The following is a 288,358-nucleotide window of genomic DNA, read 5'->3' on the forward strand; positions in this document are numbered from 1 at the left end:
AGGATCAGGGGGGCGGGTAGACATGATTACTTGAAATGCAGGGTACCTGGAGCGCATGCATGTGCTCCCAGGTTTCTCAACATGCTTAGATGGATTGGGGGAGTGCAGCAGACAGTGGGTCTTGCATTGAGCTTGTGCACAGCATGGACTGCCGAGGAATCTGAGACGCATCCCACCTGTGGGCTCCTGGCTTCAAGATAGGGCAGCTGTGTGAGAAGGTATCTTTCAAGGCCGGGGTTTACCTGGACCCCAATGGCAGGGTTTGGGATGATTTGATGAAAGCGTATGCATGGCAACTGTATGGATTGCTTCTAGTATGTGACTGGATAAATCCCGCGCCTGCTGCTCTTTCCTAGCCCTTCCCGTGCCCCACACCTGCCCCTTAGCTCTAGAAGATCCTTATAGGGAAGGACATCAAAGCTTCCGCGGAGCAGAGCGGTCTACTTATGAGTAGAGGCCGCAATCAGTAGATGTTGCACTACTCTGTCCGCATGGTTTACACGTTGCCCTATTTTCGGAAGTGTGTGCATTTAGACTGTTATATTGTATTTGAGCCAATAAAAATCGTTACATACGAAAGAAAGGGTCCTCGTTTTTTCCGTCAGTCAAAACACTGCTCCTCCGTACACATCTGTTTATTTGGCATATATATTATATATTTTTTTGGGTGAATGAAAATGATCTCTTCACTGCAGCTCTACAGTAAATGGTAATCAAGCACATTTCAAACAAAAGGTACCCCAGTTGTATTGGCCTCCAAGTCGTCAAAAATGTACGAATTAAGTACCCACAAGAGGCCCCCTTAACAATATGAGAGAAATTGGAACACTTCAACGATGATGAATTCCTGGGTGACAAGGGCTAACGACATACAATAAGTATATTTTAAATTTGATTTTAAAGATGGTTGATGTTTTATTGAGTTTACATTAGAGCATTATGTGATCTATTAATATTTTTAAGGACTTAAAAGTGTAGGTACTTTCAATGTTAATGCGGAGACCCTCAGTTGATGAGAAAAAGACCGATATGAGCTAATATGTATTTTGCACCTTTCAAAAACACTTCCCAATGTCCCATTTTCTTAAATATTGGCAAATATGTACGATACTCTTGCACTGAATGAAAATGATGCTGCTTATGCACAGTTGCACTTTGGCCAAATGATGCTGCTAATGCACAGTTCAACTTGGCCAAATGATGCTGCTAATGCACAGTTGCACTTTGGCCAAGTTTTCCTAAATGATGCTGCTAATGCACAGTTGCACTTTGCCCCAATGATGCTGCTACTGCACAGTTGCACTTTGGCCAAATTTTCTTAAATGAAGCTGCTAATGCACAGTTGCGCTTTGCCCCAATGATGCTGCTACTCCACAGTTGCACTTTGGCCAAATTTTCCTAAATGAAGCTGCTAATGCACAGTTGCACTTTGCCCCAATGATGCTGCTACTGCACAGTTGCACTTTGGCCAAGTGTTCCTAAATGAGGCTGCTAATGCACAGTTGCACTTTACCCGAATGATGGTATATGTATGGGACGCAACGGCGCTGGCTTTTAATGATTACCAATATGAAGGTACACTATTTTTGAGATATATTTTATTTCTCTATGCAGTTGAAAGTAGAGAGATGTAGATGATACATAAAATACAGGCACTGGTCTAGAATATGTTGCTTATGCACAGCTGCACTTTAACATACATATTATTTTAATATGCTATGAATTGTATATGATGTATGTTTATTGACCTTAATGGAGCTGCTACTGCACAAGTGCACTTTTCTTGAGAATGTAAGGACATGCTGCTAAATCATGCTGCTATTGCGCAGCTGCACTTTACTAGAGACATTGGGGGTCATTACGAATCGGGCGGTAGGGGATACCGGGCACCGGTAAGGAGATCGGTGCCGGTAACCCCCTACCACCCGATAGCGAGGTCCCCTAACGGGAACCGGAAGGGAAGTGTTCTTGGACCACACCTCCCTTACGGGTCCCGTTAGGGGACCAGGCCGCTAATTACGGGCCTGCCATCAGCAGGCCCAAAAATAGCGCCTTCCCCATTCCCATTGAGACCTATCGGGGCTCAAATGGGAATGGGGAATGGTTGGTGCAATGGGGACTTACCGGTCCCACCAGGGTCGGACTAGACCGGTAAGTCCCCATTGCACCACACCGGACTCGGTCCCGTTATTAAAGGCAGTCATTGTGCAAATAGTGCCATGACTACCTCCAATCTCGGAATGAGGCCCATTGTCTCAATATGTTGTGAAATACATATGTTACATTCACATTGACTTTAATATGTATGATATCAGTATTAACTTTAAGGGAATTGTTAATGCACGAGAGCCCTTTAATAACGAACCGAAGGTTACATCACAAGTCATATTAATGCTCCGCTCTGAAACACATTATCGTATACATGGTCGACTCAAGGAGGCAACAGGTGACATTTTAGCAATAGATTACACAACAATAGATTACAAAACGATGTCCCAGAGTGACCCTACGTGGTACAACTTATGCATATAAGCACCAAACGGAAGATACATCAACTTACTGCACAATGCATCTCAATGATATCTGTCCAGCATTGGGCCATATGCACAAGATATGTGTACACATTCACATGGCAACGGCCATTAGAGGCCCAATACACACTCATGATTCAACAACAGAATTTAATAACGGAACTAAGAAAACCCTATATCAATGCAAATCCATAACAGCCTAATATGGGCACATATGCCCGCTGTCGGGTATGAGGCAACTAAGAAAGATATGGCAATAACCTGACCAAAATTAAACACTGTGATGCCAATTGGAACTGTGTAGGCAAACGTTACACACTTACCAGGGACACGAGTCAAATATTATAGTAAAAACTATTTTTAACCAATAGTTCCTGGTGAAATATTATAGTAAAAACAATTGTTAACCAGTAGTTCCAGGGTAAATTTTATAGTAAAAACTTTTGTTAACCAATATGAGTTCCTGGTGAAATATTATGGTAAAAACAATTGTTAACCAATATGAGTTCCTGGTGAAATGGCATGTGGTCATAATCGCAGGATAATTCATAGAATTCAGCGCACAAGTGGCGCACGCGGCTGGCCCACAGTGTGCGCGTGTGAATCTCTGCGCCAGCCGCGTGTGCTAAAATCCATTTCCACGCACAGCGTATTCATGGATTTTAGCTAACAAAACCAGACGTGGCACACAGTGGCGCAGCGACCCTGCAGCAGCGCCAGTTACGCCCCCAAGAACGCCCCTCGTGCAAGGAAAAGCCATCAAAATCCCCAATCCAGCGCAATGGGCTGCAATAACCCTGGACCAGTATACAGGGCCGCCACACAGCACACGGCAAGTGGGGAACGTGTATTACTGGGGTTTGCGGGAAGTTTTAGACACGAAAGGGCCCTGTGCGAGTGGGTACGTGTATTCCTGGGGTGCGCGGGAAGTTTCACACGCGAAAGGGCCTGTGCGAGTGGGGTACGTGTATTCCTGAGGTGCGCGGTAAGTTTCACAAGTGATTGGCCCTGTACGAGTGGGGAACGTGTATTCCTGGGGTGCGCGGGAAGTTTCACACGCGATTAGCCCTGTGCGAGTGGGGTACGTGTATTCCTGTGGTGTGCGGGAAGTTTCACACGCGATTGGCCCTGTGCGAGTGGGGTACGTGTATTTCTGGGGTGCGCGAGAAGTTTCACACGCGATTGGCCCTGTGCGAGTGGGGTACGTGTATTCTTGGGGTTCGCGGGAAGTTTCACACGCGAAAGAGCCTGTGCGAGTGGGCTACGTGTATTCCTGCGGTGCGCGGGAAGTTTCACATGCGATTGGCCCTGTGCGAGTGGGGTATGTGTATTCCTGTGGTGCGCGGGAAGTTTCACACGGGAAAGGGCCTGTGCAAGTGGGGTACGTGTATTCCTGGGGTTCGCGGGAAGTTTCACACGCGAAAGGGCCTGTGCGAGTGGGGTACGTGTATTCCTGGGGTGCGCGGGAAGTTTCAAACACGATTGGCCCTGTGCGAGTGGGGTACGTGTATTCCTGTGGTGCGCAGGAATTTTCACACGCGAAAGGGCCTGTGCGAGTGGGGTACGTGTATTACTGGGGTTTGCGGGAAGTATCACACGCGATTGACCCTGTGCGAGTGGGGTAAGTGTATTCCTGGGGTGTGCGGGAAGTTTCACACGCAATTGGCCCTGTGCGAGTGGGGTACGTGTATTCCCTGGGTGCGCGGGAAGTTTCACACGTGATTGGCCCTGTGCGAGTGGGGTACGTGTATTCCTGGTGTGCGCGGGAAGTTTCACACGCGATTTTGCTGTCAGAGCGAGTACGTGAATTTCGGGGGTGCGCTGGGAGTCCAACACGTGATTTGGCAATGTGGGTCCTCCGAGGTGTTCACTCTACACCCTCCATGGCCCCTACAGGCAGCCCACACCACAGGGGACTACCCTGCACCCCTGGTCATGTCCCACAGGCAGCCCATCCACCATGGGCATGCCCCCCAGCCAAGCCACATGTCAGCTTGCACTACCGATCACCAACTCATGTCCCCTTGCACCCCCACCCCCCAGCAGTCAGGGGCACCTGTCAGCAGGCCCCCACTCATGTCCCCCTGCACCCCCACCACCCAGCAGTCAGGGGGACCTGACAGCAGGCCCCCACTCATGTCCCCCTGCACCCCCACCCCCCAGCAGTCAGGGGCACCTGCCAGCAGGCCCCCACTCATGTCCCCCTGCACCCCCACCCCCCAGCAGTCAGGGGCACCTGCCAGCAGGCCCCCACTCATGTCCCCCAGCACCCCCACCCCCCACCAGACAGGGTCACCTTCCAGCAGGCCCCCACTCATGTCCCCCAACACCCCCACCAGTTAGGGGAACCTTCCAGCAGGCCCCCACTCATGTCCCCCTCCACCCCCACCAGTTAGGGGAACCTTCCAGCAGGCCCCCACTCATGTCCCACACATGTCCCCCAGCATCCCCACCCCCCACCAGTCAGGGGCACCTGCCAGCAGGCCCCCACTCACGTCCCACTCATGTCCCCCCTACACGAAATAAAAATGCACAATCATGACCCACTTCTATACCAAAAAACCACATCACGTCACCCCATTCTTGAGACGCAATGATTTCCTAATCCACCCACACTGACATGCCTATCTCAAGACACAAACCAAAACTCAACTAGGTACATCAACACATGTCCATCACACACATACACTGGTTGGCATTGCTTGTGTAAACCCACATTTTCATATGCATCAACCCAATGAGCGAATCCCACACATGGAACTAAAATATGAAAATGTATTATGTAGATAAATAAATAAATGAAATGAAAGCATACCAAAATATCAAACATGAAATGAAAAGCATGTGAAAAAGAACAGTGAATGAAAATGATAACCAATCCAAAAAAACTTGAAAGAAAAACAGTCCAAACTCTCCCTCCACCAACGCAAATCCCTCCACCAACGCAAATCCAAAGGAAAGGTAAAAAAAAGATATCCATTGTTTCATGTTCATAATGAAAAATAAAAAAGAGAAATCAATCCATAGTCCAACTATTTACAATACATTGGCCCTCATTACGACCCTGGCGTTGGACCATGGTGCTAATAGCACCATGGTCCATGCCGGTAACTTACCAACTCCGCCATGGCGGAATGGGGAATTACCGCAGGCGTTAAAATCTCCAACCCGCAAAGGGACCTCGTAATCAGGCGTTAAGGGGTTAACGGCGCTGCCACCTTTTACGGCGCCGTTATCCCCTTAACGCCAGGGTTGTAATGAGGGCCATTGTCCTGAAAAAAAAATTCATTAATCCATGTCCATAATGAAAAAAAAATCAAAATTAATCCATGAACTGATTATATACAATCCATTGTCCAAAATAAAAATCCATTAATCCATGTGCAAAATTACAAAAAAGAAACCAATCCATTGTCCAACGATGTAAAGGGTCCATGAGCCCAACCAAACAAATGAAACCTACCTGAGAAACTACCTAAAAATAAAACTATATACAAATGTGTGTGGCATTGTCCATTGACCACAAAAAAAAGGAAAAGGAAAAGGAAACCTAACTCTAAAAACTATTTACAATGGCAGCGGGCTAGTCCGACAGCTCACTTTTGGATGTCCCGGTCCAGGGCATCATCAAACTCCTGCTCAATGTCCTGGAGGCGGTCCTCTTCCATGGCCCCGAGGGTTCGCAGGGACGACGACATGTTCTCCTCCACTCCCTGCGAAATGCCTCGAGGCACTCGGCCCGCCTCAGAGCCTTACGCATGGAGTTCTCCGCCCTGACCATCGTGAGCCGTGCCTCTTCTGCCAACTGCCGCTCCACCTCTATAGCATGGCCTAACCGCACATGACACTTCCAGTCCTGGGTCCTTCTGCCCTCTGGCCGATGCCTGCCCCTCCGATGTCGAAGGCCCCGAGCCATCATGGATCCCACCTTGTTGCTGCTGCTGCTGTGCCTCTGCCTGTGCCCTGGCTCTTGCTGCCTGCACATCCTCCTCCGGCTAGGGTGCAGTTGTTGAGGTGGCCACCCCTGCTGGATGTCCGACTCCCGACTGTGGCAGGGATGTGTCCTCCACCAGCCTGGCCGCAGGGTCAGAGGTAGCTCCACAGGGTACCCAGTTGATACATGGGTGGGAAGATGGCATGGAGGACGACTGGCGCGTAGAGGGTTCAAGTGAGTAGGGGGTCACAAGGAGGTCCAGCACACGGAGGAATCCAGCACTGGTGACCCGTCCCAGCAGGTCAACCTGGTCAAAGAGGCACCCGAGATGACGTGCAGTCTCTTCACGAAAAGACCACACGTCAACTCTCATGCCCCGTTGACGCAACGCTATCCCGGCTGGACAGGCTCAACATGGTCGCGGATAGCCACTTCTGCAGGGAGAGGAAGGCCAGTTGTGCTCTCATCCCCTCTCTGAAAACCGGCCTGGACGTAGGCATCTTTGCTGGACGCCAGATGATGCAGTGACAGGATCAGGGACAGGATTGCACACAGGCACCTCCGCGGCGGCCTGTGCTGCCTCCTGTCCCTGGTCCTGCACTGCACCACTAGCACCAGTGGAATCCCCACCTCCCCCCACATCCCTTCCATGGCCTCCTCCTCCACCAAACCCCCCACCAACCTGGATGACTCCATGTCATCTTCCTCTGTCGGACCCCGACGAGATGACAATCTGGGCGGGGAGCCGGGCCTTGCGTCTCCAGCTGGCGGTGCGATCCCTGCCGCTGTGCTCCACAGCACCCTCTCCGCCCTCTTCATCAGTCGACGCTGCAGACAGGGAGAGATAAAACACAGGCATCAGGGCACAGTACATTGGACTGATACACACATGACAGTTGTACATGAGTGGCATTGTCAAACTTCAGACACGGCATCACACTCCACGACACACATGTCATTTTAACTCACACACATGAGTATTACCACAGCAATATTGCACCAGGCAGCACCATCCATACACATACAACAGCATGTACAGCCAAAGGTGAGCCTGACATCACATGAAACATTGGGAGTGCACTAGACATGCACACACGCCACCACACTTACATGCATGTGTACATCTCCTCCAACTGTCGCAGTGATGAGATCGCCAAACATGTCACATCTGACATTCAGCCTTCTACATATCAGTGTCATGTGTATCCATGTTGCATCACAGTTGCACACTTGTCAAATCCACATACATGCACATGTATAGAGTGCAGATACATGCATTATGAACCACCATCCATGCCACAACCATGCCAATGTACATACACAGAAATTCAAACATGTGTGCTCCCACACCTGCATTTGCCCAGCATGCTTACCAACACATGCACCATCAATGTGTCTCACACCTGAGAGGACTCACATGTGGCAGCCTCACGCCCATGTTCATACACATCCCTACATGGCCCTACAAAAACACATGTGCAACCTGCACACTACTGGCACACCACGACATGCACAGCGTCTAATCACCATGCATGTACACTTACCGCTCGACTCCAGATGGGTCTGCCTCTCAAGGATCTGGACGTAGAGAGCTGGGCATATGCGTTCCAGGACCCTCATTTGGTGGTCCGACAGCTGGCCCCGGTGCCCCTTTGGCATCTGCTGCCTTAGCGAGGGTCCTGGACCTGAAGTCCTCCCAGCGCTTCTTGACATGATGTAAGTCGCGGACTGCCACCCCCTCCGCGTTGATGGCAGTCCCAATGTCCATCCAGATTCTGGTCCTTCCTTCATTGTCGGCGCATGAACTTCCAAAGAGGGCATCATACTGCCCCAGGACTTGCTCCACTAGGACACCAACTTCCCTGGCACTGAAGCTGGTGGCCCTCTGCCTCTCTGGCTGGGGATTGCCAGTGCTGCCAGATGGTGTTGTGCTCGACATGGCAACCCCAGAGGCAGGAGTGGGTGGGCAACTGGGTCCTGGGGCTGGGCTGTGGAGCGATGGAATCCCAGTCGGGAGTCTTTGGTTCCAGCAGGGATGGTCACAGCAACTGCACCCCTGGCTGATGTGCAGGAAGCAAATGGCAGGGCACGTGGGCTGCAGGCAGTCAGGCAGCAGGAGATGGCAGGTGGGAGCGTGCTCGGAGCTCTGGGGGGCAGTAATTGGGCCTTCAGGGCAGGAGCGTGGTCTTCTGTGTGTTTTAGCATGGCAAGCTTGATACGGAGTGATTTGGCACGTGAAAAAATTGCACGTCAGCGTGTAATTCGAGGAAAGGGCCTTAGCGCGTAAGCGCGTCAGCACACGTACGTGCGATTTCATTGGACCAAAGGCCCTTAGCGCGTAAGCACATAAATTATATTACGCGCACGGGCGTTTCCCTCATAGCACGTGATGACAGAGCACACGTGGAAAAACTGCATGTCCGAGTGTCATCGCGTGTAATTGGAGGAAAGGGCCCGCGTACACACATATGTGATGTGTACGTGTGGGCCGGTTTAAAAGCTATATGTGGGATGCCATTTCCTTGAACGTGCTTTTCGTGGAGAGCGAGTGGGTGAAATCTGTACTTCTTGTCGATTCACACGCGATTACTGCACAGCGTTTCTAGTTCATACTCCCTGTTACCTCTGACAGCTTTTTTCTGATTTTCTGTTGGGCCTGTTTCCTCAAACAGTGTTCACTTCTTCTTTTGTCCTGTCTCCTCAGACAGCGTACAGTTCTTCTTTTGGTGGGGGTGTTACCAACGCACGCACGTGCGTATTTTTCACGTTCTTTTTCCAGGCAGACGGTGAGCCGCGCACGTATTTAACAACTGTGCTTGCTCCGTGTGTCGCGTACCCCTTCAGAGGTCATTGTAGGCTGCGTGTATTACGCGTACGCTTATTTTTGTGTTTCTGGGTGCCACAGCGTAGTGCGGGTTCATTTTCTCACGCACGTGATCTACGAGGGGTTGCGTGCACGTTATTTTTTGATTTTGGGTTGCGTGTGCGTTGCGTGACCCGTCATCTTCCCCCAGGGGTCACAGACAGCCTTGTTAGAGCACTAGGGTATGAATTCCATCTAGTACCCTACCCCTTTAACCCCCAATTGCCCAGGACAATTGTTTACTGCAACTCCCATACGCACAACAACATCAGTGCCATGGTTGGGAGGCGACCAAGCGGTAAGGGAGGCAAAGGTGGCAGACCTTCAAAAGGTGGCCGTGGTGGGTGTGGTAGGGGATGTGGCTGGGATTTGCAGGGTGCCCCTATACCCCCATGTGTGGAGGACCAATCAGGGACACCCATGCCCCCCCATGGTTGAGGGAAACGTGGCTGACACCATCCCAGCTCAGCCCTTGTTGGACCAGCCTATTGTGGCACCTGACCTGGCACAGGATGACTCCCAGGCTGACTTCCAGGTCAGCAAGTCTAGGCCATGTGTGGCTGTGCAAGTTGTTGTCACCAAGACACGTGGATCTGGGGCAGCTATGTCATCTGCTGCCCCAAGTAGGCAGGGTGGGGAGGCTGCAGGGGCAGCTGCAGCTCCATCCGCCCCAGCTCTGACTCTCCCAGCCAGGACAGTGTCGGTCCAGGTCCATCAAACTGACGTTCCCCCTGCCAGCATCACCCTGCAACCAATGCCTACACCAAGACCTATGGTCATTGTGCATTCGCACACTCCCAGTACCCAGTCCACCTGCGCTTCTGCCCCTACTGACCAGAGCGGCGTAAGCCACTCAGGCTCCGCTCCACCTTTGAAGAAGAGGAAGAAGGGTGCTCTGGCACAACAGGCTGAGACCCCAGACACGGCTACACACTCCGGCACGTCAAGGAAGCCTAGCTTTAATGACCCGGAACTTGATGCACTTGTGACCTATGTGTCGGCACATAGCCACGAAATGTTGGTCCCTGCAGGGTGCAAGACCACACCTGGTCAAAGTATGGCACACTGGCAGTCCATCGCGGACCGCATAAGTGTCCTTGGATTTGTGAGGCGCACAGCTGATGATTGCTACAAGCAGTGGAATGACCTGAAACGCAGAGCAAAGAACAAGCTGGCCTCAAATCATGCCGCTACTCTGGTGACTGGCGGTGGGTCTCCACAAGAGGACAACGAACTCACTGAACATGAGTCTGTTGCTGGGACCTTCGTCACAGAGGAACCGATCTAAGGTGTGGGAGATCTACCTGATTACGAAGCATTGTCCAGTGAGTGGCCATGCGTGTGTGTGTAATCCATGTGTATGTTGTTTGGGTGACGGGTTCTGATTCAGTGCCAGGTGAGGGTGTGTACTCCTGAGTGTTATGGGTCACCCATTTGCTTCCTCCCATACATTCATGTGCCTTGGATTTGGGTATGACTGTATCCCTTCTGCCCACAGTTGCAAATTAGGCACACATTAGTGCACTTTACCTTGAACTGTAATCTTGCAACTACATAGTTCACATTTTGTAAGTGTTCATTCAGGCTGATGGTTTCCACTCTCCCCTTTTTGCTAGACATTTTTCTGCACTATTGCGACATATGTGCTATGTTTCGGTCATTGTTCACAGCCCACACTGGGGCACTATTTTCACATGGTTATGTTAGTGATTAGACCATTCAGACCGATGGAGTCTTGGCCTGCAGAACATTTTCATAAGGGCCTGTTTGCATGTGGAAGATGACAGGTGTTTCCTGTGATGTCAAAGGGACCAACCATTGATCGGCCCAAAATGACTGTGTTATTGGACACTGGATGTGTTTCAGTGTGTGGCAAATGCATATGTTGCAACATTATTCAGCATCAATCTTCGCATCATGTTGATGTGACATGGATGTGTGACATTACTCATTCACTGACATATTGCTGTAGTTTTATGCTAAATGACATCTGTGTGGTGGCATGTGTCATGTATGTGTATTGGACATGCCAGTCACAGCCTGATGTGTGATGCCAGTGCTACCCAACATGCTGCAAATGTGTTGCATATCCATATTGCTCTCCCCAGTGTCTGCCTTTTTGACTCCACTTCCAACTCTTTGACAGCGCATGCATGGCAGGGTTATAGTCATATGGGACATGTGTAATTCATGTACTGGATCTCTGGCTTGTCACGGCCTATGTGTGTGCTATGGTGCTCATGCCTGTTTCCATTTGTTGTCTTTCATGTTTTTGCAGATGATGACGCACTTGGTGCTGTTGAGGTTGAGGAGATGTGCAGACCCAGGAGGAATCTCAGGCACGACCAGGCACCAGTGGGGGACGTGGTGTGGTGGTGGGTGAAAACCCAATGTTACTGCAGCCCATACTGTCCAGGGGTGCCTCTGGGTGCACCTCCCCTGACCTCTATTCAGGTGCTGAGTCGGATGATGAGACTTATGTGCAGTCACAGGTAAGTGTTTCTGGCAGGGATTCTGTTCTGTCCAACCCACCTGGACCAGGGGTAGAACCCTCTATGGGGATGTCAGTGTTGGTAGGTCCGCCTTTGGCGGTTACGGATGCAGGGTCACACTCCACAGCATCTGATCCTGTTCCTGGGCCAGCAGATCAGAGGGGGAATGCAGTCCTGCAGCCTCAGGCAGTGCCAGCACAGCAAGGTGCAGATCGCCTTGCCCCAAACAGGTGTGGTGCCCGTCGACGCGGTGGCCGTGTGCCACCAGGCAATACTGTATGGGAAAACTCCATGTATGGTATTGCAACCCAACAGGCAGCATCAGTAGAAATTATGGCTCAGGCAATGGAGAGGGTGGCCACTTCCATTCTACCCCAGATGGAGCAACAACAGCAGGCAACAGACTCCATTTGCCAATCACACAGGGAAGACATGTTGGTGTCCAACAGGGACCGACGGGCGGCACTGGAGACTCTGCGCCAATCGATATCAATAGAGTCCAAGGCCCACAGGGAAGCCCTGAGGGAAGAACTACATACCCTCAGGCAGACTCTGGTTGACCTTGAGGCTTCCACTAATTTTAGGGCAGAACAGCAGCTGGAGCAGCTCACACGTTCACTCTCAGCTGAGATGCAGGCAACACGTGAGGAGATCCGGGCATCACGCGAGGCCATGCATGCAGAAATGCAGGCAACCCGTGAGGTGCTGCATGGGGATCTCCGCACATTAATCCTCCAGAATGAGACCTTCCAGACCTGCATGCTTGCTGCCATGGAGGACCATACCAGGGCTTTGTGTGGGCTGCCTCCCATAGTGCCACCACCTCCTGATGCAGCGGCAGAGGGCGAGGAGAGCGACAGCAGTTCTCCCACAATGGCATAGCCGTGCAGGCCATGAGCCCAAGGAGGTCTCTTTTTATAGCAACATCCACGCAGGTTGGTGTTGGTGTACTCCCTGTCCTCGAACCTCCTGGGTGGCCGCCCCCAACCCCCTGTCCCCCACATGGCCATTTTTGATCATTTTTCTTTTTTTTTTTTTTACAGTGTGTTGCCTTGTGTGGGTCCCGTGGGCATCCACTGTATTCCGGCTGGGCACATGCAGGCTTGTCCTGAGTTTGGGTTAGATGCTTGGGTTCGTAAGACACACACCCCTCCTGCTTCCCGTTTCCATGGGCTTGCAAAGGGTGTGACCAAGTGACAGTGAATTACACAGTGACGTTGGGCTCCCATGAGCTGTGTGGGCAGTCTGTAGTCAATACTGTGTAGACATTCCTAGTGGATATTGTTGTTTTGTACACTGCATGGTGTATTGATATGTGCTTGTGCATCCATGTCTTCCTCCTAATTTGCAGGTTCCTTCCTCATGTCTTCACAAGGCCATCTACTTTGCAGATGGAGTTCATGTTGTATGCAGTACACTGAGACATTTGCGTGGCAGTAACACTGTACAGTTGGAAGGGGTCGATGTGCTGGCGTATTCAGGTTGTAAAACTTGCACTGCTTTGATTTTGTACTGTCATATTTTGCCACTGTTTCATCCTGTGTTTCTGTATTGTGTTGCTGGTAAGTATTTGTTCATGTGTGCTGTTTCTTATTGATTACTGGGAGCATATTGTCTGTGGCCTGTTTCCATTTCGGACAGTGCACTTTGTTACACTTGTGTCATGTGTTGTGCATTCATTTGGTTGCTTTCACATTGCATGACACGCCATGGTGTGTTGGGTAGCTGAGATGGGGAGGGGTTGCGTGACATGGTACTAGTTTCATGTTGTATTTTGCAAGGGGGTAGTCATTCATGCAGCATGAATATGTGTGTCTTTTTATCACACATCATTGGTTGTCTTTAAGTAGGTAGGGATGCACACAATGTAGCGCTTCCAGGTGACCAATCTCAGTGACAGTTGAGTGTCCCTTATGTCATCATCATTGATTGTCAGCTGGTATGTGCCAGGGCTGTGTGTACTCCCCAGGGGTGTGATTTTAGGTGAAGTAATTAGCCACCAGCTGCGTACGGGCTGCCTCACCACGTGCCCTTTCCCCTCCCATGCGTGCATGTGGTTGGGGTTTGGGGGCACCACCATGTCCACCGGCAGGCCCCAGCGTGTTGCAACGTTGTGCAGGACATATGCTGCCACTATGATCCTGCACACTACTGGGGGAGTGTATAGTAGCTGCCCACCAGAACGGTCAACGGAGCGAAAGCGTGACTTGAGCACTCCGAATGTGCGCTCCACTATGCCCCGGGTTGCAATATGGGCTGTGTTGTATCTTACCTCGGTTGGCGTGGTGGGGTTCTGAATTGGCGTCATCATGTGGGTGCTCAGAGGGTATGCACTGTCCCCTGGAGAGGTGATGATGGGTATCATTAGTGGGGTTGTGACATTACTCAGTATGTGACATGCATGCATGTGCAGAGGCATTTATACTCACCAAGCAGCCATTTATCGCCATGCCGCCCAGCTTCTAGGTCCCGGTTTAGGGTTGACATTCTGTAAATGAAACTGTCGTGGGTGGACCCTGTATAGTTGGCATATACTGAGGTGATGATTCCCTTGGCATCACATACTACCTGGTTGTTGATGGAATGCCAGTGCTTGCGGTTTCTGTAGATGTCCTCAGATGCCCTGGGGGACGTAGAGCCACATGGGTGCAATCAATGGCACCTAGCTCTTTGGGGAATTGTGCCACCCCATAAAAATCCTGGACGGCATCCTGCCATTCTGCAGGTGTTCTGGGCAGGTATATGTGCCTGCGGACTGATGGACGTGCAGTCATGATGGCCAACACCTGGTGTAGGCAGCGTGACTACGTGGCCTGTGACACCCCTCCCACTATAGCACTTGTCCGCTGAAATGATCCAGTGGCCAAGAAGTGCAGTACATTGAGGACCTTCTCCAGGGGGCTGAGTGCCTGGGAGCACAGGGTAGGTGATGTGAGGTCATCCTCCCACTCACTGACCAGGTTGATTATTATGTGAGGTGGAAACCTGTACCTCCCATACACCTGGTCATCAGGCATCCCAAAAAGGCTGGTTCTGGGTGTAAAAATTCTGGGCCTGACTATCCTCCTCCTCCTCCTGCAGTATCCCACGACCACTGCTGCTAGGAACAGTATATTCATCCTGGCGTCTGAGCTTGTTTCTTCTTTGCGTGCACTTTTATGCTGCGCGGGTCCACGTACGCCTGCTTTCTGCTGGCATACGTGTTTCTGGATTATCGAGTCTTCTTTGGCGCACGCGTTAGCCCCATTTGATTCCATGAATACGTGTTTTGAATGTGCGTGTGGGCGTTCCGTGCATTTGCCTCCTGTACTTCCCCCGTGACACCCACATTTTCACGTGTTGTTCCCCATTCCGTGTGTCACGTCCCCTGTTCCACCTACGTTTGTTGTGTGCGCCGCGCTATGTGCGATTTCGCTGTGGGCGTAGCACACGCTGTTTGGAGACATGTGCGCCAGCGTGCGTCATGCTGAATTTTGGCGCACATCCTGGGATTTACACGCGCACAGACTTCCATGAATCGCTGTGCGTGGGTTTCGATGTCATTTTTGCACTTGCGCTGCGATTTGCACGCTTTCGCCAAAAAAATTTCAGCGCGCATTAGTTCCATGAATCGGCCTGACAGTGTGAATACATGACGGTTCACTAAGATGTTCTGACTTAGGTGCATAGAACATAAACAAAGAAAATACACTAGGTTAAGATGACACCCATCGTTAGGCAACTTAAACACTTGAATGTGCTGGGAAGGATACTGGAAATTGTGAAAGGACAACAATCCACTATAAAAAAAAATGGTATAAACAAATGGACGTGCTCACACCATCAACTCTGATGAAGCCTTGACGGCGAAACACGTTGGTTGACTCACCCAAGTCCTTTTTATGTCATCTCACTGGTGCTAGATATTTTTGTGAGTTTGCTGATTAAAGAAGAAAAACATTTTTGGGAATCCACTATGTTTTTTGAGATTTTTTTCAATTCTTTGCCGTGGAGACTTTCAAATGGATTAGAGAAGGGGAATATGTGAGTGTGGAGGGAGTCGACCCTGTAGTGTTTTGAAATATATTACATGTAGTTATGGTTAAGTTGCTGTTTCCATAGGAAGAGCACTTTTTGGGCGGCTTATAACCTCGCTCTCCCTGGACGGATCCTCACCAAACTTTGCAAAAAGAGTATATGGGTCACTCTGAATTGTTCTGCAAAGTTTGGTGAGGATTCGTCCAAGGGGGGCAAAGTTATAGGGGGGGTCCCAAAACTTTTTTTTTCCCATAGACTGAATGGGAAAAAACTTTGCGCACGGCCACAGGCCAAACCGCTGGACGGATTTACACCAAATTTGCGGCAGGAGCGTGGGCTTGGTCCCGAAGGCGTGCTTTTGCAAATTTGGTGTAAATCCATCCAGTAGTTTTTTATAAAATGACCAAAACGTAAGGCAAAAAATTAGTGATATCTGTGTTCGCTTCACGGACGGACTTCCCTGTTCGCTCCGCGGACAGCACCCCGATTGGCCCATGGCCTTGCGTCATGTCCGCGGACATGCGACGTGTTCGCTGATTGGACGGCGAGGGGCGTGGAGCGCGTCAGATTTTCTGTGGTGCCCGCCATCTTGTATTCGCCGTCGACCGCGTACAGCGCGGTTAAACGTGGATAAAAAATTGTATTTAGTGCCATGTGTTGGTGTGTAAGAGTGTTTGGGGAGGGTGGGGGAGTATGAGATAGGTTCAATGTTTTGTTTTTTTTATGTGCTAGACGTTTTTGTTGCATTCGATTTGTCCGCGGAGAACACGGCTGTTCTGACATTTTGTAAATAAACTAAATGGCGGGGTGTTTAGAGGACGGAGTATGTGTCATTTTTGTTCGCAAGGAAGGTAAAAATGAGCTATGAACACTCACGGTGTACTTAATTGTTCGTAAATACACAAACTGGGGGTGCCCTCAGGACACTGTCCGTATTGTAATCTGTCTAGTTGAATGTGTTCTAAGAACACTCGCAGTGTCCCGAAATGATTGCAATTACACAAAATGGGGTTGTTCTGAGAACGTTGTTTGTATTGTTCGTTGTCAGGGTGAAAGTGTTTTAAGACCACTCCTTTTGTCCGCTAATAGTACAATTTCCTATGGGCGTCAACTGACTTTTTGTCCACTAAAGAAATGATAAATCCGGCTGGTGTGCGCCGACATTATGTGATAATCCTATGACTGGCGCTATTGACCTGGCTGACTTGCTTTTGCGACACTAAATCATATCTCCCGCCCCTAAGCCTGATATTATCAAAGCATTCATATTCCCCGCCTCTCTCCGTGACGTTACAGGGTGCGTCATCAAACGCGCCCAGTCCTCTGCAGTCCTAAGTGACTTTACATAGAACCCGGAAGACAACACATATTACGTCACAACACAGCACGCCACAATTCGGAATATGAAACAGTGATTTAAAAGCAAACAGCAAGATTGTAAATTTTGTAAAGTACATTTATTTGACATCAAATGTTTAGAGAATATTCTGCAATTTGCATTTGTCTTTGTTGTTGATCCGCAAAAGTTCATGTTGAGGCACGCGATGTTCCTTTGCGGTACAGAGGGTGTTAGATCAGCTTACAACTAAGTGCACCACAATTCGGAATATGAAACTGTGGTTTAAAAGTAAACAGCAGGATTGTACATTTGGTAAAGTACATTTATTTCACATGAAATGTTTAGTGAATATTCAGCGATTTGCTATTGTCTCTGCTGTCGATCAGCAAAAGTTTATTTTGAGCCACGCGTTGTTCCTTTGCGGTAGATAGGCTGTTGGTTTATGATAAAAGCAGTAAATGGTCGCTCTGATAATCGGAAGCTTGCTCAAACAACGAGCCATTAGACCACCCTATTGGTTGGCATGTTGTTTGTAGCCGCTAGTACTGCGTAAGGGCATATTGGTCCTTGGCAATTGTCCCATAAAATGGTGAGGGTCATGAAGTTGCATATTTGGACCTGCACCTGGCAGTTGAAGACCCCATCCGCTGGAGTCTGTAAATCGTGCCATAGGCAAAATGGGGCCACATACCTGTTTTAAAAAACATAAATTAGTCTCACCAGCCGATCTTCATTAAAAATCATCATTTTATTTATTAGGGCGTGAAACTATTTGCTATCGAAGATAGTGCAACGGAGTATGTTAATAATAAAATAATAATATTTTCCCATTCATATAGCGCTAAGAACCATGAGGTATCTAAGCGGTGCTTATTATTAACCACGGTGTGTGGTGCTCATTTATCGACCACGGAAGGATGAAAGGCTGAGTTTGGCCTTGCCGGGATTCGAACTGTGCACGGATGTCAAAGCAAGCGTTGTACTCGCTGTGCCACTTGACAGGCTACAGTGAAGTGGCACAGCGAGTAGAGCGCTTGACCGCCTATAGACCGGTTAAATTATTTCTATTAACCCACCCTGTGTCGTCTGCCTTTTTCAGAGCCCTCTAAACGACAGGGGATCAATTCGGCGGTGATAGTGCGCGGTAAAAAACATTATGCCACTTTCAACGAACAAGTTCAACTTGAGCGGTCTTTAATGCTACGCTATTGGAATTATATTTGGTATAAAATAATCTAAAGGGTTACTTACAGTACAATTGCAATTTCCATTGTCTACGAGTAGTGCAGTCCCAAAATACGACTCCGCGTGTGCGAACGATCTTTCGCATAGTAATATAATATATAAAAGTGGTTTCGTTTCAGAAATTTCATCCTTATCTTCTCTTATGTTTTAGCAACACTCCTTCAAGAGAAGTCTTTCATCACAATCTCTGTCTGTCAAGGTCAAATCACAATACAACCTTATAGTCCGCTTCGTGAGCCTCTCCAGGGCCCGAGAAAGAAATTGAAGCAGCTGACCTTCACTGTGAACGAGCATAAATTCTTACTTTGCAACATTCTGTGTAAAGCCATCTTTGAGAAGTTGGTTTTTGCACGCCATGTTTGTATATTGTTTGCGTGATATTAAAAAAAGTTTGTTTAAGGGACGTTATGGTTCTAAGTACAGCCGAAAGACCCCTGAAAATCGCAAGTTATGGTAAGCTATGAAAAATAACTCACGCCACCACCGTGCACTGCTAAGACTAACACCCAGGACATCAAAGATGACATCGCAAATGTCATTGATGAAATCACTGATGACATCACATGTGTATGCACTTTTCATGGAATTTGTGTACTAGGGATTTTTATCATAATGTTGCGAAAAAAGTGTCAAGGATATTGCAATAAATATCATACCGTTATTAGTGCTTTGAACGATGCATTGATATAAATAGCATTGTATTATGGGATTCTATCTAGTATACTGAGCTACTAATGGAGAAACATAGCATTGTGTGCAGAGTACAAGATGAAAGTATAATATTTGTAATGTTAATATGTTGAATAATGAAATGATAATTGTCCTGAAATGTTCGAAAATTCACAAAATGGGGGTGTTCTGGGGACGTTATTTGTATTGTGTGATTGCTTAGCTGTATGCAATGAGGGAATGGCACAGAGAGTAAATTGGACGCCGTCCGCGGACACCGCGGCTGTTCGTGGACAGGGCGTGCTACATCCGGGTTTTTCCAGGAAATCCAACATGGAAAGAAGACTGTACGGATCAGCCAATCAGATGTCGAGGTTGTGGATTTGTGTTGAAAGAGACTGTGTGTAGTGAAGATGGCAGAAGTGGAGAAAGTCAGGGTGTTGGTGCTCGGAGATATGTTTGTGCATGGTTTACAACAGTACGCTCAATGCAGGCATGTTGCAAAGAACTTTGATGTGAAAGGAGTGGAGGTGGTGTGGAGCACTGTGCCTGATTGCAATGTACAGGGAATTGTACAAGTTTGTGAGGATATGGCCACGATGAACAGTCCACATGTGGTAGTTTTGCACTATGGTGCTTTCCATTTGGGCAACGTCAGTGCCCCTACTTTGTTGGCTGATTTGAAATGCTTGGTTCAAGCCGTAATGAAGATCCTTCCAAATGCGAAAGTAATTTTTTCTGGATTACTACCTAGGGCAATATGGGACAATAGTTCAGTTTTTTGTCCTCAGCAAAACATTGCTAGGTGTGTCATCAACCGAGGCATGTGTGTCTTCATGCTTAGAGCTGGTATGTTCTTCTGTAATAATGAGAATATTGATGCCAGTAATGCTGTAATTTTTAAAGAAGATGGCATTTCTTTATCTTTTACGGGAAATGCCTTTCTATTTTGGAATGTAAGGGTTGCTTTGGAGAAGGTTATGTGAAGATTTTAGGGGTAAAGTAAGAAAAAAAAACAAGAAAAAAAATACAAAATAACAGGTGTCTGTCAAGCATCTGTAAAAAAAACAAAAAAAAAGGCTCTTTTCAGAGCCAACTTCAAAGGGGAAATGGGGCACACTATTTAAATTTACATTCACCACGCTCAGATTTTCGATATGTCCGCGGACATGGCGGTAGTCCGCGGACATGAAAATCACTACGAGGGGGTTAGTATGTTCTATGTTACATGTATATGAAGTCAGGGATATTATGGTTAAGTTGTGCTACTAAAAACCTATGAAATTCAGTGAAAAAACTTTGTTAAAGGGACGTTATGGTTAAGTTGCGCTACTAAAAACCTATGAAATTCAGTAAAAAACTTTGTTAAAGGGACGTTATGGTTAAGTTGCGCTACTAAAAACCTATGAAATTCAGTGAAAAACCTTTGTTAAAGGGACGTTATGGTTCTAAGTAAAACCGAAAAACCCCTGAAATTCGGCAGTTATGGTAACATAAGCAACCATAACTCACGCCACCGTGCACTGCTAACACTAACACCCAGGCCATCAAAGATGACATCACAAATGTCATTGATGACATCACTGATGACATCACATGGCTGGCTCTCCCTTCTTATCCTTTACTGACATATCGAAGCCACATAGTTTTCTTCAGTAACAGTCAGGAAGTAAAAATTGAAAAGGTACTATATTTGTAGACTTAGGGTCAAGTCACATCATATGAAACATATACATAGCGGAAGACACAGGCTTGAAAGAGAGCAATCCTTTCTGTGCATGAAGATAATCATTAGGGTTATCAGCACTTTCTCATAGTTTTATTTTTATTACTCTACCTTCCCTGTATATGCTCATATTTGTATACATTATACTCACTCTCCTTTCCTTTGGGTGCAGTCACATCATGTGATACACATACATATGGTAAGTAGCAGCTTTGAAACAGAGCAATAGTTTCTCTGCATAAAGACAATCAGTTAGGTTATGAACTCTTTCTGCTACTATTTCTGCTTTTTTGTTTACTTCACTGTCCCTGTATATACTCATATTTGTATGTGTTGTTGCCTCTTTGTGTTTTGTCTGTAATAATTATGTATTAAGTGGGTTTTATTATCTACTTATTACATGTTTCACAGTACGCAAAACTCTAATAATAAAGCAGTTATCATTTCAGTATTCAACATGGCAAGATTATGAATATGGCACCTTCATCATGTATGCTGCACACACTGCCTATGTTTCTGCATGAGTAGCTTAGTATACTGGATAGAACTTCATAATAGAATGCTATTTATATCAATGCATTGCTTAATGCACTAATTAGCTCATGATATTTATCTGAATGATCCTTGACAGTTTTTGGTCAGCATTATAAGAATCCCTTGTACAGAGTTTTTATGAAAAGTAAATGCACATGTGATGTCATCAGTGATGTCATCAATGACATTTGTGATGTCATCTTTGATGTCCTGGGTGTTAGTGTTAGCAGTGCATGGTGGCGCGAGTTATGGTTGCTTATGTTACCATAACTGCCGAATTTCAGGGGTTTTTCGGTTTTACTTTGAACCATAACATCCCTTTAACAAAGTTTTTTCACTGAATTTCATAGGTTTTTAGTAGCGCAACTTAACCATAACGTCCCTTTAACAAAGTTTTTTTACTGAATATATATATATATATATATATATATATATATATATATATATATATATATATAATAGGGTGGTGGTCGCCGCCCTATAGTTAAAGTCAGTCAGAAACACATAGGAACCCCTCAAAAATTCTATTGTTAATAACGTTTGATTTGAGCAACAGATTTTGACGAAATGTCAAAAGTGATTTAAAGTCTGCACCCCCCCCCCAGACTGCAAAGTTTCATAAAGATTTGTTAAAGAATAAAAAAGTTATTAAGAGTAAAAATACATTTTCCGAAAGTGCGGCCTATTTCACATTCATTTTCCCATAGACAAAAAAGGTCAATTTTTGCCAAAGCACACAGCCCAAACCACTGGACGTATTTGGACTAGGTCCTAAACAACCTGGGCACGGGGTGTTCAAAATCGTGCTGTTTGTAGTTTGGGGTTATTCCGTGCAGTAGTTATTTAAATATTTGACAGAGAAGGGGATAGCTATATCTCAGGGATTTACCCAAAACTGGGATGTTTCTAGAAATTAAACAGCCGCCATCTTGTTTTTCTCTCGATGGGAGGGATGTTTGAGGTTATAGCCGAAGTTATGGGAAAATGAAACGTAGGAAAAAAGCCATTTGCAGGTAAACAAAATATGCAAATGGCATAGAGGTGAGGGGATGGCTAGACGGCCCAAGTGAAATTTGGGAGTTGGATGTGGTCTAGGCACTGAGTTTGCAACAGATTCGAATAGCCGACATCTCAAAGCAAACTGTGTCACAGAAGCAGTGTGTGTTGTGGAGGAAAGGGAGAGGTGAGAAGGCCATCTGGGGAGTGTGAAGAGCTGGCACAGATGAGGGTCTGGGGGTCAGGAAAGCTTTCCCTGATATTCGCAGCTATGTTTTCGATATTCGAGGCTATAAAGGACTAAGGATAGTCGAGGGTATGTGTAGTTCCATACGGTTGTAGGTCAACTGGTCGAAAACTAAATGATCGAATGACCATTTGATCGAAGTTTAATGGTCGAAAAAAAAGGTCATTTTTTAATTTATTTTTTTATTTATAACCCCCCTTTTTCTTTATTAAAAATATTTTTAACCAACCAAAACTAAAAATATATATAAATAAATAAATAAAAAAATTCAACCTTTTTTTTTTCAACCATTTGACTTCGATCAAATGGTCATTCGATCTTTTATTTTTGACCATTTGACCGGACAGCGTTCCATACCTGTGGTTGCAGTTTTAAAAGATAGTTTTATAGCTATAGTGGCCAGTGACACAATAGCCATCCATGTCTCCCATCCATGTAGTAACCGTGACAGACCCTGCTTATCTTCAAAGTGAAGAAGGGGCCTGCCCCATCAGGCCATGTTGCCTGATAAATGAAACAAAGTTACAAGACCACTTAGAGAAATGGGCAGGCTCTTTCCTTGCATTGAAGCTAAGCACGGTCAGTCCTGGTTAGTGCATGGATGGGCGACTGAATGGGCATCCAATTTCTTTTTTTTTCAAACCATGCTACTGTCAGTCTTTGAAAGATTGCACTCAGAGACACTTTTTTTTGCCTTTTGCTAAATTGCGTTCTGGTATTTGTAGTCTCCCAGTCAATAGTTTAAAAAAAACATTTTTACAGCTGCATTGGGTTTCCCATCCATGCAATAACCCTTAGCTTCAAATCGAGGAAGGGGCTAGCCCCCTTAGGCCATGTTGCCTAATAAATTAGCCCATGTTACAGGACCACTTTGATCAGCATGGCCTAAGGGGGCCGGATCCTTCCTTGCTTTGAAAATAAGCAAGTTCGGTCATGGTTACTGCATGGATGGGAGACAGTCCACAGTCCCAAATGCATTGCTTTTTCTTAGTTTTAAATATTTCATAACACATTTGCATTATTTGTTTTTCAATCCGTGCTACTGTAGGTCCATGAAAGGTTTGCAAGAAAGTCATGAGTATGTGCCCACGATGTGGCAAGAGAATTAGCAATCCGGAAAACTAGTGACATTATTTTTCCCTGATTGGGTCTGATTTTCGGGGCACAAGTAAAGGACACGTGGGTGGACAGCGCATCTTTTTTTCAGAGGTTGGATGCAACACCTTGGTTTTGTTTGAGGTTGGCAAGCTTGCTCAAGTATTTGGCTACCAGGATTTTACTCATGTTCCCAATGCAGATGCTTACCCACAAAACCACAAGCACTTGTTTCGTATTAGTATTTTTTTTTCCAGGGAATATTTCAAGACAGATTGCTGGGCTTAAAAGGGGAGCACCTTTTACACTTTACCAGTATTTTTATTGGAAGATTTCCTCTTTCAGGTTATTTTTCTGGTGTTCATTACTTATTTTAAAAGTCCAATGCTATTTTGTCTTGCGCACTTTCTTCTAAGAAGAAGGTCAATTTAACTACATTTGTATATTTCAGTTGAAAATATATGTTCACTTACTGTGCATATATTCATGGGTGCTAGCTTTTGATTTTCGCTATGAGGCAAAAGTACCTTGGCATATGTGATTCTTTCAGCTGGTCATTTTTTTTCCTTATCTGTGCTGCTTAAATGCGCTTAGTTGGAGTCGTGCGATGTATCACAACAGTCACCAAGACACTAGCCATAAAACAAGGGGCTTGTATCACGCTGCCTAACCAAAGTGTGTGCTCCTCGGGAAAATCATTTAATCTCTCTACGCATTGACTAAAAACATTCTGAGTTCTCAAAGCCTTCAATCTTTTGTACATAATAAAATGTAAAAAAAATGATTTTTTGATAGCTACCATGGGTTTCCCATCCATGCAGTAACCGGGAACAACCTCACTTAGGTCCCAAGCGAGGAAGAGTCCTACACCCCCATGCCATGTTGCTTAATAAATGAGCTCACTATACAAGACAACTTAGAGCAACATGGCCTGAAAGGGCCAGATCCTTCCTCACTTTGAAGCTAAGCAGAGTCGTTCAGTTAATGCATGGATTGGAGACAGTCCACAGTGCTGAATGTTGTTTGTTTGTGTGTTTGTTTCTTTTATTATTTATAATGCGCAACATACCCGAGGGTAACAGGGTGCAGCAGTTACAAATATATGCAAAGCTTAGTTACAACAGCAAGGTATAAAATCTACATACAATTATTAATTACATGAGGGTATATACAGATGGTGCTTATTTACAGGTGGATGGTACAAGAGTGGTATATACAAATGAAACAGACATCTTACATCAGCAATGTATACAAGGTTTAAGGTGTTTGTAGAGTACAAGTATACAGGCAGTGGGTAGGGTAGGTATAGTTACCACAAGGGTGTCAGGTTGAAAGAAGCAAGAAGCGGGGGGTGTAATCCATACAGGCAGAGGGTACTGCAGCAATGAGTCCTAGCTGCTTGCTAGCATGAGTTATCATTTAATGATCATTAGATTTCAGCCACATAATGATGTTGGATCTGAAGTTTTGGTAGGATTGGTCAATTCTCAGTGTGGGAGGTAAGGAATTCCACAATTTGGCTGCTTTCACAGGGAAGCTGTTACCTCCGATTGTAGATCGTTTGAAGCTAGGAATGGAGAGGCCATCTCTGTAAGCTGTTCTAGGTAGTCTCAGGGAGATCTGTTTATGGAATCTTTCGGCCAGGTGGATGGGAGCACCATTGTTGAGAGATTTGTGGATGAGCGACAACGTTTTAGAAGGATTTTGTCATTGGTTCGGAGCCAATTATTCTGTCGGCTGCTCTCATAGATGTGATCTCTTCTAGAAATGCCTAATGCCGCTCTGAGGGCATTGTTTTGTAATTTTTGGATTTTTATGATAGTAGCTTTAGTTGATCCTAAATAGAGGGCATTGCAGTAGTCCAGGCGAGACAGGATGAGGGCTCTGGCCAGGATGGTGCAGCTAGTGTCAGAGAGAAACGGCTTGCTTGTGCGGATGAGTTTGCACGTGTAAGCTGTGGAAAATGCTAAAGAATTGACCTGTTTGGCAAATGACAGGTTTGAGTCAAGATAAAAGCCTAGTGTTTTTACCTCGTGTTCTACTTTGATACTATTTCCATCAATTATGAATGAGGAATAGTCAGATCCTATTTTTTTTAGGCTAAAGGGGGTGACCAGGATGATGAGTTCAGTTTTATCATCATTCAGGCATAGTCCATGCGTGCCATCCATGCCTGGATGATGATGTACGCTCTATTCACCAAGGCCAAATCCGTTTCATAATCCCCTGAAAGCAGGAGGAGGATCTGGGTATCATCTGCATAGTTAGTGTAGGTGATATCGAGATGATCCAGATCATCGAAAAGGGACTTAGTAAAAATGTTGTACAATGTGGGCGAGACTCAAGATCCCTGAGGCACACCACGGGTAATGGGTATAGGGTCAGAAGCTGCTATGGGCGAGAAGACCCTCATGGTTCTACCATTTAAGAAGGATCTAATCCAGGTGACAGCTTTGTCAGAGAAGTGTGCTGCTGTATTAAGGTGGTTGCATAGAATAGTGTGATCAACCAGGTCGAACGCAGCCGAGTGATCTAGGAGGAGGAGTAGGGCTGATTTGCCATTATCTCTAAGCTCATCAACTTGGGTCTTAAAGGTCGATGAGGATTGTCTCCGTTCCGTTTTGGGGACGGAAGCCTGATTGTCTGGCTCCTAGTAAGTGGTGTACTTCCAGGTGCTTTTGGATTTGTACATAAGCTACCTTGTCCACAATTTTTAGGAGGAAGGGCACTGTTGTGATTGGCCTATAATTGGTAGGTGTAGATGGGTCAAGAGTAGGTGTTTTTAAGAGTGGGTGTACCCAGGATTGTTTGAGGTTAGTAGGGATGGTATCAGTAGAGAAGGACGCGTTGATGAGCTTTGTTATGAAAGGTGATAGGTCTCGGGCTGCATCCTTAATGAGCTGCACGGGGCAGAGAACACCCTGACAATTAGAGGGTTTAATGGACAGAAAAAATCTTTCCACTTCAGGAATAGAAACTTTGGTGAAGTTGAATCGGGTGGATTCATCAACAGTGGTATTCCCAGTTATTTTGGATGGGGAGGGTCATTTAGGGAAGCTCTTTTACTGGAAATTTTGTTTTGTAAGGTAGATATTTTATTGGCTAGAGCATGTTGGATCTCTGAGCACCATTTTTTATCTTTAATGCAAGTGTCAGGTAATGCTATAGGGGTCTCTATTTCTTTGAGAATGGTGAATAGTTCCTTCATATTGGACATGGCTTGGGATATGCGCGTGTCGAAGGATATTCGTTTGGCTAGACATATTTCTTTTTTGCAGAGGCAGGATAGTTTTTGAGTTTAAGTTTGTTGGCTACTGAAGGTAGTTTCTTCCAGCCAGCCTTGCAATTTCTTTTTTGTTGCCTTAGTTTTTTTAGGAAGGGTGTAAACCATTTATTCAAGTGAGTTTTAGGCTTGCTTGGTCTAAGTTTGAGGGGGGCTATCAGGTCCAAGGAGGTGGTCATAATTTTGTGGTATTCCTCGACCAGGCTCTCAGGATCTGTATTGTCTGGGAGCAGGTTGAGGGTGGGAAGGAAGCCTGGGATAAGCCTATCCACAGTAATACTCTTTTTGTTTTTGGTTAGTGTGGGTGGAGCCCTGAGGACGGGTGTGTGGTGGGGGTCTATTAGTAGAGAGCATTAATGACACAAGGTGGTGGTCAGTCCAAGCTAGTGGTGAGATGGAGAGGATATTGGCTTGACAGTTATGGTCTGCCACCCAGTCGAGTATTCTACCTTTGTTGTGGGTAGGTGTTTTACTTCTTTGGGTGAAACCAAGTTCTGAGAGGATGTTAGCTGTAGTTAGAGCAAGCTGGTCTGATGGGTCACTAAAGCCCATATTAAAGTCCCCAAGTAAAAGTACTTGTGTAGAGCTTTTGAGATTATTAGACAGGATGGTGTTAATATCCTCCTCAAATGTTCCGGGAGGGCCCAGGGGGCGGTAAATCAGGTGGATATTAAGGGTTTGGATATTGGTGAGTGGTACTTTAACTGATACAAGTTCACATGAGTGGACGTCGATAGTGGTGGCTAATCTCATAGAGAGGCTACATTTGGAAATGATAGCGATGCCTCCTCCTATAGATTTAAGTCTGTCTTGCCTCAGTATAGAATAGCCGTCTGGGACTGCTAACATGAGCATAGGACCTGCAGCGGGGTGTAGCCCTGTCTCAGTGATGGCGAGGAAATCTAAGTCCTCTCTTTGGATCAGGTCGGCAATTTCCGTAGCATGTGCTATTAAGGATCTGGCGTTAATTAGAGCTCCCTTAATCTGAGGGCTCATGGCGATTGTAGTTATCAGTTGGGGGCTTGCGAGGGTTTGGGTTTGCCATACTTGACTGTGCTATTTATTGACCTAGGGCCAATGTTGCGAGCTAGGTTCGTGCTTATATTTGTTCGGCTAGGGAGAGTTAACAGAGTCCTTATTCCTATTGTGGTAGGGATAGAGCTGATAGGAGACTGGTATATTTTGGCTAACCTAGCTCTAAGGCGTAGGTTCCTAGCAGTGGATGAGCAGGGATTGCTTGGTAAGGGATTTTTAAAGTCTTTCATGTCTTTGAATAATCTAGTAGTAGTATTATTCGGGTTAGTGGAGGGCATCAGGGTGGGTGGATGGAATAGCATAATGTAGAACGTATTGCTTTGTATAAGGGCTATAATGTAGACAGTCTGGATGGTGGATGAAGGAAGCATGCTAGTATATGGTGGCAATGCACTTTCTAATGAATTTGTAATTGAGGTAAGTGGCGCCAGGTTCTGAGGTGCAGGTTAGGGCGTCAATATGGTACATTTGCAAGTTAGAATAGGGCCACAATGTGAGAGTTTAAGCCAACAATCAGTCTTAAATCAATCATCAATATATGACGCTAGCTGCGTTCTATAAAGCAAATTAGGGCATTGGCAGGCAAACAATCAACAGGAGGCACTAGCCACGTTCTGTAAAGCAAATTAGGGCATTGGCAGGCAAACAATCAACAGGAGGCACTAGCCACGTTCTGCAAATCAAATTATGGCAATGGCAGACAAGCAATCAACAGGAGGCACTAGCCACGTTCTGCAAATCAAATTATGGCAATGGCAGGCAAGCAATCAATAGGAGGCACTAGCCACGTTCTACAAAGCAAATGGCCATAGGCAGCCGAACAATCAGTAAGTGGCACTAATCATGTTTGTAATCATGTTTTGAATCTCGCATAACACACAAGATCAGCATTATTTTTTTTAACTGTGCTTCTGGCAGTCCTTGAACATTTTGCACTCTGAGACCATTTCTTTGCCTTTTGCTGAATTGCATTCTGTTATTTGTAGTCTCCCAGTCAAGATGGGGGGAATAATGCCACAATTGTACACTTTTTGCCTAACATAGTTCTATAAGGATTTATATATTTAGTGACACTATGGTATGTGTACTTTTCAAGTTATCTTTATAAAGCATAGTATAAAGCAGAGTGTTGTTGAGAGCCCGACATGAGGGTGAGGAGGCGAAATTATGAAAATGCAAGTAAGTCATGAGTATTTGCCCATGATGAGGCAAGAGAGTTTGCTATCCTGGATATTGGTGCAGTTATTTTTGCCTGATGGCTGAGTTTCATGGCACAAGTAGCGGACACATGTGGGTGGACAGTGTAACTTTATTTCAGAGGGCAGACACCACAAATTGCTTTTTTTGAGGTTGGCCAGCTTGTTCAAGTATTTGGCTACCAATATTTTATTCAAGTTGTCATGTTCCGGGTGCAGACGCCTACTCACAAGACCTCAAGCACTTGTTTTTAAAATGGACAGTGGCCATGGCCGAAAGGTTCTAAAATATATAGTTGGCACGCCCGTAGGCCATGGTCATTGGCCATGTGAAGAAAACATTGATGGAATAACGAAACCTTGGAAATTCAAGGAAAAACCTTTAGTTGCAGGGACGTTAAGGTGAGTAATACATTGTAAAAAAAATAAAACTTGAAATTCAAGGCTGTTGCGAAGCCTATGACCAAAATGATGACAACACAGATGACATCACTGATGACATCACTAATTACATGACAACAGTATCCAGCACTAAACATGGCCTTCAGCCATGGTCAGTGTGCATGGCTAAATATATTTTAATACATTAATGGGCACTAATCATGGCCTTCAGTCCTGGACACTGGCCACAAACCTCAGCCATGTGCACTGTATATTTTGAAACACTAACAGACCACAAACCATAGACTTTGTCCTTCACCAGTGTCTACAGTCTACAGCCGTGTCCACTGCATATTAAATATATTAAGCAGCCTCAAGCCATGGGCTTTAGCCCAATACTAGCCATTGCTAACAGTTTTGGTTTTGCCCACTACATATTCTAACAGGTGGTCAGTCATAATGTAGAAAGCAATAATGTAGAAAGTCAAAATGTCGAAAAAATTTTTTAGAAAACAATAATGTCGAAAAAAATAAAATAAATAGATATATAATTAAAATGTGTTGAGTATGAGGGGTGAGAGGGTGGTGGAGGGGTGGGGGGTGTGGCCGGGGGGTGTTGGGTGAGGGTTGGGGGACGCCGCCTAGTAAATGATACTCTTCTTGTTTATTTATTTAGTGATAGTGCTAATTGACATTTTTTTTCGACATTTTTTTTCTAAAAATTGACTCTTTTCATTATATGTATAGGTTTTCGACATTATTGTTTTCTACATTTCTACATTTTTTTTTCTACATTTTTGTAAGTCGACATTTTTTTTTCTACATTATGACTATAAACCATTCTAACATATAAATGGGCCACGAGACATGGCTTTTGAGCATGAGCAGTTTGTACATCTTTTGCACTTTCTCTGTTTTATTCTATCGCCATAGGGCATCTGTTGGAGACATTGTACATCCTCTTTTAACCCACAACTACTTTTCCTTCTGGGGTGCAGCTCATTGTAAATCTATAATCTGTGCTTCTGGCAGTAAATTGACCATTATTTTAGTACAATGTTCCTTGGGCACTCTCGATCATGTGATGCTGTCTCCATTTCTAATAGCTCTCCAAAATATGCTGTGCATTTTGCTTCAAAGTCTGCTGCTTTGTTCCCCCTTGGCACTTCACTATGGCTATACATGCTGGGCAAATGATCACTTCGATCAGTTTGCCCAATAAAAGTGCATGTTGTACTGGTGTCCCATCTGCCCTTCTGAATCCTCTCCTGACCCACCGTGCCGGTCCTGCGTGTACTGTTGAGGTCACATAAGCGGAGCCAGAGTATACTGTCACTCGCTTGTCTCTACTGTGCTCTAATGCTAATATCAGGGCTACTAGTTCTTTAGCTTGTGCCGAGTCATGTGATGGTAATCGCATACTGGCTACTACCTCACTCATCCGGTCCTCATTCAGCCTCTCTACTGCAGTTCCTGTATCTGACCCCATCTGTCTGGTCAATAGTTGAAGACCCGTCAATGTACAACACATCCCCCCCTCAAGTGTATCCCCGTCTACCTTGTGACTGTTACTGAATGCCTGTATGTTTTCTGCGCAGTTGTGTACATAGTCACCCTCTTGTAGGACATCTGCTAGGAAAATTGCTGGGTTGACAATTATGTATCTCACTATTTTCAGAGAAGTGTTTGATAGTATCACTTCGTATCCTGATGCTCTCTGTGTGATCAGTGTGGTCTTTGGCCTCTGCAGTATAGCAAAGAGGGCATGCTCCACGTAAAGAGTGGTAGTGCACCCCATGGTTATTGCTGCTGACTACTCCACTGCAAATGTGGCAGCTGCCAAAGCTTGTTCACACTGATAGTGTCCTCTCATTACTGGGTCAAGCTTCCCACTGTAGTAAGCTATTGGCTTATGTCCCATGCTTTTCTTCCGTGTCAATACTGCCTCCATCACTACACCGTCAGTGCGTGAGAACAGGAGAAAATCATTTTTGTAATCTGGGATCCCTAGCACTGCTGCTGTGCATATTTCCTCCTTCAAAATTTCAAATGCATCATTCATCTCGGTTGTCCATGTCAGTGTCTTGTGGTCCTTTTGTGCTTCCTTCAGAGTGCCCAATAGGGGCCTTGTGTATGTGCTGTAGTCAAAGACCCATGCTCTGCAGTAGTAACATAACCCTAAGATTTGTTGCATTTCTCTCACTATCGTGGGCTTAGGTGTGTGTGCTTGTCTCTGGGGTGATCTGTCGACCATGCTGTGAAATTGTCTGTCCAATTTAAAGCACTTCCTTCTGACCATATTATAACTTGGCCTTGTCCACCTTGTATCTCTTTTTGGCTAATACAGTCAGCAAGTGCACTGAGTCCTGTCCACACGGATCTTCTGTCTTGCTGCAAATCAAAATGTCATCTACGTATTGCAAAACTGTGCACTCCATCTGTATGTTGCTCAAGTCCATCTGTATCACTCTGTTAAAGACATATGGTGACTCGGAGTACCCTTGAGGAAGTCGTGTATGTTTCCACCTCTGGTTTCTATACATAAAGCTGGTAAATTCTTTTGAGTATGGGGGAAGTGGTACTGAGAAGAACTCATTCTTCAAATGATAGACAGTGAAGCAGGCAGCTGCTGCCAGAATGATGCACAAAATTGTTGCTGGGTTTGCAACTAAAGGATATTCTGCTTCTACAATGTGGTTAAGAGGCCTTAAATCCTGTATGAAACGCCATGACCCCCACTTTGCCTTCCTCACTGGGTACACCGCAGGATTTCATGGGGACTCTGATGGTTCAAGAATGCCTCTCTCTGATTGTCTCATAAATGCCCCATCTTAGTTAGTGGGTATTGTTTCACTCTTGATAAGATTGCACCTTGCTTCAGCTTAATTTTTACTCCCCCTTGGCTCTTTATGTAACCCACATCACAGGGACTTGTTGCCAATAGGGTGCTGGGATCTGTGGCCAGATCCTCCTCACAGAATGGGGGTGGCGCCTCCAGCGCCATTGCCATCCTCTCTGGTAACTACCTGTAGTGTACCCTTAACCAGCAAATGAAAAACATCTAAAACACCATCTCTACTTCTAATCTCTCTTCTGCTGAATAGCTCTTAGTCTGTTAATGTGGTCAACCTGCACCCTTCTGCTACCGCAATCACTGCTCTCCATACCTGTCCTGAGTCATCCATCCCATGTACCGTTATCCAGCCCTCTCTCGCGACCTCTGCTACTATTTCTATTGGCACTATGGTTCCTTCTTCCTCGTCTAATGGTAGCTCTGGCCTGAATAGGTTTTCGTTTGGAACGCCACACCTTCCCTGCAATTCCTGGAAGCCATGCAATAGCAATGTCGGTCCCATACTGGGACATTTCTGTGTCCAATGGCAACACCCTGTGTACCTTGCGTCCACAATAAGCTTGAACAATCTGTCTTACATTGAGCATGAGCATGTGTAGTCCCGGTGTAGAGCACACTATTCCCTTGTCTGTGAATGAAATGGTCATGTTCAGTCTGCTTATAAAGTCTCGTCCCAGTATGTTTACAGATGTCTGTCGAGAGTAAAGTAAAGGCAGTGATAGATCGTGATCTCCTCTAGAAAGTGAAAGGTTTCTACAAGGTTTTACAAGGGAAAAGGCCCTGTTCCTCCCCAGTGAGCCTCACTCTGCGGTATCTGCTCACTGAAAGGGTGAGAGGGCTGCAACCCCCCCCCTGTCCCCACGAGCAGCCAACTCCAGAAGCACCAAGCCACTGAATTCACTCGTGCTGCCTGACCTTCCAGATGCAGCAATAACGGATTCCTCAGCAGTGGTGAGCTGTTCATCTGCCCAAACAGGCCACTTTCACCTCCACTTGGCCCACCATCCGTGCCCTGCTGGCCTCCATAGCCCCACCGGTGCAGTTGCACTGATCTGTGGTGGCGGTCCACCATCTTGTCTCGACCATGTAGCCTGACCCCAAAATGGCGGGCGCAGCGCAGCCCGAAAACGAGGCTGCATACCGTAACTAAGCAACCTGATTTCCTTTTGCCCAATCCCCGGCACCGGAAGGCGGGAGCCGGCATTCGGGAGAAGGCCCAAGTGAAAAGGCCCTGTTCCTCCCCTGTTCGCCCCGGGACGCTGCGGCTAGGCGACGCCATGATGCCCGACACCTTCATCCTCAAACACTAACGCAGTTACAACTGGCACTGCCTGTACTTTGATCCAGACCTGCAAAGCCGTCCGCCTGGACCCCTGCCCGTCTCCTATGCAGTGCTAGCACCGCCTTGCAGAACACCACAGGTACTATTTCTTCTGACCTATTCGCCACACTGGTGACAGACACTCTGTAGATTACCGCATTGCGCAGCCTCACTGGCCCCGGCGCCCTGACATTTGCTTGATCACACCGCAGGAAACGCAATTACCTCACTTTTGTTACTAGCTTATGCAAACTGCAAGCACTATCTGTGTTTATGTGCCCCGTTAACCAGTTCATTTTGTATTTTGTATATAGCATGCTTTCGCTATGACGGTGCTGCCCATGCCAGTTAACCTGAACTGCCTACTGAATAGCATGGTCACTGCGCTACTTTGGCCGGCTGCCACTCTATGTATGCCGCATTTGTGCCCTGTCAGCCATATTGAACTGTATTGACTGTGCCACTACTGGTCGCTTGCCATCCCCTTGCCTGCAGCATAATGCTTATACTAGTCAATTAGCATATCTGAATTGCCTTTTGTTTTGCCTGGTCCCCAGGACTCCTGTTCGGTCAATATTCTAGGCCTGTTGCCCATGTGCCCGCCCAACCAAACTGATCTGTATCTACTGTGACCTACGAATCATCTGATTCGGACACTGCATAGCCTACTAACTGCACATCTACTGGCCGCCTCTTTATGCTGGCACTTGTACCTACCTGCCAGCCTATCTTACCTCTTACTGCTCTCCTGCCCAATTGGTACTGACCCACCGTCTAGGTAGATAACTTCGGTTCCTCCCCTACCTCACTTCACCTTGATCTAGCCCGTAAAATGCATTGCACCTTTGACACTCACCACTACCACTTACACTCGCTTGCTAATGCACCAAAGCATGCACCCCAGTCCACTCGACATCTGTTCACGTACTTATTGTTCACCTTTCAGATCCTAATCTGGTCACCCCTTCTCACCTGCACCACACAGCTCTACGCCTCGCCCACTTCCACAATCAGCATAACATCATCTCCTGAACTACCTCTCACTCTCATCATGACAGGTCCTAATCCCTATTTAAACGCGCCAGCCCTCTTGCTACTACATTTTGCCACCAAACCGACCCCTAATCAACCATGTCCTACTATCATTAGAAATTCCAGGCTCGGCTCGCGCCTGCGCCACCTACCTCACCACCATCCCACAACCATCAACAACTTGATTACATCCGCCAGACACCACACTAGGCCTGACATAGGCACAGTCAATCCGGTGGCGAATTCCTCTCTATCACAGGAACACACTGTTGCCAATTGTCCACCATTGCCTCATCATGCCATATCGACCTTACCCAACCATTCCAGTCAACCATGTGCCTCATCAGTTAGAAACCAAAGATTAGCTTCCAGATGTCTCCACTGGTCCTACCACTGGTCTCCTCTGGTCCTGAACAATCCCACGCTTGTCAATATCTCAAACTCCAGCGATAACAAAACCACGGCCCACTCGGCACCCAAAATTGACTCTCCTCCTCCTGTTCACATTGCCATCACTGCCCCTAAACTCAAAGGTGCGCTCATTAACGCACGCTCCATCCCTGCACACGCCCTAGATATTGCAGATTTCATAGTCACAGAAAACCTTTATTTTCTCGCAATCACGGAAACTTGGCTGCATGCAGCATCCGGTCCTTCTCTGACCCTGGCCATCCCAGACAACTATTTCATTATCAGGTGTGACAGGGACACCAATCAAACTAAGCTGGGTGGACTAGCCTTCATATTTAAGAGTTCACTTAACCTCAGAGCTGCCAACAGCCTGCAGCTACCATCAGCAGAACTACTGTCTATTAAACTGCCGATCTCTCCTAATCACACGGCCACTATACATCTCATTTACAGGCCCCCTGGCCCGACCTCTTCTTTCGCAGAGGACATTTCATCTATCCTAGCTACTAGTACTAAGCCCAACTCGCAAATCATTATATTGGGAGACTTCAATCTAGGCTACCAAGATACGAATGACACCAAAGCCTTTGACCTAGAAAGAGTCCTGGCCGACTTTGGTCTCATCCAACATGTCAATGAGCCCACCCACATCAAGGGTCGCACTCTTGACTGGGTCTCTGACTTGAACTGTGCGCTTAACGTCACCTCTGTGTTGCCATGTGCATGGTCTGATCACCACAAAATATAATTCTCCATTAACTCCACTCCACCCACAGATAAACCCAACCTTGCTCCTCCCACTTCCACACGCAACAAAAAGGATATTACGGTTGAGAAATTACTCCCACTTATCCTTCCTCTTTTGAACTCGGCGTCCACCACGTGCTCGGACCCCACAGTGCTAGTAGACACCTACAACCGCGTCATGCTAAAAGCCCTCAATACCATTGCCCCCCTCAAACTGCGCAAACAAAAACCGCGGCTCCACCTTAATTCCTGGTTTACCCCGCACTTACGCGACCTGCGCAAAGAAAAAAGAAAAAACGGAGGTCCTTTGGAAAAGCTCACCTTCCCTAGTCAACAAAAACAACCTCACCACAGCCTCCCTTATCTACAAAGAAGCCATCCTAGCTGCTAAAAAGGAAGTATATAACAAAAGGATCACTCAAGCCCAATCAAATACCAAGGAACTCTTCAAGATCCTTAAGGAATTGGAGTCCCCTGTTGCCCCACTTGATACATGCACCCCGGACACTGAATGGTGCTCCAATATTCAAAAGGCACTGCTTGATAAAATTGCTTTGCTCCAAGACAAGATTAACACTAAAAAAAGCCACCTCGCCGACTCAACGGGTATCCCCCCATCATACAAAACCGTTTCTCCCAAACACTCCGTCCAACCTTTCAGCTTCTCACCCCTCACCATTAAGGAAGTCGAAAATGTCATAACGAAGCTTAAGCCTTCCAATTGCCAAGGTGACGCCTGGCCTGCACCAGTCATAAAGGAAGCTGCTCATGATCTTGCCCCTTTCATTACCTCTTTCATTAATGCCTCTTTCAAATCGGGCTTTGTACCTGACAACCTTAAGGATGCTTGGGTCATCCCATTAATCAAAAAACCTAATCTTGATCCCAGTAATCCTTCTAACTACAGGCCCATCACCACGGTGCCTTACCTTCTCAAAATTCTGGACCGCGCAGCCTATCTCCAAATCCAAGACTATCTTGAAACCAACAATCTTCTAGGGCTTAGACAATCTGGCTTCCGTCCTAGACACGGTACTGAGACAGCCTTAATCGACTTGAAAACCCAAATTGAGGAGCTGAAAGACAAGGGCAAACTGGCACTCCTGCTCCTCCTTGATCTTTCAGCTGCCTTTGATTTGGTTGATCACCAAATCCTCTGCCACCACCTCAAAATTGCGGCCCACTTCTCCGACGCAGCCACATCTTGGATTAGCTCTTTTCTGGCAAACAGAACCATGAGGGTTTTCTCTCCCATAGCCGCAGCTGATCCAGCCCACGTCCTGTGCGGAATTCCACAAGGATCTTGTGTATCTCCCACACTTTACAACGTGTTTACTAAACCGCTCTTTGATATACTTGACTATCTGGGTGTCTCCTACACTAATTATGCGGATGACACCCAAATACTCATCCCTATCACTGGCGATTATGTAACAGATGCCAAAGCTCTCAATACAGTCTACACTGTCATTCAAGCCTGGATGGCTCATCATGGGCTTTGCCTTAATGATGGAAAGACGGAATTAATCATTCTTGGATCTCAATACAAACTCTCTAAACTTGACCCCAAGTTCAATTCCTTCATTATTGATGGGAACGATATTAAAGTCTCCAACGTCACTAAAACACTTGGAATATATCTCGACTCGACTCTATCCCTCAATCGACAAACCAACGCAGTTGTCTCAGCATCATCCTATACTTGCAAATTGATTACAGCATGTCGCCCATTCTTGACTGCGGAGAACTGTCTGATTCTCGCCAGAACCCTCATCATGTCCAAAATCGATTACTGCAACGCCCTCTACCTAGGAACTAGTCAAAGAAACATTGATAAACTCCAGGTCATGCAGACAAACGCCATAAGGGCAGCTCTCAACGTTCCTAGGCGTTCCCACATATCTAACACGAGACGCAACTTGCACTGTCTACCCATTACTCACTGCATATCCCTCAAAGCACTTGTCCTAACACACAAGGCCCAGAACAGCGCAGCCCCGGCTTACCTTTCCTCGCGCTTCATACAACACACATCAACTAGACCACTAAGATCTTCTCAGGCTCATACGCTGACTATTCCCAGCTTCAAGCTACAGACAGCCGGAGGCTCTAGCTTCCCTGTCCTCGCGGCTAAGCTCTGGAACACTCTTCCCAATGCTCTCAGAAACGTTCCTCACATCTATGCCTTCAAAGCTAAAACTAAACTGTGGTTACATGAACGGGATGCCATAGCCTCCTCTTTATAAGCCTTACACCTGTCAATTCCATTACCGACTGCTCATTGTACATAGACTGTTTTTTTACTGCATTCTTGATTCGCTCCTCTCCTCTCTGTTGATGCTCTGAACTCTATGTAAATATGTGTAAAAATGTTTAGTGTATCTATTTGCTGTAACTTGTAACCGCCTCCTTAAACATGCGCCCAGATGCCCCGGGGCAAGGTGCGCACTATAAATAAACAAAATACAAATACAAAATACAAATTGTCTGTGAAAGGAGCCACTTCCCGAGCCCCAGAGAATCCTTGAGTGTTCATGGCATTGCCTGACAATTTAAATGCTCCTTACCTAATGCAGGACCTGGTCGCCCCTGTGTCAACAATAAAGGAAAAAATGTTGTCTCCCATCACCACCCCTATGCAAGGTTCCTCCGTAGGGTTGGGTGTGATTGTGAATCATAAGTCCTTCATCTTCCATAACAGCGCCTCGATGCCTTATGGGCTGCAAGCACGCTTTACAAATGCAAGTAAATAAAATAAATAAATTGAAAGGATGGGACACATCAAGTTTGTCTGTGGGCTGTCCTATTGAGGGTATAAGGACATCCCATTTCCTGTAAAGGGGTTGTTCCCCACCATGGTAACTCCTCCCGGTTGGCTATCGGGAACCGTTGCCATACAGTCCACGTGTGCTGCTGCATCATTGCTCTGTATCTGTGACAATTGCTGCATGTTTCCACAAGCCCGCGGTGCTCGTAAATATTGTGGTACTGGTGCTTGCATATGTGGTATTTACGTTTGCACTTGTACTTGTGGCATCTGCTGGTGTGTGCCCTGCATCTGTCCTTGCTGTTGCAGTCTGGCATGTATATTCATCGTCCTGGTCCCCTTGATAGGACTGCTGGCCCTGTGCTCTCCAATTCTGCTGCATCCCCTCCTCCTACACACTCTTGAAATGTGTCCTTTTTCCCAACATGTCCAATACTGTGGTGATCCCTCCCTTGACCTTGGAAACCCCTTGGGAAATCCCCTTGGCCCTGATGCACCTGCTGCCCATATCCCCGAAACCCTCCTAGAATGTCCCCTTGGTTATGATGCACCTGTGGTCCGGACCTGCACCTTCTCGGTTGTCCCGCCTTCCAAAAAACCCTTGTGGAGCGTTACCCCTCCTCATGAACGCTTCCCCCATGTGCAGTGCCAACAGCTGTGGTTGTAGCTGCTGCTGCGGTCCTGTGGGATGGGGCAGGTTAATACCACCCCTTCAAGTACATACTTCAATAGTTTTTTCTGCACTAATTTCGCTTTGTCTATCTTCCTGTCCTCCGCCTTTTTTTAAACTTCTCCTGCCATCGCCTACAATGGTGAACTATTGTGAGTTGTATTTCTGGCCATCCCCTTGCTTCCATTCCTACCAACTTTTTTAGATATTTCTGGACGGGCTCCGGCAGACCCTGCACTAGTATGTGATAGAATATTGCTACTGTTTTGTCCCACAGTTGTCGAGTTTCAAGGAGTCAAAGCGCTTGAATCTCCTGAATATACTGCAAGGTATCTTCGCCTTCCCTCATTTTCTGGGACATAATTGCCCCAATGTCCAAGGTGTCAGGGTATTGTGTCTTTAATGCTTGCCATATGGCAGCTTTGCAGTTTGCAAATGGCAAACCATTGAGCGCCGTGTTTTGTGTTGTAACACCAGGGAACCCCACCCTTTTTCCATACGTCATCAGCAGTGTCTCTGAGAATCACCACTAGTAGTCTCTTTACATCTCCCACCACTAACTTGTTTCCTGCTGTCATCCTTTCCATCTCATAAATCAATTTCCCAGCCCCTGCACTTAATGAGGGTAGTCTGCACTTCACATTCTCCTTGTCAGCATGTTTCCATGGTATATACTGAGGTATTAGCCCTCCCCTTTCCAGTAAGGGCATCTGTGTGAATCCCTCCTCCCCATGCATGCCTCTAATCAGTCTGACCTGCATGTCCCCTCTCTCACTCTCAATGCATGTGCATACATCTATCGGGTCTAATATGGGTAACCTGACCCTTTGCCGTACCTCCTTGTTAACCTTCCCCTAGAGCAAGCAATGGCTCTTTACCCCTTCCTTCATCCTGGGAGGTCTCTAAGCCTATCCACATATGTAGTGGCGTCATGTAGGGTGTGTAAGTCGTTCATCAGCCGTGCCTGCTTATCTGAACTGCCCCCTCATTCTCTCTCTGTATGCATCCTAAACTCCCATGACTTCCGCTTGTCTGTCCCCGTTGACTGGGATCGATACTGCTCACACCTCTTGTCCCCACTGTTCCTGTCTTCATTGTCAGACCCTGAACCCATGTTACTGCAGAAATCATCTGCAAAACTCTGTCTCCTATATGTCAAGTCTGTGTTAGGTTTCATGCTGAGGTCAATGTCCCTTAAGTCGTACCTACTTCCTCCCCCCAGGCCCCTATGCCTGATCCATCTCTTTCTGCTGTGCTCCTGCCCCGTGACCTTTTCCTATCTGGTTCTATTTGTCTGTCCTCCTCAAGTCTGTCATTTCCCCTGTCTATGGCTCCTTGTGTCTTTACCACCCTTATTGCTCGCTCATCCTATTCCTGCACGCTTGCTCCAATGACAGCGTGTCCAACTGTAACGTTCTCTCTACCCTCTCAGCCAACTTGCATTTTCCTGCTCTGCTATTTCCCTTCACCTCTCTATCTCTTCCACTTCCCTTGTCCTTCTGTCCCACCACTCCCATTCCATTCCTTTCCTCTCCTTGTGGTTCCTCATGATCCTCTCCTCCCTTTCCCTTTACATGCACTCCCTCTCCTCTCCAACTTCTGTTCTCTCCCTGTCCTCTCCTTCTAACTTCTCCTCCCATTCCTTCCATCTCCTATCTGCCTCGTCTATTATCTTAGCCCAGTTTGATGGTTTTCTGCTTTCCTTCAGACCTTCCACTGCCTTAGTTGCCCCCTCTGCCTTCCCATTCGCTTTCCCATCCAGTTTCAGGAGCATCTGTCCACCTATCCACTCCTTAGTGGCTATACTCCTTAGACCCTCTTTTGCACCCTTCTGCGGATCGCTGCTCGTCTCTCGTTCAGTAGCTGGCTGCCCTGCACCCCTCTGCCCATCCTCCTTCGTAAACAGTGGTGGCTTATGTCAATTTGAATATCCCTCTGCTGCTCTCGATTTCCGTTTTGGGTACATCCCCTGCTCATCGTCTGTGTCATCGGATAATATGCTCGGAGGGACATGGAGAGGAGTGGAGGGGCGAGCCCCTGGCTCCTTCACCTCCTGCTCGCTCATCATCCACTGATGCCTCGCTACATCCTCCTTGACCTCCTGGAACATGCACCACAATTCGAATAAGGATAAGCGTTTTGCTAACTTCTTCCCCTTGTATATGTGTCAGTAGTAGACCTTGGAGGAACTTCGACACGGTGGCCACGGTTTAGTTAACTTTCCCTCAGTACTTTTGGACCATTCTATGTTATATTTACAAATCTTCTCCCTATAGGGCGTGACTGTCTTCAACAAGTGCTGAAGGGGCGTGTTTCCCCCGCAGTTTCCTTGATACATTTTTCCATGCCTTTACCTGATCTCAAGTTGAGGGTCTCAATAATCCACTGTTCTAGTTTATTCACCAGAACCATTTACCTCTAAAACCGAATGTGCCCTAAACATACAAAAGGGACTTCTACCTCCGCTCCTGTCCCTAGTCACTCCAACAAAGCTAGACAATATTTTGACAATACTCAATGATACTAAACAATAATCCACAATATTCAATACCCTCCCTCACACCTACAGTTGAATTGAATTGATATTTTATTTATATCACGCTCGTACACAAGTGTACACAGTTGCAATTCGACGGGGTCAATACTTACACTCTGTGGTCTGCTGGTGCTGCTCAGCTGCTGTCTCCTCCTGAAAGTGACCACTTTCCCGTCCTGGTCTGCCTTGACTCCTCACTGACTTCGGGCAGGATGATTTCCAAAGGGGCTCCTGACGGCCTTTCCACTGGTACGGGTTCCCTGTATTCTCAAAATATGCGAGAGTCCTGCAGCCTTTCGGATTCTGCAGCAGAGGAGACCTGGTGCCAGGCTGGTACAGCCAACCATCGACTCTGCTACCAACTTGTTGGGGAGAACACCCAGGTATGCCAGAGCGATACTGGAAGGTCACGGACTCGACTCGGAGGGCCCAACACCCTCCCCCAGTATGCACGGAGGACGCAGTCAATGGCAATTTCAAACTACGGTTTACTACAGCCAAAACCACCAGGGATCTACACAAGAACTCAAAAAGATTCCAGCATGTCACACAGTAAATTGTCTTGGAAGCCCGTCACTGATCCGTCACTGATCCGTCATACTTGGGTCTCTCTCCAGAAACCCTATTGCAGCGTGGGATTGGCCATCAGGAGGATAATAACCTATATTGGTACCTATACATGTTATTCTACTGGCTCTTCCATGCCAGATGGCTGGCCTGTTCCATCCTCAATTCACTAACTATAACATTGTTGCAGTGTTATGGACTTAGCATTGGTTCTTGCCCGTTGCTACACACCCCTAGGGTGCTAAACTGTGATTGGCTAGAGCTGACATTCCCAGGCCTGGGACCTGAAATAGTTCTTAGCTCACTGTGCACTTTTTCAAGGTGATGAGAATGATTATGTGTCTGCATTGTAACTTGTGTGCACCACCTTTGCCTTATGAGAATATTCTCCTGCTCAGCGCAACACTTGTTGCATACTTTTTGTAGTCTGTGTATGTATGCCTGGGATCGGCTCTCGTTTCTCACCACTGATCACTGTCCATTGTCTGCTTCAGCTGCATCACGTGTTTGGAGACCACAGAATTAAGCTCTGCAGCTCAGAATTATGAGGATGTATTCCCTTTTTCTGCAGCTGGTCCCTGTGTCGTCGGGGATTGGAATGTCTTCCGTACCTCTTGAACTTGCTGCAGGTACTGTCTCACACTTCTTGCTCTCTGTCCAGCCTGAATCAGCTCAGCTTGTCCCTTGCTCAGTGGTCAGAGGAGTGGTGTAATTTTCCTAAACCTTATAATATGGTTTCTACATTGTCCACGCTATACTATATTCTCCATAGGTTAGTCACACTTTGCAGTGTCAGGTACCATAGGTCCTCCAGCATTTCTGCAGGGTTATTCGTGTTTAAGCATTTGGAGGACAGGACAGGACATTATGGCATGGCCAGTTAGGTGCACGCCATTATGGTGTGACTGTTTCACCGCAGGTCCTGTTGGAGTGCATCCAGTTAGACGCAGCCAGTTGGGGCAGGGACCTCTCGTGCAAGGATGTTTTGGTGTAAGAGATCGCAATTGGCATGGTATGAACCTGCAGGCACTTTGCATTTTGGACCTCTCTGCGAAGGATAATTTGGCATGAGTGGTCGAATTTGGCATGGACCTGCGGGCACTTTGCATTTTGTAATATGGATTAAACATGAAAAAGATATATTTATTCCAACATTATAAAACAGGATGAGACATGTATTACACTGTCGGTGCAGAATTGAACATGTATGAAACATGAAACACATTTATTTATTGCAGCATTATAAACTGCATGCAACTATCCCTCACAAACAACTTTACACCATGTACACACACAAGCTCACATCAAACACACACACATTGCATGCACATCCTCTCAGATGACATGCCCACCCTCACGCCGAAAAGGGGTATACCGCTTGGATAGCGCTGCTTAACCAAAATGTGGCAAATAATTTAATCTCACTGCGCATTGCCTAAAACATTGTTTGTTCTCAAAGCCTACAATCCGAAGGCCCTGGGTACTGGTCTGGTAGTGTTTTAAAATGGACAGTGAGCACGGCAAAATGCCATGCCCACTGACCATGGCCGAAGACCATGCTAGTGGTCTGGAAGTGTTCTAAAATCTATGGAATAACAAAACCCTTGAAATTCAAGGAAAAAACTATAGTTGCAGGGACGATAAGGTGAGCAATACATTGTAACAAAACCTTTGAAATTCAAGGAAAAAACTTTAGTTGCACAGACTTTAAGGTGAGCAATACATTGTAACAAAACCCTGGAAATTCAAGGAAAAAACTTTAGTTGCAGGGACATTAAGGTGAGAACTTAATGCAATAAAATCCTGGAAAATTCAGCTAAAGCCACCCTAACTTTCCGCCCCCTGTTGCGCAGCCTATGACCACAATGATGACTTCACAGATCACATCACTGATGACATCACTGATTACATTAGAATAGTAACTGGTGTTAAGCATGGCCTTCAGCCATGGTCATGGCCAAATATATTTTAGCACATTGATGGGTACTAGTTACGGCCTTCAGTCATGGACACTGGCCACAGTCTGCACCCATGTGCACTGTGCATTCTAAAACACTAATAGGCCACCAACCATAGATTTTGGCCTTCACCGGTGGATACAGCTTTCAACCATTTGCACTGTATATTATATACACTGGTCAGGAACATGTGGCTGTGCCTACTATATATTCAAATATTTAAATGGGCCTCACTAGCCATGGCCTTTGACCTTGAGCAGTTTGTACATCTTTTGCCCATGTCCACTGTATATTTTACAATAATAAAATGAAATAAGTGATGGCCGTGCCCACTGTGTATTATACAATACTAACCAGCCACTAGCTGTGGCCTTCAGCCATGCCCACTGTTTATTATATACACTAACCAGCCACTAGCCATGGTCTTTAACACAATACTAGCCAGTGGCCACAGTTTTGGACTATGCTGACGATATATTCTAACATATTAATGGGCACTAGCAATGGCCTTTAGCCATTGCCACTGACTACAGCTTTCCATTTTTGTCCTGCTCTGGCCGACTTCTGTAACCATTCCTTCACCACTGGAGTCTTCCCTTCCCCCTGAAGCAATCCCTGTGCACCCACTTCTTAAGAAACCCTCAGCCGACCCGTCCTGCCGGGCTAACTATCGCTCTATCTCTAACACTCCTTTCCTGGGCAAACTCCTGGAGAAGCTAACCATCTCTCAGCTTAATCATCACAATGAATCTGTTGGTAGTCTCCATGACCATCAGTCTGGCTTCAGAGCGGCCAGAAGCACAGAAACTGCTCTCCTGAACATCTGTGAAGACCTGCTCTCCAACGTCGATTCCAACACCCCCTGTGTCCTCATCTTACTTGATCTCTGTTGTGCCTTTGACATGGTCAACCATGCCATTCTGCTTAACTGTCTCCGCATCACCGATCAGTCCCTGGCTTGGCTGACTTCTTTCCTCTCTAATCGACCCCCCCAGGTCCAACTTGGGTCCTTCTTCTCCTCCATCTTTATCTCTACCTGTGGTGTTCCCAAGGGGTCTAACCTCTCTCCCTGGCTGTTCAACCAATGCCTGGCACTTCTTGCCCACTACATTGCCGCTCTCTGCCCCAACTTTCAGTGCTATGCGGATGACGCTCAACTCATTTTCAGGCTCCCTTCCACCACTTCTTCTCCTTCTCTCATCTCTGACTGTCTTTCTGCTATCCAGGAGTGGTGTGCCGCCAATGATCTCTGCCTTAATGCCAGCACTGGTGTAACAGGGGCCCCTGCAGCCCCCGCGGTGCAGGGGGCCCCGCCAGCACATGTCCTGGGAGGGGCTCCCACTTGTAGAAAAAATATATCTTATTTTTTTGAAAAAAAAAATGTTTTTTTCTTTTTGAATTCCCTCTGCATTTATAAAGAAATTATTTCTGTAACAGAAATAATTTCTTTATGACGTCAGAGTGACTTCAAAAAGAAACGATGGGCCTCATTATGGGTTTGGCGGCAACCGTGCCATTGCTACCAGCAGGTTCCCGCCAGACCTGTAATAATTTACCGGCGCCCGACTTCCCGGTAACACCGGGGGATTACAACCCTGGTGGTCTGGGAAGTCAGGCGCCGGCAAATGGTAAGTCCCCATTTCCATAAAGTCCTATCGGACTCTATAGGAATGGGGACCATAGAAGCACCGGCACCTTTAATAACAGTGCCAGTGCTTCTGTGAAAACTATGCGGGTGGGTGCCGTTCTGCCCGGCAGGTCTGACCTGCCGGGCAGGCCGGCAACCGCCCGCAGAGCTGTAATATGCCAGCCCGGAAACAACGGTGCCGGTGAGCTTACTAGCACCGTTGTTTACAGTCCGGCATAGTTGTAATGAAGCCCAATTTCTTTTTTAAGTGTTAGGGCTCCCCTCAACCCCATGATGTGTGCGTGTGTGAGTGTATGTTGAAAGGGTTCACACTTAAATGTATAGGTGGCTGCCTGTGCGAGTGTATGGTGAAAGGGTGCACACTTTAATATACGGGTGGCTGCCTGGTTGTGCCTGTATGGTGAAAGGGTGCACACTTAAATGTATAGGTGGCTGCCTGTGTGAGTGTATGGTGAAAGGGTGCACACTTAAATGTATGGGTGGGTGCCTGGGTGTGTGTGCCTGTATGGTGAAAGGGTGCACACGTAATTTTATGGGTGGCTGCCTGGGTGTGTTTGTATGGTGAAAGGGTGCACACTTAAATGTATGGATGGCTGCCTGGGTGTGCCAGTATGGTGAAAGAATGCACACTTAAATGTATGGATGGCTGGATGTGCGTGTGTGTATATGGTGAATGGTGTGTGTGCTTGCGTTCAGGGGCGCAACAAAACCTACATTTCGGCGGCTAACCCTTCAAATGTTGGGAGGGGTGCCACCTTCATGGGTGGTGGGGGAGGGGCAAACTTATTTTTTTGGGTCCTCTAATTTCTTTATGCATTTTTATGAGACTATTCTAGTGCAGCTTCAATGTTACAAGCAGTTAACTCTCTCCTTTAAGGTTTAAAGCACCCACTTATGGACTGATGTGAGAATGAGTGGTCTCCTGTTCCCTCTCTAACATTCCACCACTCCCCTAGCATGCAAATATTAAACCCACATCACGATTTCAATTGCCTAAAAAATTTGGCATTTGAATGCAGGTACTAACAGTGAATTGCTTTATGTTAGTAATTGGTGGGTTCTTGTTAACAGAGAAACCCAGGTGCCGTTTAACATCTTTTCTGTCTGGCAACTGCTCTGAAGGTCAGCCAGGTCTGGTCAACATAGCCCAACATTTCAGGGGGGGGAGTTCTGAATCCCAGTCAACTGAATGGTGTTGCACCAATACTTGTGTTTAATGCCTGGATTACTTATTGTTAATCTTCATTACTCCTAGCCCTATTCTTCCTCGTCCCTGTATGTATGAGACAGTACTTGTGTATAAGGCACTCTGCCTCATACACAAGTACTCGGATGAGGTAGAGGTACATGGAAGTAATGCTTGATTTAGCTACCTGTAATCTTCATTACTCCTAGTCCCACTCTTCCTCATCTGAGTACTTACCTATGAGGCAAGGAGCCTCAACCGCAAACTCTGGGGCAAGGAAGAGGGACGTGGAGGTAATTCTGGGCCAAGGAGCTGATTTTGGTGGTTGGGGTGGGAGGGAGAGGGGATGTGTGGGGGGGGAAGGATTATACGACAAATTATAATGGCTGTCCATGTCCAGGCTAAGCAGGCATGATATGTGGTATTAGTGGCTAGAGGGGCATTTTGGTGCAGCCAGTCTAGTCATTCCTCACTTTGGTATGACTTTTTTTTAATGGGGCATTTATGATAAAGCAGTCCTGCTAAGTGAATTACCTGGCTAGACTGCCATTTGGGTGCTGCCAGTCAGCCGTTTCTTACTGCAGCATTGTATATTTTTCTGGGCATCTGTGATCAAATGATATGATATAAGTAATTTATAACGCACCTGCACACAAGTGTTTCTAGGCGCGACAAGACAAGGGATGGAAGATAGAGGGAGGACAAGACAAACAATCTTATTGGCCTTGTGTCATTCAGATCGTGCAAGTGCGATAACGAGAAGCACAAGGGGAAAGGGACAGGGGAAGTGCAAGGGAGAGGGGAGGGGAAAAACAGGGCAGCAATGCTCTGAGTAAGTGCTGTCAGGGCAGCACAGCTCTGGGTAGTGCAATGAGAACAAGGGACTGTAGGGTTACAGTTACAACCCCTAAGTGCATGGTAGGACCAGAGGTAGTGCAAGGGTGACTGATCAAGAAAGGGTCTCGACTCAGTGAGACTCTGAGGGTAGCCAAGCAACCAGTCGGTACAGCAGACAGGTAGGTCAGGTAGGCCAGCAGGGGAGGGAGAGAGAGAAAGCAGAGGAGAAGGGGAAAGTTTTGAGCTGCTTCCAGAACTTCAGGTGCTCTGCTAAAGCTTGAGAGGGGCAGGGAGGCTATTACAGAGGGAGGCACCGGTAGAGGAGAGAGATCTACCCCCCACTCTCTTCCTGAAGAAGCTTCTAACCTTTAGAGAGTTGTAGGTAGCTGAGCGAAGGGCTTGAGAAGGAAGATATTTTGGAAGAGAGTGTGGATGTAGTGCGGGCCACGGCCCAGAAAGCCTTGTGGACAATGCAAAGGGTTTTGAACTTGATACTTGCAGCAACTGGGAGCCAGTGGAGAGATTTCAGGGCTGGGGAGTATGATCCCTGTGCGTGAGGCCAAGGATAAGTCTTGCAGTCCTTTTCTGGATTAGTTGCAGGGGCTGGATAGTAGAGGAAGGCAGATTGAGAAAGAGGCTGTTGCAGTAGTCCAGCCTAGAGAGAACCCAGGCTCTGCAGACAGTGAGCTTCTGGGGGAAAGTGAGAAAGGGAAGAGTCCCTTTGAGGAGGAGCAGATGGTAATGGGACTTCTTGGCAACGTCTGAGATGTGAGGAGAGAAAGAGAGTGTAGTCAAAGATGACACCAGTGTTGTTTGCCTCACAGGAAGGCGAAGGAAGAGGGCCCAAGGCAGGCGGCCAGAGTGAGAGAGGGAAAGCAGGGGCAGGAGTCCAAATGAAAAGGATCTCCATCTTACTGACATTAAGGCAGAGATAGTTGGAGGCACACCAATCCTGAATCGTGGATAGACAGTCGGGAATGAGCGATGAGAGGAGTCTGAGGGGAGCCTGAAGGAAAGCGGAGTGTCATCCGCATAACACTGAAGGTTAGAGGAGAATGTAGAGATCAGGTGGGTCAAAGGGGCCACATAGAGGTTGAAAAACCAGAGTGAGAGGATGAAGCGGGGAGAAACGGACCAAGTTGGACCTGGGAGGGGCAGTCCAAGAGGAAGGAGGTCAGCCACTCAAGGGCCTGATCCGTGATGCCCAGGTTCTCATGGAGTCGATTGATCAGGATTGATCAGAATGGCATGGTTGACCATGTCGAAAGCACAGGAAAGATCAAGGAGGATGAGGAAAGAATGAATGCTGGAATCAAGGTTAGAGAGCAGAATTTCACAGGTGTTCAGGACAGCAGTTTCCATGTCTCTGGCAGCTCTGAAGCCAGATTGATGGTCATGGAGACAACCTACAGATTCCGTGTGGAGAGTAACCTGGGAGATGGCCAGCTTTTCCAACAGTTTTCCCAGGAAAGGGGTGATGGAGATTGGGCGATAGTTTGCTGGGCAGGCAGGATCGGCAGAAAGCTTCTTGAGGAGTGGGTGCATAAGGGAGTGCTTAACGGGAAAGGGGAAAGAGTGATTACAGAAATCGGTCAAGCTGGAGCGAGGGTGTCAATATGGTTCTTGATGGTTCTGGTGGAGCAGGAGAGCACCTGTTTGGATGACACTTTCATAGATCGGACTTGTCTAGAAACCTCGTCAGGTGTCAGAGAGAAAGAGGAGAAAGGAGGAAGAGAGGTAGAGATGGCCAAAGGGGGGCCCATAGAGGAAGAGGTAGAGGAAGAGGAGATGGAGGACAGGATGTCCTGAGTTTTAGCGTATAAGTGAGATGACAGAGCCATACAGAGGGCCTCGGAGGGAACAGGAGATGTTAAGACCTCAACAGGATTGACCAGTTCTTTTCAGATTTTAAAGAGTTTGGCCGTGTTGTTAGAGGCCACAGAGACACAGGCTTGAATGTGTGTTCTATTCTTGATGAGTGTTATTGCTTCAACAGCCATTTTGGTGCAACCAGTCTAGATATGTCTAAATGTGGCCTGGCAAGCTTTACTATTGTTATTACATGTCGACACTGGTCTACCTTGTGCAGCCAGTTGGACATGTTTTCATTGTGGCATGGCATTTTTAATAGAAAAGCTTTAATGTTCCTGTGCACTGTTGGTGACTTGCATCTATTGGATTGGTGTTACCCTACAAAACAATTGCAAACACTCTGGCTTTTTAGGCAATTTTTCTCAGACAGTGTGCTGTATGTTATATTAAAACACATATTTATATCTTTCTCCTAGTGCAGTGTGTGGCATATCCGTTCAGCAGCACGTTTGTGCGTATTGCGCAAGTGTGATAATCTAGGCCGGTCCAGAGTGTGGCGCGAACCTTGATTTGTTACTGAGTTGGGGGGCCCCCTCAGCATGGCTCGCAGGGGGGCCCCCGCATCTTGTGTTACGCCACTGAATGCCAGTAAGACTGAGATTTTCCTCATCGGTTCACCCGCTCCCTCCTTTCCTGTCACTCTCTGGCCGGCCTCTCTTGGCCCTCTTCCTGCTCACACCTGGGAGGCTAAAAACCTTAGGGTCATCTTTGACTCAACACTCTCCTTCCTCCCTCACATCTCTGATGTCTCTAACAAGTCACACTACCAGCTGCACCTCCTCAGAGGTATTCTTCATTTCCCCTCCTTCCCCCAGAAGCTCACTATCTCCAGAGCTCTGGTTCTCTCTAGGCTGGACTACTGCAACAGCCTCTTTCTAAATCTGCCTGCCTCTACTCTACGCCCTTTGCAACTCATCCAAAACAGAACTGCAAGACTTGTTCTTGGCCTCAAGCCCAGGGATTGTATCTCTCCAGGATGGCAATCTCTGCCCTGGCTCCCAGTTGCATCGAGGATTAAGTTCAAAACCCTCTGCATTGTCCACAATGCTTCTGGGGCCTAAGGCCTCAATACCTTCAACTCTCTCTTCCCAAATTTCTTCCTTCTCGAGCTCTTCGCTCATCTGCCTCCAACTCCCTCAGGGTCAGTCGCTTCTCCAAGCAATGAGTTGGTGGTAGATGGAACAAGTTACTTACCTGTAACTGTTGTTCTCCAGCATGGGTCTGGCATAGATTCACATGCTCATGAATATTCCCCGTCGTCAGGCTGGGAATCCTCGGTAAAGAAAAAATCAGTATCAGTTTCGTTTCTGATCTGTCTTTCTCAGTAGTAACCAATCACTGGTCTCTGGATCATACTGCCCCCAGCCAATGACTGCCCTCTCCCTAAGCCCCGCCTCTGGCAGCCATCTTCAGATTTGGTAGCACGCAAAGTGGCAGTATGACCAAGTGAAGTGCCGCAGAGGGGCAGGAGGGAGGATTCGCATGTGAATCCATGTCAGACCCATGCTGGAGAACAACAGTTACAGGTAAGTAACTTGTTCCTTCTCCAGCATGGGGTCTGGCATGGAGTCACATGCTCATGAATATAAGAATACATAGCAGTACACATGCAGAACCACGGGAGGTGGCAAGGCTCAACATTAAGCATTACATAAAACTCAACATTAAGCATCTCTTACCTCCCCACCAGGCTCACCTTAAGCGAACATGTTGCGCAGCACTGCCTGGCCGACTCTGGACTCCTCCCTGGAATCCCGGTCGATGCAGTAGAATCTCGTGAAGGTGTGCGTCGACCTCCACGTAGCAGCCCTGCAGATGTCCACCAGGGGCACACCAGACAGGAACGCTGTGGTAGCAGCGACCGCTCTGGTCTAGTGGGCTCTCGGACTGCCGGGCAACGGTCAGTTTGCCAACCGATGACAATGCATGATGCAGCCGGAGAGCCATCTGGAAATGGAAGCCTTCGAGAGAGCCTTCCCTTTGTTCACAGGTCCAAAGTTCACAAACAGCTGTGATGTCTTCCGAAAACTCGTTCGGTCCACATAGAACTTCAGCGCTCTAGCCAAATCCAGCGAGTGCAAAGTCCTCTCGGCCAGAGATAAAGGCGACGGGAAGAAAACAGTTAACACCAAGGGCTCGTTGAGGTGGAAGTCCGACGGCACCTTGGGCATAAACGAGGGGTGCGTCCTGAGCACCACCCTCGCATCGTGAAAAGTTAAGTATGGAGGCTTGCAGGATAGGGCCTGGATCTCTCCCACTCGCTGTGCGGAGGTGATGGCCACAAGAAACCCAGTTTTCCACGACAGGAATTTCAGCGGCGTCAAATGCAGGAGCTCGAATGGTGCCCCCATGAGCCTGGTCAGCACCATGTTGAGTTCCCACGCCGGGGCAGGGGCCTTCACCGGCGGGAATGATAGGAACAGTCCCTTCATAAATTCCTCCACCAGGCGATGGGACCACAAGGACACCCGTCCTTTGGTTCTGGTGTATCGGGAGATCGCAGCCAGATGTATCTTGATGGAGGCCGTAATCCGCAGAGGGTTAATCTTTTGTGCACGGCACCAGACAGAGAACCTCTTCCACTTATGTCCGTAGCACTTGAGAGTTAAGGACGCCCTGGCTTTTGCAAGGACCTCTCTGCAGTCAGCCGGGATATCGTACCCTCCAAACTCTAGCGCTGCAGGAGCCAGGCCTGCAAGTTCAGCGACTCCGGGTCATGATGAAGTATGGCGCCTCCTTCTCTGGAGAGAAGATCCGCGTCCGTCGGCAGCTTGACTGGTGGGGACGCTGACAAGTCCAGAAGGTCCGGGAACCAGATCTGTCTCGGGCACGCCGATGCGACCAGGATCATCCTGCACCGGGAACTCTTGAGCTGGTTGACGAGTCGGAGAAGCAACAGCAACGGAGGGAACGCATAAAGGAGCAGGCCTTCCCAGTGGAACGAGGAAGCATCGCCCATGCTCCTCGGCTGGGGAAACCTGCTGGTGAACCTCTGGCACTTGGAGTTCATCGCCGTTGCGAACAGGTCGTTCTGGGGTTTTCCCCATCGTCGGAAGAGTCGATCCACTTGATCCTGAAGTAGTTCCCACTCGTGGCACGAGTGCAGCTCCCTGCTGAGTGAGTCGGCAATGGTGTTTTTTATCCCTGCCAGATGAAAGGGCACCAGAAACATCCCTTGGGCGACGGCCCAATGCCACAGATCCTGGGCTTCCTTGCAGAGGGCTGGGGATCTGGTTCCTCCCTGCTTCCAGATGTAGAACATTGTGGTGGTGTTGTCAGTGAAAATTCTCACCACCTTGCCCTTGAGAGACGGGAGAAAGGACCTGAGGGCCCAGAAAACTGCACGGGGCTCCAGGATGTTGATGTGGAGCTTCTTCTCCTCCAGGAGCCAAAGGCCTCTTGCGTGAAGATCTCCGGTGTGTGCTCCCCACCATTCCAGGGAGGCATCCGTCGTCACCATTATCTGGTGGGATGGGGTCTGAAAGTCTGTGCCCGCCGTCAGATGAGCGCGGGTGCCCCACCACCGGATCGCTCGTCGGAAGGTCTCGTTGAGCGGAATCCCGTCCTCAAAGCTGCCCGTCGCTTGGATCCAGCGCGAGTCGAGGAACTCTTGCGGAGGGCACATCCGAAGCCTGCACAGGCGCACGAGAAATATGCAGGAGGACATCATCCCGAGGAGGGACTTGATGGACCTCACCCTGGCCATGTCCGTGGCCAGCAGGCGCTGCACCTTGCCCAGGATGGCCTTCGTCCTTTCTTCCGAGGGTGAGGCCAGGTGCGCCACTGTGTCGAGCTTTGCTCCCAGAAACAGTGCAACTTGTGATGGGACCAGGTGGGATTTGGGAAAGTTGATGGAGAATCCCAGGTCCGAGAGCAGCTGGACAGTCTTTGCTGTGTGATCAACGGCAAGCTCCCTTGTCCCTGCTCGGATGAGGCAGTCGTCCAGGTAGGGTTAGACGTGGATCCGGAGCCCCGGAGCCTCTTCGGGACGAGCTCGATGGCACCTTTTCTGAGCAACGCCCTCACCTCCAAAAGTAGTTGAGGGACGTGATTTTCCTTCCTGACCATGGGTAGAATGCGGGGGCACTTTTTTTGAAATTCGAGGGCGTGCCACTGGCCCAGGGCGTCCAGCACCCAACGGTCAGTGGAGATGGACTCCCACATGCTGACGAACTTCGCCAGCCGGCCTCCCACCAGGGTGCTTCGGTGGGGGCCCGACCCCGCTGTCGGTTCAATCCTGCTTGGCGGACGGCTTGCCGCCTTGGCCTTCCTGGCGATGACAGTGGGGCCCCCTCGACTTGCCTCGTCCTCTATAGGCTTCCTGTGATGAGGAGCGGGCCGCTTGGCGGTACGTAGAGGATCCACCGCCGAATCCCTTGGAGGCCCCCTGCTTGCCTCCGGCGCTCCGAAAGGACAGCCTCCATTGCCGGAGAACGCCTAGGGCCCTAGCAGTCTCTGTGTCCGCCTTGATGGCTTGGAGGGACTCATCCACCTTTTTCCCAAACAGGTTGTTCCCGTCAGATCAGAAACGAAACTGATACTGATTTTTTCTTTACCGAGGATTCCCAGCCTGACGACGGGGAATATTCATGAGCATGTGAATCCATGCCAGACCCCATGCTGGAGAACTCTTTGTTCTGCTGGGGCCTCCCTCTGGAACAGCCTCCCTACCTCTCTGAAACTTGAGGATAACCATCTCAGGTTCCGGAAGCACCTCAAGACCTTACTCTTTGCTTCTGCTTTCTCTCCTCCTCTCCCCTGATGATCTCCTGGCTGAAACTGAAACTGCACTGGTTACCTGGCTACCCTCTGATCTCGGTCCCAGGTCCCCTCCCCGCCAGTTGCACACCTGCACTGCCCTCCTGGCAACCTTTGCAATCAGGTACTGTTCTGTATCCCTGTATCCCTGCAGCCCCCTACCAGCACTTGACACCTGGGGCCAGATTACAGAAATGGTGCACCGGTGCAAGTGCAAAGTTTGCACGGTAATAGCACTAGTGCAAAGTTTGCCCTATTTTTAAAAACACTGGGACACATTAAAAAATCAGTGCACCTCGGCAAGTGCAGTTTGGCTTATTACAAGCACCAGGGCAAAAATTGCCCTAGTGCAAAAAAGATGCATTTTCACTACATATTTGCACCAGGGCGAAGTTTGCTCTGGTGCTAATACAGAATCGTATTAGCATTAGGGCAAACTTTGCCCTGATGCAAAAAGGCATCACAATGTATCTTTTTAGCACGAGGGCAATTTTAGCCCTGGTACTTTTAATATGCCAAACTGGACTTGCCGAGGTGCAATGGTTTTTTAATGTGTCCCAGTGTTTTTAAAAATAGGGCAAACTTTGCCCTGGTGCTAATATGTAGTGAAAATGCATCTTTTTTGTTTCTGCCCCCTGATGTCTGCACTTACCCTTGCACTTGCCACAAGCTGGCCACACTTTTATTTTTTGTCTTTATTTATTACTAAAACCACTAGGGGGCGCATGAGCATGGCTGCCTGAGCCGGCGTCTCCTCATTAAGGCTGAATCATTTTTATACTAAAACAGTTTAAACTGCAATTCTACAGTTTTCCTTTCTCCGTTCCTGCTACTCACCTTCTGGGGCCCCTCTGGCTGCATTTTTGGCAAAAATCGGATCCGCCTTGTACGACATCGACTCCAGTCTCCGGACGGCCTCCACCAGTCTCGAGACGGCCTCCTCCCGCTCTTTCATCGGTCCGATCCTTCGGGAGCCTTCCTGCCCTGCTGACATCTTCTACCGCCTTGCGCCCAAAAGCCAGCGGCGGCCCCTGGATCCTCCGCCCGCCCTGTAAAGCCCCCGGACCCCCTCTCCTGGTTCGGGTCGGGATGCAGCTTGGGCCGCCCACAGGGCCTGCGTCGGGCCGGCGCTGGAGTCTCCTGGCTGCGGCCTAGACGGGCTCCTCCCGCTCTACCTTCGTGCCGGCTCTGCGGGATCCTTCCCGCCTTGCTGTCATCTCGGGCAGCAGTCGTCCCCTCCTGCCACTACACACCCGGCCTTGGCGGTGGCCCCTGGATCCCCTGCCCGCCCTGCGCAGCCACCGGACCCCCTGGTTCGGGGTCTGAGTGCGGCTGCGGCCGCCCATGATACCAGCATCTCAGCGTCGTTGGAGCCTCTCCTGGCTGCCAGTCCCTGTGCAGCCAGCCAACCTGTGCAGCCTCCTGACCCCGTCTCCTGGTGCAGGATCTGGGTGTGGCTGCAGCCGTCCACGGAGCCTGCATCGGACCAGCGTTGGAGTCTCTCCCAGCTAACAGACCCCGCGCTGCACCTGGAGCCCGCCTTCTTCGCACGCCTTCTTCAGATCCGGACCTCCTCTTTCTCATATGGGATCCTGGTGTGCATTGAAGATTGGACCCGAAACCTCCGTGCACCTGATTCAGCCCCCGGAGCCCCTCTCCTTGGATCGGGGTCTGGATGCAGCTGCAGCCATCCACATGACCTGCAACCATTGACCAGCTTTATGATCTCTCATGACCACCGTGCTCCACTCAGCCTCTGGAGCCCCTCTTCGCCACACGGGATCTGGACCCTCCTTTTCCACACACGGGGTCCCGGAGTACCTGCATTGCTGCTGAGCCCCCACTGCACTAAGCAGGGTCCGACCTGGCCTGGACAGCTCTGTGTGTCCACTCTGCGGCTCATCTACCAACCCCTTCCCCACTCTATGGGGTCCTGGTGAGCCTTCTGTCACTTACAGACCCAGAGTCGGACCCTCCTGGAGCCTCTATTTATCTCCCGCTCTCACTGTGCCCCGGTGGAGCCGGGGTGGTATTGAGTGTCCCCTTTTGCAGCCCTAATGTGTTCCGCTTCTTGCTGATCCCTCCCCCCTTTTCACTTCCCCAATCCTAAAAAGCCTGCGGCAGTGCCCAGATCAGTCAGCGGATCTCCTGGGTCCTCCTCCTTCCGTGTCCGGGCTGTGTCAGGCCTGCACTGTGAGTCCCCTCCGTGGTTCTGAGGTGCCCCAGCCTCCTGAACGGCCCCCTTCCCCACTACGCAGAACCTTGGTGGTGCTCCACCCACTGCTGGAACCAGCTTTAGGACCTCCTGAGTAACCACCTTACCAACGACTGATCTTTGGCCCCTGCGTTGTGGTCAGCTCTCTTTACTCTACTCTGATTCTACTACCTACAGCGGTCCTCTGGTCTCCCCCAGCCATCACCTGGAGTACCTACTCCTTTGACTTTCTGAGCTCCTGCTGATCGTCTCTCTGCACTAGATCTGTAACCACCTTGTAACCTGTTTGCTCACTTACAGGCGCATCGGCCCGTATCAGCTACTCTTTTTCTTACCTCAGGCGCCTCTTCTCCTCCAGCCACAACCTGAGTGCCTACTCCCTCTGACCCTATTGTTTCCTGCCGATCATCCCTCTGCTCTGAGCCCGTGACCTCCTTGCTACAATTCAGAAATACCACCTCATTTCTGGCCTCAAGCACCTGGACTCCTCCAACCACAATCTTGAGAACCTACACCCTCAGACTTGTTTGACTCCTCCAAGCTGTCTCTCACCACTGTCTTTAGTCCACCTTGAATGCCATCCCCAATTTGGACTTCCCAACTTGAATCCCCTACACCTGCTCCCACTGACCCTATGCGATCTGCAATATCTCCCTTCCACCTCTCCTCCCCCCACCCCCCTCTGCTCCCCCTCCTCCTCTCCCTTCTACTCTCCTCTGTCCTCCTTATGCCTAGTCCCCTTCACTATCCTCTCCCCCACCCCCCCAGCCACTCCCCTTCCCCTTCTCACCATCCTTACCTTCTCTACCCCCCCACTGCCAACCACGCTGCCCTCATGAACATTGCTCTCTGGAACGCCAGATCCATCTGTAACAAAACTGCGGCTACCACCCTTAAACTATTCTTCCGTCTCAACCTTCATTTCCTCTTCCTTACTGAAACCTGGATTCCTCCTCATAACACCTCTGTCCCTGCTTCCTTAACGAGCTCCTCTTCCTCTTTCCCCCATAACCCCCGCCCCTCTGGCCGTGGTGGTGGCATTGGTCTCCTGTACCATTCCAAATACATCTCCTCCTCTTCTTCCCCAACTCTCCCCTCTTTCCCTTCCTTCGAATTCCTATACAAGTCATTCTCCTCTCCCCACCCTATTTCCTTCCCGATCCTCTATCGCCCCCCTGGTCCTCTCTCCTCCTTCTTTGATGACCTAGATCACCTCCTCTCACTTATTTCTCCCTCCCCCTCTCCTCTAAATGTACTTGGTGACTTTAACATTCATCTTCCCTCTCCCCCCAATCTTCTCCCCTCCTCTCCATCCTTGATTCCTACCTCCTCTCCCCCCTTCCTTCATCCCCGATTCACTCTTCTGGTTCCACTCTTGATCTCATCTTTAACTCCTCCTATCCCTCCTCCTCAGTCTCTTCTCTTCCTGTTTATCTCTCTGACCATGCCTTACTCTCGTTCTCCCTTTCTCCTCTCTCACCCCCCACTAAGTCTAATCCCTTCCCTCCGATCTACTCACGTAGTGACCTGCGTGATTTCGACACTACCTTCTTCTCTGACACTTGCTCTTCTTCTCTTCCATCTCTCCGATACTTTGCACTACTCTCTCCCGATGACGCTCTCTCTTCCCTCTCATCCTCTATCACCGCTACCCTTTACCATTTCTACCCCCTTTCTCTCTTCCGCCCTACTCAGAAACCTTCTCAACCCTGGCTTACTTCACATCTCCGCTCTATGCGATGCCTTCTCAGACGATTAGAGAGATTCTGGCTCAAAGCTCCCTCGCTTTCAAATCAATCCTCTTACTTCTCCTACCACGCACTTTGCAATTCTTGCCTTGCAACGGCCAAATCCTCCTACTACTCTACCCTTTTTCAGTCTCAAGCCTCCCATCCTCGTCGGATTTTTCAAACTCTTTCCCGCCTTCTATCTCCTCCCACTCCTGATCCCTCATCCAATTCCACACTTTCTCCCTCTGATTTTGCCAACTACTTTTCCTCCAAAATCATCACACTCAGGCAAAAAATGAACCCCCTCTCCGACTCCCTCCCTCACTCCTCCTCCCCCCTCTCCTCCCTCTTCCATCATGTCTGTTTTCTCAGCTGTTTCCCATTCTGATGTCTCCTCTCTTCTTTCCAAAGCCCACCCCACGTCCGCCCCCTCTGACCCTCTGCTCTCCGCTCTCATCGCTAAGATTTATCCTCTCATTATCCCTTACCTTACCACTTTCTTCAACTCCTGCCTCTCCTCATCTACCTTTCCCTCTGCCTTCAAACATGCAACGATTATTCCTATTCTTAAGAAACCCTCTGCTGATCCACTGCTCACTGCTAACTACAGACCTATCTCTCTTCTGCCTTTCCTTTCTAAACTCCTTGAACGCCTTGCCTACTTGCAACTCTCTTCCTTTGTCTCTACTTCCTCTCTCCTTCCTCCTTTCCAATCTGGCTTCCGTCCCAAACATTCCACTGAAACTGCTTTCACCTATATTCTCAACTCACTCTGCTCGTCATGCTAAGCAATCCTCTATTCATATTATCCTTGATCTCTCTGCCGCTTTTGACACTGTCGATCACCTACTCCTGCTCCTCACACTCCTCTCCTTTGGGTTCAATGGCCCTGTTCTAAAATAGCTATCCTCTTACCTTTCTGCCCGTTCCTTTGCTGTTTCATGGGGAGGCCAGACCTCTCCTTCCTTCCCTCTAAATTACGGTGTTTCTCAAGGCTCTGTACTTGGTCCATTCCTCTTCTCTCTTTACACCTCCCTCATCGCCCCTATTATCTCCTCCTTTGGCATCTCCCATCATTTCTATGCTGATGATACTCAACTCTTTCTCTCTTTCTCCTCCTTCACACCTGACCTCCATCTTAAACTCTCCTCTTGTCTCACAGCCATCAAGAATTGGATGTCCTCCTGCTTTCTTTCCCTCAACAACGATAAAACCGAAGTCCTTTTCTTCCCCTCTAATACTCTTCCCCCTTTCTTCTCCTCCCCCTTTTATCCACTTTCCTCCCTCGATCTACCTATCTCCACACATGCTCGCAATCTAGGCATTCTATTTGACTCCTCTCTCTCCTTCTCGCAACACATTTCACCTACCTCCCGCACCTGCCGATACCACCTCTACAATATTCGCAAAATCTGCCCCTCTCTCACATTCCACGCTACCAAACTCTTAATCTCCTCGCTCATTTTTTCCCGCCTCTTCTACTGCTCCTCTCTAATCTTGGGAATTCCCTCTTCTCAGCTTGCCTCTCTTAAATCCATATACCACTCTGCCATTCGTATCCTTTGTCTCCTTACCTCCCGTGACTCCATCTCCTCTTCGCTCTCTCACCTTGGCTGGCTACCTTTCCACCTACAACTAAAATTCCACTTTCTCTGCCTTGTTTTTAAATCCCTCCATGGTCTTGCTCCTCCTTATCTCTCCTCCCTTCTCTCCTTCTACTCCCCCTCTCGCTCCCTTCCTTCCGCTGACCACTTCCTTCTCACTGTACCTCCTTCCCCCTGCGCTTCCTCCCGGTTCCGCTCCTTCCACCTTCTTGCTCCTCTGCACTGGAACTCTCGCCCCCTCCCAATCCGCTCTTCCTCTACCCTCACTTCATTTCGCACACTTCCCTTAAATCCCTCCTTCTCCATTTCCCACCTTGATGCCCCCCCTACCCTCTCTATTCCCCCCCTGTTTCTCTCCTCTTTTAATTCCTCTCTCCCCTCTCCCATTACATTCTTTCTCCCTTGCTTCTACACTTATTCTATCCTTCTCCTGCCCCCCTCAACACTCCTATTCCCACTCCTTTCCCCCCCTCTCAGTTAATTGCTCTTTGCACTGTTTTGTAGAATGATTCAAGTTGTAATCTGGCTCACAATGTTAATTGTTATTATTTCTCTGTATTTGTTGTTCCATTGTACAGCGCCTTGGTGTAAGGCGCTCAATAAATAAATAAATAAATAAATAAATAAATAAATAAATACATTTTACTGTTATCCTATTCACTTCACTGTTCCCTTTGCCTTCCCCCTGCACTTTTCCCTTCCACCGTCCTCTGCACTTGCACAATCTCAATCTCACCTGGCCTTGTAAGATCGTTGTCTCTGTCTTCCCTCTGTTCCCCCTCCCGTGCCTCATCGTGCCTTGAAACACTTGTGCATAGGCACGTTATAACGGCCTTATCATATCATATCATATCAATGTTGCCTGCTGTATATTTGAAAACAGTGATGGGCTACTAGGCATGGCTTTTAACCATGCACGTTGGTATTTTTTAACAGTAACCAACCCCTAGCTACGGCCTTTGGTACTGGCTGCGGCCCCAGCCTTTGTCATGGCCAAGTCTACGGCCTAAATTGTTATTAAGGTAATCAAACTTTTCATGAGCTTACTTATATATGATGTTATGACTAATTCCATTATTGATTTAATCAGTTATATTCAATGTAATTAGTGTTGTCACCAGTGATGGCATCAGTGATGTGATTTGTAATTACATCAGTGTTCTCATACAACATGTAATCAATGATGTGATCTGTGATGTCATCATTGTGGTCATAGACTGCACAAAAGGGGGAGCGAAGATAAAGTGGCTTTAGCTGAATTTCCAGGGTTTAGTTGCATTAAGTGCTCACCTTAAATCCCTGCAACTAAAGTTTTTTCGCCCCCCATGGACGAATCCTCACCAAACTTTGCAAAAATGGTATATGGCCCTCTTGGGATGATTCTGCAAAGTTTGGTGCGTGCGGTTTTGTCAAGGGTGGGAAAGTTATAGGGCAGTCCCAAAATGTGTGGATATCTTCATAGAAGCAATGGAAAAAATATTGCTCACGCCTACAGCCCAAACCGAAGAACAGATGTTCACCAAATTGGTCCTGAAAGCGTGCTTTTGTAAATTTGGTGTAAATCCATCCAGTAGTTTATAAAAACAGCCAAAAAGTAGGTTGAAAAAAAATTGTGATATATGGGTCCGGTTCACAGACTGTCATCCCTATTTGCTCCACGGACACCCCTCTGGACAAATCAGGGTGTAACGTCATGTCCACGGACATCAGAGGTGCCCGTTGATTGGATGGTGAAAAGCGTGAGGTGCGACACATTTTTTTAAACAGTCCTCATGTTGGAACCGCAGACAGCGGCCATTGTCCGTGGATAGCATGGTGGGGAAAATGTCTGGAAACCACATTTGGGGTTATTTGGTGGTTGAAAGAGGTGCTGGAATAAAGATAATATGGGGCTGTTTGTATAGGTGAGAAAAGGGGGTGCAGGTGCCGCGATAGTCCACGGACATCGCAGTTGTCTGCGGACAGCGGTGTGAACAAACAATTTGGAAAATGCAATTGTGGTTATTTAATGGCTGAAAGAGGGCATGGAAAGAGTAGAGGAGTGGAATAGAGATGTTATGGAGCTGTTGTAATAGGTGAACAAAAGGGTTAGCAGATGCCGCTGAATCTGTGGTCAATTTTAGTGTCCGTGGACATCATTTCAATTGCAGGGGGGTCAGGGCAAGCTTTGTTATTTGAAGGTTTATTCTGCTCACTTGTTATATGGTTTAATTAGATTGTGGTGGATGTCGCCAGTGCCCAGATTCTTAGGGGCAGGCCATGCCCCTAAGAATCTTGGCACTGGCCACACATACTATAGTAATATGTTAATAGAAATTATAGGTATTTTAGGGGGATTATACAGTGTTTGAAATATGGTGTAATGATATAATTGAAGTGTATAGGGTATTTATGATTGTAATACAATTGAGGATGTGCTTATGGAATATATATATGTTTATACTTGGTATAGTTACTTAGTTGCATACAGCAACAAAGCTGTAATCTCTGGTTTCTGTGAGAAAAAACCCAGTATAATTTGTTAAGCAGGATAATTTAAAAGCACAGTCACATACAATTTTTTTACATATACATTGACTTTGTTTGACCCTCATAAACAATACATTCTATATACTTTAGTGTGTGCTACACCGTTGTTGTATTGACATTAAAAAATCAATGGAAAAAAATACATAGAAGATTAAAAAACACTATTATAATTATGTGACTGTAAGTTCGATAGTATGTTTGTTTGAAGTGTGTTGTAATTAAGGGACGTTTAAAGTAGATACCTGTTGGCGTATTCTAACTATATAGGATGTTAGAAGACATTTTGTAGTATCAAGAACTGTAATGGTGTATATAAAGTGTATTGCAATGAAGGGTATTTTGAAGTAGTTAGATACCTTTTGCTGTATTTTACCTGTTTATTGTCCTACAGTTTTGCTGTATTTTACCTGTTTATTGTCCTACAACCCTGGCTTACTTCACATCTACGCTCTATGCGACACCTTCTCAGACGATTAGATAGACTCTGGCTCAAAGCTCCCTCACTTTCAAATCAATCCTCTTACTTTTCCTACCACGCACTTTGCAATTCTTGCCTTGCAACAGCCAAATTCTCCGACTACTCTAACCTTTTTCAGTCTCAAGCTTCCCATCCTCGTCGGAATTTTCAAACTCTTTCCTGCCTTCTATCTCCTCCCACTCCTGATCCCTCATCCAATTCCACACTTTCTCCCTCTGATTTTGCCAACTACTTTTCCTCCAAAATCATCACACTCAGGCAAAAAATTAACCCCCTCTCTGACTCCCTCCCTCACTCCTCTTCCCCCCTCTCCTCCCTCTTCCATCATGTCTGTTTTCTCAGCTGTTTCCCATTCTGATGTCTCCTCTCTTCTTTCCAAAGCCCACCTCACGTCCGCCCCCTCTGACCCTCTGCCCTCCGCTCTCATCGCTAAGATTTATCCTCTCATTATCCCTTACCTTACCACTTTCTTCAACTCCTGCCTCTCCTCATCTATCTTTCCCTCTGCCTTCAAACATGTAACGATTATTCCTATTCTTAAGAAACCCCCTGCTGATCCACTGCTAACTACAGACCTATCTCTCTTCTGCCTTTCCTTTCTAAACTCCTTGAACGCCTTGCCTACTTGCAACTCTCTTCGTTTGTCTCTACTTTCTCTCTCCTTCCTCCTTTCCAATCTGGCTTCCGTCCCAAACATTCCACTGAAACTGCTCTCACCTATATTCTCAACTCACTCTGCTCGTCATGCTAAGCAATCCTCTATTCTTATTCTCCTTGATCTCTCTGCCGCTTTGACACTGTCGATCACCTACTCCTGCTCCTCACTCTCTTCTCCTTTGGGTTCAATGGCCCTGTTCTAAAATGGCTATCCTCTTACCTTTCTGCCCGTTCCTTTGCTGTTTCATGGGGAGGCCAGACCTCTCCTTCCTTCCCTCTAAATTACGGTGTTCCTCAAGGCTCTGTACTTGGTCCATTCCTCTTCTCTCTTTACACCTCCCTCATCGCCCCTATTATCTCCTCCTTTGGCATCTCCCATCATTTCTATGCTGATGATACTCAACTCTTTCTCTCTTTCTCCTCCTTCACACCCGACCTCCATCTTAAACTCTCCTCTTGTCTCACAGCCATCAAGAATTGGATGTCCTCCTGCTTTCTTTCCCTCAACAACGATAAAACCGAAGTCCTTTTCTTCCCCTCTAATACTCTTCCCCCTTTCTTCTCCTCCCCCTTTTATCCACTTTCCTCCCTCGATCTACCTATCTCCACACATGCTCGCAATCTAGGCATTCTATTTGACTCCTCTCTCTCCTTCTCGCAACACATTTCACCTACCTCCCGCACCTGCCGATACCACCTCTACAATATTCGCAAAATCTGCCCCTCTCTCACATTCCACGCTACCAAACTCTTAATCTCCTCGCTCATTTTTTCCCGCCTCTTCTATTGCTCCTCTCTAATCTTGGGAATTTCCTCTTCTCAGCTTGCCTCTCTTAAATCCATATACCACTCTGCCATTCGTATCCTTTGTCTCCTTACCTCCCGTGACTCCATCTCCTCTTCGCTCTCTCACCTTGGCTGGCTACCTTTCCACCTACAACTAAAATTCCACTTTCTCTGCCTTGTTTTTAAATCCCTCCATGGTCTTGCTCCTCCTTATCTCTCCTCCCTTCTCTCCTTCTACTCCCCCTCTCGCTCCCTTCCTTCCGCTGACCACTTCCTTCTCACTGTACCTCCTTCCCCCTGCGCTTCCTCCCGGTTCCGCTCCTTCCACCTTCTTGCTCCTCTGCACTGGAACTCTCGCCCCCTCCCAATCCGCTCTTCCTCTACCCTCACTTCATTTCGCACACTTCCCTTAAATCCCTCCTTCTCCATTTCCCACCTTGATGCCCCCCCTACCTTCTCTATTCCCCCCCTGTTTCTCTCCTCTTTTAATTCCTCTCTCCTCTCTCCCATTACATTCTTTCTCCCTTCCTTCTACACTTATTCTATCCTTCTCCTGCCCCCCTCAACACTCCTATTCCCACTCCTTTCCCCCCCTCTCAGTTAATTGCTCTTTGCACTGTTTTGTAGAATGATTCAAGTTGTAATCTGGCTCACAATGTTAATTGTTATTATTTCTCTGTATTTGTTGTTCCATTATACAGCGCCTTGGTGTAAGGCGCTCAATAAATAAATAAATAAATAAATAAATAAATAAATACATTTTACTGTTATCCTATTCACTTCACTGTTCCCTTTGCCTTCCCCCTGCACTTTTCCCTTCCACCGTCCTCTGCACTTGCACAATCTCAATCTCACCTGGCCTTGTAAGATCGTTGTCTCTGTCTTCCCTCTGTTCCCCCTCCCGTGCCTCATCGTGCCTTGAAACACTTGTGCATAGGCACGTTATAACGGCCTTATCATATCATATCATATCAATGTTGCCTGCTGTATATTTGAAAACAGTGATGGGCTACTAGGCATGGCTTTTAACCATGCACGTTGGTATTTTTTAACAGTAACCAACCCCTAGCTACGGCCTTTGGTACTGGCTGCGGCCCCAGCCTTTGTCATGGCCAAGTCCACGGCCTAAATTGTTATTAAGGTAATCAAACTTTTCATGAGCTTACTTATATATGATGTTATGACTAATTCCATTATTGATTTAATCAGTTATATTCAATGTAATTAGTGTTGTCACCAGTGATGGCATCAGTGATGTGATTTGTAATTACATCAGTGTTCTCATACAACATGTAATCAATGATGTGATCTGTGATGTCATCATTGTGGTCATAGACTGCACAAAAGGGGGAGCGAAGATAAAGTGGCTTTAGCTGAATTTCCAGGGTTTAGTTGCATTAAGTGCTCACCTTAAATCCCTGCAACTAAAGTTTTTTCGCCCCCCATGGACGAATCCTCACCAAACTTTGCAAAAATGGTATATGGCCCTCTTGGGATGATTCTGCAAAGTTTGGTGCGTGCGGTTTTGTCAAGGGTTGGAAAGTTATAGGGCAGTCCCAAAATGTGTGGATATCTTCATAGAAGCAATGGAAAAAAATATTGCTCACGCCTACAGCCCAAACCGAAGAACAGATGTTCACCAAATTGGTCCTGAAAGCGTGCTTTTGTAAATTTGGTGTAAATCCATCCAGTAGTTTATAAAAACAGCCAAAAAGTAGGTTGAAAAAAAATTGTGATATATGGGTCCGGTTCACAGACTGTCATCCCTATTTGCTCCACGGACACCCCTCTGGACAAATCAGGGTGTAACGTCATATCCACGGACATCAGAGGGGCCCGTTGATTGGATGGTGAAAAGCGTGAGGTGCGACACATTTTTTTAAACAGTCCTCATGTTGGAACCGCAGACAGCGGCCATTGTCCGTGGATAGCATGGTGGGGAAAATGTCTGGAAACCACATTTGGGGTTATTTGGTGGTTGAAAGAGGTGCTGGAATAAAGATAATATGGGGCTGTTTGTATAGGTGAGAAAAGGGGGTGCAGGTGCCGCGATAGTCCACGGACATCGCAGTTGTCTGCGGACAGCGGTGTGAACAAACAATTTGGAAAATGCAATTGTGGTTATTTAATGGCTGAAAGAGGGCATGGAAAGAGTAGAGGAGTGGAATAGAGATGTTATGGAGCTGTTGTAATAGGTGAACAAAAGGGTTAGCAGATGCCGCTGAATCTGTGGTCAATTTTAGTGTCCGTGGACATCATTTCAATTGCAGGGGGGTCAGGGCAAGCTTTGTTATTTGAAGGTTTATTCTGCTCACTTGTTATATGGTTTAATTAGATTGTGGTGGATGTCGCCAGTGCCCAGATTCTTAGGGGCAGGCCATGCCCCTAAGAATCTTGGCACTGGCCACACATACTATAGTAATATGTTAATAGAAATTATAGGTATTTTAGGGGGATTATACAGTGTTTGAAATATGGTGTAATGATATAATTGAAGTGTATAGGGTATTTATGATTGTAATACAATTGAGGATGTGCTTATGGAATATATATATGTTTATACTTGGTATAGTTACTTAGTTGCATACAGCAACAAAGCTGTAATCTCTGGTTTCTGTGAGAAAAAACCCAGTATAATTTGTTAAGCAGGATAATTTAAAAGCACAGTCACATACAATTTTTTTACATATACATTGACTTTGTTTGACCCTCATAAACAATACATTCTATATACTTTAGTGTGTGCTACACCGTTGTTGTATTGACATTAAAAAATCAATGGAAAAAAATACATAGAAGATTAAAAAACACTATTATAATTATGTGACTGTAAGTTCGATAGTATGTTTGTTTGAAGTGTGTTGTAATTAAGGGACGTTTAAAGTAGATACCTGTTGGCGTATTCTAACTATATAGGATGTTAGAAGACAATTTGTAGTATCAAGAACTGTAATGGTGTATATAAAGTGTATTGCAATGAAGGGTATTTTGAAGTAGTTAGATACCTTTTGCTGTATTTTACCTGTTTATTGTCCTACAGTTTTGCTGTATTTTACCTGTTTATTGTCCTACAACCCTGGCTTACTTCACATCTACGCTCTATGCGACGCCTTCTCAGACGATTAGATAGACTCTGGTTCAAAGCTCCCTCACTTTCAAATCAATCCTCTTACTTTTCCTACCACGCACTTTGCAATTCTTGCCTTGCAACAGCCAAATTCTCCGACTACTCTAACCTTTTTCAGTCTCAAGCTTCCCATCCTCGTCGGAATTTTCAAACTCTTTCCTGCCTTCTATCTCCTCCAACTCCTGATCCCTCATCCAATTCCACACTTTCTCCCTCTGATTTGGCCAACTACTTTTCCTCCAAAATCATCACACTCAGGCAAAAAATTAACCCCCTCTCTGACTCCCTCCCTCACTCCTCTTCCCCCCTCTCCTCCCTCTTCCATCATGTCTGTTTTCTCAGCTGTTTCCCATTCTGATGTCTCCTCTCTTCTTTCCAAAGCCCACCTCACGTCCGCCCCCTCTGACCCTCTGCCCTCCGCTCTCATCGCTAAGATTTATCCTCTCATTATCCCTTACCTTACCACTTTCTTCAACTCCTGCCTCTCCTCATCTATCTTTCCCTCTGCCTTCAAACATGTAACGATTATTCCTATTCTTAAGAAACCCCCTGCTGATCCACTGCTAACTACAGACCTATCTCTCTTCTGCCTTTCCTTTCTAAACTCCTTGAACGCCTTGCCTACTTGCAACTCTCTTCGTTTGTCTCTACTTTCTCTCTCCTTCCTCCTTTCCAATCTGGCTTCCGTCCCAAACATTCCACTGAAACTGCTCTCACCTATATTCTCAACTCACTCTGCTCGTCATGCTAAGCAATCCTCTATTCTTATTCTCCTTGATCTCTCTGCCGCTTTGACACTGTCGATCACCTACTCCTGCTCCTCACTCTCTTCTCCTTTGGGTTCAATGGCCCTGTTCTAAAATGGCTATCCTCTTACCTTTCTGCCCGTTCCTTTGCTGTTTCATGGGGAGGCCAGACCTCTCCTTCCTTCCATCTAAATTACGGTGTTCCTCAAGGCTCTGTACTTGGTCCATTCCTCTTCTCTCTTTACACCTCCCTCATCGCCCCTATTATCTCCTCCTTTGGCATCTCCCATCATTTCTATGCTGATGATACTCAACTCTTTCTCTCTTTCTCCTCCTTCACACCCGACCTCCATCTTAAACTCTCCTCTTGTCTCACAGCCATCAAGAATTGGATGTCCTCCTGCTTTCTTTCCCTCAAAACCGATAAAACCGAAGTCCTTTTCTTCCCCTCTAATACACTTCCCCCTTTCTTCTCCTCCCCCTTTTATCCACTTTCCTCCCTCCGATCTACCTCCCATGCCCGCAATCTAGGGATTCTATTTGACTCCTCTCTCTCCTTCTCGCAACACATTTCACTCACCTACCGCACCTGCCGATACCACCTCTACAATATTCGCAAAATCCGCCCCTCTCTCACATTCCACGCTACCAAACTACTAATCTCCTCGCTCATTTTTTCCCGCCTCTTCTACTGCTCCTCTCTAATCTCGGGACTTCCCTCTTCTCAGCTTGCCCCTCTTAAATCCATATACCACTCTGCCATTCGTATCCTTTGTCTCCTTACCTCCCGTGACTCCATCTCCTCTTCGCTCTCTCACCTTGGCTGGCTACCTTTCCACCTACAACTAAAATTCCACTTTCTCAGCCTTGTTTTCAAATCCCTCCATGGTCTTGCTCCTCCTTATCTCTCCTCCTTTCTCTCCTTCTACTCCCCCTCTCGCTCCCTTCCTTCCGCTGACCACTTCCTTCTCACTGTACCTCCTTCCCCCTGCGCTTCCTCCCGGTTCCGCTCCTTCCACCTTCTTGCTCCTCTGAACTGGAACTCTCTCCCCCTCCCAATCCGCTCTTCCTCTACCCTCACTTCATTTTGCACACTTCCCTTAAATCCCTCCTTCTCCATTCCCCTCCTTGATGCCCCCCCTACCCTCTCTATTCCCCCCCCTGTTTCTCCCCTCTTTTAATTCCTCTCTCCCCTCTCCCATTACATTCTTTCTCCCTTCCTTCTACACTTATTCTATCCTTCTCCTGCCTCCCTCAACACTCCTATTCCCACTCCTTTCCCCCTTCTCAGTTAATTGCTCTTTGCACTGTTTTGTATAATGATTCAAGTTGTAATCTGACTCACAATGTTAATTGTTATTATTTCTCTGTATTTGTTGTTCCATTGTACAGCGCCTTGGTCTAAGGCGCTCAATAAATAAATAAATAAATAAATAAATCAATTTTACTGTTATCCTATTCACTGTACTGCTCCCTTTGCCGTCCCCCTGCACGTTTTCCCCTCCCCCGTCCTCTGCACTTGCACAATCTCAATATCACCTGGCCTTGTAATGATTGCTGTCTTTGTCTTCCCTCTGTTCCCCCTCCTGTGACTCATCGTGCTTTGAAACACTTGTGTATAGGCACGTTATAAAGACCTTATCATATCATATCAATGTTGCCCGCTGTATATTTGAAAACAGTGATGGGCTACTTGGCATGGCTTTTAACCATGCACGTTGGTATTTTTTAACAGTAACCAACCCCTAGCTACGGCCTTTGGTACTGGCTGTGGCCCCAGCCTTTGTCATGGCCAAGTCCACGCCCTAAATTGTTATTAAGGTAATCAAACTTTTCATGAGCTTACTTATATATGATGTTATGACTAATTCCATTATTGATTTAATCAGTTATATTCAATGTAATTAGTGTTGTCACCAGTGATGGCATCAGTGATGTGATTTGTAATGTCATCAGTGTTCTCATACAACATGTAATCAGTGATGTGATCTGTGATGTCATCATTGTGGTCATAGACTGCACAAAAGGGGAAGCGAAGATAAAGTGGCTTTAGCTGAATTTCCAGGGTTTAGTTACATTAAGTGCTCACCTTAAATCCCTGCAACTAAAGTTTTTTTGCCCCCCATGGACGAATCCTCACCAAACTTTGCAAAAATGGTACATGGCCCTCTTGGGATGATTCTGCAAAGTTTGGTGCGTGCGGTTTTGTCAAGGGTGGGAAAGTTATAAGGCAGTCCCAAAATGTGTGGATATCTTCATAGAAGCAATGGAAAAAAATATTGCTCACGCCTACAGCCCAAACCAAAGAACAGATTTTCACCAAATTGGTCCTGAAAGCGTGCTTTTGTAAATTTGTTGTAAATACATCCAGTAGTTTATAAAAACAGCCAAAAAGTAGGTTGAAAAAAAATTGTGATATATGGGTCCGGTTCACAGACTTTCATCCCTATTTGCTCCACGGACACCCCTCTGGACAAATCAGGGTGCAACGTCATGTCCACGGACATCAGAGGTGCCCGTTGATTGGATGGTGAAAAGCGTGAGGTGCGTCACATTTTTTTAAACAGTCCTCATGTTGGAACCGCAGACAACGTCCATTGTCCGTGGATAGCACACTGGGGAAAATGTCTGGAAACCACATTTGGGGTTATTTGGTGGTTAAAAGAGGTGCTGGAATAAAGATAATATGGGGCTGTTTGTATAGGTGAGAAAAGGGGGTGCAGGTGCCGCGATAGTCCACGGATATCGCAGTTGTCTGCGGACAGCGGTGTGAACAAACAATTTGGAAAATGCAATTGTGGTTATTTAATGGCTAAAAGAGGGCATGGAAAGAGTAGAGGAGTGGAATAGAGATGTTATGGAGCTGTTGTAATAGGTGAACAAAAGGGTTAGCAGATGCCGCTGAATCTGTGGTTAATTTTAGTGTCCGTGGACATCATTTCAATTGCAGGGGGGTCAGGGCAAGCTTTGTTATTTGAAGGTTTATTCTGCTCACTTGTTATATGGTTTAATTAGATTGTGGTGGATGTCGCCAGTGCCCAGATTCTTAGGGGCAGGCCATGCCCCTAAGAATCTTGGCACTGGCCACACATACTATAGTAATAGGTTAATAGAAATTATAGGTAATTTAGGGGGATTATACAGTGTTTGAAATATGGTGTAATGATATAATTGAAGTGTATAGGGTATTTATGATTGTAATACAATTGAGGATGTGCTTATGGAATATGTATATGTTTATACTTGGTATGGTTAATTAGTTGCATACAGCAATAAAGCTGTAATCTCTGGTTTCTGTGAGAAAAAACCCAGTATAATTTGTTAAGCAGGATAATTGAAAAGCTTTAGTCACATACAATTTTTTTACATATACATTGACTTTGTTTGACCCTCATAAACAGTACATTTTATATACTTTAGTGTTAGTGTGTGCTACACCGTTGTTGTATTGACATTAAAAAATCAATGGAAAAAATACATAGAAGATTAAAAAACACTATTATAATTATGTGACTGTAAGTTCGATAGTATGTCTGTTTAAAGTGTGTTGTAATTAAGGGACGTTTAAAGTAGATACCTGTTGGCGTATTCTAACTATATAGGACGTTAGAAGACATTTTGTAGTAACAAGAACTGTAATGGTGTTTATAAAGTGTATTGCAAATAAGGGTATTTTGAAGTAGTTAGATACCTTTTGCTGTATTTTACCTGTTTATTGTCCTACAGTTTAGCGAGTAAATGTGGTTGAAGGAATATTAAGTAGGCAGTTGTTAGATATGCTGGTAACCTATGTTTTGGAGTAACGGGGGTAAAGTTACATTCAAACCAACCACTTCTTTTTTTGAGATATGCAGTATAGTGACCTGAAGTTGTGGTGCCATCAGTGTGGTATATTATGCCTACTGTTGTGAAGGTTTTCTTGCCAAGAGATACTTGGCTGTGTGTAAAGCTAGTGAGTTTACAGTTATGTTTGATACCATCTGCATTGTACCTTAGAAGCATTAGTATGACATATTGGTTAAGTGAGTTTATGTGAATTCTGGAATGATTTTCTGAATTGTAACAAGGGTATATAATATGCCATGATTAGCAATCCACAGAAGCTGGTGAAATGGAATGGATTCACAATGTGGCATGGCTACATACTCAAATCGTTCATTAGGCATGTGCTCTTGTGAAACATGGTTGCAGAGAGTGTATGTACATTTCCACCGGTATGACATCTGGAAGATTTAATTCATAGGGATGTTTTTTTGCTTGTAGTAAGTACATTAGGAATTCTTGTTGATCTTCTGACGTTTTAATGTCAAATTATACCATTCCAGCAGAGTATTGCAATTTGTGCCTTATACCTGAGAAACTAAGTGGTGTGAGGCTTATTTGTGGCATTTCTATAAAGGATAGGCATTTGCAAACACAACTGGTCCGAGCCGTTTAAGTAAATGTTGTGAACAATCAGTGGCAATTGGAAGAGATTGTTACATTTACATGGCAATTTAATCCAGTTGTGTTGCTGAATTTAAATGGACCATAGCGTTGTGCCTCTGCATTGTTTGATGGACCTGCAGATCTTTTTTGAAAAGAGATATTTGACTGTCTTCTGATGGACATGCAGTTGAGTTTGTAGTAGACAGTTTTGTGGTTTTATTATTTGATGGAGAAGCAGTTGGTTGCTGTTTCTTTAAGGTTATTGTTGGGAGATCTGTTATGGGTTCTGTTTGTATTAGTTTTCATTTTAAAGGTTTTATTTTATGAGGTACAGGGCAGATATCTATAGTATTCTATGATGCAAGGAATGTCAGCATTGACCTTGTTTGCATCAAAGTTAACTAGGAATATACCATTGAGTGTACGGAGACGTGAAAGTGCTACGTAACTCATACCTTCTTTAAAGACTGTGCTGCCAATGTCAATCAATGCGTGATCTAAGGTTAGACCTTGCGATTTGTGAATAGTGACAGCATATGCAAGACATAGAGAGAACTGTTCTCTGTGTACGTACATGTCTTTGAAAAGAAGAAAACGTGCTATTGTACGACCAATTTCTTCAACTTCTGCAAGTTTGTCAAAGTGGCTGTTGACAATCTGAATGTTGTTGTCATGATGATATGTTCGGAAGCAATCAACTGTACAAATTGCACCATTGATTAAACCTTGTTCTACGTCAAGGTTACGTTTAAGAATGACTCTGCAGTTTAAACACAAAGTACATATATTTCCAATCCGGCTGTGTTGGAGATACATTTTTCTAAGCTATTTAGTCGTGCTGTTGCTTGTTGACACATAGAGAGTGTCATGCCATGCACTTCTAGTTTGTCTGTGGAGCTGATATGCATTATGAGTTTCTTTTTTTTTTACTTTGCCTCATTGAATTCGCCACAGCTTGCAAGGTTTGGCCTTAAAGACATGCATTTTATATTTTGTTGAGTTATTTATTCCATGACATCTGTAGCAGATATGTTTCGACCATATAGCTGATGGATTAGTCTAGTATTTAAGATGGATTTTGCATCTTTAGTAGGCAGACCAGTTCTAATGGTTTTTAAAATGTTAGCATAGGTGAGGTCTGCAGACTGATGCATGTTTTGAATTAGTTCTCTGTAGTGAAAAAGTTTGCCAGAGGATTACATTTCTAATGCTGCCAAGTGAGCTGTGTGACATTGTTAGGGGTCTAAATAATTTGAAAATAGGCTGACCTTTAACTGGTGTTAACTGTAGGAAGTCCTTGAAAACAATAACGTGTTTTCCGCCAAACAGTTCTTTATTGTCGGTTTTCAGGACTTCTTGCACTCTGAGGTGAATTAAAGCCAACATGAGGTTGGAAACCATTCTTACTTCCTCTATTAGGAACACTTTCATTTGTTTCAGAATTCTGCAAACTACAGTAGCAGCTTCTCCTGATAATTTGTAGTATCCTAATTTGTTTTGGTGTTCTACTGGTTGGAGCAGTAGTCGGTGTAAAGTTACACCTCCTATGTTGTAGGCAGCTAAACCTGTTGGGGCGGTTACAACAGCCAAAAGGTTGTTGTTTGTTATGTTTATTAGGAATTTGCGGTTTGTTTTAACTAAGAACGCTTTACCAGCACCAGCCTCACCACTTACATATAGGAGCAGATGTTTATAATTTTTGAAGCTATAAGTTTTTGTTTCGTATTTAAAACCATGTTCAATGTCTTCGGTGACTTCCTGATAAATGGTGAGTTGTTAATCATTTAGCTGTGAATTTAGCACTGACAAGTCTTCTTCAGATTGTTTAGATTGATTGATGGTATTTTCTACCTCAGTCATAGCTATTTCTGCTTCATTTAGAGTGGTTCTCCAAATGTTTATTGGCTTCCTGTAAGGGAAAGTTGACTTCACTCAGGAGTGTCTTTATTCAGTTGAGCTTCAATTTATTCATCTTGTTGGCGTTCATTGTCCAACATTTCTTTGTATTGTTTGAAATTGACATTTGTTATACTACTTTCATTTTCTTTGAATGTCGCTTCAAATGGATCATAGTCACCTAATAATTATTTTTCTTTTCTCCAAGGTTTTAATTAGGCTGGGTTTGGTAAGTTTCACTAGGCTTCCTTCACAAGCTGAGACTGAATATTTGCAAGTTGTCTCATCTGGTGTGGCATTGTTTTTGTAGGAGTATGTTGTATGTTGTACAGGCACATGTTTTCCAAAGCAACGCTTCTGTTTGAGTAGTATGTGTCAATTAATTTTTTTTTAAAATGTCTTTGCTGTTGGGATCATTTGTGGCTATTGTTTCTATCTCTTGGTAGGATTTTAGTACTCTTTTTCGGGATGAAGATGGACCAAGATTTAGCCATACTATGTGTTCAGATTTGCCATATAAGGCTGTACATGTTAAACTGTCTGCAATTTGCAGGACCCGCATTCTCTATGGGACAGCTTTTTCATACCAAAGCTGTACAATTTTTGAGACAGTGTTCCGTAAGATGATATGCCATCCCAGTTGTCTTTTAGCTCTGTTTTCTCTGCTTTTGTGAGATACACTGTGACATAGCTTGCAAATGCAGTGGAATTGTCTGCAATGTATTGTATGTCTCTGTTTGCATTCCACAAGAGGGCAATGATTGCATTGTTATCATTGATGTATTTGGATGGTGCATCCCTATGAACTTTTCTTTTTTAGGGGCTTTGCCTTTTACGCTGTGTCTAACATTAGACATCAAGCTATTTACTTGTCCTTTATAGCAAACTGGTCTATGGAAGCAAAGCGACATTTGGTATAGTAGTTACCTTTGTTTTTATATCTAGGTCAGCTGCATTTGCCACAGTTATATTTTTGGAAGCAAAAGATTTGTATATGTAGCTCACTATGGGCCTCATTACGACCCAGGCGGTAAGGGGTTTACGGCAGCGTAAACAGCGCCGACCCTTACCGCCTGAGTATGAGGTCCCTTAGCGCCATGGAGGTTTTAACACCTGCTTTTAGCAGGTGTTAAAATCCATGGCGCTAAGGGACCTTGATGTTAATTACGCCACCGTAATTTACGGTGGCGTAATTAACGCCTTCCCCACTCCCATTATGCCCTATGGGGCAAAAATGGGAATGGGGAAGGGTAAATGGGGATTGGGGACTTACCGCCCCGCCAACCTCGGAATGGGGCGGTAAGTCCGCCAACCACCATGGCGTAAACATAGTTTACGCCATGGTGGTAAAGGTACGACCCAGGCGGTAACTTACCGCCTGGGTCGTAATGAGGCCCAATGTGTGGTTTCTGAAGGGATGTCACAGGTATTGCATTTTTCAATGCACTGTAAAACCATGGCACCATTGTCATGGACAAATTTAGGAGCATATTTTATCCACAGAAGCATGTGGCTGTGTGGTGCTCCTCTGGACTGATATTCTTTTCTCCAAAAGAAGTGTTGCACTTTTTCGAGAAGAGGGTTAGTTTTATTACAGATGAAGTGCAGCATGGCAATGAAGCGATGGTGAAAATACCTTGATATAATGACTAGGTCAAGAAAACAGAGTTCTCCTGGTGTTTTTATATCTATTCCATCTTTATTTTGGTTTGCAGTGCGTAAGAAATTGTGCAAGTCATCCCATGCATACTCTGCACAACTTAAAGTAACAAACCATGTGGGTGGGACTAGATTCCTTAGCATACAACGCACATCAGCGTGACGTCAGAACCAGTATTCTTTTGCACCACGCATGTTTGCCAAGAGATGTGTGATACTTGACTGCAACACTTCATCTTTGTCTTTTATCTTTTGAAGCAATTGGGGAGCAAATTTCAACTATTGGTTGCATTTCTTTTTTCAACATTGTTTCATTGAATTGTGCACAGCTTGCAAGAGTTGGCATCAAGGACATACAGTTTACATTTTTGTGTGCCAATTGTTCCATGACATCAGTAGCACATGAGATATGGCCATAGAGTGAATGGATGTGCCTGGTATTTAATATAGATTGTGCTTCTTGAGACAGTACACCAATTCTAATACTTTTTAAAATGTTGGCATACATGAGGTCTGCAGACTGATGCATGTTTTCAGTTAATTCTTTGTATTGGAAATGCTGCCGAAAGTTCACATTTCCTATGCTGCAAAGAGTTTTACGGCATAGCTTGTGCCCTGAGGTTTTAAAAATAGGTTCACCTTTACCTGCTGTTAATTGAAGAAGATCTCCAAAAACTTTAATGTGTTTTCCTCCAAAGAGTTCTTCGTAGTCTGTTTTCAGGACCTCTTTAATCTGAGGTGAATCAAGGCTAACATTAGGTTTGAAACCATGCTCACCTCATCTATTAGCAGCATTTTCATTTGCTTCAAAACTCTGCGTAGTTCCATTGCAGCTTCGGGAGAAAGTTTGTAGTAGTTTCATTTGTTTTGGTGTTCTACTGGAAGGAGTACTAATCGGTGTAAAGTGACACCACCTATGTTGTAGGCGGCTAAACCTGTGGGGGCAGTTACAACAGCTGACAGTTTGTTGTTTGTCAATTGTTGGAGGAACTTCCTGATGATTTTTATTAAGAATGTTTTGCCTGAGCCAGCTTGACCACTCACATATAGTAGTACAGGTTTGTATTCTTAACGGGTACAATTTTTAGTTTCGTGCTGCATACCATGTTCAATTTTGTTATTTCTAGAAAAATGCTACGCTGCTCATTGTTTCATTGTGATTTCAGTAGAGCAAAGTCTTCTGTAGATTAGATTGCTCAGACTGACACATGGTGTTTTCGACTTCAGTCATGGCTAATTCTGCTTCATTTGCTATGAGTGGCTGTCCAAGTGGTTCTTGGCTTCCTGTTACAGAAGTTTGACTGTTGTCGGGAGTGTCTACATTTAGTCGCGCCTGGTGTTCTTCTTGTTGCTGTTCATTGTGTAACATTGTTTTGTACTGCGTAAAGTGTATGTCTGTTATAGTGCTTTTATTTGCTTTGAAAGCATCTTCATCTAGATATATTATCAGTTTGCCAACTTAAGTGTAGATTTGTCAAATGGCACCTCATTTATAAGCCTTTACATTATTTTGGGACCCCCCTCTAATTTTTCCCCCCTCTTGGCAGAATCCCACCAAACTTTGCAAACTCATTCGATATCAAGTCAAAAATATGATTGCAAAATTTCATGCAGTTGTTTCATCAAAGGGCGCCAAAGTTATAAGCCATCCAGGAACTGCTTTTCACCAACCCTGTAATGCAGAGGTGTCTGCAAACTTCACAAGACTGATCGCGAACATCCGGACTTTTTGTGGACTTTTATGGTGAAAAACACCTTTTTTTTGCTTCTTGCAGCCACATCCCATTCCATCCTCATCACCCTTCGCCTCCCCAGCGATTCTTTGATAAGTTTGACAAGTATCTATATCTTCATATAGATATATTATCAATATGCCAACTTGTAGATTTGTCAAATGCACCTCATTTATAAGCCTTTACATTATTTTGGGACCCCCCTCTAATTATGCCCCCCTCTTGGCAGAATCCCACCAAACTTTGCAAACTCATTCGATATCGAGTCAAGAATATGATTGCAAAATTTCATGGAGTTGTTTCATCAAAGGGCGCCAAAGTTATAAGCCATCTAACAACTGCTTTTCACCAACCCTAGATACATGGGTATCTAGTAAATCATCTTTTCTCCATGGTTTAAAAAGTTGTAGTATGGACATCTAATATATTTCTTTATGTTGAGGGGTTACTATGGACAATTTCATATGATTAATAAAGCTTTGTTTGGTAAGTTTCACTAGGCTGCCTTAACAATCTTCGACTCTGTATCTACCTTTATTCTCATCTGGTTTAATATTATTTTGTATGTGAGGTTTTGGGCTACGTGGTATAGACACATGGTTTCTAAAGTGCTACTCCTTTTTTGGATAGTATGTGTCTAGTAAGTTGTTTTTCAAAATGTCTTCGCTGTTGGGATAATTTTTTGCTATTGTTTCTATGTCTCCATATGATTTGAGAACTCTTTTCTAGCTTTAGCTGAATCAAGGTTTAGCCATACTATGTTTTCAGATTTTCCATACAAGGCAGTACCGGTTAAATGGTCTGCGGCTTCATAGCAGCCACATTCTCTATGGGAGAGCATTTTTATGCCTAAACTGTACAATTCCTGTGATAGTGTTTTGTCATTGATATATCACCCCAGTGTCATGTATTCTGTTGGGAGGCGTTTTTGGGACTTGTGGAGGCGCCATTAGCATGTTCCACTATGTCGGCGGCTGTCTGGAATCACCATTCTAGTGTTTTTCCAAGATGGCCGCCGTGTCCTCTAGTGCCGGCTCAGTGCAGCGTTCCCCGCGTTGCACCTTCACTGCTTTCCCACTCCGAAGGTAACGCTGTGTTTTCTACCTTATCCCACTCTCCCAGCTTGGATCCTGTGTTTCTCTTCGGGTATCTTGCCTTTCTGTTTTCTTTCCAGTATCTTTTTTCATACCGTTGCCTTACGCGCTGTTTCCTCCTTTCAGCTTGCCACCCTTGGCAGCCCTGCTATTCTGCCCATTTGCTCTCTCCTTTTCCTCCTGCGTTTCCGTTTTTTCCCCTTTTTCGCTTGTGCCAGCCCTCCGTTCCCTTTCCTCTCCCCTTTTTTCTTCTCCCTATTTTGTTTTCTCCTTTTTTCTCTCTTGTCCTTTTACTCGGGAGTCCTCTCTCGCTTCCTTCTTCTTGGGAGTACCTTGCTGGTATCCTCGGTTGTCAGAACGCCCTTCCCTTGCCAACGTCTGTGGACCTCTATTTCTCCAAGGATCCTGCTCATTATTGGTGTTCTCCTGCCAACTCATACATACCTCTGTTTGCTGCCAGATCAACTCAGCCACAGAAGATAAGAACACCAGTTCCACCTCTTACATGAGACCATCTTGCATGAACATCCCATTGCAGGGTTTTTTCTGCCGCTGAGGCTTTTTACCTGCTCAGGAGCCGGCTCCCGGGAGTCCCCGCTGATCGGTTCTTTAATTACCCGACAGAGTGGCATCCCAGGGAGGTCGCCCCTACTTACGCGGAAAGAAAGAAATCAAGAAGAACAATAAAAGATGGACCCGGATACACCAAGGAAGGATGTCGGACCCTCAGGATAGCTCGACAGACGATTCAGGTGAGGAGGAAGGGAGGGAGACTTTTGCAGACCTTGACACCCAGAGGTCTTTGAGCTATTTCTGCTTTGGTTAAGTAGGTTGTAACATATCATGCAACTGCAGTGGAATTGTCTGCAATGTATTGCACCTCTATATTTGCATTCCATAGGAGGGCAATTATTGCATTGTAATCATTGATGTATTTTGATCCTTCAGTTCTTTTAATGCAATATGTGTAATTAGGTGATTTACCTTTGACACTAATGTCTAACTGAAGACATGAAGTTGTTCACTTGACCTGTTGAAACTGGTCTAGAGAAACCAAAGCGGAACTTGGTGTAGTATTTCACTTTGTTTTTATATTTGTGACGACAATACTTTCCACACTTGTGTCTTTGAAATTGTAAAATTTGTGCATGTAGGTCACTATGTGTAACTTGTGAAGGGATTTCAGAAGTGACATATTTCTGAATGAACTGTAAAACAGTGGCATCACTGTCCTGACCAAATTTAGGGGCATCTTTGATCCACAAAAGCATGTGGATGTGTGGTGCTCCTCTAGCTTGGTATTCTTTTCTCCAAAAGAAGGGTTGAACTTTTCAGAGGGGAGGCACTGTTTTATTACAAATGAAGTGTAGCATAGTAATGAAGCGATGATGGAAATATCTTGATACATTTACAGGATCTAGAGAGCAAGAGTTCTCCTGATGTTTTCATATCTATATTTGTTTTATTTTTGTTTGCTGTGTAAAGGAATTTATGCAAATCTTGCCATGCATATTCTGCACAACTTAATGTCACAAACCAAATGGGTGGCCCAAGGTTTCTTATCATACAGCGTACATCTGCATGACGTCGGAACAAGTATTCTTTTGTACCACGCATGTTTGCTAAAAAATTTGTAATGTTTGATTGTTAAACTTCATCTTTTTCTTGCACTTTTTGTAGTAATTGCTTAGCTGACATATTTTGAAAATTGGTACCTGATTTAAATGTGTGTGCAACTCCGTAGCATATAGTTGCTAATTCACTTTCAAAGAGAAGGTGGAATATGTATTCCATGTTTTGTCTGAATCTGGGGTCTTCAGAATACATTTGTAAAGAGTGATATTCTGATGCACTTATTTGTGTGGATCTTCCTCCTTTTCCAGTAGGGAAGAGTAGAGGAAAAGAACAGAACATGCTTCTACAATTCTTTTCCCATATGCTCATTGGGGGTCCTTTGGCTTGACGCATTTGATATCTTTCTAATGCATATTCAATGGTATCTTTGGAGTGTAGTGGGTGAATTGTACACTGGTCTAAAATGTTGGCTGCAGTAACAGGATCTACACATTCAATTGGCCAGTTACTGGTGAATCTTGAATTATTTTGGTGGTTTCTCTTAGGTTTTCCTCTATGTTTATATCTTTATAGTATTCATTGTTTTCTTTCAAATATAGTAGGGCTTGTCTAACTTTGTTTATGCCGACTAGTTGTCACCAAATTTGTGTTGTCTTTTGTTGGCAACCCATTAACTAGTACAATCAAAGGTTGATCTATTGGCCATTGTACTGCAAGAGTTTCTACATTTACTTTAAGATCTAATGGCAAATATACCACTTTGCCACAGATGCATTTTAGTGACTCAGATGGAGGCAATTTGTCAGTTTCCGTTGAAGGCGTATTATGACTTGAAATGGGTGTAGTGTTTGGATTATAATGCTCTCATACAAGTTAGGTTGTTGGAGAGCCTATGGAAGTGGGAATATTTCTAATTTATTAGTGACAGCACGTGATGGCATCCGGTTATTATCAAACGTTGTATTGCAGTACGTCCAAACTACTGGGGGGTCAGTTACTTTGTATTTATATTCTGCTGTTAGATATAAAGCTAATTGGAACCATTGGGATTCCTCATTGTCCTCCATTTTGTTGGCCATATCTACTTTTTTTATGCTCTTCTTATAAAATGTTCTGTGACAACAGACACATTCTTTGTCTGGTATTTCAGCAGATGTGTTTTAAAACTTAGCTATTGCTTTTTTGTATGTGCTTCTTAGGAGGTTTGTGTTCGTGAGGCTTTTGCTAATATTTTCTGAAGTTACTGAATTTTCGAAGTTCTTTGTCTGTTCCATGTCGGAGAATACAGTAATAAAGCAGGACTTTTTGCATAGTATAGTATATGCACAAGATTCTGTATAGTGGAATGGTGTGCTGCTAACATTTTGATTTGGTGGAAGGTGCTTTTGCAAGCAATTCCTGAAATGTAGGCTAATGAATGTCTTTGCAGTTGTAAGGAAGGAATGGTATCAACAGTAAGGCAGACACGAGTGACCATAGTTCAAGGGTGTTTATTGAACTTTCACAAAGGTGAAATAAACGCTGATCTAAACTGAAATCTACAGATGGGAGCAAGCTACGACCAGCAAATAATAATAATGTAGTCCTAATCGAGTCTTGTGAAATTAAAAGGAGCAATACTAAAAACCTATTGCTAATCCTTACTACTATTTTACAAATAATATGGGGTGATGATCATGAAAAAGAAAGAAGTTTTCACAAAATGATAACTCGGGATGTTCATGCTTTTGGCTGCCCTGCCTCTCGTTTTCAGCACAGGACAAGGTGGTTCACTGGAGCAAAGCACACACTCTGGCTTCTGCTGCATGAGGGTACAGTTCCATTTTCACAGTTCAAGACCTTCTGTATCCAAGCCTCTTTACTTCTTGCAAGTCTCTTGATGCAGAGAGCCTGGTATACAACAACAACACAAAAACATTATTTTCCAGTATTCAATTTGGGGTTCACCATGGATCCCCCTCATCTGGGCTTAGATCCCTTTCAAGACAAAAGTTAAAGGTTGGATTCCCTTCAGTTGGGCTCAGATCCCTTTCAAACTATGTTCAGATAATTCTTTCTCGGGTGACTCACGGGTTAGTCTCCCTCAGCCGGGCTCGGACCAATTGTGCTGTACTTTAAACTATCGAAGACTATTGAATTTGCGCAGGGTATAGTTTGACCCATTGCAAGACCACTTTGATCTCAATATTCCTGTTTCTCACACTCAGCATCAGTTGGATACCTAATAGAGATTTTCGATTGAGCACCCACGTGCCACCGGACCACTCTGTGTATGCTATAGTTTCTTGGCCTCCCAAAGTTCAACTACTTTTATATCCACGTTGCTTATTACAAATGCCTCACACACTGTTCTATTTATACAATGTTGCTGGTTGCAACCGTGGTTCAAAACACAAGCTGGTTTGCTATAAGTCTCTCCAACTCACCGGCTGTGCTGTCTTTTCTGACGCTGCTTTGTTGTAGGAGCCAAGGGCAGTACACAGCGGCAATCTCTTCTACCTGCCTAGGTTATCGATGTGGGAGGGCCCCGGGTACCGCTGACACACTGTGCAGGTTTGATAAGCCTTAGTTCCTGGTCTTCGGTTTCTTAATTTCTAAGGTCACGGGTACTTCCCTCCTTGCAACTCTCCCTAGACTCGCTGTCTTTCTCTTATATTAAACTGCCCTCTTGGAACTGCCGTTTCCTCATGTGGTTTGCCTCGCTCAGAGTGTGCTTTCGTGCTCCGCATTTTTTCCGTGTGGGGAAGTATGATGGAAGTCAGGTGTGTGTAATCTGCTGGTTGTCGTGGAGACAACCAGCAGATTCAGTGCGCAGATTAAGCTGTGAGATGGCCAGCTTTTCCAAGAGTTTGCCGAGGAAATGAGTGATGGTGATCGGGTGATAGCTGGTTCGGAATGATCGGCAGAGGGCTTCTTTAGGAGGGGGTGCACAAGGGAGTGCTTTTATTCTTATCTGCTCTATTTCATTTTTTGTTTTATACTGAGTTGCTTTTTAGTAAGCATTCTGTTCTTCCTTTTGGTAAAAATGAAAGTGTGAGTTTGAAAGTTGTGGAATGTATATATAGGTATTATGGATGGGTGTGTGGGTGTGAATATAGGATGAAGAGAGTGCTGTGTGATTGTGTAATGAGATGATAGGTGTAGTTGGGAAGGTTGTAAGGGTTAGAGTCCGTGCAGGAGTGTGTGCAGGTGGTGTCTGATTGAATAAGTAGAGACATTGTGATGTTTTGAGGAAAACAGTGGCTGTTGAATTGGTGGTGTGCAGATGGGAATAGAAAGAGTGTGACAGTTGCAATATAATGAGTAAGAGTGAAATAAATGTAGTTGATTCGAAAAAGTTCTCTAGACTAATATATAGTGAAAGAACATAGTTACATTTAAATATGTATCGATGCTATATTAATGTACTTTGTGTGATGTGAAGAGTGTTCTTTTTTAGGGAGCTGTCTTTGGCAATCCTCTTCTTTGTTGTAATTGTAAAAGAAAGTAAGTGGGTACATGTGGTGAAGTACTATTGTAAGCAACATTGTTATTTATTAAGGTAGGAGGAGCTGTTGGGAAAACAAGTAAATGAAGCTGTGTTATGGGTGGTTCTAAAGTGTGTTAACTATGTTGTTAGAACAAATGCAGTATGATTACTGATGTTTTGCACATTAGAAGTAATAGGGTAAAATTGGTGTTTATTTTTTGTGCTGGTCATTTTAAGACAAAAAATGCTGTTTTTGTGATGTAATGCATTTGTAATGTATTACAGTGTTTTTAAAGAATGGAAAAACTGTGGCCTAGTGGTAATGCAGGGTCTAACCTCTTTGGAGACTTTGTGGAAAATAAGGTGCTGAAAACTTTATTTCAAGATTGTGATGTGGGAGGGGGAGGTAGAGAGCCCAATGAGACTCTCATTGGTAAAAATAGAAATGGGAAAGGAACAAGGAATTCTTACATGGTAAGCCTACAAGATACTTAACTGTCCTGCCTTAAAGAATTAGGCCTGAAAGCTCCAACAGAGAAATAGGAGGTTACTCTATTATTCACCTCTATACAAATAAACGATATGGTGCATATGCTCTACAGGGCCTAAAATCTGCCACACCTATAGGATATTTGATAAAAACAGGAAATACAGAAATGGAGAGATTTTTTATCCAACTTCGTCTTAATATCCTCCAATGTAAAGAATATACCAGGATTTGGACGAAAACCTCCTGGGGAGAAAGATTGTGCAGATACTGTAAAAATAGAGGTAGAAACCGCAAGACACATTCTCACCATATGTAGTGAATTACAGGAATGGTATTATAAAGGATATGGTAACTTGGTGAGTGATTTAAACATGATATTATTGGACCAGTTTTGGTCAACTATATTTGAGGGTGAGATCAAGGTATATATTGGGGCAGCTTTTTATATATGGAAGAGAGCTATTTTTATGAATAATATTCTTTTAAATGTGTCCTAATGTGTCATTAATATTTGGCATTATTGTTATTATTATTATTATTATTGTTATTATTATTATTATTATTATTATTATTGTGATTATATGATATATATTGGTATATTTGGAATAATATGAATATTGAAGATGAAATTTGAAAGAATATTATAAGAACATTGAATAATCATTGGAACACACATTGTGTTTTTTATCTTTGGGATATGTTGAACAAATGATTTGTAATTGTATATGTTATAGTGCATAAGGTTTTTATTAACCAATTTGCACTTTCAACTATTTTTTTTTAAAAGTGGTAATGCAATGGTGGATTGTTGTTGTAGTAGTGTTTGGTTTCTTATAGTAGAGGTTTGGAAAGAAGGGTACTTTATATGTAAGATGAAGTGTTGTATCTAGATACTTTGGTGGTATCCACATGTATGGGCAGGTGAAGAATAGTGGCAGTATAAGGGACGTAATGAGTGAAGTTGGAAAGTGTGACATTTATATGGAATGTCAAATGGAAAATGCTTACCGTTTAAAAATGTTTCTTTTTAGGAACATTTTGATGAAAGTTAAAAAATGCAGATATGCATTTATAGTAGCACTGTGTGTAACTTTTTTGTAAAAGAAAAAAAAGCAGATGGAGAAGATTTGTAGCAATTGTTTAAGTGGCAGTTGGTGCGTGGAAGTGTAATATTATGACAGTGCATGCATATTTGCCAACATGATACATTGCAATATGTAGGTGCTTATAAAGTCTTGGTGTTTTTCTTTGCATTTTGTGAGTTGTACTTGCACTTTTTCAATAAGAAAACTTGGAGTGCAAGCCACAGAATGCATAGAAGAAACTATGAGTGGGTAAGCACCTACAGATTGGAATGGGTGTTGGTAGCAGGTATGCCTGTACTGTGAAGATATTGAACTTCCACAAACTAAGTGGCACTTTCAAATGTTGGAGAAAGGTTTTGCATCTGCTTTTTGCTTGTTTTACAAAGACTTTACACGCAGTGCTGCTGTAAATGGATAGGCGCATTTCGTAACTTTAGTGAAAATGCTACTAAAAGAAATCTTTTTAAACGCTCAGTATTTTCCACTTTTCATTTAATTTAAATGTGACACTTTTTAAGTCTAGGGCCAGTTCAGTTTTTGTGTGCATTCTGGCACTTGTAGTCTGGGTTGTCTAATGGGAGAAGTCGTATTAGAAGTCACAGAATGCCAAGAAAGAAACCAAGACTTGATAACCAGCTGTAATTTGGAATGGATCATGTTGGCAAGTATACATGTTCTTGCAACATATTAAACTTGCACACACCAAATGCCACTTGAAAATGTTGTACAAATGTTTTTTATCTGCTTCTATTTTCCTATTATAAAAATGGTGCGAATATTGCTGCTATAAATGCACATATGCATTTTTGAACTTTTATAAACATGTTTTTAAAAATAAACCATTTACAACCTCCAACAGTGTAAGTACCTGCCACTTGATGTGAGCGGGTAATGAATGCTGCAATACAAGGTATTTGATAGAGTAGTTTAAAAAGAGTATATGCTATTGAGAAGCTTATTATAGGGTAAGTGGCAGATTCTCAGCATATATACAGTTGAAAAAGAGTTGACAAAAATACTGTAGGAATGTAAGCATACCTGTACTATGTCTTGTTAGATGCAGATGTTGTGGAGTCTGCAAATAGAAATCTTGGAGAGCTTTACAGTAGTTGTTGATGCAGGTGGCTGTAAATTACAGGAGACATGTACTATGAGAGTTCAAGAGAACATCTGAAGTGTTAAACTGAGATGACAGGGTTACATGTAGAGTTTTTGGATGTGATTGGTGGATGGATGTGTGATTGAAAGCAGCCAATGAGGGAGTGTTACAAACATGAAAGTGTAAAGGGTAGAAGGGCGGTAGTCCGCAGACGGCACATGCCACATCAGGTCTTCTAAGGATGCTTGGCATGGAAAGCTGAATGTGGGGATTAGCCAACGAGATGTTCTTTTTGTGGTTTACAGGAAGAGAGGGTCGCAGGTGTTTTGATTGTTATGTGTAGAGAAGATGGATAGGGCTATTGCTATGAAAAAGCTCACTGTGTGGATGTTGGGTGATTGTTGAATGAATAATTTGAGAAAGGGTGACTGAGTTGTGTGGCATCTCTGGTACTATTGGATTGGAGGGAATAGAGATTTGGTTGTATACAGTGTCTGGGCTAAATTGGGTGAGTTCACTATCATTTTGTAAGACTATGGCTCACTTTCAATGTCTAAATATTACTGTTGTGCATTGTGGAGGAAATAGTTTGGGCTGCGAAACTCCACTATCTTTGCAGGTTGCATTGAAGGATATTTTGTAAGGCTTATTAAAACATTCCCATGTGGAAAAACTCTTTTTCACAAATACATCGAAGGGAAGTAGGGAGATGCCCAAATGTGTTTTGTGCACAACTAGAAGAAGGTAGGCACCATGTAAATAAAGGTGTAGGTTCTTTTTGGAAATGGTGTAGGCATGGCATCTTTTGGAAATGCAAATATCAAGTTGGATGGTGCAAACACTGTCTGGAGTGATGGAGTGAATTTGACTGATTTTGGGAATCAGATGTCTCTTGCAAATATTCAAAATGCACTGAGAAAGATTATGTGAAAAAGATGTACATTGCATATGATAACATTTATTAGTAGATCTAGGAAATCAAAATCAGAAAATCAAAAATAAATTAAAAACTGAAAAAACGGCTCTTTTAAGAGCCACCATTCTGCAATACATTGTTTCAATTAAGTGTAAACCTTCCCACCCCTTATATTGTACGTTTTGTCTGCGGACACTGTGGTTATCCGCGGACGGCATGTGCCACATCTGAGTCTTTTGCGGATTCCTGGCATGGAAAAGGGACTGGGGAGACTGTGGACAGTCGTGGATGTCTGCGGACATTGGGGGATCAGCCAATCAGGTTTCCTGGGTGTGGTGTGTGATGCACAGGAAGACTGCTTCGCAAGAGTTATCTTTGTTATGTGCAGCGGTTATGGCTTTGATGGGGCAGACTGGATTGTGGGAGACTCGTGGATCCATTGGCTGAAAGTGTATTCGGAGCACAGTGGATTCCCTGACAATCTTGGATTTGATGAATTTCAAGTTTCATTGTATGGAGTTCAAGGAATGAAGAGGGCAGAATTCCTCCCGATTTATAACAATATGATTAACTTGAAGCATCCAGGCATCATTGTAGTCCACTGTGGAGGCAACAGTTTGGGCTATGTCATGGGAATTTCATTACATTTTGCAATGAAAGAGACATTTTTAAAGTTGATGGAACTGATTTCACATTCCCAAAAAATGTCACGGATAGCTCAGAGATAAATGTGGATGTGTTTGAATTCATTTTGTCTACAAATTGAAAAAACAAGGTGTAAAGTGAATAAAGTTGTATGTGCTTTTTTGCCCGATGTTGGGATGACATCTTTCCATAAAGAAAATATAAAATGTGCTATTGTCAAAAATGTTCAAACAGATGGAGTGCATCTCACTGATGTGGACATTCAAATTTTTCTTTCAAAAGTTTAAAATTCATTGAAACAGTGTTTGTGAACATATAGACTATGGATTCAAGTATTCTTTAAAATTTGAAGTAAAAAAAGGAAAAACAGAAAAGAAAATTAGAAGCACTTTTTGTGAAAGTTAGAGAAGGAAATTAAGTACAGTAGAATCATTGTTAGTTGAATAAATAAAACCAAAGGTTTAAAAAAATATATACAATCTAAAAACATAAAAAAAAGTTTCTTTTAATAGCCACCATTTTTGAATGAAAAACAATTCAAATGATTTTAATTCTCTCACCCCACGCCTGGAATTTTTCAGATGTCCGTGAAGGGTGCTGCGATTTTTATTTCGGTTCACATTTTTTCTATGAGAGGTGGCTTCTAAAGGAACCATTTTCTTCGGTGTTTTGTGATTGTTGGGCTTTTTTTACTTTTTTCTGGGGTTTTTCAGGAGAGGCAAGTTAAGGTAAGGGAGGAAAGTGGCACCAACCACAGAGACGGAATGCCAGTTGGACAGAGGAAGATGTTGGGCGAGCTTTAAATTTAAGGTGGGGGCAGTGTTTTTCATGCTGCTTGACAGCAGGCTAAAAAGCACTACGAAACTGCTCTCCCCTGAAGATTGGTGCATCGTAGTACACACATAGTGCTGTGAATCTCAAAAGGTAAGGGTCAACAATGTTCTGTATGGCCTGCGAGGCGGCCACTGGGAACCCTTGCCCCACAGGAGTAGTTTGTGTGGTGAAAGGAACAGTCGAGGAAGATGCAGTAGAGGCCATCAACCTTCCTCTACCTGAAAAAGATACTGCCTTCTTTCAGCACTCAGGGTGGTTTCATCTAGTGTGGCGGTGCATGGAGGTAGTCCCATAGGCATACAGCCCTGGTTTTCCGCAACTGAGTATTGCACTCAGTGCATCTAACCTTGGCTGCCACAGCCTTTGGTATACCCCCAACAGTAGTGAAAAGCTGCCTCACCCAGGTCTCACTCTGGGCGCTGGAGGTAGGCACTTTCTTTACCTCATCTTCGTCTTCCTCCTCATCCTCTACTACATCCTTGTGCCTGTTCCTCTTTCCAGGCCCTCCAGATGCTGAGGGTGTTGGGGATGGCTCGGGGGAGGGATGGCCATTAGTGATGCCATTTAGCAGGAAGATTGCAGCTTTCCAAATAGCTCTGCAAAGCAGGTGCTTTGCCCAGGATTGCCAGATTGAGAATGACTGAAAGTAATGGGTGGGTCACTTCAGAGGAGCCATCCGCAGACTGTGCATCTATCCGAGTACAACCGAGTTGAAAATAGGCCTTGAAAAGTTGTAAAAAAGTTGCCAGATCAACTAACAATGGGTCTAGGAGCTCTGGAAGGGTAAACTTTCCACTTAAAGCACCCTAGATTGGTGGAAAATGTAGCATTAGACTGTCCACAGAGCACGGACACCATCCGCAGTCAGGCCATCACAATGCACAGATGCAGTCATATGATGACGATTGGGGACATCTGCAGCACTGATGGCCATCCGCGGACACCGATCGGGTGGGAGATGCAGAATGCATGTGCGTGGGTGTCCGTAGAACAGGATCGCTATCCGTGGAATAATTAAAAGTGCCTCATGCGAAAAGGGAAAAGTCTGGACATGGCGCACTGTTGCAGATACCCCCATTTGGTGAACAGGCACCCCGGACAGTCATTATGTCCACAGACTATTAATTGGGCTGTAAATAAAATATATATATATTGCAGATTTATATACAAGACATTTACGGTATAAATGTATTAAATATATTTATGAAGGTGATGGGGTATCGGAATGGGAAACATAAATGGGAGAATTTGGAATTTCTATCCAATGATCATCAGGGGAGGGACGGAGTGAAGTTTCAATAAAGAGTCTTTCATTTATATTTTGTAAATTTAATGAGGGTTCATTGTAGAGGGTAAGGGGGACAGATGCAAGAAGGACTGTGATAACATTTTTAATAACATGATTTTTAACATATTTTAAAAGTTCCTGAAAGTCATTACTAAGTGTATCCAATTTTACAGACAACATCTGGATTTCATTACGTACAGTTGGGGATACAGATTGTATTTTTTTTTAAGGTATATGTTGTTGTTTATTGTTTTAGTTGAATATCAACTTTTTCAATATATCATCATCATTTACATTTATAATCATGCAGTATTCCCAGATTTCATATTTCTTACACTCAAATGTTGTAGCATGTAGTTATACATTCAAGTAGTGCTCAGGAAGGTGAACAATGGTAGATAATGCATTGACACAATCATGAATACTGTACTATTACTAGAATATCTCAGAATGAAATACTTGACAAACATGATTAGGTATGGCTATCATTAGGTATATAGCTGAGCATTCTAGTAAGACATGTATTTCTAAAAAAGCACACAATAGTTGGCATAGAGCAAGAGACAGAATATCACAATATATTCTGTAATTTTCCGAGTCTAGTTGTTGTCCCAAGCAGTCTGGAAACGATCAACAGAGTGAATGATTTTCAGCTAACAACACATAGAGTATTAAGAAGTTTTCTTAGATGCTATTTGAGGAATTTAAGATAAGTAAAAACTGAACAGTAGCGATATTTATTACAACAATCGTAGTATTAAATATATATATCCATAATTTCTCCTGATCCATTAGTCTGAAGTCTTTTAGATACTTAGAATAATAATGTTTTCTCTGTTGCGCTAAGGCTATGCACTCTGTAAATAGATGTCGTAAGGTCTCTTGATGTTGTATAAGATTACAAAATCTACATGTTACAATTGGAGCCAAATCTTTATCATATTTGGCAATGACTAATCTTGTTGGCCAGAGATTAAGTCTCATTCTGAGAAGGGCTTGTATATATTTTATGTTTGGGAATATATTTAGACATACCGGTATTTCGCCAAGAGATTTCGTGAGGAAGTCTCCAGCTTTGAATGAAGAGTATGCATTACATTTTTGCCATGTTATAGCCCAATCCCAAAACCATAGCTTTTTCTTTGCTTTATGAGGGTTTGTGAGAAGTAATTCTATCGAAATATCTGCCTCTTGAAGTATATACTTACATTCTTCTTCCCATGATTTTTAATAGGAGATCTTGTATGAGATAAAAGCAGCGCTAACATAGCTGGGAATAAGGTCAAATCTTCTACTTTTGATAATAATATTTTTCTGTAAGCTGCAATCATTTGCCAAGCAACCATAGATGCAAGGGAATTCAGGCCCAATTCAAATGGAATGATTGCCATTGGTGTAAATGATGGTAGATTCAGGATTCTTTTCCAATATATACCATCCAGAAGTACCCAGTTGTGAGGGTTTGTCAAAAGCTGTGTTTGAGCTCTGTATATAATCATCGGAACAACTTTTTGCATATTGTAAATTCTTGATGGCATAAAGGAGAATTTGCCATATTTGTTCTGAATGGCCCGACTTTGTGCTGTTAGGGCTTGCATTTTGATCTTAATTCTAGTTTAAATGGAATATCGGAAATATGAGTGTTTAAGTTTATTCCTAAATATTGGTCTTGTATTAATGATTTTTGACCAAGCGTCCAGTTAAATTTAGTTTTATTCTGACTCTGATTATGGGTGAATACCATTGTCATTGATTTCCATTGTCATCTGATTATGGGTGAATACCATTGTCATCGATTTCCATTGTCATCAATTTCTCTGCATTGATAGTTAAATGGTTGCTTATAGCATACACATCTAGAGCTGCTAGTTTTCTATGAAGACCAATTGGTGTCCTATCAAGGATCACCAAATCGTCTGTGTAGAGGAGATACGAGATGTGTTTGAGTCCTAGTTTTGGTGGAAAAGCTTGTACAGAATCAAGTGTATTGCTAATATCTCGGATAAAAAAGTTAAAAAGGATTGATGAAAATATACATCCTTCTTTTAGGCCAGTATTTGTGCAATTTCTTTCAGATAAAAGACCATTTTGTGTGAGTTTAACTCTCAAGGACGTGTCTGTATAGAATTGTTTGATAAAATGTAACAAATATGTCGGGCATCCACTAATCAACAATTTATTCCAGAGCATATGTCATGGGATAAAATTGAATGCTTGTTTAAAATCAATTAAAGCTACAAATACCGGTTGTTTGGTTAAAATTGCTTGTTTTTTAATTGCAGTAAGAATAAACCAATTTAAAAAAGTACCTACACTCTTAATAGAACCCAACTGATGAGGATCTAAAAGTTTGTTATATCAAGGTGCGCGATTGGCCTATAATTATTGGGATCTTGTCGATTTCCTTTCGTAAAGATTGGAATAAGTATTGCTTCTTTCCAAGAGTCAGGAATTCCAGTTGTCTGTAATATTTCCATAAATATTAACATCAGAATTTTTGCCCATTTCTGTGGATGAGCTTTAAGGGTCACATTAGATAGTGAATCAGGCCCGGGGGCTCGAGATGAGCTGAGCTTTTTGATTAACATCAAAATGTCAACTTCATCAAAAATACATTTTTGACAATCAGGAATAGATTGTTCTGAGGGCTGAGTTGCATCTTCACTAGAATTAAGAAGTGTAGTGAAATGCTCAAGCCACATTTGATTACTAATAGGATTTGTTAATAGGGTATTTGTTGTGGATCCATCTTGTAGATGTAAGAGTTTCCAGATTTGGCTAAAGGATTTGGTAGTCATAGCTTTAAGCATGCATTCTGCATTATTTTGCTGCAATTTAGCTTTGATTGGTTTTATTTGATTATTGTAATTCGTTTTCCGTAATTGTCTTTGTTATTGTTCTGTACAAGGGGACAGTTTTCTCATTGCTCATCGATACTTTGTTCTTAATTAATGAATCAAGATTATCTTTATGAGTATGGGTAAATGTTGGTCGACTGTATGGCAATCTAGCTTCGCTAATCAAGCACATATGGTGAATATATGAGGCTTTAGTGTTCGAATTGTCAACTTCTGAAGTGGATAGTGCTGTAATTAGGATATCTAAATTTCGGTGAGACCATATAATACGATATCTACCTGAATTCACATCCAACGAAGTTCGAATTGAAGATTGTTCCAGTATTTCATGAGGATACCATTGCGCGATAAATATGTTATGATCACTTACAGTGTTGGGTGTAATTTCAAAGTGCTGGATGCGATTGATTACATGTGTAGATATAAAAGTATAATCTATAATTGATGAAGCCAAGCCGCTTGACCACTGGTAAGCGACCTTTTAGAGATTTTTTGGCAGGAACATGAGTTATTTGAAAGTCCATCCAAATAGGCTCACTTGTCATGCATGTTTCCTGGAGAGCAATTATATTATTTTTAAATAGAACCTCTATTTGGTTTGTTAGTAGGTGCTTAAAACCTCTTGTGTTCCATGTGGCAAAGGAGCACTGATGAACGTGGTCAGGTTTTGGTTGCAATGCTTTGGAAAACCAGGTCCATTTAGAAGTAGGAGGTGACATTGTCTTGATTTTTCCTGAAGGTTTTACATTATGAGAGATACAGGGGCAAGAGCACTGTGTAGGTGCTTGTTCCAAGGGCATTGACTTTTTGGGCTCAATTTTATCTAGCTCTGGTTTTGGTTGTAATTGCATCAAGAATCCATAAGAATGCAATTTAGTTCTCATATTCCAGAGTAGGTGTTTCACAGTCTTTGAAGGGATGCCTACAAGTACAATGTCCTTGTTTGGAGAATCAATATAGCTAATTCCTTTGATATCCTTAGAAGCTATCGATTCTAATCCAGGGATTAGTCAAAGCACTGTTAAAAGATTGGATCTATTTAGGAACTGATCTTTCTGTGTTCTGTCTAGCATAGTCAGGACCAATTTATCAGTGTTTTTTTGTGGGATTACTATATCTATGTCTAATATGGGAGAATCTATATTTGAGTATAGCTGGTCTGATGTGTTCGGGAGAGGTATAGACTGAACGTAGGGTTTTTAATCATCTAAATATGGATCAGCCGTGATGATAGCGCTGTTTGCTTCTGAAATGAAGGATTGCCTCTTTTTTGCGCTAGAGTTCTGAAGTTTGAATAATCTACGTCTGAATTGACACATATTACTTGTCTATTGTTCACTGGCTTTTGTGCAATGAAGACTCTGATGTATACTCTCTGTTTGAGAGAGTGTTGAGTTTGGATATACAGAAAGATTCAGCAGTTCTTCGTCAGTTAAACCAGCGTTCTCTAACAAATTAACAGCAGATATTTGATGTGCATTATTAACATTTGGAGCTGATGCATGACATGCAATGATTTCTTGCACAGAACTTGACTGAGAAGCAACCCCATCATCAGCTTTTTCTTCATATGGGCAATCATTCGAATGTTGGGAATCGGAATTCTCTGCTTGCTGGGGATGAGCCAATTCTTTCCGAACATTGATTCATGTTTTAGTTTTTTGTTTGAAATTTTTTTAAGGCAATTTCGGTTGATTCTTACATTTTTTTGTTTTTTGTTGCTGAGGTAATTGATTACGCTTTTTTTTTTCCTTTTGCTCCAAATGCGGAATGAAGAGATCATAGAGCGAGATATCAACTTCTTCCCTCTCAATGATTTTGGGGGGATCTTCTTCCGGCAGGGAAGCTGTTATTTCCTTGCCCATCGATGGTTAATTAGGTGAGGAAGCAATAATTAACGATGGTGTCATAGTGGATTGTTTTTTCAGAGAAGTTGTTACTATTTCCAATGACATCTGATATGGCGATAGAACTTGTCCAGTCATGTTTGATTTGACCACTTGCATGGAATAAGAGAGTCGAATCACCTCTTGTGTAATCCAGTCTTTTTTTTGCGGCATAAAGTGGGTATGTTGGTTTTGAATTGTAATTGTCTGGTCTAGTGATTCAAAGAGTTTAGCTATGGCCATAATGCTTCCATTAAGTGCTACAAGGGTTGTATCTAGAGCTATCGACGAAGGATGAGGGAAGCCAAATGATGGATGTGGGGTGGGTTTATCAAAAGATTCAGAAGAGGCACCCTTTGATAGTATTGTGTGATTGGTTTCAGTGGGATCTTCTGCTGGATAGAGGTCTGGTGAAATGGAGAGACGAGAGGAGCTATCCGAAATAGCCTGCGGTGGTGGATTGAAAAAATGGGGTGTTAAGACACAATTTCATCTGGCAGAGCAGTGGTTGCTAAGTGAGTCAGAGCTTTATTAACCATTGACTCGTGCAGCTGGTCTGCTTTAGTTAAAGCAGTTGCAGTTGTTATGTAAGTAGAGGAGATTGGAGAGTGCGAATGTACTACTTGCGAGTACAGTGGAGGGATGGAGATTGAATCTGACACATGAACCAGTGCAGCAACAGAGATGTTGTCTGTACTATTCACATCTACTGGAGTGGAGAAGATGTCATCACTTTCGCCTTCATTTGATGGTGTGGCACATGTTTGCATTGTGACATCTGAAATTTCCACTATGGCGGCTTTTACCTGCATAATTGTAGGCAATTGTTTAAAGTTAAATGTGATGCATGAACGTTGTAATTGCATTACTTCCTTCGTCACGTCAGCAGACAATTTATCGGTAGCATTAGTATCACACAATTGGCAAATGTCTGCATTTCCATGTGAAATGCATTTAGTACTGGGCGCAAACTTAGAACAAATGTTTTGTATAGGGAGAACTGGTGTGATTTTTGGCATGGCTGTGGTTAGGCGATAGGTTGCCATTCTCTATAAATAAGTAATAGCCTGATTATAAAATGGCGAACACATAATCTATGTGGGCAGGATGCCGGCTTAGTACCGCTTCTAACAGATTGTCAAATTGATTTATTGCTGTGTGTACTGAAAAGAAAAGAAATACTTTTTTTTCTCCATTCCCTCCCCCCAGCCCCTCGCTATTGTTAAACGCTGTTTACTTTGCAGCAACACTGAACTGTGAGCGATTGAGAAGTGGTTTGCTGCAGTCAACTCACACGTGTGGATGTTATATTCCAAATGAAACAGCAGTTGTTCGAGTCAGTTGTATCCGACGTTAAACCTTGTAGAGGTTGAACGATCATGCGGCTGTACATGTCGCTAGAGGGATTCACAGAGGTAAATCTGGCTGCTAGAGCGGGACTTGCCTAATCAAAAATATAAGGGGCCGCATGGCGTTTACCGCAGGGTTAAATCAGCGACAATGGCGGGTCGCGGATAAAGTACCGTAAGATGAGAGATCTAAGTAAATATGAAGGTAAAGGTCTGCAGACACTGCAGACGGCAGCAGACAGCAGACAGTACACTCAGGGTGCACTCACGGTTGACCCTTTTCGTAGAGGTAGCATGAAAGATGGGCGTGGCTTGCCTATAAACATAAATTTAAGAGTTTTAAGCACCTGTGTTAAATTTAAAGCATATATAAACGTCCTTTCTGCAGTTCCAATTGGTATACCGTTGATATGGGTCTTATAGTCCTTGAATTATTCAGTCCTTGTGAAATCCACAGGTAGCTGGAAATGGTAGCGGCTCTGGCAGACAGCAGACAGTATACTCAGGGTACACTCACGTTTGCGCTACAGATTTTCTTTGTGCTTCTTGGGATTCTCCATAGTTAAATTGGGGTGTTCCTTCATGTAAACTATGTACTAAAAGAAAAGAAGAAATTATTATTTCACTGAGGTCTGTAGAAATTACATTATTTCTTTATATTAAAAGATGTATTGCTTACCATTAGAGATGCTTTCATCATTCATTTCTTCTGTGGGAAAGTTTTCTTTCAATCACTCAAGTGTGTTTGACATTTCTGTTAAAATAAAAAAAATAGTTTACATAATGAATGCTAATAATAAACAAATAAATACAGTGAACTTACTGTTTGGTGAGAGATTGTTTTGGAATACGCGCTTGGTGTATGTGAGACTCTATGAACCGTTGTGTTGCAGTGATAATATGTGGTGTGCAGTTATGGTGTATGCTTGCTGCATTCCACTGTGTGTAATAAATACAAAGTAATGTGTACATTTTGAAGTAATCATTTCTACAAAAAGGTACATTTGGGTGCAGTAAATATAAGTAATGTTGTTTTATGTATATGTGTTTGTTGGTTGATGGGTAGAACATTTTCTGCTCTCCCATGTGCTTCAGGGCTTTGTGAATGCTACATTCTGTCCGTGGACTATCGCACTGTCCGCTGACTCTACAGCTGCTACATTGTGGGTGTTAATGCCCATCCCCATCTTAAACGTGCAATGCAAAGAAATAAGACACACCCCAACAGGGAATGAGACTAAGAGAACAGGTTGCGAGAGTTAGTTGTCTTTTATGTAAAATTGGCATCCAGAGGACTCTGCTGCCCGAGAGCACTCTGGCATACAATGCAAAGATATTGGCTTATGAAGGAAAAAAAGCATCATCACTGACATCATACTATATGGGACTACAAATGCTTGGGATTGGGTAAATAACATTGTCACATATATGGCTATGGGTGCTGCTCCGTCCGGATTGGTCGTTCCAGTGGCGGGAGGGTGAGCATCACGTGGTCCAGCTGCCAGTGTCCAGGCGGGGTGAGGGTCAGGTCGCTGTAAAGCACGGTGGCCACTAACTAAGCTAACATGAGATACTATCATTGGCATGCACTAAATAATAATTACTACAGCTCCTTTTAGCAAATCATCACAAACCTATAAATTGTGTACATACGATTACCACATCGCTCATTAAGACATTAAGTATGGAGTACTGGGTTTCGGGGTCTCGGCAAGTGTGATAACATCAATCGTGGGGTGGGCCCAGGCACATCAAAGGAACTAGGGGGCATTCTGACGTTTGTTAGTTCTAGAGTACAATATACTGTGACAGAGGTCCGATTGTAGTTGGGGGCACACTGGGGTGGGCTTCATGGCTGTGTCGCATATCTGGTACATCAAAAGAATACCTTGCAGGGGCACAGGGTTACACTGGCAGTAATTTTCCAACAGCGGGGGTAAGAGGGCACAGGCAGGTTTGTAGAGATGGATGAGTTACAAGGCATGGATCAGTCCGGCGCACACATGGGGCAGTGATCTCAGAGGAAGAGTGAGATGTTACATTTGTTCTGTTGCAATTACCTCCGGCTCAGGCGTGAGAATGGAGCTGCAAAGCGTTCAGACACAGTGAGAAAAGGTGGGGGCCACGAGCGCAGTGTGCGTGGTGCTGCAAAGGAGAGAGAAGCCTTTTCGTATTATCGCAGTGAGGCCTAGTCCAAAATCGAGTCGAGGGTGCACAAAATGGATGCCAAGTGTCTCTGCAACAGTCCCACCTACGCCATTGTCAGCATGAGGGCTGTTCATGAGCATAAGGGCAATGGAAACGTCCCCCACTGTTGGTCGAGCAAGTGATGCACATTGTACTGAATGCATGAGGGGGGCCAAAACGACCCCTCACTCCCACACAGGCGTCAGTACAATATAAGGAACGTGTAACAACTTAAGGGTGCACTAGTAAAAACCTATGAAATTCAATGAAAAACCTTTGTTAAAGGGACCTTATGGTTACATGTAAAACTGAAAAACCCCAGATGTTTTCCAGTTATGGTAAGATGAGCAACCATAACTCCCACCACATCCGTGCACTGCTAAGACTAACACCCATGACATCAAAGATGACATCTACGGGCTGATGTACTAGGAGAGCAATACATCTTCAAATTAGACCTCAACAAATGATACCATCAGATCATGCTGCATAAGGAATCTCACTAAATAACATTTTTGACACATGTGGGTCTACACCAGTATAAGCACCTCAGTTTTGGCATGTTATCATCTGCCAAAGTTTATCAGGACACCATCAAGGGAATCATCACTGGGATCCCCAGTGTAATCAACATGACAATACACCCACTGCATGACGTCCTCCAAAATGCTAAATAACTATGGCCTCACTCTAAACTGAAATAATCAGGATTTAACAAAGATAGACTGGAATTCTTGGAGTTCGTTTTTCAGAAAGATGGCATCTCTGCAGGACCATGAACGGTCAATGACATAAAATCTGCTCCTGCCCCCCAGAAGCAGGCAGAAGCTCAAAGCTTTCTTGACAGTGTAATTTATTGTGGGAGAGTTATCCCTAACCTGTCATCACCCTGAGCTACTGCTACGATTTACCAAAGTATTGGAACTGTGGTAGTCAGACACTCTTCAGGCAGAGGCATTCCAAGCAACTGAAGACTATCTAGCAGCAGAGGCCATTATGGTATACTTTGGACAGAAGAGACAAAAATCCTCTTAATGTATATGATCATGCATGCAGCTACAAGCTTGAACGTGGCATGCAGCTTGTTTATCCCTCATAGTTTTTTCCATTTTAGGATGTTTTAGAAGTGACATGAGGATATGCAAAAGAACGTCAGTCTTCCTTTTTAGGTATGGATCTGTTGAGATGCATATCCAAGTCCCCCAGCCCCCAAAATGATTTAGGTTGAGGAAAATGTATCAGGGGTAAAACGTAATGTAGAAATGCAGCTGGAGGGGGGTGCCTTGTAGGGGCAATAGAATATTTATTTATTTGAATTTGTAGAGCGCACTACAGCCCAAAGGCATCGAGGTGCTGAATAATAGCTTACAGCAATAGAGGGTGGGAGAGCTAGCTCAGCCTCATGATAAGAAGCAATTAACTATCACCGTTTTAAGAATGATGCCTAGGCCGGCCAGGCTCCAGTAGTAGCAATAGCTCATCTTAGTATTTCAGCACCAATACACTTTCCCATCCTTGGCGGCAGAGTGGAAGGCCTTCACACCAAATAGATATAACCATCCCATTGTCTCGTGCTGCAGGCCAATGCAACAAGAAAGGAATGTAAATTGCCAAGCGCAAGCAGGGCTTCACTTGTCTCCAAAGGGGCCAGGGCAGAGGTCTTGAGCTGCAAAAACAGTCCTACTTAGATTTAGGGCCATGATACCCCCATTTTATTTGATTTATTGATATTTGTAAGGCACCTATACAACAGTTGGTGTTTCAAGGCATCACAAGACAAAAGGTGGGGGGGAGGGGACACAAGGGAGAAAGGTACAATAGTGATCTTACTAGGCCTTGTGACATTCAGATCGTGCAAGAGAGGTGAAGCGGGTGAAGTGCAGTTGTTACGGGGAGTCCAAAGGGGCAAGTGCAATCGAAAATCAGGTAAGCACAGGAGAGTGGGAAGGCAGGAGTTAAGGGGGAGGTTAGAGTGCATGTACCATGGAAAGAAGGTAAGCAGAGGGGGGTAGGGGACTGGGTGGAGGAGGGCCTGGAACCCTGTAAAACTCAGAGGGAACCAGGAGACCAGTCATAGAGGAGGAGGAAGGGGCTAGCAGGGAAGGGGGAGAGAGGAGGAGGAGAAATGGAAGGTCTTGAGGAGCTTCTAAAACTTAAGGATATCCGTCTCGAGCCTGAGTGGGGCAGGGAGACCATTCCAGAGGGAGGCTCCTGCAGAGAAGAATTAGCAGACCGACGGGCTCTAGTATGGAGGTATTTAGTGAGAGAGAGATGGATGTAGTGGAGTCCCGGGCCCCTGGAAAGCCTTGTGGATGATTCAGAGAGTCTTCAATTTGATCTTAGTAGCAACCGGGAGCCAGTGGAGAGAAATTAGGGCTGGAAAGATTCAACCCCTGGGGTTGAGGCCAAGGATAAGTCTGGCAGTCCTATTCTAGATAAGTTGAAGGGGACAAAGGGAGGCAGAAGGAAGATTAAGGACCAGGCTGTTACAGTAGTCAAGCCTACAAACGGCCAGAGCTATGGAGACATTGAGTTTCTGGGGCAGGTAAGGAAAGGGAGAATACTTCGGCGGAGGTCTAGTTGATAGTGGGGTTTATTGGCGAGGTCCATGTTGTAAGGAGAGAAGGAGAGAGGGGAGTCAAAGAAGACACCAAGATTGTTTGCCTCACAGGAGGGTGGAGTCCCATAGAGGGCGGCTTGAGGGAGGGAGTGAAGGAGCGAGCAGGGGTCCCAATAGAAAGGATCTAAGTCTTACTGGCATTAAGGCAGAAGTCATTGGCAGTACATCAGGAATGAATGGCAGTCAGTCAGGGATGAGAGAGGAGGAGGAGGAATGAGACGATAGCTTGAAGGAGAGCTGAGTATCATCTGCATAACACTGGAAGTGACGAGAGAAAGAAGATATCAGATGGGCCAAGGGGGCAAGGTAGATATTGAAAATCCACAACAAGAGGATAGAGTCTTGAGCGATGCACAGGTGGAGAGTGTGCTAGAGGAGGGAAAATGGCCCAGTTGAACCTGGGAGGGTCTGTTGGAGAGGAAGGAGGTCAACCAGTCCAGGGCCAGACCCTAGATGTCGAGGGTGTAACAGAGACGATTTATCAGGGTGATGTGACTGACCATTTCATAGGCAGAGAAAAGATCAAGGAGGATAAGAACTGAGAGTTAGAGTCAAGATTAGAAAGAAGGCCATCATGGGTGCCCAGTAGAGCAGAGTCTGTACCTCTGGCAACTCTGAAGACAGACTAATGGTCCTGCTGTCAGCCTACAGAATCAGAGTTTTGAGTCAGTTGGGGGATGGCAGCTTCTCGAGGAGTTTCCCCAGGAAGGGGGTAATGGAGATGGGATGATAGTTAGCAGGACAGGAAGGGTCAGATGAGGACTTTTTAAGGAGGGGGTGAACAAGAGAGTGCTTGAGGGGTTGAGGGAAGGAACCAATGACAAAAGATACAGATATCTGACAGGGAAGGCGCAAGGGAGGCAATATTGTCCTTGATAGTTCTAGAGGAGCAGGGGAGCACCGGTTAGGAGGAGACTTTCATAGAGGGGACTAGTCTAGACCTCATCTGGTGCTATGGCAGAAGAGGAGAGAGGTAGGGATTGGGGAGGGGAGGGGAGTTAAGGAAGGCATGATAGCTGGGGAAGGAAGAGGGAGGGTGTAGAGGAGAGTGAGGACAGAATGTCCTGGGTTTTGGAAAGGAAGTGGGAGGCCAGAGAGGTACAGAGGGACAGGGATGGAAGGGGAATAGTAGAGACTGCAGAGGGATTGGTGACTTCGTTGTAGATTTTGAACAGTTTACTAGTTGTTAGAGGCCCCAGAGATGCAGACTTGATGTGAACCCTCGCCTTAGAGCAAATGGAAAATCGGAATTGGGCTTGGAGCAGGCAACAGGCCAGTTTGTCAGAGGATGCGTCTGATGCCCGCCTCTTCTGATCAGCCGCTCCTCATTTGCATTTCAGAGAGGCTAGGTCGGAGTTGTACCAGGTGTTACGCTTGGAGGCAGGCTCCTCGTCACAACTGCAAGAGCCTCATGACAAGGGCAAGAATACCAAGGGTGCTGTGAACGTGATTAGTGGCAACCTCAGAAGAGTCTAGGTGAATATTGAAATCACCAAGGAGAAGTTTGGAAGTAGAGGCAAGAAGGGAAGAGGTGAGGTCCGACCACTCAGAGAGGAAGAGGGCGGCTGGACCAGGGGCCCTGTAGATGGTGGCAATAGTCAACGAGAGGGTTGGAGAGACACCGAGCCTGCAGATGAGGCACTCAAAGGAGAAGTAGGAGTGAGTGGGAATGATAGTGGCAGGGACCCACTCGGGGAAGATCAAGGCCACTCCACCACCAGACCGGTTAGGCCAGGCATTGGAGAGGATCTTGTAGCCCGCTGGAAGGAGAGTGTCAAAAGCAGTGACAGAGCTGGCAGTGAATCATGCCCCAGTGAGGGTGAGAAAATCGAGGTCAAAGTCTTCAAGAAGGAGACAGAGCTCAGAAGCGTGTTTGACGGCAGAACGAGAGTTGAGGGTTACAAGATGGACCTGGCTTCCACCTTTGAAGGTCTACTGAAGGGGGCTACTGGATACTGGCCACTCTATTTGAACTACCAGATGTCCACCATTAGAACCCTTAAATCCCGCATTGGGTGACTGATTAGTGTGGTCTGGGCAGAGCCCAGGTGAAGCTTTAGGAAAGGGGCAGCTGCCAAGGGGGAGCACAGAGCAGGATATCTTGTGATTTGTACTACGAGGTGCACAGGGTGAGAATAACAAATCTAGGTCAGTGCTGGGGAGACATAGTGTAGGCGCCTGGGCGCCTGTGTGTCTGGGATACAAAAACATGCATCGCATTTCAGAGGTATAATTTGACTTTGAGAGTATGAACTGAACTCATCTACGATTACCAGCAGCACATCACGTGAGTTGTTTGTGGGTGGAAACAGTATTCACAATTGGGGATCACATTATAACTCTGGGACCTAAAGCGACAAGGCCAATAATCACGTGGAAGGGGATTGGCACAAAGAAACGGAATGCAGTGAATATGTGGAATCACAAAATAACTTATACAATTACAAGGAATCCAAAATAACGAATACAATTACAAGGAATCCAAAATAACTTATACAATTACAAGGAATCCAAAATAACGAATACAATTACAAGGAATCCAAAATAACTTATACAATTACAAGGAATCCAAAATAACGAATTTGTGGAAAAATCTAAAAATGGGGTTGGGAATGGGAATAGTGGTTTTGGGGGTGGGGGAAAAGTATTAGGAACAATAAAAGGGACTTTGGAGGGGAACCCCCAAAAAATAACAAAAAAGGAATTTGTTATTTTGGAATTTGTTATTTGGTGTTAGTTGTAATATGATTAGTTATTTTGTGATTCCACTTAATCACATGTAATCAAAGAAACCATAACCAATCACCCGGCATCCCATATGGAGCGGGTGGTATGTAGATAGGGGAGGTCCAATGAGTTGGGGGAATAAATACTGTATATATACTGCTTGCATCACCTATGACAGCAGCACCATTTAAAATTTACTGTTTTGTCTTGAACTAACCAGTGCACTCCATGGCAGTCAGGATTAAATGCCCCTACTGACATGTCATGTTTTTATGAGAAATAAAACCTTATTTTCCTTGCCAGAGGTGCACTGAGCCTTTTTTCTTAGAGGAGTGTCTTTTCCTATCTGGTTGCGGTGGTCTGCCCTTCTGATCTCAGGTTCGATTTTGACAATATTCTCATAACGTGGATATATTTCAAAGTCCACAACCTCATTTAAATCTGGATATGAATCCGTTCTCTTAATACTGAGGACCTGCACACATGCCCCTTTAAGCATCCATCTTCAAATATGGATGGATGGCTTGATAGAAACACTGCTGCAGTGAGTCACAGCGATGTTTGTATCTAGCCCTCCATCCATAACATGGTGCAGTCAATGGGTGGGTAATTAAACAATAAAAACAATAGGCGCTGTGTCCCCGCTCACATCCCATCTCCTTCAATCTCTTTTCCAATGCAACGTTTTGGCTTATATCTGACATCAAAAACTAAAAAAGGGGGAATGTGTAAAGCATAAATCATTCATAAACACTCGCACTACTCAGGTCACCCTTCCATCCCGCTGGGTTAAAATCAGCCTTTGTACTGTCACTTATGTGGACAGCCCTGCCCATAATGCACGATTACTAGCCCCAAAATTACTGTGGTGGCTTTTCGTCCAGTGCAGAGGTGACAGAGTTGAGCAGTTGACAGTGAATTGTGCATGTTGGCGTCTGAAAAAGACTAATTTGCCTATTAAGAATCCCCTTCTGTAATAGCTCATCCATGCTACTGAATTATGCCATGGACCGCTGAATATAGCAGTAGTATCAGTAATGATGAATTCAAAGTCCTGCAGCCATCTCTTTGTATGATTTCACTGCATTATCCCTGTCATTTACATTGTATGGCTAACCTAATATATGTCTACCTTTGCTCCTTAAATTAACCATGCACAATATATACTTTGACTGTAAATTGAAGGTTCCTCATTCAGTTGATGAACCTGTTGCAGTTATCTTGGTGAAGGCTTTGTGCATACCTTTGAACGTTGGAACCTTTGATCAGCAGTGTGACGATTCATGGGATCTTGTCACTTCTCCCCAGAGAGGGGCCCTTCCCTGTGAGACCATGGAGGTGAGCCTGAGGAGACCCCGCTACGCAGCATTCCCCCTAGGGAGGTAAACCTCTCTTGAGGACAAGGACTCCCATTTCATGAAGGAACTCCCTAACGCTCTATCCTAGAACCGTGGACTAGCAATGCGCCAAGAAATCCGACATGAACAAACTACTGTTTGCTACTGCAATGTCTCGTCTCGTCCTCAAATAAAATCAAAAACCACAGAGAAGAGTAAAGGAGAGATGAAGAATGGCAATAGGTTGGGCACAACAGTACTGGGAAGAAGCAAAGTGAAGGAGTAATAACAACCACTCTTCCATTGAAGATAGATAGCACTGAGAAGGGCTGGAATCAAGGAGCCATAAAGAGTACCTCTTGGAAACTAAAGAAGGACTTTGACCCAGCGAGGATTTGCTGAAAGGGGACGTTTCCTCAAGTCACCAGCGCCACTGCACTCTCTCTCTGCACATCGGGTGCTTCTCCTGCGCTCTCTGCACATCAACGACTCTAAGGTAAGCCCCATGGGCTTTTACATCAATGCGCACGATCGCATGCTCCTGACTTTTGAAATCTACTGTTTTTGTGCCCTAATGAATGCATTCTGCATCTGGCTGGCGAAGGAAATAATGATTCGCCGGGTTGAGCACCCCTTTTCGGCGTCAACAAATACTTTTTTTATTTAATCTCTTGCTCTGTGTATGCGAGCTGGCCATTCCTAGATGGCAGGCCGCACATCAAGCAATGGAGTGCCTGATGTTGCGGCGCTGATTGGTTGATGCCCCTTAAATCCACGGCCTATCAGAATGCTGGCAGGCTTGGCCGGCCCTCCTCACAAGTCCCACTTCTGGCCCCAGCCTCCATCCACTTCTTCTTCGAGTCACCAGCGCCACCTCAGCAAGGCAGCAGCTGCTCCTGCCGCGCTTCTCCCTGCACATCTGGAGCTTCCCCTGCACTCTCCGCACCTCAACGGCCCTAAGGTAAGCCCCCTGGACTTTTACATCAATGCGCACAATCGCACGCTCCTTGCTTTTGAAATCTACTGTTTTGGTGCCCTAAGGAACGCATTCTGCATCTGGCTGATGAAGAAAATAAGGATTCACCGGGTTGAGCACCCGTTTTCGGCAGCAACAAATACTTTTTAATTTCATCTCGCTCTGTACAAGCGAGCTGGCCATTCCAAGATGACGGGCCTCACATCGAGCACTGGAGAGCCTGATGTTGGGGCCCTGATTGGGTGATGCCCCTTACCACATCGGCCTATCAGAATGCGGCGAGCTTGGCCCACTCCTAAGGCCCTGTCCACTGCCTAGACGTTCCTGGACGGAACGCTGTACTTAGCTGTCCCCCCTCTGCTGTATGTATGTGCCTGTATGCCCAAATATTGTACTTAGCTGTCCCCCATCTGCTGTATGTAAGTGCCTGTATGCCAGAATCTTGTACTTAGCTGCCCCCCCTCTGCTGTATGTATGTGCCTGTATGCCGAAATATTGTACTTAGCTGTCCCCCCTCTGCTGTATGTAAGTGCTTGTATGCACGAATGTTGTACTAGATGTCCCCCTCTGCTGTATGTAAGTGCCTGTATGCCAGAATCTTGTATTTAGCTGTCTCCACCGCTAGGCATCCCACACTTGCAATGTCGCCTCTGCCGCAACAAACCCGCCCTGCCCAAAGTCTGAGTCTGATTGGCACATTATAGAGGTACCATCCCTGCTTTATTGCCAATGCTTTCAATTGACTTTTTGACTCATGTTGGTTCACCCATCTTGAATCTCGTTGTTCTCATTTTGAAGCATTACGTAATCATGTTGTCCGTGAATCATGTTGTGCCCATTAACGACTTTGTATCTTGGCATGCACATGCTGGACTCTTGCAACAAAAGGTGTTCCGTATGGACCTTTGCACCTTGGTGGTGCTCACTCCATCTGTTTGTTTGCTCTATAACACTGTATTTTGTCAGTGTTGCTTCTTTTCACCTCACTGTTTATCAGTCTTCTCTTCCTCTCCCTTGCTTGTACCTTCTCTCCTCTTCCCCCGCCACTGACCATATTCAATGCACTTGCACTATCATAAATGTCATCGGGCCTAGTATGATAATCGTTGTCTGTTCCTCTCCTTCCTCCTCCACTCTCCCCTCCCTTACCCACTGTCAATGCCCCTGCCTTGCACTATCATAAAGGTCATCCAGGCTAGTACGATAGTCTAGTCGCTGTCTGTTCCTCTCCCCCCCCTTCCTTCCCTCAACTATTCTCAATACCCTTGCACTATCTGAAATGTCGTCAGGCCTAGTACGATAGTTAATTTCCCATTCTTAATGTCTCAAGGCCTTGTAAGAATGTTATTGTATTTTCCCTTGCTCCCTCCCCTGCCTTGGAGCGCTTTGAAACACATGTGTATATAGGCGCTATACAAATAAACGACCATATCATATCATGACATTGAGCCAGCACAGCCTGGGAAACTCAAGCCTGGGAAAGGGCAGTCTTTGGAAGAAAACTGGTCCTTCTGTCAAGAGGACGTTGTGAGACTGACAGAGAAGCACTCCATAAGCCGGCGGTGAGCCGACTCACTTGAAAGTTGGGAAGTTACAGGCAGTGGCGTGACCTCAAGGAGGTGGGCAGCGTGATCCTCAAACAACGCTGGAACTTTCAAGCTGACTGCTCCGCTATGCTGCAGAGAAGCACGAGCAGCCGGAGAGAGAAAGGCTGGAGGGCTTTTCTGATGCAAAGTAAAGCCAGGACCCCAGGAAGAACAGGTCACACCAGCCTGATAAGTTTAAGGTAACAGGAGTGGCGGGAGACCCAGGAGCGGTCCTGGCGGAATAGTGGAAACAATAATAGAAGTCAAGAATACTATGGGAGTCATCTAATTCGTCTCAGTAATTGTGAGAATCATAATAGAAGTCAAGCATAATAGAGGAGTAATCTCTCTCGCCACATTAATTGTGAAAATCATAATAGGCGGGAGAAGAAATCAGAGAGGTTAATTGCCTTAAACTTTTGAGGAGCGTTGTATCGTGTCCAGCATGTAGATGGGGTAGCAGAAGATGCCGCCATATACCTTCCATGTTGGAAAAGGAGAGAGAGACAGGTGGCAAACATTCTATGTAAATAAGACAGGTGTAACATTTCTATAATATATAGACCACAAGAACCAGTGAGGGGCGAGTAGGTGTAGGCAGGCTGTTGCTAAATATTCATACCCTAGACAGGTCGCTCTCCGAAGAAATATTGTAGCACTATACATGAGTTCCACGCTAATATTCTTTCCTTTGTGATTTGCTCATGGGTTTCCAAACCATTGCTTTTTCCCATACCTCTTGCCCGGTTCTGTTGCTGCGATCTTTGCGGAGGTGCTTCCTTCACTGATATTTCCACACACTGCAATGAGCTCCTCTGCTCTGCCCACCGCGGGTATGCTCAAAGGTGAATTGTGATAGTGCATGACTCCACCAGACGAGATACTTCAAATGTCCATCGTGGTGTCAACTGGCTTCCCTGTCCAATCACACGCTCCAATTAGACTTTCCACCTCAGCTCATGCAGAACTGGCAGATTCCATTCACATATATTACAGTTTCTGTTCCAAATGTTACCAACAAATACTTGGCAAGAGTTTGAACTCTGACAATTCCATGCATGAAACTTTATATAGGGTAAGTGCAAGTAAAACATGACACTGATGAGACCAAATAGTCTAGTATTCAACCATTACATCTCCACCCCCGTTGATACATGCTATAAATAATATGCGACTTCTAGAAATGAAGAATCACACAATGTATACCTGAATTGTAAGCATACGACATGTGAACGGACCACACTCGTTGATTACAGATGCAAGACTTCATTTGTCATGTACTTTTTACGGAAATGGATAAAGGCAGGTTTTAAAAAGGTCAATGGAACCACATCACTCTTATTGAAATCTGCTGGTTAGCTTGGCAGCCTTAGGACGGCATTCCACTGGTGCATTGTTTTTGACAATTGGGCCTAATTATGAGTTTAGTGGTATCCTGGTGGTAAATCTGCCGAGATCCCACCAAACGGATTTGCTGTTACCACCACTTGGTCCATCAGAATTACCGCTGGAATACAAGTGGAGGAATGGTGGTCTTAGTCCCCATTTTGGAACATAAGACTCCATGGGGATTTCAGCAGAATTACCACTGGCGGTAATTCCGTAAGTGGCAATTCCACTGAAATTAAATTTTTGGCGGTGAGGTCCCTTAATTACCTCCAGAATTTTGCTGGATGTGTTTCCTCCACCTTACCTCCAAATCATAGTTTGGTGGTGTGGTAATATGGAGATAATGCACTGGTAACTCCATTACCACTGAATTACCCCCATTTTTTACCACACCGCCAAACTCATAATGAGGCCCATTGTTTCTGCATGTGGAAGAAAACCAGTTCTAAGAACGTTGAAGTGAGATCTTTCACAAACTTAAATGACATTTTTTCTAAGACAACCTATAATTAGAATTCACAAGCAAAACCAGCAGTTCTAGCCTGTTGCCTTAAAATGTCTTCCTTGTGAGCAAGCTGTGTCCGTGCCTCCCCACCGTCGAAGCTGAAATTGAACATTTTGGGTTGGTATTCGAGGCACCTGTGGAACACCTCCAAATCCTCTGTGTTCAAAATGTCTGTGAGCTATCTCAAATGGCTAGTGGGTCCCTTGTAACAGACTATCTTCACAAGGGCTATTTGAGAAGGTGACCCATGCTCCAGCCACTTCCTCATCCTTTCCTCCACCTTGCTCAAAAGAGTATGTGCGCAGGCATATTAGTGTGTGTTTCCCCCCTATGGATGTTTGTTTGCAGCATGATGGAGAAGTGATTGGCACATTTTCACCAGTAAGTCTACTGAACTTTCACAATTCCTAGTACTCCACCAGAAATGATTACTTATGGACTGTGACCATTTCAGTAGTACTTTGCAGCTCCTTTGTTTTCCGTGCAGCATTTATTTTCTTGGCACCAGATTTTGATACATGCCAAATGTGAAAATGTTGCCTGATCTTTGGGAACTTTTCTTATGTGACTTTGGCAATGCCCACATGTTTGTTGGTGGGTATTAGTTTGATGTGTAATGCTCTGAATTGAAGTTCAATGGATTTCACAAAATCATGTGTCTCCTTGGCAACAGAGAATGTACATTCAATCACCTGGACTACCACAGGGTTTCTGTTGGTACTCTTGTTCAGAGGAGAATTGCCTAGCATTTCGGTGCTGGACTGCCCCATGGCAGGACAAAGACTGATATGTTTGGGATATTTCTTCTCTGTGAAAGATAGTGAGCTAAAGACTCTGGGTAAGTCTCTTGTAACCAGGACTAATGTCTGGCAGAGGGACTCCCAGGACCCTCCTTGTTAATTTGCATATTTAAGTAACTTTGGGTCTCACCCTAAGTTACTAGGGGAATCCAGACATGGACCCCTTGCTCACTATTCCTAGAGAGGCACAGATCCACCATACTGATGAGGTCCAACCAGACCAAATCAAGTATCTGGGGTTTCTGTTGGTACTCTTGTTCAGAGGAGAATTGCCTAGCATTTCGGTGCTGGACTGCCCCAGGGCAGGACAAAGACTGATATGTTTGGGATATTTCTTCTCTGTGAAAGATAGTGAGCTAAAGACTCTGGGTAAGTCTCTCGTAACCAGGACTAATGTCTGGCAGAGGGACTCCCAGGACCCTCCTTGTTAATTTGCATATTTAAGTAACTTTGGGTCTCACCCTAAGTTACTAGGGGAATCCAGACGTGGACCCCTTGCTCACTATTCCTAGAGAGGCACAGATCCACCATATTGATGAGGTCCAACCAGACCGAAACACGTATCTGGGGTTTCAGTTGGTACTCTTGTTCAGAGGAGAATTGCCTAGCATTTCAGTGCTGGACTGCCCCAGGGCAGGACAAAGACTGATATGTTTGGGATATTTCTTCTCTGTGAAAGATAGTGAGCTAAAGACTCTGGGTAAGTCTCTCGTAACCAGGACTAATGTCTGGCAGAGGGACTCCCAGGACCCCCCTTGTTAATTTACTGCACAATGCTGTCAAATAGGATGTGCAAATACAATGAATGTTGTCCCCTAATGGTGGTTAAGATTCATTCTAAACCTTCCAGCCATCACCTCTTTGTTTTTGCTTTGTCACCCCTAATGGTAAAGACAGATATTGTGAGACATCGGAGCTCCCAGTTATATTCACTTAAATATCAATACGTAGGCGAAACATTTATACAGGCTGTCATACCTGGGAATCCTTGGTATTTTGCGAGGGTGCTGTGAACGTATGATGCATCTCCTGTATCATAGATTTTATGTGCCAAGAGAAAAATACACATTTTTAATTTGGCTTTATTGAGGGTGGAATGTTTTCAATTTATCACGTACAATGAGCAGTGAACTTATGTTCAATTGACACCACTGCCTGGCAAAGCAATGAAAAAAGAAATGGTAGCGTGCCAGTCAACCTTGTCAGACATGCATGTGTATGTAGACAATATTGGGCGGGTGGCTAGATAACGGTGAATGTTTTCTTGAATTATAAATGAAGACACTAAAGATCAGTAAACAATAGAGAGACGTTGCCAGTCAGTGTCTATTGCGGTTTTTAAAAAAGTTGATTAAACAAGGAGACTATAAGTGTATACTCCTATGGTTGGGTATACAGACCATTTGTATGCACCCCTGGTGAGAACCATGAAAAAACACCAAAGCTGTGTTAAATAAAGAAGACAATATTGCCTAATTCTTCAAAGAGCTTTGTTACACACCATGGACAAAATAAATAAATATTCACAGCGATGTTATACACATTAGTCCAACAATACATAATGTACTGTGGTACGTCTGATATAGGAGACGGGCAAGAGGGCATACTTCAACATTACTCTTTATTTCGAAATGAAAGAAAACATTCTCTAAGCCCTACCACTATGATGAGATCCCTACAAAAAAACAAACAAATGGGTGCTCATCAGTATGTTGAACAAATAAACTTGGTACTTCATCTAAATCTATGCTACCTTAATATCTGTCCTACCGCTAAAGAAAGAAAGACAATGTAAGTGACTTAGAATATGGTCGCACTTCCCCTGGGTTCACTAGATGGTGGCTAGATTTCTAACCCCCACCAAATAGTTTTCAAAAGTGTGAATTCGAACTTTAGCCAGGATTTCTTCACCCAGACCTGTTTGTAAGCCTGGGATAATTAGTACATAAGAGGACATTGGCTTCTTCAGGCTTCTCCTCCCTGGCCTCGTACCAGTCTTTCCATTCCTTCACCTATAGCCAACCGATTACCATGGGTTCTTCCGGTTGGTTTTTGGGACAGGTACTGGCAAGGTGCCCTTTTTCCCTACATGAGAAACGGGTAAGGACAGTGGGGGAAATGAGCTTTGCCCTACTGATCGGCTCCTCTGATAGGACCCAGGGTTTTGAGGGTGGAAAGGCTATTTGTTTGTTTTGTTTGTTTTATTATTTATAATGCGCGAGCGTACCCGGGGGTATCAGGGCGCAGACTTTACAAGAATTTTCGAAGCTTGGTTGGTCGCAGGATTACCTCTTCCTTCTTTCTTGGTACTCAAGGTGGGTGGAATGTCTTGACCTTTAACCAGAGAAGGAGGACTATCCCTGACAGGGGGTTTGGGATTTATTTATTTATGTATTGTTATTTGTATCATGCCAAACTAGCCCGTAGGCACTAGGTTACAAGCAACAATAACACATCCAAACAGCAAGCAACATACAGATAATAAAGCGAAACAACTAACCCAAACAAAAAAGACTAATAGCACGAAGCAGAAACTACTTAGGGTAGCAGATACCTTAAACATAAGAATTCAGCAATGTATCAGCCAACATAAGCTATGCATCCTTTATAGAATTGAGTACATTTTTCAAACTAGAAATCATATTGGATAGTCGTTTAAACATATTTTAAAAATGCAGAAGATTAGTTTGTGTTCATGATAACAGGCATTTTAGACTTTCCTAATCGAATATCCAGCAATAGACACCTGAGTGTTCTTTGAGCAATATATTCTGAGCTTTCTGGACCTTTATTTACTTTATTTTATTTATTTTATTGTGCATTTGTAAGGCACTTATACATCAAGTAAATTGTGTTTCAAAGCACCCACAGGACGACAGGGAGGGAACATGGGAGTGAGAGGCAAATATAACAATGTAAGAGATGGGCAGTCCTACTAGGCCTTGTGAGCATTCAAAGTGTGCAAGTGCAGAGATGGAGGGTAAATGCTAGGAGAATGGAGGAGGGAAGTGCTAGGGAGTAAGTTTCAAACTGTTAAGAAACTGGCAGAGATCACTTTGTGAGAGTGGTCAACTGCCAATAAATAAGTGCAGGCCTGTGATTGCACAGGCCAGTGGGCACCTAAGGCTAGTGCTGAGAGATTAGGTGCATGCTGAAAGCGATTGGGGGTGTGAGGTCAGGGCCCAGCACATAAGGGCCCTTGTCACCGATATCAGCGACTGTGAGGTTTAGCAAAGGAGGAAGGGAGGGAAGTGAAAGGGAAGTCTCGAGGAGCTCCGGCTAAAGACAAAGAGGAAAGGAGAAGCTGTTCCAAAGGAGGGAGCCGAGGCAAGAGATCATCCACCAGCTGTTTAGCGAATCGCTTGATAGTCAGAGAGTTGGTGCCGAAGGAATATAAAGATCTGGAGGGAGTGTATTTAGTGAGAGCAAGTTGTAGATAGCGTGGTCCCTGGCCCCAGACAGCCTTATGCATGATGCAAAGGTATTTGAATTTGACCCTTGCAGCAACCGGTAGCCAGTGGAGAGTTTGTATGGCTGGAGAGATGCAGTCCCTGGCTTGAGGCCAAGGATATCCAGTGGAGTAATTGTGCTGAAAATGTTGGGGGGGGACAGGGGTGGAGTGGAGGGAGGGCGGGTGGTGACTCTTAGGGATCGTTTCAGCCAAATAGTTCGATAACATTTGGTTGAATGATAGATTTAACTGAATTCGGTCACCACCATTAGTTCAAAGCCGAAGATACCGAACATGAAGAGCTGGGATTTGCGGGGGTGTACCCCCGCTCCCCACATCCAGTATTTTTTACTTTGGCGATTGCGCGGTTGTCCCCCACTTCCTCAGCATTGGTGGCGGGGGACCCAACAAAAAAAAAGAAAAAGGGACCCTGCAGCATCAAATACGACCCTCGTTAGATGGATGGATCTGACGCTGCAGGGTACAGGAGAGGCGGCGGATGGAGAAAAGGTAAGTAGGGGGATTTATGGGTGTACTGGCAGTTTGGGGGGGGGGCATGGGTTTGTTTTTTTGTACCGAGGTAAAAACGTATTTGCAGAAAAAATGACTATGGTCAATTTCGCCATGATTTTGTACCTCAGTCAAACAACCTAAATCCCTGAGGGATAACACTAGACTACTACACCACAAGAGTCCATTGCTGACACTCTGTTATAACTTATATAAGACTGGTGGCCTATCTTTAAAATTCAATTGGGCCCCCACACATCTCCAGCCAGCCTGCCATGCACCCAGTGACACAACATAACATTCACAAATTTATTTTCAATCGAACATACAAACAATGCATTATTTATCCTTCATTCAGATACAAAGGTCAACACATATGCTTGCATACACTCTCACTCACACACAAATGCACCCATCACCTCCATTGACATACACTGTGTGCACACAACATGTTTATGTACATATACAATAACACATGGAAATAGTGGTGCAACGTCCATTGAGCAGACCAGACTTTATCAACCCCGAACCCTGAAATTTTGGGCTAAGTTGACTTGACCTAGCTGAAATATAATGCTATGGCCGAAAAGAACAGATTCACTGGAATGTCAGCAACTCCCCTGATTTTTCCTTTCATTCGAAGGCAGAAGCCATTGGTTAATGCAGTGCATTGGGTGACCAAGTATACTTGGTATCAAATTTTAAATGCCATATATCTCCAAACTTGGGTTCTGCACAGCACCTTATATGTGTACATGCTGACAGATTTTTTCTACAAGATTCTGACTGATTAAAATTAAGGCATGTTTTCCTGTGTTAATATGGTTCCATGAAGTGGAGTACCAACCGAGAGAGACGGGGCGGGAGGCAAGCTGCCCCCCCGTTGCTCTTTTAAGAGCCAGACCGGGACATTTGTCATTGGGACACCTCTCCCGTTTGGCATATCAAAGAGGGCGCCCAACGGCAAAGGTGTCCCGCTGGCAGGACAATGTGTGCTGAGAAATTCCTGCTCAGCACGCTCATTGTCCTGGCAGCTGTGACGAATGGTAGAGGTGTCCTGCTGCCAGGTCAATGTCCCAAGGAGCTCCGGGCAGCAGAGGGTCCTCGCGTTGCTCTGTAGGAACAGAGCATTACAATGTGAGCGCTGATGGGAGGGAGGGGGGTACTATTAGCAGGGACTTTTGTTCCTTCAGAAATGTGAATGGGAGGGAGTGATAAGAAGCGAGAATGGTGCATAATGTTGCATGCTTTATGAAATAATTACAGTATTGCTCCACACTTTAGAAGACTGCGCCACACTTATTAATGCTGGTGAGATAATGTATCTTTAATCCTTATTGTATTGCCCTTTATGGATAACACGTGTTACGACACGCCAGTGTCTTTTTCAAATCAGGGCTAGTAACACAACTGAATCAAAAATAAGTGTATCGCTCATGTGGTTAGATTCACAGAATAATCATGGTGTGTGTAATCACAGAAAGTTAACTTTCTGTGATTACACCACACCATGATTATTTTATTTCATTTGTATTTATTATGCTTTGTGCTTTTATGTGCATTATTTTCACATGATTGATTTAAATATATGCTTATTCTGTGAATCTAACCACATGAACGATACACTTATTTTTGATTCAGTTGTGTTACTAGTCCTGATTTGAAAAAGACACTGGTGTGTCGAAACATGTGTTATCCATAGCATGCAGAATGGGGAGAATAAAACTAAAGTCACACTCCCATTGCTCAACATATTTCTATGACAATGCATATAGTGTATGGTTAGTTTACTATGAAAGGCTACTTTATTATGTAATGTGGTATGCTTCCAAGGCATTGCTATAAATAAGTATTTAAGCGCATGAAATGTAAAGCAAAACCTTAATAAATATCTATATCAACTAAACCTGGAAATTGTTCTCATCCCAGTTTCACCATTTAACCAAGTGTGTGATCCTGAGCAAATCTTTTAATCACATTGTGCCTTATCTGCAACTCTGCATGTGACTCTGATTCACTTCAAAGCTTATGTTAATGTATCCACATATAACAAAAGTGCAATTTAGGTATTTTGCACCTCAGTTACTTGTCACTTGGTTTATTTATGAAAACGTATTCTAAAGTCACTTCCATGGTGCCTCCAAGTATCAAGGACCGATGATGCGCCGTGCTATGTCCTTTTCTGTGAAGTCACTTCTGTTAGTGCAATCCATATAACAATTAGGCAGTTTGCATTTAATTTTCCATCTGAGGGCTTGGACATTGCTCTAATAGAGTTTCCTGCATCTAGAATTATCCTGCGATTTTAATTTTGTTTGTGTGTGTTAAAATGCCATCTTCCACAAATGTTAACATACCAAAAAAGTAGATTGGGGCAGGGGTGGGCGGTTTGGGGGCGCCAATGAGACCATGTGGAATTACACACACACTGCATTTCATTGCTCCCCCTAGCCCCCACTCTTACAATGCTGGATACTCCCCTGCTTAGTTTGGTCAGTGATGCAGTTTTTGGTGGCCTGTAACCTGAACCATGACACCCATTTACTAATTTGCACCAAACCGTCCTGAAAAAGTGTCTGAAAAACTCGAAATACGTTCGATTGTTTTTGGCGGCAGGGGGAAATGTTAAACAGGGCTCCTAAAAGTGTGCTTTTAACACACAATTCCATATGGTTCCTTCTGCGCACCTAGAGCAAAAACTGCTTAACAAAGGTTCACCATGTTTGGAATGCGTATAGCACTAAAATTCATTTCACAGAATTTGCAGAGTACGACAGTTTTGGGTCACAGGTTTTCTCAGCTTGACTCTTTCCACTCGACTTGGGGAGGGCGCACCTTCCACCAACTTGTTTTTTAAATTAGGATGGCGGTGCTTTAGTAGTATCTGAAAAGTGGCAAGACTAATTTTAGAGGCGTTGCAGAGCTGTGGCTTGCCACAGAGAATGCACCATTTGTTATTGTTAGTGTGTCTTCATACCTGGGGCCCTAATGTGTATTGTGAGCTCTGCTCACATTGTCCAAATCTGACATGCTCCCTCACTAGGGTCAGCCCACAGCCCAGCCCCCCAACAAACATACACATACACAAACACAAATAAAAATTGTCAAAAAAAATAAAAAGTACCTCTTCTCTGCTTTCAAATACGACCCGGGCAACGTCTCATGTTACACCAACCTAAATTCTTGCCACTCACGCACCTCCAGGCAGAAACCAGCCAGCTGAATGAGCTTCCTAGTTGCTGTCTGTGTGTCACATGAACACAAAGTCGGAAAGTGATTCCATGCGCTGCGGCCCCTGGACGTGCTGCTGCTAGCGTGGCAGCACAGGCGCCGGGCCCTGCAACACCCAGAACAGCACCCTGGCTGCTGACTTTGAGTCAGGCCAGCCTGGGTGAGGGACTGAGCCATGCAGGGCATTCCGGCCCTGAATGTGTTGCAGCGCAGTTGCCAGGCATCTCAGCATTGTGTAATGAGACAGTGCAAGCCTTGCTGTGCACCCCAGCCGGGCTTGCGCTGTCCAATTACATAATTAATGATTGCAGCCCCCCTGCCCTCCCTCCAAAAGTTGGGGGGGACAAAAAGGCATGCCACAGAAGCTGGGGGGGACAAAACCCCCTGTCTCCCCCCCCCATAATTACGCCCATGAGGATTTCTCTCCCAGCCCTATTCTGGATTAGCTGGAGGGGGTGTAGAGAGGAAGAGTATAGATTAAGGAAGAGGCCTTTTCCGTAGTCAAGCCTAGAGAGTACCAGAGCTCTAGAGAAATTGAGATTCTGGGGGAAAAGTGAGGAAAGGAAGTGTTATGAAGAGGCTGGCGCAGTCAGGTAAGCAATGTAACAGTATTTATTTAGGTTACATATAAGGGAAGAAGACCCCCAACACTCAGAGGCTCCTCTCCTTCAGCACTTTCCTCCAACTGACCAACTTAGAACATTATCCGCAAGATGCAACCAGAACATTCCATGACATCACACAGGGTTGAGACATCATCATATAGGGAAAGCATTGAAAGCTCCCTGCTTCCCTTAAGACATCACAACACATCTCCCCTTTTTTTTTTTTAACTTACCCTATGAGCTTAAACCTTTAATTAAATGAAAAATCACACGCACTATTTCCAAACAACCGAAACACACCAACTACCAACAAGGCACTGCGGCAACAGTCCCATGACGTTCCACCCATCTATACATGGGCTCTCCTCACAGTGGCAATTCTATCTTTATTCCACACTTGCCCTCCGGTCACACGTACAGCCCCTTTCATGACTGCCACGACGCTGACAGGATCCGAATAAAGAGATTCTCCTTTCCTCTTGACAACTCCCTTCCTTATCCTGACCCAATCTCCACACTCCACGCGCAATTCTTTCTTCCCTCTCTTGCGATTTTCACGCATGACCCATTCGGATTTCTTCTTCACCAGTGACTTTCTCACTTCATCAACGACCAGATCCGTTTCTCTACTCCTACCAAGCCATGGCGGACATGCCATGGAATATGGCTTCCTGCCCCTCATAAGCGCGAACGGGCACAGACCTGTTGTCGCATGAGGTGCCATCCTCAAAGCCCATATCCTACTTTGTTTCATGGCTATCTTATCCTGACCACACTCCTCACCCATCCGAATACTCTCCATCACACACCTATTCATTCTTTCAACTATCCTGTTGGATTCGGGATGGTACAATGAAGTTCTTTTGTGGTCAACTCCACACTTCCTTAAATAACTGGTAAAGTTACCACCTATGAACTGGGGACCATTGTCCGTCAATACACTTTCCGGTAGGCCTTCATTGGCAAAAATCTCCTGCAATGTCTTTATCATACTCTCTCCGGTGATGTTTCTCACAACCTTAAAATGCACCCATCTAGAAAACAGGTCTACAACCAGAACAATGAATTTTCCACGACCGTAACCTAACTCCACAGGACCTAGAATATCCATAGCTATCTCGCTCCATATCCTTGATGGGAGGCCCACATCCACCAACGGTTGCTTCTTGGCCACAACTTCCTTTCCACTCTTGATGCAAAATTGACAATTAGCTAAGTAATTTTCAATCTATCTATCAAAACCAGGCCACCAATATTCTTGTCTCAACACCCCTTTGGTTTTGGTAACGCCTATGTGACCACAATGCGCTAACTCTATCACCTTTTTCCTCAACCCTATCGGGACTACCGCTCTTCCCCACCTGAATAAAATCCCATCCATGACAGACAACTCATCCTTCACTTCCCAAAACGGCTTCACCCCCTCTGCCAGATCCACTTTATTCGGCCATGCCGTTGACATCACATATGGAATTACCTTGCTCATGATCTCATCTTTCTTCACCTCATCCAACCACTCCTGTTGGACACAATATTGATAAACACTAAATCCATTTCTTCACTGTCCACAACATCAGAGTCAGCAACTCTCACCCTCGACAAATTATCCGCAATTATGTTATCCTTTCCTGGAATGACCTCCATCTTAAAACAATGTGTCTGCATCCTGGTGACCCAACCTGCCACTCTGCGGGAAACTTTATCTAGGCCCTTACTTTCGAATATAGCCTTAAGAGGTTTGTGATCTGTGCGGATTACAAATTCTACTCCCCACACAAAATTCCTGAATCGTTCTACAGCCCAGAAGCACGCCAATGCCTCCTTTTCAATAACCGAATATCTCATCTCTGCTCCCTTGAGACCTCTCGATGCATGTGCTATCACCTCTTCAGACCCATCATCCTGCTTCTGGGATAATACCGCCCCAAGTCCATACTCACTAGCATCTACAGTAATGATAGACAGTCTTCTCGTGTCAAAACATCCTAAAGGACGGGCTAAGTTTATATCTTCCTTTATTCTATTAAATTCCAAATCACAGTGACTATTCCACACAAAATCAACACCCTTCCTCAGAACTTTTCTCATCTCTTGCACTTTGTCAGCATAATTTACCACAAATTTTTGATAAAATTCTGTCATTCCGAGAAAATACCTCAATTCACTCTTATTACAAGGTCTCTCCACTCTCTTTATGGCATTTATCATTTCCTCTTTGGGTCTAATGCCATCCCCCGATACTTCATGTCCCAAATAGTCCACATTTGTCACGGCAAATTTGCACTTCTCTTCTCTCAGCGTGATACCCCTATCCTTAAATATCTTCAACACTTTGTATAGATTCCCATCATGCTCCTCCAAAGTCACTCCACTCACCAAGACATCATCTTGAAAACAGAACACGCCCTTCACTCCTCTCAAAAGGCGATCCATTATTTTCTGAAACACAGAGGAGGCAGATGCCAACCCAAAAGGCATTCTCCTAAACAGGAACACTCCCTCATGTGTCACAAACGCTGTAACTTTTCTGCATGTCTCCTCTAACTCCACCTGATGATAGGCCGACGTCATATCTAGTTTGGAGAAATGCTTCCCCCCACCGACCATGGTCAGTAACTCACCCATGTTGGGTAGCGGGTGCTTGTCCACTAACACGCACTTATTCAACTCACGCATATCCACGCACAATCTTATGTCCCCTGAACTTTTCTTCACTACTACGACTGGGGAAACCCATTCAACACCCCCAGCTCTCTCGATCACTCCTGTCTTTAACAATTTCTGCAATTCTTGTTTAACACTATCCCGCAAGGCAAAAGGCACCAGTCTGAGTTTGGCTACGGTGGGCACACTACCACTTTTTAGCAATATTTGATGTTGAAAACCCTTTATTCTTCCCAAAGTCTTATCAAACACTTTACTAAACTCTCTCGCGTACTTGCAGGACATCGTGGATGCTTCTGACACTTGTAAAACTTGCTCCGGGTGGTTGGGGTCTAGTCTGATTCCTAAATTGTTCTGCTCTCTCCATCCCAATAAGGATTGTCCTTTTTTTGTTACATACACTTTCCCATCACAACTGCGACCTTTAAATTCAAATCTACTCCACACATATCCTAGTAAATCAATTTTATCTTGGTTGTAGCCTCCCGGATTTATGTCAGGTTCAGACAATGCTGACACCTTCCCCTTCATCTCGCCTTCAAAAACACTCCTGGACACTAACCTAACTTTTGATCCTGAATCTGCCATCATTGACACCTTACACCCATTCACTGTCACCACGGCATAGGGACGCTCACAATCATCCGTGTTTCCACCACTGGCTACAACATTAACTGTGTTCACAATAACATTAGTCAATGCCAATGCAGTATCTTCTTCTGATGATTCTCCATCACCCTCATCCTCTACAAACAGGATCTTCCTTTGCCCCGTTTGGCCAAACTGATAGTTTTTGCAACACGTGGAAATATGTCCTCTCCTTTTGCATTTATTGCATACAGCCTTTCGCCCTGGACACACTACAGAGGATGCAAAGTGCGTCGCACTGGCACATCGATAACACAATCTCTCGCCCCTTTTTTCCTCTCTCTTTTCGCTTCTCTGTGCCGACACTTGGTTTCTCTTCTCTTCTGCGTTGTTCCTTTCCTTCTGCCTGTTCCTTCCTTTCCTTTTGTTCTTCCCTTCACCCACATTCAGCACCTCCTGCCTGTTTTCCTTAGGGTCACTTCCTTCAGTCTTGGAGAGCTTGGCAACACATGCCAGCGAGTGCTCCACACGCTTGGCCAAGTCCAATACTTCATCCAAATTTGGCTCGTCCTTCAGCCAAAGTTCCTCACGTATTTTATTTGAGTGGCAATGCGTCATGAATTGGTCGCGGATATGCTCATCAAAACTTCCTTGAAATTTGCATGTCAGTGCAAGGTGACGGAGAGCGGTGACGTAGTCTTCAACAGATTCCCCGTGAGCCTGGATCCGCATGCGGAAGTTATACCGCTCCAAAATTGTACTTCTTTTGGGGTTGAAATGCTTATCTAATTTGAGCAGAGCCGATTCAAATTCATTCAAGTCATCTCCGCTTCCATCACCTACCAACTGAGGAAGTGTCTCGAAAATCCTCTGTCCCTCATAACCTAGGAAGTGCAATAGCAATGCCACTTTTCTTTCACTAGAATATGCTGTTCCGCCAGCTGCCCTCATATAGTGCATAAATCCTTTTCGCCACTGGGGCCAAGCAATCTTCGCCGCACCTGGAGTGGGCATGAAAATGGGCGGGCCAGATATGCCAGGTAATGCTGCCATGCTTTTGTACGAAAATATACTTCTCCTAGCTCAATCCTTGCAAGGTTTGTTGCACCAGTCCAACAAGGCGTGTATCCGCAGTGACAGTTCACCTTTGGGACTCAACACAGTAAGAGATCATTTTTCGGATGGCCAAATTCAACTGCAGGCTCACATAGGCTTTCTCTCTTACCCCGGGTATATTTCTGCACAGCGAGTGCAGCCTTCATTCCAAATCACTGTCTCCTCTTTTAGGTGTTTTACGGTGCCTCACATTCCTCCCACGCAGGTCATCTGCTAGGGAAATACGGTAGCGAAGTCCGGCGTCTTCCCCACGCTGGCGAGTGTGTGTGCGGGCCGGGATCAGCAGGAGCGCTAACCGGAGCTGAAGGCACTTACTTGCGCAAACATTGCAGGGACACGGCGGTCGCTCGACGCTTCGGAAGCGGAGCGACCTTCCCTGAGGCCGTGATCACTCGACGGCTGCTCGGCGCGCTGCTAGGAAGCGGTGCAGCCCTCCTTGAACTTCCCCCACGGCCGCTTTGGTCGTTTCTTCAGGGACGCCGGAATGGGGCCTCAGCATCCGCCGTTCTGTGTGGCGGGCCGCTCAACGCAAAGAGAAGGCGGAGCAGCCCACTGCCAGTCGTTTACTTCTCTGGCGGCGCCGACACTTCTCCCCACTGAGGCTCCTACCTCACGGAGCACTTCCAAACTCCATCCTCCAGGCTGCTCAGAGGAGGCACGGGCGGAGCAGACGTCGGGGCGATGCTTTCGGCTGCTGCAGGCCGCGACTCGACGCTGGCAGATGCTGGGGGACTCCTTTGACCTGTCTGCGGGACATCAAAATCCCATCCTCGTCGCCATTGTTATGAAGAGGCTGGCGCAGTCAGGTAAGCAATGTAACAGTATTTATTTAGGTTACATATAAGGGAAGAAGACCCCCAACACTCAGAGGCTCCTCTCCTTCAGCACTTTCCTCCAACTGACCAACTTAGAACATTATCCGCAAGATGCAACCAGAACATTCCATGACATCACACAGGGTTGAGACATCATCATATAGGGAAAGCATTGAAAGCTCCCTGCTTCCCTTAAGACATCACAACAGGAAGGATTCCTTTGAGGAGGTTGAGTTGAAAGTGGGCCTTCTTCGCAAGGTCCTGCATGTGAGGGAGGAAGGAAAGAGAGGAGTCGAAGATGGCTCCAAGGTGTTTGGCTTCAGATGAAGGAGAAGGGGAGGAAACCATGGAGGGTGGTCAGAGTGAGGAGAAGAAAGTGGGAGCAGGAGTCCCAATGAGAAGGATCTCAGTCTTGCTAGCATTGAGGCAGAGATCATTGGGGGCACACCAGGACTGGATGGCAGATAGGCAGACATGAATGATGGAGGAGATAGGGAGAGGATCAGAGGGAAGTTTGAAGAGGAGTTGTGTGCCTACTGTATAACACTGGAAGTAAGGGAAGTCTGTGGAAATTAGGTTTGCAAGCAGGGCAAGATAGATGTAAAGTACCCAGGGAGAAAGGTTGGAGACCTGGGTGCCGCCACAGGTGGAAATAGAGGTGACAGAGGAGAACGGGCCAAGGAGAACCTGCGAGGGACGTTCATTGAGGAAAGAGGTCAGCCAGTCCAGTGCCTGCTCTGAAATACCTACGATATTGTGGAGCCATTTTATGAGGACTGTGTCAAATGCAGACGAGAGATTGAGTAGAATGAGAACAGCATGAGTAAGAATCAAGAGATGCAAGCAGTTCTTCACGGGTATTCAGAAGAGAAGTTTCCAAGCCTCTGGAGACTCGGAATCCAGATTGATGGTCGGGTAGGCAGCCAAAAAGCTGAGTATACTGGGTCATTTGGGTTAAGATCAGCTTCTCAAAGTGTTTCCCAGGGAAGAGGGTAATAGATAGGGGGCTGTAGTTAGCTGGACAAGATGGGTCTGCAGAAGGTTTTTTCAGGAGGGGTCGCACAGTGTTTGAGGGAAGACGGGAAAGACCTAGTAGCAAAAGGATCTTTACAGAAATCAGCAAGTGCAGGGGCAAGAGAGCCAACATTGTCCTTAATAGTTCTGAACGAACAGGGGGAGACCCTGTTTGGAAGAGACCTTCATAGAGCGGATGACTCTAGTGACCTGGTCAGATGCAATAGGAGAGGAGGGGAGAAAGACAGAGGGGGGATGGGCTGAGGGGGTGGGGGCTGGGACACCAGAGGTGGCGGGAGGGTGGGATAAGGAGAGGGGGAAAGTGAAGTGAGGGTTCTCAGGATTTCCTGAGTGTTTGCAGTGATATGTGTGGCTAGTGCATTGCACAATGGCCTAGGAGGGGAGTTGTAAGGTGGAAACTGCATAAGGGTTTGCTAGTTTTTTGCAGATTTTAAAATGTTCAGCCGTGTTGTTGGATGCACTAGAGACATGAGCCTGGATGTGGGCCCATTTCCTGGAGCGGAGGGGAGTCTGTATTGCCTTTGGAGCAGGCGACAGGCCAGTTTGCCAGAGGGTGAGCCTGAGGTCTGCTACTTCCATTCCGTAGCTCTGCACTTATGATTCAGGGCTGCAAGTTCAGAGTCACACCAGGTGTTAGGCTTAGAGGCATGTTTCAAGAATGTCAAGAGTGTTAATGATGGCAAGATGGAGGTTGCTGAGAGCAGAGTCAAAGGTAGAGTCTGCAGTGGGGGCAGAAGGGGGAAGAAGGTAGATTCAAAAGCAGCAGCTGACACTCGTTTCATCAAACGGATGTTCGTGAACAAGGTTGGCAGGCCGGGGGAAGCTGCAGTCAGATGGTAAAGAGGGCCCAGGTGAGAGAAGAGGAGTGAATGGTTTGACCAAGAGAGTGGGGTGGTGAGTGCGATGGAGAGTAAGAGATCAATGTGGATGATGGCATTGAGGGTGTGTTCAGCAAAGTGGGTAGGACCAGAGGGGAGAATGGAGAGGTCACAGAAGAGAGTGGATGCTCTGATTGAGGAGTCAAGGTGGATGCTGTCGTCACCTAGGAAAAGAGTTTAGAGGTGTATGAGAGGAGAGAGGAGGAGAAATCAGCCCATTCAGAGAGGAACAGGGTGGTAGAGCCAGGTGACCTATAGATAGTGGCAATGGTCAGGGAGGAAGATGGAGAGATTACCAGTTTGCAAACCAGGCTCTTGAAGGAAGAGTAAGGCTGGGTGGGAATGAGGGAAGAAGGGACCCACTCAGGGAAGAATAGGGCAACCCCACTGGAGCGTGGTTAGGGTGCAGAATGGATATGATCTTATAGCCATCTCCGAGAAGCGAGTCAAAGCAGTGACTGAGCTGACATTGAACCATTTCTGGGTAAGAGTGAGGATATTGCGGTAAGGTCTTCAAGGAGGAGGCAGATGTCAGCAGAGTGATTGATAGCAGAGTGAGCATTAAGTGTGGCTAGATGCAAGAGGTCACCTCATTTGAAGGTTTTCCAAGTAGGGCTCAGGGGTGTGGTACGCCAGTCGGAGGAGGGGGGACCGAGAGAGTGGAAGAAGGGGTACCAGGTGTGGGAAGAAAGTTGATGAGGGGCGGCAAGTGCTGGTCAAGAAAGAGGAAGAGTTTGGGTTGAGGACCCTGACTCAAGATAGTGCCATTATGATAGTCTTAAATTATATACCGTGATGATGAGAAGCCCGCCAAGATTACTTCCCATATAGTGCCACCATTAATTGGTGAAGATGTGAGAGGAGAAAGATTGCAGATAAGATGAAGAGTCCATAAATCTTAAGAGGGGCAGAAAAGAGGACTTCAGTCATAATCTGTCTGGAAGTTGCACTGACATAGGTGTCTGTGATAGGTAGGCCAGGGTTAGTGGTCAGGAGGTCTTTTTAAAGCTTTTTTCTTCCGGACTTTGTGAGAGACGGAGGGTAGGTGATAGTACAGTAGTTAGAAAAGATAGAGGAGATAGTGAGTGCCATAGGGGAGGGGGGCATAGGAATAAGATATAGGAGGGGCTGCACAGCACAGTACGAGCATAAACTCACCAGCCGGCCGAGTAGCCAAGGGAAGCAAGAAAACAGATGCAATGGGAACACTTTAATATGGCAAATGGGTGTAGAGATGTTAAAAAAACATACCAGTATTTGAATTTGCGCATGAAGCACAGAATGCAAAGCAACAAGGGGCGCAGAGATTTTTAGAAAACACACCAGGATTCGAATTTGCACCAGAGGCACAGAATGCAATGCAAAATGGGGTGCAGAGATGTTAAAAAAACACCAGGATTTGAATTACACCAGAAACACAAAATGCAATGAAGAGAAGGACTAGGTAAGGCAAGGAAGGCAGAAAGGCATCGGCACACCTTGGTTCAACAGCTGTTTAGGTTAGTGGACAAAAGCGATAACAATTTCTAGCCATGACTCTCAGGTATTCTTTAGGGTTGCACAAAGTTCCAGAGGTCCATGTTCGTGGGGCAACAGGCTGCATGCCTGGTGGCTGTTCCATGAGGTGCTGCGATGGTGAAAGGAGGCGGCAGCCCTGAACAGATATCACTAATCCACCAGGAGTTTCTAACACTGGTAATACAACTGGTGACCAGTGGCGTTATTAGGGGGGGCTGGTAGGGCTGGGCCCCCCCCTGTGAAACCCTGTGCCCCCCCTTGTGCCCCCTACCTAAGATGAGCAGTGACCATGTTCTCCCCCTACTTTTGTCTTTGGCCCCCTCTGTGCCCCTCCTAAATTTGATTCCTGGTGACGCCACTGGTGGTGACAAAGAGGAATTGACCGCTCCACATGCCTTTTCTTAATTTCATTATTGACTGTCCTCATACTGCTACCTTCCTCCTGTTCAGTTTGGCAAAACTTGTCCTCCATACTCTGATGGGCCTGCAAGCCACTCCTGTCCACAACATTAAGTCACTGGCAAATCTCCTCTAATTCCCCTAATATGATTAGTGAGCAATAGAGAAAATGTAGTATCTTTTATTCCCTTCCCTTCCCTCTGTTTGCAGATTATTGTAGGTGCCAACCAAGAGGTTCCAGGAGCTACAGTTGGAAGAGCTACCTGGGTGGTCGGGACTGCTGGGCCTTCACTTTTCCCTGTACTTGTAACCTATGTACCTAAGACCTAGTAAAGGAACCTGCTTCTGTCCTCATGAGTCAAATATTTTCTATTACTACACTGGTGTCGAGTGGTCCTTGAGGGGGCTTGGAAACCAACCTGCTGTGGAAGGGGACAGCCAGATGAGAAAACCCACCATCCCATGAAGAAGGACCCACCACCCAGCGTAACATCAATAAAAAAGTAAAGCCCTGGAATCATGCCAGAGCGCTATTAAACAAAGGGATCCTAGGATAACTAAGTGGTTCAAGCTGTGCAGAGCGCTGGTTATTTGAAAAGAATCTGGCACAACATGAGAATAAGAGGTTAAGTGCTGTTAGCTGGGTAGAGCACTGGGTATTATAACGCAAATTATATCACTGGTTGGAAAAGGAGAGTGCTGCTATCGATGATAAATCGGAGTGGCAGATGTAATTATTTAAGATTAAAAACAATGTATGTGAGGATAACAGGCATTTGTGTCCGTGATGAAGCATTTCACTGCCAGTAACGTGCAGGAGTTAACACTTGGCCATCAACATGATTCATGAAGTTAATGCATGCTGATCGCATGCGTGCATAAATGCTCTAATTACTTACTGGGTTACTCATAGTCCTACTCTTCCTTGTCACAGTACTTACTTCATGAGGCCCCTGCCTCTGACACAGAACCTTATTCTATTTCTATTTTCTTTTCTTTTGCATAACTCCACCCCTTATCCCTCAGCTTCCAGTTTAACATATTCAAGCCGGAGCATGGGAACCGCTCGTCGGGAGGGAAAGTAGGGTTGTCAGTACTGTGACGAGGAAGAGAAGGCCTAGGAGTAATGAAGATTACCAGTAAATAAGCCGAGAATTACCTCCGCCTCCACTCTTCCTCGTCCCAGTACTTACTTCATGAGGCATACCAACGCAGCAACAGGGAGAGCTCCCAATGAGACACAGAGACAGAAGTGCAGCAATAAAAAACACCACTTTATTGACTCTGACCATCACATCCCAACAGACAAAAGACTGCAGGAACCATCCCCGAAGTGGGAGACATTCAACCAATAATGGTTGACAAAGGTGCTCTGATCCGCCCAGGTGGCAGCCCTACAAATCTCCTGTAGAGAAACCCCCTGAGCATTCCCCCAGGAAGCAGCCAAACCCCTGCTAGAGTGACCCTGAACGTGGTCAGGGACAGGTAGGCCAGAAGCCACATAAGCCATGTAGACAACAGTAAGGATCCACCGGCTAATGGAAACCACAGAGGCCTTCCGCCCCGCACTAGCGGGGCAAAAACTAACCAAGAGACTATTAGACTGCCGGAAAGGGGCAGTCCAAGCCAAATATTCGAGAACTGCCCGCCGCTAATCAATGGCATGCCAAGCCACCTCGTCTGGCATCTGCGGATCCTGTAAAAACGCATGGAGGACCAGATCCTGAGAAGTGTGAAACTGAGACAAAACTTTAGGCAGAAACTTTGGATCACATCACAAAACCACAGAGTCCACCAGAACTCTCAAGAAAGGGGGTCGACACAACAGAGCTCCAACCCCCCCCAGCCTACGGGAAGATGTGATAGCAATCAGGAAAGCAGTCTTCAGAGTAAGGTGCTTGATATCAATTTCTGACAAGGGCTCAAAGGGAGGCCCCTGAAGGAACCCAAAGACAAGAGATCCCAAGGGAGAAGGTCCTTATTTGTACAAGGACACGAAGAAGTGAAGACCCTGAAGAAACTTCCTCACCAAGACCTCCCCATCCAGGTGGCCATTACAGTCCCCCAAGAGACTTTTAATGGAGGCCCATTGGGAGCGAAGCATGGAGACCACCAGGCCATTGTTAAAACCTTCCGGGAGGGACTGAAGAATAGTGGGCAGACTTTATTGTAGGGGGGGTCCCAGACCACCAACACCAATCCTGAAAATGGCCCCAGTTCCTGTCATATGGCTTCAGAGTAGAAAGCCTTCAAGCATTAAGGATAGACTCGACCACAGGACCCAAAAAACCCTGGGAGACTGACCGAGACTGTGCAATTGCCAAAACAGCCATTGAATCTGCTTGACCCGTGACTCCAGCCCTGCCTGCAGGGGACAAGGCCACCTCTGAATCAACCAGGACTGCCGGGACTGAAGTTCTATCAGGAGGGCATACAGCTCTGACGAGGCCAGAACAGAGCATCCAACAGCACAGATGCCCTGCTTTCCCTGATGCGCTGAACCACCCGGGGAAGAAGGGGGAGACGAGGGAATGCATAAAGGAGACCCCAGACCACCAACACCAATCCTGAAAATGGCCCCAGTTCCTGTCATATGGCTTCAGAGTAGAAAGCCTTCAAGCATTAAGGATAGACTCGACCACAGGACCCAAGAAACCCTGGGAGACTGACCGAGACTGTGCAATTGCCAAAACAGCCATTGAATCTGCTTGACCCGTGACTCCAGCCCTGCCTGCAGGGGACAAGGCCACCTCTGAATCAACCAGGGCTGCCGGGACTGAAGTTCTATCAGGAGGGCATACAGCTCTGACGAGGCCAGAACAGAGCATCCAACAGCACAGTTGCCCTGCTTTCCCTGATGCGCTGAACCACCCGGGGAAGAAGGGGGAGACGAGGGAATGCATAAAGGAGAACCCAAGGCCACTACACCATCAAGGCATCCACCCCCGATGCCCCATCAGTTCCGAAGAGTAGGGGAACCGGCAGCTAAGCCGATCCGCGCAAGTATTGTCCGCTCCCCTGACGTGAGTGGCCACCAGGGACAACAGGTGTGACTCCCCCCAAGAACCTATCTGAGCAGCCAGAGCATTCAAAGAGCGGCCAGACCCCCCCTTGGCAGTTGATATAGGCCAAAGCTTTGGTGTTGTCTGTCTGGACCATCACTGCCCGGCCTTCCAGAAACCTCCCAAAGTACAATAGGGCCCAGAGAATCGCACAAAAGCGACAAACCTCCACCAGAGCCCACAAGCCCTGGGCTGAGAAGAGGCCCAAGTTGGCATCCCAACCCCTTCTGCTTGCGTCTGTAGTAAGAGTGGTCAACGGGGGCTGGATCAGGGACATCCCCACCCAGAGATTTGAAACCCACAACCACCACAGTAAATCGGCCCTCTGAGCATGCAACAGCGGGATCATGGCCTCGTAAACCTGAGAAGCCGGGAGCCAGTGGGCAAAAAGATAAGAGACCAAAGGACGCAGATGAAGATGATCCCAAGGGACCAGGAAGACACAAGAGGCCATGTGTCCCTGAAGCATGAGCAACAGGTGAGCCATGACACTCTGCTGCCTGAGAGCCCTAGCAAGGACAGATAGCAGGTGCTGGACCCTCTCCTGGGACAGAATAACCCTCCCCGTACTGGTGCAAATCTGAGCCCCAATGAATACCAGATTTTGAGAGGGCTCCAGTTGGGACTTCTGCCAGTACACCAGAAACCCCAAGTCCCGCAATGCTTGGCAAACCAGTTGGAGATGTGCCAGGACAGTCTGCCAGAGGGCCACCTTGACCAACCAGTCGTCCAGGTAGGGACAAATCTGAATGCCCCCCAGATGGAGATGTGCCACCAGTTTGGTGAACACCCTGGGGCTGACTGCAACCCAAACGGGAGCACTCCAAACTGAAAATGCTGAGACCCCACAGCAAAACGGAAGAACTTCATCTGGCAGTGGCGAAGAGACACGTGGTTATATGCATCTTGGAGATCCAGGGAAGCCAGCCAGTCCCCCCCTGCGCAACATCAGGAGAATGTTCTGCAAAGTCTCCATCTTGAACCGTTCCTTCCGGATGAAGCAGTTCAGAGCCTTGTGGTCCAAAATGAGGCAAAACTTTCCCAAAGGTTTGAAGATCAGAAACACCCTTGAGTAAAATACCAGACCCAACTGTGAAAGAGGAACCAGCATGATAGGCACCTTCTGCAACATCTCTGACACAGCCGTCGACATAGCCAATCTGTTGGGCAGAGAGCGGGGAACAGCAGTCCGAACCATGCAACCTTGGACAGGGGTAGACAGGAAATTCTCACAATAACCCCTCCGGACAGTGTCCAGAGCCCAAGAATCTGAGCACCACCGGTCCCATATCGGAAAAAACTGCCAGAGACATCTGCCCACCATCAGGACTTTTGAGCCGACCTGGACGAGAAGAGCGCAGAGGACCGCGCCACCCTCTGGATCTCTGAAAGGAGCAGGAGGAGCAAGCAGGGAACGAATGTCCGGACCTTGCACCCACACCAGAAGAGTATTTCTTGAATGTCAAGGAAGACTTCCATCGTAACTTGTCATTGTGATTGTCAGCACAAAACATGTTATGCACCTTATCTTCAAGCAACTCACCAAACAGTTTGGAACTGTCAAAAAGAATCTTAAAGGCAGCCACCATCTGCGAACCCTCCATTTCCCAATCTCGCAGGTGAACATGCCTGCGGGCCAACACATCAGTACCCATAGCCATGGCCGAGCAAAGCACTCCATCAAATGAAGTATCCCATCCATGAGGCAGGAGCCTCCCTCAGCCGCCTGGTTCATCCGAGGACCGGGAGACCAGCTGCCCGCATACTGCAGCCTGATGCCGTCGAGAGATCCCGACATGTGGGTAAGCATCAATGGATGCCTCTGATCATCCCCACTACCCTGATCCCACTGTTTACAAGTCCTCCATTAAGCCTGCATCATCGCGACGACCATTTGCTTCTTATCTACACGAGGAGCGCTCCCTGAAAATGGCGGCCTCCTCACTGGCACTTGTTTATCATTGCTAAGCAACGTTTGATCCATCTGATTGGCCGCGCTGCGCCATTTCCGGGCCACCGAGTCACCGGAACGCGCTAGCCAGGTACTCACACTCGAAGGGCCTCCTGAAAGGGCAGCACCTGTCTGTGCCTATCCGCGCTGATCACGCACTCGGCATGATCCCCTGCCTGCTGCCACTCAGCCAGCTATCCAGTTCTTTAAGTACCCTTTTTACCCCTTCCTGGACCTAGTGAGAGTTTTTTACCGTGCCCCCTAGGTCAACCATAGCACTGTCTTCACTAACATTTATGCCAGACTCTTCGTGCGTACCTAAAGTGATGGAAGTGCATATGCCCGTGACTAAAGCATAGCTACTAAGCTGCTTACATCTCCCACAATCTTACATACGGCAGTGCCCCTCGTCAACGGTCCAAAAGGACTAGTCACACAATCCTTCTCAGCGTCACTTATCGTTACTTTGTTGTCAATCCTGATTATGTACTGTACTGCATATACTAGTCTATTTAGTACAGTATCTCTATCTTACCTGCATATCTAATGTATTGCAATTGTAGTACTCCTAATTGCATACAAATTGTATGCTCGGCATTTATCCACTGCTGTATATCGCATTTCGTAACAGCCCAGGGTTGCCTCTTCGATATGCCTATTAGCAGCCCTTGCGGAATGTATATATTTGAAATAGCCTATTCTTGCATCCTGTTATGCTCAGCGGCAGCTTCCTCGGTTCTATACACTTGAAATAGCCTATTGTTGCACCTTGATATGTTTAGTGACAGCTTCCTAATGAATATCCATATTTCAAACAGCTCACCGCTGCACTTCTCATGTATTGAGGTAACTCAATTAAGCACAGTTTGTGCAATCCTGAAGTACTCATTTTTGGGAGACATCTGCCTCTAACCATCTCCATTAAATTTAGCTTACCCAGGTGAAGTGGAATTAGTCTATTCCGAGACAACTTTTATCCAGCCTATAGCATGTAATTCTATCACCTCTCTGTAAAACTTGGTATCAAGTTACCACAATTCAGTGTATCCGGTAGTCCTCCCTACTGAAATACCTACACTTACAATGCACAGATTATTGAACCTATGGTCCCTCCTTATCACGCTGATAGCCTTTGCCTACATAGCAACAATTCTGCTAGACCACCATGATCCTATTAACCCTAACGCTATCATGGCCCTGCCCTTCACCCACACAAGCAATCTATGGCCAGCCAAAGTTAATATGGCCTCTCAGCAAATGTGTACGCATAACTCCCAACCTTGTGCCACTACTGCTAGAAATGGAGGACTCCGTTCCAGACTAGCTAAACTTTATGAACCTCTAGCTAGAACTCTCACCATGCCTAATAAAAGAACTAACCTTATCTTTGAAGTATCTAGCATTAAAAGAAAATGTCATCCAATACATGGGCCTATGAATCAATCCACAGCCAAGACGCAAAATATAGAAGACTCTCCTTCACAAGTATCGGCCAACTCCAGTCTTAACAGCGCTTTAATAAATGCTAGATCTTTGGTTGCACATGCAACTGAGATATCTGATATCATTCAGTCAGAACAGCTTGACTTCCTAGCTATCACAGAATCCTGGTTATATGCAGCTGCAGGACCCGCCCTCTCATTGGCTATCCCCAACGGAAACACCATCCTTAGATCAGACAGAGGTGAAACACGAGGAGGAGCGATTGCACTCATAGCCAAAACTGCTCTTCCAATTAGACTAGTGCCTTCCCTTGACATCAAATCTTGTGAGAATCTCACAGCCATGCTTACTATAAATAGCTCCCAGACTCTCACAATCCAGTTGATATATAGACCTCCAGGCCCTATCAGAACGTTTGAGGATGCTATTTCCAATATTGTCTCTAATAACCTAAAAGATTCCTCTCAAGTTTTACTACTAGGGGACATGAGCTTAGGCTTTAATGACCTAAAGATTCAAATGCATCTAGGGTAGCAAACATCCTAATGGAAAGAGGCTTCACCCAGCGAGTACTACACCATTCCCATAATAAGGGAAGAACACTTGACTGGGTGGCAGACTACAACTGTAATGCCTCAATTTCCTCTATATCCCCCCAGATTTGGACTGACGACCACCTTGTGACTTTTAAACTAGCCACAAAAACCTAACCTCCTGCCTGTATCGCTAGCACCACCCATCCTTATTCAGAATAAAAAGAATATTACCTGTAACAACCTACTCCCTCTTATTCTTCCCACTCTTAATGCGCTTCCTGAAAACCTGGAACCTGATGCATTGGTTAAGGAATATAATCAAATTATGTCCACCTCACTAGACGCAATAGCGTCATTTAAATTAAGACAAAGTAAACCCAAATCCCATTGTAACTCATGGTACACTCCCCATTTAAAAACTCTACGAAAGATAAAAAGACAATGTGAGGTATCATGGAGACTACATCCCTCCGAGGATAATAAGAGTAACCTCACCACCATAACCACCCTATACAAAAATTAAACAATCCTAGCCAAACGAGAAACCTAGAACTCTAGAATATCTCAGGCCAAATCAAATATGAAGGAACTTGTCATCATCCTGAAAGAGCTAGAAGCTCCTATCCCAGTGCCAGATAACTGTATAAAGGATATACTATGGTGCTCCAAAATACAGAAGGCTCTAGACACCAAAGCCACAACCTTAGAAACTAAAATTGCCCTGAAAAAATCCTCATTAACTAGATACACCGCCACTAGAATCGCACCAGCACTACCTAATAATATCGTGGACCCACCCCGATTTAAGTTCTTAAAAGTCACTATCATTGAAACCGAAATAAATCATACTATCGCTTAAACCTTGTAATTGTAAAGGTGACCAATGTCCCTCACATCTCATAAAGGATGCAGCCAGAGACCTGGCTCCCTTCATTACGAAACTCCTTAATGCTTCATTCTCTTCGGGCTCTATCCCATCTAATCTTGAAGAATCATGGGGGCTCCCTTTTTGAAAAAACAGACATTAAACCCTTTGATACCTACCAACTACCGACCGGTTACGACAGTGCCATTTCTACTGAAAATTATAGACAAAATGGCCTACTCCCAAATTCAAAAACATTTGGAATCTAACTCCTTACTAGGAGCACGGCAGTCTGGCTTTCGGCCTCATCACGGAACCGAAACAGCGCTAATAGATTTGAAGGCCCAGATTGATGAACTCAGGGATAAAGGTAAATAGGCGCTACTGCTCCTTTTGGATTTATCAGTCACATTCGACCTTGTCGACCACAGAGTCCTATGTAGTCTCTTAGATTCTGCTGCGCACTTCTCAGTAGAAGCTATAGCCTGGATACAATCTTTTCTAAATAATTGGACTATGAGAGTCTTTGCGCCTGCGGCAGCAGCTGACCCCATTCCCATCACCTGCAGAGTGCCGCCGGGATCTTGCGTCTCACCTACCTTATATAATATCTTCACTAAGCCCCTTTTCGATGATCTGGACCATCTTGGTATCACCTACACTAATTATGCAGATCCACTTACTAGGGATTATGACAAGGAGTTGGCCTTGGTGAATAAGGTATATCTCATTATCCAGGAATGGATGGCCACCCATGGACTATGCCTGAATGATGACAAGACTGAGATTATTATCCTAGGCACGTTATCAACTCTAAACAAATTGAGCTCTAAATACTCTGCCTTTAATATAGATAACAATACTATTACCGTTGCCAAGGAGGTAAAAACCCTGGGTTTCTACCTGGACACCACCTTCTCCTTCAACAAACAGGTTAATGCCATGGCTTCTGCCACAGCATATAAGTGTAAATTGATTAGAGCAGGCAAACCATTCTTATCAAATAATAGTTGCATCACCCTGGCCAGAGCACTCATCTTATCTAAGCTTGACTATTGCAACACACTGTACATAGGGGTAAACAAATAAACCATTAAATAAATCCAAGTCCTACAAAATAATGCTCTTAGAGCAGCATTGTGAATCACTAGGAGTGAACATATCTCCAAAACGAGACGAGCCAACAATTGGCTTTCAACACATGACAAAATCAGGCTAAAAGTTGCTTCTCTTACACATAAATGCCTGAACAATGCGGCACTGTGTTACCTGACTAAAAGATTCACCATGAAGCCTGTGACAAGAACTACTTGACTATCCAACAAGAAAGACCTCCTGGTCCCTAGATTTAAGCTATCTAGAGTCGGTGGAAGTAGTTTCCAGGTCAAAGCTGCCCAATTGTGGAATTCTCTACCCACCCCTCTGAGAGCAGATCGATCGCACCAAAACATCTGCCAGTGCATAATAAGGCGGCTCACAGATGCTGACATCTAGGTAGGTTTACGACACATTAGACCGGCCCATTCGCCCTTCATGTAAATAATGTCAGCTATTAGTTAGATTATTGGCTGCCTCCTGTACATATACTCTGTATATCTTTTTATATGAACCACTATGTATATACGTTACCCATTTGTTTTATTCTTTTTGTACACTATGGCCATATTTCACATGTACTGTATTTACTTTTATATGTAACCAAGCTGTGAATTATCTTATGTTTTGCACCCTGATACCCTTGGGACTGGTGCGCAATACAAATAATAAAACAAACAAACAAACAAACAAATGCCAGATCGGACAAGAGTTCAAACTGCCGTTGCATGTTTGCCAACAGTAGGGCACAGTCAGAGCCCCCATTCACAGCTTTTCTCAACTTCCTGAAACCACCCAGCACCATCTTTGACGTGTAGGAGCCATAGACATTCGCCCTGAGGGCCAGATGCGTGCCAGCATGAACCTTCTTCAAGCTGGAATTCACCCTGCGGTCCACCGGGTCCTGGACAGCCGCCTCTTCAGCTGACATAGAGGAGCGACCTACCAGACTAGGGAGGATATTATCAACGTCAACAGTGCCCGAGAGCAACTTCTCACTCCCCGTCAATGGGTAGAGCTTGGCCATAAAGCGGGGCATAGTAATCTTCTCTGGAAAGTATTTCAGCACGGATTTCAGAGGCCAATGGCAACCCCATCCTCAGGGTATGCTAATACGGCCTAATAGTGGGGTCATCCCCATCCTCCTGCACCATGGGCTCTGAAAACACCATACAGTGCCAAACGTGTGTAAGAACTTCCTCCCCCACCTCCCTGTTCAGATATTTCCCTCCCGCATCAGTTGATGAGGAATGTGAAGTGGCAGAGGAGGCCTCTGCCCCAGAAGAGGAGGAAGATGAAAAACACCAGCACTTGTGCTCATGCGTGTGTCCATGATGTCGAAGGAGCAACTTTTTAATTTCCTTCCTGTACAAGGAAAGAAGCCTTGACTTCTTCCCCTTCCTTCTGCGATGAAGAGGAAGGCGAGAAAGAGGAAAGGGCAAGGCGCCTGAGCTTTTCAGTGCGCTTCCACATGGTGTAGCCTGAAGAACAACAGCAGCAAAACTGGAAAAGACCAGAAAATATCAGTTGAGCCGTGACTTTTAACACCAGGCCTGGGAGAAAACCACCAATAGCGGAGAAACATGAATTATTTCCCATGGCAAATATCACCAGAGGCGGTGCCAACCCACCCCAGAAGCCATTCATCACCCTGCTCCAGGAGCACATCCACGAATCAGGAAGCCTCACCTAGGTAAGCGCTGAAACTGGGACATTCAAAGGCCCGAACCACGCACAATACAAGGGCAGAGCACCATTGCAGCCACTTAGCGTGGCCCGGGCCTGTAGAACCCCGGGTGGCAATGCCTCACACAGCAGCCATAACACCCCCCACAAGACCGGGAGAGGCTTGAAGCTCAACCGGAGCCCAAGCCCCGCAGTGGATCCAGGAGCACGCTGAACCTTCAGGAGAACCGAGGCCCCACTTCTCAGCCCCTTCAGAGGGCCAGCAAACAAAGCTCTCCGGCACCCCACCCGGAACAGACAACCTGCCAGAGGCAGGAAAAATTCAACTGGAAGCTGCGCGTTAAGAGGAGGAGTTGTGCAAAAGAAAAGAAATAGAAGAAGGTCCTGTGTCGGAGGCAGGAACCTCACGAAGAAAGTACGGGGATGAGGAAGAGTGGACGTGGAGGTAATGGAAGGTAGTTTAACGTAAAGCTGGTCAGCCTCAGCTGAAGCCTCCTCTGCAGCATTGCAAAGTAAAGCACTAGCTTGGTGTGCAGAGCAAAACAAACGTTTAAAAAAGTCTGAAAGATGCAGTGTTGAAATGAAATGATGGAAATAAACAGAAAAGGGAGCGCTGCACTAAATTGGGACATCACGATATACACATGGTGTAGCGTGTCCTCATTTTACAAGAAATGCCTTGATGTCGCAAGGTGCCTGTGAAAGATTGCAGGCGACGGACTGGAGCCCCGTCCGCGTGAAGTTTAAAGTCTTTAATGATAATGCCATCAAAGAGGGGCCAATCGTGCAACAGTCCTACAAAGGAAATGAAACGATGCAGAAAAGAGGCCGAAAAAAGGACCGTTCAACGTGAGCACGCTCTGCCTACGCACCTTCCATGAGAGTGGTCGGAAACCGAAGAGTTTCGGAAAGGAAATGGATGAAATGATCTCACAAATGGCATCAGCAAGAAGATAAAAGGCATTTATGATGGTGTTTGGACAAATTAGTAACAACTATAATTGGCAGGCACATTAATTAATTAATTAATTAATAATTAATTAATAGAGTGCACAAAACCCTGAAGTCATCAAGGTGCTGTTACAGAGACCAGTTACATGTGACAAATAGTATTACAATTTCATATAGATAATTATAGCAGTTACATGCAGAACAGTAATGATCTGGAAGAATCTTGTGTTGGATCACTAATTAGGAGAACTGCCAGGTTTTGAGAGTTCTTCGGGAGATCCAGTAGGACTCTTTTGCACAACGTATTTAAATGTTGATGATAAAGACTTGTTATGTATGACGCTCCCATGTGTATTACCCCTTTAAGGGGATGTGTCCCTCCCACGCGTATTGCCTCTTTAAGATGGGCAATGACTGTGTCATGGCCCAAGCTAATAAAAGGAGCCCCTGAAAGCACGTGCAGCAGAACGGCTGCAGACTCCAACTATGGAATACCTGTGTCCGTACTCCTCTGGGCTTTCGCTCAATTCATATGGGAAAACTGACATGCCCTTAAGACAGTCAGTACATGGAGACTTTGTTTACCTTAGTCCTTTCCTCATGTTGCAGCTTTTGTGCAACATGCAACAAGAGTGCAATGTAACTTACTTTACCGCACTCTTGGGTCTCTAGTCATTCAAAAGGCCCTAGAAACTCTCACTGGACTTATCATGAACTGTGCAGGTGTGTCACGGACAGGACTGGTGGCAGCTATCATTTATCTTATGTTTTGACATGTTATCCGCGCTTACCGCGTTTGGCACGAATAGGTGGCCTGACTCCAATATGGCCATGCCACGAGGTTCTTTGTCCTGTTCTTTGGCCATCTTGCCCCTTCACCTTCCCCAGGTCGAGGCGAACCGGGTCAGTCCTTATTTGGTCATGCTCTTTCCCGCGAAACCCAACGCTTTCGCGGGCTTCTGCATGCCTTGTGTGTGTGCCTCCAGGATGTGGGCTGGGATGTCTGTTCCCAATACACATCCTGTGTGCCAGAGAGTCTGGAGTGTCCTGAATGCCTGGGACCACTGTGGTCCGTGATTGGTCCACGTATGGAGTGAGTGTTTGTGAGCAGATCTCCCATTGGGTCCTCTCCGTTTTGGCGCAAAGGGAACTTTGCATAAGAGGAGGCCGAAAACACCACTACCATGTCGAACTCCTGAGTTCATACCGAACAAGGGATAAGGAGCCAAGTATCTTGCAACAAGAAGCCGAGTCGAGGAACCGCTGGTGACCCGCTGGAAGGTTTGGCACCCTGAGCCCGCTGTTGTCCTGCGAGACCCCTCTGCATCTGATCGTCCTAGAAGGTCTGCGAAGGCGCTTCGACCCGTTGGAATAATGGGATCAACTATTCTCAGCACCTTCACCAAACCCTGCACGTAAGCCTCTTCGGAAGTGTATCTGGACCAACCAGTGGGCTGATCATCTTACAAAGGATGTTTGCTCTGTCACCGCTGCCGTTTTGGGAAAGCCCTCGAAACTTGGCCTACTGCTAGCACTGTGTCCACGGCACCGTCACACCGAATTTCGTACACTTGGCATTCCCAGGTCTGAAGTGAGACGAGTGCGCCCGGACCAGAGTAAACGCGGTTTCTGTGTTGCCCTGCTGTGGTAATGACCTGTGCACGTTCGCTGCATTTGTGACCCCCTCGACCCTGAATCCTGCTACCGCGGAATCTACACAGTGTGGAGATGTCCTGCTTGTCGCATCTGAACCTGCCAGCAACGTGAACTGAACTGGCAAAGTCTGGGTCTGCCTGCGTCGGGGCCCGGTGAGTAGTCCATACCCCAACCGGTGGCCCCTAGCGCAGGACCGCATTTCTTTTCTACCGCTGTTGTGAAATAGCGGATCCATCCCGCACTCTCACCCTGCCTCTGCCCGCAAGTGGAGGTCTTGCTTGAGTAGTGGGTACTTGTTCTTCATCGCTTCATCCACCTTCCTGAACTGTCAGAGACCCTTGAAGAGACCCTATTTTGTCCATTGGCACAAGCGCGTGCATGTACTATTGAGCACAAGGCTCCTCTCTTCGTAGCTAGGTGTTTTTCTGATGTCGAACTGGGTCTAACAATTACTTGCTCTGCCTGTTTTCCTCCCCATCTAGGTAGTCTACATATTTCATGCTTCTAACTCCTTAGACCCCTCGGTCTTGTATATATATTGTATGGATTCTGATGTGTTGGTTTACTTTATTATTATTGTGATTCTTTACTATGGTCGATGTTACAAAGGCCTTGTAATAAATGTGTCTATATTTCTAATATAACACCTGTCTGGAGTAATTTGTAAGTATCCGTGCTTTGTGTGCTCATTGAGGTCTTTCAGTCACCCTCACCCCTCTTGAGACTTAGTCTTGACTGCCGACATTGCTACCCTGATTGGTCTGGCTTGTCCAGAGGTTACCCTGTTCCAAGAAACTAGGCTGGCCTTCTGAACCTCTGCCCTTCCAGTTCAGAGTTCAGAAATCCATCTTAACAAATTGGTGTACAGCGGTGAGATAGGACTGAAGGAGTCCAGTGTTGCGCACGAGCGAAGGCATTTCGAGTTATTTCTACCAGACCACATAGTGAATTGTTGCAGTATAACTTTTTAAAGGCCATAGTCCTATCTAACAGTATGGAAACAAGTACCTTGTCAACTTTAAATGCTTTTAAATCCGAAACATTGAAAAAGATATGTGCTGAGAGAGGTGTCTCCTCTCAAGGCACAAAAATGGAAATGATCCAAAGAATCATGGCCTGGCAAGAAGCTCAGCTTAGTGCTATAGCTTCAGAAGACAGTGTAGAAGGAGGTGGGGCTTCTCTCACTGGTAGAACTGATAGTTCTGCCTCTGCACTGATCCACGGTTACTATGAAGACATGGAGGATGTAATGCCTAACGTTTCTTCTGCCAGTGCTGATGGTGAGGCCACACTCGAATTCAAGAAGCATGAGCTGCTGTTTAGTCAGAAGGAGCTTGAGTTCAGTATGGCCAAACTAAAGATAGAGCAGGCAGAAAAGCAGAAATACAGGGACCACCAGTTGGAACTGGCCAAGCTTCAAGTTCCCAATGTATCCAAGGGTCCTGGACATGGGTCAGGGGCCTCCTCTCATCCAAGGTTTCCAAAAGATCTGCTCAGTGTGTATGAGGAAAAGAATGACATTTCGGACTGGCTGAATACATTTGAGTATGCATGTGAAGTTCAACAAGTTGACAATGCTGATAAAATTGCCTGGTTACTTAGCAGACTGCCCCATTCTGGCTACAGTGCCATTATGGAAATGTCGAAGGCTGAGAGAGCAGATTTTGCAATGTTGAAGCAGACTCTCCTTTTAAAGTTTGGAAAGACTCCTGCCCAATACTTAAAAAGATTCAGAGAGTATAAGAAAAAAGAAGGTGGTACTTAGGTATCTTATGTAACTGAATCCTTAAAAAACTTGACTGGCTGGGTCGAAGGTTATAAGGTTTCTACCTTTGAAGGTATGATAAGTCTTGTCATGCTGGAACATATTTTTGCATCTTCTTCCCCTGAGCTTAAGCAGCATTTGGCAGATTCAAAGGAGATAGATCCTAAGAAGCTTGCCATTGCAGCAGATTTATGGGTGTCACATCGAGTGTCCCATAAGGACAAGACTCATCCTGGTAAGCAGGAGGAAGGGAAAAAGTCCAAAGATAAGGAGGGTGGGGAAACTGATAAATCTTCTTCCCAAAAGGGCCACAAAAAGAAAAATAAGGGTAAGACACAAGAGAACTCAAAGGGTAGCGGAGGTCAGCCTCCGAAACAGAACTCTGGTTATAATAAGCCTCCCTATGTAAACAGACCCAATGGATCGTGTTTTGCTTGTGGAGCAACTGACCATGTGAAGGGGGATCCCAGATGTAAAGTCAAAACCTTGGGGGTCCACTCTGCTAATCTGGCCTTCTCCTCCTACGAGGAAGAAGAGATTACCGCAGCATCCATCTCCTCCGACTCTTTCCCCAGTGGGATAGAAGCTGAGGTAGTTTTATTTTCCCTGGGTTCCTGGGAGCCTAAAGTCGCAGAGGCTTATGCTAGGATTCCAGATAACACCAAGCACTACTTTAAAGACAGTGTGCTGATCAATGGAGTAGATACTCCAGATATTAGGGATACTGGGATACTGGGTGCAGTCGGACTGTAGTGGATTCTACCTTGGTAGACCCAGAGGAAGTTGCCAGAGCTACTCTTATGCCCACTAAGTTGGGTGACGGGCCACCTCTCATGTTCCCAGTAATATCTGTAAATCTTACTATCAATAGTACAGCAGTCCGGAGTCCAGTGATCATTCAGAGGAGTGTCCCAGGAAAGGTCTTGTTGGGCAATGATCTCAGAGCTTTAGGGCTTATGGGAGATACTGCTGACAGACCCTGCACAAGGTCTCAAACGAGGGGAGCACTGACCAAGACCAATGCACTGCCCCAGCCAAAGGGGAAGCACAAGGCTAAAGGAGTCAAAAAACCAAAAAGAGGGAAAAAGAATATTCCCCCTAACTCGCCTACCACTGAGGTGGAGGTAGTTAGTCAATCACCCAGGCCCTGTTGAGGAGGTGGTGATGCCTGAAGTATTTGACCCCAATGGCCATCCCAAACTAAACGATTTGTTAGTAGAAGGTGGTCCTGACCAGGAAGAATTCAGTAAATGCCAACGTGAGTGCCCATCTCTGGAAAGCCTAAGGCGACAGGCCTGCTCCCAGCTTGAGGGTGAACCTCCTGGGAAGCATCGGATTTATTGGGAAGGTGGGCTCCTGTATAGTGAGCCTACAGAGTCTACAGAAGGAGACCATAGGAGGTTGGTGGTTCCCCTTGCTGTAAAACCCATCCTCCTGCAGCTGGCGCATGAAGTGCCCCTTGCCAGTCACCTTGGTATTAAGAGGACCTAGCAAAGGTTATCCATGCACTTCTACTGGCCCAAGATGGGGGTGCACGTAGAAAGTCACTGCAGGAGTTGTGCCTCCTGCCAGTTATCTGGTAAGAGTGGCTCAACAATCCAAGCTCCATTGGTACCACTCCTAGTTGTGGGGGTACCATTTGAGAGGGTAGGGATCGACGTTGTTGGTCCCCTTGACCCCCAAACATCCTCAGGCAATAGGTTTATCCTGGTGCTGGTTGACCACGCCACCAGATATCCTGAGGCCATCCCATTGAAAACTGTAACTGCCAAGTCAGTTGCAAAAGCTTTACTTGGCATCTTTACTAGGGTTGGCTTCCCTAAAGAAGTTGTGTCTGACAGAGGAAGCAACTTCATGTCTATGTATATGCAGGCTATGTGGAAGGAATGTGGGGACACCTATAAGTTTTCTTCCGCATACCACCCCCAGACCAATGGTCTGGTGGAACGGTTTAACAGAACCTTAAAAAGTATGATTGGGGCTCTGGAAGAACCTCAAAGAAGAATATGGGATTTTCTTTTACCATGCTTACTGTTTGCCTACAGAGAGGTACCACAAGAGGGTGTTGGCTTCAGCCCCTTTGAACTTCTGTTTGGTCACCCTGTGCAGGGACCCTTAGCCATAGTCAAGTATGGATGGGAGATGCCCACTCCACCTATTACTACCAACGTAGTATACTATGTGTTAGGGCTCAGAAAAAGGATGGTACTCCTGATGGGTCTGGCTAGTGACAAGTTGAAGGCAGGAAAAGCTCTGGTGAAACATTGGTATGACCAGAAAGCCTCCCCTATCAACTTTACACCTGGTCAGCAAGTCCTGATCATGAATCCCATAAGGCCTAGAGCTTTACAGGATAAGTGGTCAGGCCCTTACACAGTGGTGGAGCCCCTGGCTGAGCTCAACCATTTAGTGGACTTTGGAAGACCTGGACAGGCTCCAAAAGTGTTCCATGTCAATAGGCTGAAGGCTTTCATCCCAAGAGTTGAAATCGCAGCACTGCTATTGGCTTCAGATGTTGAGGAAGAGGAGTCTGAACCTCTCCCCAACCTTTTTCAAAGCAGTCCTTCAGATAGCTCCTTTGAGGGTGTCCGAGTGGCCCCTCACTTGACCTCTGATCAGCAGGCTGAGGTGAAAAGTTTGCTTAGGCAATTTTCCCCCCTGTTTTCACAGTCCCCTGGTTTGACACCTTGGTGCAAACATAACATAGACACAGGAGACAGTGTACCTACCAAAAGTAGGGGATACAGAATGTCAGACAAAGTACGGTCTTACATTAAGACAGAGGTCAACAAAATGTTGGATCTTGCGGTAATTGAACCCTCTAGTAGTCCTTGGTCCAGCCCTGTGGTTTTGGTTCCAAAAGCAGGTACTTCTGAATTGAGGTTCTGTGTGTATTACAGGGCTCTGAATGCTGTCACCAAGACAGATGCACACCCCTTACCTCGAACAGATGAGCTGGTGGATACCTTGGGTGCCTCCAAGTACCTCAGCACTTTTGACCTCACTGCAGGCTATTGGCAAATAGCCCTTGCAGAACATGCCAAGTAGAAGACAGCGTTCTCAACTCCAGAGGGTCTTTACCAGTTCAGGGTAATGCCTTTTGGGTTGGAGAATGCACCTGCCACTTTCCAGAGGCTTGTGAATCATGTGTTGAATGGGTTGGATGAATTCTGTCTTGCATATCTGGATGATATAGCAGTTTTCAGTGCCACCTGAGAAGACCATGTGAAACACCTTGGAATTGTGTTACAGGCTCTTCAGAAGGCCCACTTGACCATAAAGGCCAGTAAATGCCAGATTGGACAAGGCTCAGTGGTTTACCTTGGACATGAAGTAGGTGGAGGGAGGATACAGCCTCTACCCAGTAAAGCACAAGCAGTACAAGACTGGCCTACCCCCACTACACAGACCCCAGTGAGAGCCTTCTTAGGACTCACTGGGTATTACAGAAGTTTCATGGCAGACTATGGCACCATAGCTGCCCCTCTGACTGCTCTCACCACTCCGAAGAAACCCAAGAAGGTAACTTGGACTGAAGAGTGTGAGAAGGCCTTCAATGGCTTAAAAGACTCTTTGTGCCAGGCCCCTGTTCTCAGGGCCCCTGATTACCAAAGACCTTTTATTGCGCAGACATATGCCTCTGACACTGGGATAGGAGCAGTACTATCACAAGTAGATGAGAAGGGTAAGGAACACCCTATTGGTTTCATTAGTCACCAGCTTAAGGACAGAGAGCTCAGATGTCCACAGTAGAGAAAGAATGTTTCTCTGTTGTGTGGGCCCTACGGAAGCTGAGGCCCTGCCTCTATGGGACCCACTTCACTGTGCAAACTGCCCATAAGCCCTTAAAGTGGCTAATGAACATGAAGGGAGAGAATCCAAAGTTGCTTAGGTGGTCCATAAGTCTGCAAGGCTTTGACTTCACTATTGAGCATAGGCCAGGTGTCCAACATAGCAATGCTGATGGGTTGTCCAGAATGTTTAACCGACCTGAAAAGAAAAGCATTCAGGGATGGATTAGTTCCCCCTGTCCTTAGTCTGGGAGGGGCGAGTGTTAGGAAAGATTTCATATTTGAATGTAATTTTCCCTCTGTGTGGCAACCCCCAAACATTTTGCTGCTGTTTTACACCCTGATCTAAACTTTGCCAGAGAAGCGCAGCCCTCCGCCGCACTCCTCTGGGCTTTCGCTCAATTCTTTTGGGGAAACTGACATGCCCTTAAGACAGTCAGTACTGGGACTATTCGTTTCCCTTAGTCCTTTCCTCATGTTGCAGCTTTTGTGCAACATGTAACAAGAGTGCAATGTAACTTACTTTACCGCACTCTTGGGTCTCTAGTCATTCAAAAGGCCCTAGAAATTCTTACTGGACTTATCATGAACTGTGCAGGTGTGTCACGGACAGGACTGGTGGCAGCTATCATTTATCTTATGTTTTGAACCCTTTTTGCCATGTTATCCGCGCTTACCGTGTTTGGCACAAATAGGTGGCCTAGCTCCAATATGGCCAGGCCACAAGGTTCTTTGTCCTGTCCTTTGGCCATCTTGCCCCTTCACCTTCCCCAGGTCGTGCCGACCCGGGTCAGTCCTTATTTGGTCATTCACTTTCCCGCGAAACCCAACGCTTTCGCGGGCTTCTGCATGCCTTGTGTGTGTGCCTCCAGAATGTGGGCTGGAATGTCTGTTCCCAATACACATCCTGAGTGCCAGAGAGTCTGGAGTGTCCTGAATGCCTGGGACCACCATGGTCCATGATTGGTCCACGTATGTAGTGAGTATTTGTGAGCAGAGCTCCCATTTGGTCCTCTCCATTTTGGCGCGAAGGGAACTTTGGATAAGAGGAGGCCGAAAACACCACTACCATGTCGATCTCCTGAGTTCACACCGAACCAGGGATAAGGAGCCAAGTATCCTGCAACAAGAAGCCGAGTTGAGGAACCGCTGGTGACCCGCTGGAAGGTTTGGCACCCTGAGCCCGCTGTCGTCCTGCGAGACCCCTCTGCATCTGATCGTCATAGAAGGTCTGCGAAGGCGCTTCGACTCATTGGAATATTGGGACCAACTATTCTCGGCACCTTCATCAAACCCTGCAAGTAAGCCTTTTCAGAAGTGTCCCTGGGCCAACCAGTGGGCTGACCAACTTACACAGTACGTTTGCTCTGTCACCGCCGCTGTTTCGGTGAAGCCCTTGACACTTGGCCTACTGCTAGCTCTGTGCCAACAGCACCCTCACACCGAATTTCGTACACTTGGCATTCCCAGGTCTGAAGTGAGACGAGTGCGCCCGGACCAGAGTAAACGCGGTTGCCGTGTTGCCCTGTTGTGGTAATGACCTGTTAAACGTTCGATGCATTTGTGACCCCCTCGACCCTGAATTCTGCGACCACAGAATCTACACGGTGTCGAGACGTCCTGCTTGTCACATCCGAACCTGCCAGCATCGTGAACTGAACTGGCGAAGTCTGGGTCTGCCTGCGTCGGGGACCGGTGAGTAGTCCATACCCTAACCGGTGGCCCCTAGCGCAGGGACCCATTTCTTTTCTATCGCTGTTGCGAAATAGCGGATCCATCCCGCACTCTCACCCTGCCTCTGCCAGCAAGTGGAGGTCTTGCTTGAAATTTGTGGACTTGTTCTTCCTCGCTTCATCCACCTTCCTGAACTGTCAGAGACCCTTGAAGAGACCCTATTTTGTCCATTGGCACAAGTGTGTGCATGTACTATTGAGCACAAGGCTCCTCTCTTCGTAGGGCTTGGACTACCTCCTAGTTAGGTGTATTTCTGATGTCGAACTGGGTCTAACGATTACTTGCACTGCCTGTTTTCCTCCCCATCTAGGTGGTCTACATATTTCGTGCTTCTAACTCCTTAGACTCCTGGGTCTTGTGTATATATATTGTATGGATTGTGATGTGTTGGTTTACTTTAGTATTATTGTGATTCTTTGCTATGGTTGATGTTACAAAGGCCTTGTAATAAATGTGTCTATATTTTTAATATAACACCTGTCTGGAGTAATTTATAAGTGTCCTTACTTTGTGTGCTCATTGAGGTCTTTCAGTCACCCTCACCCCTCTTGAGACTTAGTCTTGACTGCCGCCATCGCTACCCTGATTGGTCTGGCTTGTCCAAAGGTCACCCTGTTCCAAGAAACTAGGCTGGCCTTCTGAACCTCTGCCCCTCCAGGTCAGAGTTCAGAAATACATCTTAACACCTTTTGCACCCCTTGCAGCATCTGCCGCCATTGGGGGAGAAAGAATGGAGTGGCCCTGGCCGCAACGAAACAACCCACCGCTGGGGAGAGCAAAAGGAACCTGCAACATTTGTCAGCTGTGCCGGCAGCCCTCATAAAGATCCTGGGCTGCCGCCCAGCAGACTGTTAAACTGAATTTATATAATACAGCGTTGTTTTGAATATTGGCCTAAGCCCAGTCGCGTTGCACGCAAAACCACGTTCGCAATGCACCGATTTCTGATCAACTTTGCTGCCATTTTGAGAATCGTCCGCCATTTTGATTTTGACTCCTGCTTTGCTGAACCGAACGACCTTTGAGTTTTGTTAATGTTTAGGCTGACTGAGAGCAGACTGTTTGTTCTATGCAAAGAAACCTTGTGACTCGAATGAACTGCAATTCAAGTGTTGTCTGCGCTCACAAGCCTCATCCTCATATAAACAACGAGACAATGCAGAACAAACTCAGATTGTGTGCTTTTGCTGATCTGCATTGTAGCAACTCTTGAAACAAGGCTTACTGTGGATCAGAGAACCAACGGCATCATTGTAACTTCCTGGACATGCAAACTTGTTTAATCCGTTGTACAATGTTGTAATATTTGACATGTGAACTGGGCACGAACCCTAGCATGTAATTTAGTAGTTCGGAGAGGGGATGGAGAATGTTTGTAAAACTGTATAAAAGTGTCCATGGTAAGATGTCTAGCACTCTCACCCCTCACTGTGTCTGCTGGTACACACTGCGAGGTGTTGGGAGCCAGATGGCTATCTGGTTGCTTTGATTCTGTACATAAATAAAAGATACTTGTATCTTTTCAACCCGTGATTGGCATATTTCATTCTTTGGTACTAAGCCTCGATATTTCTTTGGTCATTCAGATGGCGCCCGAATAGGGATCCTCAAGATTGATGTCTCCTCGCTGAAAAGAAGACGTGTCTATCGGACCGGGATTGGAGAGTGAGAAAAAAAGGGGGCCCCTTTGTATAAAATGCGACACCTCGACAGTACTGCACGATCCGATCCCTGAACGGTGAACACATGGTTCGATCAGACCTCCTTTGTACTTTGTAATCAGGTGAGTCATGCCCCGATTCCTAAGTATCCTGATATTTCGTTGTAGATTTGCACTTGCAAGTTCAAACGACGCCAGGTAACACCAGTGATCTGATATGCCTGGGAAATTGTCTGCCTGTTTCAGGGGTTTATTCCGCAGAGACAGACAATCTTTGGAATAAGGCCGACCGGCGCCTAAGGAGGGGTCACCGGCGTGTACTTTGTACTGTAAGTACGGTCTTGGTAGTATAGTATTCAACGATGCACAGACAAACTAGACATGCTTCCGAATTTAAGTGGCAAGTTCATGGTAGTTTTGAAATTGCCTGTATAGGGTATTTAGAGTCTATATTGTTAAAGAAAAAGGCTAGGCCTGCGGCATTTGATGTAATTAAGAATTTGAGAAAGGAAACTTTGCAGCGATTTAAGAGTAAAGAGAAACATGCACGTCGACATATGTCTAACTCTGAGAAAGCATTATTGTATGATCAACAGAAACAGTCGGAATCTATTAGAAGTATAGATAGGGCTTTTCAACTTGGGGTACAGAAAATATATCCGTCTCAGGATTTTCATACCTCAGACAAGCTAATCGATAAACTTTTGAATAAACGTAGGACTGTTACCACCGTATCACCTCCGTATGTAACTCTCCTTGTTGTTTTACCTCTTCCTGCTGTTGCACCTCCTCCCATTGTTATTCCTGATCCTCCTGTTGTTGCTCCTCCTCCAGTTGTTGCTCCTCTTCCTGTTGTTGTTCCTCCTTCTGCATCTCGGTCCTTACCGACGGTTGCTGTTCCCGTAATTCCGTCTTTACCGCCAGCAGTAGTGTTTTCATTACCCTTTGTACAAGATTTGTCTGAACTTTCTTTACCAAGTGGTCCTGTTCCACTTTTAGCGATTGAAGGGGCGGCTTCCGATCCAAAAGTAGTGACTCATAGTACAGTATCAAAAGCTAGGAAAAGAGAATTGTATGCACCGGCTAAGAAATATATAGAACAAGGTGAAACATCAGCTATCTTAACTGCAATTTTTGACCAAGAAAGTATTCCCGAACAGAATATTTTGATAGAGGGGAATGCATTTGGCTGAAATGTGGAGTGATTTAAAGGACACGGATGTCCCACAAGGGTTGAGGGATTTGAATGTCTTAGCTTATTCAAGGGACACTGCGGAGAAAGTACATGAGCATGTTGAGAGGGTTTTTGAGTTTAAGAGGGAGTTAGATTGGTTACAGAATTGTGATATGGATGGCGATAGATTGGACACTTAATATGTGCAGAAATTATTTATTTTCTCTTGTAAACCAATGAGTGAAGAGATGCATATTTGCACAAGAGATGTGCTTAGATGGATTTTGGATGTTTCAATTGATGTATATGACACGTTTAGTCAGTATGCTCCGACAATGCAAAGGAAAGTGTTACAGGTAATAGTAGAATACCTGCAGGATGAGTGTATGAAGAAAAAGGTTTGTTGTCCCGCAGATTTGATGGTCATTTATAGGAGAGCATTTTCGCCCGATACTGCTTTGACTACCTTGTCAATTGATATAGCTTTGTTGCTTAACGGACGTTCAGATTTGCCTACTTCTCAATTGCCAGTGAGGGAAGTTCCTCCGACATTTGTTCCTAAAGTAGAAATTACATCTGATGCCACAACAGGTGCAGCAGCTACTACTATTGAAGCTCACTATGTCTCACAGTTTGTTCATGTCCCATTTTCCAGCCAGGAAGTGAATAGCATTAGACAGACCATTCAAGATATTAGGAAAAATCCAACAAGATTTTATAAAGAAATTGAATCTGTCTTGCATTCCTCAGTTTTCACGATGAATGATATAGACTTGTTGTTCCCTGTGATCCTACCTACTGATTTATCAAAACAGATTAGAACTGTAGATGATTTGGCCAGATTGGGTGACACATGGGTTACCTTGGTACGGATAGACAGAGAAAGGAATGCTGGTGAGAAACCGCCACAGGTGATATTGACACTGCCAAACATAATAGTAACTAAATTGAAGACTTTAGTTCCAGAGAGACGAATAGTTTGGGACAAGCTTACAGCTTGCATCCAGGGGAAATCTGAAGGCGCTACAAAGTTTTTTTTGTCGGTTCGAACAAGTGTTTTTCGGATTTTAGCGGTCAGGATTTGAGTACTGAGTCAGGAAAAACGCTGTTTGTAGATGCATTTGTGTGTAGATTGTTGCCTGATATCCAATCACAAATTATGACTTCCGAAAGTGCCTGGCAGACAAAATCACAGTCTGAAGTATTGCATATGGCTCAGTATTATGAAAATAGGGTCAATAATGAAAAAGAGAGGATAGAAAAGAAGAAGGGAGACTTGAAGACAAAAGTGTTAAAGTGTTGTTGCAGCAGATAGTAAGAGGAACTAGAGTTGGGAATACGCAGTTTAGAAGTCAGTTTTCCCCACAGAGTAATGCACAGATGGGTCCTGTACATATGAACCAATGTGCTTATTGCAGACAAGAAGGTCATTGGCGAGCACAATGCCCGATCCATCAGCAGCGATCGAATAACACATATGGTACCATGGGTGGACGATCCAGAGGCCATCCTGGGATATGGGTCCTGGTAGAAGTCAGTTCACTCAGAACCAACAGACATTTACACAAGATAGTCAGCAGCATAGTGTTGATAATAGGAACATTTTTGATAATCATTCGACTGTTTATCTTTCTGAGGATCTTGCTTTTGATTATGTACTGTTGCGTTAGGACAGCCCGAAGCAGAGTCTGGAACCAGTACCTATTCCCATTGATCAGAAAGGGCGCTATTTCGAAATTAAGGTGGGGAATAGGAAGCATCTATTTTTGAAAGATACAAGAGCACAGAAATATTCTGTTGATCATTCACGGGTTCCAGATATTCCACTGTCAGGGCAGAATAACATTTCCGTAGGGTTTTCTGGTACGCCAGTGGTTAGTCCAGTTTCACAGCCAGTACCGATTTCACTGGGACCATTTACCGATTCATGTCCATTTCTTTTGATGATGAATTGTGGTGAAAATGTGTTGGGGTTGAATCTGTTGAAAGAATTAAATGCAGTAATTTATTGTTCTCCGGACAGAGTGCGTCTGACCATTTCACCTCAGCAAACTTCTGTTTCACAATTCCTGACTAGTGTTAGGGAGAATTCTCTGTTTAGGCTGAATTTCCTAACCTAGCGAGTCCCCCAGCAGCTTTGCTGGATTTCTGGAGTTTTTTTTTTCTCCTGCCAAGAGTGAGTCTCTTTTCCTCACACTCCTGGACATGATTTGAGGGGTTCCTTTGACTGTTAATGTGTTTTATGGGCTATGGGGTCTTTTACTCCATAGGGTCTCATGTGTTTTTACTATGTGTGTTGCACAGCACCCTCCGTGCAGTGACACAGGGGTGTCATAGTGACACCCTACCATAGACTCCATACCCTGGGACCGACTACTGTCTCCCAGGGCATGTAAAGTCACCATTGGCTTTACTAGTCCCAAATTATGAACAGAAACCAGTACAAACCATCTTATTGTGGATGTACTGGTCGGGGCAATTCGATTGCACCGGGGTCTGTTAGTCGAGGGGGCTGGTCTCCGTCCCCCCTGATCGAGTTTTGGCTGGTGGCAGTGGATACTACTTTTTATATTCGACCACGAATATATCTCTATGGGATTTTCCCATTGTTCGAGGCTACCAACTTTAATTATTTAATTCTCATAGCCTCGAACATACCACTGGTTTATTTATTTAATATTAATTTGCCGGTTGGTATTTTTTGACAGAACTCAATTCTAAAATGGCATTTGTGTTCTCTTCTGTGACTCCATCCCAAGTCGAGCCCTTTGTTCCACTTTTTGGCGGGCTTCTCCACAGAAGCCTCCAAAAGTGGTGCCACTCTGTCTGGGTACCACAGGGGGTGTGGGAGGGGGTTTAGGCACCCTGGACTGAGTTACCTTGGTAACTCAAGTCCACTCTTGTGTGATTGGCCCAAGTGGTGAGCCGGCCGGCTCACCACTTAGCATGTTTAATTGACAGCTAGGCTGAGTGAATGGGGGTGTGCTGCATAAAAGCAGGGCTTTTGGGACTGGAACTTTAGAAGTCGCCACAGGACCTGAGAATCCGACGAGGGAGAAGCTGAGCCGACCTGCTACGACGACCCACTGGTGGAGCCCTGCAGAACCGACTCACCACTTCCCGACGACAGAGAAGATCTCCCGGCTGGAGATTCTTCTTCCCCTGACTGGTGGGCACAACCAGTTTACCTTCTTTTTCTCGCATCCCAGGACATCTTGTGGTCGAATTGCTCGTGTCAAGCACCCCGGCAACTGGATAGCCACTTACCACTGGACCGCGAACAGAAGGGCCGCTCCTTTTAACTGAGATCTCTGCGGCTGGTTTCTTCCCTGGCAGTGCAGCGAACTCCTGCTTTCCTCCCCGACGAGATCCTCTCTTCCTCCGGACGAAGCACAGACTTGCACCCGCTGCCAGGAACAACTGCCCCCGCTGGAGTATTCTCACCACTTTAAGGTACCGTGTCCGCCAGGCCTCCCTTTCTAAAGATTGCTACAAGGTAATAATAATCCCTTAACCTTCTGGACTGGGCTGGCCGCCTTGACCCTCTAACTGGTCCCTTTCTTTTGGTCCAAATTCTTTCTGAACCTTTTCGAGACTTTTGTGCACTTGTCAACCGTGTGACCTTGGATACATTTCGTTCTGATCCTCTTAAAGTAGATCCGGCTTCCTGAACTCTAACTTCACAGGTTGATTCTACCTTCCTCTCTTGCTGTGTTCTTTTGAAAGTGTTGGGATCTGTTTCAATTTATGCTCTGCCTTTCTCTCCCTTTTAAACCGAATTATTAGAGTGCCATCTGCGTTATGCGCTCACCGCTGTCTGAATATAAGTGGGGCTTTACTTAAGACTTGTCTAATATTCTTTTAAGGGAGTGTATATCTTTTAGTGACTGTGTTTTTGAACTGCTTGATATTAGTGCCAGTGTGTTTTATTAGATGTGGTTTTAAATAAATAATTATATCTCTTTTAAACCAAGCTCTGGTAGGTGTTTGCTTGTTCTACTGTGTTCTTTTGGCCTATTGTGAATACTCTGTATACTGCCTAACTCTTCTTGAGGGAAGTCTGACTGCTCAGCCACAGCTACCAAGTGAATCTGTGTGGTGCAGACTGCTACCAAGTGGGTTTACTGCCAAACACCTGTAGTCTTAAATCTTTTGCAGTGGTCCCAGAGGGAACTGCACAGGTGTCTGCCTAACACTGGTGTATAGCGGTGGGATTTGTATTGAGTATACACTTTAGTGTGCTTTTTGAATACTTTAGGACAACTAACCACAACGCTTAGCACTGAAAAGCTGATTTTCTAACTATGTCTGCTATGGAGAGTTATACCCTAGAATCATTGTCTGCCAAAACTGCTGATTGCTTAAAAGTATTGTGTAGACATAAGAATCGCTCTGAGAAGGGCAAGAAAATGGAACTTATAGAAAGATTGTTAGAAAACCAAAGGCTGGGTGGTACAGGGGAATCTACCCCCCCACCCCCAGCAAATGTAGGAAATCAGTGATGGTATTGATCTAAATCAAAGTCTTGATAATGAGTCAGAAGAGGAAAGTGAACCTAATGAAGTTAGCCACTCTGAGCCTCTGTCTGCCTTACCTACTGTACCTACTGGGCCTATACCAGGTCCTACATGTAACCCTGCTTATTTTGAACTTGAAAATATGAAGCTTGAATTAGAGTACAAACGTTTTATTGCTCAATCTGAAAGAAACCAAGAGCTAGAGTTCAGAAGAATGAATGCCCAGGCTGAGCAGAAGCACGCTGAGTTAAGACTCAGAGAAATAGAGCTTAATCATGACTAGAAATGAAGAAGTTGTCTGTGGAAAATGCTTCTCTCTCCACTGGTTCCTTTAGGAGTTCCAGTCCCAAAAGACCCCGGGTGCCTAAGGAATTAGTGGGTATGTATGAACCTAAGTTGGATGTGTTGGATTGGTTAAAAATGTTTGAGTATAATCATGGGCTCCAGGACATCACAGGGAATGAGTTACTTCCCTGGTTGTTCTCTAGGCTTCCCCCTGTTGCAACTGATGTGGTAATGGAGTTGGGGGAGGTGGATAAGAAGGATTATGAATGTGTGAAACTAGCTTTGATAGCTAGATTTGGGAAGACCCCTTCCCAGTACCTTAAGAGGTTTAGGACCCTCAAAAAGCATGATGGTACCCCTTGGGCTACCTGGGTGAGTGAGTGTTTGAAAAACTTAGAGGGATGGATTAAGGGTTACAAGGTGAACACTTATGAGGGAATGAGAAATCTTGTTATGTTGGAGTCCATTTATGATGCCTGCTCTCCTGAGCTCAGACAGCACTTGGCTGATTCAAAGGAATTGGATTCCAGGAAGTTAGCTAAGGCTGCTGACTTGTGGGTTGCCAACAGGGCCACTCACAAGGATTCAGGGGTCACATAGAAAAAGGATTAGGGGAAGCAGCCACCAAAAGGGAACCAAGATATTTCTAATACCTCCCAAACCAAAGAGGGTCCCAAACAACAAAATAACCAGGGGAAGCCCCAGGGTAAACCACAACAGGCTAGTCTACCTTCTGGTCACAAACCAGAAGGAGGTCAGGCCAAGCCACCCTTCCAGAGAGCATTTGGAACATGCTATCTCTGTTGGGCAACTGACCACATCAAAGGAGATCCCAGATGTAAGGGTAAACCTACAGGGATCAGCACAGTTTCCTAAGCCTTCACTCCTGAGGAGGAAGTCCAAATGGCTAGGGCTCACTTTGAAGTCTTTGCTGAAGAACCTTTGGGTCTTCAAGCAAGTGTAACAGTAGAGTCCATGGGTCTGGTTAGTGATCAGAATAGGAGTGTGTACAACTCCATACCAGAAAACTCTAAAGTTTATTATATGGACAGTGTTCTTTTCAATGGCCAGGATACTCCTGCCAGGCGAGACTCTGGGGCCAGCAGAAAAGTAGTGGATGAAAGCTTTTTCAGGCCTGAGGATGTTGCTAAGGCACCCAAAGGTCCCACTAAGATGTCTGGAGGCCCTGTCCAAATGCTTCCAATTCTACCAGCCCTCGTTCAGTGTAATGACATGACAGTGTTGATTCCTGTCAGTGTTCAGACTGAGGTGCCTGGGACAGTCCTGTTTGGGAATGATCTAAGAACTCTAGGAGTAGTATCCAGTACCCCCAGGCCTCCCAGTATGGATACCCAGAACCAAACCAAATTGGCTAGAGAGGCCACCTTAAGGAACCACTCTACGCCTGTAGGAACCTCTACTGAGACCCCCACTACAAGCCCTGGTGTTGGTAAGTTGACCTCTGACCCAGGCAAATTTCAGGCTAAAATGTTAGGGAAATGGGAGCCCCAACCAAGCTCAATCATTGTTCCCCCAGTTACAGAGTCTGTGACTCCCCCTGCTTCTGAGGAAGAGGTGGATAGACCTACTGGAACCCTAAATAGGCCTAAGAGAACTGGTAATTCTCAGTGCTGGTGGAAAACCAGAAAAGAAAAGTCTAAGGCCAAAAACCTTCAGACTGTTGGACCTTCCACAGAAGACTCCAACCCAATTCCTAGTCTTAAGGGGGAAACTCCTAAAGTAGCTAAAGGTAGATCTAAGAGGAAGGAGAAGCATGTCCCTTGCTTATCCCCATCCCCTCCAACCAAGAGGCCTAAAACCCAACCTTCTCCCAACAGAGAGGTGGTGAGGACCTCTGGAGGCCCCTCTAGCTCTAAGGGAATCCTTTATACGGACCCCTTGAAAAAGCCTAACACAGGTTCAGAAGTTGTAACAACTTCCGAGGGACTGGTCAACCAGATCCCCTATAACTTTAAAAAGACTGATGTTCCTCAAAGGGTTTGTAAGTCATATTGCTTACAAAGGAAAACCTTTGACTCTACCACTGAATATAAGTTAGGGTGTCACCACCAAAATGCTGATGGTCTCTCTAGGATGTATGCCATCGACTAGAGGTATGAGATTCACCAAGGAGTGGATAAAATCCTCCTGTCCCTTAGTCTGGGGGGGGGGGTGAGTGTTAGGGAGAATTCTCTGTTTAGGCTGAATTTCCTAACCTAGTGAGTCCCCCAGCAGCTTTGCTGGATTTCTGGAGTTTGTTTGTCTCTTTTCCTCACACACTTGGACATGATTTGAGGGGTTCCTTTGACTGTTAATGTGTTTTATGGGCTATGGGGTCTTTTACTCCATAGGGTCTCAAGTGTTTTTACTATGTGTGTTACACAGCACCCTCCGTGCAGTGACACAGGGGTGTCATAATGACACCCCACCATAGACTCCATACCCTGGGACTGACTACTGTCTCCCAGGGCATGTAAAGTCACCATTGGCTTTACTAGTCCCAAATTATGAACATATACCAGTAAAAACCATCTTATTGTGGACGTACTGGTCGGGGTAATTTGACTGCCCCGGGGTCTGTTAGGCGAGGGGCACGTCCCGTCCCCCCTGATAGAGTTTTGGCTGGTGGCAGTGGATACTACTTTTTATATTCGACCGCGAATATATCTCTATGGTATTTTCCCATTGTTCGAGGCTACCAACTTTAATTATTTAATTCTCATAGCCTCGAACATACTGGCGGTTTATTTATTTAATATTAATTCGACGGTTGGTATTTTTTGCCAGAACTCGATTGTAAAATGGCGTTTGTGTTCTCTTCTGTGACTCCAACCCAAGTCGAGCCCTTTGTGCCACTTTTTGGCGGGCTTCTCCACAGAAGCCTCCAAAAGTGGTGCCACTCTGTCTGGGTACCACAGGGGTTGTGGGAGGGGGTTTAGGCACCCTGGACTGAGTTAGCTTGGTAACTCAAGTCGCCCTCTTGTGTGATTGGCCCAAGTGGTGAGCCTTAGCATGTTTGATTGACAGCTAGGCTGAGTGAATGGGGGTGTGCTGCATAAAAGCAGGGCTTTTGGGACTGGAACTTTAGAAGTCGCCACAGGACCTGAGAATCCGACGAGGGAGAAGCTGAGCCGACCTGCTACGACGACACCACCGGTGGAGCCCTGCAGAACCGACTCACCACTTCCCGATGACAGAGAAGATCTCCCGGCTGGAGAGTCTTCTTCCCCTGACTGGTGGGCACAACCAGTTTACCTTCTTTTTCTCGCATCCCAGGATGTCCTGTGGTCGAATTGCCCGTGCCAAGCACCCCGGCAACCGGATAGCCACTTACCACTGGACCGCAAACACAAGGACCGCTCATTTTAACTGAGAACTCCGCGGCTGGTTTCTTCCCTGGCAGTGCAACGAACTCCTGCTTTCCTCCCCGGCGAGATCCTCTCTTCCTCCGGACGAAGCACCGACTTGCACCCGCTGCCAGGAACAACTGCCCCCGCTGGCGTATTCTCACCACTTTAAGGTACCGTGTCCGCCAGGCCTCCCTTTCTAAAGATTGCTACAAGGTAATAATAATCCCTTAACCTTCTGGACTGGGCTGGCCGCCTTGACCCTCTAACGGGCCCTTTTCTTTTGGTCCAACTTCTTTCTGAACCTTTTCGAGACTTTTGTGCACTTGTCAACCGTGTGACCTTGTACAGATTTCGTTCTGATCCTCTTAAAGTGGATCCGGCTTCCTGAACTCTAACTTCACAGGTTGATTCTGCCTTCCTCTCTTGCTGTGTTCTTTTGAAAGTGTTGGGATCTGTTTCAATTTATGCTCTGCCTTTCTCTCCCTTTTAAACCGAATTATTAGAGTGCCATCTGCGTTAAGCACACCGCTGTCTGAAAATAAGTGGGGCTTTACTTAAGACTTGTCTAATAGTCTTTTAAGGGAGTGTATATCTTTTAGTGACCGTGTTTTTGAACTGCTTGATATTAGTGCCTGTGTGTTTTATTAGATGTGGTTTTAAATAAATAATTATATCTCTTTTACTCCAAGCTCTGGTCAGTGTTTGCTTGTTCTATTGTGTTCTTTTGACCTATTGTGAATACTCTGTATACTGCCTAACTCTTCTTGAGGGAAGTCTGACTGCTCAGCCACAGCTACCAAGTGAATCTGTGTGGTGCAGACTGCTACCAAGTGGGTTTACTGCCAAACACCTGTAGTCTTAAATCTTTTGCAGTGGTCCCAGAGGGAACTGCACAGGTTTCTGCCTAACAACTAGGCCTTTACCGATTGAAATTGATAAAGTTCCGGCTTGTTTATGGGCGGTTGATGATAATGACGTTGGTATTTTACAAATTGAACCTGTTAAAATTGTGTTGAAACCAGGTGTTAAACTACCACGTATTCCACAGTATACGATGTCAGTTGACGGTGAGCAGGCTTTAAAGAGTATAGTTTCTGGTTTTGTACATCGAGGAGTGATTGAGGAAATTGCAGGAAGTTTGTGTAATAGTCCGATTCTACCGGTTTATAAGTAAGGAGACAATGCAATTCCTTTCAGTGTTATTATTGGTTTGCGTGCTATCAATAAGATTGTTGCTCCACAATTTCCGATTGTGCCTGATTTGACCATTATATTGACTATGATTCCAGCTTCAGCTACTCATTTTAGGGTTGTGGATCTAAAGAATGCTTTCTTTAGTATTCCTGTACATGTTGACAGTAGATATTTGTTTGCGTTCATCCTGGGGGGACGCTTGTTACATTCACTCATGTGCCACAAGGGTACACTGAGAGTCCAAGCATTTACAGTAGAGCTTTGAAGGAACATCTCGATCACTTGAGTTGCCTTCCACTTGTACGTTGTTACAGTATGTTGACAATCTTCTTTTAGCTGCAGACTCAGAGGTTGCTTGCAAGGAGTGCACAGTGTTGCTGCTTATTCATCTAGCAGAGCATGGCCATAAGGTTTCATTGAAAAAGTTTCAATATTGTCGACAGGAGGTTGCCTATTTAGGCTATCTCCTGTCAAAGGAGGGGAGAAGACTGACACCTGAATGGATAAAAAGCATCTCTGGCATGTCTGTCCCAAATGCACAGAAAGAGGTCAGGACCTTGATAGGCATGGCCTCGTACTGTAGACAGTGGATCCCTAATTTCTCTAATGATAAAACCAATGTTGGCATTGACAAAGGAGGGCATTTCAGTGCCTTTTTACAGTGGAACATGGATTGCCAGAAGCTTTTGATCTGCTCAAAGCTGCGTTGTGTTCAGCACCGTTCTTGGGCACACCAAACTATGATAAGGCCTGTTTTTGTATGTGCATGAATGTGATGGATCTGCTTTGGCTGTGTTAACGCAGGAACATGGAGGGAAGAATAGACTGTGCATATATTTTTCCTCCACGCTTAACCCTGTTGCATGTGCTTTGCCGAGATGTTTGAGAGCTGTTGCTGCTGCATCTGTAAAGCAAGGTGAGGGTATGATTCTGGGTCACTCCTTAACCGTGATGGTACCTCACTCTGTAGACGTTCTATTAAACAGAACGCAAACGCAACATCTCACATCAGCACGATTAACAAGATACAAGCTGATTCTATTTGCACCGCATATCCAAATTAAGAGATGTTGTGCATTAAATCCGGCCGAACTATTGCCTCTTCCTCATGAAATTGCTTGCAGTGACAAGATGTCACATGACTGCCTCTATACCACAGAACAGGAGACTAAAGGCAGAATTGACTTAAATGATATACTGTTAAAAAATCCACAAGGGGAGCTGTTTTGCGATGGCTCCTGCTTTAAACTTCCGTCTGGTACATCCACTGCTGCTTATGCTATCACTACATTAAGCACTATTGTGGAGACCAAAAGAATTCTGCATGACTGTGCGCAGGCCGCAGAGATTATTGCATTGACTCGAGCTTGTGAACTTTCCGAAGGGCTTAGTGTGAATATATTTACAGACAGTCAGTATGCCTTTGGGGTGGTTCACAAATTCGGTATATTATGGGCAGAAAGAGGTTTATTGACCTCACATGGAACTAAGGTTCAACATGGCATTTTGATAGTTTGGCTAGTCTCCGCACTTGAGCTTCCTACTCATTTAGCAATAATGAAGTGTGCAGCACACCAGAAAGTAACAGATGATGTGGGGAGAGGAAACGCTTTTGCTGACAGGATAGCCAAACAGACTGCTACTGATTTGTATTCTGAAATGTATATAACTAAAGAAGTCACTAACACTTATATAACAGATGAAGGAATTGATTGTATAAAAAACATTCAGGCTGATGCCACTTTAGAAGAGCTTAAGCAATGGGCTGAGGGTTTAGCAAGTTTAGACAATGAAGGTTGTTGGGTAGACATTGAGAAGAAAAGGTGGATGCTGCTTGATGCTTATGGTAAAGATGGCTCATGGTCCAACTCATATATGTGCTAGAAAGATTTGTAAATTGTTAGAACCTGTCTGGGTGAATGTAAATATCTCAAAAACTGCTGAGCGATTGGTCCAAAATTGCATGGTATGCTTACAGCATAATGCTGGGAAGGGTACATCGACACTGAGGTGTAGTTTTGGCTTCCCCACTGTGCCTTTTGAGGTTATACATTTCGATTTCCTTGAAATGGAGCCTTGTCAGAATTACAAATATGTTCTGGTAATTATTTGTACTTTCAGCAAATGGGTCAAAGCCTTCCCTTTAAAATATGCCACAGCAATAACGACGGCGAAAACCATGCTGAAGGAATAGTTTCCCAAATTTGGTTTGCCGAGGGTCATTTGGTCGGACAATGGTCCACATGTTATCGCTACTGTTATCCTGCAAGAATGCACGGGATTACAGATCGATAAACTGTTCAATTCGGCCAGACACGCTCAGAGTGCCGGACTTGTAGAACGCCACAATGGTATATTGAAGAACAAATTGGCACAAATCTGCACTAGTAGTAATTTGAAATGGCCAGATGCCTTACCGATAGCTTTTTTGTTCATGCGGACGACCCCATAAATGAAAACTGGGCTCTCTCCCTATGAGATAATCATGGGGAGACCAGCCAATATTTGGAATATACCCAAGCGGTTAAAAGATGTAGAGCATTCGCTCCTTTCTTAGTACTGTGACCAGCTAACTCAAAACTTGTGTTTGATTTATCAACAGGTGCGAGAAGCCCTCCCAGTAAAATACGAGAGGCCAGGTCATCGACTCCGACCCGGCGACTGGGTGCTAATCAAAGCATTTGAAAGAGCATCCTGTCTCGCACCTTGCTGGAAAGGACCGTTTCAGGTCCTATTGGCCTCACAGACTGCTGTACGAGTAGAAGGAAAATGACACTGGATTCACGCAGCGCACATCAAGAAGATACATTTTTCTCTGCCTCACGATGAAGGAGAAGAGAAGGAAATTGTTCACTCTGTTCCGCATCAAAAATCTGTTCTAACCAATACCAAGGGTATCCAGGAAATCCTTCTGGAACCCGTGGGGCCTGGGGAGACTGCCGCTTTCCCTTCAAGTTCTTCTTCGGATCTTTCTGCACTATTGAGCAATCTTGCTTCTGCTTCATCACTTCTTTCAGGAAGCGATGACACTCTGTTCACAGATCACACCGTACCTGGAGTCTTGAGGTACGATCTGCGTCCGAGGAATCTGGCTTACAGCACAGTATCGGCTGTGCCCACAAGGAATCATCGTTGAGCAAGTCCCTTGTCACTCTCACGCTGAAAAAGATAAATAAGAGGCAGGGACCGGCAAAGTTACCTTCAAGCAAGATAGGTCACATGGTCAGGAGCCACTGACAGATGAACTAAAAGATCCTAACAGAGAGGCTTATAAACAGACTCTGAGAAACAGTGTCCTTTCCTAAATCTACTCGTGCAGAACATGCTATTGATCTTTTGGCTGATAAAGAATCTGTTCATCAGAGATCATGGTCCCTGAGGACCCATTGTTTTGTAATAACAGTACTGGTCTGCCTAACAACTGTATTTGTGCTTGGGTTGTGGTACATTGAAGGGCTGTGTCCGCTTGAGACTTTGTTACCTACTGAAATTATCTCCACTGTGTCTCCACCTATTGTGCATCTGCACACTCTTCCTGCTCGAGACTCCCAACATAGACAGGGTTATAATAATAACACTCTTCTACTGATCATGAATGCGACCCATGCGATTCTAAACAAAACAAATTGCTGGGTGTGTTCACACTTGCACAACACAGGGAAAAGGGGTTGGGCTGGTATATTCATCCTCTTCCTTTAACCACTGCATGCTAAAGCCTCACTAAGGGCACTATTCTTTGGTCGTTGGAATGACAGTATTTCTGGGAACTTCGATGGGACTAATCTGAATGAATTCGAAAAACGAGTCCTGACACCTTTGGGATGTTCCCTCTTTGTAAATAGGAGCAAACTCAATGTTGCTTCTATTAGGCCTTCTGATAGACTCTCTAGACCTTTTCCATCACTGATTTCTTTCAAGATGGCTCCCTTAGGCAACCGGGATGCCACGCCTCCTTCCTATACTATCAATCATAGCCCCAACTCTGTCTCCTTCTGTATATAAAGTGATGGTTCTCAGTCAATGGGTAAATTTGAAGGTTGTACCAACATTGCAAATCTAACCAGTGAGCACAGACCTTTGTATGTAGGAGATCCCATTTACTTTGTTTGTGGCAATGAAGCTTATCCTTGGTTACCTAGAGATTGGCAGGGTACTTGTTATGTGGGTATCTTGTTACTAGGGGTATATGTGGCTACCACTACTGAAGTTTCCAGAGCTCGTCCAAGGCGGGATGAGAATGGTGATACTCCTTCACAAGTCTTGGGTGATGTAGCAAAATCCTTGTGCCGTTTTGGGTACAGGTAATGAACTCTGAGGATGTTAGAAGACTAGCAAGGGTACTGGAGAAAACCATAAATAGAACCACCAATATTCTGTACAACATGACGCTAGAGCAAAATGCCATTAGATTAGTGGCCCTTCCAAATAGGATGGTGTTAGACGTCATCCTAGCTGAGCGTGGTGGGGTATGTAAATTGGTGGGGTCTGCATGCTGTGTTTTCGACCCTGACTCCTCCCCTACCATATTCAAGTCAATACAAAATCCACATACCTTGAGAATGGAAGTACATGTCCCTGAGGGAAACTGGAATTTTAGTGCTTGGTTCTGGGACTTGTTAAGTTTGTGGGGTTGGACGCTCGTTGCAGTCCTAATGATAGTTCTTGGTGTTCTATTGTTTTGTTGCTGTTGTATACAATGTCTTCCTGCCATATGTTTGATGCTAGGAGGATGTTGTGCACAAGCTATAGGTACATTAGGACCAAAGGTACAAACGCCCAAGAAAACTGGCAATGCTTTTGTAATGAAGGACATCACTATCAAGGAATTTATGGCGATTGATATTTCTGAAGAATGTGATTGAGGATGTACAGACATTGAGACATGGGGTTTTGAGTAAAGCGAATGTTTGAGTAAAGCGAATGTTTGAGTAATGCTCTTGGCTTAGCCAAAAGGAGGGTTTATTAAACGGTATTCATTTAATACCGCCTTGTTATGAATATTGGCCTAAGCCCAGTCGCGTTGCACGTAAAACCACGTTCGTAATGTACCGATTTCTGATCAACTTCGCCGCCATTTTCAGAATCATCCGCCATTTTGATTTCAACTCCTGCTTTGTGTTCTAAAATGGTGGACTGTGTTTTTGACTTGCAGCTGAGCCGAACAACCTTGTTCTATGCATAGAGACCTTGTGACTCGAATGAACTGCAATCCAAGTTTTGTCTGCGTTCACAAGCCTCATCCTCATATAAACAACGAGACAATGCAGAACAAACTCAGATTGTGTGCTTTTGCTGAACTGCATTGTAGCTTACTGTGGATCAGAGAACCAACGGCATCATTGTGACTAATGGACGTGCAAACTTGTTTAATTTGTTGTACAATATTGTAATATTTGACATGTGAACTGGGCACGAACCCTAGCATGTAACTCATTAGTTCGGAGAGAGGCTGGATAATGTTTGTAAAACTGTATAAAAGTGTCTGTGTTAAGATGTCCAGCACACTCACCCCTCACTCTGCCTGCTGGTACACACTGTGAGGTGTTGGGAGCCAGATAGCTATCTGTTTGCTTTGATTCTGTAGCTATCTGTTTGCTTTGATTCTGTACAGAAATAAAAGATACTTGTATCTTTTTGACCCGTGATTATCGTATTTCATTCTGTGGTACTAAGCCTCAATATTTCTTTGGTCTTTCAAGACGACCACATGCACTGGTCCGGAGCGAATGACAGGTGACCGCCCCACCCTGCAGGTGGCAGCACGGTTTGCTGTTGTGCCGCCGCTGGAGCCCCCACAGTGATCCTGGGCCCGGCGGTGACATTAAAAGAAATGCTCCGGCCGGGAGCAAAGAAAAGAGGAAGGCACCTGTGCAAGATCCCAGGCCGCTGGCGGTGTGTGCAACTGAGCTCCGGCAGGAGCAGAAGGAAAAATAAATGCGTGCTCCCTGCCGGAGCATATTCAAATAAAGAGGATGGCCCTCTAAAGATCCTGGGCCCTGCAGAGAATCAGAGGAGCCCCAACAACGAGCCATTACAGTCACCCTACCTGCCTGTCCTACAAGTGGCCCTGACTGCCTGCCACTAATGACACCCTGTCTGCCACTAATGTCACCCTGCATGCCATGCCATCAAAGGACCAGGCAAACGTGGGCTCGGGGGAAGATACCGGCCAGACCATCTGAGCTCAGCCAACAACTTGTGTGCGCCTAAACCATGCAGCCCTGCCCTCCCGAACACCAAGGAGCAGTGCAACGGGCAAGGTATGGGTTGCAGCTCATCATGAGTTCTTGTGCGCCCTCCTGTGCCCCTGGAGGAAAGAGACACTCCGAACTGGGGGATCATCGCCGAATAAGGGGGTGAATGATGTCCTGTCACCCCGTGCCCTATCAACAGCACATGGAGCAGCCTGGAAGGATCTTCATCTCGCTGCCCTGCTCTGAACATCAAGGGACTATGCCGATGTGGCCCCTGGTACACGCCAGGTGTGGCTTTCCCAGCCGTGAACTGTACCATCAATAGACCTGGACCAGGGAAGTGACGCCTGAACAGACACTGATGGAAATCGAACTGGTCTCCTGCAGTCCTGCAATTGCTTAAAGAGGACTCAGTAAACGTGTGTTTTGAAGCTGTGAACCTGCATAGTAGCTACATGCTTAAAGTGGTCTCAGTAAAGAACAGTAATGTGAAACTGTGATCCCTCATTTAGTGGAGGTGCATGTCGTGCCAACCACCAACCATGGCGTCTTTTCAGTAGTTACGTTCCGAACCCCAGGTTAATAAAGGGTTTTGTAAACTGTGGTAGAACTGCCTAGATTCCACCGGCAGTTCACCGACCACGACCCGCTGAATATGTTTAGAATGGATTAGTATGTGTTATGTCTATAACTACCTGAGTTAGCTATCCATGTGTCAGTGGCATATCCTATTACCTGTCTACCCCGCAATTTCTAAAGTGGGTGGGATTCATGTATGTCTCAGCAATGTTTGTTTTGTTCCTTATGAAAATGGAGGATTGGTATGTATGACCTTCCCATGTGTATTACCCCTTTAAGGGAATGTGTCCCTCCCACCTGCGACATGGCCCAAGCTAATAAAAGGAGCTCCTGCAAGCACGTGCAGCAGAATGGCTGCAGACTCCAACTGTGGAATATCTGTGTCCGTCTCACATTGTGGGCCTGCAGGCCTACACCATGTGATCACGGTCCGGTAGCCCTGGCCTGCAGGCCCCATGCAGTGTGACCTCAGCCCTGCAGGTCCTTGCTGGTCTGGGCCCCCCAGGCCAGCCTGGCGCCGTGGGTCCAGCCCAGGCACCCACCATCCAGGATGCTCCTAGCATCCATGGTGTTCCGGCACCCAGACTGTGCCCCACAGCCTCTCAGGGGCCTGCCCTGCACCACCCCTGTAAGACCGGGTGACCCGGCAAACCAGCATGATACTGGGCCCCCCCAGCACCAATGAGGCCGGCAGCTTGACCGCCGCTAGCCCCACAACAATGCTCTAACACAGTTATGCTAAAGCTATTTAAAAAAACAAAGAAAAAGGGCTTTGCTGAGCAAGAAAAAAACACGTTACGATTTGATGTGGAATTACAGGCATTATAGAACTAGAGTTGCCTGTCGGTATGTACGTTAATAATGGCAACATGGACTGTAAGGCTGTTTCTAGCACTGGACTCTTAGTGCATGCTTTTTGGTTGTGTGCTGGTTGATATCTGAATGTATGAGTTAATGCAGCGTGTTAGTCATAGCTCGGGATTTTTAGGGTAATCGCTCTCATTCAATTTGCCCTTTTTAAACCTGCATTACTGGTTACATTTTGGAGAAATGGCCTTTTAGCACAACATTGCACGTCGGATGAAATGAATTTCTCGAAGTGTTGATGTTTTTCTGGAATGGGATACGAGCCCTAGCATGTTGGGCATAACCATGTGAGGATTTTCAGGTCTTGGCATATGACAAGGACCTTTAGGCCTATATGTCTACTCTCAATATTGTCTGTGTGCATTTAGTACACCTTTTGAATTATTTAACTTTAATCATTCGACTAGTTTTAAGCTGTAGGACCTTTTGGAAGGGAATATATCCCTTGAAGTGATTTAAGGTGAGTATTGGTGATACAAGGCACATTTAAAGAAGGGGTGTTTTACCAAGTGTTGACTGGGATAAGTTATGAATGCGACAAATGTCACGTATTTGGGTGCCTTTTGTTCTTAACATGATGCAGTGCATGCATGCATTGGTATGGTGCATGCTGCTACGATGAACAATGAAGGTGATTGGAAAATGGCGCAAGTCAGTGCATGCACATATCTGTATATGGGTTATGCTGCTGCAGTGTTTATAGGTTTGATTTAATTACATATGGGAATGATATTTAAATATGACATGAGTCGGCGCATGCACACATTTATAAGGTATATTCTGCGGTGGTGTTTATAATCTTCATTTCACAATCCAAGCAAATAGTGTTTAAAAATGACATGAGTCAGTGCATACATACATTATATGGTGTACGCTGCTGCGATATGGGTATCTACTTAACTTGACTTCCATGTAGCTAGTCTGGGTGTGTGTATGCTGAGAGAGGGGTGTTGGTGTTGTGAAACAATATATAATGTACTGTGGTAAGAGAGGGTATGCTTCAACATACATAACTCTTTATTTGGAAATGAAAGGAACCCTTCTCTTAGCTGTACCGCTATGATGAGTTTCCTACTCTAAAAAACAACAAAAGGCTGCTCGTCAAGAGGTTTAACAAATAAACTCGGTCCTCCATCACAACCTATGATACCTTAGTATCTATCTTACCACTAAAGAAAGAAAGACAATGCAGGTTATGAAAATCAACAGAAATGCAAAACCTTCACGCGCCCTAATCAACATACAAACAGACCCCAATTGAAGAATTGAAAAGAAGAAACGTATTTGAAGAAGTATATTCTCAATGACCATCACAACATAATTACTCTGTCCCTTTGGAGGACAAGAGACATGCCAAACAGAATGTATTCGCAAAGTCATTTTTATAAATACACTCATAATAACTCTGTGTTGCTCCAACTTAAAAAAGCACAAAAAAGACCAGTCAGTGAATGTAGACCAGCAGTTTCTTCTAGGAGCCGACACATGTTTTGCTTAGCATGCACTGGAAGTCTCGTGGAGACTAGTGAGCTTCTTCTTGGCTAAATGAGTACTTGCTTGTGTTCAGTCTGTATACAGAACATTATCGAGGCTTACATTAAGTCTCTAATTGACTGCTGACTTGTTATGAACAATATCATGTATAAGTGATCTGTTGCATTTGCTGCATTTGCCTATCACTTGATAAAGTAGCCTTCTTATAAGCAGTTTCCAATAACCACTGTCTTTCTTTAGATGGGCTTCCTGACTTCAGAAATGATCAGGCTTCTTGCGGAAGTCGGAACAGTGAATGCGCTCAGGACTGCAGCTCAAGGCAGAGCAACACAGCCCTGTCTGGTGTCTGTGTCCCGCATGGCTCCAGATCACAGCTGCTGCGGTGGCTCAAAGTGGGGTGGGACACAGACAACTGTTTGCCACGCGGTGTGCTCTTGCTCAGCACCGTCCGCGTTCTGGCAGCGGGACACCTCCCGTGGCGGCTAGGCCCAATGATTCATTGTCCTCCTGGCCGCGTGACACCTGGTCGATAGGTACTAGGGAAACGTTCTAAAAATAATAAAGAAAACCCCCATGAATCAATATCAGCACCTCCAGCTTATGCGTTCATCTGAGAATTAAAAAATAGCATGACCCTATTAGTATAAGTCTCTCTTGGTATAGGTCTCTCTGCCTCCACGGATGCCCTATACTAAGAACCAATATTCTAAGGTGATAGCCGGTACAAACTCCAAACCTAATCTTTACGAGTCCTTCATCCTCCAGGCTAACCACAAAGAGTTCTTTTTAAAGTGAATTCCTAGCCCAAAAATAAACATGTATCAGAAGCTATCAAGAACAAATGTCTCTCAGGTTACTCACAGTTGGGGTCTTCTCATAACGTTTCCATGGCACTGTCATGGCACACAAGTCTTACCCGGGCCTTAGATGGAATAAATAGACTTCTCTGTGAAGTCGATTTTGGAGTATAATTATTTTCCATCCCAAATTCTGGTTGGAACACACTATAGCTCGGTACAGTCTCTCTTTCCACTGTGTTAGCACCCCACTTGGTTTAGGCATTAATCCCAACAGTCTCTCTCGTCTCTTTAATGTATTCTCTTTCTCAACATCAGTCTCTTAACTCTATTCATGAACTTGGACCGCTCCGGGGTTTTCCATGACCTTGGATTTTCTTGCAATTCCCTGGATTCTCCGTCCCCTCCTGTATTACTAATGGGTCGTTACTCATAGGTCAGCTTCAGCAGGATCTCTTGCAAGTACAGATATGATAGGCCTCTTCACTGACTCTTGTTCCTTTAGCACATCAATCTTCTTTGGTCTCTCCTCGACCTTGAGTTTTCTCAAGTAGTTTTTCTCAGGTCATCTTGCCATGCTCTCTGGTTCTTTCAGGTTTTTCGTGAGTCTGCTCTCAAGTCCCTCCACATCCTTGTATTATCTCACACTTCTCTTAGGTTTCTACAAGACCTTGGATTCTCTAGACTTCCCTCAGGTATCACTAAGTCTTTTGATTCTCTAAGACATTTCTCAGGTCCCACCAAGAACATGGATTCGCTCAGACTTGTCTCAGGTCTCTTCATGGTCTTGGAACCTTTCAGAATTTTCTCACGTCTGTTGATGTTATTGGATTCTCTCAAAATGCTCGCAGGGCTCACCAAAATACTGAATGCACTCAGCAAAACATGCTTGAAAAAATGGGTTTCCCCAATTCAGGGTCATGTTCAGGTAGACAATATTCCCACACTCCTGTCATCAGTTCATCTAAGGCTTTTTTCAAGGAAGGGCCCCGGCATCAAGCCTTCCCTGTGGTACAATGTCTAGTCGGCAGGAATTGTCCTCAGGTCCCTCTCTTGAAGGTACCAGAAAATCTTACGGAAAAAGCTCGGGCATCCCCTTGCCAGAGCAACTGGTCCACAGCTGAGAGTAAAAGAACTACTGTTGTCTATGTAGTTAGTATTTCTGTGAGTCCAGGGGACAGATGAAATTATGTCTCTTCTCTCTAAGCCTTTGCCCCGTTTGTGGCATTTTCCTCCTTCTACGCTGGCCCTAGATTGGTCTGTCCCATGTGTTGCTGGTTTTACTAGGCCTTAACATAGGCATTAATTGTTTAATGGCTGACTCCGAGCTGTTAAACATGGACTACCTCTTGAGCACCATAATGAATCTGAAATTGCACACACACGCCTGTTACATTCATCCGTCCTGCTCCCCCCGATACTAGTGCTCATCTAGCTCCCTCACACAGTCTCAGGTATTCCAGGCACTCGGCACTCAGCAGAAATAATACGCAAGCCAGAAGTCTGGGTGTAAAAGCTGTATTGTTAACACACACACCAGGCTCTGGAGGGCTGCATCGACTCTGCCCCCTCCCAGGCCTGGCTCATACTTATGTACAATGCAAAGATACATATTAATCTCCTCCCATTAGCCGTGCATATTCATAACAGTTTATTTCGCCGAAGAGAGAGAATCAAGTACATTTTGTAACTGGCTGGCTGCTTCTGCTTCTGTGAGGCAGCCTTGGGACTTCAGAGCCGCCTACTTCTCAGAAGGGAGGGCTGTTGATGCCCATCTTTCGAGGCCTGCTGGAAGACATTCCACAGCTAGCTCGGCTGTTTGTGCTTTGGTGGCCCTCTGCAACATCTGCTTTCATTGTTTAGATGTTTTAGGCCCGTCCTTATGCCAAATCATTAGGCCAGTCTTCCTGCTTCAGATGTGATGTACCTCAAACAAAAGAAAGTGCAGAGTCAGAAATGTGCCAGGTAACGTGTGTCCACTTATTTTTCATCTCTTCTTATTTTATCTATGAATCGCTACCCAAACCCTTGAACTACTTCTACATAAGCATATTGCAATACAAACTCTTCTTACTCAACAAGGAAGCCAGAAAAATAAAAAACATTACCAAACTAAAACAGCTTATTTATGTCTTTATTCATTTAAAGCCATTCACTGTACTGTATTGCATAAACACTGCCACCTATTAACATCAGCCATAATCTAGGGTGCATATAAAACACCAAAAGCAGGCATAACTCCATGTCCCGCCCTTTCTAGCTCTGAGCATCCCTGTCACTCTCACATTCAGCAGCACCCCATTCATGTGTCTGTCATGTTTGTTTGCACTGTCCAAGTCAAAGTCTCCCTTACTTTCCAGTACATAGTAACCCTCCAGTACCTCCCACTCCCTAGGTGCACCCGCAGTCAGTGTCATCAGCAACTTTTTGTAGTGCTTGTCATATTATTCCCAAGTAGCATCTTGCATGGTGAATACCTGGTCGCTGAAAACTCTCTCAGCAGTCCATGGAGAACAAATGACAGCCATTCCTCCCTCTGTGTGTCTTTCTCATCCATCTGTTTGAACTGCTCCTTCTTTGGCACCTCTTTCTGTGTTTTCTTCCAATGAGCCACAGAAATGTCCATGTGCTCCTGCCAACCTCCCTTTGCCATGTGCCACCAGGCCATCTCTGTCGGGCACTGACATGCATTGTCTTGCCCTTTCTCTGCATTGAGATGCTGCATCATTAGTTCATCCTCCTCTTTCCAAATGGCCAGGAGCCGCTCACATTTCCCTTGATCCTCCTTCTTGCTCTTCTGTAGGATAATCTGCACCACTTCAGGCTGTGGCCCCTCCATCGCATGACACAACTTATCTTCTATGGATGCTCTTAGCTGTGGCTGTGTGTCATTGCCAGGTGCCACGGGCCACTCTCGCTCAGATGCAGTTATCATCTTTCTTCCCAGAGACAGCACCTCTGATTTTGCTTCACCATGAGTTGCTCTTTCCCCCCAAACACTATTAAGTCACGCTGACACGAGCCACCAACTTCATATGTGGGCCTGTCAATGTCCTTCTCTGGTGCACATGCCCTGAAAGCGTCCTGTTGTGATTTCACATTTTCTGACATATATTTGCTCGACCCTAGACCTTTCACTAGCATCTTGTTCAATTCTTCATCTAAGGTGCACACTCCACAGTAACCCGTCCTTCTGAACTCCAGTTTATTTATTGCCACTTTGTCCAGACATGCCTTCCCCCATTGTGTCGGGACACCATTTGCCAAATCAGTCATTGCATTTCTTTTTTTCCAAAATGTCCTCCCTCCCCTCTTTTGCATACAGTTGCCTCCGACTATGTCTTCCCCGAGAGCGTTGTGTGTCATCCACCCCAACCCCCAAAGGCACTGGTGTTGGCACCTCACATTCCTGCCCCTATGTGTGTCCTCCCTCATCCCCCTCCTTCACTGACACTGCTTCTTTCATTCTCAGCCATGCGTCATCAGCTGCTTTCAGAATGTCTGCCCACCCCTGGGCGGATCTTAACTTTTCCTCCACATTCCCTTCCACCACCCTCCTTATCTCGTCTGGCAACAGCCACCATATTGTGCGCCTGAACATTTATGAAAGCATTAATTCCAAATCGGAGCGTCTCTGATCACTTTGTACCTTCATCCCCTTTGTGATATATTTGTGCTTTGCTTGTGATTCAGCACTATCTCCCTTGTCCCTTCCCTGCAGGTATGTTAAGAAGGATTTCTGAACTCTGACCTGAAGGGGCAGAGGTTCAGAAGGCCAACCTAGTTTCTTGGAACAGGGTAACCTCTGGACAAGCCAGACAAATCAGGGTAGCTATGGCAGGCGGTCAAGACTAAGTCTCAAGAGGGGTGAGGGTGACTGAAAGACCTCAATGATCACACAAAGCAAGGACACTTCCAAATCACTTACAAGGCCTTCGTAACATAGACCATAGCAAAGAATCACAGTAACACTAGATTAAACCAACACACCACAATCAATACAATATATATACAAGACCAATGGGGTCTAAGGGGTTAAAAGCATGAAATATGTAGATCACCTAGATGGGGAGGAAAACAGGCAGTGCAAGTAATCTTTAGACCCAGTTCATCATCAAGAAAAAACCTAACTAAGAAGCAGTCCAAGCCCTATGCTTGTGCCAATGGACAAAACAGGGTCTCTTCAAGAGTCTCTAGCAGCTCAGGAAGGTGGATAAGGTGATGAAAACAAGTTCCCACTATTCAAGCAGGACCGCCACTTGAGGGCAGAGGCAGTTTGAGAGTGCGGGATGGAGTCGCTATTTCGCAATAGCTGTGGAAAGAAAAGGGGCCCTCAAGGGCCACTTTGTGCGTAAAAAAATGGGGCTCCTACGCTTGGGGCCACCGGTTTGGGTAAGGACTACTCACCGGTCGCCGACGCAGGCAGACCCAAACTTCACCAGTACTGTCCACTTCACTGGCAGGTTCGAATGGGACAATCAGGAAGTCTCCACACCGTGTAGTTCCCGAAATGCAGCGAGGATTCCCAAACAGGACAGTGGCGATTTCTCCACTGCGGGAGGAGGAATCGGCCCAATTCCACTGCAGGAGGCTTCAGGTGCAAGGGGTCACAGATGCAGCAAACTTGCACAGGTCGTTGCCACAGCAAGGCAACACGGTAACCGAGTTTACTCCGGTCCGGGCGCACTTGTCTCACTTCAGACCTGGGAATGCCAAGTGTACGAAATTCGGTGTGAGGGTGCCGTGCACAAAGATCAAGCAGTATACCAAGTTTCAAGGGCCTCCTCAAAATAGTGGCGGTAACAGATCAAACTTCCCATGTAAGCTGGTCAGCCCACTGGTTGGCCCAGGGATAATTCCGAAAAGGCTTACTTGCAGGGTTTGTTGAAGGTGCCGAGAATAGTTGATCCCACTATTCCAATGGGTCGAAGCGTCTTTGCAGACCTTCTAGGACGACCAGATGCAGAGGGGGCCCACGGGACGACAGCGGGCTCAGGGTGCCAAACCTTCCAGCGGGTCACCAGCAGTTCCTCGACTCGGCTTCTTGTTGCAGGATACTTGGCTCCTTATCCTTTGTTCGTGTGAACTCAGGAGATCGACATGGTAGTGGTGTTTTCGGCCTCCTCTTATCCAATGTTCCCTTCGTGCCAAAACGGAGGGGACCCAATGGGAGATCTGCTCACAAACACTCACTCCATACGTGGACCAATCACGGACTACAGTGGTCCCAGGCATTCAGGACACTCCAGACTCTCTGGCACCCAGGATGTGTATTGGGAACAGACATCCGAGCCCACATCCTGGAGGCACACACACAAGGCATGTAGAAGCCCACGAAAGCATTGGGTTGCGTGGGAAAGTGCATGTCCAAATAAGGACTGACCCGGGTCGACTCAACCTGGGAAAGGTGAAGGGGCAAGATGGTCAAAGGACAGGACAAAGAACCTTGTGACATGGCCATTTTGGAGCCAGGCCACCTATTCGTGCCAAATGCGGTAAGCGCGGTTAACATCGCAGGAAAGGTTTAAAATTATAAGAAAACGATAGCTGCCACCAGTCCTGTCTGTGACACATCTGCACAGTTCATAAAAAGTCCAGCGAGAATTTCTAGGGCCTTTGGAATGACTAGAGACCCAAGTGTACTGTAAGGTAAGTTACATTGCACACTTGTTACATGTTGCACAAAAGTTGCAACATGAGGAAAAGACTAAGGGAAACAAAGTCTCCCAGTACTGACTCTCTTAAGGGCATGTCAGTTTCCCCATAAAACGTGAGCGAAAGCCCAGAGGAGTGCAGCTGAGGGCTGTGCTTCTCTGGCAAAGTTTAGTCATTGGTGTTACAACAGCAGCAAAATGTTTGGGGGTTGACACATGGAGGGAAAATTACATTCACATATGAAATCTTTCCTAACAAGGTACCCTTTGTAACTGATGTTCATGGGCAGCCCCCACCTCCATCTTCTTTTGTGCCGACTGGGAGATCACCTCCCAATTGTGCAACATGCTCTTCGGCCTTTCCAGCACAGCCCTTAACCCTGACTTATATGGCAGATCTCCACCTGCCTCTTGCCTTGTCAGTGGACCGGCATCTGCCATGTTGCCAGTGAAACTGTATTCTGTAATCTGTATTCTTTAATCTCTTTTATTCCACTTTAACTCAACCTTCAGACAGACCTCCCACTCTGTGACTTCTACAGCATCGACCCTAAACCCGCTCTCCACGCCCCGGTGCTCTGACTGTATTACAGGTGCCTAAGAATGATCTGCCCTATCTTTGTCCCTGAAGACTCCAAATTCCACAAAGTCCACCATTGAAACATGCAACAGGTACAGCGAAAAATTATTTTCACTTACCCGTTGTTTTGCTGTAATCTCTATCTCCATGCCAGGCACTTGATGAAGAGAAGAGGAGCATCCAGGTTTCGGCACCTTATGTTACATTCGTCCGTCCTGCTCCCCCCGATACTAGTGCTCATCTAGCTCCCTCACACCGTCTCAGGCATTCCAGGCACTCGGCACAAATAATACGCAAACCAGAGGTCTGGGTGTAAAAGCTGTATTGTTCACACACACACCAGGCTCTGGAGGGCTGCATCGACTCTGTCCCCTCCCAGGCCTGGCTCATACTTATGAACAATGCAAAGCTACATATTAATCTCCTCCCATTAGCCGTACGTATTCATAACAGTTCATTTCGCCGAAGAGAGAAAATCAAGTACATTTCGTAACTGGATGGCCGCTTCTGCTTCAGCGAGGCAGCCTTGGGACTTGAGCCAGCAGCTTGAGCTTCAGAGCCGCATACTTCTCAGAAAGGAGGGCTGTTGATGCCCATCTTCCGAGGCCTGCCGGCAGACATTCCACAGCTAGCTCGGCTGGTTGTGCTCTGGTGGTTCTCTGCAACATCTGCTTTCATTGTTTAGATGTGTTAGGCCAATCCTTATGTCAAATCATTAGGCCAGTGTTCCTGCTTCAGATGTGATGTACCGCAACCAAAAGAAAGTGCAGAATCAGGCATTTTCCTTCATCTATGCTGGCCCTAGATTGGTCTGTCCAATGTGTGGCTGGTTTTAGTAGGCCTTAACAGAGCTATTAATTGTTTAATGACTGACTCTGAGCTGTAAAACCGGGACTAGCCCTTGTGCGCCATAATGAATCTGAAATTGCACGCACAAGCCCATCTGCTATTCAGGGAACTCCCGGTGAGTGGGACTTGTCAGCTCAGCTGACCATGAGCACTCTGGTTCTATAACTTTTTGATTGTGCTGCGCATTCTTTGAACTTCCGTAGATCATCTTATTCTCAGTGTTCAAGCCTGTTTAAGTGCTCCCGTTAGGTTTATCCTCATAACAATCACTTCCTACCTTCTGGAAGTTAAGGATTACTCGTGTATCATCATTTAGGAAGCATTTACAGTTGCCTTATTTTCTAACCCTTCTAGTGCATGCTGGAAGCTGTAGTCCCATATGATATTTTCAGATAGAGATGAATCCATCTGAGCTAAGTAAATACTGAGTGTTTGAGGGGAGAGTGAACCCAGGGAATCCCACTCCATCCACCCTCTGAGAGGCGCATTGGGTATTAGACAGACCAACTATATTCACTTCATTGTAGACTAGATCTGAATAAAACTTGATCTGGTTCTGCATCGCTACCCTCAGCTGAGAACGTTGATATGATATGATATTTATAATGCGCTTAATACCCAGAGGTTTCTAAGCACAACCCGGGGATCGAACCTGTGTTGCGATTGCCGTGGGGAGAGTTCGGCAGCACAGCAGCGCCGTTTCAGTTGCTGGCGCTGCCTCTTCTGACTAAGGTCACATAACACGGAAGTACTACATGATATTATGGAAGTCAGAGGCTCGGCTCCCTATGCCCTCACTGTTCTGCTGCTGGAGCCTCAACGTTTGGAGGGTCCTTTGATGAAGCAGGTGTTCTAACCCCTCTTTCCAGCTTCCTCCCCCCTCCCCCTTCCCTCCACCTGCAGGCCCCATTCCAGGGCGATCAGCGTGCGTTGAAAATCTATGATGCACACGCTCCTCGACTCCCCCCTCCAGATGGAGCAGGAGTGGCTGACGGATCAAGGCGCGCTTCGACTAGACCAATCTTGACTCCAGCGCCTCTGTTTTACGGAAGGCGCCCCTGGCCCCACTCTCCTGAGGAACCCACCGCCGTGCCTCTAATCTCTGCTAATTGGATTTATGGGCTGTGTTCAATCCAATTACACCGTCCTAATTAAAGGGCCACGTTACACGTGTGATGTGCCTGGCTATCAGGCATGGTGATTCATTCTGCCGCACTGCACTGGCTTACAGGGTGTACCACAGACGAAGGGGTGCCGGGGCCAGGGATTAAGAAGGTAAGTACCTGCAGGGGGGTGGAGGGGACTGCAGTGTAACTTCCGCAATGGAAGGTGTGGAGGGCTGCACAGTGCGGTATAGCACAGTGGCACAGAGAATAGTAGCAGCTGCTGAGGCCTGGCTGGCAGCAGAGGAAACCACCTGGGGAGCTTCACTCACACAGCACTCTGGTGATAGCAGGTGATAGAGGGATCAAGGGAGTGGGGGCGGTAGGGAAAGGGGCATCATGAGGTCAAATGCCATAGCCCTGGTAATAGCAGGTGATCGAGGGTGTGAAGGCAGTAGGGAAAGGGACATCAAGTGATCAGCTGGCATTGCACTGGTGATAGCAGGTGATACAGGAATCGAGGGTGTGAGGGCGGTAGGGAAAGTGATATCAAGAGGTCACATGACATAACACTGGTGATAACAGGTGATAGAGGGAACCTCATTGTGTACCTGCTTGAAATGCAATGCATGACCAGACTTGAGGACAAGAAGCGAGCCTGGCTCTGGCTCTGTATCACTGTGACTGTGATTTGCATGAAGAACCGTGCTGCGCACTATAACCATGAGATTATTAAGCACAGTGATCACGAGGGAGAGCAGGATCCCTATTAGGAGATCCCTAACACCTTACACTTTACCGCTTCCTGACACCTTTTGCTCAGTGAGTTCCAAGAACGATGAACCCGTACACCCCAGGCGTTTATCCTAAACTTATTCTGGCCAGATCTGAATTGTTGAAACAATATTCAGTACCCTGTCGTCCTTTGCCACTTTCTGCCACAATAATAAACAATCACAAAAAGTTGTGGGAGACCCTGTACTTCGAACGAACACGACCTGCCTGAGTGGAAGAAATTCCATAGAACAGGTCATTTGAACCATGTTCAATCTCAGAACTCTTATAAAACACAATAATAAACAGGATGATACCCTCATTCCCACCTGGCTGCCTTGCAGAGGAGTTAGAAATGCTGAATCACTGTTTTAAAATGGGGAAGGCTTTTCCACTGCTGCTGGAGCTTGTTTTCTGCCTCTAAACCCTTTTTTGTATGGAATTATGCCCTAAACTGGTACTTATGTAGCTGAGTTTGGAACTGTTGCCTTTAACCTGTGTGCTTCTGTAGAAGTACCTTTTAGGAGAGGGCCATTATTATTTTTAATATTATTATTATTATTATGCACTAATCCTTTAATTGTCGTAGTCTGACCCACGACTTTTATCTGATTTACTTCATCATCCACATGAAAACCAAAAAGGAGTTCCCAGGGGAACTAAAAGTTAGGTATATCACCTCAGCAACTTACATCTTTCGTGACTGGAATGCCAGAACGGCTCACCCAAAAACTTCGAAGCCTCCAAAACACTGCAGCAAGGATACTCGTAAGACTAAACAGAAGAGACCACATCACACCAGCTCTGAGAAGGCTACATTGCCTCCCAATAAAGAAAACGCATTCAATTCAAAGCCCTCTGCATTGCGCACAAATCATTACACGGACAAGCAGCCGAATTCCTTCAGGCCAAGGTCAGGCGCTAACAACCAGGAAGAGACATAAGACCAAGTGACGACCTCCAAATGAAAACAAAATAATATGAAAAAAAGAAATTCAGAGGAAGCTCATTCTAACGTCTAATCGCTACTCTATGGAACACAATACCGAAGGAAATTAGCACAGCAGAAGACCACCTCACCTTCAGAGAACGACTGAAAACATGGCTATTCAACTCCCAACTCTCAGTGTCTAGATGCCTTCTGGCTTTAGTTTGTGCTTTATAAATCCTATAATAATAAGTAAATTCAGCATATACTTAAAAAACATGTCATAATCAATATCAAAATATCAATACATAAAAAACTAAAGTAGAGATATAAGATATATTCTATTCCAACCCTTAATCTATTGAATTCATCGAGTTCCATTTCATCGCCATCAATTAAGTAATTCAAGGAAACATAATATGCATAAAATAATGGCATACACAGTTATTGTTTCTACAGTTTGACATTGTAGTAAGATGAACAAGTTACTTACCAACTGTAACGTTCTTTCGACTGGATGTTCCTACCACGTATTCCTCATCTTAGATATTACAACTTCCAGCTTTGCTGCTTTGGAAACATTTTTCACCAGAGGGCGCTGTGCTGGATGCCGCAGAGTCGAAGACCCTCGAGGGCCGCTGTTGAGCGCCGATGTCATGCGCAGTATAAAGGGCTCGAGCGACGCCAGTTAGCCTCAGGTCTGTGTTTACGTTGTTAATGGTCGCATCAGTTGATCAGGCTTTCGAGTGCAACCGAGGGGTAGGTTAGGAGGGTTAAAGAGGAACACGTGGGAGGTGCATCCAGTTGAAAGAACGTTACAGTTGGTAAGTAACTTGTTCTTTGAATGATCGTGTCCTCCCACATATTCCTCATCTTAGATAGGCTCCCAAAGCAGTAAGAATTTAGAGGAGGGAGTACCAGAGATGTCAATCATGGACTGAATGCAGGACGGCTTTTGCAAAGAGGCCTCCTTGATATGATGTTGAGTCCGATCAGTAATGTTTTACCAAAGTGTGCATTGACGACCAGGTGGCCGCCGCACAAATATCCTGCCCCGGAACACCCCTCTGAAGAGCCACTGAAGTTGCCATGCCCCTGGTTGAGTGCGCACTTAGCCCATCTGGAGGATCCTTCCCAGCCAACTTGTAGCACTCCGTAATTGCCAGAATTATCCATCTGGATAGAGTTTGTTTAGACACACCCAGGCCCAATTTGTGTCCAGTGTACCCGAAAAACAGTTGGTCACTTTGTCGGAATTTAGCTAGTCTGGAAAAATAGAAACTGAGAGGCCTTTTGGGGTCCAGTCTGTACAGTTTTTCTTCCTCTTTACTTGCATGTGGAGGAGGGTAAAAAGAAGGTAAAGTAATTTTCTGTGACAGGTGAAAATCAGAGACTATTTTAGGTAAAAGGGATGGTTTACCTTAAGAATAACTTTGTCCTCATGGAAAATGGTGTGAGGAGGCTTACAAGAGAGCGACTGTAACTAAATCACCCTGCGGGCTGATGTAATTGCCACTAGCAAAATAGTTTTCAAGGTGAGGAGCCTTAACGGGCAAGAATGCAAAGGCTCAAAGGGGACACATATGAGGAATTTTAACACTAAATTTATATCCCAGACGGGAACCTGAAAAAGTGTTGGGGGGTACACGTTTCTCAGTCCTTTTAAAAACTGGGTAACTAAGGGCATCTTAGAAATAAGAAACCTCTTAAGAGGAGCGCTTGAAAACAGATAGCACTGCCAAGCCTTGCACCAGTTACTGAACTTCTTCCAACAACATTGGTACAAGGACTTTGTTGCTGGCCATCTGGGAGGTCCCAATCCTTATATCTCAGCCTCTCAGAAGCCATGCGTGAAAGCTGAGAGTTTTGACCTCTGGATGGAGAACCTGACTTTCCCTTTGCGAGAAGAGATCCTCTCTTTGCGGAAGACGAATTGGGGGGCAGATGGACATGTGTGGAAAGTCCGAGTACCACGTTCTCCTGGCCCAATCTGGGGCAATTAGGATCATGGTTTTGCCAAAATTTCTCAAACTCCTGATTACATGAGGAATGACGGTGACTGGAGGAAACGCGTACAGAAGCGGAAATTCCCAGTCCACCACAAACACGTCTCCTAGAGCTCCTCTTGGAGGAAATTCCCTTGAACAGAACGGGTCGCACTTACAGTTGACACTGGTCACAAACAGATCCACCTGAGGGGTTCCCCAAAGGGCAAAGATCTCCTGAAAGACTTCCTGAGGTAGGAGACAGTACTCTGCCTGCTCGGAGCGTCCACTGCCGTGTTCTTCTCTCCAGCTAGGTGAACTGCTGATAGAGTGACTCCTTCTTGAATTGCCCACAACGAGAGCTGCATTGCTTCTCTGAACATTGGTAGCGACCCTACACCTCCTTTCCTGTTGAGTTAGTACATGGTCACTGTGTTGTCCATCATTATCAGGACATTATTTCCCCGTACAGAGGGCAGAAAGGCCTTCAGCGCTAGTCTTATTGCCCTCAGCTCCAATAGGTTGATATGTAGTTTGGACTCCGATGGAGAACAACGATCGCTGATTGTTAGATCGTTGGTATGGGCTCCACACCCCGTGACTGAGGCATCCGTCACTACTGTTATCTCCGGCCAAGGTTGCCAAAAAGACTTTGAGGATATTGTCCTTGCAAGCCTACCACTGAAGATCTTGAGCCAGTGTGGTCGGGATTCGTAAAAGATCTGACATATCCTTCTATAACTGTGACCATTGAGTCCAGAGGGCCCATTGAAGGGCTCTCATCCTCAATTTGGCCTCTGGCACTAGAAAAATGCAGTATGCCATGAGGCCGAGCAACCTTAGAAAGTAGAATGCCGGCAGATGCTGGGCATTCTGGAATTTTGTTAGCATCTGCAGAATGTGGTGAGCTCTCTCCTCTGAGGCAAGCTTCCCCCGAGGAAGTATCCAGGACTGCTCCGATGAATTGGAGTCTTTGTAGTGGAATAATTTGTGACTTCTTGTAAATGAGGGAGAAGCCCAGTCTGTGCAAGTAGTGGCAGGTCATGGTCAGATGTTCTTGGGCTCGTCCGGATGAACTTGCCCTGATTAACCAGTCGTCCAGTTAAGGGTAGAGGTGAATCCCCACTCTCCTGAGACTCGCTGCCATCACAGCCATCAGCTTGGTGAAAACACTCAGGGCGGAGGTCAGCCCAAATGACAGAACTCGAAACTCATAGTGAGAACCGCCAATCACGAACCTCAGGTACCTTCTGTGCTTGAGATGTATCGGCACATAAAAGTAAGCATCCTGAAGCTCCAATGAAACCAGCCAGTCCTGAAGTTGAAGAGCCTGAAGGACCTGAGAAAGAGTCACCATCTTGAACTTGTCGTTCCTGAGGAATTTGTTGAAATTTCGTAGGTCCAAGATGGGTCTCAATCCTCTGTCTTTTTTCGGGATGAGAAAATAAGGGGAGTACCAAGCCTTGTTCCTCTACGCTACAGGTACATGTTCTATTGCACCTTTCTCTAGCAGGGTAAAAATCTCCTGCACGAGGAGCGGGTCTGGAATTTTGGCAGAATTGGCTCCCGGTGGATGGTCATGAGGTCTTTGTCGAAAAGGAAGACAGTAACCATGGGTCACTATCTCTAGCACCCAGGCATCTGACGTAATGCCTCGCCATTCGTTCAGATACCGAGTGATCCTGCCTCCCACAGGGTTTTATGGGTCAGAGTGGCTTTGCAGCGGCTGCAGCAGTGTCTGAGGAGGTGGATGCCGCTGCTGGGGCTGATCTAGCAGTTTTCCCTCTTCCACCACGAGGACATTTTCTCTGCGGTCCTTTTTGACTGGCCTGTCCCTTCCCTCTTCCAAATGAGGAGTAGAAACGAAAAGTAGGACGGCTCCTCCAGGAAGATGACCCTGAGTAGGAGTGTTGTTAAGGTTGTCTTACAGCAGTGCTGAGTGTTTTAGCTGCTGCTTTCTGCAGCTTCTCCAGGGTCCTCTCTAGTTCTAAATGTAACCCCTGCAGGAGTAATATCCTTTTCAGAGGATTGCTCCTTGTAAATAGAGGACCGAGACCAAAAGAATTCTTGCCTGGGTTATGGTTGGTATGTCTTTTGTGGTGAAAAGGCTGGCATCGATCTCGGCTTCGACAAAGGCGTCGACTTTGGCATTGGAATTAAAGTTTGCATCGACAATGGTGTCAAAGGTGTCGAAGGAGGCTTCGATGTCGTAGAGGGAGGTGTCGACGCTATCTTCGAGGACGGCCTCGAAAGTGCCGTTGATGGTTGTGTCAAGACGATCTTCGAGGTCGACTTTGATGTCGAGCGCATCTCTGTCGCCATTTTGTCAGTAGTCACCTCCGATTTATCCACCAGTGGTTTCAATCTTTTTTCATGAGGTGTTGGGGAGCTTTCCCTCGAGGACACCCTTGACTTTTTGTTGGATCTCGTGTGCCTGGTCTTTGATCTCCCTCTGTCACATTTGGAGTGAGTAGGGGCATGGTCTTCATGCAGCTTTTTCGAGGGGGTCTGGGCCGTATTCTCGAACATTTTTAGCATTGAAGCCCTGACGGCCTCTCATTTTTCAGGGGAATCGTAGTTGGAAGGGTAAGAAATGACCCTTCTGTCAGTGGAAGAGGAACGAGATTTATGTTGTCGTTTCTTCGCTTTCTTTGACGAAGTGGAGGTCGATTTCCTCGAATGACTTCTGGATCTCGATTTCCTCGACCTATGTCAAGACTTTCCGATCTACTCTCCCGAATCTCTCTGTCTTTTTGAAGACAGAGACGATTCCACCCACACAGCCAGCTTACCTTTCCGTTCCTTAAGAGCCTTGTTGGTCATAGCCTGACAGGAACAGCATTAGCTGACCCGATGGTCAGGGCCCAAACACCAAAGGCAATGGAGTCGATGAGGAGGACATTTCATCGAAAAAGTTGATGCAACGTTTTGTGACACGAAGCAGTGCTGTCAGAAAAGCTGAACTGAGGCTAACGGACGTGGCACGAGCCCTTTATACTGTGGATGACGTCGGCGCTCGATTGCGGCCCTCGAGGGACTTCAACTCCGTGGCTTCGAGCACAGCGCCCTCTGGTGAAATTTTTTTCCGGACTAGCAAAACTGGAGTATGCAATATCTAAGATGAGGAATACGTGGGAGGACACGATCCATTTGAAATAATTATATCAATTTAACTTTAACTTGCTGTACTCCAGAGCTTGAAGACTGCAGTTCATATCCATAATAACAATAATGAACAGCACAAAATGGACAATGCCAGCAATATCAATGGGGACAGCAGGAAAGCCACTAACTACTAACCCCCATTACCAACTCCTCTCCAGCATACACACTCTCAGGTTTGGACTGGCCAATAGGGCAATGCCTGAACCAAAAATGCTAAACGTTATTTTAGGCCTGTTTTTTTGGTCAAAGTGGGCCACTTTCTTGGCCAATGTGGGCCACTTTGATGAGTTACTTCAGTATGCGGCTAGTATTTTTGGCCATTGTTGCTGAATAAATATTTGTTAACTTGCACAATTTTCTATCACGGTTTATCAAAAAACTCCCCCTTGGGTACTGTTTATTCAAACAGTATCACAATAGGAATGAATTACCATTTGCAACTGTGGGCCACTTTTTCACTGGTGCCCGAGACAACTTTATACCCCCAGTCCGACTCTGCCCACTCTACCTCACACGATCCTTGGATCAGTCAAATTCACACTGAAACACACAATCCATACATCCACGAAAAAAGAACTGTCACAAACAAACACCCAACCACTGGACGCTGCCCATCTGGACACAATAACCCCAGTGTGCAGAATCCAAACACACCTAGAAACCAAATCCGCACTAGACACCAGTTCCACCTGGATCTACAAGCACCAACAGAAAAGCACAACCTCTATACTACTCCCTTTTCCCTCACTAACCTACCCAACCCACTCTCTGACAGAGCCACGAGATCCTGGAGACTATGTCAATGGTAACTGTGCACGGTATAAGACAGCTTAACATAACATAACATGATAAAAGGGTCAAGTATAAAGGTTAGACATGCTTTGCAGTGAATGAGTATTACAGAGAAAACTGCACCATCCACAGCAGAACATGTCCTTAAATACACATTCACCTTTTGACCTGTATTGTGGGAAATGGAAAACATAAGGAAAGGGAGACCCACGAGGTATAGCACGCTTATAAATGCCATATCATATCATATCATATCATTGACCCCATTTTACAGTTTCTGCAGGGAACCTGGTTTTAGTGTGGTCAGTCGCGCCCAGGACAACTCCACTTACATACACCATGGCAACAAGTGTTAGAGGAATCACACACATTCTTAAACATACTGATGAAATGATCTGACACCAGGCTGTCACCCTTCAATATCTCTGGCACGTCCTGCAGGTTATCTACAGCATGGAAATGTGCCAACCTTTGCGTGGCGTCCAATAAAGATATGCCATATCGATTTCTTTCCAAGAACGCTGAAATGCTGATGGCACGTAGAGGTGCAACAGACGTTGCACAGACATTCTTCTTGCTAGACAGTGTTCTCTCTTGCTCTCGTTGTCTGGGAGGGAGGGCGGGAAATGTAGAAGGAGTGTTGTCGTCGAGGGTGGGCAGGAAATATAGGAGTGTGTCTCCTTGCCATCTCTGATAGGATTATGAAATGATCTTGTGAACCCACTCATATAAGATGGTGATGACATCAGAGCACAATATGTTTTGTCCCACCTTAACGCGTATGCAGATTATGGGATTGAGCTGTGAAAGTATCCATGAAAGACCCTCAGAGAGCATGGATTAAAGGGATGAGCGGGCAAGGGGTTTCTCTTGACTCTAAGGAGTCAAACATAATCGATGCGTGGAGACAAGGCATATTAATGGTGATATTAAATTTCGTAGACGCTTTTTCGGTCAAGTCTACAAAATACTTCATTGGTGAAAACCTTGACGGCAAAGAATGTGGGATATGGGTGACTATGTCCCCTGTAAAGAAGGAGATCCAAGAAGACGACTCAAATGCCAGAAGTGAAGTTCACAGTTTTATCAAGTAAATTGCTTGTTGAAGAATGCCTGCCAGGAGACGTTGAACTAAATAGGACACCCTAAGATCATAAGTAGCGTCAGAATGGAGGCACAAAATGTGTCTTGCCTGCTCCAGAATGACCGGTCCTGTGTACCTAAGGTCTAGGCGCTAACCTAGACAACAAGGGTTCTGTGCGATTTCACCCAGGACATCGTCCAATCAACCCACTTATATTTTCAGAGGATTTATGGTGTCCCAGTGCACTTCTTTCTTTGGCGGGGTCCAGGCCTCCAGAATCCTGGTTGTTGATCACTGTTAGTGACTTGGCTGCTTCACCTCCTGTGACATTGGAATGGCCTCTGTCCATGGTTGGGTCCCTCATGACATCATTGGTCGTATAGACATCTCAGTACGCAGGTTCCTGGTTCATCCTCTTGCACTAGGGGTCCCTAGCACTTGGTTGTCCCATGCGGAACAATGCACATAGGTAGCTACGTGGGGATTTCGGAGAGGATTTTTTCACCTATGACCTGGATGTTAGGGTTCTTGCTGTTGTGGGGTTGTGTTGATGACCTATTCTCTTCCATTCCCAGACTGAGCTTTTAACGCTCAGTGTCAGGTCTCGCTCTTCCTAGACCTGTGGATTTAGCACCCCTATTCTGTGTCAATTAGAGTGGCTATGATTCCCCTGATTTTCTGTATTACCTCACGTGGATAAAGCACCCTTGACTCACTTCATTATCTTTCCTATCAGCCTGTCTTCCCCCTACCAGCCTCTCTGCCCAGTTCCTCTGCAAGCCTATGCCTCTTAGCTGCTCCACCGCAAATCTCTCCCTGTGTGGTGCCTGGAATCAGCCTCTACCTGTATCCTGTCATGGTTATTAGAAGACCCTCCTGATCTAACTACCACAGCTATTGCCCACCTTCCACGACTCATGATACTGATCCCCTTCCTGCTCGTTCTTCTCTTCCTCCTCCTCCTATTACTGCTGCTTTCCTCTCTCAGTCTCACTCTCATTGCAGACTCCTCATACTGCAATCCTGCCATCTCCCGCACAGTTAGTGGAGGCCTTCCTCCTTTTATAGTGGGTGTAAGAGACTGGTTGGGGCATAAGAGCCCTAATTTGCTGGCCTGTTCCTTTCTGGACTTCACTGTCCCTGATTGGCTCTGGCACGAAGCACCCACCGCTCCCTCCAACTAAATCCTATGCCTTCTTAGTTCCAGGTTGGGGAATGTTTATGTCCTCAAGCATCTGCACAGGTCTGCCATGATCAAGGTGGGAGATCATGGTGGTGCCCTGTGCTGGTAATACCCCTGCATGTAGTTTGTGTGAATTGGGTCTATCTCTGTCCCATCATGGGTACCTAACAGAGGTCGTTCATGATCAAGTGCTGTGCTCAAACAGCTGACTCTACTCTCTTTTCTAGTTGCTCCAGGGTTTGTTGTACTTGCCAGGCTTTGTATCCTTGATGCTTGCAGAGTTGGAAATCCAGGTCCACTCATGGGCCTGCTGATCCCCCCTCATTCACCTGGCAAGTGTTTATTTCTTTCACTCACCCTTTGGAAGCTCATGTTCATGTGTATGTATGAGGATGTTGAGTCGACTGTCTTAGGAAAGCAAATATATTTTTGACTTACGATCACCAGCACTGGTAAGACTAGCAAAGAGCTGGGGGTTCAGTCTCATCCCCAATCAGAGTTAGCCTTTGGATCTCTCTCAGGTGCATAATTCTTCCTTGGACTGAGTGATCTATCCCAGGTAGATAGTCATGGCAGGATCTCAAAGTCAATAAAGATCTCGACATTGGGTTGTGTCTCGGAAGCGAGCAGGTCAGCAGCCAAACTTTCAACTTCACAGCCCTTGAAGTCCAGTGATGCTTGCATTGCAGTTGGCAATGTCACCCTAGTGGCCATAGACACAGGGACCACCAGTGGTATCAGAACATGTCAGTGAGACACTAGAGTTATGGATATCCCACACCCTGTTTGGAGGAACACCAGACACTGAAGACATAGAGGGAACTTGAGAAGCTGCCTTCAGCTTTTCTCTCAGCCGGATGTCTTTGTTGTCCATAAGTAGTCACCTATGTGACACTGACAAATGACACATCTGTCATGGGAGTGGAAGTTAACAAGGCAAGCAATACAAACTATATTCTCATTGTTCCATTCCTTCGTCCTTGCACAAGAACCACACTTGTTGACATGGAGACCCTCAGAAGAAATCAGGTAACAAGGATTGTTGAAGTAAATGAAGACAACAACCTCACCACAACTAAGACTGCCTTCAATAGGTAGCTTGCATGCATACAGGTTGTCTAAATGTTAAAAAGTAGGAGTAAAATATAGCTGAAATGTTTGTCAACGTGCTCAGCGGTCCTGGTGCACAATGAGACAAGCGTTGGCAAACCCAATAGTGTTGGTGTTTAGTGCTGTTCTTTGCATTAATAGGCAGCAGGGTGCAAAGAGGAGAGTGCAAAGTTTCAAAGGAGGGTGCGAGAAGGGATGCAGGTGGACAACAGAGTGGAAAGGGGAATAGAGCAAGGAAGGAAGACACTGAGAGACTGTGCCATCTATGATGAACAAGAGGAACTATGAGCAAGAAAAGTTGAGTGTGAGAGGGTAAGAAATAACGTGAGAATGTGAGAGCAAAGATGAAGGGAGGTTTGGGGTATAGAGAGAAGGGGTAGAGTGGTTGGGCTAGAGAGGGTAGAGTGGGTGAGGCAGAGAGAAGGGGGGTAGAATAGGTAGGCTAGAGTGAATGGGGGTAGGGCGGGTGGGGAAGAGAGGAGCAGGTAGGGTGGCTGCGTATGGGAATATAGGTTGTAGGGTAGTTGGATTTAGAGAGAGGGGATATGTGGATGGGGTAGAAAGAAATGGGTGTCAGTGTCATGGGTGGGGGTAAAGAGAGAGGTCAATAGAGTGTATTGATGGTGGTAAAGAAAGAAGGGCTAGGGTGGGTGGGGTTAAAGAGAAAAGGGTAGGGTGCGGTAGAGAGAGAGTGGGTACAATGGTTGGGCAGGGCAGATAGAGAAGGGGGTATGGCAGTGGGTGGGGGTAGATAGAGAGAAGGATAGGTCCAGTGGTTGGGGGTCGAGAGGGATTAGGGTGGGTTGTGGTTGAGAGGAAGTGGGCAGAGAGAGGGTGTGGGCTGAGCAAGGGTGTGGGTCGGGGTAGAGAGAGTCGGGGTAGTGCAGGTAGGTAGGGGAGAGACAGTCGGGTGGGGGGCGGCTCGAGAGTTTAGGGGTTGGGTGGGTGAGTGTGGATAAAGGGGGCTAGGGTGGGTGGGGGTAGAGAGAGTGGGGTAGGGTGGTTGGGAGTAGACAGAGCGAGGATAGAGATAGTGGATGTAGGGTGGGTGGGTATTTAAGGGTAGAGAGAGTGGGGTTTTATAGAAAGTAGGGTTAGGGTGTGTGGTGAGAGAGTGGGGGTAGGGTGGGTGTGGTGGGTGATCTAGGGTAGAACGGTGTGGGCGGGGTTGAGAGAGTGGGGATTTTGTAAATAGAGTTGGGATAGGACGGGTGAGGCTAGAGCGACGGGGTAAGGGTGGGTGGGGTAGAGAGGGTGTGGCAGGATGAATGGCTGGTTCGGGGTAGAGAGTGTGGGGGTAGGAGGGTAAGGATGTGGAGTGGTTGGATGGGGTGGAGGAAGTGGGTTGGGGAGAGGGTTGACAGAATAGGGGTGGGTTTGGGCCAGAGAGGGTGTGGGGGGACTAGGTGGGTGAGGATTGAGGTGGGGTGTGGTGGATGGGTGGGTGTAGGTGTTTCAGGCAGAGCACATATATAATAAAGCAGCCTCAGGAGCTCTCTAAAACAGATCTGCTGTTGAAAGCAGAAAGGATAACGCTGCAAAGTCAAGCTCTCAGTTGGGGAAGTGAGATAGATGATAACTAGGATGACACTGTTATCACATGTAATAAAGTGAAGGTCAATACAGAGATTTAGATGCACTCCTCCAAGGTAAGTGCAATGGGTAGGTGTAGTGATAGGCAATGTTGGATGAAGAAAGCCCCCGCGTCCCCAGAAAGAAGCACTCATTATGTATCAAGGTGCGTGGTTCTGGTGAAAAAGAAGGTCATGGGAGCGTCTGTGATTCACATGATGGGACATTTCCCAAGATGGGATGGGAGATGACTCTCTACTCAACTGTAAACTAGGGCTCTTTGGAATTCAGGTTAGTTGCAAGGATGAAGCACCGGTGGACTGTTATGTTACGTTTCTCACAGTTCCCCTTGTGAGGCCTAGCTGCCCTTGGGCACCAGTACAGAGCTTGTGAGAGACATTCCATTTTTTTGTCGTTTTCAGCACTTCTGGAAAAACTCAGCCTTAGAAATGTAGACCTTGTCTTCCTGTGTGTCCTGCTTCAAGGCACTTATTACCCAGTACTGCAGGTGAGGAGGGTGAGGTGAGGAAGCTAACGTCAACTTTCTGAATAATGGCTGTCTGAAGGCTAATTCTATGTAGAGGTGTACACTTGGGGTTGCTACATGCAATAGGCCTACTAGCCTGCAGTGGCAGGCATAACACATAAGAAAGCCACGGATCCCTGGAGAGGAGGTATCAGCAGCCTAAGGGTCTGCATTTTTCAGTATGCCATTCGCAGTCAGAGCAGAAGGTCTTTGGGCACCAAACCCAGTGCATAGGCCCAGATTTGGACAAAGTGAAGACATTATTCAATTAAATGCTAGTGAATTGCCGGGTTATGGAGGAAGTCTTTGTTTTTTGGGATGTCAGATACCGCAAGGGTTATCTCTCTGTGCACAGTCAGGCCATGTGACACTATGGCCATGGCCCCAAGACTTTCCCTTTGAAGTTGGGGGTGGAGACCTCCTATGAGCCAGTGACCAGCCATCTTATTATGTTGCCACAGTGTGAGGCTACATGCTGCCTTCATAGAGGAAGGCAGTGCAGAGAAAGAGATTGGAAAACATCCCACAGATAAAAAAAATAATTAATAAAATAGGCAAGTATACCTTTCTAAACAGCCGCGCCATGCTCGGTGCAAACCCCTAAGATGTGACTGACACGCATCATCATGAAGAAAATGGAATCGACCCACATCTCCTTTATCAGATTCCACCCCATTGAATGCTCGGCTGTCAATCAAACAATGACAAGCAGCACGAAGCAGCACCAGCAAACAGATGATAAACACCCGATCACGAAGATGCACATGCGTATCCTTGAGTAGACTTCTGCCATAGATATATGCAAATGCTTTCTCTGGAATGTCACAGGAAAATCTATGAAGGCACAATAGGTAAAAAAAAACTCAATAGAATAAAATGAGGCTGGATTTTAACTAAAAGAAATAACTGAATGATTAGAAAACCTTGCGGGACCTGGTGAGGAAACCTGAGTGCAACATGTCGTGTACAACACAGTTAAGCCCATTATGTCCGCGATTATGAGAGTCGATTCTCGGACACAGTTCTCCACTGGATCGCATCTTAGCTCTCGAGCAGGCAACAATCACTCTAGAGGGACAACTTAACTCCAGACCACCACCCAGCCACCTGTGAAGCCCAGTAAGGCTCCTTACTCTTCCCAGCGTCAGTGATCTTGCAGTTCAGGAAGCAACTGAAGACCTTACTCTTCAGGCAGTATCTGGCTGCCATCTTGGCTCCTGGCATAATCGCATCACATTCTACCCCCATGGGGAGGGACATTTTATTGGGTCAATTAGTTTTGAAGTTTTAATGCCCCAACATTACAAGACACTTGCAGCATGGAAAGTTGTTTCGAGAAAGAAAAGTGGCCTGCTTTTGTATGCTTTTCCAGACGACGAACTAAGATCAATTAAAATACATCATTTTCAAAGGCTTTTCTAGACGAATCAACATGCATTAAAATACATTATTTTCAAGTACTTTTCGATGCACATTAACCGCTCCAAAAACAGAAAGTTAAGAAATCCTAAGCGCGATGGTACTTGCGCCATAGATGTAATTAGCAATGTCATCAAGGATGTCATCTGTGATATCATCTGTCATTTAATCATTGTGGTCATACGATGCGCAATAGGAGGCGCATACTTAATGTAGACTTGCTTGAAATGCGTTTGCTCAATTTCCGGGATTTTTCTGCATAAAATCTAACCAAGATTTCTTTCACTAAATGTCATGGGTTTTGTTGCTATGTATTTTTCATGTTAAATCTGATCACCTTAGCTCTTTCCTAACTAAAGTATTTTCACTGAGTTTTAGGGTTTTGTTATACTATAGTTTCTTCTGGGCCACTAGCCTTGACCTTCAGCTGTGGCCAGTGTACATGTTGCACCAATAGGTTTCTTTGGGGCCCACTAGCCATGACCTTTGGCTGTGGACACTGTACATGTACATATAGGTTTCTTTGGGGCCCACTTGCCATGGCCTTCAGCCGTGGCTACTGTACATGTTGCACCAATAGGTTTCTTTGGGGCCCACTAGCCATGACCTTTGGCTGTGGACACTGTACATGTTGTACATATAGGTTTCTTTGGGGCCCAGTTGCCATGGCCTTTAGCCGTGGCCACTGTACATGTTGCACCAATAGGATTCTCTGGGGCCCACTTGCCATGCCCTTTAGCCGTGGCCACTGTACATGTTGCACCAATAGGTTTCTTTGGGACCCACTAGCCATGACCTTTGGCTGTGGACACAGTACATGTTGTACCTATAGGTTTCTTTGGGGCCCACTTGCCATGGCTTCAGCCGTGGCCACTGTACATGTTGCACCAATAGGTTTCTTTGGGGCCCACTTGCCATGGCCTTTAGCCGTGGCCACTGTACATGTTGCACCAATAGGTTTCTTTGGGACCCACTAGCCATGACCTTTGGCTGTGGACACAGTACATGTTGTACCTATAGGTTTCTTTGGGGCCCACTTGCCATGGCTTCAGCCGTGGCCACTGTACATGTTGCACCAATAGGTTTCTTTGGGGCCCACTTGCCATGGCCTTTAGCCGTGGCCACTGTACATGTTGCACCAATAGGATTCTCTGGGGCCCACTTGCCATGCCCTTTAGCCGTGGCCACTGTACATGTTACACCAATAGGTTTCTCTGGGGCCCACTAGCCGTCACCTTTGGCTGTGGACACTGTACATGTTGTAGCTATAGGTTTCTTTGGGGATCACTTGCCACAGGCTTCGGCTATGGCCACTGCACATGTTGCACCACTAGCTTTGTTAGGGCCCATTAGCCATGGTCTTCGGCCATGGACATTGTACATGTTGCACCAATATGTTTCTTCTGAGCCCACTAGCCATAGCCGCCATAGCCTTCAGCCGTGGCACTGTACATGATGCACCAATAGGTTTCTTTGGGGCCCACTAGCCATGGCCTTTAGCCATGGACAGCATACATGTTACACCAATATGTTTCTTCTGAGCCCACTAGCAATATCCATTGGCCGTGGACATTGTACATGTTGCACCAATACGTTTCTTCGCGGCCCACTATCCATGGACAATAGCCATGGCCCTTGGCCAGTGGACATGGTCAAACATGTTGCATAATTTCTTGAGGTCTCACTGGCTATGGCTTTCGGCCATGGCCTCTGTATGTGTTGCACCAATCTCTTTCTTTTGTGCCCACTAACCAGGGCCATTGGGCATCTCACACGATCAATTTGTTACCAAACAACCATTGCCACCTGCCCAGTAGATGTAGGCACTGCAGATGTTCACCCTTTTTTGTTTGAGCTCCTTATTCTCACAATAATTTCAAAAGTAATAATTTCCAATAACAGAAATTTCTGCAGTAGGGTGGCGGTTCACTGATTCCTGTAATAACGTGAAAAACTCCACAGAATTAAAACGCCTTCCACTTCCTAAAAGGTACTCAATATATGTCCTTCTTTTTTCCAGGTCTCCTCACTCCACTCAATTGCTTTCCCCCTCCATAGCTCCATAGCCCTCACCCATTGGCCCTATCAATCACTTTGTGGGTTGCACATTTTTTTCTGAGTGTGTCTTGTGGCGTTGCCACTTTTATTTTGTGCGATTCACGTGGCCTTCCCCTGAAAAACTGAAAATGCTCTACTCGTAACTGACGTTAATTTGCTGACATTTGAGACACCTTAAATTACTTATAATAAAGCAATTCATGAGGCAAAGATGATATTTGTTCAGAGCCTGATTAGTAATACTGAAAATGCCTCCAGCACTCGTCCTCCCCCAAAAGTATATTCAATCCAAGATTCATCTGTTCAGAAGGGTCGATCTTTACCTTTAAGAAAACTGACGCCGAATTCTCGGTTCAGATTCAGGGCTGAGCGTAGCTTCTCTTTTGACACACTGCAAATGTGGAAGGAGCGATAGCTCATTTTATGTAAATTGGTAAACTACTTGCCTTTCAGTAAATCTCTCAAGACCTTGTTATTCTGTCATGATCCATTGCTGTGTTACTGGAGCCAAGGGATGTGTGCGCCTGGATGTAGTTCAGTCTACCTCTGGCACACTCAGAAGTTCAGAGATTGCCGAAACATTGCATGCCACATATTATAACCCCCTGATTACCTCATCTCTTACTGTCAATGGTAAGTGCAGTACTCTGTTGCTTCCTGGCTATGTTTCACTATATAACACCCAATTACACATCCACATCTGTATTATGGCTTGATATCAAATTTCTAAAGTATTGCCCCAGAAAACTCTCACTAAACACAAGATTGCACCATGGCCTTGCACAGGCCGTATCTTCTGGCAGCCAAATGACAAATAATTACTTTTATCAATCAAAAAATAAAAACTGATAGATGAGAATTGGAATATAAAATCAAATCAGGATTTTACACATGATAGAAAACTAGTAAAAACAAACACGTGATGAAAAATGGTATCTTGCTCTTTCCAAACACAAGTAGCAACAATCAGAATTGCACTGACATTGACTCGGAATCAGCAGAAACAATGACCCAAAAACTCTACTTTATTAGGGCAGCGGTGCACATTGTAAATGGTGATTAGATAGTACCTTCAAGAAATAAGACAAAAAAGAGCTTTTATAACTTCCAATTTCAATGATACCTATGCTAAGGAATACTTTAGAGGCAATGATGGCTAGTAATAATAGGAATCCAAGTGGGGTGAACTCTTGGACAAATAAACTTGATGATGAGGAGGCAACCTGGGATGATATGATATGATATGATGAGTCATTTATAACGCAAGTTTTTCTAGGCACAACAAGACAAGGTGGGAGACATAGGGAGGACAAAACAAACGATCTTACTAGGCCTTGTGTCAGAGAGGACATTCCAGAAGGAGGCCCCTGAAGAGGAGAGAGATCTGCCTCCAACTCTCTGCCTGGAGAAGCGTCTGACCGTCAGAGAGTTAGAGGTAGCTGAGTGAAGGGCTTGAGAAGAAAGACGTTTAGGAAGAGAGAGTTGGATGCAGTGCGGGTCCCAGCCCCAGACAGCCTTGTGGACAATGCAGAGGATCTTGAACTTGATCCTTGCAGGCATGGGTAGCCAGTGGAGAGATTTCAGGGCTGGAGAGATATGATCCCTGGACTTGAGGCCAAGGACAAGTCTTGCAGTCCTGTTCTGGATTAGTTGCAGAGGGCTGAGAGTAGAAGAAGGCAGGTTGAGATAGAGGCTGTTGCAGTAGCACAGCCTAGAGAGAACCAGGGCTCTGGACACAGTGAGCTTTTGGGGGAAAGTGAGAAAAGGAGGAATACCTCTGAGGAGGTGCAGCCGACAGTGGGACTTCTTCGAGAGTTCCATGATGTGAGGGGTGAAGGAGAGACTGGAGTCGAAGATGACCCCAATTTTTTTTGCCTCACAGGGAGGTACAACGAAAGGGGCCATAGTGAAAGACGGAAAGATGGAGCAGATGTCCCAATGAGGAGGATCTCTGTGTTTGCTGGCATTGAGGCAGAGATTGTTGCAGGTGCACCATTCCTGAATCGCAGATAGACAGTCAGGAAGGAGAGGAGGCAGAGGGGAGCCTGAAGGAGAGCTCAGTGTCATCCGCATAACACTGAAAGTTAGAGGAGAAGGTAGAGATGAGGAGGGCCAAAGCGCCCATGTAGATGGTTGAAAAGGCAGGGAGAGAGGTTGAAGCCCTCATGTGGATAGAGAGGTGGTGGAGAGAAAGAACCCCAGTAGGATGGTACATGCTTATGGAGGAGTGGGAGGTATGTACCATTTCTTGAGCACTGCCACGCACGCACCACTATATGCACTCTTTGAGAGGCCAGCCATAAACTTAGCTGTTCTCACCCCCAACACTGTGTACTTCACTCACGCAGAGTTAAAATGAATTAATATTAAGCAACACACTCTATGCACTGCTAGGACACCTTACACTTTGGGCCTAATCCATGGCAAGTTTAGTGCAGTGCATAGTGACTTTGCACTGCCAACAAATAGGTTGAACCGGGCCTAATTCACAGAACGGTGCAAAGTTTATTTTTGCAGAGCAAAGTCCCTATGCACTGCAAAAGTACTCTTTGCACCCTAAGCAGAGCAGTCTTATTGCTTTTTTGTGAATTTGGCCCATTTAGCGCGATTCAAGGAGTACTTTTGCAGTGCAAAGGGACTTTGCTCTGCAAAAATACACTTTGCACCGCTCTGTGAATTAGGCACGGTCCGACATGTTTGTTGGTGGTGCAAAGAGTTACTTTGCACCACACTCAACGCTCCATGAATCAGGCCCTATGTCTTGAAACATTCTAGTTTACTAAAGCGTGGACCTTTCTTCCCATTGAGGAGACTTCCTGCTGGTGTGGGTGCTTCTCAGAGGGAGCTCAGAATCCGTGGACACGCCCTCGCCACTCAGGTCCCGCTCCCCAGGTAGGGCATTCCTGGGAATTGGCAGAGGGCTTATCCATAGCTTGTTCCCATCCTACATTTATGGACTGATATCAAGTAATCACTGAACTTTATCATCAGAGGCCTGGCACTGACCTTTGATATCACGAAGTGAAAGAGTTCCATGCTAATCAGCCTGCTAATATTGCACCTCTGCGCAGGGCCACAGGTCAAATATCAGCCCGCACATATTACCTCCTTCAGCAGGTCTTGTGTCTGCCACTTGCCACCAGGCAGAGCCCAGCTCCTGCCTCCTAAGGATTGCCCCGGGACTCATCAGAGGGGGAATGAAGCCTTCAGCAGCCTTGGCTTTACTTGGCCTTTTTTCGTGCACAGCTTCTACAGCAGGTGAGTAGTACTTTATAGTACACATCTCTGTAGTATGAGCTCTGTAATATAATAATATAAAGGACACGAGCCCCTGCTTCCTTTCTAAGGCCATTTCTGGGGGCAGATGTTAGTGGTGGGATTGTGTGGTGTAGTCGTCCTTGTGTGCCATGCATATTTTGGGGTTAGGGACATGATACTTGAAGGAAGCAACTTAACGCCCATCTTCAAAGGAATGGTTTTATAAATTCCCCTTACTAGAAACCACAGAAATATCCTAATGAGTAATGTTACTTATGACTTTAAAGTCTAGCAAAAGTGACCATGAAAACAATCGACCTTCTGTATTGGTGGGAACTTTTGTGGATGAAGGATGCAGTCAGCTTGATTGTGTATCTTTTCTCTAAAGGGCAGGGAAATTGATATTCAGGGACTCAGGGGGTGGGGAGTGTGTGCTTTTTCTTTAGAGCATTGGGAGTGTTAGAGATTGGTGCTGTCATGGAGGACGTGGCTGTATTTTGCTCTATAGATGGCTATGAATTACCGCCATCACTTCTGTATCCAATATAAAACATGTGTACTTCATTAACCCGATGGTACAGACAAGAGGACATGCGTTCAATGCATCTTTTAAATATCAGATAATTGTGCATGTAATTTGCATGTGACTGCATGTAATTAGGTCTGCATGTGCCCTTCAACTATAGCAGAGCCCTCAACTGTAGACGGTTGACCTAGGGTTCGCTATACTATTAATAATACACATTCCCGCTCTTGCGCTGCAGTCCATAGAATCCAGCTGAGTCCAATGAAAACTTCGGTCCAGCTGTCACATAGTCACTTACATAGCAGTCATCACTGCACCTGTACACAGTGCTGAACACAATGCTCTGCATTATTTGTATAATGTTGTAAACTAGTCATCCCTTCTAGCAATTGAATAGTCAGCTAATTATAATTTCTATTTGCAGTCAATGTGATGCTCTTTTTATTTTCATGCTAGCCTAGACTTTCGAAGGGCATTCCACTCCACAGCTCTTTGATACAAATATCAAATAGCATAACATAAAGGACCTCATTAATGAAGCAGAAGAGTTATGAATTTGATGAAACGTGTTCCTGAATATGGGGTACCACTTAAACATGAAATCACTAGTAGCATGCCACTTACACAGCATAAAACGTATGTGGCGTACCACTTAATAGGCACACACGTAAAGTAGAGCAACACTTCAGTAGCAGAGTAGCTAGTAAATAGAATACTACTTAACCAGCAAGTAAATTATGCCAGGTACCCCTTATGGACCACACTACTTAAGTAGTGTACCACTTAAGCAGATTGCAACTTACACAGTCTACATCTTCAGCAGTGTACCACTTGAATAGCATACCATTCAAGAAATATACGATTTATGCAGTTAACCTTTTACACAGGAAACTCCTTAAGTAGCATACCACTCAAGCAACTTTCCAGCAAAGCAGTCTGCCACATAAGCAGTGTGCCACTTAAGTAGCCATCCACTCAAGCAGTCTTGGGAGGATAGCTCAGCGGCAACGTGCTCACCTTGGAAGCAAGACGACACGGAACAACACAGGTTCGATCCTCGAGTCCTCGTTTAGAAACCTCTGGGTATTAAGTGCATTATATATAACTTATATCATGCAATGTAGCAGTGAACCACTTAAGCATGAACAACTTTTGCAGCGTACCGTTAAGCACCACGTCCTTTAAATAGCATACCACTTAATCAGTGTACCACCTAAACAGCATACCACTCAAGCCGAGTACAACTTCTACAGTGAATGCCACTTAAGCAGCCCACACCTTAAGTACTGTACCACTTAAGCAGCACAACATGCTATTTAAGGAAAAGTGGGGGCGCGGGTTGGTTAGTAGCAGTGAGCAGGAAAAAAGAGCAAGAAAGCTGTGATGTGCTGGTGGCAGCTTCAGTTCGGTTGACAACGTTCACTGAGATTAGGTGTGTTTTTTGGTTGGTAGCCGGCATGTGCTGTTGGGTGAGGCTATGTGTGGTTTGTTGTGCTCTAGAGGTCTGGTTACGTATAGTTTAGGGTTTGAGAGGTGTGTGCAGATAAAGGAGTTTTCGTTTTTTTTAATAGAAACAGGCTGGTCTGTTACCTAGGTTACCTAGCGTCTGCACCCTTTGACGCACCAGAAGTGTTGGACTACAACTCTCATCATCCCTAGCCAGCATATTCAATGGTGAGGCATCATGGCAATCATAGTCCAAAACATTTGGGAAGCTGAAGGTTGCAGACCAGGCCTACCGGGTACATTGAGCAACACTATCACCCTACTAATCGTATTCTCTGTCACACAGAGGCAAAGTGTAAAGATGTTCACTCACACAGAATAAAAGCATTACAAGCCATGAGCAGCGAGATATGTCCAGCTGCAATATCACATCATCAAAAGAAGGGATTTACATTCATTTGAGGCAAGCCCTAATTAGGGGTCTAGCACACCTGTGATGGATAAACTGAGCATCTGTGAGGAATGAGTATCCCTCCAGATGACCAGATAGATGCCCCAAGGAATATCCAGCTTTTGCTAATAAGGATTGTCCTTTTCTAGTCCCACAATTTACCGTTCCCGGGCCCCAGCTGATCAAGACCGGGGCACCACCAGCCCTAATCCTCAAAGGATATCTCGCCAAACACTCATCACTCCACTCAAGCATAGTTTCCCCCCTGTGCAACTCCCCTCACCCCTGCACCCCCACCCATCCTAACTCTCCTGCTATCCCGGACCCTACATGTAACCCCCTGACAGAAGATCTTGCATGCAATGAGAAAATACACGACTGATGCCTTTTTATTAGTATCATAAAAACATTTGTAAATAGGTATTGTAGGCTTGCTTGTACAATATATAGAATTATAAGTGGGTAGCTGTCTACTCTGGGGATATACTCCACTGAGGGGGTCTGAGAGACATCTGAGAGACAGCAAGAATGAAGCTAGAGTGTTCTAGGTGCCACCTGGAGCCTCGACTCGAGGTGACTGCACTGTAGAGTTGATAGCTAGCCATGTTTAATCTTATGGTGTGTGTGCTCTCACCTGCAACCTGTTTTATTGCCCAGTAAAAATACCGCAGAGGGCGGTGCGATGAAGCAGGACTGAACTATGTGCAACCTAAGACCCAAGCAGATGAGAAAACATACCTGCTGTCATGCCCGCCTGTCCACCTCCATTGAACACTTCCCTCCCCTGCCCTCCCGAAAAGCCAAAAGGGAGACATATACCTGCCTCGCCACCCTCCACTACAGCCGCCATGTGTACCTCTGTCTCTCCCCACCTCAAAAAGAACCAACATGTACCCGAGTCCTGCCATCCTCTCTGAGCACCCGTGCAATAATCCATTCTGGAAGCTGGAGCAGTTGGAAGCGGCCGCCCAATCCTCTGACTGACTGGGAGACGGGGAGAGAGATTGTTTTCGCGGTGCGGCTTGACTGTCTGCCTGCCGGCCGTTGAGAGAGGTTCTTTCCTCTAGTCCTCCAGCACTCGCGTCCACCAGCTCTCAGAGTGTTGTGGAGAAGCTGGGCGCTGGGCGTTGGGCTTTGGACGCCGGATCTCCGTCGGAGCGACCTGCATGCTGCCGGGGGATTGGAGAACCTGGTCGGAGAGGCAAGTACACGCTGCGAGAAAGGAGCCGCGGGGGCCACTACCGGCGATCGGTGGTCGGCCCGCGCGCAGAAACCACCTATAAACCCCGAGGCGGGTGTCACGAGCCCGTGCTCCTCCCGGGAGCCGTCTCGAGGAGGCGGAAGCACGGGAGGAAGGCGCGGGCGTCGTGGCTGAGACCGCTGAACTTAAGGAAGTTCAGCGGTGGCTCTATCTGGTGCCTATTGGTGTCCCTGCTCCCCCCCCCTTTGGCACATTACAGCAAGCTGCACCTGTGGTGCAGGGGATACACTAAGACTTTGTGGTGAGGGGCGGCTGATTCTCCCTTCTCCCTTTTACGACAGATAAACACTCTGCTTGGGGTGGTGCTGGAACTGGAAGTGGGGTGGGAAGTACTCCCAGTATCCCCAGTGGAAGAGGCCCATTGGACCCCCCCTTCTTTACGTAACCCCTCCTTTTTATGTTTGCACTTTACCTGGGGGTGTGACAGACAGGTGGTTCCATAAAAACAGTACTACCACCCTCCCTCTATTTATTTACACATTTTAACAACTTAAAATGCCTCCGGGGCAAAAGACAGCACAAAATAAATATAATCTACGAAAGACGCCGAAAGCCGGAGAAGCAGAGGCAGTGCAGAGTGAGGAGAAGGGCAGTCCCAAGGAAATCTCCATAAAGAAACTCAAAAAGACCACCCTCCCAGGTCAAGGGAAGATTACTGGTTTCTTCCCTACAAATTCTATACCAGAAACTAATTCAACGATCATAGAGGAACCAACATACATTGGAGGGGGTGGGGGGGATTGTTTGAGTACTACTAACTTCGATGATATCGATAATAATTCTCTACTTGATCTATGCCTGAACATACAACGTGGGATGACCCCCCTGATACCCAAGAGGCAGGATGATAAAGATCTGACGCAGGGAACGAATCCTGCGGCCTCTCCTGTCATTATCTCGGGCTACTCTGAGCAGGGGGGCAGATTATCTGCCTCCCCTAACTTAGTAATGGTATCAAAGGAGGACGTCCCGGACAATGAGGATGTGGATCCATCTATCCCGTTTCCTGGAGCAAACGAACTAGCAGAGATACAATCTTCTGTAACTTCTATTCAGTTCGCCCTAAAAATTCTGCTCCAAATGACCGGACGCATCTTAGCCAATACCACCGCACCGATCACTCCCCGGACTTATGAAAATCCTGTGGATGATGAGGCAGAAATCAACTTAGCGGAGGCAATTGACATAGCTGAGGAGATAAATGCTATGCCCATTAAAGAAGCCTCTGCAAATATGGACCAGAGCGAGACGGTCTTTTATTCTCGCAAACAGTGCAAACTGGCTAAGAAGGCTCAACAAAACAGGAAAAAACTGTCAGAGTGCCCCTCAGTAGAAGAATTTGTGAAAACCGGGGGCCGCTCAAAAAAAGCAAAGAAAAGGGCTGCCCGAGCTAAGAAAAGGAACAACATTGGAGGTGGTTGCCTGACTAGCTGGCTGATTACAGACCAAGATCAGAACAAGGAACAGACGAAGAAGCCGTCAACGCCTGCAAGGGAGGATGAGGGTACTGAGGCTAAAGGTACATTGACCTTGGAGGACCTAGAAGTGCTGGACGAAGAGTAGGAACAACTTGAAGTCGATGCTCAGTTGACAGAGGAAAGGCTACGTGGGCCCCTGGAGAAACCATCCCACCCTCTTCTGCCTCAGGCTAAAATCATCCATCCTCCTATCAAACCAACGGAGGAGGGTTTGGGCACTCCATTCAGTAGGATATGTCGGATCAAGAACCTTTACAATAACGGCGGGCGCAGATGGCTGTCTCGGTCAGAACTCCTAACCCGACTATACTCCGTTCCTGAATTGCGAGTGTTGCAATCTGATGACTTCCAGTTTGTGGAGCCATTGAAGGGGCGGAACTCGTGTGTATCTGCCCTTCACTGCAAGTTTCTTTCAACCGCACAGTTGATCAGGAAGTATTGAGACGAACTATGGGCAGTTGACGTGGAGATAGATGCAGACTTGGATGAACCTGATCCCTGTGTCGATAACGGCGAAACAAGTGGTTCAGCTGATTTAGATGTATGCCCGATTGTACCTAAGGGAAAGAAAGTGGAAGTGGCGGAAATACAACACGTGCTAAAATGGTTGGCCGAAGCGCTTCCCAAAGCTCTATCCAATCATTGAACCTGGTCATTACTATCGTGGAATTGCAGAGGCTTTGCGCATCTGCTGTCCTCTGAGGGGTCAGTAAACTTTGTCGCCAAACATGAGCTAATATGTTTACAAGAGACCTGGGCGATGGACCCATTATTACTGGATGGTTTTGTGACTTATCAGTCTTTCGCGAAAAGGGGAGAGAAGGGTAGACCATTCGGCGGGTTGCTTACTGGGGTGGCAAGCTGTTTGAACTCGAAACAGATACCCTGTAGCCTAGACAATAATCTGCTGGCAGTGGAAGTTGAATATGGGCTTAAGGGCAAAGGAGAAAAGGTACTGCTGATAAATATATATAACCCTCCTTATGCCCGGATAAGTGAACCACTCCAAGCAGCCCTCCATGAATTGTTGTCATTCTGGTCAGCGACTCAGGGAACCGGAGCGGTAATGGTAGTTGGCGACTTCAATTGCCGAATACCGGGGGAGGGAGGGCTACACCCACAAAACTCTAGGCTAAGAAACAAGCGGTTACTTACGCATAGCAAAAAAGACACTGAAGGCCCGCAATGGCGTCTCTTGTTTGATGACTGGGATCTGGCGATGGTGAACGGTTATACTGTTAGTGACCATCCAGGAAAACAAACGTGGGCTAACGGGTCTTCTTCTAGTACAATTGACTATATATTTATGTGCCCTAAAATGTTACTATGTGTTGTTGACCTAACGGTATCTTTAAATGAATGGAGTGACCACGCTGCACTTCAGTGTGTATTAGATATTGTCCATACTAATCCAGAAAAGAGTAATTTGGGTACAATTCAGGTAAGCAAAGCGGGCTCTAGCATCAGGTGGACTGCCAAGAATATATACTTGGCTTCAGAAGCACTAAACATTGAGAACTGTCCCCAAATACCCAACTTCAATGATATGTCTATAGAAGCTATAGAAACTTGGATCAGTGTTTTTTCTAATACTCATGCCTCAGCCCCCAATCGGAGTATGACTAGACCAGAGGGTGGGATACCCCCGTTTAACAAAAAGATCAGAGACACTAAGAGGGAATTTAGAAGGGAGCTGCGCACGATCAAACAAAGGAGTGAACCTATAGAAAATCTTAGGGTGGCTGTTAGGAAATGCAAGAATAAATATAGAACCAATATCAAAAAGCTACGGCTTACCGAAAGAACTCTGGCATATCAGAAATTGATACACACCATCTGCTCGAAAAGCATCTGGGCACTCCTGGGTGAAGCTAGGGAAACTGCTAAGGGGCAACTGGCAAACCCCATCGGTGCAAAGGAATGGGAGGATTTCCTAATGAATCGTAATGCCATCGTGCAGCCAGAGGAGAGTCTTCCACCGCTTCCTCCAAGATCTAGTATATCATTTGATATGTCATACACAACGATACTCTGTAAGATAAAAACTCTAAAATCCTCTAGAGCTCCCGGCCCTAATGGCCTAGCCAATATAGTTATCAAAGCCCAACCTGAGTTTTGGGCAGGATTGTTGGCAATCATGTTTGAGAACATTTTGAGCCAAGGGGTGATACCTAAGTCGTGGCAAACAGCCGTGTTGATCCCGGTATTTAAAAAGGGAAACCGGCTAGACCCGAATAATTACAGACTCCTCTCTATGCTGGACACGACAGGCAAATTGTTTGCCGCTCTGTTGCTCAAGGACCTTCAGACGTGGGTAGATGAGGCCCATATATTATCTAAATTCCAATGTGGTTTTAGAAAAGGCTACTCCACCGGGTATAATTTGATGGTAATGAACCTATTAAGAGCAAGAGCCCGTAAAAGAGATGAGCCGCCGCTGTATGCACTATACATCGACTTTAAAGCAGCTTTTGATCTGGTACCTAGAGAACGCCTATGGTCCAAACGTGCTGCCCTAGGCTGCCCTGTTGGCGTACTATATTTTCTCAGATTGTTACATCAGAATACCTCAGTCAGGTTAAAATTGGACCAGGAGGGACATCTGACCAGCAAGGTATATCAAAATAGGGGGGTCAAACAGGGCTGTGTGACTGCCCCCCTAGTGTACAATCTTTATGTGCATGATATCCCGCTTGCTCTAACTTCTACCCGTAATTGCCCCCCCAAAATCGGGGACTCTGCCTGTACGGTCATGGCATATGCTGATGATTTGGTCATCTTTGACCACACTATTAGTGGCTTACGTAGATCAGCCACTGCATTATGGGAGTACGCCGAATCTAATGGTCTCATTATTAACCTAGACAAAACTAAGGTATTGAGATTTACTAGCAAAAAAGTGTCCCGTGTGAACCTCACGGTGAATAATAACTTGATTCCATACGCCCCACTCTACCGTTATTTAGGTATTGATTTTGAGCCCTATGGGGACTATGTGGCTCTTAAGCTCTCACGTACAATGCGAGCAGCACAAGTAACATCTTTAATAGCCAACTTTACCAATAAGCAAGGAGGATTTTCGCTTTGGGGTACGCGCCAATTATACATGCAGGTATTTATCCCTACGATGACTTATGGGCTAGATTCACTTCTAGACTTAGACTTAGCTGGCTTCAAATCATCGAGGGGAAGTTCTGGCGTCGCATACTTGGCCTGGGCCCGGGAGTCCCGATGGCAATTATCCGATTAGAATTAGGGCTTCCCTCTATGAAGGCTATCGTCATGAAAAGGAGATTGGGGCACTATTTGAAAATGCGCAGTACAACAGCTAACCCTCTCCTGCTTACTATCTTCCAAGAATTGTGCAAGAAACAAAATCCTCAGTCACCATCTGTGACGATGATAAAACTTCTGGCCACAATTGGATGGACCTGGCGAGAAGGCCCATACTCTAAGCAAGTTCAAAATGCACTTGATAAGAGGGTAGAAATGTGGGATTGGCTAGAGAATTTCGCTCACCTTAGCGCGTTGAAAAGCTACGCATTTGTACAATACAGGTTATACTCATTCTTGCAACCCCAAGGGTATCTCAATCTATGCCCTTCAAAAAAACTGCGACGATTTATCCTTTTATTAAGGATGGACCAACTGCCTATCCTGTTGGTCACGGGCAGAAGTCTGCAGTTGCCATTGGAACAACGCACCTGTCGGTTGTGTGAAGAAAGCAAAGTAATAGAGTCAGCAAGACATGTTTTGACAGAATGTGGCACTATGATTGATGTAATCCATTGTCATCTGGGGAAGTTTTCCCATAACCTATCATCAATCGGAACGTCATTATTCTGGCATCACTGCATGAATTCTGAGAGCATGCGAGAAATGTTAGCTCTCTTCAATATCTGGATTAGGATAGAAGAAATATTGAATATTCAGATTTGAAATTAGTACTCGTAACCTAAAACAGTCACTACCCCGGCCCTCGTTTCTTCTTCTTCTTTGTACCTTTTTTTTTTTATTTATTTTTTATTTCACATGCTATTTGAGCTTTGAGATTGATTTTATATGTGTAAATAGTTCATTATTTATCATATTGTTACATTGTTATTATTCTGCTCATGGAAGTTTAATCTATATATGGTGCTTACTTATTAATATGTGTAAAGTTTATTAAATAGACTGTATCACATTAAATAAATAAATAAATAAATAAAATAATCCATTCGCCTTTGCCCCCCACCGGAGCAAGGACTTGGCTTCCTGCTTCCCTCTCACACCCTCCTCATTTTGCAGGGTCCCCCTCCCCACCAATCTCTTTCCCTCCAGCACCGTCCCTCCTTCTAGACCCAGTGGTCTTCAAACTGTGGAGCTGGCCCCCCAGAGGGGCCCGAAGGATGTCCAGCTGGGGGCTCGAGGCTCATGCAAAAGGGAGTCCTGTGATTGCTTTCAATAGACAATATCAGCAAAATAAAAGGTGTAATTTCTGGCAGGACGTTTCCGAGAGTTAACACGGAAGGACTTCGGATACCAGCAGGCTGTGCGACAACCTTTCACACACCCCTTTGGAGGCGTGTATTTATTCAAACTCTCGCGCGCACCGCGCGCGCGCACCGTACCAAGTACTGTGCAAGTACCGCTTGGCCGCTGTCTGCTGCTCATTCCTCTTTGGATCTCCTCTTTTACAGAAGGACTTCGGATACCAGCAGGTGAACATCACATATATATGGACTAAAAGACATTATTATATGAACCAAGTTCCTCACAGCTACTTTATTTTGTTTGTTTAGGCTGTGCGACAACCTTTCACACACCCCTTTGGAGGCGTGTATTTATTCAAACTCTCGCGCGCACCGTACCAGGTACCGTGCAAGTACCGCTTGGCCGCTTAGCCGCGAAGCCGCGGCGGTGCGGCGATATATTTTGTGCTTAATTTAATCTAATTTATTTTTTTATTCTCATTTTAAACAAATTTTGTTTGCTTTGTTTATTTAAGTTTGGCACATTACAATATTATGTTCTGTTTGCTTTGTCAATCATGATATACAACATCTGTGACTAGCAGTATTATTACACACGTAGTTTTGAGGAAACCATCACTTGGCCCTGCCTCTTTTGAAGCCGACTTTCTTTTCATGCGTTCATATACTTTGAAAACAAATATGCCCGAGGTACTTGACTTACCACTTACTCCAGCAAATAATATTTCCAAAACTACTGACCAAGTCAAACGCATGGCCACTAGACAAAGCATAACACTCACACCAGTGCCCAAAACATCTTTATCGAAGCATGACATTCGTTCTTTCTGTGTGCAGTCCACAAGTCATGTTCAGGCCACTGTTTCGGCCTTGGAGCCGTTAGAAAAGACTCTAAATAATACCTCCCTAATTTCAAAGCACGCACAGCCGTTACAATCTCTGCCTTTGCAAAATGAGGAACAGTGCGTGTCGGACAACACCATTCTGCAAACCATTAAATCTCTGATCATCAATTTAAAACAATATGCACCTTTACCATCTGTGGCGGAAGAAGAAGATCATAATGAAGTGTTTCTCAACACACCATCATGTGCCACCAATATGATTCAGAACTCATCTGTGGTGTCAAATACACCGGACTACCGAGCACCGTGTTCAATGGAGTGTTTCTTCAGTAGCCTCTTTTATTCAACCCACTCCTCAACGACGTTTAGTTTCTCCTGAACGTCCGACAACTTCGTCAATCTCTACCAATAACGGCCTCTTAGAGATTACCCTCACAGCGGTAAATACCACAATTAAAAGCTTATACAAAATGTTCGAAACACTTGAACAAAAAATCAATCATCAATCAAAGCAAATTGAAAAAATTGCAACGTGGATACAATTCCACCCCTATATGAATCAGCCTAAACCAAACAATAACACAGAGGATGTGCATTCACAGGCAATTCTAATTGAGTATGAAATCCAAGAAACTGCAGTTCCTGCTATACCTGGAATCATTCGGCCGGTGGAGAGTATTAATCTCACCAACCACGACCCGAATGCATCATGGATTAGTGTCGACAAAACACTCACAAGCCCACATCCGATGGCCTCAGCAACTTACGATGTCTTTAAAAAACAAGCCCAGCAGGGCCGTCCTACAAGACTTCTCATTGCAAGATCACGTCATACAATACAAAAATCAAGACGAATGATGAAAGTGAAAGCACGCCTAGTGATGAATGATACCATCCAAAAGAAAGCTCCTATTAATATTCAAGTGAGTTCCACTGCTCAACAAGCAGAAACAATAACTCAAACCAGCGCGATACCAAATGGGCATCGAGTACCAACAGCAGCTACTATGATTCCTGCTTCAAAACAATATACCAAATCCTCAGGTGACACTCTGATAGCTACTTCTACGACTCAAACGCGATTAGCTCATCCATCCTCACACTCACCTTTGAACGCATTGATCGCCTTATCTGAAGAAGCTGAAGAGACCAGAGTGAATACCGCTCCTACCTCTAAAAATCAGCCGTCACAACTTGTCACAGCTGCTTCCTCATCATCATCACTTACAAAATCATCTCTCAGTGTGAGCTCTGATCGAAACTACATTTCTGAACAAGCTGAGGAAATTAAAGCAGCTGTAGACGAGTACTTACAGCATCGCTTACAATGTTCTAATATCAATCACCCTGAACAAACGGCAAACTGGGAATCGCATTCACAAATACAGGATGAAAATTATCCTATAGAAAAAAACTGGCCACATGTAGTCCATTCGAATTACCAATCAACAGGACAACGAACTACCTTAACTAATGAAGTGCAAAATAAGAAGACAATCCATTTTGCAATTCCTGAACAACCAATAAAAAAGATTCAGACAGTACCTCTAAAAAAAGAAATCAAGAAGAATAAATTTCATGATTTCCATACTCTTATCCTGAAATGTCGTAACGCCCCACATGCACAATATGACTTGTCTAGAACAAGTGTTCTCAACATATTCAGCGAATTACCAGCCCTGGAAGATATCTCATCATCTGACATTGATCAAGTGGAGTTTCTGTGCGATAGTAACCTCTCAATTGTCCGCCTTTGGATTAGATCTGGTCTAGTGCTGAACACCCTATGGCGAACAAAAATGGCCCTATTTGATATGGGATTCCTATTGGCTCTAGACCCTGAAAGAAGCCCCAATGAACAACAAGAGCAAAAATCAAACCAAAAACAATATACACAGACCAACCAACGACAAGAAGCATGTACATGCGCCTTTTGCAACTTATCAGCCAAAACATAACCATTATTGAGCTCGTCTAAACAAAATGTTACTTTGATTTCATGGAACTCCAGAGGTTATCGACATTTGCTGAACCAAGAACAGAACTGTATAAACAACTTTGAAATAGTAGCACTTCAAGAAACATGGATCACACAAACCCCAATATGGGACGAGCATACTGTGGTACTTCTCCCAGCAATTACCTCTACAAAAGGTCGACCCATGGCAGGCTTATTGGTGGCTGTTAGAACTACATCAGGCCTCAAACTCCATGCATGGGCTTCCCCAAATAACTTCATGCAATTAGTCAAAATTTCGAGAGGCTCTGTACACATTGCATTAATTAACTTGTATCGCAATCCTGCAGCAATTCCTGACAAAACTTTTTATAAAGATCTATCCAATCTCTTGGAAATAATTTCGAAAACCTCTGATATTTCGACTACCATACTTGCTGGTGATTTCAATTTACATGACATGTCTACATCTAAAAAAAACCTGTTGCCAGATATCATTACAGCTCAAAATTTTATGAGGGAGTGGAATCTATTTATTGCGAATGGCTCTCTTCCAGGTGATATACCATCTCGACCCACGTGGCACAGAGGCAAATCTACAAGTACCATCGACTATCTATTTCTTTCTGAAGATTTATTCACGAAGGCTCAAAAATTTGAAATCATTCAACAATCAACAAGTGATCACAATATGCTCCTGCTGACTTGGCCATGGACGGAATCCCAAGAAGATCCACAACATCGAATGATGCCAAACTTACAAATTAATAATGCTAAAACAAGATTTAAATGGACCCAAGCCAAACTAACAGCAATGGAAAGAGAATTACAAGCGCAGATAAACTCCCCTACGTTTCAATCTTACCCAACAGTCCTGAACATGTTCAATGAGGCGCGTCATATGCATCTCATTTCTTCGAACAAAAAAAACAAGCATGTCTATGATCACCAATTACAGAAGGTGAAATCTGTGTATAGAAAAGATCTAAGACTGACGCGATCTCTACCTATAGATCAACAACAACGAGCGAAAAGAAGCTTAAAATGCAAATATAAAAATTGGATACGTGGTCACAAAGCCTTTATGTTTCAAAAAGATAGTGAAAATTTTATGAACCTAACTCGAACCAAAAACACAGCTCAAATATGGTCCCTTTTGAATGACACAGTTGTCCACAGACAAGTCGACACACAACTAAACGGTGTGGCAGAGAGGGAATGGATAAAACATTTCTCCGAATTATATCACGATGAAAACTTTGAACATTATCAATATGTAACACCAAATAATGCACCTTGGAATCTCGATATTTCCATAGAAATTATCGAAGACTTCATAACTAAGGCCTCTTCATCTCGAGCTGCGGGACCCGATGGTCTGACAAACCAAATGATGAAAGAATACCCACATGTGTGGGCTAGAATCTTAAACAAAATATTCCAACAGATTCTAAACAAAAAAACTATACCTGCATCATGGCGCACGTCATTAATAGTCCCAATTTTCAAAAATGGAAATCGTGAGGCCCCTTCTAACTACCGCCCCATCGCCCTTCTGGACACCCCGAGCAAAATCTTTTGTCGATTTGTTTTGCGAGATTTCAATCAATGGACTTTGGAGACCCAACATCGAGACCCAAATCAAACGGGCTTTGTATCAGACATGGGAACAGCTGTCAACCTAATTACATTACATGCCCTAAAAAAACAAGCACATTACACCAAGACGCCTATATATTTTGCATTTATCGATTTACAGGCAGCGTTCGACTCTATCTCTCGAGGCAAACTCATTGACAAGCTCATTGATGAAAAATGCCCTTCCACCCTAATTGATATTATTCATGCGTTACATTTTGAAACATCAATACGTATTAGACTGTCAATAATGGGTTTACTGTCTGCTTCCATTAGAACATATAAAGGGTTAAAACAAGGCTGTCTATTAGCATCCGCCTTGTTTAATTTCTACATTCAAAATATAAAAAAGTTTTTCAGAGAAATATCATCAGATTCTCCTAAGCTAAACAATGTGATTACACAAGCCCTTTGGTATGCGGACGATCTCGTCCTTATATCAAAAACGCCTAGTGGCCTACAAAAACTCTTGACAGCTTTGTCTCGATATTTTGACTTAAATGAACTCATCATAAACTTAAAAAAATCACAAGTAGTACAATACATTCCAAAAATCTCTTTGAGTAATAGAATGAACTGGCAAATCAAAGATGTTAAACTTGATATTGTTAATAACTACACGTACCTAGGATTGGCTTTTGATGATGTCCCTAACATTGACACTCAAAAACTTATTGTTATAAATAAGGTGATCCCAGCCATATCGCAAACCAAAATAATTCTGTTTAAATTTGGCAAATTCTCAATAGCCCCGGCAATTCAGTATTGGCGACAAAAAGTCACGCCTACACTTCTCTACGGACTTGAAACCAGAACATTTATTGAAAATTCATTCTTTGAAAAAATTGAAGCTAAGTATTGGCGACACTCACTAAGAGTCCCGATATGCACACCCGGATCCTGGTTGCGATATGAGCTCGGACTCACCTCTTTACATGCCAGATATCACTGGCAATTATGTGCGCTTTTCAGAAAATGTATTGTTTATGATAAGAATAACACCTTGTTGACAACTATAGCAGATTATATGTTCCATTCTAAACATCGATTTGCTCAAGAATGGACGAAGAACGTAATTTTAATATTGGCTAAGGCGGAAACTACTCTTGAAATGTTGATTAACAATCCGAATCATGTCAAAAAAAAGATCTTTATACAAGATTGGATAACTACTCGAGCCAACTGTCTCTCATATAAACATTTCAATGCGCAAGCATTTTTGGACAAAAAAATGGAAATAACTGCGACCTACTTGCTTAAAGCTCCAAACCCTAAAATACGATCAGCGATCCTGCGTCTGCGCCTGAATTTGTGGCCTACACGAGACATTCAAGCGCAGAGAAAACAGTTAAATCTGGAAAGGAACTACTGTCGATTTTGCTTTAATACTTCTATTCGAGAGACCCTCGAGCATCTTGTCATGAAATGCACTGCGCTATGTAGATTGAGAGAGATACACTATGCTAATCATTTGCTTTATATGTCTTATGTATTACCAGAACATAGATGGTTAACAATACTCACAACTGAAAATATGAGCCTATACATAGCGACAATCAACTTTTTGAATGCTTTGAAATTAGAAGATGGACCTATCCACACTGCAATATAACATGAAGAAACTAAGTCTCCTATGAGGACTTATGAACTAGTGTGAGGTTTACTATGTTATACTATGTTAGGTCATGTGACGATTTACATACATTTGCTGTGTTTTCATGTTTTAATGTTTTAAGTTGGTTAAGTATAAGTATAAGTCTAAAGATAAGTATTACATGTGTGTGTAATTTTGTGATTTTGTGTTTCGACACATCACACATCTTACAAATGATTAATTATTTGGAAAACTGGTGAAAATGAATCAAGTATTTGTTAACCTTTTTTAACAAACTGTTCAAAAAAATGTTATTCTTGTTCTTTTGTAAAAATTTGAAAAGTTGAGTAATCAGCTAAAAAAACAAAAAACAAAAAAAAAATATCAGCAATGTACGCACCTGGAAGGCCTGGCAACCACATTGAAGTGGGGTTCAGCATACGATCTTTCACCTGTAAAGGCAGGAGCCTCGCCTCTGGCAGTCTGACAGAGCAGCAGCTTCTGTGTTGAGAAAGGCGGAATAGCCCCTCTATCAGTGAAGGAACCGAAGCTGTGATAAATGTCACAAGCAGGGCTCCCACTGCAGCAGTGAAGCTTTGGCGTGTGTGCCCGCTGCCTTTGCTTTCAGCACCCCAGGTGACACGAGGCAACAGAGGTACATGCTTTATTCAGTTGCCCTGAACTCCCTGCAGAGGATTATGAAAGTCAAAACCGCCCACGCCTCCGATAATTAAGAAGAAGAAGAAAGTCAAAATCCTCTGTCATGACGTCACATCCGGTGGATACGGTCTTTTGAAATAGCAATACACGAGTATATTGCTTCACAGTGCACATAGCATAAGCACCATAGGACTTTGGACTTCACTTGTTGCTTTTTAAGATTGGAACTGTACGATCCAGTCTGCTTCTGATACCCTTCTATATGAAAGTCACAATCCTCTGTCGTGACGTCACATCCGGTGGATAAGGTCTTTTGAAATAGCAATGGTTCCTAAAGCCATACACGAGTATATTGCTTCACAGTGCACATAGCATAAGCACCATAGGACTTTGGACTTGACTTGTTGCTTTTTAAGATTGAAACTGTACGATCCAGTCTGCTTCTGATACCCTTCTATATGAAAGTCACAATCCTCTGTCATGACGTCACATCCGGTGGATACGGTCTTTTAAAATAGCAATGGTTCCAAAAGCCATACACGAGTATATTGCTTCACAGTGCACATAGCATAAGCACCATAGGACTTTGGACTTGACTTGTTGCTTTTTAAGATTGGATTCTGTACGATCCAGTCTGCTTCTGATATCCTTCTGTATGAAAGTCAGAAGCCTCTGTCATGACGTCACATCCGGTGGATACGGTCTTTTAAAATAGCAATGGTTCCAAAAGCCATACACGAGTATATTGCTTCACAGTGCACATAGCATAAGCACCATAGGACTTTGGACTTGACTTGTTGCTTTTTAAGATTGGATTCTGTATGATCCAGTCTGCTTCTGATATCCTTCTGTATGAAAGTCAGAATCCTCTGTCATGACGTCACATCCGGTGGATACGGTCTTTTAAAATAGCAATGGTTCCAAAAGCCATACACGAGTATATTGCTTCACGGTGCACATAGCATAAGCACCATAGGACTTTGGACTTGACTTGTTGCTTTTTAAGATTGGATTCTGTATGATCCAGTCTGCTTCTGATACCCTTCTGAATAATAGAATATTATAGTGTCATACATGATATTATGTCACATAAGGCATTGTATAGAGACTTGATTGGTCGCTTTTTTAGAAGGGGCTTCACATGATCGAGTCCATCTGTGTTAATGGCTGTTTCTGGTAGCCTTATTTGGCATTGTTTTGGTGCCTCATATGGGACCTTGTCATGTTCACGGCATGCGTTTCTGTAGTGGTACGAGTACCTTGCACTGCAGGCTGACTTGAAAGTGTGGACCTGTCTCCACAGCACTCGTTTAGGCCCTGAGTTGATCACAGCTGTGCTGATGTGCTGAGTATGGGGGAGGAGCAGAGCTCAACAGAGCATTAGAGGCACAAACATGGAAGAAAGCACCCAGGCAAGATGTTCTCCCAATAGAACATTCAAGCATGAGCCAAGGGGCCTGGGTGCCATTCATTGCCATACTTTTTAATGAGTTCAATGAATGTTCTCAGCTTTCAGGTTCGTGGTCAAGAGTGGAGATCTCGCCCATTTAAAGGAGGTGCGGGTGGGGTGATCTAGGACCTCTGTCTCTGTTGGATTCCTTTTGAAAGCTCTATGGCAAAATCTTGGTCTCCAGATTAGAAGCATTAGAGCACCACATCTTGATGCATTGTCTGATTGGAAGCCTGGGCAGTGGATCACCACGTATTGAAGCATTGTCAGATTGGGAACCTGGGCTGTGGAGCACCACATATTAAGGCATTATCAGATTGAAAGCATGGGCTGTGGAGCACCACATATTGAAGCATTGTCAGATTGGAAGCATGGGCGGTATATCACCACATATTGAAGCATTGTCAGATTGGAAGCATGGGCAGTGGAGCACCACATATTGATGCATTGTCAGACTGAAAGCATGGCTGTGGATCACCACATATTGATGCATTGTCAGATTGGAAGCATGGGCGGTGGAGCACCACATATTGATGCATTGTCAGAGTGGAAGCATGGGCTGTGGAGCACCACATATTGACGCATTGTCAGATTGGAAGCATGGGCGGTGGAGCACCACATATTGATGCATTGTCAGACTGAAAGCATGGCTGTGGATCACCACATATTGATGCATTGTCAGTCAGATTGGAAGCATGGGCGCTGGAGCACCACATATTGATGCATTGTCAGAGTGGAAGCATGGGCTGTGGAGCACTACATATTGACGCATTGTCAGATTGGAAGCATGGGTGGTGGAGCACCACATATTGACACATTGTCAGATTGGAAGTATTGGCTGTGGAGCACCACATATTGATGCATTGTCAGATTGAAAGCATGGCTGTGGATCACCACATATTGACGCATTGTCAGATTGGAAGCATGGGCGGTGGAGCACCACATATCGATGCATTGTGAGAGTAGAAGCATGGGTGGTAGAGCCACATATTGACGAATTGTCAGATTGAAAGCATGGCTGTGGATCACCACATATTGATGCATTGTCAGATTGGAAGTATGGGCCGTGGAGCACCACATATTGACGCATTGTCAGATTAGAAGCATGGGCGGTAGAGCACCACATCTTGATGCATTGTCTGATTGGAAGCCTGGGCAGTGGATCACCACGTGTTGAAGCATTGTCAGATTGGGAACCTGGGCTGTGGAGCACCACATATTAAGGCATTATCAGATTTAAAGCGTGGGCTGTGGAGCACCACATATTGAAGCATTGTCAGATTGGAAGCATGGGCGGTATATCACCACATATTGAAGCATTGTCAGATTGGAAGCATGGGCGGTGGAGCACCACATATTGATGCATTGTCAGACTGAAAGCATGGCTGTGGATCACCACATATTGATGCATTGTCAGATTGGAAGCATGGGCGGTGGAGCACCACATATTGATGCATTGTCAGAGTGGAAGCATGGGCTGTGGAGCACCACATATTGACGCATTGTCAGATTGGAAGCATGGGCGGTGGAGCACCACATGTTGATGCATTGTCAGACTGAAAGCATGGCTGTGGATCACCACATATTGATGCATTGTCAGTCAGATTGGAAGCATGGGCGGTGGAGCACCACATATTGATGCATTGTCAGAGTGGAAGCATGGGCTGTGGAGCACTACATATTGACGCATTGTCAGATTGGAAGCATGGGTGGTGGAGCACCACATATTGACACATTGTCAGATTGGAAGTATGGGCTGTGGAGCACCACATATTGATGCATTGTCAGATTGAAAGCATGGCTGTGGATCACCACATATTGACGCATTGTCAGATTGGAAGCATGGGCGGTGGAGCACCACATATTGATGCATTGTCAGAGTGGAAGCATGGGTGGTGGAGCACCACATATTGACGAATTGTCAGATTGAAAGCATGGCTGTGGATCACCACATATTGATGCATTGTCAGATTGGAAGTATGGGCTGTGGAGCACCACATATTGATGCATTGTCAGATTGAAAGCATGGCTGTGTATCACCACATATTGACGCATGCATTGTCAGATTGGAAGCATGGGCGGTGGAGCACCACATATTGATGCATTGTCAGAGTGGAAGCATGGGTGGTGGAGCACCACATATTGACGAATTGTCAGGAGGGCTTAAAGAAGGGTGTTTTCACAGCTGCCCAGGAGTTTCACTTCTATATGTAACTGAAGAAAAACGTTGCTCCAAAAGTCAGCCATGACACCTAGTCTTTGTGGATTTAAAATGTACTTTCAGCAGTGTCCCGAGAGAGAGCAATTGTGGTAATTTAGAAGGTGCTTGAGATCCCTTGTGCTCTGTTGTCTGCAATTCCGGAACTTTATACCTGCAATGTTGCGACAGTGAGATGAGGGCTGGGTGGCGTCAGGCCTGAAAAATTTCCGAAAACGAAAAGGGGCAGACCCTGTTCTGTCCTCCTCATACTTGAATGGTACAATAGAAGTCATTAAGGTTAACTGGGTGGCAAAAAACCTGTCATCATTGTATTCACGGATGACGTGCCATTGATATACAAAACTCAGATGGGTGCACAAAAACAGGTTCATTGTTTTTGCAATGTTTGTTGTTATCCATATGCGTTTATTAATGAGACTAAAACAAAAACAAAGAAAGGATCAAATTCAAAACCCTTGCCCTGACACACAAGTGCCTTCATGAACAGGCACCCCCCTACTTGGCACAGAGAATCTCTAAACCTCCTTCCTCCAGGCCTACCAGAACCCCCTACTCCAACTTGATTGCTATTCCTAGAACACGCAAAGCCCGGGCTGGCGGCACCAGTTTCACAACAATGGCAGCCATCCACTGGAATTCACTCCCCCCTCACATTAGGACTATTGACTCCCATGCGGCCTTCCGCAAGGCCATCAAAACCAGTCTCTTTGTATGACTTGCATTGTGCAACCGCAATCCCTGCAATGTACCATGATCTAAATATGTATGTAACCCTATACCATGCATTGTATCGTCACTAAGTCTATCTACCTGGGCGGCTTCACTGTAACCCTTAAGCGAGCCTTCTTTGAGTACTGCTATAGCGCCGTGATGCCTATGGGCTGTTGTGCCCTCTACAAATACAAATAAAATAAAAATAAAAACAAAGTGATTGGAAACTCCCCAAAGAAGAAAATGACAATTTCGTTGGAGTTTTAGAGGAAAGCCAAAAGAGTGCTTTGGGAAAGACATAGAGGAGCTGCCAAAAATGTTAGCATCCATATTGGGAGAAGCTCTATTGCAACAACCATCCATGTCTTCCAATCAAAAGCCCTGGCAGCGCACTCTTTGGGGCAGAGATTTAGGGGGCAGTAATTGTGATCATATTTTAGTGGAAGAACTTAGACTTATTGTTCAAATGCTGTTCAGAAAAGCGTTCCACCTACTCCCCTTCTCCTGGAACTTGGCTATGGAACGGTGAACTATGAAGGGCAATGGACAATACTTTTACATTGGGTCAGGCAGTGGAGCTCTCTAGGGCTTGTTAACTAATGGAGAGTGATGCTGGTGTGATAACCACCTCGTGGTCAAATGTCTTCCCTTGTTTTAAGGACGTTAGGGTTTTGTAACCGAAGCTGGATGTGCGCCGCCTTTGGGACGAACCCACGGAACTGTGCCATTTCTGTGAAGAGGGTGGTGATGGAAGCCTTTAAATAATGGTAGTTAATGCGTTAAATTAATGGGTGTAACAATGGTAGTTTTTACTACTTGGTGCATAAAGGTCATTTGGGTTATGAGGCCTATTTGGATGTGCTAAGTGGCCAATCTGCAAGCTCATATGGAAAATTAGATATATTTTGAACTTAGCATGGACCTGCCAGTGAGGAAATGAAATGTGCTGCGTGTTCCGGTGACTGCAGTGCTGCAGGGAACCTTTAATGGACTTGCTGGCCTTCTGAGACTGGACCACAGTCTGCCTACTCTCTCCATTCCTTACACTCGGAGCCTGCCTTTAAAACCTCCCACCAGCGCTGAGCAAACACACAAACAGCCTGTCCCTAAAGTGAAGGACACCCTGTCTCTATCCAAATGAATCCCTCCCTAGGAGATGAATGATGCACCGCCTATCGGAAACGGAGAGCAAAAAGGGATATCCCTAGCCAACATTCATTGGCTAGAATCTCAAATATTAGGTTACAGAAATGACTTGCAAAGGCACAACATCATATCCTTATGTCTTTTACCGAGTGTCATGGGCTATGCCTCTCCTCTGGAATTTCGGTCCACGTTTGAATCACCAGTTTAGGGATGTAGTCCTAGTCACTCAGACATAGCTCTGATAGTCTCTCTAAAATGTTCACATAGAACAAGCAATTATGCCCAGAGGCTGATATAGCTTTCTGGCACTGAAAACATATTTTCTTGGACGTGTGCACATCTATTGCGCTGGACATCGTTTCTGCATGAGAATGCTCAAGCCAAATTAGGTCCACCGGTTTCGACGATGCAGGTGATCAGACCATCTTTTTCAGGACCTTTAATGTTATTCTTATGGTTAACCTCTTGTTAGGATCAGCATTATGATCCCGATGTAACCACTGCTTCCTGCAAGGAAGCATAAGGTAGAGAACAGAAGGGTAAGCATGCCCCCTGTGGTAGCACGCGTTGCAATGTCAGCGTGTCACTAGCTGTGTGTATTACTTATACTCTGATAGTTCAATCATGTGCTATACAGTCGAGGACCGTGACTTAGAGTGTCCTCCTGCAAGCACCAAGTACATACCGGGATGGGGGGGTGAGGAGGCAAAGATACCAATATGGTGCCAGAGTCTAGTGTTCGTTGTCTATCTTTGTGAGCTACTTTGTGGGTGTTTAAACCACAAATCATATGGCTTCCTCTTGATTTCAGGGGTGAACCGCATGCAGCCCTGTGTTGTGCCAGGTGATATATATAACCTGAAATGCATATCCTTAATGTGCATAGCTGTTACTAGCCACTCGTAGAAAACGCTTCACAGACGCCAGCGCTGCTCTTCTGTTGATTATTCAGAAGTTCATCATCGCTTAGTGTTACTGTGGCTACAGATATGTCGGTAATATTCTGCTCACAAATTGATATAGCTGGGGAGCACATCCATGATTACCTCAGCTTGTTCGTGCGGCAGCGCATATGTTAATCGAAAGGTGAAACTTGAAAAAACGCCTGAGCGCGATCGGTCTTTTGCTTTCCTATATAGAGACAAGAGAGAGAGTGTGCTGGCTGTCAAGCTTTTGTTAAGAAACACTAGGCAATGCTAAGGCTCACACACTATAAATATTATGGTACATCATAGCTACGCTGTGCTTAGCAGCAAAAAGTCTGGGCGTTGTGTTCCCCGTCTGCGTAGGCTGAATGCAGACGTCTCTATGGTGGATGGAGGCTAGTACGTATGTCCCAATACGTTGTTTCTATAGTTACTTGATTTTCCGCCATATTGAACAGGGCAGTGTGCCATGGAACAAATGGCCTAGGATGCGCACCATTTCGGGTAGGGCTATATGGTAATGATGTCTTAAACTCTGCAAGTAGAGCAGATGCAAGTGTAAATACACTGCGGGCTTGACAGCCAGGACTACATTGGTATCCATACCTTGAAGAAATGTCGGAGGCTCTTCAATGTGTGGGTACCTACCTAAGTCCGTAACATTATCTCTGTTTACTAACAGTGTGATGATCTAAAAATACTTGCTCATTTTAAGCAGCTACTGTGCATCGTGTATGAAAACTGATGTCAGTTCTTGAGGTTGCTGGCAAAAGGAGGATGAGGAAGTTGGACATTGTTCATAAGTGTGTTATTAAATAGTCAGATCTACCAACCTTTGTTTCATGTGCTGGGGTTGATCTACTCCCGTGTTGTTGTTTATCAAGAAGTGCTCTCTGACTGTGGAATAGAGTTATTTAGTTACAGATTAATGCCGCCTAATCATAATAGGTGCTGCAATGCTCATCTATTCTCTAGTGCTGATGCGCATGATTGCCTAATCATCTGTCTAATTATGGGCGGAATGGTGTGTCGGGCTGGTAAGTGTATCATGTTTGCAATACGGCCAGGTTGTTCCGCTGAATTCGTTTGTTGAGCCCAGTATGATGAGTGCCCAGTCTAAAGATCCAATTTTGTTCACGTCTGAGTAGCATATTGTGGAAATTACCACCTCTTCTTGGTCAATGGATTCTCTCTATGATTGTCCAGTGAAATTCATCCGGTCCATGTCCTGTTTGGACAAAGTGAGTAACCAGTGGGGCTGTGAGCTTCTTTGTATGTAGACATGATCGATGTTCGATCATTCTTGTTTTAACTTTTCTCATTGTCATGCCAACATAGGGCAGGTTTCATGGACACGTAATGAGATAAATCACTCCACTAGAATTGCAGTTTGTAAAAGAATGATGTATTCATGGGGTCTAAGTCCTATGTCGATCTGTGTACTCCTTTGAGTTTGGGAGCACATAGTGCAACTTCCGCATGGGGCATGTCCTGTTATTGGGTTGCTCTTCCACAGGGTATGTTGTACAGGGTCTAGATGTTTGGCTTCTCGTAGTGTTTTTACCAGCCTGTCTCTTATATTGGGTCTCAGTTTGAAAGAAAAGGCTGGTTCTGACAGGGGATGTTCTCCTGTATTAAGTATTGGCCACGATGATCTGATTTCTTTTTTGATCTTGTTCCCAAGTGGAGAATAGCTCAGGACCGCTGTGAAGTTTGTGCGCTGTTGGGCTTTTGGTTGTTACTGTGATGTGACCTGCCTCGGTATGTTGCTTACTCTCGCTTGTATGTTGTATCAATGATTTTGTTGGGGTATCCCCGTCTCGCGAGTTGTGTTTTTAGATGTTTTCCTTGTGTCACATAGTCCTGTGTGTTCGTACAGAGTCTCCTATATCGCAAGAATTGACTGAAGGGTAAATAGACACAGAGGGCTCTTGGGTGGTTGCTGGAGTATGCAAGTAGAGAGAGTTCCTGTCAGTCTGTTTTTTGTAGACCTTTGAGATGATTCGTCCAGTGTCAGTTGATATAGACAAGTCAAGGAAGATTATCATATCCTTATTGGGTTCCATGGTGAATTTCAAGTGTGCATTGCATGTATTGATCCATTCATGGAACGCTCAGAGTTCTTTTTCTGTGCCATTGAAGATCATGAACATATCATCCATATAGTGTTGCCAGATGTTAATGTGTTTTAGTTAGGGATTGGTCTCTTGGTATATGCTGTCTCTCTCAAAAGCCTCCACAAAGAGGTTTGCCAGGCTGGGGGCAAAGGTAGCCCCCACTGCGGTCCCTGATATTTGCTGGTAAAAAACTTTATTACACAGGAAGAAGTTTTTTGTAAGTGCAATTTCTGCCAGCTGTAAAATAAATGTAGAAGGTACATTGTACAGGTCTATGCGTGATTCCAGAATGTGTCTTACCATGGATAAGGTTGCTTCTTGGGGAATTATGGTATAAAGCGATTCAATATCCATGGTGACCAGCCATTCTTTCTCTTTGTCAAATGTGAGAGTATCCAATAGGACAAGCATTGCTGTGGAGTCTTTGATATAGGCTCTCATTTTTGGTACCTCATTTTTTATGAAGAAGTCGACGTACTGAGATAATGGCTCCAGTATAGATTGGATGCCTGAGACTATGGGCCTTCCAGGTGGAGGGTGGATGCCTTTGTGAATTTTCAGTGTTGCGTAGAACGTAGTTCTTGGATGTGCTGGTGTAAGGAATGCTGCTTCTTTAGCGCTTATGTACCCTTCTGCTTCAGCTTCCGGACCCATGGAGAGAAAATGCAGCGAGCTGTGTCGCAGCAAAGAATTAGCTCAGATTGCCGACATGAGTGTTGAGGCTGCTTGGCCTGGTACCAAAGTTAAAACAATCCAAGGTCGGTTATCTATTCTCATAGGCAGTAAAATGTGAGAAGCTGAATCATTCATTGTTACAGTACAATGAAAGAACACCAGGCGTGCCAAGCTCTATTCAATTAACACATTTAAATGCTGGTCCTAACTGTGGTCTCCTGTCACGTGAGCTATGGATGAAAATAGAGTTGGGCATGGCCTTACGAAACTACGATAGTGTGTGCCCATACTCCCTTATATTCCCAGAGACAAGAGTACATTGCAAGTACAAGTTCAAAGACAATCTTCATGGCAGAAGGCATGGGTGATGAGAGACATTGGGCTAATTGGGTTGGGTGGTAAAGTCATGTCCACCGCCTGGCACCTGGGTATGAGCTTACGTGCTGCTAAGTGAACAGAATGTTCCAGTCATGGCATAAGCATGCCAACCATTTGTAGAGGGCCGTATAATGAAAAGCCTTATAGTTTGAGAACCAATAGTATACCGTGTACTTAATAAGTGTTGAAGATGACTTGCAGTAGAAGCAGGTACAAATTGTCCACCTGATAGTAGACACCCAATCCGAATCACACCCCTTTTAGAAAGTATACTTGGATGTTCCCCTTGAGCATATCACAATCCCTCGTAGGATTTTCTTATTTGCCACGTAGTATAACAATACTTATGATGACATTTTAATATGAAGATGTGATTTTTTTGTAAAGTGTGCAGAGAGACTCAAGCGAACGTCTGTTGATGTCGGTTGTAACTCCCTGGTTTAGACAATTGATATTAAAACAGCAAACTTTGCCATCTGCCTGAGTTGGTGCCATTATTTGGAGTCAGAGTTATTCTGCATCCCATCCACTGCATGCGTGCTATCCAAAGGGCTCTAAACTCATTGCAGTTTAAAACATGCCCACTTTTTTACGTTTTCAAAAACACAAATTAGAAGAAAATATCCTCTCTTGGTTTTGTGTGTGTGTGTTGATTTTTGTGCAAAGGAAATGCCATTCGTCCTGTGCTATTTGGGTTGTTATGCAAAGCCAATTTAATGAAATGTGCATATTTCACTTTGATATGCTAATTTCTGGTGATGCCACATCCCATTGCGTTTGTTGATGAGTCCTTCCACTTTTATTTTTAGGACTTGACCCCTGGTCTTCGCTAATAAAGAACACTTCGGTCCCCAGGAAAGTAGCACTAGCAAGCAGCACAGAAGGCTGCATTCGATAATAATATGGGCGCAAGCACACAGAAAATCATAGACTTTTTTAAAATGACTACGGTTGGCAGTTCTTTTGGCAACAATAAAGATAACATAGTAATTCCTCCGGGACCTTCTGTAACCCTGTTGCCTGATGCAAGAGCAGAATCTGATGACAGTACCCTTGGCTCGCCTCCCATCGATAACAATAATTCTTTGCTGCACCTTTGCGTGGAATTATAGGATCAGCAGGCGAACCAAAGGCACATAATGACCTCTGATCCCAAATGTAATAACGTGACTGGGACTCAACGTTCAGTCACGACAGACCTGGAACGCCTACTATCGAGCTCCTCATGATCGCTTTTATGTGATAGTGACTGGGACTCTGTTTATTCTTTGCAACCACGACCTTCCAGTTCTATTCCGAAGGAAGTCACTTGCTCACTCTCCACTCTGAATGCAGTGACTGCCTCTCTTGACGCTTTGTTTTCTCTATGCTGAAAGATAGCAAATGAGCAACGTAACTTGAGAAATATTATAATGTGGGTTGTCGATATTATTCTTGCGAATTCCTGTGATCCGACGATCAGTAACACTGAGGCACCTGCTCTCCATTCTTTGCCTGTTAACACACTACCTGAAATTATTTAACAACAGGAAAAACGTATTGCTGAATGCAATCCAACATCTAATTTGCAGGTTCAGCCTCTTACCGCGAAAAGACTGACGGTTGTGCCCCCCCCCCAAACAGGCTAGTGCCCATAACACCTCATTGGTAAAAAAAAAAACCAACAGAGGCGTTCTAAAGTTAACCATACGAAGACAGGTTCACTGTCAGCTACTGATGGGTGCTTTGAACCTTCAACAACTATTATTATATTATATAGTATTAGGATCTAGAACATTGGCAGACAGTTCATTAGGTAAGCACTTTTACAAGGGCCCGTGGACAAGTGGGTACAAACAGCTTTACAAATGGCAAAGAACGAATTGCACCTGAATGCCCGAGAGTGCATCACGGACGCCAACGAGACCTTGCCCCCTTCTCCTTCAAAGGCCCTCAGCGATATCCAAGATGCTCTGTCTTCATTGCAACAGTTGCAAAATAATGCATTAAAACCACCCCTAAACTCCCCAAAGGTGGGAACTCTAGGCCTCTTTAAAAGTGGGATATATTAGAAGAGCTGTATCCCACTAATAATCATTTTTTTAACCGAACCTTCCTACTTGAGCTTTTTGATAAATTCAAGACTCTGAAGAATATTTCAAATCGAACTACTTAACATTGATAGCCCCTCCAATTGGGCCGTAATTGAATTTACACCAGCGGCAATGGTAGCCTAATTGAGCACTCATTATTCTGCCATCAGTAATTTAGGCTTTCAACTAACTGTTTGTCATCAATTCTTTTTTTTTAAAACATCTTTTTATTAGTATGTCAACATATACATTTCATCACAATACAATACAGGGGTGTTTAGGAAAACCATAAATGACCAGTTCAGCACCATTCAGTGATTACATATCAATAAATAAACATTGCAATCACATTCACCCTCCTAGACATACTAAGTAACTTTCAATGTATGCAAGCTGTAAGAAAAAAATAGCAAAAGATAAAATCACATTTTATTTTAGAACAAAGAACCAAATACAGAACATCACACAGACAGACACCAAACTAAACCACCAGTAAAGAAGACAAAAAATAAGGAGAAGAAGAGGAAAAAATAGGAGAGAAAGACAAAAAAAGGTATCCCACTCCTCATTATTATCCACATCTTATAAATTCAGTCATATAAGGCATTGAATGGCCCCCATATCAAAAGGTATTCTTCCTCTTTTTATTTTGCCTTGAATGAGAGTTTTTCATAATTCAGTAAAGTTTGCAAATGCCATCAATTCTTGACTTTGGTATCTAACAAGGATGACCATCACAAGATCAAGGAACCTCTTGCTGTAACTAAGCAAAAGTTCACCGATCAGCTTAAAAAAAAACATCCTAATGGCATCCTTTGTTTCTAATCATCACACTAAGACGGATACTAAGGAAGTGGCCAGCTGGGCTACTTTTACATTTGATTGTGAGCAGTACCGATGGTGTGTCAAATCGGACAAATGCAAGTGGCTAACCTGGAATACCCGTGGTCACAATTCTTTTTTAACAAGTCCATTGGGCATCTCTACTGTTTTATCAAGTGAAATGTTTCTCTTACAAGAGACTTGGCTATCTGAATCTTTTAATAATGGATATAATTACCTTTGTTGCTCTGCTAGCCCTAATGATAGAGGCTGCTTATCAGATGGTCTTGCTGTTGGAGCGAAAACACATTTTAACATTAAACAGTACTTGTATGATGCTCCCACGCCATATGTGCTTGTAGCTTACATGACAAGTGTTAGCCTGTCTAATAGCGGCCTCTTGATTTTAATGTATACGATCCACCAGATGCGCAGGTTACACAATTGACATTGTATGTCTCAATAATAAGTCATTGAGGGGCCAAGCTTTGCAACGGACGTGGTCTAACAGCAAATATTCTTCTGTCATTGATTATGTATTCTTGGATCGCACATTATGCGTACGATCCAGCCGCTTTATAGTCAATGAATTGCGAATTAGCAATCATTTTCCCATCTCTTGGACACAAATTCTAAGTAGTACAAGGGTGTTTTCATTAGCAGACCCCAGTCATAGGGAGAATGTCCAAGGGAACCGTATCATATGGTCTGATGTTAATGTAAAAAAAGTCTGCATGAATTAATCTTGATTCCTACGCACTACAATCTTGGCTCAAGGGAAACAACTGAGACCTGGGTGCGTTCATTACTTATCTTGGTAGTCGCCTAAATTTAAACCCTGTAAAGGGAAACCTTCAGCGGTGCAGAGAGGGTGTCTATGATATAGCCATAAAACAACGTAAAAAGCTGTACAACAAAGAAAGAACTACGATTAGGAAGGATGGCACCATAGCCGAACCTTAAATCCCTTGTCACTCTTTCTTCTAAGTATAAAAAATACCTTAGAGCGTATAGACACAATAAACACAATGGCAACTGAAAGTTTATGTTTGGCCTCCTAAAAACCAATGATAATAAGATGTTTTGGGCATACTATAGACAACATCTATGTAACGTTAGCCCTCCAGAAATAAATGTGCTATCCGAAGGGTCATGGCTCGAACATTTGTCTTCCCTCCATTGGGACGATACCCCACAACAAATAGTTTTTCCATCTGAAGATCTTTAGGTAGAGTCCACCCCAAGCTGGAATACGGATGACATATTAGCATTGATATATTAATCAAATTGATCCAGGGCTCCAGGCCCCGATGCCAATGCAAACGTGATTTTGAAGGCAAAACCGGAATTCCGGGCAAACCCACTAGGACAGTTATTTCAGACTGTCATGGCTAGTGGCCTGATACCTAGTAGTCCATCCTGATTCTGGTTCCTAAAAAGGGGTGACAGGGCGGACCCCTCCAACTACAGACTTCTTGCCATGCTTGATTCCCGTTCAAAGCTATTTGCATCACTATTATTAAAACAATTATCACAATGAGCAGAAGAGAAACACCTTCTTAGTAAGTTTCAAACTGGCTTTAAGAAGGGCCACAGCACGATTAACAACTTGTCTGTTTTACATTATTTGTTTGATGAGACTCTTAAGCAGCCTAATGGGGAATTGCATATATGTTTTATAGATGTATCAAAGGCATTTCATTCAGTTTCCTGCCCTTTGCTCTGCCAAAAACCTAGAACTTGCAGATAGGCACAGACCGGGGATTAAAGTAGTGGTACGTTTTGGCACCCCAGCGGTTCAATCTGTACATTTCAGACATGGATAGTGCCCTTGGTTCAGTGCATAACTTCCCTCCTCGCATAGGAAATGAAGCAGTGCCATGGATACTCTACACAGACAACACTGTTTTAATCGATCGGTCTACAGCGATCTATCACCACACTCTCCTCTTACTCTTCCCTAAATCAATTGTCCAATAACAAAGCCAAAACCAAAATATTGATAATGGGCAATAAACGTATTGCGTAAAGACATTTTGTGTGGAAATTAGGCCAGCATTCTTTGGAAGTGGTCAAGAGTTATGTATATTTAGGATCTCCTATAAGAACATTTCCTGCTAAATACTTTTATGAAGACCACATTTGCACCCAAGTCAGGATGAAGTGGGTGGTAATAAAAAGATTAATTACACTTAAAGGTGGTAATAACATCGAGGGGATGCTGTTTATTTACTGCACTAGTATAGTGCCTGGCCTACTCTGCGGTCTCGAGTTATTACCAGAGAAATATGTAGAATGGCTAGAACACGTGGAAGGAAACATTTTGAGTTCTATTCTAGGTGTTCCTCATTCGGTCCCGGTCAAGGCAGCAAAAAGCGAGCTGGGGATTTTGTCAATTAGATCCTGCTGGTTAATCCAGCATTGCAAACTCTATAGCCAGCTCATGGCTCGCTTGCCTGACGATGAAACTCTAATAGAGATTTCCGCCTCTCGTATTAGGATGCCTTGTGTGAATGCATTTCTCAATGCCTTGAGGGATTCCACCACTTCTCACTTTGCTAACATTACTTTTCCCGCTGACCAAATGCTGTCCCTTCCTAACGCCTGGCTCATATTGAAAAAAAGTTGTTATATTGGCACAGCGTTAAGAATGTAACCAAACTACAGAGAAAGAAACGTTACAGTGAATATATGCTATCAGCCCGGCATTCCATGTTCATATCTCACTAAGTTATGTGATGGTAAACTGGGTGCTTTATAACTTAGTTGCGCCTTAATATCCTTCAGAATCGGGAGTAAACTGGTATTTGGCTAAATATTCCTGTCAAAGAGAGACACTGTAGGCTTTGCAATATTGCTGTGGAATCTCCTCATCATATTTTAATTATGTGCCCTGTCCTTCAGCCTTTTTATGTGAAAGGATATCGAGACTTGCAAACTAACATTGATTTTGCCAGGTCAGATCAATTATGGAGCTCTTTTAAATTTTTTTTACACATGCTTTATTGGTTTTATCCTGCATATACAACAGTTGAGTACCTTTGTATTTTATCACATCACATATTGTTACAACAAAGCCTAACCAACAAACCTGGTCAACAACAACCATCCAACCCTACCCTCCCGCAATCCCACCTTCCGACCCTGCCTGAATTACTAGCACAAACCATGAATCCATGCTGACTGCTGCGGAACTGAAACATACCATGGTTACTGGGGCATGTCCTCCCAATCCGATTCTGTTTTCTCTGTTGCAAATAATGTTTGTGCAAGGACATTCCAAGCTGAGATATCTTTGCTGGTGTCTGACCGGCTTAGTTGTATCGCCCGCCTCCAAGCACCCGTTTCAGCTAGGGGCCACTTTTTCAGGTCCTGCCACCAGTGTTCTATGCTGAGGCCCCTTGGGGATTTCCATGCCATGGCGATTCTGCATTTGGCTAGTAGGTAAGCCAAGTCTTTCATTCTGTGTATGTATTGTGCAGATTTAGGGGGCGGGGAAAGCATCCTTACAGACAAGCATCTGGGGACATTACATTCAAATGGAGCCCTCCCTTATTCATTCTAATGTCTACCTCTGCCCAATATTCTTGTATGTTGGGGTATTCCCAAAACATGTGCAGCATACCAGCTTCTGTAGCAGCACATCTATGGCAGCGTTGCGTAGCAGACCCTGGGAACTTTGAGATCCTCAATGGGGTCATGTTTACTCTGTGCGTGGCACATAGTTGGATCAATTGCAGCCTTGCATTGCGGGACACTTTCTTATGGTATCTTAGTATCTCAGCCCAGTGTGTATCTAGGAAGGGGCGTCTAGCTTCTCCTCCCATTTACGCTTGGCTACCAGGTTGATGGGGGGCCCCCAGTTAACAATAAGTCATATATCCTAGAGATTCTGTGTCCCCATTCCGAAATGTCACACAGGATGTCAATTAATGAGTGTTTTTCCAGTACTTTGCCGTAAGTGCGTCATCTATGTGTGATCTCTCCCCTGATGGTGCAGTATAACAAGTATTGGCCTTGAGGTAAGCCAGTGTGTTCTACCACCTCCTGAAAAGGCACGAGGGAAGTGTTGTGGAGTAAATCTCCTATTGTGGCTACCCCACATCCTTCCCAAACCATGCATATTCCTAGATACGCTTTGGAACCCGCTGAGACTACTGACACTAATAGGATCTGCACCGAGACAGGGTCCCGAAGTCCTATCAATGTGTGCACCCTGTCCCATACTTGAATACCATTGGCGGTTTCACGGCCGTTTGCTCCACACGATTTATTTTAAGAAGTAGAAGAGCAGCACGGCTAGTTGCAGTAACTTTGTGTCTGCAGTAGGGCCATCTGCTAGCCAGTACACAACGAATTGTAATTGTCCTGCCACATAGTATAATTCAAAGTGTGGTATCCTAATGCTCCTGCGTTTCCGCCATAAGAATCCCCTGCAGACGGTGTCAAGAGTTGTGAAAAAGGCTTTGGGAATGTAGTACAGGACATTTACAAAACAGTGTATTAGCCTGGGGGTGGACCACCCTTTTCAGCAACAGCGCTCTGCCCATTAAAGAAAGGAGAAGCTTTTTCCAAAATCTCATCGAATTGTTAACCCCCTCTAGAGCTTCCGCCGTGTTATGGCATGTTCCAACATCGGATCACGATAAATATGCACCATAAATATCTGAAGGTGTCCACGCTCCATTGTAGTGCCAGGACCGGCAGTTCCATAAGCCTCTTTTTAGAGAGGCCTGCTAGGGGGAACAAAGAATATTCTGCCAAATCTCTGGTTATCACTGCTACTGCATTCTATTTATGGTGCACACTTGTAGCTTTACCTGCAATGTTTTACCTGTCTCTTTCTCCAAGCTTTAATGAAATGTGCGTATTAGTTGTCATGAACAATTTTCTTAATAGTATTTAGCATTATTATTGTTATCTTGAATTGAGGATTTTGTGATTCGTTTTTATGTGAATAATTATGACGATGTATGAATTGTTGTGTATGTGCTCAAGGTTATGATTAGCCGAGAAGCAATTTAATAACAAAATATTGAAAAAAGAGCACTTTCTTCTTTTAGACCCAGTTTACTTGAAAGCTAGGAGAAGGTGGCTGGCCTGTTTTTAGTAGATACAATGTGTCTCCAACGGGTGAAGGTTTGACCATTTGCTAATCTACGCATGATAGCTGCCTGGTTTGTCAAGTGGCCAAATATCGACCTGTGACAAGACACTAGGCAGCAAAAGACCCAAGAAAGGGACCATGTTCTGTTGACACACATGTTTGATCTTGTGCGTTATTTGCAACCAATTTGCAGATGGCATTTGTATTATGCCCTTCATAGCGGGACATATGCTGAGGTATGGCTTATTTTACGCAAAACATTTCTGGACTTCTAATGTATGATACTATTTAAATGTTTTATATTTTCCTCTTAATTGACGTATTCATTTCATTCATTCATATACCAATTCAGTGTACTATGTTTGAGGCATCTTATGCCAACAGGTGCCACAGAAACCTCAAATATTGCACACAAACAGCATTCAAATTAAACTCAAACACAGCACTCCACTAAAACAACTAATCACATACATCTGCATTCTGCTCAACTGTCACCCAGCAACTGCGCACACACACATGAAATCAATTAACTCTTCCTAACAGAGACATGGCCCAAACCCCACCAAACACCTATTATCCCTGACATACTCTATCACCGAGACGGCCCGCACTAACAAAATGTTGGCATTGACTTCATTTACAAATATTCAATCACACGTAGCCAGTGCTTTAAGTGGGCCGGGGCCTGCCGGGGCCGGGCCCCGGCAGTCTCCAGAAAGTGGGGCTGAGCCGGGGCCCAGCCGGGGCCCCCGTCCCACACAACATTGGCGGGATGCATTATCCCGCCGCGTCCGCAGCCGCGACGGGAGATGCGCCCGTCATTATGTTGGTCAAGCTGGCAGAAGTGCCAGCCAGCCAGAGCGACGCTGAGGCTGGCGGCACTTCTGTCAGTTAGTGTAACTCCCTCTGATGACCCCTCATCAGGGTCATCAGAGGAAGTTACTGTCCCTTTGTTTTCCCTCCCCAGGTCACTGACCCCTGCAGGCTCCGTGATCTAATATGCAGATTAAATCACGGAGCCCGCGGGTTCGCAGAGAGTGAAAGACGCCTCGGGCTCAGTGATCTATGTGCTCTGAGCAGATAGATCACAGAGCCCAAGGTGCCTTTCTCCGTCGGCAAAGCTTTATAAAAGGTGCCTTGAACTGTGTACGTTTCAAGCCATCTTTTATAAAGGTAGAAATATTTCTATGTTTATAAAAGACGGCTTGAAACGTGCACAATTCAATTTGTCGACGGACAAAGCCACCTTGCGGTTTGTTTTATCCGTCATCAACGCTTTATAAAAGATGCCTTGAATTGTTTACGTGTCAAGCCATCTTTTAGAAACATAGAAACATGTTACAAATATCTATGTTTATAAAAGGTGGCTTGAAAAGTACACAAACCATAGTAAGGTAAGCACACAAGTGTGCGTAACTTACTATGGTTTGTGCACTTTTCAAGCCACCTTTTATAAACATAGAAATATGTAACATTGCTATGTTTATAAAATATGGCTTGAAAAGTACACACAGCATAGTAGTACGCATACAAACATATAAATGCTCACATACATTTATATATTTGTTTGCGCACCTTACTATGATTTGTGCACTTTTAGGCCACTCCCACAATGCAGGCCACGCCCCCAAACGAGGGCCCCCCCTCAATTTCTTACCCCACTTAAAGCACTGCACGTAGCAACCCTACACACCCCATAGACTTCATGTGAAGCTCTTTTCCTAACTTGTTCCTCTCGATCACACATTCACGCCACCTTTATCCACCTCTGTTACCATCCCAAACACAGAATCCCAACTTGCACACTGACTGGACTGACCTCACTAGTAGCAACCAAAGCTCCCCCTCATAAATATCTTCCTTGGCAACCTCAAACCTGGTAGTTCCCATGCAGACAGCAATCCCATAATAAACAGTATCCTCACTCCACACACCTCCTATGAACTATGACCTACCGCAACTCCTCACCTACCCCACACACATAGCTGGCAACTGTTTGGACCTTTTGATTTTAAGCTCAAATTATGCCTTTGTGAAAAAACAAATTTGAATGTCGTGTTGTGACCACTTTGTGATCCCCTTTAATCACACTCAATGCAAACTATACCACACAAGAACTCCCCATCTGCCACACTGCTTGCGCCCCATGCCAGACAAATGAAACTAATACAGACACAGCCTTATCACCACTCATACTAGTCTCTTGATCCCAACACACATATCCCTTAACAATTACAACACTCTCATCACATAAGCAGGCAACACTATTGCCCTTCACAAATCACAATCCCCCCAACTATCACCATAAACCATGGCTCAACAATTCCGTCCTCTCTATCAAGCAGGATGCCAGATGCCTAGAAAGAGCCTATTAAGGAACCCATGCCCCACCATCAAGACACCCCTCAAATATTGCTGCAACAGAGACAAAACAACCATGCGCAATGCCACTAATCATACTCAGAATCTGTGAAACACCGTCAAATCCCTCTCCAAACCGCCATGTTCACCCCATCCGCTGCAGTATGCAACTCCTGGAAACACCTGGATACAGATGAAATGGAAGGTTGTGTTGCCGAAACACTTGTGGCAAAGGGAACATGCTGATTAGCATGGGTTTCAGGGGTGACATCTGTGATACTTCATACACCCATTCACCTTTTGGAGGTGAGGTGCATTCTGATTTGTTGGCTATTTTCTTGGAGGAAGGACTTGATCTGCTCAGAGTGGTATCTTTCATACTCGTCCTGTTTCCAACTCACCATTTGGCTTAATCAGCTGGTGACAGTTTTCCTTGTTGATCCTGGGACAATACTACTCAGTGGTCTTGGGTGGCATGACGTGCATACCACCAAGGCAATTGAAGGCAGTTCTGTTTGCAATCACACTTATCCTTGGTATATTCTGCAAATTCTCAGTTCCCAATTCAGTATGTCATTTTCTTTTCCTCTCGCTACTCCCTTAACAGTTGCTTCCTAAGTGCACTCTCACCTTTATTTCCCAACTAGCTTCTCTCAGCCTGGTTTTCTTTTCAGTGTCCCTGACCCTAGCAGCTGGTATTATTTGCCAATTTCATAGTTCTCAGTTTATACAACTGAAAAGAATGAATCACTGACTCGTTCATGCCAGGGATTTAAACTTGCAAATTTAGCAGTAAATCTTTAATGAGTGTGCTACCCAGCCAATGGCAATATAATTAATCATACATCGCTAGGGTGAATGCCTCCAGCACTGCAGGGTCACGGGTTGTAGACTGACTCGTTGCTGGTTTTCATGCCCAATGTTTATTTGTGGAAGGATGTTTTCAGCTGTTATCTGTTATGAAAAGAGCTTGCATGCTGAGGTTCCTGAATGTTGACTAGGGCAGACAAGGGTAGAGACGGGTCCTTTCACACTGTAAGGAACTATCCCTATGTCTTACTGTGAGGAAATGAATACTGCTCTGCAGAAGTACAAGGCTAAAAACCTTTCTCAGCCCTCACACTAATACACAATAACAGTGATCCAAATCATAAAGGGGAAACAGGCACAGTAAATAGGAATAACTGCTTAGACTTTTGTATAAATGTGGGCTGATGGCAGGCTATACTATTAAGAGGGATGTGAATGGGATGGGAGTAGCGACCCAAACAGCATTAGAACAAGATTTTAAAATAAAGGAATGTCCAATCAAGGTTCTATAAATATATATTATGCCTTCACGCTTAGTTAAAGTTAAACGAGATCTCCATGGCTTTTCAGAAAATGTATTTTCTTAATAACTTTCAAATGGAAAATATTCCACAGCTGCTTGTGCTTCCAAGATTTCAGAATTGTATTTTAACGACTTCAAAATTAAAAACATGTTTACTTTGCACTTTTAACAGCTTTTAACATTGGGTTTTTCCCATAGAAAAAAACAATATTTTTTCAACCCAAATATGTCGAAATTGAGCAATTTGAGATATTAACATTTGAAATGTAGCTAAATATGATGCATGCGCAGAATGAATGTGCATATGTCATACAAACTGTACAAAGAGCGTATGAGGTGTACAGTATATGCATTACAGAATTAACAGTTCGTACATTACAAAATTAACATCTCCTAAAAACTTAGATCAAAGGCAAGCCTCAATTGCTTTGATTTCATTTTGAAGGCAACGGAATGCATGCACACTTTTCACATGCACTGTACCAGAGCCTATGAGTTTTGCAGTTGAAACATTGCACAGTTACCACCTAATAACTCACACCAAAGGCAAATAACCACTGACTTTGATGGCAGTTTTAAAATCAAGGAATTAATGTACAATTTTCATACGAATATGTGCACTTTTCATATGAAAATGTACACTTTTGAAGGCATAAAATGCATGAGCAGAAGGAAGGTACATTTTATATAAAAATCCCATTCGTACATATTAATATTGGATTTATGAAGGCTTATTACATGCTCCTATCGCAAGCACTTGCAATACACACATGCTTACTACACATAACACGTAGACCTACGACAAGTGCTCTCACATGCTCCTACGCCACACACTCCTACGACACACACTCTTATGGCACACACTTACTGCACACTCTTACGACACATCCTCTAATGACACACACTCTTATGGCATGTGCTCCTACGACACACATTGCTATAACATGCGCTCCCACAACACACATTCCTATAAAACATGGTCTTATGAAAAGCATACCTACTACACATTCGCTAACTACGCACACCATGTGGATGTACGACGCATGCTCTTATGACACATGTTCCAATCACACACACTTACAATGCACACTTACCACACACTCCAACAACACGTGCTCCTACAACTCATGGTCCTATGACACACATTCTTACAACACTTACTCCTAACACACAGGCGCCTACAACATGTGCTCCAAACACGTACGCAGAGCGTATCAGTTTTACAGTTAGTACATTAGAAAATTAACATCTCCTGAAAACTCACACCAAAGGAAAGAAGGCAAGTCATGCGAACTGTACATAGAGCATATGAGTTTTACTGATCGTACATTAAACAAATAACATCTCCTATAAACTCCCATGAAAGGCAAGTCACAGCTGACTTTTATGTCAGTTTTAAAGTGATGGAATAAATGTACACTTTTCATGCGAGGCATACAATGCATGAGCAGAGCAGAAGGTTCATTTTATATTATAACCCCACTCAAACTTTTGTGATGTTAACATTGTATATATGAACACGAATAACATGCTCCTATGACAACACCCACTCTAACAACACATTTACTGCACACTCTTACTACACACCCTCTAATGACACACTACTATGACACACGCACCTATGACACAGGCTGCCATAACGTGTACAATATATGGTCCTATAACACATGTTCCGATGAAAAGCACACCGACTTCATGCATGCCTACTACACATACCATGTAGATGTATATGACACATGCTTTTATGACACATGTTCCAATCACACACACTTATAATTCACACTTTCCACACACTCTTACGATACACACTCCTACATCACACCCTCCTACAACAGGTGCACCTATAACAAGTGCATCTACTACACCTGCTTCTACTACACATGAACACACACACTCCTGCAACCCATGCTGCTAAAACATGTGCGCTCCTATGACATGTGCTCCTACAACATGTGGTCCTACGACAAACATTCTTGCAACACATACTACTATCATGACAGGAACCTCTTGATAGGAGTCTTGTTCTTATGGTAACTAAGAGAAACAAGGGGTCAGGCACTTATTGTTTCTTTCAACTTCTGACTTGTTTCTTCCGTCTCTAGGAACTGCTTAGAAGGTGATACTCAGAAGTGTGATTCTTATATTGCTTGGAGCAAACGTATTGGGAGGCACCTGTGGGGATGACCTCAGTGAGATTTCCCGACAAGGCACATGCAGGTGTTCTCAGCATGGCAAATCATTCAATGACCTTATAATAGTCACTACAATAGTCACTCGGGTGGAATGCCCCCCTAAACCACATGAATGACAGAATCTCCATGGTTGAGGTAGGATGTTTAGGCACTGGGGAATTTCTCAGGGTTCTTGTGCCCTGTCGAACTGCTTATATTATTTTTGTTTTGACATTATCCTGAAGCCTCTCCATTCTTTCAGCATATGGGGATTTCTGCTCTTGTATTGCCAGTTTACTCTGTAACTCTGGTACTATATGCTGTAATTCTTAAAACTGACAAAGACCTACCCATAGGACATCTTTTTTTGGCATTACCTGCCTGCACCAGGTGAAAGTGCTTCTTTGTGCCATCGCTCATGAACAGGTCAGATTTCTTGAAGTAGTTTCTGATAAGAAAGTGAGTTCAAGAATGGCTGTTTTATGTATGAGCTTGGCAATATTGGCATCTTAGAGCATCTGTCTGAGGCGACACTCATTCTGTTTTAATGTGTCCACCCCTTTCCACTGATGAGCCAAGAGGAGGCTGGATAGGTAGTCTGGGAGTTTTTTTTTTACAAGTTCAAGCTTTGTAGCATTACACATTACTATTAATTCTCCTCTGGGCTCTGCGCTTCCCCATTAACATTCTCAATGCATCCATGAGTGACTTAGCTATTGGATCTGTCTTAGTATTGAGCAAGGTCTTAATGGTCTTCAGCACAGGTCTGTATAAATTCATCAATTATTCTTGTTTTTCTAAAAAATGCAGTTTCCCAGGATTAGTGTATTTTGATCAGCCCAGGACTGATAACCTCCAACCCCCTTTGTGACAGGATGTCCACCTGGGGAGGGTGTTAAGCGGGAATAATGACCATGTTCTGCCGGTGGGCGTTTAGGAGGATCTGTTATAGACCACCCTTCACAGTCACAGCCATGGTAATTGCAAGTAGCTGAGCTGAGCTTTCACATGTTTGAATATTAGTGTGTGTTGGAGCCGGAGCACTGGATTTCGCTGGATCTAGATTTCATATCTGTAGCTTAAGGATTGGGCCCCCTCCCCTAATTTGAGTACCTAAGATGGCACCGCATATCAAATTTATAATCCAGATCGGGAATCCGGGCAAAGATCTTCCCTGGTATAGTCCCCAATGTGCCTTTTAGTACCATTGACACATTTGTGAGTGCATCTAGGAAGGCTTTCTCAATGACAAAACACCTTTCAGGTGCTCCCAGCAGAAACCCAGCAGACAAACCTTCAGGTCCTTCAAGAACTTCCTAGTGGAAGCACTCACAGAAGGCCTTGCCAACCTACAAATTACATGGGCGAACACCACCAACTGAACTACCCCTCTCTACTGGAAGCACTCAACGCCATCCTCTCAGCCTCCATTGACCAACACATCGCTCTGAAACAACGCACCTGCAAACCAAAACCGTCAGCACCCTGGTACACGCAAGAACTCAACCTCAGCAAAAGAGTCATCAGGAAACAAGAGAAAACCCGGCGCTGCTCCAAGACTGCATCTAACCTGGCGCTCCTCAAGGAATGCTGGGCAACTTGCTCACAACTAAACAACACAGCCAAGGCCTCCCACTATCAGAATACCATAGCTGAAGCCGAAAACAAAAGCAGAGCCCTCTTCAAAGTGGTCAAGCAGTCCATCAACCCCAAACCCAACCCTACCATAACACACTCAATCGAAAAATCCACCGCCATCAACACTTTTTTCATCGACAAAATCAGCAGGATTTGCCAGCACATAGACAGCAGCTCTGCATCCACAGACTAACCTCACGTCCCTGCTTGTGAAATCTCCACACCCTGGAAAACATTCAAGAAACTCTCGACGGAGGACCTGGGTGAAACCCTGGCTGCCCTCAATGCCACATCCTATACAGAGGACATCCTCCCAGCATCCGTCCTCAAGAACCTGCCTGCAGAAGCTCTCCTTCCCTACCTGGAGATCACCAACATCTCCCTAACTCAAGGCACCTTCCCGTTGACCATAAAAATGGGTCAAATCCTCCCTCTACTAAAGAAACCCACTCTGGATCCCGACAACTTAAGTAACTATCGCCCCATCACCCATCTTCCCTTCCTAGGTAAGATCGTTGAGAAAGCAGTAGACGCACAACTGCAGCAACACATCAACACCAACAATCTCCTCCAAACCTACCAATCCGTAGTCAGACCCAGGTGCAGCACGGAGACAGCAACCATACCAGTGGTCGACGACACCCTCACCATCCTTGACGACAGCCACCCCTGCCTCCGGGTTCTACTCACCCTCTCAGACACTTTCAACACAGTAGACCACCAGACGCTTACAGACACCCTACATTGGTGCATGGGGATCATAAACCTTGTCCTACTCTGGATCAAGTCCTACCTCACCAACCGTAAGCAGTTAGTTCAGATGGACTCTTTTAGATCTCCAATGCTACCCGTCACCTGTGGAGTCTCACAGGTTTCCTTCCTCTCCCAAGTGATCTTCAATTTATAGATTGAGCTGTTGGGAGCCCTCCTAGCCACAACATCCACATCCAACAATATGCCGACAACACACAGATCCATTAAGGACATCCATAGGTTCAAAACCTGCCTCTCACTGATCCAGTCTTGGATGTCCAGTGCATACTTGAAGCTCAACCCCTCCAAGATGAATTCATACTCCTCACCAACAACACCAAACACCCAGACATACAGACCTGGCTATCAACCATGCACTCTGAGTGCTTCATACCCAAGTTCACCTCCTGCTCCAGGTCCCTTGGGTTCCACATCAACAAACACCTATTCTTCAAGACTCACATAACTAAGAAAACTCAGACAGCTTGGTATCGGCTCTCCTTCCTGCGAAAAAGTGAAGCCCTTTCTCCATCGATGGTCTCCCGTCATCCTCACTTGTCCATAAGAGAAGTGTCCTACACGTGGCCGCATGCTTAATCACGTGTCTACACAGATACGACCACATCCATCACCCGGCCCTCATTGACCTTCACTTGCTCCCACTGCAGGCACAAATCACCTTCAAATCTTGCTGCATCATCTATAGGGCAGTCAACCCAGCTACATTGGAGAGTAACTCAGCATCTCTAGCAGACAGCGCACCACCAGAAGCCACGACACGTGCAGACTTCAAATCTCCCACTGCAAAAAGAAAAGAACCACAAAACAAGCCTTCTCTGCCTATGCCCCAAGACTATGGAACCTCCTCCTCATCGGCATCAGAATCACTCCCACACTCCTACAATCAGAAAAGAACTCAAGACCCACCTCTTCAAGGAGCCTCTCCTCCTCAACACCTAGGCCATCACGGCTCTCCAGCACCACCTGACTCGCTAGACGACAGCCACTACTCTGATCCCAGCCACCCGGTACAGTTGTACCCCTCTGTATATCTGTTCTGTTGTTAACACTGAAAAGCACTCTGTTAGGCATCTGTAATGTTGTACACCTTTGTAAAGCGCTCCGTTATGTATCTGTATTGATGTATACCTCTGTAAAGCGCTCTGTTGCTTCTTGAAGCTAGGTCCACGCTCAATAAATAAAATATTAATAATCATTTCACCTAGTTCATTCAATGGCTTTTTGTGAAATCCATGTTTGTGAGCTTAAACCTAAAACAATAACTTGTAAGATTAGTAAACAGTACAATAGAAGATAACCAATACTATACTGTGTATTCAGTGTGTCCACACAATGTTTACACTGCAATAATGTACTTCTGGCACTCTAAAGAACAATAGGACTCTCTACTGGATCCCATCAGTGCCTCCAAAAAAACGGAGACATCATTATACAACAGTGTCATATAGTGCTTGCTTGTATGGATGGAATGTATGAGGGCACTGGGCAAATGCTGTGAGAGAGACTGGAATGTTTGTGTACGGGTGAAGTTCTAGCCGGGCAGTTGGAGACATGCAAGCCTGGGCGGTGGGAGCCAGTGGGCTCCTGCATGGCCCCTGAGAGCCTGTGTTGTTCCTAAGCAACTACTTGATTAAGTTCCTTTTAATGTGCTACATCAAGTAAGTTGCACTTTACAAAGCCCTCAGCCTGAGGAGAAGAAGAAATAACCCAAGACAGAAGGAAGATCTGTTCCCTACCACAGCCAGGACAAATCGGGAGTAACCTCTGCTGTGGATCAAGACCTACCACTCTGCATCGGAATCTCCTGAGCTGGGGGAGCAGACCCTGATTGTAACCATACTATCCTCAAGTCCCCATGAAAGGGCCTCACTAGAACTTGAGGGCCAGAACAGCCAAAGCACCCTGTTCTACCATACAGAACTGGTCGGTCCATGTTCACAGCACCTGGAACAAGAGGGAAGTCACCAGCGCTGGTTGCTGCGCTCCTCCACTAATTCGAACTTGCTGCATTTCATTCAGCTCGATGCTGCATTGTGTCCTAGCTAAAGCTTGTCGCCTGAATTGACTGCTCAGTTACTGGATCCGAACCTAATTACCAGAGAGTCACACGCCAACTCTAACCAGGCGTTACAAGCACAGCTCAACCCAGTTAGCCCTCGAACTGCAGCCGCATTGATCGAACATTGACACACCCAAGATCACCACTTTGACGACCGTCGCCCATCGACCCGAACCTCTGAAGTGTCACTCATCGACCCCTACTGGCAGCTAAAGCCCGACTCAGCCTAGCCAACTGTGAAGTGTTCCTGAGACCACCACTACCTGCATCTTTAAAGAGCTATCCTTCTACCACACAGAGCTGTCACCTTGGCCCCAACTCGACACTCACTTGCTGCTTGACCCACATGATCTAATGTGCCCAAACTGAGCTTGATCCGCTTGCATCATCGTTCGACATCCGGTCTGACTTCGTCAGCCCATCAAGAACTGAATCCAGGTTCTGTTGTCTCTGAACTGCCCCCTCAGTCCACTTGGACTCTAGAGACTGGTTTGGTCATGATCGTTCTTGTTTTCAACCACGATATCCTTTTTGTGGTTAGTACTTTACCTACCACCCCTGGAACTAAACTCAGAGGGCTGCTTTGGCAAGTCTTTTTTGTATCTTCTCTGTTTGTCCTTTGGGTGGGTCTTTGTACAGTATTTTCTATTCTTTCTCTGTGCAGATGGTGTGTTTGATTAAAGCATCTATATTTTGTAGTACCTTGATTGGACATTCCCTTTATCTTGGACTGTGGAACTGTGTTGTTTGGGTCACAACTGGTTCACCTTCACACCCCTCTTAAGCGTGTAGCCTTCCCTCGGCCCACGTTACCACAAAAGGCAAAGGATGTATATCTCTTAACAGTCCCTGTTTTACCTTTATCATTACGTTGTGTTTTGGTTTGTAGAAGTGTGAGGGCTGAGTGTTCCAACTCACCCCATCTCATCCGGCGGAGCAAAATCCAATTCATCACAAGGACTACCCAGCCCCATCACGATCCTTTAGCTCTTGGACCAGGCCCTCCCTGGCCAAGTGACCATTAAAAATTCCCATTGCCAATAGGAGTCTATTGCCAATGTTATCAATTTCTGATTTAATATCCTCCAACACCCTACTTTGACACCTCAAATGACCCATCAGAATCTACATTAGTTGGCATTAAACACGCTTATGACATCTGTCAGTGTACGTGTGTTGCACCTGTACCATACGTGCTTGATGTTGCAAGTCCCAGGAACAATTTTTTTCTGATTTTAGTCTGACATTTGATGGAGACCCAGAGTATTGCCAACTCATCATCCTTTTCTCGCTGCAATACGAGGTCTAGAGAAGGATTCAAATCCAATAACTCATCAATTACATTTACATATACATATGACTGTTAAACACGCAGAGATGCCAGCTGAGCCTAGACATGACATTATATAGAAAACTCTGAGGGCAGAGGTAGGGAACTGTGAGTTTGACAATGAGCACACATCAGAGTAGGGGAAAGGCAGCACAATTGACATGCGAAAGACAGTGTCCGGTGACCACAGGATGACTTACACAAGTCAGTGTGAAAGCTCAGGCACTGTGCCAGGTGTGCCGTTCAGTTGGCTAATGCATCCACTGCCGGATCTGTGTGTGACTCTATGGTCACAGCTTCTACACCTTTCACTTCCACCAAACTCTTTGGATTTAGTTCACAGAGTGTTTTTCAACGGGGATTTGCCATTATAAAACGCTTCTGTGAATTAGGCCCTTTACCTTTCCACGGATACAATAAGTATCGCGGAGTATCAATTGTGGTTTCTCCTGGTCCTGTCTGATCATCTTGGCAATCATGGCTTTGGTGTGGTTCTGTGCTCCGTTCTCATATTAGAACATAAAAGCAGTAGGATCGGGTACTAAAATTTGCAGTGGCAGTAGCCTATTGAGGTAAGCTGTGTGGTTGGCAAGTAATAGTGCGGTGGTCCATTTCAATTTAAAAAGTTGAAAGACACGGGCAGTGTTGTACTTGAAACACCAGTACTGACACTTTGGCTGGTGGTAACGGAATGACCGCCAACTTTGTCACACCACCAAACGTCATCTTTGGAGGAAAAGTGAAGGGTTTACCTTCACCATTACGCTATGGGTGAATCCTCCACTTCACCGCCAAAGACTGGGTTATTTACTGTGGTAGAATTAGTCTCTGCGGTAAATCCCGAAATGTCTCATGGCGCCCTACAGACTACAAAAATGTGGGTTAACGCTGCTTAACCGCCACTCATAATCCCACTGTAAATCCACGGGACCGAGTGGTGGTAATGGTAAAGGAGTTAATTTTACAGAAATACCACAGAATTACCACCACACTAGTATTGAGGCCCACTGTTCAGTGCTTTTTGACCTACTAAAGGGCATGGCATTAGAACAATGTATTCAGTGGTTGAACACAGGTGTCTCAGACTGGCTGCACACCCACAGCCCACAGCCAATGTGCATGTGTGATTGTTAACGCACCACTGGTTGGAGAGGTTTGACATGCATCAAGCGTTTCCTTGGTTGCAAATGTGTGTAGTATTTATGATGTAAGTGATGTCACTGAAGCCATTGACAAATGGGTGGAATCGATGGAAAGGTTAGACCAGTTTTCTTGTTGCCCTAGCAACCGATTAATGTTTCTGTTTGCCAGGGAGCGCTGTGACGGGGAACACGCCGTTATCGGCATGTGAGACGTTGCAGGCGCTTTAGAACTTTGGAATTTAAACTCATAATGCAATGATCTTCTGGGTCAGCAGTGATTGTTTGCCTTAAGTAAAAAATAAAAAACATCTTTGAACTTTCATTGCTTTTCTGACGATCACGTAATTGGACATGACCTGTTTTTGAGAGCCAGGGTAATTATGTTTGTGTGAATATGAAGTGTATTTGTAAAGCACACATTTCTACAATAAGGCGCTCTCTTTATCGACCTTTCAAGGGTGACCAGCTGAGTGAACACATCACCTTTAACACAAGCACACACCCCTGTAATTGTAACTACTAGTCCCACACCCGTGCTTAATTTGTAAAACGTGTGGTTTCACCCTAAGAAAACCAGGGTAATCCAGACGTGGACCCCAGGCTCACTGTTCTTTAAAAAGGCTCAGCTCCACCTCACTGATGAGGCCCGACTAGACCGAAACACGTCTCTAGGGTTGCTGATGGTACTCTTGGTCAGAGGAGATTTGCCTAGCATTTTGGTGCTGGACTGCCCTTGTGGGTGAGACAAAGACTGATATGCAAATGAGAATTTCTCCTCTCGGAAGGGTGCAAGGAGCTAACAGGTGGCTGCAGACCCTCCTGAGTGAAGACATTCCATAGGACAGTGTATTTGACCCATGTCTGTCCTCAGTAGAGGGGCTTCTACACCCTTGCCTTACTTATTGTTTAGCTGTTTTATGAATCATTTTAGCTTCGATCTTCCTCATGGCAGCTTCTAGTATAGCCCTTCTGAGCCTCCGTTGGCTGACTCTTGGCCTAGTGTTTGACGAGCCTACGGGGAACTCAGAGATTTGCTGGTGAGTCTCTGCACCATGGTCCTCGATTGTGTGGGTGCCTTAATTTTGTGCTCCAGTGTACCAACCACCGTTCCTTCCATCTGTCCTTATCCCCCACACCCTTGTGACGTGTTTAACCACTTTCGAATCCCCATATAGCAACAAATGTGCTTTAAAATTAACGATTTGGACCCATTTCTTCCCTCATTTTCTTCTGGAAGGTTCAAGGTTGGGATTACCCACCTGGTGAAATATGGGACCACTTTGAAAAACATTTCCAGGGTGCCACGTTTCCTTCCCAATACGCATATTGTAGAGAGAGAATGGAACCTTTGAAGCATACCATGTGGTCATTGTGAGGAGGACGCGTGAGGCCTTTAGCAAATAAACAATATAACATGGAAGAGTGCAGCATCTATGCTCCACGTCATGCCATTCTGAGTGAGGGTGTGGGCATATTGGATTATTACGAAAGTGGCATGTTCAATATAGGTCAACGTTTTGCGCCAAAAGCCATTGGGGCTCCACTTGAAAAATAAATAAATAAAGTTGAATGTGTACAGGCCCGGCCTACATGTAGACTTGACTTCCGCACTCATCATTTGGGAAGTAGCATGTGTGAGTGAAGACATACTACAGATGTTTTGCATTCTTTCGAAGAGGCAGTGGATATAGGGCGCACCGCCGATTGTGTACATCTGTTTCACAACGTAAAAAATAAAAGAAGTTGATGAAGTATCTGAGGCAGGCTAGGAAGCTAGAGAGCCATGACCATGTATGCAGTAAGTTAAGGTTATCGCAGTTTCAGATGTTGAAAACCCGAAACCTCGTGCCCGTAGCATAAATGATCAGGTGCGCAATTGTGCGCCCCATAAATGTTGCACACAGGGACATTATGCATGTGGTTTAAAGTGACGTGAAGTGAAGGATAATGTGGCGGTGGAAAGGATCCAGTGCTTCATCAAGACTATGGCACTAGTGGTAAAAAGTGGCAGTAAACAATTTAACACCATTTGTACCGTACCGCCAGTTGGGAAATTTGGTGGTAATTTAGAGGAACAATCTGCAGTACTTGACAGGACGTTTTCTCTGTCCAGGAACATGGAGGAATGATCACCAGTGGATACATAATAGTGGGGATTTTGGTAAACAAAACACTGAGCATATAGGTAAACTTGGTTGGAGGAACCCTAGAGAAAACTCTCTTAAATTTGTAATGAGGCCGTAAGTGTTGTATGAAAGAACCTTTCAGTAGTTTGGTCCATTTGGTTTGTGACTATTTCTGGATGTATACATCTGTCATGCTTGACACAGGTGTACCATATACTCTTATTTAAAAAAAGGATTGCCTCTGAAGAGGCCGAGATAGTTTCAGGCTTTATGGTTGACCAAAGATCGTTTTTAAAATGTCCACACTAAACGGTGGGATTATGTTGCTAAACATGGAAGCCTTCTAATCGGTGCCAACTGTTGGAACTGCACATAATAAACAGATCCTAAGGTGGCCTATTCATTTATAAGGGTGGAGGAACCTGATGTACAGAGAATGCAATTTCATTATATTTCCTCTGATACTCCTTGAGAATTGTATTTGTTTCAGCATAATCAAATACAGCTAATATGAATATGTTCCCTCAATATATTTCTTTCACACCCTTTCCATGCCCACTCTTTATTTTACAACACTACCAACCCAAAAGCCAGGGCTTTCGGCCATGTCTACTGTATATGTTCCCTCAATATGTGTCTTTTACACCCACTAGGTGGCAACGGCCTTTGGCCAAAATTTTAACTTTTTTCCTCTATGGGAAAATAAATGGGGACTAGGCTAGAACAGTTCTTTCCCAAAGTGTCCACTCTGGGGGGACCGTACATACAATTTTCTCTGCAAATTTTCAGCAAAATCCGTCATGTTTGCCAAAAGTTATTAGAAATTGATTTTTCTGGTTTCCTATTGTACTCAATCCTCAACCTAACTATAGCGCGGCAACCACTGACCTATACCATATTCATTTTGGCTATTAGGTGGTGGCAAAAGCATCACCTACAAGCCAAAACTATTGGAATAGGAAGTGAAGGTATGAGGGAGATAACATGTGAGGAGGGACACACAGCCTGCTGGTGTTTGCTTATTTACCCACCCACAGTATTAGTAAATATATCTCCACCCCTGACCACCCATCGCCACCCTAACCAATGCCCAATGGGATCGCTTTTGTTTAATTTTCTGTGGCAAAAATGCACAAGGAAGTCCTTTTTCCTTCAAGACGGTGCCCCTTGATTGTAATGTTTTTTTTCAGCTTTATTAAAAAATCCGGGCTGTTTCCAAAATGCATTTTTGAGGAAGTATTTGGCTAAATTCCAGCTGAAAATTAGATATTCCACTTCAGCCAAATACTTAATTTTCACTTGAAGCTGAATAGTTTCCCCTAAATTAAGTACTGCTTTGTCTGTGCCTGGAATCATTCAGGCATGTCATGTTAATTCTTTAAAGGATCATTAAAGAAATTATGCTGTCATTTTTTTGTGATTGAGCACAGGCAGAGCAGCTGTTTGAAAGTGCAAACAGAGTCCCTGCCCTTCATGTTCGGACAAACAGACTTTAATATGGTGATTTGCTGGGGAGGAGGGAGCTGAAGAAAAACTGTCACTATTTTGAATGTGCAGTTGGTCCCAACTGTATTTTGCAGTTGAAAACCATTGAGCAGGAACAATAGTTTACAAAGTCGATGTTGGAAAATGGTATCTTCTTTAGTTGTTCATTAATTTGCTGGTGACCTGTGTGAGTAATTTGAGTTACAGGTTCCAAGCTCACCAATTCCTAATCCAAGTTCAAACCCTCCAAGATATTGCAGCTTAAAATGGCAAATTCTGCAGCATGAAATGGCAAATGTGGGGGCACAAACCTTTATTTATTGTGGCATTTCTGAGGGACATTTTGCATTAACTGGAGGGTGTAAGATTGGCACATTACAGGAAAGAGGCAGAGTGCAAGGCTACAAAAGAGCCAGGGTGTCATTATTATGCATCATTTGTATTCATTTAATAGGAAGAGTCCCAGATGTCTCTGGCTTGGCAGAACAGTGTTTGTTTTGGCTACAATGTTGGTTTAATGTGCATGCCCATTTAATAGTATCAACTAAATAGATAATTATCAGTTGTAATGCTGAAAATGTTCCCCTTCTATGTTCTCCGAACCCCCAAGCACCCACGCACCTCTCCCACTAACACACATCACACATCTCACCACCTACTCATCAAAACTTGCATTCCTGAACCCCTCACTCTGTTATACACATACTCACGTGCTATGTCGCACTATCAAGTCACAATTTGCACTCCCCAGCCGCAGCCACACTCCAAATCATACTCCCAACTCACACCTTATGCTCTCCAATTCCTCCCACGGTATACAGTCCTTCATTCTTTTGTGATTCTTCTGTATCTTGCATCCTTTCTACCATCTATCGCACTCTTCCTGCATCCTTTTTCCCTATCTGTAGCTCACTGCTTCTTTCCGGCCAACCGCTTCCACTCTGCTTTCTGGCCCACTGCTCCTCTACTTTCTGTACCGCTGCTCACTCACAGATTTCTGGCCCACCGCCCCACTACTTCCTCTGGTCTCTTGTGCATGGCTTCCTCCTTTGACCCACTGCTCTCCCTCCGCTTTCTTGCCTATCACTTCCCATCTCACCCATCACTCCGACTCTCTCTCCTTTCCCTCTCATACTGTGACAATTTCTTTTTATTTTTTTTATTTAGATTTTGACCCAGATCCTCAAAAAAGGGGGCATTTAAAAATAGAGCTGAAGGCATGCTATTTTTAGATAACCCATTTTTGGAATTGAGAGGTCACCTTATTCTCAAAGGTGACCTGCACATTTCCATGGGGCTGAGCAGTAGCGCAAATTGTGCATTGGCCAGCTGCCTTGATTAGAAGCGCTCTCCCGACAATGATCTTCAGGCTCCCAGTGCATTTCACTGTGACAGGCCCTTCAGTTTGAGGAACAGAAATGCAAGCGACACAGCAATCGGCTCATACCTTAAAAATAAAAATCATGACAGGGTCAGGAAAGACACTGTCATGTGGTGGCACCTCCACCCCCCATGCGCGTAGAGTTGCTACAATTCTTGCACATTTAAAAGTGCATCTTGCTTGGAAATTTGGGATGCGCTTTTAAAAAGGCGATCTGAACAGGCGCGCATATAAAATGTGCCCATTCAGGTGTCCTTTGTGGATTGGGCTGCTCTTTTTTCCGCTCAATTGATGAGATGTGTTTGCGCATTTGATTTCTTGTGTCACAAAATGTTTTGAGAACCTTGCTCCCTGAGTATTTTTTATAAAAAACTTGTTTTTGTGAGTGTTTTTGCAAGAAGGCTGTTTTTGCGCAAAACTGCCGTTTTTGCTGCATTTTGTGCGATCGCAAAATCACTATACCTGTATAGTGTATAGTGTACCTGTTGCTATTCTGTAAAGCGCTTTGGTGTAAAGCGCTATAAAAACTCAATAAACATAACATAACTATAAGCTGGACGGTCTTAGTAATATAATTAAGTGGATAAATATAACTGGTGTCCATATTCCTACGGTGAACATATTTGATTATTTTGTTATTCGTTTCTCCTGAACGGTTACTGGCAAAGCCCATGTGAGTAGCCAGGAGGTCCGTATGAGTCAATCTTTGGGTGGAGTATCCCGTTTTAAGGCCACGTGCATCCCTTAACCCCAAAATTTGATTTTAAAGGTGTACACGGCCCCCACCAAGGCAACAGCTAGCTATGGTGCATGTTGGTGGGGCTTTGATGGTGTCTCTGCACTGCAAGTAAGAGAAAATACATTCTTGAGTGAGCTGTTGGGTTTGCCCAGCTCAGGTCCTGTTTGTTCTACTCATGCCGAACTGGGCTTTGGGTTTTTGGAGGATGACTGGTTTTTGGTTACCGTCTATTCCTGGCTATGGGTCTGGTCTAACCCCAGGACGGCCTTGACCGAGCATATCCTCAGGGCTATTATCGGGTCAGGAGGCTGGAACAGGATTCTTTGATTAAAGTATATCGGTGATTTCTTGTCTCAGTCTGTTGTTCCTGCCTGGTAATTTGCTAAGAGCTGAATATGCCTCCAGTCTATAGATTCTTTCATGGAAAGAGTTATGGAGCTGCCAGAAGCTAGTGCATTGTTGATTCCTGAAAATAGTAGGCCGTCACTGAATAGTTCTGTGTATATGATCCAGCCCTATTTGATTTTTGGTAACCACTTACATGCCTGCTAGGCAATCACTAGGGCCCGCTTTAACCTGTTACTCCTGAGATTAGTTACTGTAAATTGGCTGGGTTACGCAGGCATTCCTAGTAACTCTCTCTGTGGTTACCAATTATAAGATATTTTGCGGTTTGTAATCTTTTGTCCCCTCTATTAGGCAACGTGACATTACCAGTTTTAAGGAAGATTAATTTGGTGCAATGTTGTCCAGCCCTATTTTTTATTTTGAAGACAGAGAGCCCTCACGTGGCTTGGGCACTGCTTACATTCCCAAAGGCTGCTATGAAAATTAGAAAATGTAATGGCCATCATACGCGAGTGGTTTAAGCAGCTAATTACTATGATTTCCAATGTATAGGCTTTCTTTTTTTGGATTTGATCTGTATTTAAGGTTTTAGTATGTGTTTTGAATTGTATTTATTTGACTACTTGCACTTTGATTATGACTGTACGATCCTGATTCTTCTACTGTTGTTTATGCACTGTTTGCATCGTTTGCATACAGTATTGATTTTTTAATAATTTTATATGCTTGTTATGAAATATTTTTTATCTTGTTTGTTTCTGATATCAACTTTAATGGCATATTCTACTGTGATAAAGAAATACAAAATAAAATATATATATATATATAACTGCCGCAGATTGAACAGGAAATTCCAAAATCGGAATAAAACAGCTCCAGAGCTAGTGTGGCTGCAGCAAAGAACTGTATTCAACTTGCAGGCTAAGGTTATGAAGTAAGATGTCTCAGTGGGAAGTATGCATGCGGCAGAGATGCGCTTGTAATATTGAAACAGAGGCTACAATTCCTGCCCTTCAACCGTCTCATGTTGGCAAAATGAGGACCCTTGGTAAGGTACATTTGACAGATGTTGCTAAAGAATGTGGCTATCCAAAAGATTGGGAGATTTACAAAAATATATTTTTAACCAAAATGCCCCATTCTGTGGCCGCAGAAATATTCTTCCCAACATTAGAGAGTTAAAAAGGAGGGATATTTGTGGAATAAAGACAGAGAGAGGCAAGTTTACAATTTAGAAACACTGGACGAAATGGATGCACATGTGAAGCAAATAGGTCAAATTAGCTTGCACATACCAATTAAAGATCTGAAAATCAGCACTGTCTCTTCTCTATAGGGTCAGCCGAGAACTATGCCCCAAAATACGAGACACATACCGCACCCGAAAAAGAAACAAAAAATGCCACCTATTAATGAAAGACATTTTTTAAATTCTCCTCTGCTCGCAATACCACAGGTAGGCAGCATGGCTTTAGCATCCCAATGGTTTGTAGCACTTCGGCAGTCAGCAGGGTGCTCATTGATGTAATCACTGCTTTTGCGTTGCAGTGCCTTGCTGGAGCCAGATGTCTTAAGGTGGGCAGACCCAAAAGGAATATTTGAAAGTATGAGAAGGCTCATCCCAGTCTCCCATCACAGTGACTGCATACATGCAAATTATACTTTTGGGCTAGTCTTAGATACTTAGACCCTGCCCAACAATTGACACATTTGAATGCACAAAAATCCATACTGTTCTCTTATAAAACTGTTTATTTTCTGATAATGTATTCCTTTCATGGTTCCACAAACATCTTCTGCAGACAACAAAGAAGCAGAATGCAATAATGAATGGATGGACGCATTTTAAAGTGTGATTTTAATTTACAAAGTATTTTTCTTGTCGCCATAACTAAATGTATTAAAAATGCAACTATTCTGGTCCGTAGTCGGCTCTGGCCGGAAAGTTAGTCAACTATTCGTTATTCGGCCGAACACTTAAATCTACTATTCGGTGCACCCATAGAACAAATCAGTGCCAATCGCTTTTCAACGCTCCAGAATCCCCAACATATATGCTGTTGTCGTTGCTTTTTTCACGTTTGTTTAGATGACTGTACTTGAGTGAAATGCGTGCATGTTGTGAATAATGGTGACAACTTGGATGATTGGGAATGATGGTTGCCCAGCTCTCATCAGCTAGAACCGCTTCAGGTGTTCAGGAGGTGTTTTTGAAAGTGCTGTGATTTCGCGGCTGACGGTTCTTATCCAGAATTGGTGCTCTTCAAAATGGTATCTTCTTTAGTTGTTCATTAAGTTGCTGGTGACCTGTGTGAGTAATTTGAGTTACAGGTTCCAAGCTCACCAATTCCTAATCCAAGTTCAAACCCTCCAAGATATTGCAGCGTACAATGGCAAATTTTGCAGCATGAAATGGCAAATGTGGGGGCACAGACCTTTATTTATTGTGGCATTTCTGAGGGACATTTTGCATTAACTGGAGGGTGTAAGATTGGCACATTACAAGAAAGAGGCAGAGTTCAAGGCTACAAAAGAGCCAGGGTGTCATTATTATGTATCTTTTGTATTAATTTAATAGGAAGAGTCCCAGATGTCTCTGGCTTGGCAGAACAGTGTTTGTTTTGGCTACAATGTTGGTTTAATGTGCATGCCCATTCAATAGTATCAACGAAATAGATCATTATCAGTTGTAATGTGGAAAATATTCCCCTTCTATGTTCTCTGATCCCCCAAACACCCACGCACCTCTCCCACCAACACACATCACACATCTCACCACCTACTCATCAAAACTTGCATTCCTGAACCCCTCACTCTGTTATACACATACTGACATGCTATTTCCACTATCAAGTCACAATTTGCACTCCCCAGCCGCAGCCACACTCCAAATCATACTCCCAACTCACACCTTACGCTCTCCAATTCCTCCCACGGTATACAATCCTTCATTCTTTTGTGATTCTTCTGTATCTTGCATCCTTTCCCCCATCTATCGCACTCTTCCTGCATCCTTTTTCCCAATCTGTAGCTCACTGCCTCTTTCCGGCCAACCGCTTCCACTCTGCTTTCTGGCCCACTGCTCCTCTACTTTCTGTACCGCTGCTCACTCACAGATTTCTGGCCCACCGCCCCACTACTTCCTCTGGTCTCTTGTGCATGGCTTCCTCCTTTGACCCACTGCTCTCCCTCCGCTTTCTTGCCTATCACTTCCCATCTCACGCATCACTCCCACTCTCTCTCCTTTCCCTCTCATAGTGTGACCATTTCTTTATTTTTTTCATGTAGATTTTGACCCAGATCCTCAAAAAAGGGGGCATTTAAAAATAGAGCTGAAGGCATGCTATTTTTAGATAACCCATTTTTGGAATTGAGAGGTCACCTTATTCTGAAAGGTGACCTGCGCATTTCCATGTGGCTGAGCAGTAGCGCAGATTGTGCATTGGCCAGCTGCATTGAATAGAAGCGCTCTCCCGACAATGATCTTCAGGCTCCCAGTGCATTTCACTGTGACAGGCCCTTCAGTTTGAGGAACAGAAATGCAAGTGACACAGCAGCGGCTCATACCTTAAAAATAAAAAGCATGACAGGGTCAGGAAAGACCCTGTCATGTGGTGGCACCTCCACCCCCCAAGCGCGTAGAGTTGCTACAATTTTTGCACATTTAAAAGTGCATCTTGCTTGGAAATTTGGGATGCGCTTTTAAAAAGGCCATCTGAACGGGCGCGCATATAAAATGTGCCCATTCAGGTGTCCTTTGTGGATTGGGCTGCTCTTTTTTCCGGTCAAGTGATGAGATGTGTTTGTGCATTTCATTTCTTGTGTCAAAAAGTGTTTTGAGAACCTTGCCCCCTGAGTATTTTTTATAAAAAACTTGTTTTTGTGGGTGTTTTTTCGCAAAAATGCCGTTTTTGCTGCATTTTGTGCGATCGCAAAATCATTATACCTGTATAGTGTATAGTGTACCTGTTGCTATTCTGTAAAGCGCTTTGGTGTAAAGCGCTATAAAAACTCAATAAACATAACATAACTATAAGCTGGACGGTCTTAGTAATATAATTAAGTGGATGAATATAACTGGTGTCCATATTCCTACGGTGAACATATTTGATTATTTTGTTATTCGTTTCTCCTGATCGGTTACTGGCAAAGCCCATGTGAGTAGGCAGGAGGTCCGTATGAGTCAATCTTTGGGTGGAGTATCCCGTTTTAAGGCCACGTGCATCCCTTAACCCCAAAATTTGATTTTAAAGGTGTACACGGCCCCCACCAAGGCAACAACTAGCTATGGTGCATGTTGGTGGGGCTTTGATGGTGTCTCTGCACTGCAAGTAAGAGAAAATACATTCTTGAGTGAGCTGTTGGGTTTGCCCAGCTCAGGTCCTGTTTGTTCTACTCATGCCGAACTGGGCTTTGGGTTTTTGGAGGATGACTGGTTTTTGGTTACCGTCTATTCCTGGCTATGGGTCTGGTCTAACCCCAGGACGGCCTTGACCGAGCATATCCTCAGGGCTATTATCGGGTCAGGAGGCTGGAACAGGATTCTTTGATTAAAGTATATCGGTGATTGCTTGTCTCAGTCTATTGTTCCTGCCTGGTAATTTGCTAAGAGCTGAATATGCCTCCAGTCTATAGATTCTTTCATGGAAAGAGTTATGGAGCTGCCAGAAGCTAGTGCATTGTTGATTCCTGAAAATAGTAGGCCGTCACTGAATAGTTCTGTGTATATGATCCAGGCCTATTTGATTTTTGGTAACCACTTACATGCCTGCTAGGCAATCACTAGGGCCCGTTTTAACCTGTTACTCCTGAGATTAGTTACTGTAAATTGGCTGGGTTACGCAGGCATTCCTAGTAACTCTCTCTGTGGTTACCAATTATAAGATATTTTGCAGTTTGTAATCTTTTGTCCCCTCTATTAGGCAACGTGACATTACCAGTTTTAAGGAAGATTAATTTGGTGCAATGTTGTCCAGCCCTATTTTTTATTTTGAAGGCAGAGAGCCCTCACGTGGCTTGGGCACTGCTTACATTCCCAAAGGCTGCTATGAAAATTAGAAAATGTAATGGCCTTCATACGCGAGTGGTTTAAGCAGCTAATTACTATGATTTCCAATGTATAGGCTTTCTTTTTTTGGATTTGATCTGTATTTAAGGTTTTAGTATGTGTTTTGAATTGTATTTATTTGACTACTTGCACTTTGATTATGACTGTACGATCCTGATTCTTCTACTGTTGTTTATGCACTGTTTGCATCGTTTGCATACAGTATTGATTTTTTAATAATTTTATATGCTTGTTATGAAATATTTTTATCTTGTTTGTTTCTGATATCAACTTTAATGGCATATTCTACTGTGATAAAGAAATACAAAATAAAAAAATAAAATATATATATATATATATAACTGCCGCAGATTGAACAGGAAATTCCAAAATCGGAGTAAAACAGCTCCAGAGCTAGTGTGGCTGCAGCAAAGAACTGTATTCAACTTGCAGGCTAAGGTTATGAAGTAAGATGTCTCAGTGGGAAGTATGCCTGCGGCAGAGATGCGCTTGTAATATTGAAACAGAGGTTACAATTCCTGCCTTTCAACCGTCTCATGTTGGCAAAATGAGGACCCTTGGTAAGGTACATTTGACAGATGTTGCTAAAGAATGTGGCTATCCAAAAGATTGGGAGATTTACAAAAATATATTTTTAACCAAAATGCCCCATTCTGTGGCCGCAGAACTATTCTTCCCAACATTAGAGAGTTAAAAAGGAGGGATATTTGTGGAATAAAGACAGAGAGAGGCAAGTTTACAATTTAGAAACACTGGACGAAATGGATGCACATGTGAAGCAAATAGGTCAAATTAGCTTGCACATACCAATTAAAGATCTGAAAATCAGCACTGTCTCTTCTCTATAGGGTCAGCCGAGAACTATGCCCCAAAATACCAGACACATACCGCACCCGAAAAAGAAACAAAAAATGCCACCTATTAATGAAAGACATTTTTTAAATTCTCCTCTGCTCGCAATACTACAGGTAGGCAGCATGGCTTTAGCATCCCAATGGTTTGTAGCATTTCGGCAGTCAGCAGGGTGCTCATTGATGTAATCACTGCTTTTGCGTTGCAGTGCCTTGCTGGAGCCAGATGTCTTAAGGTGGGCAGACCCAAAAGGAATATTTGAAAGTATGAGAAGGCTCATCCCAGTCTCCCATCACAGTGACTGCATACATGCAAATTATACTTTTGGGCTAGTCTTAGATACTTAGACCCTGCCCAACAATTGACACATTTGAATGCACAAAAATCCATACTGTTCTCTTATAAAACTGTTTATTTTCTGATAATGTATTCCTTTCATGGTTACACAAACATCTTCTGCAGACAACAAAGAAGCGGAATGCAATAATGAATGGATGGACACATTTTAAAGTGTGATTTTAATTTACAAGGTATTTTTCTTGTCGCCATAACTAAATGTATTAAAAATGCAACTATTCTGGTCCGTAGTCGGCTCTGGCTGGAAAGTTGTCCAACTATTCGTTATTCGGCCGAACACTTAAATCTACTATTCGGTGCACCCATAGAACAAATCAGTGCCATTCGCTTTTCAAAGTATCCAGAATCACCAACATATATGCTGTTGTCGTTGCTTTTTTCACGTTTGTTTAGATGACTGTACTTGAGTGAAATGCGTGCATGTTGTGAATAATGGTGACGACTTGGATGATTGGGAATGATGGTTGCCCAGCTCTCATCACCTAGAACCGCTTCAGGTGTTCAGGAGGTGTTTTTGAAAGTGCTGTGATTTCGCGGCTGACGGTTCTTATCTAGAATTGGAGCTCTTCAAGTGTGATCCTTTCCAGGCAACAGGCAAAGTGGGGGGATGGGTGGGGGGTGTTAAGATTGCCTTTAGTTTCCCTAAGTAATTCACAGCCGGAACTATTCATTCCTTAGGAAGATGTGCGCTTGTGCCCTGAACCCCGTAGCATTGCTACACACATTTCACTCTTATCATTTGCCTGGGCTACATTCCAATTCCTGCCCAAACATCACACCTGAATTATATTGACACTGAGCAATAGCTCTGTCAGGTTCACGTCGAAACTGTTTCCCTTTTCACGAAAGGAGAAGAAAGATGAGGAGGTGTCATCTATGCCGCCTGTTCGAAAACAAGCAGAGCCTGATTGTGGGAGGTGCTAATGATCACACAGGGAAATTAGCAGCTAATGGACACAAAGGAATGCCCTTGTTACGTAGGGTGATCTTGATTACTCTGCACAGTGTTACTTATTTCAGGATGTCCAGTCCTGATGACAGGCATGTTCCCTGTATCCCAGGGATGCTTTTCCTTTTAAATTAAAACTCAACCTCCTCAGGCCCTGCCCCCTAAGAGGCCACCCCCATTCCTGAAGCGGGTCGATACCCATACCACAGGGGTGGGCGGGTGGACCGGGCCCTCATGAATATGATGAAGAAGGGAATATGATAATGAAGGCTAAAACCTGGAGTAATGAAGATTACACTGTTTAGGCTTCAAAGCAAATTACCTCCTCTAGTGATGCAAAGGAAGAAACTAAAATCTAAATATTGTACTTTTTCCCTGATACCTCTATGGAAGTCTAAAATGACCCTGGTTTTCACGAATGGCCTGGCAGCAGTTGACATGATTGAGGAGAATTTTCTCAATATACTAAGGACAAATATGGAACACAATCCTAAATGTACATATGTGTGTTACAATTACCTTGATCCGCGTGGAATTGGGTCTATAACCAATTTATTTGACCATTATTTTTTAAAAATTGATGGTTTTGCATAAAATCTTCCTGTTAGAGGGACTTTATATGAGGTTCTGCACACTCTCTCTCACAGAAGGGTTCCTCACTTTGTCTTATGGACTTTGCAGCAGAATGTAGGTTGGTACTAGATGAAAAAGTCTCTTCTGGTGAAATACTAGCGAAACATCGAGGAACGCATCCGTTTAAACTTGGCCTATATGACGAGACAAATCAAAATAATGCTTTATTTAACTACAAGCTATGCAAAAAAATGCAGAAATATCTTCAGGAAATATAACACCATTCCGGAATATATTAGACACTTCCCTGCCAGGACATATAGAACAATGTGCGTTTTAGGTTTAATATTGGATGCTCTCTCTTATGGGTCCACGAAGAGGGATTCCGAGACAGCTGAGACTGTCGTCTGTGTAAAAAATCCACTATGAAACACCCTATTATGGAATGTGAAGGAGCTCGAGTGATTCGAGTAAGACTTTTAAATAAATGTGCACACTGTGTGTGAATTTCCCTATTTTAGGGTACTGCTTTCTGTTTGGCAACCGGATGGCCACAATAATAGCCGCTATAAGATTTATACATTTTATATATGAGCTGCTTGGAGAAAATGTGCCATTATTGTAATTTTCACAGTATGATATATTTAATGTAGGTATATGAAGTGTACTTTGTAGTGTTTGAATCGACTCATTTGTGTCCTTTTATGAAATGTTAATTAATAATAAAATTAATTCATTATAGTATAAAGGGTTATCTGTAAACCATTACCCCTCGTCCCTCTTCCTCATCGTCACCTCCATTACGTATTGAAGGAATACCAAATCCCAGTGACACTGAGCCAGTCGAATGCACCAGATGGCAAAGTGCCACCACAGCTACAATGAATCATAGTCTAGTGAAACATATCTGCACAATGAGCATGCAGATACAAGATGTGGTGCCAAGGGTGAATGTTACCCCAATGAAACACAGCAATTGCCCTGGCATCCGCATGATCAAGGCCTTGCGATGCCAATCCCCATGTGGCGACCCCTGAACGCTGAGGGACACGGGGACCTGAGCAAGCCTCCACAATGGCCAGCCTTACCCAGGACCTGTTATAGGGGGTCACAAAACAAAATCAAACTTTGGTTAATCCCATAAACTGTCATGTACACATCCTGCTTCTAACTGCTGCAGAATCCATTAACCATGGACGAAGGAAGGAGACAAGGGGCTACGCACCCTGCTGACATGGCATCATTCCATTCCCAAGGAGAGCACATTGGGAGTAAGCCATCCACCCCGCCACACAACCATTCTGCTGCTCCCACAGCTACCAGCAACGGGTCAGGAAGGCCGAACCTTAGCACGCTTGTCACAGTAACTGATAATTCCACTGAGGTGAGCCTAAGTATACAGTGATCTAAGGCGGGAAGAGAGTAGGCAAACCCCTTCCAACATGGCATGAGGGTGGGATCCAAACAGGGTCATCCTCAAACTATGGATAGAGTAGAAGAAGAGGAGAAGAAAATACTCATGTCAAAGAGATGGCAGGATGTAAGAATACTAGCATCCTGGGAAAAGCACGCAGAAGACCTGCTCTTCCATGACTAATGGTGAGGTATGGTGAGCCATGAGCACCAACGCGGGATGCAGAAAGCACCCAAAAAGGTAGATTCACTAGCTCCAAATTGTGCATGCTGTTGCATGCATAGGTAGCCCACTTGAAATAACTTCCCAGGGGCTCATTGGAAGCCTCTTGGAAAGCAAAAACGTCAAGGGGTCACATTGTAATGCTGCGCAGGGGATCAGCAACAGTCCGAGATTGGAAAGCTGGTCAGTGTCCAGCAACACTTGAAAGAAACTGTGAGTTAACACCATTTCCTCATCCTGCCGCCGAAGACTCCTCCCTGAACCACCAAGTGTGAGGAAGAGGTGTGATATTAACTTGGATTCAAGGGCAGAGAGAATCAGCGTGCAGCTAAAGAGGAGAAACCTGCTATGAAACCTCAGGAGGTGGTTCTTCTAAGCCTGATTGAGACGATCATGATGAATGGGGCTCAATCCAAGGCATGCCCACCTGAATGGGAAAAGGAAATAGAATAATTGCCCGCTCCTCCTTCTCCTGGGTGATGTGTATTGAGATGAAGTGTGCGTTGTCTCACATGCAGCAGTAATACACCGAACAGACTAGTGACAGAGACCTGGAGTAGGCCGCAAATGTCAAGGATAGAGAGCCGACTGACAGTGAATTCACCATAGGCATGGAAGAAGGTAAATGATGAGTTGGTTTCAGTTCCCTCCTGCATGATTTCCCCAAACACCCCAACCTCGGGCATCTCCAGGGGGCTGGCCAGCCTCCTTCATATGGCCATCAAGATGGAAGTGACCAAGGTCTGGAGATACAAGAACACGTAGAGAGAAAGCACAGAGGAATCAGAGTGGAAGGAGCCATGGCTCGAGGAACAACTGTCACTACAGAGAGCACAAAAGCAAGTACCTCTTGAAAGAGTTGCCACATTATCCTCAGTTACATAGGATGAAGGTCCTCTGAAGGACATCATTCCATCAGTTCGATAGTGGGCCAAAGAGCTATATGGATTATTCCACAATGCTGGCATAATACTTGTATCCTGGGGGAGAATGGTGTATACCAGCCAACCATACACCTAGGAATAAGCCTGCTTGCCACGGGCATGGGCCCATGCCATTGCTAGTGCCATAGTCCCTCCTTGGAAAGTACTGAAGAGGCAAAGGAGGAATCTGAAAGGGAAACCTGTGCCCCTTGAGGTGCATGATGAGAAGCTCAAGATGTCCACTCAGAATGTGGGACTCTTTTGCTTATGAGCGCAAATTCCTGCTGCAGGCTGACTATGATCCGGAGTTCAAGGGCACTACTCCTCATGGTCTGCTCTTCCACGTCAGTGTGAACCGAACACCAAAAAGCAAGAAAGGAAATATCTCAACCCTATGCAGAAGTTCATGCACAAAGAAAGGAACTCGCAGGTTGCAGGCCTTAGAACCGAGCACTCATGTGTTGCTGGTTTGAGTCATTTTGTGAGATTCCCAGGCAAGAGATACCCAAAAGGAGTGATAAAAGCCCTTTAGTGAGGAGTTTCCCCACAAAGAGATACCTCCTGGACACAGATAAGAACTAGGCACTGAGGCCAAAGAGGTGTGGAAGGCTAAGTCCCCATCTGTAGATGATTGAAAGGATGACACAACGAGAGTCATGACGCCCAAAGATTATGGACCCTCGACCTAAGTATCAATGACCTGGCTGAGATCTTCTTACCAACTGCAAGTCCAAGAATCCACTCCATTCATACATGTTGGAGCAGATCCTGCCATGCTATACAAGCTAGACCTGTGTACGTTTAATTGTACCCAGCAGCATAGCGGCATAATGGAAAAATCCCCCCTCAGAGTGAAAGCCTTGACATTCCTTGAAAAAGGTTAGTTAGACTCTTAGTTAGAGGGCTGCTGAGGACAGACTAGTCTCACCTACCCTGAGATTGCTTAAAGTCCCTAAAAAAACACCTCCCTAGAGAAACCATCTCTAAGTTATGTTGATGCTATTTCTATCTTAAAGATGAAGAGACCTGAGAAAATGCAGACAATTCACCAGGAGAAGGATCATTCCTAAGAAGACAGCAGACAGGAGCTTTAACCAACTCAACCTGGATAAAAGATCTTAGAGACTGCAGCTCAGCCTGTGTGTCATGTTCATGAGGCCTGGATTGCCATATATTTTCTCAAACAGCTCTTTGGGGCTGCCTTCCAAAATCAGGCCCGCACAACCAGACCCCCCCTGACATTCCTGTGACTTACTTTGTGGAAATGCGGCAGCACCCCCATCTCCACATGTGTACAGTAACTCAGCCCCAATTGGTGCTAGCCTTGATGATCACACAATTGCAGCCTGCGGTGGGTACCCTTTGTTGAGCGAAGGGCACCCACCGCAGGCCGCAAGATACCAACATCGGCATGTGTCATGATGCCTGCAGGATGGGAGGCTAATGGAGGCTCTGGCTTGGTGTCCTACACTAGCCCTGACAGAGAGGATCTGCTACGGTTTGCATTCTGATCAGAATGTGTGACTTAGCTTGGGAGAAATGGAAAGTACCAATGCAGCAAAACCAGAGAAGATTCTGATCCACAAAGAGAGGATGACTCATAGGCACTTTGGGTGAGAGGTGTCACTTAACATTATTATTGTTATTATTAGGAATTCTTTGAGTCCTGACCTAGCTTCAGGAAGCAACGAAGCACTCTACAATCATAGCGGGAAAAACAATGTTAGGAAGCAGAGAAACAAGGGTGCAAGGATCTAACAAGAGGGCAGAGAGGGCAATTGTCAGCAATGGATCTACAAGTGACCAGTGACGGGAACAGAGGGGAGCAGATCGCTCAGTCTCTGTCTCAGGTACGGTGGGGAATGGACACTGAAAGACACGGGTGTTAAGGAGCCATCATTACTTGAAGAGGAGGGTCTTGAGCTCCTTACTAAACAGTAGAAGCGAGGTGCCGAGTCGGATGTTGATTGGGAGGAGGTTACAGAGTCTTGGGACATAGACAAAGAAGGTCTGTCTTAATCTTTTTGTTGATTTTTCATCCTGCACCGGCGAAGTTCAAGTCTATACATGTGCTTAATTCTGGTGGACTGAAGGCCCCCAGATAGTTTCTCAGAGAGGCAACTTTGGGACGTCAGGGTGTCAGACTTGTAGATGATGAAGCCGGTTTTGAATCGAATATAGGCTTGCAAGTCTGAGTCATTGTAAAACGATGAGGGTTGGAGTGATATTTTTGAATTTGCACAGTGCTTTGATGAGTCATGCTTCAGCATACAGAACACATCTCAAGGGAAGCCAGGGTAGTCGCTGCTAGGCCTTCCAGAAGGGCATTGCCACCATCCAGGTGGGAGTGTACCATGGCTTGGACAGCAGCTCTGAAGTCGTTTTCTGAGACTAAGGGATTGATATTTCACAGGAGTGAAAGTTGGTACCAAGCTATTTGTGTCTTACTTGCAGAATGCTTTTTGAAGGAGAGGTGTCTTTCAATGTCAAACCCACGGGACTTGATGCAGGTGGCCAGCTGGGGTGTGAAACCCTTGAGGTGCATAGCAGAAAGCCAGGTCTGAGTGTCTGGGTGTTTGATGTTGTTGGTCGGCAATAGGGATTCAGTCTTGGAGGGGTTGAGCTCCAGGTAAGCACTGGAAATCCACACCTGGATCAATGAGAGGCAGGCCTTGAGCTGAAGTTGTCGTTGATGCAGAATAACTGGAGGTAGAGCTGTGTGTCATTTGTGTATTGGTAATTGTGGATGTTGTGTGGAGGGAGGGGTGTTTTGGGTATAGTTGGTGACCTTGAGGAATTCATTTGTTTAAACGGGTGTTGATTAGCAAGGTATGATTTGAACCAGCTGAGGACGATCTTACTGAGATTGTCGGTGAGTGTCTGGTGGTCTACTATGTCAAATGCTGCAGACAGGTCAAGGAGAACTAGGAGGCAAGAATGACCATCATATAGCATTTTGAGGGTATCGTCGATAAACCTTGATGGTATTCGTTGCTTTGCTGCATCTGGGTCTGAAGCCCTATTGGCAGGACTGTGGCAGGTTTTTGGCTTCAATGTGTTGGAGGAGTTGGGTGGCTACTGCTTTCTCAAGGATTTTAAGGGACGATGGCTGATTGGGCGGTAGTTGCTGAGGTCGTCAGAGTTCAGTGTTGTTTTCATGAGAAGCAGGAGGCTTTGTCCGGACTTGAGGATCGAGGAGAAGGTGCTTTGAGTTAGGGAGCTGTTGATAATGGTCAGGTAAGGGAGGAGTGCTTCAGTCGAAAGGTTCTTGAGTACTGATGCAGGGAGGATGTCACACATACTGTCTTTGCACCCCACACACACACAAATCCTGCCTTCATCGCCACACACAAACATACACTCCCTCCCACACAATACCATCCATACACATACACACTGCCCTTGCCCATGCACAAACACCATAGCTCCCACACAGGGCTCCTGCCACACAAACACCAGAGCTCTCAAGTTTCCCGTGGCTGTACATGAAAAGGCCACCCAATCCTGTTTTTGCTTGGAATTCTGGGAGTTTTCCTGCATTTCAAATGGAAACGAGAAAGCTAAAAAAATCCCAGAATTGTAACGGTAAAATAGATATGGAAATTCTCTGGGGCTGATGTTATGACCAGTTGTGTGGTACTTTGGTTGGAGTGGGACAGTCTGATATGCAGACAGATCCGGCATGCTGACCAAGTGTTCTACAAACTTTGAACTTTGAATATATATAATGTACCAAAGATGTGTCATCTGCGTTGCACCAGCCATACTGGAACACCATGGGCTTCTGAAGATGTTTGCCTGAATGTCCCTCAAAATATTATGTGCATCTTTACTATTAGAGCAGTAAACATGGTGCTAATTACGTTCAATGAAATTAACAGTAGGGCCATGTCATCTGGGGAAATAGCATCAAATTACAAAGCACAAGTTATGAGACCCAAACTTTAGTTGTAATGGTAATGACATCCCACAGAATTAGTGTCAAAAACCAGTACCGAATGGTAACACCCTCACTTTTTGCCAGAAATAGTATAACCGTTGGATAAATCAAGCAAATACTGATCAGTAATTGCGCTGGCAGAATTAGAGCCAAGCGGAAATGGCATCATTCTGTAAACAGAAAGCTTAGCAGTGGCCTTCTTTGAAAACACAACCCATTCAATATCAGCCCTTTTCTATTGCCATCCGAACCCATAGGTAGTGTCAACCATGACAAGGGAAAAAGGCAAGGTGTCTGAGATGCGTGAGTGGAAACCAACATTTAGCGAGGCAGAGCACAATGTGTTTGCTGAAGAGGGGTCATTCATGCAGAGGAAATCTTTGGAGTGCATCACAGAAAAACAGCTGTTCAGCAAAAGATCAACATCCTAATAGCAACACTACTAGGTAGTGTATGCAGGATTTGTGCCTCGGGACAGTGCAGACTGCTGCAAGGTGTGAAAAGACCAGAAGACCAAGGTACAGAATCAATCCACTGGCAGGAGACAGCTGCACCAGGAGTTGTCATAGTTGAGTCAAACACCCTCACATACTGGGAGGACACAGTGAGCAGTATCCACCACATCGCTGGCCTGAGGAGTATTTTAGGAGAAGAGTTCAGAGCAGGCAGTCAACTAGAGCCGAGTCAGGACATCATGAGATAAATTGCATCTCTGTGATGTGAATGTACGACCTGACTACCTAGCCAAATGTGTGTGCTAGGCTATGGAATCAGATGTTCACAATGCCCAGGCAGAGTCTATAGTCAAATGGCCATTGGACTAATCTAGGGGAAACCTAATGCAGGTGCCAGTCATGGAGGAACACCATGGCTAAATTCTTTTGGTGACAGAAATGCACCATTGCATCTATACACTTTTGACCTCATGCAACCGGGAGATGTATTTATAATGGCAAACCTGGTGAAATCTGCAATAAATACCCGTTGTGGTTGCATGCAACCCACAAGGGTCCAGCATCATGAAACCCACAGTGAAAGAAGCACAGACATTATCTTTTTCCGTGGCTGAGCAGAGGTGCAGCAGCAGCTGACCAGGTACACCCAGGAGCCCTCTGTCCAACTGTTTGATATATATTTCTTTTAAATAAGGGGTCTCCTAACCCGTGTGTGCCTGCATCTCCCCTCGTGCTCCCCTCCCTGGTTCCCTCCATCTCCTGCCTCCCGTGCCGCCCACTGTCCCTGATTGGCTTAGCGCCGGTGTTGTGTTGGGGCTAGCGACCCACAGCAGCGTTGCTCGCCTCTTTCCGTGGCTGAGCAGACGTGCAGCAGCAGCTGACCAGGTACCCCCAGAAGTCCTCTGACCAAGTGTTTGATTCTTTTTAAAATATGGGTTCTGCTAACCCCCGTGTTCCAGCATATCCCCTCGTGCTCCCCTTCCTGGTTCCCTCCATCTCCTGCCTCCCGCACCGGCCACTGTCCCTGATTGGCGCTCCATCTAGGTCTTATCTCACCTACTCTGGGCAGCACCCTGCCCGGCAGCCCCTGCAGCGAAGGGCCCCAAGACAAAGGGCGACTCCACATCGTGTCTGTAGGTGTCCGAGGGGAAGCCAGTGGCCAGACGTCAACCAGCAGCGACTAGCACGGTAGGACCAGCCTACAAGGGGAGTTGTACACAATCTGCATTGTTAGGTCACTGTCTTATTATGGTATGCAAAATGCACTACTAGTTCACTGTGTTTAGCCTTGTACACAATCTCCCCTGTTAGATCTATGCCTCTCTTCCACTATACTGGACTCTCAAATCTAGCTGTGTTTAGCCACTTACACAAATGTAATTGTTATGTTGCTGTGTTTAGTTCTGGTACACAATATGCATTGTTGGGTGTGGGCCTCCCTCGCACTGTGCAGGACTCTCAAATCTAGATGTGTTTAGCCTTGTACACAATCTGCACTGTTAGCTCTAGGCCTCTCTCCCACTATACAGGACTCTCAAATCTAACTGTGTTTAGCTTCTTACACAAACTTAATTGTTAGGTCGCTGTGTTTAGCCTGGTACACAAACTGCATTGTTAGGTTGCTGTATTCAGTCTGGTACACAAACTGCATTGTTAAGTCGCTGTGTTTAGCCTTGTACACAATCTGCACTGTTATGTCTAAGCCTCTCTCCCACTATACAGGACTCTCAAATCTAGCTGTGTTTAGCCTCTTACACAAACTTAATTGTTAAGTTGCTGTGTTTAGTTCTGGTACACAATCTGCATTGTTGGGTGTGGGCCTCTAACCCACTGTGCAGGACTCTCAAATCTAGCTGTGTTTAGCCTAGTACACAATCTGCACTGTTAGGTCACTTTGTCGTATTATGGTATGCAAAATGCACTGCTAGGTCACTGTGTTTAGTCTGGTACACAGACTGCATTGTTAGGTCTAGGCCTCCCTCCCACTATGCAGGACTCCCAAGTCTAGCTGTGTTTAGCCTTGTTCACAAACCTCATTGTTAGGTCGCTGTGCCTAGTCTTGTACACAAATTGCATTGTTGCGTCACACAGGTAGCCCTGTACTACCTTGCACTCAACCCGCACCGTGAAAACTGTTTAGTCCTCAATCCGTAATATAGTAATCAAGGCACCATGTCATTCTCTGACCACACCTGTGCAGCTCCCTGGCACAACCCTGGCCCCACTGAAAGCCACTGCAGTCGCTCCTTACCCGCTTTACGACAAAGCTTTCCCCCGCTCCAGACTGTCACTCTTTTACCCACACGCAGATCCCGATCTGCAGAATTAAGAGCAGCAAGATGGAGAGAATGATCAGACAGTCCGCACCCTCGGAACACACAATCCCTGATTTACATTCCCCCCACCCAACTACAGTCCACTAACACCTCCCACTTCCCCTCACTAAGCGCAGCAAAAGAAGCTCTAGCCAACACCCCACTCACCCGAGAACCACCCACCATCTCCCACATTCTATTCACCGCACAAAATGCAAGGAAAGGGCGAGACCGCAGACACCTAATGCTCCCCCCTAGCATCTCCTACTCTCCAACACAGTTCACAACCAACGCCACCACAATACAGGAGCAAAACCGCACTGCCCAAACCAAACCCAGTCCTAGCTCTCTTCCCTTCCTTCCCCTGTCCACCCACTCCAACTGCCTCTGCATCCCCACACTCCTCCTCCTCTCTCCCATCCTGCCCTCACTGCCTCTCTCCGCAGCAGACCCTGCTCTCCACACAAACACCAACCACCCCTACCCACAAAGGTGTCCCCCCAAATATGCCGCACCCTCATCAATGCCAGGTCTGTTTCCAAAAACAAACTCCACACTTGAAACACTTGTGTATAGGCGCGTTACAAATGCCATATCATATCAAATGCCATATCATATCTATGACCTCATCACAGATGACAACCCAGACATCCTCTTCATTACTGAGACCTGGTTCTCTGATAACTACAAACCTCTCGCACACAAGTCCCTCCCACTTGGCCACACTCTTACCGTTCGTAACAGATCTCGTAGGGGAGGTGGCCTTGCAATATTTCACAAAGACCAATTTAAGCTATTAACCATTGACACCTCCACCTGCACCACTGACTACGAATCCCTCCTGATAAAACTCCACTCGCACCATTCACCTCACACAGTTTTCTTCTCATCTATAGACCTCACGGTTATAACAAAGACTTTGCAGACACATTTGGTGAAGCTCTGGCCGCCAATTTAATCCAACACCCAACTCACATATGGTTTGACTCACCATCAAACCCCATGACCAGGTCACTTACAAACATTCTAGACTCACTCAATCTGAAAAACCAAACATCCGCTCCCACCCACATGAGAGGCCACAACTTTGATGCAATATTCAGCACCTCAAACATATCCACCCAACCCCCGTGCCCACTGTCATGGTCTGACCACTCAGCACTCGATTTCACCATACCGCTCAATACTGTGGTTAGTGGCCAACACCCTACACACCCCCCACAAACAGCTCCCTCCACTTTCCCACTATGGAACAAAGTGGTAATCACCCCTGATCTTGAAATGTCACTCTGCAACTCCCCCAACTCACTCTTAGTTTAGTTTAGTTTAGTTTAGTTTAGTTTAGTTTAGTTTAGTTTAGTTTAGTTTAGTTTATTACTTGTATAGCGCAGCCTGGCCCTGGGGCATCCAGGCGCTTGACAAGGTTACATAATTAAGCATTAAGGTACAAGTAGTTAATGCAGTAATCAATACAAGTTAAGTCATTTACACAGCTAAACATGTTCGAGTAGGCAGCAGAGATATATGTACAGGAGGTAAAAACATGGATAGACATAAAAAATATATACAGAAAGTAGAACATGGATACTCCGTGATGACTTTGGGCATAACTTTAGCTTTCATTGGCAAGAAGCCATGCTTTGGCTCCGTGTATGAAGCGGTGAAAGGAGGGTTCAGCTCTGAGGATAGTGGGGAGGGAGTTCCAGAGTTTAGATGTGAGTACGGTGAAGCTAGTACCACCTGCTTTTTGGAGCTAAAACCTGGGAATGTTTAAGGTCTGTGTTTGGGCTGATCTAGTTAGGCGGGATGGAGTGTGGATTGAGAAGTTGTCTGAGAGGTATCTGGGTGCTTGGTTGTGTAGACACTTGTATGTGAGGGAGAGTGTTTTATATATTCTTTGAGGTATGGATAACCATTGAGTGGAACGTCTAATGTTAGATATGTGGTCATGTTTGGGTAGGTTCAAAGCTGAGCTAAGTGCATTGTTTTGAATTATTTGAAGTGTGTTGATGTTCTTTTTACTCGTGCCCAGGTATAGCGCGTTGCAGTAGTCAACTTTAGAGAGTAGAAGTGCTCTGGCTAGCGTAATATAGTTATGGGTCGAGAGGTAAGGTCTGCTAGCATTAATAAGCTTGCATGTGTAAGCAGTGGCAGATGAGATGGCATTGATTTGTCTGGTCAGATTGAGGGAGGTGTCGAGATAAATCCCCAAAGTTTTGACGTTGTTGGAGACCGGGATGTTGTTGCCGTCAATTGTGAATTACTGGTATAGTTTGTTAAGGTTGTTGAGTCTGGCTTGGGATCCTAGGAGAAGAAGTTCAGTTTTGTTGTCGTTGAGGCATAAACCGTGTTTGGCCATCCATTCTTGTATAATGGAGTATATGTTGTTGAGTACAGAGTTGTCAGTGGAGTAATCCCCAGTTAGTGGATGAGTATTTGGGTGTCATCTGTGTAATTGGTGTAGGTGACACCCAAATGGTCCAGTATGTCAAATAGAGGTTTCGAAAAGACATTGTAGAGTGTGGGGGAAACACAGGACCCCTGGGGGACGCCACAGGTGACAGGGCCGTTTCAGCGGCTGTCGTGGGTGCGAAGACCCTCATGGATCGGTTGTTCAGGAAGGACTGGATCAATGCGTTTGCCTTGTCAGAGAAATTGGCTGCTCAAGTTAGGTATTGGCATAAAATATCGTGATTTACCAGGACAAAGGCGGCAGAGAGGTCGAGGAGTAGGAGAAGGGTTAGTTTGCCTTTGTCTTTGAGGTTGTCCATTTGGGTCTTGAGGTCGATAAGGGCTGTCTCTGTACCGTGTTTGGGTCGGAAGCCTGATTGCCTAAATCCTAGTACGTTGTTTTTTTCGAGGTGGTCCTGGATCTGCAGGAAGGCAGCTCTGTCAAGGATTTTTAGTAAGAAGGGGATGGTAGTAATGGGTATGTAACTGGTGGGTATGTTGGGGTCTAGAGTGGGTTTCTTGAGGAGAGGTAAAACCCAGGAGTCCATTAGGTTGTTGGGTACTATGCTGGATGTGAAGAAGGAATTTATGAGCGAGGTAATGAACGTGGCAAGATGTTTGGCCGCATCTTTGATGATAGGGGCTGGGCAAATGTCTCCTTGACATTAAGAGGGTTTGAGCGAGTTTATTATATCTTCAACCTCCTTGATAGAGACGGCTGAGAATTCAAATAGGTTGTTCTTGACCTGACTGGTGGTGTTAGTAGGTGAGGTGGGATTGTTTGCGAGGGAGATGCTTTCTTTTTTAGACTCAATTTTGGATTGTAGCATAGCGATTTTACCCATGAGTGCTTCTTGTATTTTGGTACACCAAGCAATATCTTTGGTACAGGTGTCAGGTATGGGAGATGGGGACTCGAGGTCTAGAAGGATATTAAAGAGCTCTTTAGTGTTGGATTTGGCTTTGCTAGTTCCCTCATTGTACATGTCTTTTTTGTTTGTATGGTAGTTGTCTTGTAGATGTTGGAGGCTATTGAATAGGAAGTTTTGTTGTTAATGGAGGGAGACTGTTTCCAGGCTAGTTCGGCTTGTCTTTTGTTTTTGCAGAGAGTTTTCAATTTGGATGTGAACCATGAATTGAGGTGTGCTCATGGTTTGGATTTTTGTAGTTTAAGGGGAGCTATAGTGTTGATGGCCTTAGTAATGGTTGAGTTGTATAGGTCTGCTAAGTCTGTGGGGTTAGTGATGGTGAGTGTGGAGGCAATGATAGGTTGGAGTAGAGGGATGAGTTTCTCAGCTGTGATGTTTTTGCTGTTTCCTGTGAATGTGGGCGGTGCATTGGGCAGCGGTGTCTGTGTTTGTTTACCTTTGTTGATGGTGAAGGTGATAAGATGGTGGTCAGTCCAGGCGCATGGTGTGTTGGAGAGGATGGATGTGTTGCAGGTTAGGTCTGCGATCTAGTCAAGGGTGCGGCCTATGTTATGTGTGGGTTGAGTGACATGATGGGTAAGTCCTAATTCAGAGATAGTATTTGCTACAGCGATGGCTTTATCATCTTTCTCATCATTGAAGCCCAGATTGAAATCGCCTAGAATAAGTATCTGTGTGTTGGGCTTAACGTTAGTGGAGAGTAGGAGCGCTATGTCTTTGTTAAAGGTGGAGATGGGGCCTGGCGCTCTGTAAATAAGGTGGATGGTGATAGTACTTGAGTGAGTGGCAGATAGTTTAACGGTGAGTAATTCAGCAGATGGGAGATTTTGGTTTAAAATGTTTCTTCTGTTAATGGAACTTCTTGCTGTAAATGCTACTCCTCCACCTTTGGCTGATTGTCTATCCATGCGGTAGATTGTGTAGTTATTAGGGATGGCTCATGCCAATGTAGGCCCACAAACAATGGTGGGAACCTCCAAACCCCGACACCTAGAGGTAAAACATTACATATGAAACAGGTACCACCACCTGTTTCATATGTAATGCCAATGTAGGACCTGAAGCTGCATGGAGCCAGGTCTCGGTGATAGCTAGGAAGTCTAGATTGTTTAGCGAGATGATGTCGGCTATGTCTAGGGCATGGGCGACTAAAGATCTTGCGTTCATTAGTGCGCCTTTGAATGTATCAGTGGTAGGTTGGCAAATGTTTCTGTTGGAAGTGCGAGGGGGGTGATGCATTGGGATGGGGGTAATCTGATCGGGTGTTGGTTTTACATATGGAATGTGAGGGGTTAGTTTGTGTTTTCTTATGCTCAGAATTGAGTTGGACGAGGGCAAAGTGGTGTGTGTCCTGGTTCTGAGGCGGTTGTGTCTCAGTGTGCCTGTACATGGATGTGAGTTCAATATGAAGCTGTTGTTCAGGGTAGGGATACCAGGCAAGGGGGCGAGAATTGTTTCTTGGGTGGTGCCTGTATCTGTGATGGGGTTGGTTTGGCTGTGGGTGGTTGGGAATGGGAAGAGGTTAGGTATGAAGGGGGTGGGACATGGGATGAGATGGTGTCTATGACAAACTGGCCTGCTGAGACCGTTGGGGTGAGATAGGAAATATGCTCCTGTGAAAGGCAGGTCGATTGGTACCAGGCAGAAGGGAAATATAATGACAATGATCCAGGCTGCCATGATTATTGCACCAAGGTGTGTAGGTAGGTTGGGTCTAGATGCAGGTTTAGATATAAGGGTAGAAAATGCAAACTATGACAATTTAAGTAATAGAATATGGGATCACCTAGATTCAGTTTCCAAAATACGGGCGGAAAATGCAAGCTATGACACTTTTGCATAACAAGAAAAGGAGTCACCTAGATTACATTTTCGAAATATGGTTGGAAAATGCAAGCTAGGACACTTTTGAATAACAAGAAAAGGGGTCATCTAGATTCAATTTTCGAAATAAGGGCAGAGAATGCATGTAATAGCACTTTAAATAACAATAAAAGGGGTCACCTAGATGCAATTTTCAAAATATGGATGGAAAATTCAAGCTATGACACTTTTGAATAACAATAAAAGGGGGTCACCTAGATGCAATTTTCAAAATATGGTCGGAAACTGCAGGCTATGACACTTTTGAATAAAAAGAAAAGGAGTCACCTAGATTCAGTTTCCAAAGTATGGGCGGGAAATGCAAGCTATGACACTTTCGATTAACAAGAAAAGGGGTCACCTAGATTCAATTTTCGAAATAAGGGCAAAAAATGCATGCAATGACACTTTAAATAACAATAAAAGGGGGTCACCTAGATGCAATTTTCGAAATATGGGCGGAAAATGCATGCAATGACACTTTAAATAACAATAAAAGGGGGTCACATAGATGCAATTTTCAAAATATGGGGTGGAAGATGCATGCAATTAAAGTTTACAATAAATGTGTTGAAGTGTAGGAATGAAATCCACAGAGACGATTAACAACAGTGAGGGCCGCCTAGATTCGATTTGCAGTATGTAGGCAAAGTCAGCGTGCACGGTAAGAGATGGGAAGCAGCTTCAAGCACTGACATCAGAGGCGACTCGCCTAGGTAGCAATGATGTGTTACCATTGATAAGTGGCTGGAGTAAGAAAGTGGGGTCTGTGAATCTTGGCGGCATGCTCATGTGAGAACATGCGGATCACGGGTGTTGCTGTCGGCGAAGGTTAAAACGACGGTGGTGTGCATGACACAGATGATTCCGCATGTGGGGGCATGATGCCAGATTAGTGGCGGTGATAGTGGGGTGCGGCTGCCCCGCCTAACGATAATGAATGGGAGGTTTGGAATAGGGAGTAACTGGCAGTTTGAAAGGCTGGCATCTACCCACTTGGGCAGAAGGTGGGTCGTGCAGCATGCCTAGCCGACGGTCCGGACGGCTCAACACAGACAAGGACAGGAGATGGCCTTTCGTTCGCGGGCCTTCTGTTCAGGTGGGCCGGCTCACCGCCTGCCGGTTGTGATTGGTGCTTTAAGAGCACCTGGCAGCCAATCTGGGCAGGCTGAGGCGAGATTAGGCGTTGGGGAGAGATGCAAAGGACAGGGCGGCCATCTTGGCCATGTCGGCTTCCTCGTGGAAGGCAATGGCGAATTCTATACAAGGCAGGTTTCTGCACCTGTGTTTAAACTAAATGCAACTAAATTGTTGCGGACGATTTTCCCAAGATATATGGATGTGGGAAATGCTGAAATGTGGAGGTTGTGCGCGTGGAGAGCTGCGCTCTTTCTGAGGATGATAAGGCTGCTCACCATCTGTAGGGGGGTCCAGAGTGATTTCAGGCATTGGTGTGGCTGCTCCAGCAGCACACCCGATGTCCCTGCTCCTCCTGAAGATCCTGTGATGTGCAGCACTTCCAAGCGGAAGGACCTCCGGCGATTGACTCCTTCGATTTCTGGCTTTCCAATACCCTCAAACCCCTCACCCCGTCTAAACGCTCTCCGCAGAGATCTGGACCATCACTGAGCTGGTTCTCCCCCAATCTCAAACCCCTCAAAACTCTCAAGCACTGTCTGGAACGGGCCGGGAGAGCCGACCAGTCAACCCAAAACAAAAATACTCTAGCAACGACAACAGGAACCTACAGATCAGAAATCAAAAAAAGCAAGAATTTGTATTATGGTAACCGAATCAAAAATGCCTGCAATTCGAGTAAGAAACTACACAAAATCATAACAGAATTCAAGTCACCATCACGTTCTCGCCTTATCATCCCAAGCCTTATAAGACACCCTCTCGCTCCACTTCTACAATGCTGTCAACGAAAGACACAATGCCAAACTAAAACTCCTACCACCACTGGCCACCACCCACAGTGCCCCACACAAACCCCACCCCAATCTCAACCCTCTTTCGACTTTTCCTCTCCCATCACATACCAAGAATTCCTCTCACTGCTAGCGACCAGCCGCCCGTCAGGCTTTCGGGAAGACCCGTGCCCACCCACATTACTCAAGAAAATACTAAGTACCACCTGTGCAGGCAACGTCACTCGTGCAATCCTCAATCACTCACTCACCTCAGGAACCTTCCCCAAAGCCCTAAAACATCCTATACCAAACCCATTCTCAAAAAAACGACGCTTGACCCCCTTCCTCCCCAAAACTACTGCCCTATCTCCAAAACACGTTTCATCGCCAAATTGATTGACCGCGCATCTGTTAGGCACTCTGTCACTCATCCACACACACCCCAGAACACTGCTAGCATTTCTGCTACACCTTCCTCTCACTCGCACAACATTTCCAGGTTATGAGACTCACGTGCTTTGGTTGCGCCGCAGGACCGATTACCGCGTGCCAGGTGCAATATGCAGGCCCGCCTGCATCCCTTTTTGCACTGGCAGTTGCCATGGAGATCGCACACTGGGAGGATTGGCAGAACGCTTCTGCATCGCCCAGCTGATTCTACCAAATCACGCAGTGCTTGGCGTCCGTCACGTGACAGCAGTACGCGTCACATCATCAGGAAGCACCCAATACAAAACGCTTGATTCCCGAAACAGTCCTTGCTTCTCAGCTGTCTTCTGGACCCTGTTTGGCGTTACGTCTTGTTTAGCTTCCTGGAAATACCTCGACCTCGGATTACTCACCTGGACTTGGATTTTCCTTTTGCTTGTCACCTTGGAAATGTTACCTCGTTGCCGACTCTTGGACCGTCCTTCACACTACACTTGGATTTCCCTTGGACTCTTGCGCAATCCACAACACTGGCCCTGAATTCCCTTGAGACAAAATTGTCCCTTACCATCCGTCCAGGAATCTCAGATCACGCAATTAATTTCGCCTAGTGATCCCACCGCATAGCTCCATAAGACTTGGTGGCTCCTCCATCTCCGTCCAAGCACCAAACATCTGGAATTCCACCCTCCTACACATCCGCAACATCGAAAACCATCTGAAATTCAGGAAGGCCCTTAAAACCTGGCTCTTTCCAATACTCTCCTAACGCACTGCACCCTGTGAATACTCTGCTAATAATCCCCCCCAACCCTTTCAATCATAACTCAGGGGCCGGAAGCTCTCGCATCGGTTTCTCCAGACACACCACCACTCTCCGCTCCACAACACTGCCCGTTGTCTAGAATCTCCAGGTAAGCCAGCAGCTTTCGTTGTAGCTTTCTTGATCCACCAACATCCCATCCGCAACAACAATTCAACCCTACAAGCCCCCGAGCTAAGCCAGCAGCCTTCGCTGTGGTTACACTCACATCACACTCTCTGCGAAACCCTGCCCACCAGACCACATGAGAGACAATTAACAATGAGATAAGGGCCTTGGCTAGCTCACACACCATTAACTATTCTCTGCCACTGTTAATCCCAATACGCTAACCCTGGGAAGCACCCACCACTAGCAACCCCTCTTCATCCCTATTCCCTAAGCTAGGTCCAACAAGTCCTCGATGTCTGCTCAATTACGGATACACACTATAAAATAGCCTCTCATGCCTAGATCTCCTTCCAACTACACGAATCAAGGTGCAGCCTGCTCGATTTGTTCATTTTATATGGGGACCTCCTACACCACAAAACCGGGGCCGCCTGCCGACCATAGAGGATTATCAATTTGGGGCTCAATAAGCCATGGGGTCAGAGTGAGCTGTAGGGCTTGCCTTATCTCATGACGAAACATACTGCAAAGGGATAACCCAGGACTCGCTACTCAAGGACTCTCTATCTTGCCCTCTACTCAAATTGCACTGTTAATGTAGACTGTACCTTGTTTAGCCTTATACCCTATTGCATTGTCGGTTGTGGTGCGCTCTCCCACTATGCAGGACTCTCGAATCTAGCTGTGCTTAGCTTTGTTCTCATATTGCACTGTTGGGTGTGGGCCTCTCTTTCCACTATACAGGGCTCTTGAACCTAAGCTACATATATATCTCACACCACTAACATGGACACGGGCCGCAGGCACGGGCAAGCATCCATGCATGATAGAATACATCTACAGCTAAGCACATCCGGCCTAGCACACACATAGCCGTCCAGACAAACACCTGACAATAGCAATCTATCTCTAACCCTCAACAGCACCCACCCATGTGTCTGACCTCTCTCGGGCTGCTTAGTCGAGCCTTGACAGCCACCCAAGTCCTAGAACAGCAGCATGCACACACGCATCTCCTAAACTAACCCCCTAGAACTCTCCATCAACATCGACCACGGTCACCAAGGGCGTTCAACCAAGGAAAAAAGTGCATTGAGGCCACACAAGTGGGGAAACAGCACTATATGAATACAATACAATACAATACAATACAAAAAAACACAATACAGGAAGATCCATGTAAGTGACACATGAGCTATAAACTTGCCACTAATAATCAACACAAATGGCAGTCCAAATAATCTCCATGTCCTAGGCAACCACCTCAAATCTCTAGAAGGGATGAGATTGGTTCTAATGGACAGGCTTCCACCGGTCAGTTCAAACCTGCAACCCTTTATCTGTGGCGTTGCCCCGGGTTCAAGTCTCTCACTGTCTCTCTTCAAAATGTATATGAACCCTTTGTCTCAAATAAATAAGTGACTGGATGATGGACAACTACCTAAAACCCAATGCAGACAAAACACATACTGATAATCTCACCTCACGCTGCATCTGAAACACCTCTACCATGGCCTGTGGAAATGGGTAACTTCCTTAAACGATTGAAAGATATCAAGACTTAGGCATAGTAATGGGCAGCGGTCTCACATTAGAACCCCAAAGCAATCCAATAGTCAAAAAAGTGCTTCTATCATCTCAGCTCTACCAAATGGTTTATGCCCTACCTCTCCTTCACATACAGAGTGCTGGCCGATATCTCACTGATTATTTCAAGAATCGAGTATTCAAATAGCATTTACCTCAATGTTCCTACCAAAAAACCTTCAATGAATCCAAAGTACAGCAGCTAGACTCCTACTCAGACTCAACTGGAGAGAACACACAACATTGGCTCTCAGAGGATTCCACTGGCTGCCAATCAAATAAAGGATCCAGTTCAAGACCCTCTACATCACCCACAGAGCACTTGAAGGTCAAGGAGCAGAATTCCTCCAAAATAAAATCTCACTCTACCGACGAACCAGGGACCTAAGATTGAGAAATGGCATACTATTAGAAACTAGAAGATTTAGCAGAGAAATAAGAAGAGGATCTGCCATTTCGACTATGGTAGCCGAACCCTTGAATGTGAGGCCAAGTTAAATCTGCACTCTAAAGGATATCCTGCAATTCAGGATAACAAAAGTTTAACGTGCATCAGCCAAGAAGTGAAAATGACACTTCTCAATAGTTTGATTTTCACACACAAACACAACCTAAGGGAACACAATAACGGCTCCAGCATGTCTGCTGAGAACACCTTGCACAGCACTCAAGAAACTCTAAGGATTGAAAGACATCACATTAAGGCACTGCAAACACCCTAAGAGCAAGCCTTCCCTGTCTCGCAGAATCCTTAAACCTAAACACAGGACAGCTTCATGCATCAACCACTAAAGCAAAACACTTCTTTCCATAATGCAACTGACAGCAAGATTAATAATTTGGCAGAACTACGGAAACCCCAAGAACATGCCCCAACTGCTCAGTATCCATCAATTCCTCCCCACGTTACCACAAAAAAACACACATAGCTCAGACTACCCCATATATGCAATATCAACACAAAGCACTGCAATCTCAACTTCCCCTCTACCTCGTATCTAACCAAAACCAGCCACTTTCTTCCTGGATACCATGCAAAGGGCAGCAGTGTGCGGTACACGTCCTAATAACATAAAATTTGCATGCAATTGCTGTCTGTGGCTCATTAGAACATATAGCACCCATGATGGTACAGTATCCAGATTAGAATAACAAGCAAAGAACAAGCAAATTAGAAAGCCTCCTTGTCCAACTTGAATAATGTGGACGGAACGGCAGACTTATCTCGGAAAGCTTGTGGATCGTTGGTTAGTTACAACACAGCGAAAATACAGTTATGACCCAATGATAAAAGGGACTGTGCAGTCAAGGTTGTATAACAATATCTACTTTATTATTATCACAACAGACAGTTCTTGCAACACAACGAAATACAACCCACCCTATAAAAGAATGCAGTGGACAGACTGTCTCAAAAAGGAAAAGGTATGCACGATGGCTACTGACAGGAGCGGGGTCCATATAGTAAATAATCGCAACAGTTCAAGGACACTAAGCTTCAGCACAAAGGGAGCAATGGGGCATTAAAATGTCTCTAGGGGCCTTCGGAGAAGGACCAGGGGGACAGAACCACAATGTACCTTGTGCTGTAGATGGTCTTGGTGCTTGACATGGTCGAGTCGGTTTCAGGGTGGTTTGTAGCTTCTGTGCCAGAGTTCAAAATGGGATAAAGCTGTGGGAATCAGGCGGAAAACTGTTTGGCGAGCGAAGATGGACAGGTGGCTACAGGCTAGACTTTATAGCGGTTCGGGTCAGGAGTCATTGTCTCAGTGCTGGTTGGCTGTTCTGAAGCACTGGTCGAGACATCTCGGCGGCCTTTAAGCAATTGCAGCGTAACAACAGTCAGCTTTGCAGTCGATTGCAGCTCGAGAGACTGAACTGGCTCAATAATGTCCTTTAAGGTGGATGTCAATAGATGCTGGTCGATGCATTTCTCTTAGCTTCTTTACTGGGCTTTTTTTTAATCCTTTATGGACAACACCCCAAAGCTGGGGTGTGTGTTGCAGGCTGATGCCTTGTCCTTGGTTTCGGGTCCTGAGACTATCTGGGACTTTACACCTAGGAAACTTGCTGCGGAGCCTAGCAGGGCATGCTGTGTGCTGGCTGGGTCCCTGGTTTAGAGCTGCTGGAAAGTCCTCTGTATACGGTATCTCCCTCGGTTCCCAAGGGGGATTGTTAGGGTGGGGATCCTGCTTCTGTCTCAGCGGTCCTGGACTTCCTTCACTGGCAGAAGATGTAAGGCAGACTGTACCTTCAGTAAGGGTCCAATGATTACTTCTTCATTCTACATTTGGTGAAGCCTTCAGATGATCTGCTGAAAGAGGGTGTTGGCCCTCTTTTAAAGCTAAATGGATCACAGGGATTGGTGTAGACTAAGCGTACCATAATTAACCAATCCTGGGGTCCCTAACAGAAATCTCCTGTATACATGAGGTCATAACCAGAGTGATTTGCAACAGGAAAGGTAAAGGAGTGAAAACATGTGATACTAAGTCCCACCCATCTTCCTGTCTGGATCAAATAGTATCTCTGTTTAATGGATATCTCTCTTTGGTTCGTTAGAGGCAGGTCTCCCTTAAAGCTGCAGCAAGGCCAGACTCTCTGGCTCCTGCAAACTACATCCTTGTAACTTATGAATAGGTCCCCCTGCAGGGTGAACTACTGTAAACATGCAGTTCCAGACATGACAGCTCACTGTCAATTGATACTGAGGGCGGGAGCTGGCTTCAGGTTTAAACAGTTTCATATGAAATGTTGTTGCGGTTTACTGTCGCCTTTAGTAACCATGTGGGACTGTTTGAAGTACATTCTATTTGTATATTAATCGGAGCCACCAGCTACAGGGCCCAACAAAAGATCCATGGAGCCTTTGTTAGTTAATCAGGCTGGCCATGGCGGGGGGGGAGGTTTAGTCTTACCTCTTATGGCGATGCATTGTGTACTCTGTCATAACCCAACTAAATATGACACGCGGGACTGTGCCTGTAGGCTGTGTCCACCCAGAGTACACGGGCCTATGCGTATGTCATGCGCTGAGCATAGGAAAATGTTCACGGATTATCCCCACACATTTCCGGAGGTTGATCTACCATCATTCAATTTCATTTAAAAAGTTCAAAAAAGTTCAAAAAAGCCCAGGCGAGCTCACACCAACCGTGCAGAGTGGATGAATTAATCACACTAATAAAAACATGCACATGTAGAAACAAAATAGAAAAAGTATACTGCCTTGTGACACCTTCCAATGGGTCAGAGTGCACTCAAACCAATGGGTGAATAGCCATTCCTCTGCATGTCACCCAAACCCTCTTCCGTTGGTCTTTTTTCAGCATTATCCACAGTGCATGAAAGTCATACTCAGCTACATACCTGTTAGCATGATGATTGACCACATGTCATTCATCTCCAGTTTTACAAGCCACACCCCGGGAGAGGAAGCACGGCCTAGTATGTTTGGTTCAAGTCTACCTGCCGTGCGGCTGACATGACTGAGGTGCCACACCAACCACCAGCACCTTAGGCACCAACCCTGATCTCCACAGTCGTGTTACTGAATGAAAGACCCCAGGAAAGTACCTGCAAGGCAACTTCAACTACTGCCACTGGGTGGGGAGGACAGGTCAGGTACCTGTGTGAGACCTCCAGCCCTGTCTGCATTTCTGATAGTGGTGTCCAGTACATATATGAAGGGATCTACAGCATGAACAACATCAAGTAGTGACAGGAGCACATTTAACATATAGTAGATCAGCAGCTCCAACACCTTCATGCCATTAAGGATGCTGCGCAGGGCTCATCCTGACGGATGGGTAGGGTGATGGGAGAGCATTTCCACAACTTCACAGATGCATCAGCATCAAATACAGTGATGAGCCAGAGGTTACGAGAGCTAGCAGAGGAAATATTGGCAGCACAGAGACAATGCAGAGGATGCTGCTCCTGACAATTTTATTTATTTATTTATTGTGTGTTTTAGAACAAAACTGTACTTTTCACACATCGAAAGACAAATATCACATTAACAATTTATGCATCCTTTAAAACCAAGATATAATAAATATAGAAATCCATAAAATTCAAATACAAAAATCCTTAAAATCATTTTCACATAATATTTGTTTAATCACAGAACCAAATTCATTCCCTTTAACAGCCTTTGAGGACAACTTCCAAAAACTCCAATAGCCTTATTGACAGCGAGATCTCATTAGAATTTAAAATTCAAATCCATATATCCTCTTGAGTCAGTCTGGGGCACAACTCAGTTATTTTCTCCCACACCTCAAGTAAATCTGGGTATGAGACAGACAGATGTTTTAAGGTCTCATCCTCTAGAGCACCTTAGTCCTTCTCGCTAACACTTCCCTAGTCGGGCATAAATTTAGCCTTACTCTCAACATTTTAAACCTAAAATCTCTCGATGGATGTTTCCTCAGGTATGGGGCTAAAATTTAGTTTTTTACTGACCAATTAAAATGATCATCAAAAGTTTCGAATTCCATGAATGCAGTCCTGAGCTGAATCCAAACATGTCTAAATAGTTTCTGTTTTACTTTGTTTGGATTCAGCAAAAGTTCTGAGAGTAACAGCGTGCGCCAATCCACCCATTTCACTAAAACCCCACAATTACCCTTTACCCACATTTCATGTAGATGAATACAAATTCAGGCATTTGGAGGACTGACAATCCTGGCAAAAATGTGCAGTTTTCCCCAGTCAATTCCTGTCTCTATTGGGAGCCTGACAATGCAACATACCCGGAAGCTGGATTCAGGAAGATAAGCCTCTGTCAACCCAAATGTTTTCTTACCTGCAGGGGGGCCCCATCGTTGTTCCCTAATATTAGCCACAGGCTCACAAGCTGAGCAATCAGTCATGGAAAAATGTCAAATACGTAAGACTTCTATTCTAGACACAATCATGTTGGGGGTAAGGGTGAAGGGAGGACTAGGGTGCTGGGATAAAGCGTGGAAGGAGGGCAAGGGTGTTGTATAGCCAGAAAATAAAATTACATAAAAACATGAAATGGGGAGGGTGTAAAGTATTTACTATGTGAATATATACCATAATGTGATGTTGGTATAATCCATATTCCTTATAAAACGTATACATCCTTCTTTATGAGTTCTTGCGGCATGGGGGCCCTGTCTTCCACATGGCCACTGTAGGGTGACATGTGGCCCACAGAATGTATGTTTCTTCCTCCTGCGGGGGTGCCATGTTGATATCCGGGGAGCTGGGGACAGGTCCACTCATGCTCATGTCATGCAGCATAGCATAAACCACTAATATTTGCTGACGTTTTCTTGCCTGTATATTAGGATACCTCCTTTATGATGGAGGCGATGTAACATTTTCTTCAGCTGGCCCAAGGTATGTTCTATACAAAGCCTAGTCCAGGCGTGTTCCTCATTAGATGCCACTTCCTGTGCTCTCTGAGGCTTCCGGACAGGTGTCATTAAGTCACTGGTGCTGGGGATTAGTGGAGTCACCGCAAAAACAAAGAGGAGTGTCAGCTGAATGCAGTACAATCAGCAGGAGTAATCAGTAGTAATGGCATGATGTCCTTTTTGGAACCAACGTACAAAATGCAACGTTGCATATTGAAGCACTGGAGTTTGGGCTCCTCATTTATGTCATTCCTCAAAGGATTAGGGGCAGCATACTCTATGTCATTAGGAGAACCCCCCATTTCCAATATCCCTGTCCCATCAGACCTAACAACTATACACTGTTAGTGGATTGCTAATGGCCATGTTCTTAGCTGATCTTCTGTACTTGGCACTCCTGCATGCGCTCTGGTAAACTTTGTGATTTTCATTTGTAATTTGTGTTAGTGATGATGGCACTTAGAAGATGCAATTCCTGGGGTGCTGTCTTCATAACAATGCTACCTCTCTGTGTTGCATTGTTATTTCCAATGGCGGTCTGTGCGATGACGTGTCTCTGTAGAGCTTCCATATGCGCTGTGCTACTTTTAGTCAAATGTACATGTGGGATTATGCATTTCTGTCATGCAGGAGCCATTTAGGTGGTGTAGGACTTCTGAAGTGCAGGTTGCCATTTAAAGGACTGTGGCAGGGCATGCAGTACATATGCATGAGATAGGCGAACACCCCTCTCGCTCATTCTATCCCATCCCACGTGTTTCCTCTGCAGGATTTGTTTGGTGGGATTTCTACATACTCAGGATTCATTGTCCTTTGTAGTGCGCCATCAATGCAGGCAGTTTACTGTTCGGGAGGACCATGGCATCATGGGTAGAACCCAGGAAATTGCAACTACAGTGGCTCACGGTCATGTCATCCTCACAGGTTTCCTGTACACTTAGCGATTGCTTTTTCCAATTCTGGTAGACCTCTTCCGACATCAGGAGGGGCCTGCAATGTTACATGCGTACAATCCAGAGCAGCGGTACTGTTTGGGATGTGGCCAGTTGCACAGACGCTTGCCTTTGTCACATTGATCTCTGCTGAGGTGGCGGGTAGGGAGGTGTGGGGTGCATGCCTTATAAGCGCATCTAGCACCTGGCCAAGCACTATGGAAAATGTGGGCTGTGACATGCAATGCAGCATGACCACAGGGTGCAAGAAATTGCGAGTGGAAAAAAAGTGCTGCAGCAAAACAAATTTCAACAGTGGGGGTAAGGCTGTTCTTATGTTTATCCTGATCTCTATACTTGCCTGTTTCAGGGTTAGTTGCTCAGCTGTACTCTCCCTGTCCAATCGGTACAATGTAATTAGCTGCCCATTAGTGATTGGCCAGAGCAATGTCCTTTGTATTTTTGGCATTACTTCGCTGGTACTTTCCCTTATTATATGGTGGTATTTACTTTTTATTGATGGTGCTAATTCTGCCAGTGGAATTACCACCCATTTTAACCTGCTTCTAAGGTGACAGGGCATTAACAGTGGTGCTAATTCCGTTTCAGACGTTACCGCCAAGATGAGTCTTTACGTAATTACGCATGATATCATCATTCTCCTGCTGTTATTCAATGAGTTTTATCTATAACAAATATTTTGCCAAATTGGATAGGGAATTTATTGATATTGAGAGTGAAAACTTTTGGTTGCGCTGTCTCTCTGGCAGGAGTAATTATCTGACTATAGCCATTACTCAGATATGGAAAGTGGCCAAATAAACGCCTAGATAAATTTGATGATGATGTCAAACTGCTTATGAGTTTAGAAAATATCGACGGTTATGACTCTGTATCTGAATTTTCTGTGCAATATGTCTAGCCTTTTAGTATATATATGGTTGTATTTACTTCTTCTATGTATCCTACAGTCAATTTTAAGTGTTGCTAAACAATTAATATGTTTATATGTTTTATATTTTCTACATGTATATTTGTGAAAAGTTCTTTTGGAACTGGAACACAATAAAAAAAATAAAACATTTTAAAAAAAATCATCATTCTCCTAGAGGTGCGGCTGATTGGTACTCTTCAGTTGGATAGTTACAATTGTTTTCTGCAACCAGCTACTAAAGGGACTAAGGTCGATTTATACTAATCTCGCTAATTGGTGCTAAGAATCAGTTAAAGTTCAGTCAGTCAAAACGGAAATCAGGTGCAAATATTTGTTGTCAGGCATTTTGTTCCTACAGTGACTTCATGTTCAAGATATTTGTAAGCGGACACCCTTTTTACATCACCTATTGAGCATGGTATGCTAGTTTTCTTACATTGTCCTTTTCCTATGGCCATACATTGGGTCTTCATAAGATTTATTTTCAGCCCATTTATGTGCGCATATTCAAATATAGCCTTGGTGCTATTGCATATACCACTATATGTGGTATCGAAAATGACAATATCATCAGCATAACTGATCCAGCCCACCTTGTCCATGCCGATTCTAGGAAAGGCATTCATTTTCTCCACAAAGGTTTCTCCAAAGTCTACCAGAAACAAATTGAAGAACGTGGACGCCAGAGTACATCCCCGACGAACTCCCTTCCTTACCGGTATCCAGTCGGACATGTCCAGTCGGACATGAGACCTGCGTTATTCAGTCGTACCCTGGTGCTACTGTCTTCATACATAAGCTTACAGATATAGAAGGAGATAGGAAGGTATGCCCCTACACTCTAATTTTGCTCAGAGCTTGCGCCTGTCTACCATAACAAAAGCTGATGTAAAATCCACGAAGAGAATATACAGCAGAGGGCTGCAAGGGTGTTTAGCCTGTTCAATTAGAGCATTTACTAGAAGAATATTATTAGATGTAACGCATCCTCTACGGAACCCAGTTTGAGCTCTATTCAGAATGTTGTTTTCTACAATCCACTCATTTATTTCCTGGAGCACAAACTTACATAATATCTTACTTGGAACATCTGTAAGTGCCAGCAAATGATAGTTTTCTTGCAGATTCCTTAATCCATTTTTGAAGATGGGGATGGTGATAGAAGTCTTCCAGGACTTAGGTATTATAGCAGTATTTATAATCTGCTGATATATAATCATTAGGAGGTCTACCCAGACTTCAACATTATCTTTTATGATTATATTACACAACCCGTCAGGTCCGGGGGGCTCTAGAAGTAATTTCATTATTATTACTCTGAAATCTTCCCGATTTATTAGGAAGTTTTTAATGGGTTTCTTATCTATAATCATAATTTCTCCTTTAAATTTCTCAGTTAGATACTTCACCCAGGTGGCACTGTCAATACAGCAAACTAATTGCTGATTGTCTTTGTTGTTTATTGCTCTAAAATTTGCCAAAGATATTTTTGGATCTCCTGCCAAGAGAACATTAACCATCATTTGCCAATTAGTGTTATTATAAGACGCTCTATAGAACCGCTCTCAATTTCTATATTTATTCTTTACCTTTCTTTTTTCTATTCTATATTGGGGGGCTGAGATCAATGTATGTTGAAGAGCTTTTAACGCACTATGCATTTTTTTTCTTTTCAAGTGAAATTGTCTTATCATAGGGCGATGTATGGTGAGTGGTCTGTTGCTGGGGTAATAATTTGCCCCCTGTCGACATCATACCATACATACAATTCATTATCCACCCAACTATTTCATCTGCCGTGCACATTTTCATTGACTCTGCTCTTAAATTCTTACTCCATGCACTGTCATTGGCAAGGTTACGGTCAGTCCAGCCTAGGCGATTTCCATTACTCAGCACTGCCACGTCCCCAGTGTTATCACATTCAGATACTATATGTAGCTTTAAATCCAAGCTACAAGACAACACAAACAGTGCCCTACGCGCTGCACAAGGCATTGCCAAGAGAGAGCACATCACCGCTGCCAGAAAAGCGTCCCACTGGCTCCCCATAAAGGAAAGGATCTTATTCAAGGCTCTAAGCATCACCCACAAATGTGTCCATCTTGCCGCCCCAATGTACCTTTCCCAGAGGATCCACCCGGTCTCCTCCACAAGACCCACTAGGTCACCCTATGCCAGCATGCTCTCAGTACCCAGGGTAAAAAGGACCAGAGCAGGGGGCTCCAGCTTCCCGTACCTCGCTGCCGTACACTGGAACACCCTCCCTAGCTCCCTGCGCTCTGAACCCTCACTGACCGCCTTTCGGAAAGCCCTGAAAACGACCCTGTTCATCTAACAAACACATGGCCTAGCCCTCATGATTGTATTGTATGATGTATTATGTGGTATATCTGATCACAGGTCACTGCCTCACTGTAACCCAAGGCACAACCTGCACACATTGTAACTAAGTCTTCCTTGCAAGTAACAGTGCCACAATGCCCCTGGGCTGTCTGCGCGCTATATAAATTTAATAATAAATAAACACTGCATGATC

Source organism: Ambystoma mexicanum, chromosome 1p (genome assembly GCF_040938575.1).
Source record: "Ambystoma mexicanum isolate Mex_15411 chromosome 1p, UKY_AmexF1_1, whole genome shotgun sequence".
In the NCBI taxonomy this organism is placed as follows: Eukaryota; Metazoa; Chordata; class Amphibia; order Caudata; family Ambystomatidae; genus Ambystoma; species Ambystoma mexicanum.